Below are 265,000 nucleotides of genomic sequence, written 5' to 3'. Positions count from 1 at the left end.
CCTGCGACGTTAACCATTGGCCCACCACGAGATACTAACGGTAACACGTTTGAATTTATTTAATTACTTACATTTGGCAGGTGCACGTTTTAATGACTAAATGAGGTCAATTTACTGCGGAAACGCTTTTTTTATTTTTATTTTCCCAAGATGTTGGTGGGGAGGGGGGGTTACCAGCTTCCCTTGTCCAAATTGAATAGCAATTGTTTGATATAAGGAAAATATTTACACATTGATCAAATCTGATTGCTTTTGGACATTTTCGTCGATGACGACCGGAAAAATACCCCCAGAATTAGTGTCGCTTCTATTATAGGAAAAAGCCTAACTCACATGTGGCGAGCGACAAATATTGAATATTTATCTTCCCAAAGTCAAGCAAATTAAATAGACAGGCGAGTTCCGTTTTTAACTCAGAGATATTATGATTTATATGTGATATTAAAAGTTTTAAGAAATTGCGAGCCGACTGACCGCTTCTCTGGAAAAAAGCCTTTCTTGGACATACACAAAGAGCGAACATACATACACACATTTTCGCTTTTATATATATAGATGTAAAAATTTATATATATAGATGTAAAAAGTTTTAAGTTGTGAGCCGACTGACCGCTTCTTGGAAAAAAGCCTTTTACAGACATACACAAAAAGCGAACATATATACATACACACATTTTCGCTTTTATATTTATAGACTAGCGGGGGGGGGTACCCAGCGTTGCCCGGGTGTTTGAAGGTAAATCAAAACTCCAGGAGGAGGCGGGGTTAAAATTAAAAAAAAACGTCTTTGTAGGTGAGTATGAGGATCGAATCCGAACCGTTGAGGCAAAGTTGGAAATTAAAGTGTGAAAAAAAAAACGTGCAACGTTAACCACTGGATCACCGCAACATACAATAGAAACGCGTTTGAATTTATTTAAGTAGCTGCAGTGACAGTTAACTCTGCTGCTTCTATTTGACCTCATTAATCAGGTCAAATAGAAGTAGCGGACTTAACTTTTGTTGGGTTTGTTTACCCAACTTTGACTGGTTTTTTCCCCAACATGTTGGGGAGGGGGAAACCAGCTCCCCATTGTCCATATTGAATAGCAACTGCCTGATGTAAGGAGTTTGGCCTCAAATTGATCAAAGCTGATTGCTTCTGGACGTTTCCTGGCGCGATGCCAAGAACATGTCGTTTGAATTTAGTTTAATTTTATTTATACTAAAAAGCAGGACAAACAGGCGACAGAGCGAAATAGCATGAATCTCATAAAAGTCGACAAATACATCTAGAGGCGACCCGCATTCCCAAATCATAGATATTATTATCTAGGGCGTATATAAATAGTTCTAAGCGATCATACCCCCCCCCCCCCCAGGGAGCGTGTGCGAAAAAAGCCTTTGCAAGACATACACGAAATGATCGCACACATTTTGCCTTTTATATATATAGACTAGCGGGGGTACCCGGCGTTGCCCAGGTGTTTTGAGGTGTGTGTGCTTTTAAATAAAGAAAGAAACGGCGGGGGGGGGGGTAAAAGTTGCTAGGATCAAACCCGAAGCCCTGAGGTGAAGTTTGAAAATAAAGTGTGAAAAAAACATGAACTGTTCGGCCAGCTAGAATGAGTTACTGAAAGATGTTTGAATTTAAGTAAGAACTAAATTGACAGGTGCCCGCACGGAAGTCGTAGAGCGTTACAACGACAACGTAAGCAATAGCTATTCAGCAAATGAGGTCAATGACCAGGTTTGTTTGTTATAAGCGAAGTAAAAACAGAAAACATAAACACGGACGTTAAAACTTAAGCAGGAGAGGATAATCAAAACAAAAAAAAACAAAAAAAAATAACTTACGGCAAACGAACGATGTTAAATGTAAAAATCGAAAAAAGAAAACAGAAAAACGAATGTTAAAACCCCCAAAAAAATAAACGTGAAAAATGGCTTAAATAAGCCTGTTTCGATATTAAAATTTTAAAAATCGGTGGGTACCCGGGTGTTTTTGGTTGTGCGGTCGGGGGTGGATAAACGAAGTTAACAAAAAAAAACGAACATTACGTGAAAAATGGCTTTAATAACACTGGTTCGATATTTAAATTTAAAAAATCTGGAAAAAAAAGACATCTCACACCTCGATTCAAACCCAAAATGTTTAGATAACGAACCAACGCGTTAACCAACTGAGCTAACGTGATGTACATGAAATTTAGTCAGTTCTTCAAGTATTTAAAGTAAATCAGGTCATGACGTCATCTTACGTATGCGTAGAACCGGTCGTCGTCACGCGAGGACCGTTTTTTTTTTTATTTTTTTAAATTTTTTTTTTTTACCCTCCCCTGTCGAAAATTGTCGATTTCGGAGTGAAAAAATGAACGTTTTTGGCTAATTTTTCGATATTTTTTGTGCGAAGGATGGGGCTTCAATATGTTACCGAGTTTGAATTTTCGTTGTGTCTGTTGAAAGTTTTTAACGGACACACAAACACGCATATAAACATACATACATGCATACATACATTTTCGCTTTTATATATATAGATGACATAGTACAGCAATAACAAATGAAAACTGAATCGTCAGAAGTAAAGTTTATTTGTCAACTTAAATGCTATTTAGCTCTAACTATCAAAATCTGACAAGATAACTTTATTTAGATGTTAAGTATTTACTAGGAATTTTTATACAGGTCATAGTCAGTAATTATTCATTGATAATAACCAATGGTGTTCCCTAAAGTCTGAGTGACAAGACTCTCTAGATTTCCATTACTCTCCACCTCTTTTAATCACTGTTACTGCGTTTGTTTTGATTTTCCGAAAAACTTTTGTTGCAAAAGTTCTGTAAATTTTGTGATTGTCCTGAATTGAATTCTTCCAAAAAAAAAAAAAAAAAAAAAATGAAAACCAAGGAAAGCTAAATTACAGAACTGCCCAAAGGCTTTAAAAAGTTCGCTTGTTTCTTAAACTTGGTTAACCGAAAGTTAGTGTGTGTGTTTTGAACTTAATCCTCTGTGGCTGCTGCTGCTGTCTCTATCAGAGGAATGGTCTATAGTCAAGACCGTCTTAAAAGACAAGATGGCCGGTGGGCAAAAATAATTTAATCTGCTGACGTCATCACGGGTAGTCCATTAGTTGTTTCTTTACACCGGTAAACACCGGTAGTAACTCGTGGATATCTCCATTAAACAAAGTAAGTTTTAACGTGCTCCCCCCCCCCTGTATTTAACACGATGTAACTATAATTTAATTCAATATTATCATCCTAAGTTTTTTACCATTCAAAAGAAGCGTCAAATAAATTGCTAATATTAAAAAAAAAATTTTTACAGCATACAAAACTAATGAAAATGCGAGACAACATCGACTCTTTTGAAGAGACGATTTTTTTAAGCTGTTGACACGTTTTAAAAATTTAGCAAAAATTAATTTTCCTGAAATTTTCAATATTTAAAAATAAATTATGCCGGCTGATAACATTTTTAAACTTTTTTTTAAAGCTAGAAAGATAAAATTTAAAAATACTATATATATATATATATATATATATATATATATATATATATATGAAACTTAAAAGTAAAAAAAAAAAAAACGCGCGTTCATTTCGGGTTTGTATTACTGTACACAGATTCGAAAAAGTTGTCAAAAAACAAATATATGACAAATGTTATCAAAGGCAAGATAAGTTACTTTTCTACCAAACTAGATATATTTTTCGTGTTTTTATTCAATGTAACATGTTTATTCAGCTCCAAAAACAAGGTGTTATAAATAAAAAAAACTAGAAAAAATATATGTCAAGCTATGTCACGGTAACATATATTGAGCGAGTTTTTTTTACAGTATTTTAACCAGTTTTTTATTTATAACACCTTTTCCCAAACTTACAGTGTTAAAGAGGGAGTCAGACGCCATCTTGAAATTTCCGGGTTTGTATTACTGTACACATAGATTCGAAAAAGTCAAAAAATAAATGTCAAACAAATAAATGTTATCAAAGGCAAGATAAGTTACTTTTCTACCTAACTGGATATATTTTTTGTGTTTTTATTCAATGTAACATATTTATTCAGCTCGAAAAACATACAGTGTTTACCGATGTATTGGAAAATTTAAAATGGCGACCGACTCTCTCTTTAACACGGTAAGTTCGGAAAAAGGTGTAATAAATAATAAACTAGACAAAATACTCTTAGAAATTTGCTCAATATAAGTTACCGTGACATAACTTGATATATATTCGGTGGTTTTTTAATAGTATTTTTAAAAACAGTAATGAATTTTCCGAACTCAATATTTTTCAATTTTTAAACTTTAAAAATCTATCAAAATTTTTTTATTGATTCTATTTTTACGATATTTTCAGGGTCAATGTGAAATTTTATGTTCTTTCCAATAAACCGAATATAATATTTTAGACAAACGTTTTTTTTTTAAATTCACGCCCCCCCCCAAGTGTCACCCATTTTTAACTTTCTCTTAAAAAGTAAATAATTAATTTATGTCGGAGTTTTATATATCACAAATTGAAGAGAAAAGGTCAATAAATAGTATATTCAAATTTAAAACAAAAAAAAAAAATGCCTTTTTTAGAAATTTACCTGTAAAGTCCGAAGTTTAAAACCTTTTTTTAAAAAAAAAACACATTGTTTTTTTTTGTTTTTTTTAATAAAACCTTGGTCCTTGCTCCTTTAATTGAAAAAAAAAATTAGGGCTTGAATTACATTTTTCGAGGAGTTATAAGCTTGGAAAGATGGGGTGGAATTATTCACTATTTTCACGAAATTTCTGACACTGCTATCGGTAAACACTATGGTTTTCGAACTGAATAAACATGTTACAATGAATAAAAACACGAAAAATATGTCCAGTTTGGTAGAAAAGTAACTTATCTTGCCTTTGATAACATTTTCATTTAATTATATTAAATAAACTTCAAGTTTACTACAAATAAAATCGTGTTCCTTCACTTTTTAAAAATGTAATTTATAAGTAATTAAAGAACGCATTCTAATCTTTAAAATCTATAATACAACAAAATATTCAATTGCTTATAATTAGGCACCGCCAAAACTGGGGGGGCAGGTCAGTACTTTTTGACGGACCGTCTTTTTAAAAATCTACCAAAAATCAGATAATTATCCGATCAATACGAAATTTTCAGCGATTATTAGGAGAAGAATGAACTTTATAACAGTGTACTTCTTTTTCATAAACGATATTTATATATATATATATTTTTGCTTACAAAACCCCCCCTTGTTTTGAAGTGGGAACAAATATGCTTAAAATAATCATCTGAAACTGAACAAAACATATTGTGTTGTTGTAAGGGACAGAATTATAGATTAAAAAAAAAAAAAAAAAAAAAAAATTGTTTGCATACCTTATTTTGACGTCTGAATATCAGAACTTCGATTGTGTTTAATTATCCCGCTTTTGAGTTTTGAAGTGTGAAATTCGGTGAATATGTTAAATAAAATAATTAATTTAAGTTAAGCAAAACAAAAAAAAAAATTTTTTTTATATTTATACGAAAAAAGCTATTTCAAAATTTTTGATAAATAAATTAACAATTTTTTTTTAGCGAGCCGAATAATGCATGACCATTATTAAACAGAGCATGCTTTGAATAATCGATACAAAAAAAAAAAATTCGATAAATATTGTGCCCTTTGTGTTAAAAATAGCATCATTTTTTTCGATCTCGTTTGAAAACGTTTGCCGCCTTTCGACTACGGTGGACCAAACGCGCTGAAATAATTTTTTTTTATTCTGCTTTAAATTGCCCCCCTCCCCCCTTTTGGGGAGCCTGGCCCCCACACACATACACATTAAAAACCAAACTCATACAAATGGTCACCCATCTGGTACTGGCCAGCCTCAGCTTAATAATACATTGAAATTTTCGTCACTGAAAAATAAGTTTTTTTGGCCTGTTTAGTCTTCCATAGTTTTCGTCTCATCGAAAGAAAACGTAAACAGAGTCGATCTGAACTCTTCGGCGACGCGAAATATCTGGTTACATATATGAATAAGTGGAATTATTTGAAATTCAGGTACTTATATTATAATATTTTTGCATATTCTCTTAGAAAATCATCCTAAATCTTAGTTAGACAATAAATGAATAAATAAATTATTTCAAAAACCCCTTTTTTTAAATATTTAAGTACGTTTTTTGTGCAAGACAAAAAATAACAATTGTTAACTTTTTGGGAAAATTTAACATTTAAAATTGAATTAAAAATAGTAGAAAAGGTTTTACATTATTCTGTTTTCTATATGATAAAATTCAGGGTTTTATCTTTCTGGAAAAAAAAAAGTTACTCAGAAATAATGGATTTTAATAAATGTAATTTAGTTTTAAAAAACAACAACAACTTGATTTTGCGGCCATTTTTGGCGGTGCCTACTTATAATACTTAAACAAACAACTTGTGTTTTATTACTTTTTTATTATTAATATTAGATGAGTTTCAGTATAAATCATCGTGTTCTTTCTTTATTTCAATCCAATTTTGAAGTTTTGTAACGCTGTCTGTAAAAATTACTGTTCATTATTGACAGTCTAAGAGTTCCACATATCTTGCTTGTTGGGACCTCGGCGATGACGTCATTTTTTCAGCTGGCCGGCCATCTTTATAACGAAGGCCACGCTATAGTTCACGTAAATGGCCATTTTGTAATCCTATTTTCTTATCAACATTCCAAAACCTTTTCTAGATTTGACTCTCCCCAGAGTGCCTTCCTCCCTTCCCATCCATAACACATTAAGTTCATACTATTTGCAACCTCACTTGAAAGTGAAACCAAATGTTAAACCTTATCATTTGACATGAAAGTTTACCCGGCATTGCTCGGTAATGGATGAGAACTTCCCCTGTATTCTAGCCCCCAGCTCTGAATTTTATATTACTTTTTTTTTTTTTTTTTATTTAAAAAAATTTTTTTTTTTACAATGTTATGTAATTTTTATGCCATCCTCTTATTCCTTGGGTCTTGCATGACTTTTTCTGTTGCTGCTACTGTTGCCCTCCTCCCACAACTTATTTTATTCTTTCATCTGAAACATTCAGTGTGCAAACAACCACGATTATCAGTTTTTTTAGTAATAGGATAGATGAAAAAGAATATTCCTTTATTAATTATAGATTTTTAATCTCAGAACAGACGTGGCAAGCCTGTGTCTGCTCTATCATTTTTTTTATGGCAAGTGAGCTCGAATCTGATTCTCTCCCTTACTGAACTTTCACAAAAACGACTCTACTAGTTGCAATCACGATCAACAATTCCCCCCCACTCTGTGTGTAAATCTAAACGCAGATTCCATGAACAAAGCTTCTTTCCTAGAACTGCCCATCTGGGACACTGTTCTACTGGCATGCTTCCTGACCGATTACAATATGGTAGCTTTCCAGTCCAATGTAAACAAGTTCTTTTTGAGTCATCTCCGTAAATAATCCAAATTCTACCTAATCTACACCATTAACGATTACTATACTACCATCTTGCATGCATTAACCTTTGATCCTCGGGTCCTGGATATGACCTTAAACTATATCCGATGGTGAGGCCCAAGCTTGTGGGCTTCAGGGCGTGTGGAGCTACCCTTTAATTGCCATTGCTCCCAGGTCCACTTTGACCCGGAGTGGTAGTACCTGTTAGGGTCCCAACTATGGGTTGAATAGAAACCGACTTGTAAAAAAAAAACAAATATATTCTTTTAAAAAAAATTGTTCTTCAGAATCACTGGATTCGGCATTAAATAACCTGAAAAGGGTTGATATGCCGTAAAACAAAAATAACCAACCAACCAAACCTTTATCCTCAAGTGGCTTTTGAGCTTTGATAAGTGGTGATTCCCTTGTAAAATAAAAAAATAAAAAAAAAAAAACCCCAAACAACATAATTTGTTAATGGTATGTTTTTTACACACAAAACTATTATAGTGAGCCATTTAATATGACGTCTGCTTTACATGCTGTTATGCGTTGGATAGTGTTTAGAATTTTTACTTCCAAACTCCTCTATCTCTAACCAGGTCTTTATCCCTCTTTCTCTCAAATCCATCCTTTTCGCCCCCTTGCATGTTTTCTGTAGTCTTTCTATTATGTTTGACCTTCATCTTCGTCGCCAACTCTTGTGTTTGCAGGTTGAACCAAACAACGTATAAGGCAATACAAATGAAGACTCAACAAACAAAGGTAGATCAATAAGAAGTGTATTAGGAAGAGTATATTTACAGTATATTTACATAATGGTTGTCAGGTAAGAGTCTTGGCTGGAGAACATATCTGCTCTCGGCTCGGCCTTCGGTGGCTTCTGGTTAACACACCCTCAGACTAACCGAGTCTTGCTATTTATGTGTAATATTATCCACATATGTAAATGAGTGGGTGCCACAACACTTTCCCTCTAAACTGACATTGCTACCTTAATCTCTAATTATCTCTAATCCAAGCACTCTAATTCATTTTTTTTTTTTCCATTGCTACCAAATTATAAAAGTCTCCTGTTTTGCACACATCTCCCTATACTACTCGGAATTAACCTTCCTTTGAGGTCATTAGATTTAAAACTGTCTTTAAGACTTGTATTGCACATTTAAGAAAGTTATTTAAGAACTGTTTCGGTTAAGTCTATTGTAATGTGAAAATAATTAATGTCCAGTTAGATATAGATGTGAAAACATTTGGAAAATTTCAAATTTTTTAATGAATTGGGTGGTAATTGAGAGGGAGGGTTATCTCCCTTGATTACATACCATGGCTAAGTGGTTGACTGAAAACCTGGTTGTGCAAAGAGGATGTAATAAAAGAAAGAGTGAGAATATTTGTCCCAAGACAGATAAACTTTTTTCTTTTTTTTTAATTTTTTACAAGGGAGTCACCACTTATCCTCGAGCGGCCTATGGTCCTTCATAAGAGTTAATGAATGCAAGGTAATGGTATAATAAGTGTTAATATTGTAGCCAGCGTAGAATTTTGAGTATTTAAACAACTTGTCCACATTGGACTTAAAGGACACCATATTTTAGTCTGCTGGGAAGCAAACCAATAGAACAGTGTTCCACATGCGGGCTGGCCCTGTTGGTGGGGCATTAGAATACACCGACTGCCCCCCCCCCTGCAGAGGGTAAAAGTCCCTCAATGGGGGTCCTGGATATGACCTTAAACTATATCCAGTGTTGAGGCCCCAGCTTGCGGGCTTTGGGGAGTGTGGAGCCACCCTTTAATTACCATTGCTCCCAGGTCCACTCTGACCCGGAGTGGTAGTACCTGTTAGGGTTCCAACTATGGGTTAAATAGAAACCGACTTGAAAACAGCAAATATATTCTATTAAAAATTTTTTTCTTCAAAATCTTTGAATTCGGCATTAAATAACCTGAAAAGGGTTGATATGCCGTAAAACAAAAACAATCAACCAACCAACCAATCCACATGCGGGCAGTTCTGGGAAAGAAACTTTGTTCATGGAATTTGTGTTAAGAATTAGACACAGATAGTGAGAAAAATTGTTGATAGTGGATATAGCTAGTTGAGTGTTTTTTAGATTTTGCTGAATCTTACCCAAAAGCAAGATCACATGGATATACATATGGAAACGTAATATTTGACCCTGGGGAAATTCTAGAGTTTAAGCCCCAGGGTGTTTTTTAGGAGTGAAAAACACTTTTTGGGGTCTAATTTTTATTTTTGTCCTAAAATTGAAGACCTCAGTTGGCGGTGGTGGGGGGGGGGCATATAGTTTTTTGTTTGTTTTATTATTTATATCCCCCCCCCCCCGAGCAACATTTGGTAATCCTGCTAGACTATCATAAAATAAGAATGTGATGAAAAGGTTGAAAATATTTTAAATTGAGTATAAACATAAAATGATATAGCGGTTTGAACCCCTTCCTCACCGTCTGATTTAATATAAATTTAATGTGGATTTGATTTTTCAATGGTGACCAGTCATAAGAGAGACACCCACAACGGTGGTGGAGGGTGGGGGTTAAGTGGGTGTGATTGTTAATTGTTGTGCGTTTATGACCTGATTTCACATGTGCAGACTTTTTTTTTTTTTTTTTTTTTTTGAACCATTTTCTCTCAAATTTTAGCATAGACTTCTTTATTTATAGCCCCACAAGTGGGTCACAAATGTTCAGTTATTTGGTATTTACTCTGCTGGTTTTAATGAGAAGGCCGGGTGGGGGATGTATTGGTTAGAGTCATTTTGACAAATTCCTTGTCTATTCAGCAAATTTGGGTGTTCTAAATGGAACTGGGTCAAATAGGCATAGATATTACACTCTAAATTATCTATTTGCTAATAAAAAAAATATATATATATATTTATTGCAGACTATTATCCTCCTCTTTTTTTCTTAAGTTGTTTCGCGACGTTTCGCCCAACTATTCCTCTGCCCTTCATCAAGTGGTAACTCGCAACAGGATAGGAACTCTGAATCTCCTAACTGCATCCTCAGCAATTACTGCCTTTCATAATTGTTGTCATCTCACCACGTTTTGGCCAACTAAGCCTCTGGCCAGCTTTGGGTAGGATTGAAACCGCTATCTTCAGACAATGCTCACCTGGAATCGTAATAAATATATTAATAAATAATATTCATCTCAATAATAAATTCCAATTAAAAAATATACATGTAATTAATTCATTTACAAATTAGACACAAGATAACCACCTGTGCCTATCCATTATTTCTGTGTCTCCATCTGTGACGTTAGATGCAGTCACAAACTGGTGAAATCTAATATATAAAAAGCTATATGTCTGTCTGTTTACATCTTTTCAAACTCTATCTCTTCCGAAACTAAAAGTTGTAGAGTGGCGCTAGGGGCCTCAAATGATTGGATTTTTTATGGACTGTTCTTTTATGGATCTTTAACCGGTTAAGTTTTTAAGGGGTCAAAAATGGGTCAAAATTGAAAAAATCGTTAAACATTTTGTACATTCATCTTAGTTTATTTTAAATTTTTAATTGGTTTATATACGTGTCATGTTGGTGCAGTGGTAACGTCACCAGCTTTGAATGCTAGTTTTGCATTTGATTCTAGCTGATGGCACCTGAATACTTTTTTTTTTACTTTTGAAATCATCACTCTATAATAATATATACGAAATTTGGACAAATTAAAATATATTTAAGCATATTTCATGTCCAAGGCAAAACCCTTCCCAGCAAGTAATCCATATCCAGATAGTCTATGCAGACAGTTGCTGTGTGTGTGGGAAGGGGTGGGGAGTGAAAATTAAAATAATTTTGAATATTTATTTAATAAAATATCACTTTTTTTTTTTTTTTTTCCCCCGTATCAGTTTGTTCAAGCTGAGAATGGGGCATGCTGCCGGATGCCAAACATTCACCTGTTATTTTATATATTTCAACCGAGAGCTCTTTTAAGATGTTGACCGTCCCTTTTGCCAGGTAGTTTTTGAAATTCTTTTTCATGAATCCTGTTTCTCTTATGATTATTGGAATTATGGAGATCTTCCTAAAATTCCAATTTCTTTTCATGTCATACATAAGACCTTGGTATTTCGTTATCTTTTCCCTCTCAGCTCTGTTTAACCCAGCATAATTGGAGACACAAACTTCTAAGGTTGCTTCTTTCTCCTTCTTGCCCCATATCACTATGTCAGGTTTTATGGTTCCATTTTCTCGGTATGTAGCTGTAGGGGATTGCATAGTCATAGTGAATGGTGTATGACTTATTTCCAACTGTTCTTTCTGGTAAACATGTTTCCAAGATTTGCTGCTGTATTTGATATTTGTTGTATATGTATAATATAAAGCTGAATGTCTGTATGTGTGTCTGCTCACGAATAGGCTCCTATATGGTTGACTATTATAGAAAACTGATCACATATAATGATAGATGTATCGAGACACAGGAATGGGTATGTTTGATCTGGCATAATGATGATTCATTAAAATTGTGGGGTCTGCATACGCGGCTGGTCCACAAAGTATGGAAATAAAAAAAAAGTTTAAAAATTAAAAAAAAAAAACGTTCACAAGTGTTTTTGATATAGATGTATATAATAATACTTTGATAAGTATGTTTTAACTTAAATAGGGATGGTATAATAAAATTGTGGGGTTGCGTTCGCGCCTGGCCTCCATAGAATGGAAATAGGCACACTTTAATAAAGACTTTTCATATCTATCTGCGTAAGTATACTTTGATAATTATGTTTCAGTTTGAAGAAATATGGTATAATAAAATTATGGGGTGTTCGTTTGCACCTGACCTCCATAGAATGGAAAAATGTCACAAAGTTTAACAAGGTTTTTTAATATAGATCCACAGAATATTGTGATAAGTGTTTCAGTGTGAACAGGTATGGTATAATAAATTATTGGGTTTATCTATTTTATTTTTACTTTCATCATATTTTGCTTTGGTTTTAATACCCCCAAATTCGAAGCTATCTCTTTACAACTCTTCCTTTTCATAAACTATCATACTTTCATAAATCAGAGTCCATTTTCTGTAGGCTGTTTTTGAATCCAGTCAACGACGGGTACTTTTGCTATTATATATATATATATATATATATCTCAAACCAGAGGAAGGAGGATGGCATGTGAGCCTTATGATCACAGATAGTCTACTGGGCATTTACTGTGTGTATAGGGTCATTCCAAAAGTAATGTAATTTATTTCATTTTATTTTTTATTTTTTTTAACTAAAAATGTTGAAGAGCTATAAAAACGAGAGTGATATCATTAAAACAACAAAAAAAATAACTTGATCCAGAATTCTTTTTTAACAAGTGAGTCACCACTTATCAAGACCCAAGGGCCACTCACTCAAGAATAAGGGTTAATTAATGTACGGTGGAAATTGGGTATAATTTGATTATTTAAGGAGTCGGCTAAACAACAACAACTTGTTTACATTGGACTTAAAGATGATCATATTGTAGTCAGCCGAAAAGTGGGCCAGCAGTACAGAATTCCACAGGCAAGCAGTTCTAGGAAAGAAGCTTTGTTCATGGAACCTGTTTAGATTTAGGCACAGATGGTAGGGGAAATTGTTGACAATGGTTGTAGCTAGACGTGTGTTTTGTTTTTTATGAAAGTTTTACAATGGAGGCCCATAGATTGAAACAGATTAGCATCTGCCATGAAAACGCTGAAGCAGAGACAGGCTTGCTACATCTCTTCTGTGGGAAAGAGATTGCAAGGAAGAAAAAGATGCATTATCTACTAGGTTTTGAAACCTGTCACGACCATTCTCAGTGCACTTTGTCAAAAATTCAATAACGCATCTCTGCTTCTGACACACATCCATGATAGCGGTTGCAAATATATTTGTATTCCAACTGATTGCCGTGGAGTAATAAGCTCATGTGTGTGACTTCCTTAATAGCCTTGGGTCTGCCACACAGAGGAGCATCATGAATTGACTTGGCTTTTCAAGTGCCTCTCCATCGCCACTCTTTGTGGAAACACTAAGCCTGCAGTATATCTGGTGGAATTTCCTGATACTTGCATATTGGTTTTGAAAAAGGACATTTATTTGCTTCCCCATTACCTCCCTTGAATTTTCCTGTGCTTTTATTTGAGAAACAAAAATTTATTTAAAATATAAAAAAAAAAAAAAATAATAATTAAAAAAAACAAACCTTCTTTAGACATTCATTTTTCATAATAAAATCAAAGAAAAGTAAAGCTCAAAAATAAACTGGTGCTACCAGATCAGGCTGTCTGAAGATAGTGGCTTCCTGACCTAAAATTTACCAAACATTGATATTGATTTTTTTTTTTTTTCCCCCCCCCTTTGCAAAACTCAGTGATGGTCTACAAAGTCAAAAACAATAATTTTCCTCTACAAAACAACCAAACCAACCTTTATCTTTTCCTTTATTAAGCCATGGCCATAAAACCGTTAGCAATAGACAGAGGCTGCTAAGCTTATTAGAGAATGCATAAAACTTGTAAATATCACAATACAGAATTCCGAAACTATGACCATGATAAATGTTCATTCCTACAGTTCTGAGGCAGCACTTCAGGATTGCGGAACATAATGCGAAAGGAGATTGCTAGTACAAATACTACTGTGATTATGTAGAGGGTCTTGTATGAATGTCTATCATCGCAGGTTTGATCTGTTCAGCCACAGCACAGGGTGATATTTAAGCATTGCGGTGGAGCAAGAACCATAAAATGACTTTTTTTTTTTTTTTTTTTTACAAGGTGGTCACCACTTATCAAGGCCCGGAAGCCACTCAGGGATAAGGGTTATTGTAAGTACAGTATGTTAGTGTGGATATTTAAAGTGTCTACTTAAGGGGGCGGTTCATCAGGAATTTGTTTACGTTGGACTTGAAGACATCCAAGTTGTAGTCAGTAGGGAAGCAGGCAGACGGAACAGAGTTCAACAGGCGTACAGTTCTAAGAAAAGATCTGTATGTAGGCAACAGAAGCAACTGTCACATTCTGGCGAGTAGACAGAAGATCTAGTCCAAGCAGATCATATACTTGAGAGAGAACAGGATCGCGGCAGGGAATATGTAGTATGTATCTGATGGCATGACACTCTGACACTTAAGAGAATCAGAACACCCCGTCAACTCTGGCAAACACTAAAAAAAAAAATTAGAAAAAAATCGTCACTTCGTTGTTTCGTTTTAAAAAGCAAAATTTGCAACATCATAACATCTGTGTCGTTGTGGTCCCATCAATAACACATTCACTTACGAACATAAGTTATACGAGTTCACGCTCAACACATTTTTTAGAAAATCTTGCTTTTGGTTTAGCTTCTGGCTGATGCTACCAAAGTCTGCTTTTTTTTCTTTTTTTTTTTTTTTTTTTAACCGTATTTTTCGACCAAGTAACGTCGCCCCCCTCCTCCTCTGCTAGTCTAATATATAAAAGGCAAACGTTTGTGCGTCTGTTCAGTTAAAAGTAAAAAAATACTAACCAAAAGTCAGTAAAGTTTATATTTTCTAAACCCTCAATCTCTTAATAAAATAATATCTAAAATTTAGAAAAAATAGTTAATTCTTGCCACAGAATCTGCTATAATAAATAAGGATGGATGGCTTTACCGTGTGCGTATGCATAGATGTTTAAGCATTTCTCTGTTTAATTAGATTCATTTCCAACTCCTTGATATGACTTTTCCATTTAGGTCAGTGGATAGCATGCTAGACTAATGACCAAGATTTTTGGTTCAATCCCACCTGATGTTTTTATTTTTATCACTTTTAAGACTATAAAATATTTTGAAATATAACGTTTTGTTTTGTTTAAGAAACATTCCTGAAGTTTACGGAGCATGCTACTTTTTAGATATGATTTTCAAGTTGATTCCAATTTTTACCTCTCCGTCTTCATAATCTGATAGGGGGTCGAACTGATGCAGAATTTTCAAGTGTTCAATGTCCTAAGTATAGCAAGTGTATCCCAAGCACAATTTAATTTCTTCTATTTGATTTTTTTGTGGCACCGGGCAGCATTGGCTATCCCTGCTAATCTATATATATATATATATATATATATATATATATATATATATATAAAAGGCAAAATGTGTGTGACCATTTCGTGTATGTCTCGCAAAGGCTTTTCTCGCACACCGTCCCAAGGGGGTTACGATCGCTTACAAGTGTTTATATAGGCCCTAGATAATAATATCTAGGATTTGGGAAAGCGCGTAGCGTATAGATTTATTTACATCGACTTTTACAAAATTATTGCTATTTTGGCTTCTTGCGTGTTGATTGGGCCTTTTCGTATAAAAAGCGAAACTAATTCAAAGCTAAGGGAGCGTTCTTGGCATCGTGCCGGGAAACGTCCAGAAGCAATCAGCTTTGATCAATGTGGGGACACCTCTCATATCAGACAATTGCTAATCAATCTGGAAAATGGGGAGCTGCTTTCCCCCTCCCCAACATCTGTTGGGGGAAAAACTTGGGTAAACAAACCCAAGTTAACTGCGTGACTTCTATTTTTACCTCAATAATTAGGGTCAAATAGAAGCAGCAGAGTTAACTTTTATTGCTGCCACCTGTCAATAGTTAAATAAATTCATACTGTTTCCCTTGTATGTCTCAGTGGCCCAGTGGTTAACGTCGTACATCTTTTTTTCACACTTTAATTTCCAACTTTGCCTCAAGGGTTCGGGTTCGATCCTCATACTCACCTACCAAAACCTTTTTTTTTTATTATTTTACCCCCCGCCCCCTCCCCGGAGTTTTGATTTGCTCAAAACACCGGGGCATCACCGGGTACCCACTGCTAGTCTATATATATAAAAGCGAAAATGTGTGTTTGTATGTCTTGCAAAACCTTCTGACAGAGGCGACGGATTTTCATGAGATTGGTATCATTTTGAAGCCCGACATCTTCGACGACAAATATCGAAAAATTGGCCAAAGACATTAATTCCTTCACCCTAAACTGGACCCTTTTCTACAAGGAGGGGTGCCGAAAAAATCGTTCCTTCATTTTCTCTCCTCCTGCTACTACGACAATGACGTCATGTTTTACCTAGAAAACATTGACGTTAGTTTAAACCACCTGCAAATGTTTTTAAAGGTTTTAATTTTATCCGTTCTCAATTGTATGTCTCTTTGGCGCAGGGGTAAGGTGTCGGGCTTTTTTTTTCCGCCTTAGCCTCGATGCTTCAGGTTTGAGCCTATCTTCCTACCTAAACTTTTTTCCTCTTTTACACCTTTTTTTTTTCCACCTTTTTTTTTTCCACCTTTTTTACGTTTGTTCGCTGTTTTGGTTTTTCCAATTTTTTTTAACATTGTGTTTTTTTAATGATATTAAAACAGGGTCACCCTCTCCTACATACACACCTCCAAACACCCGGGCAACGCCGGGTACACCCTGCTAGTCTATAATATAAATCTCATTTGTCTGTTTAAATGTATGTATGTTTGTATGTCTGCCTAAAATTTTCCTCAGAGGCGATGGATTTTCACGAGATCCGTATCGTTTGGAAGCACGACCCTTTGGACGACAAATATCGAAAAATTGGTTAAAAACATTAATTACTTCGCCCTCACTTTTCTACAAGGAGAGGGTCGCTTTTTTTTTTTTTTTTTTTTTTTTTTTTACGATATTTTCGAAAGTGATCCCCCTTTTTTATTTTTATTTTTGATTGACTAGCCTTAATTTAAACATTCGTCACTTCCGGTTTGGTGATGGATGCAACAGCAAAAACGTCACTTTTTTTTTTTTTTCTTTTTTTTTTCATATTCTTTTCCTCTTTGGCGGTACTGGTTCAAGCCTGCCTGCTTGCCTACTACCACTTTTTTTTCTTAACACGCACCCAGGCTAGTCTATTATATAATGGGTAGTTGTCTGTGTGTTTCTATGTCTAGTTAAAACTTGAAAACTAATTAATAAACCTTTACAAAGATAGTATTATTTTTTTTTTGATCGGTATAACCTCAGAAAAATTTATTTCTTTATATATATATATATATATATATATATATATATAAAGGCGAAATGTAAGTCATCAGACTATTAACCTTAAGGCTTCAGGTTCGAGACTACCTCCCTCTCAAAACTTTTTTCGCTGTTTTTTTTTTTTTTTTTATAATATTTAAACAAGATTATTACTTCGCTTATTTAGTTTCCATTTTGTTTTTATCCTCCCCCCCCCAACACACACACACACACACGCACACACACACGTCCAAACACCCAGACAATGCCGGGCACCCCCACTAGTTATCATATTAAAGAAACTTTGTGAGTTTGTTCCATACGGACTCTAAAACGACTTGGCTGATTTTTATGAAATTTCACACAAAAATACTTGGTGCCTAGCAGTGTTCTTAGATAAGTTTTGCATCCGAATCTTTCATTAAAATAATTAAAAAAAGTTAACACCTTACACAGCCTAACATCACAAGTGCATTTGATACATTTTATTACCAAACTAGCAGAAAGGCCTGACATATAAAATCAACAGTAGGTTCTTTGATATGACAAGGGTGCGTTTGAAATGAATGTTTCTGTTTTAGAGCACAATTGAAGCATGATACTTGACTTTTGCATTTTAAACTTCAATTCAAGTTATTATATAATAAAAAATAATTTTATAAAATCAATATTAATATAGGCCTGGAAATGAGTCAGCATTTTTTTTTTTTTTCCAAATTGAAAGACGCTACAAAAAAAAGTAAGAAGAAACTTAGTTTTAGTAGGGCACTGGAGGCATTCTTAATTTCATTTGTCGTTATTTATTTTTTCAGTAGTGAGTGCGTTGAAGGCCGCCCAAGTTTTATTTATCACTATTCACATTAAAAAGGGTAGTTCTTTTTTAAGGGAGAGGGGATTAAAACTATTTAACATCTTCTATTTAGGTTTTTATGACTCTGACAACACTGGATAGCCTTGCTAGTAAAAATTAATATATATATATATATATATATATATATATATAATTTTATTTTTATTTTTATTTATTTATTTATTTTTTTTTTTGTAATAAAATCGAAGAAAAGCAAAGCTCAAAAGAGTGCACATTGGATAACGTCACATAAGGATAACAGCATCCTTTACAAGAGATATGGAAAAAAATTCTTTATGATGTCATGTCATAATTAAAGGATGATTGATAAGAGTAGTAGTGGGAGAATAAAAAAAAATGTTCTGTTTAGCACGAGTGGGGGAGGGAGGGAGTGACAACGTTCATTAAGTGCAAATACATTTCTTTGCTCAGCTGATCTACTTTAGACATGTGATAATGGTCTTTCAAAATTTGTCTAGATTAAAATCTAAAGCTATCTAATCCTGAACCACTATATTTGTTTTTCTTGCTTTAATAAAAACATTTTATTTGAATAGTCATGTTTAGATATCACTTTTTTTTTTTCAATTCTATCTTTTTTTTTTTAATATATATATATTTATAAAAAGTAAACAGAAACAAAAATTTTTTGCAATGACAGGAAAAAATTTGTAATTTCATTTATAAAACTCACTATGTCTGTCCGTTTCCATTTTTTTTTTTTTTTTTTTTCAAAATGTATCTCGGCTGAGATGAAACACAACTGTCAACAATTTCCTTTACTATCTATCTGTGCTTAAAAACTAAACGGAAATTCAATAAGCAAATTTTCTTTCAAAGATGAGCTTCCTCACTCGCCATTTATAAAAAATTTGCAGTAACGTGTAGTAGTGGATATGTTCAACAGTTTGCAGAGATTGTTACATCGGCTCCGACATCGAAATAATACAACCAAAATACCAAGGTACAATATGTACAAAGAATACATTTATTTAACAAACAAGATAAAACAATGGAAGAGTGTATTTTGTATACACGCGTGGGTACATGTGTGTGTGTGTGTGCGCGTGCGTACGTACATCCGTAAGAATACTTTTTAACTTGTAATGTTTGTTGTTCGTTCATTGTGTATGTATGTGTATAAAGTATTTATACAAGTTCGTACGTGTTGTCTTCGAAACTATGCCTGTCGAGGCGCACACAATGTACGTTTGTCTGCATTGACAATTCAGATGAAAAATGGACAGAGATAGGTGTACCTATTTACTATGCCTCCCCACGGGACAGAGTTAGACACCAGGGTCGTTTTTTTAACGTGGAGAAAAGGTACAAAAATAAAAATTGTCTCAGTCGTGAAGGATTTCTCCTCCACTGAAAGAGAACAAGAAAATGAAGTGCAGCATCTGAAGAACAGATACCACACTTTGATCTTGACCAAAAGGCCAAGAGGTGTAGAGAATGGAAGTGGATAGAGAATGCAAAACAGGAAGTAGACGCCACCTGTCGGATAGATCTAAAGCCGAGATAAGAGCAAATAACCGGTGCATATTGAGTAATGTCTGTGTGCGAGTCTGCGCGAGATACCTCTACGCATATCAGTCTGAGAAGCGTCTGTCTATAATACTCCCTGACAGGTAGCTGGAGGCTAAGGAGAAAAGAGGTTGCGTCAGGAAAGGATATCACAAAGAGAATTCGAAACCTGTGTAACTGTGTGGAAAGGTTACACGTTGTTACCGTTGTGAATTGTAAGTGTGGAAAGGTTACACGTTGTTACCGTTGCGAATTGTAAGTGTGGAAAGGTTACACGTTGTTACCGTTGCGAATTGTAAGTGTGGAAAGGTTACACGTTGTTACCGTTGCGAATTGTAAGTGTGGAAAGGTTACACGTTGTTACCGTTGCGAATTGTAAGTGTGGAAAGGTTACACGTTGTTACCGTTGCGAATTGTAAGTGTGGAAAGGTTACACGTTGTTACCGTTGCGAATTGTAAGTGTGGAAAGGTTACACGTTGTTACCGTTGCGAATTGTAAGTGTGGAAAGGTTACACGTTGTTACCGTTGGGAATTGTAAGTGTGGAAAGGTTACACGTTGTTACCGTTGGGAATTGTAAGTGTGGAAAGGTTACACGTTGTTACCGTTGGGAATTGTAAGTGTGGAAAGGTTACACGTTGTTACCGTTGCGAATTGTAAGTGTGGAAAGGTTACACGTTGTTACCGTTGCGAATTGTAAGTGTGGAAAGGTTACACGTTGTTACCGTTGCGAATTGTAAGTGCAAGAGATTTGCGGTTGTAGGCGGCATGGTTTTGCCGAGTCTAGGAAGCATGTGCAAGTGTCTGCATAGTTTGTCGAAGTTAGTCGTGCACGGTTGCAAGTGAATACGGGGGGGGGAATGAATCCGTTCCATGGAAAGCATTGAAGTTCAAATGATTGGTATAACCAGTGGGTCGGTTTGGATCAATGAACACCCAGGAATGAGTTTTGTAGTGTGCATTTTGCAGCTTAACTCATGTTGACTGGGAAAAACTTCTGTTGTTGAGGTCGTTGTGAATTCCAGTAGTTTAGTGTTTGGCAATTGTCCTTGTGAGTTTGCTTGTCGCGTTTATTGCTGGAAAGGGTTGATATGCCGTAAGATGTTGCTGAGCTTGACTTACTTTTCAACATCGATATGAAGTTAAAAACTCGGTGTTGTTGATGGCGTGTTGTACATGAGACAACACGAGTCGTGTATGCCTACACACATGGCAGTTTCTTTCTTTCTTTTTTAAGTATCCCTCCTGCGCAGAGAGCGAAGAAAAGATAAAATGTGCCATTTTACTGTGCGCATTTTAAATCGTGTGGGTGTCTTTACTAGTAGACGTTGGTTGGCTTGTCTTCTATATTGATGTTTAAAACTGGTAGTTAAAACAGCGTGAGAGTCGGTATTTGAAGTTTTCAGTGGGTTTGTTGTCGCTCGTTCTCCATGACGATATAGAAAGCTGGAATATTATTTTTTTTATTTATTTTTTTTACTAATGCGCACATGGCCAAAAAAAAGTATATAGACAGCAAAGAAAGGTTAAAATTTGTGACATGTAGCTAAAACGCATGTCATGGACTGTTTACACTTCATCATCACAATGAAATTATAAGTAAATTCTGGCATTTCAGACGTCATTTAATCTATGGGAGTAGTACTCTCTCATTCCATCAGCCATGAATGGGTAGAAGTTCAAAGTAAGTATCAATTGTATTTTTGGATTGCCTGTGCTTAGGATTGAACCTTCAACCTCCAGAAGAGTGTGATTTTTACAACTAAATTTTGCCAAGTACTCTATTGCCCTATGAGTCCTTGCAGATTCCTGAGCTTGACAAGATATACCTGAAAAGGTCGGAGGTTACATTGATCGAAACGTTGTGAAATTAACACTCAAGATGAGAACAACAGGGCGAAGAACCAAATAATACAAACAGCAACACACGTTTTTATATCTGCTTAAACTCTAGACCTTTTCTGCCTCTTGTTCAATGCGCTACCCCAGGACTACTGACTGCTGATTACAATTAAAAACGGATGCGGATTAAATGGTTTTATCCTGAAATCTGTTTTAGATAAAGGTTGCTTAACTTGTAAACAATATTATATTGATTCACTTTTCATAAAATTACTTTGCCAGGTGACAGCCAATTCATCTCTTGTTGTCGTGGCATCCGCGAGTGGTGGGTGTTGATAGGATGGTTAAAAAAACAATGGAGAAAAACAAAAAATGTATTGATTATATAATTCTGTCAAAATTTAAAGAAGTTTACAAAAATTATTTTCTTCCAAATTCCTACAAAGAAAGAATAATTAAAAAATTTTAAATTATTCTGTAAAACAAAAATATTTCTGCCTTGTAATCCATGTCTAAAAAAAAAAACTTGAAAAATTAAATAAAAAATTAAATTTTTCATAGTTTAATTAAAAAAATATTTTTTTCATAGTTTAATGTGATTAAAAAGTTTTATAGTCTAATTTGATAAAAAAAATGTATAGTCTAATTTGATAAAAAAAATGTATAGTCTAATTTGATAAAAAAAAATGTATAATCTAATTTGATAAAAAAAAATGTATAATCTAATTTGATAAAAAAAATGTATAATCTAATTTGATAAAAAAAAATGTATAGTCTAATTTGATAAAAAAAAATGTATAGTCTAATTTGATAAAAAAAATGTATAATCTAATTTGATAAAAAAAATGTATAATCTAATTTGATAAAAAAAATGTATAGTCTAATTTGATTAAAAAAAAATGTATAGTCTAATTTGATTAAAAAAAATGTATAGTCTAATTTGATAAAAAAAATGTATAGTCTAATTTGATAAAAAAAATGTATAGTCTAATTTGATAAAAAAAATGTATAATCTAATTTGATAAAAAAAAATGTATAATCTAATTTGATAAAAAAAAATGTATAGTCTAATTTGATTAAAAAAAAATGTATAGTCTAATTTGATCAATAAAAAATGTATAGTCTAATTTGATCAATAAAAAATGTATAGTCTAATTTGATCAATAAAAAATGTATAGTCTAATTTGATCAATAAAAAATGTATAGTCTAATTTGATCAATAAAAAATGTATAGTCTAATTTGATAAAAAAAATGTATAGTCTAATTTGATTAATAAAAAATTTGTTTCCAGAAAGAATAAAAACTTTGTTTTTTTTTTACTTTGTAATATTTATTCCTAAAAACAATTGAAAACTTGAAATTTAAGAAAATTTAACCAAATAACAAATCAGACAACCACCTGAAACTTACCAAATTCCTTGAAATGAATTCTGAAATAAATCCTCCATTACAACAAAATCAATAGTTTTAATATCTTTTTATTCTTTAGATTATTAGAAATTATAATTTATGTAATTAAAATTACTGATGTAATTCTAGTTTCATATGATTATTTAAAAACCATAAATAGTGAGTGCAAACATTGGTGAAACATTTTGTAAATTTTGATGTGAGATGAACAGTAGTTTAAAGTTAACAATGTTTAAGATCGTGTATTATGTAGATGTGGACACTATCAACCTTGGCTTCAAGTTTTTTGTGAGTGTCCAAGATTCAGAACCACAGCTGAGACTGTATTGAAAGAAGTCACGTTTGATAATATTAGATAAAGATTCCAAATAATTGTCTGCTTCAATTACTGATTAAATTATTTTATTTCATTTTTTAGTTAAAATTTTTATTTTATTTTTTATTTCATTTTTTTTAGTTAAAAATTTATTTTATTTTTTATTTTTATTTTAAGTTTTAGTAAAAAAAATGTTCAATTACTGGTTAAATTTTTTTTTCATTTTTTTTTTAATTAAAAATTTTTTTTTCAAATTTTAACTTAATTTTTAGCTATTTTTTTTTTAAATTTTAACTTAATTTTTAGCTATTTTTTTTTCAAATTTTAACTTAATTTTTAGCTATTTTTTTTTTTAAATTTGCTTTAATTCATTTTCTTTTTTTTTTTATCACTTGGAATTTAAAGAATTTAATTACAAGTCATAAAAATATTCTAGTGAAACATGTTGAAAATGCAGTTGTAGCCTTAAATCTGTAATGTATTTATATTTGTGTATTTTATGGACATTTGACACAAATGCAAACCCCACAACATAATTGTTCAAACTGAAACCTAATTATCGAAGTATTACGGTGAATGTATGAGAGACATTTCAAAAGTAATGCCTTCTATTTTTTTTTACTTTGTATGGTTACTGTTCATCAAGGCCTGGAGGCTACTCAAGGATAAGGATGAATGGGTACCATAATGAACATTTAATGAGTTATTTTAGAGGACAGCTCTTCAAGACTGTCCACGTTGGACTTGTAAGCAACTGTTATAGTCAGCTGGGAAGGAGCTCCATGGTATTGTGTTCCACAGACGAAAAAAAAAAAAAAAATCTGAAAGTTTCATCTCTGTTGCAGATATTGATGATCTAAGACTGTAAGAAAGCAACTGCCAGAAGCTAAGATTCGTCTTTGAATTGTTCCAGGCAGAAAAAAATTGAACTGATCAACATTCACCGGTGCCTGTTGAACACTGAAGATGATGCAGGTGATGTCAGTGTAGTTAGGAATGGTTTTGTTGATTTCAAAGTGGTGACAGAAATGTAAGTGATAAAGTGTACTCTGGACTTTTACCACCAAAGCATCAAAAGAAGGTCGTAAAAGTGCATTGAGAATGGTGGTGACTATGTAGAAAAATACATCCTGGAGCACAAAAAAATTGCTCATTTTTATGGTACTACTCTTGTCTTCATAGCTCTTTAACATATTCATTTTTGAGTTAAAAATAGGTCTTTTGGAATGACCCTCATAGTTTCAGAATATTGTTATAGGGAGAGAGTCTATCTCTAAAACTCTTGTTTGTAGGAGTTTGTAACTTATTTCAATTTTACAGATGTCCAGTGTGAAATCTTGCCCCCTGGATAATATCTTTGGACAGAAAAGGCCAAGAAAATATATTTTAGTTTAATATTTGGCACAACAGCAACATCAGATGAATTAAAGAAAACACTTTTTTGCATTGCATCTTCGGAAATCAGGTGATCCCATCTTTTCTCTTTATTTGTAAAAGGGAGGATGGTGATAACGTACGCACGAACATGAAATTGTCTTAGTGCATTATTATTACTAATGAGATGATTCTAATATTTTTCTCAATTCCAATACAATTACCAATTCCAATGCTTTTCAAATTTCTAAATATAGTTGTCATTTTTAATTTTCGGATCACGGACAGTTGCTCTAAGTAAACTTTCCATCTATGGAGCCAAATACTGCAAAACTGCTTTTCAGATGGCTACAGCATGTTCGTCTTCAAGTCTAATGTAAACAAATACTTGTTCAGTCATCCTCTTGGATAATCAAGTCTTCAGAAATCTTTTGACTATTCCATCTATGGTTTCGAATCCTTTCTTGATGGTGATTATTCTTCAACTGATAATCTCTTTAAATTATCCTCAAGTGGCCCTCAGGCCTGGATAAGCAGTTACCAATTGGTAAAACAAGTGGTTATGTAAGATTGTCATCTGTAGCTGGTTTCACACGCACAAGCATCACTCCGTAATTGTAATAGATGACTGAATTTTCTTGCTTGCCGTAGATTGTCTACGAAAGCATTAGAGAAGAAAAACCTAATCAAGTTGTTCTAGTGTTCTTTACAGAATTATTGCACAACCAATTGTTCTAGATCAGGGGTCGACAACCTCTGGCCTTAAAGTGAATTTTGTTTAGTTTACCACTTTACTCAGACGTGATATAAATATAAATTAAGCTAATCGGTGACAGTTGAAACTGAATATGTTGTGAACATTCAAATTCTTTGTTTTATTCTTGCAGTAAAATAAAGATGTATTTTTTTTTTTTTTTTTTTTTTTATTTTATAAAATACTAGCAGGACCTGTGGAAATTCCACAGTGCACTCTTTCGTATGCAATATATTGACGCTGACATTCTGTAGATGTTCAGTGTAAATGGAGATGCTCTGATATTATTGTAGCTCTTTTGTTAGAACTGCAGAATATTTATCTAAGCTAGCAGCGATGCCCGGTATAGCCTGGTCGTAAAATACACTTAAATATGATATTTTAATTTATGCAGATTTCGTATATATTATTATAGAGTCAATTTATTATAAAGTTGTGATTTCAGAAATAAAAAAAAAAATATATATATCCATACATCAGCATCGAAACTGAAACCTATGAAGAAATATATATATATACACACACACACATATTTTTCTAGTCATCGACATACAGTCCTGTTTCGTTGTATCAGAACTCCTCAGTACCGCTAGACTAGCACCTCTCTCAAGCTGAGGATTGAACCTAGAACCATAGAGTTGACAGCCAGCAGTTCTACTGATCTTCTTTTCTTTTTTCTTTTTTTTTTTTTTTTAATTATAATTTTACCAAGGATTCTTCATAAATTTTGGTTTAAATTATAGCTTCAGGAACTCAAGTTATATATATATATATATATATATATATATATATATATATATATATTGTTTTTAAATCCCTGAAACAGTGTTTCATGGTAAACAACTGATGATCCCTTGAAAAATAAAAAAAATTGGTATTATAGTAAATTCGAGAGAGTTGATGCAGTGATTGCAGGTGATTAAATGACTTACTGACTAGATGTTTTTTTAACGAATGATAAAAAGTAATTTTTTGTATAGTTTTAAAGGTTAAAAACTTATAACTTGAGTTCCTTCAGCTATAATTTAAACCAAAAGTTATGGAGAATTCTTAGTAAAATTATTTATATTAAAAAAAAAAAAATAGATGACCTGAGTGCCAAAGCTATAACCGAAACCAAAACTTGTGAAGAATTCTTGGTAAAGTTATTTATTACAAAAAATGGAAGGTCATAAGAATTGAAGAAAAAAGTGTGACACAAAATAACACGCTATCATATTGATATATAGATGTTTGTATATATATTTTTTTTAAATATTTATGCAGTAAAATAATTGCTATCGTTTCAATATAATCATATATTTAATACTTGTTCTCTTTAAATGCTCAGAAAATTTATTTACATGTTTAATAACATTGTTGTCCTCCATGACAATGTGGCTAAAGCCCTCATGCTACAAAACGTTGCCAACACCCTGTTCTAGATTATTGTATTACGTGAATAAAATGGAAGAAAACCTTTTAAAACCAAAAAAGATATTAATTGTACATGTTTTCTTTTTGTCTTATGTGAACGAATAACAAAACAGTGAATCAAAGAGCAAAGACAGTCTCCCTGATTTTGAAATTAGTACATAACAAATAAGGTTTCTATGTTGCATTCATGTTTTGAAGATTTTCTTGATCTCTTTTTTTTTTTTTTTTTTTTTTTAGAACTGTCCGGATATGGCTGAAGAGAGACACAGGACAATATTGGCCAAGTGTGTGTCATTCAATGCCATGTAAGTATTTATATTTTTACATTAAAAATTGAAAAAAAAAAAAAAAAAATTTTTTTTATTTCTTTTCTTTTTAAATCCATTATTTTTTTTTGTATAATCTTTTTGTTTAAACTTTTTCTACAGCCATTTTTAAATCCTTCTAAAATCATTCTGATGCCGTTTTCTAGGTCGGTTTTTGATGAGTTTTTGATATGAAAACCTTTTAAATAAATGTAAAGATGGTTCATGAAAAAATAAGTAAAAAAATAAATTAACAAAAAAAATGCAACAATTTTGGATTAATCAAAAACAAAAAATGGTTGTGAACACGAAAATATAGTAAACTCCTGAACAGGAACAACTAATGAACCAGTTTTTATCTACAGTATTCTAGACCAGGGTTGGAAAGAGATAGACCCGGATATAAGAGCCGTTCCCCGGGACCCACAGTTCTGTTTTTGTTATATTCGGGTCTCTTATATCAGGGTTGCACTATTAATTATTTAAACGCTTCATTTTTATTAAAAGTTAGCAATTTTTATGGACCTAAATTTATTTTGTTTAGATTTTTTTATTTATTTTTTTTTATTCAATTTTCACCCCAAACAAGGCACAGTGCCACTTTGAAGCAGGGGGCTACTATCAGGGACTTAATTAGCAGGGTCATTATGAAGGAAGATGAGTAGAAAGATGTTTGTTAACATTACACTTTAACTTTTGCATATCAGTGCAGTTGGGAAAGCAGAATCCCGGAAGAGAGTTCCAAAGACTCGCAGTTCTGGGGAAGAAACTATTGGAGTAAAAGGCTTTCTTGCACCTAGGGATCTCTACTGTAAAGGGATGAAACTTAGTAGCTTGTCGGGTTTGTCAGGGATAGTTACGTCGGGGAGGTACAAGTGTTTGCAGTTCGTCAGAGCATTCACCATTAAAGTATTTGTAGAACAGGCAGAGGGATGCAACATCTCGTCGATGGAACAGAGGCTGAAGCCTAGATGACAGTTCAGGACCTATCAGCTTGGCGACTCTCTTTTGAACCCTGTCTAGGAGCGAGAGACAAGCAGCAGATGCACCAGCCCAGATGTGACAACAGTACTCCATACATGGGCGAATGGTGGCCTTATAGAGGTATAGGATACTGTCAGGCGTAAGTAGTTTTCTAGCATTGTAAAGGGAGCCAACCTTCCTTGCAGCAGCCTTGGCAATTCTCTCAATGTATCTATTCCAGTTCATATTCCTTGTAAACGTTAGGCCGAGGAGTTTAAAAGAAGTACTTTCAGACAATGTGTTCTTGGCCATTGCTGTCGTAACATGAAATATGGGGTGGGGTGTAGAACACCTATAAAAAGATATTTAAATTCTCTTATTTTATACTTTTGCTTGTTTAAAGGTACTAAGCAAAACACTTGTATAAAAATCATTTTTTTTTTTTTTTACTAATATGAATTTCAAAAAGAAACAAACAGTGCCTTATTTATTTTCTTTCTTTTGAAAATTGAATTTGTTTTTTAAGCATCTTATTTTTTATTTCTTTTTGAACATTTTGTTGAGATAAGACAATCTAAAAAACATTTTGAAGAATTAAAAATTATTCAGTTATTTTTTTTTTTAGGGTGGGGGGAGGAGGTCCTAAAACCTAACTTAATATGATTAAAAGATTTTACACCATTAGCTTTGTTTTTTTTTTTTAATTTTATTTGTTTTATTATATATATATATATATATATATATATATATATATATATATAATGTGCTGTGTGTGTATCTGGTCACGAATAGGCTCCTATATGGTTGACTATTTTAAAAAACTAATCACATATAATGTTAGAACATGTATTGAGACACAGGAATGGGTATGTTTGATCTGGCAGAACGGTGGTTCATTAAAATTGTGGGGTCTGCGTTCGTGCCTGGTCCACAAAGTATGGAAATAAAAAATTAAATTAAAAAAAAAACGTTTACAAGTGTTTTTGATATAGATGTACATAATAATACTTTGATAAATATGTTTTAACTGAAATAGGGATGGTATAATAAAATTGTGGGGTCTGCGTTTGCGCCTGGCCTCCATAGAATGGAAATAGGCACACACTTTAATAAAGACTTTTCATATCTATCTGCGTAAGTATACTTTGATAATTATGTTTCAGTTTGAAGAAATATGGTATAATAAAATTATGGGGTGTTCGTTTGCACCTGACCTCCATAGATTGGAAATATGTCACAAAGTTTAACAAGGTTTTTTAATATAGATCCAAAGAATATTGTGATAAGTGTTTCAGTGTGAACAGGTATGGTATAATAAATTATGGGGTTTATCTATTTTATTTTTACTTTCATCATATTTTGCTTTGGTTTTGATACCCCCAAATTCAACCCAAACTTACAACCCTTCCTTTTCATAACCTATCATACTTTCATAAATCAGAATCCAATTTCTGTAGGCTGTTTTTGAACCCAGTCAACGAAGGGTACTTTTGCTAGTATGTTTATATATATATATATATATATATATATATATATATATACATGGATGTGTATGTGGCAATGGGATGCCTTTTTCACAGTATCTAAAACGAAATGTGTGAAAGGTCATTTCATTTTGTGATTTACATTGTGTGAGAATGAAAGAACAGAAAAACAAAAAATCCAAGTTGAAACTGAAATTCTATGACTGAAATGATGCCATTTTAAAAATGGACATATTTTTCTAAGAATGGTACTTGCTATTTAGAATCATGGGTTCGCCTAAATGCTAAGAAAGATTGATTTAAATAATTTTAAATGTTTTTGTTCCTTTTCTTTTTTCTTAATTTTTTTTTTTTTTTCCCCTGTGATGAGAAAAAATGATAACGATTATCTTTCCAGGGAGTCTATACTACAAGCCCACATTATACTCAAAATATTCAAACAGGAATTTACATTTCTTTATAGACCTGCCTCTGACAACCTTGGCCAAAGTGTATGCATGTACCTTAAAATTAAAATTTCAATTTCCTTTCTATCTTTTTATTACCTTATTAATTTATCCAGGAGAGGAAAAACAATGAACCCTGGGTTTACTTTTGGCAGCCTCATAACTCTTGCTTTCTTTATTTTGTCCTTTAGTCCTCACATTCCATGAGCGATGTTTCTGATAAAAAAGGAAGAATTACTGTTTTCTAGGTCATAATCTATTCCATCTAACACTTATCGTTGGCAAGTTTTTTTGTTTTTTTTTTACCTTAAAGTAGTATTTTATTTTCTTAGCTCTTTATATCAAATGGCTTCATGCCTTGTCTGGAGCGATTTCCATAAAAAAAAAATTGTCCTTTTTGGTCTCCTGACAAAGTAGGGATTGTACCTAGTAATTCACTCCCGGCTGCCTTTTTCTTAATGACTATTCAGTGAAAGTAAATTTTAGCCAGAACAAATTTTTCAGATTAACTCTGGTTGTTCCCCTAGGGGCCATTATATAGGGGTAAAATTGCCCCCAAATTGTTTGTCTATTTCTTTGTTCACAATTTTCTCAATAACCACGCTTTAGATTTAAAAAAATCTTTTTGCACAAACATTAGTCATGGTGAAAGTAAATGTTTTACTCATGTGAGGGGAACCCTGCATGCTCGACTTGTTGGTCCTCACACTCAATGAGTGATACTTCTAACAAAGGAGAAAGAATTGCTGTTTTCTGAGTATCTAGGTAGGAATCTATCCATCTCTCTTATTGACATTTTTTTTTATCTTGAAGTAGTATTTTTATTCATTTATTTTACTCCCCCCCCTTTTTTGCATCAAGTGGCTTCATGTCTTGTCTGGAGCGGTTTTTATTTAAAAACAAAAATCCTTTTCTCACTAGGAGCAGCAGCAGCAGCTCTGGGTATGATGCAGATTTAGGAATTTTTAGGAAGTGTTAAATGATCACAACTCCCAGGTCCATTCTAACCCAGAGTGGTGTTACTTGCTGATGTGTCATTTATGCGTTAAATAGAACTTGTCCTGAGCAGGGTGCTAAACTGCCTCAGACACCCTTGGGCAAACTATTCATCCCTACCTTGCTCTATCACGTCAAAATGAATTTAATTAAATCATTATAATAGTGGGACATGTGGAAATTGCAGTTGAATCTTTCATCTGTCGTATATTTATATTTGTTAGGCATTGTATGGTTGTCGGACACAAATACAGACGCCACGCAACATGATTGTACCATTTTCATTCAAACAGAAATGCACTTGTCTAATTACTTAAATCATTTGGAATATTATTTCCAAAACTCTTGTAAGACTTTGTGGCATATTTCCATTCTATGGAAGTTGGATGACTACTCTATTTACAAACCGTTTCAACTGTTTATTTTCACTCGATGCTTTTCTGTCCTGATTGACACGAAACTGTATCAGGTAGTGAAGTCCGAATTCAAAAATGTTGTATATATATATATATATATATATATATATAATTTCTAATGGCATGATGTAGATGCTAAGAGATCGGAACACCCTTTCAACTCTAGCAAACACAAGAAACTCGTATTCCAAGAGGGGAGTACTCATTGCTTTGTGAAGCCTAGTCAGCAAATGCAATTCATGAGAAATTTGGTAGCTGAGGGTACGTAAGATCTAAAGCTTATTAACCGTATTGGATACACGATACCGAGTGATCATCAAACCTGAGATGGCTAGATATTATCACTCTTAGTTATGGCATTTCAAGAATGGCACAAATGTGTCTTGAAACCAAATCATACTGATAGGGACAGAAGAAATTTGAAAATCTTGCAAGTGTGTAGAATGACTCCTCAATTGCTACTACTCGCAGCGTGGTGTAACTGATAAAGTACTATGTAGTTAAGCAACGATGAACTTGGCCAATACCAGATAGGTGACCATTTGAAACTTCCGGGTGCTGTATTTGCTCTCCGCTTATCTCAGCATAGTTTCCAGTCGTCCTGGACCTCTCCTTGCCACTGGACTCGAGCAGTGCCGATTCAGGAAAGGTGTGGTTGGAGATTGTGCAACCTTTGCTTCACACAATTACACGTGCAGCTGACCCTACAGGGGGGTGTCCTTTGTCTTTTGAGATTGTACAGAGGTATCGACTAAGTAGTGTTCAGTTCTAAGTAACAGTCTGTTGGAGGTTAAAGGCTCCATCCTCAGTATAGACGATACTAAGAATACATGTTTGCGAATTCTTTTATATATGATGATTGATGATTTGTATTTTTGACTACAAGTCTCCTCTTGAGTGTTATTTAAAAAAAAAAAAAATAACTTTTAAGTGAGAACGGTAGTTTGAATAGTTCAAACTAAGAATAAAATTGAAAATTACTTACTGACAGAACGAGACCATACTACTCCTTGTGGATTAAATAAAAGGTTCCATTTGAAATTCCATACCGATTCCAGAGTTTGACAAGATACACCCAAAAAAGATCGGAAGTTATACTTGCTGAAACGTGAGAATAACACTTGAGATAAGAACAGTAGTTTGAATAACGCAAATGATACAAATGATCAATACTTATCTCGAAAATCCAGAAACATAGAATCTATCAATTACAAGCTTTCTTTTCTTTTTTTATTTTTTTACAAGGAAATCAACACTTATAAAGGCCCGAAGGCTATTCGAGGAGAAGGGTTAGGGAATGTAAGGTCGTAATGTAGTAATTGTTAATGGTTGTTTACATTGGACTTGAAGGCTACAATATTGTAGTCGCCCAGGAAGCTTTATGGGCTGTTGGGAAACTGCTTCTGTGGTACCAGTATTCAAGAATTCTGGCAAAAGAACTGACCCATTAAATTATCGCCCCATTAACCTCCTCCCACATTTTGCCAAAATATTTGAGACCTTAATTAACCATGCTCTAATCCATCACCTTACAGATGCTAAACTTCTGACTGACCAACAATATGGATTTAGACAAGCCCGTTCCACAGCAGACATCCTAACTTTAATCTCTTAACGTATATACCATTCACTGGACAAAGCGGGGGAGGGCAGAGCAGTAGCTCTAGATATATCTAAGGCTTTTGACAGGGTATGGCATGAGGGTCTCCTCAGGAAGATTAGATCATACGGTATCACTGGTAGAATACTTAACATAATTAAATCCTTCTTAGATAAGAGAAAAATCCAGGTTGTCCTCGACGGTCGTACATCTAAACAATATGATATAAATGCGGGAGTGCCCCAGGGGTCTATCCTTGGACCTCTACTGTTCCTGATATTCATAAATGCTCTCCCCGACAAAATTACCTCTGAGATGGGTATATATGCTGATGACACCACACTCTATAACAGGTACGACAGGAAAACAAATGAACATATATCTAAAGAAATGGCAAAAACACTGGAGGATGACCTACAATCAGTAGTGGAATGGGGACAAAAATGGATGGTCACGTTCAATACCGCCAAGACTAAACTAGTTTCATTCAATAATTACAAGAAACCTTCTCTACCACCTATAGCAATGGCCAACGACTCTTTATCTGAGAGTACGTCTTTCAAGCTCCTTGGCCTAACGTTCACAGGAAACATGAGTTGGAACAATTACATCGAGGGTATTGCCAGGGTCGCTGCAAGGAAGGTGGGCTCTGTCTACTGTGCTAGTAAACTACTAACACCCGAAAGTATCTTGTACCTCTATAAGGCAACCATTCGCCCATGTATGGAGTATTGCTGTCATATTTGGGCTGGTGCATCAGCTATTAGTCTCTCGCTCCTTGACAAGGTTCAAAAGAGTCGCAAATCTGATAGGCCCTAAACTGGCATCTAAGCTTCAGCCTCTGTCCCATCGCCGAAACGTTGCATCCCTCTGCCTGTTCTACAAGTATTTTAATGGTGAATGCTCTGATGAACTGCAAGCACTTGTGTCCCCACGACGTGAACACCCTCAACAGACCCGACAGGCTGCAAAATCCCACCCCCACACTGTAGAGATCCCGAGATGTAAAAGATCTTTCTACTCCAGTAGTTTCTTCCCCAGAACCGCTAGACTTTGGAATTCCATTCCAGGTTCCTGCTTCCCTAACTGTACTGACATGCAGAAGTTCAAGTGCAATGTGAACCAACATCTTGCTGCCCAAAGTACCCCAGTAGTTGCTGCCCCTGATAGTAGCCCCCTACACCAAAGTGGCAATGTGCCTTGTTTGGAGTGAAAATGTAAAAAAAAAAAAAAGTGTTCGACAGACAGGCAGTTTAGGAAAGAAGCTTTGTCCATGGAAGCTGCGTTTAAACTTAAGCACAGATAGAGAGTGGGAGAAATCGTTGATAGTGGTTGTAGCTAGATAGTTTTTTTTTTTTTTTTTTTTTTTTTTTTTTTAATTTTGGCAAGGAGAGACCATAGATTGGAGTTTAGACGAGCACTTACCATAAGAACAATGATACAAATATACGGCTACAAAACAAATCTTTACCAAAGTAATCTAAATATTACTTTACTTGTCCATACGTCCAGCATTACAAAAGCAAACATTAATTAATCAGAAATGAATTATCTCCCTTTTATAGTCGCTTTTTATCAAGTAAAAATCATTAAAACCATTTCCTCTCCAAAATTTAAAAAAAACAAAAAAAACATGACTGTCTGTTTATGGTTTCAAATTGGCTATTTTATTTTATTTTATTTTATTTTATTTTATAAAAAGTCATGTTGAGAAGAGACTGTTTTTTTTTTTTTTGTTTTTTTTCTTGACTCCTTACGGTTTCTTTTTAAAATAAAAAATGTGCAAATGAATTGACATCTGTTCCTTTATAATTTTTAGAAAAAAATTATTCAGAACCCCCCCCCCCCCCAAAAAAAAAAAAAAAACACCAATGTGCTGTGTGTGGAATTTTCATTGAAAAAAAAAAAAATTTTCTAAATCAATTCTTTTTAGCTTTAAAAAGTTTCAAAAAATTTGCTAAAAAATTGTTTTAAATTCATCGTTATTTGTTTTATTTTATTTTTTATTCATTTTATTTTATTTTTTATTCATTTTATTTGTCTTTAAAAATTAACTAACATGGAATTTCCAGTTGAAATTAATATTATTAATTATCTAATACTAATTCACATAAAGTAAGAAATGCTATAAAACAGACCAACTTTATAAATCAATTATTATTGAATAAAGTGGAAATTCGCTGCTCGTGTCTTGCAAATCAACTTTACTCGCCTTCCAAATGTAATTGCATTGTCATAGCTTATGACTAATTGAAATTTGGACTGACAAATTTATTGCTAACGTGTCAAAACACTGGTTCAGTTCGACTTCTTAATCATGCCCTTCTCAGATTAGATGTTTTTATTTTGCAGGTCGCCATTTAAAATATAAAAAAAAAATATACAAAACAAACTTAAATCATCATGTTAATTTTGTAAATATGTACAAATATAGTTTCTTGTTGTGTTTATTATTTAAATGTATAAAAAAAAAATTTTAATCTTGAATTAACAGACCTGTGTACCAGCATTGCCTGAGAAAAGGGTCTTTTTCAGAATAGCTAACAAAACAAAAATGGTGTGAAAAAAGTGAATATACAAAAAAAAAAAAAAAAAAAATTAACCGTTACCAAAGTCAAATTGCTTTTCTAACTGCCTGGATAAGTTTGTGTTTTAACAACTTATTTTAAAGTGTATTTTTTTTTTTTTTTTTACTTACAAATAAAGGCAGTGTAAAGTATATAGACTTAGAACAAAATCATGGTCTCATTAGAGCCTTAGTTAAACCTCGAATCGGTCAAAAATGAAAGAAAATACTGGTAGAAAATTACACTTTTACATGGTTGGTGATATTTATTGGATGGGATTTTATCAGTATTTTTTATTTTTGAGTGATTATAGAGTTTTGAATATGGTTCTGAGGCCACCATTCTAACTCAAATCCATTGATCAGTAGTAATTGTCACTTCCCACACCGATGATGGCAAACAATGTATGAAACAGTGTTTACAGGTAAAAAATAATTTCAATTTATTTATAAAAATATTATTGTAAGCCTCCTTCAATTCGGATCGGCCCTCTATAAGAGAGCTATAAGCCGTCATTCTTGACATAAAGTAATATTTACTTTAAACACTATCTTACTAGCATTTTGTATTTGTCAACGCCAAGTAGCTCTAGTAGTGTACAATAAAGAAAAGCATCAAACTAATCTCTATTGCTAATTATATATAAAAGGTACTTTGTGTGTGTGTGTGTGTGTGTGTGTGTGTGTGTGTGTGTGTGTGTGTATATATGACTTCGTTCCCTATGGACTCTGAAACTATTGGCCTTTTTTTTTTCTTTTTTTGTAAATTTCACAAATATAATCTGTGCGTGGGAGTGTTCTTAGATAGCTTTTGTATTGGAATCCATCCAATAAGTAACAAAAATCGATAATAGAAAAAATCTGATTAAAGAAGGAACAGTCTGATTTTGGTAAAAGTTTACACCCTTATACAGCCTAACATCACAAGTGCATTTGAGAAGTTTTATCATCGAAGAAGCAAAAGGACCTGGCATTTTAAATTAACAGTAGGATTTTGATATGAAAAGGGCTCATTTGAAATAAATGTTTCTATTTAGAGCACGAGTTTAACTATGATACTTGACTTTTAATTCAAACCATTATATAAAAATAATTTTATAAAATCAACCATAGCTTCTCTACAGTGCAATATAGACTAAAATGTATTTTTGACTAGTCTCTGTAGAGAGGCATATAAAGCCTCCTCTGTGTACCACAGCGGGTTCCCAACTAGAGCAAGCAGTCAATCGATTTTATTGCAAAAATGGGGAATTTCACTCATTTCAATGACAAAAGTATTGGAAGTGTGGAACATTTGTTGATCCTCATTCAATCCCCGAGCAACGTTGGATCTGCTTGCTCGTATATATAGTTTTACCAGAATTAGCAATAGAGATTTTCTGGCCTCTGGAAACTATACGTACTTGTTGTAGTAACATAGTCGCTTTCTTTTTTTTGGTCTCAAAAGTTTGTCCCCCCCCCCCCTTAACATAGTCTGCTTATGATTATAATCGACTCTCAAAACTGGGGGAGCAAAAGGTGGGATGTTCACTCACAATGATCGTCAAATCTTCTCTAATGTTTTTTTTTCTCGACTAGAGACGTACATCTACGTGTTTTTTTTTTTTTTGTTTTTTTTTTTCCCACATTACTGAGTCAAAATACTTCCAAATGAAAACAAAACAAAAATGCTTACAATTTAAATCCAAGCCTCAACCTTTCCAATAATCAAAACGATCGCAGTTGCATTCCAAATGCAACATCTACCCACACCCCGACCTACAGCATGTTACCATTTATCATTTTTATTCACTACTAGCAGGCCACCCACCATTGCCTGGTCATAAGATAATAAGATAACGCTTAAATATGATATGTTAGTTCATGCAGATTACGTATTTATTTATTATAGAGACAATCCTCTATTGATCATTATATTGAATCTAATATTAAGCAGTGAGATAAAAACTAAAAAATTTATATATGACATGGGTGCCATCCTTTGAGCCATACCCCCCTCCCCACACGCACATAAATTCACCTGTCATTACTTTTTTCAAAAAATGGAAACGCCTGATTGTCAAAGAGAAAATGCAAGCAAGCAAAGACACCCAGACGGTCCAGAGAGTTTTATAATTAAGATTTTGCTTTTTCCTGTGGAGGAATCAGCTCAACCCATCCTGGGTGAATGCTGTAAAAAAAAAAAAAAATATAAAGTCTTAAATTTGAGACATTTTATAGAAGCATAATCATGTAATGACTTTTGATCAAAATTGGAATAAGAATTCTAGACATAAGGTTTAGGAGTATTATAGCTTTGTTTTAATCTTCATACATTTAAAAAAAGAAAAAAAGTGAAAGATTGAAACAAAAAAAATTAATTTTTCAGAGCCAAATCTTTGTTCATTTTTCTCCTTTTAACACTCTAGGTTGATGCTATTGTGATCTATTTGTGTAGATTTATAATCAAGAATCTAAAAATCTTGAATGTTCAGTACTTTTCAAGTGTTGATCGTTTCAAATTTGGAAAGAAATCTGTTCCTATTGCTCGACTTTTCACCTGTTTCAAGGTTTTCTGTTTTTAATCGTTTGAACAAAATTTTTTTTTTTTTAAATCTTTATTTTTTTTCATTCTCCAGCTGCTGCAACTGCGATGGATTACAATGGGGAGACAAGGCGTTTGTTTGTAGGTTTGGATAATGGCACAATATCGGTGAGTAGACAAAAAGCAAATATCTATATGTCTATCAGACATTTTATCTGGTGTTGTCTGTTTATTGATTAGAGCATTCCTGTAATGACCTGATCCCTACTGATTGCAGTATAATGCTGGTTCTGTGCAGTTCTGGGGGGTCCATCCTCCCAAGCTTTGCCTTCTCTCTTTGGGAAGGGGTTAGTTTATTGCTAATCACTTGAGGCACCCTTGCCGGGAAATGCCAACGGGGCTGCCCAAGCACTTTTTGCAGTTGAGAGTGTTTGGGGGCGTTGGCTTCTCAATCCCACTTCCGACCATGGTGTCATAATTCTTACAGTGGGAGAGAACTAAGTAAACCCCCCCCTCCTTTTTAGTCCTTCGACAAAAGGATTGGGCATAATCATTTATTCCCGTTTGTCTGTTCGCACTTTTCTCAATAAGCACACCTTTTGATTTAAAAATTTTTTTTCACAAACATTAGTCATGGTTACAGTAAATTTTTCACTCATGGAGGAGGACCCAGCACACTCGACTTGTTAAGCTGTCTTTTTACTATGAAGTCATATGACATATCACCATGTATATATATATATATATATATATATATATTGCACATATAATAATAATATAAACCATCTGCTATGATGTTATATATGACGTTTGTGAACAAAGAAATAGACAGACAGAAATACAGCTTCATTATAATCATTGTTAATTTTATAAAATGTTTAAATAATGTTTTTTTTATTTAACTATATATTAAGTATTTTTTTTTTTTGTGTGCTAAAGTTATCTATGTCCATATGCTTCTTGGTATCACCCATGGTCAGCATGGCTAAACTTTTAACAAGGATCGAACTCGTAACTGCCTAATCGGCAGTCTGATGTTTTTTCCACTGAGCTACGATATCTCGTCAAATTTTATGCATGACTTTATCACTCTTTAAATCTAAGATCTACTGGGTTTTATTTATTTTTTATTAGCGATTCTGCTGCATTTAATGTCAAAATAAATAAATAAAACTCAACACATCTTGCAATTTAAAAGCGATAATATTGTGCATAAAATTTGACAAAGAATCATAGCTTTGTGGAAAAACATCAGGCTGCCTATTTGTCAGTTATGAGTTCGATCCTCGTAAAAAATTTAGCCATGCTGACGATGAGTGATACCCAGGATCATAGTCATGAATAACTTTTGTGCATGTAAAAAAAAAAAAAAAAAAAAAAAAAAAAAAGAAAGAAAAAAAAAAGCTTAATAAAATTAATAACCCCCAAAAATACTTTCCCAAAAAAAAGGGGCAATGCAAATAAAGGGAACTCCCTCAATGCTTAGGTAAGTGTAACAATTAAATACAACAATTGCTATAAAAAATAAATAAAACCTAATAGATTTTACTAGCAAAACCTGTGGAAATTCCCTAATAGTTTCTACATCAATCTGTGTAATAATGTTTTTGAAATAAAATGCCATGGTCAGTATTATGAAGCAAAAAAATTCTTGTGTAAAAATAATTGTCATCAAAATGTTCTTTAGATAAAATTTTTTTTCTTTAAAATTGTATTTTAAAAAAAATTTTTTCTTGTTTTTTTTAAAAAACAAAATTCTGTTTTAACATAGAAATAGTTGTCAACTAAATATTTTTCCAAACAAATGTCACTTTTTTTAAATGTGTTTGTTTAAAAGGTTAATACTATGAATAAAAAGAAACTCCTCTGTAAAAATGATTGTCATTATTGGTGAAATATTTAAAAAATGTCTTTTCTATTTATTTAAAACAAGTGGGGTGGGAGGCTTTCCTGGTCATAAAATACGCTTAAATATATTTTAATTCTTGCAGATTTTGTATTTATTATTACAGAGCCACATTTCTATTGAATATCATATTGTACCTAATATAGTACGGAATCAAAACCAAAAACATTTAGCGCTCTAACCACATTCCCTACTATTTGAGCTATCAACAGATAGATAAGAAAATTTTTTAAATTAAACCACTTTAAGCTATGAATGAATTTGCGCATGCGCAAAAGTAACAGATATGTCAACAAGTTGAAATGAACATTTTGCATTTTAACTTGCTGATATATTTCTGTACATGTTATTCATCCAAACAAAGATTTTACTCGTTATAAACCATTCTTGGTGTAGGATTACTATTTCCTGTTAATTTTAGTGCTATGTGACCAGTAATTTAAGAGTTTATCAGTTAAATATTTTCACACACACACACACACACACATGCATACATCTACTTATTGAAAATATCAATGTTGGTAGATTTTTAAATACTGAAGAATTATGTGAGCTGCTTGGAGTTGCCTCCTTTTATCTGTTCACTGATGATGTGTATCTTAAATTGGGTAACTCTGAGTTGCCTCTCTTTTATTGACTGTGTGTATATATAAAAAGGCATATAATGCAACATATTTTTCTCTCTGTGTATAGATGTAAAAATAAACGGACGTTTCTTTGTACGTCTGCGTAGAAAATGTTAAGTGTTAATTGATTTGTTTCTTTGTCATCATCGATATACCTTCCATGATGAAGTTATTTAAAGAACAAAGGTACATTTTTTTTATTTATTTACTTTGTAAACACTACTGTTTTATTTATATAGATTATAGAGATTTTTTTAAATGATAAATATTGTCTTATTACTGTAAAAATTGCCAGGAATATAATATATAAAATAAACATATATTCATATAATAAATAATTTTATAAATAAAACTAACATCTAAAATATAAACTAAAACACAAAATAACATATCTGACTATACCTATGCTGAAAGTAGGTCATCTTCCTACACACAAAGGATATTTATCCATCCCATAAAAACACACAAAGGGAAAGGGTGAACCTGAGGTCAACTGTACTTTTGTCCTATAAGTCCCCGACCATTGGCCAATTAGGATGGGCGCAGTTACAGCTAAGAAGCTGCTTGGCTAACTAGGAACTTCAATACCATGCATTTATATAAAAATGCGCAATAACCTACATTTTTCGCATAAGCCTGACGAATTCTCACGAGGTTGAAACGTGGAATATTCTGTGTAGCTTAAATTGCCATATATATTTTCATAACTTATATATATATAAATTATTTTCACAGCCAGACAACGTTGCAGCTCACAAGAAACAGTGCTGCTCTTGTGAGCTGCGACGTTGTCTGGCTGTGGAAATAATTGTATATTTTCTCACATTCTGAAGGTTCTATTGCTGATTGTTTGCTAGGTAACCTTGCCGTGACGACATCCTTAGCAAGTATAAAATTCCTACTTGTGAGATATTGGCTTGAGTTATCGCTAGTCGTGATGACTACATCCCTTGTTTGAGACTAGGTTCATTCTCCTGTCAGATTTTCACTGCTGTTTACTGGATCTGTGTTTGTTAATAGACTTTCTTGTGTGTGTGGCGGTTTGCTCAGTTGTTAAAGTGCTCGCCTCGCATGCAAGAGGCTCAAGTTTCGAATCCTAAGTTCAGATGTCTCTAACTGATGAGCCCAAATGAGGGTGAAACTCGAACCTTGGGCTTCCTGTTGGCTACCATGGTTTTTGTGAGCTGTGACGTTGTCTGGCTGTGGAAATAATTGTATATCCTCTCACATTCTGAAGGTTATAGATATATATATATATACACACACACACACACATGGGATGACTTCTGTCGCCAGGTTCAAATTTATCAACTGGTGTTAATCGTGAGACCTTGCACTGATGATTCTCTAAAGGATGAAACACTAGTGTCTGTAGGTATCTAATAATTATCATAGTAAATAATTATATATTTTAAAAGTTTTAGAGAGGTTCTTTCACAATGAGTCACTTAGAGGTGTGAGCATGTAGATATTTGACACATAGAAGGTAACGTAAAGATTCGGAATCATTTACACCAGAAAATTTTATGCACGTGATCCTCATCATCTTTCGACTGCAGTCGAGATGGAGTTCTCACGCTTACACCAGATATCTCGGTCCCACATGACTGCTTTTAGGTCTTTCTTCTCAGCATTGGCATCCCCATTTGCCATAGCATCTGACTATTTGAGCATTCTACTTTTGAAGTGAATGGTAGGATTCCTCAGAAGTAAGAAAGGAATAACTATAATATATATCATAAATATTGCTCGAAAACAATGGCTTGCAAACTGAACACGTCTTTCTTTGACAATAGATGATGCTAATGGAAATTTGCCATAGACTTGTTGCTTTATTGAATGGGTCTTCCATAAGGGGTTTTGGGCTCTCATCCAGACCTATTTTCAACTTTTATTTTTTTTTTATGAGTCGCCACTTATCAAGGCCCAGAGATCACTCGAGGATAAGGATTAAAGAGTGTACAGTAGTCAATGGGACAATATCGTAGTAATCGTTAGTAGTGGAAATTTGGTAAATTGTATTGAGGTGACGGCTCATCAAGAACTTATTCACATTGGACTTGAAGACAATCATATTGTAGTCAGCTGGAAAGCAGGTATACAGAAGAGTTCCACAGGTGTGCAGTTCTAAGAAAGAAGCTTTGTTCATGAATCTATGTTTACGTTTAAACACAGATAAAGAGTGGGGGAAATTATTGATAGTGGTTTCAACTAGACGAGTGTTTTTCATGAAAGCTTGAAGGGGACTATAGATTTGAGTTCAGACGAGCACTTGACAGGCTTGCAACGTCTCTTCTGTGGGAAAGAAGTTGCAGGCAAAAGATGGCTCTTATACCGGTAGAGAACTGTATCAACAGTGAGATATCTACTGGAGCGGTAGAAGGATCCCACTATTTTTCCAGCGACCTTGGCAACAGATTTTATGTACGTGTTCCATTTCAGATCAGGAGTAAAGGTTAGACTCAGAAGCTTGTAAAAACATGGAGCCTCCCCAAGATGAGAGCCATTCATTTCAATTGATGCCAAACAGAGATCAGAGCGTTGATTATGTAAAGATAGAAGCTTCATTTTAGATGAATTAAAATTAACCAGCCACCTGTTTCCCCATTGCACTATGTGCTCAAGCTGAGCGGAGAGATAATCAGAGAGCAATGTTTCCGAACCATAGAGGAGGATGGACGGCATTATAGATTTAAAAATTTTCAGTTTGATGTTTTTGCTGAGATGTGATGTTCATATTTTGCTTGAATCATTACAAGAAGACTATGTAATACCCTTTCTGATGTTGAAATCTTTGAATAAGGTTGCGATGATGGATCTTAGATACTTATAATCAATGGCCCCATTTTAGTGTCGTTTCGTTCATTTTGATATTGTGATCAGAGTCTGAAGAGCATTTGCTCATTTTCATCTATGCTATTGCGTCGCAACACAGATTTTTCGCAACACTACAAATAAAGAGTTGCTTTGATCAATCCAGAAGCAACCTCGCCATAGCTTCAGTTGCTTCAACTCTGGACTACTAAATACCAGTTAACGATCTATTAACAATTAGTTTGGAAATTTAGCCATTTCGGTGGGCTTATATCTATCGGACTGAGGTATTGGTCCTGGGTAGTTCTAGGATGTCTATCCTTCCAGGTTTTACCTTCTTTTTTTGGGGAGGAATTTATTGTTAATTGTTGGAGGTGCCTTGATTGGCGAATGCTGGCGGGGCTGCATATGCAATTTTCAATATGCCACAGTGCTCTTCTTTTAGGGGTGCTGATTTTATTCTTATCTTCTGGCCTTATGTCACATCTTTCTGCAGTGATAAGGAAGTAAATACTAGCATTCTCTGGCTACCTATTACTTCTATATTTTCTGTAACTACATAGTCTTTTCAACTCTACCTCCATGTTGTCTTATTTCTTTTAAGCCACAACATGGAACATAAAAGCTTGTAAATATAGATGTTAGAAATAAATTTTTAAGTTTAGTATTTCTGATTGTTTTCTGTCCTTTTGTTAAGAATGTATTTAAAAAAAAAATTTTTTTTTTCTTTTTAATAAAATTTTTTTGAATATGGAACTTTCTGAAAAACTACATTTTTAATACCATTTTCAAACGCTCTTTGTAATGCTCCTGTACCTATATATGTCTTTTTTGCTAGTGTCTAATTTTGAAAGATGAGCGTCTTTCATGATATTACCATTAAGTAAAAGTACAGACACTGATCAGCTTGATGATATGACAGATCAAATAATGTATCGTCATGATGTAAATTCAGTTCTTCTTTATTTTCAGGAATACCTCGTTTCTGATGATTACAATAAAATAACACACGTAAGAGATTATTTAGGTGAGTATTGTTAAGGTGAGCTTGAAAAATCCCCCCCCCCCTCTTTTTTTTTTTTTTTTCCCAAACAAACTGTGACAATATGGGTATAAATTTTAAACAAACAAATAATAGTTAATTAATGAAAGCAATAAGAAGTTTCATCGAATGTCCTGCTGACTTGTCAGGCAAAGAGCAGACTCAAGGCGTATCCTTGAATAGTAGCGATGAAAAACACTTCACTTTGTTTGTTTCCATCTGATTGGTTGGAATATAGATCTGCCAATAAAAGCATATTTTATTATTCTCTGCTAATGCTGCTACATATACAGTATTAACGATTCCGTTACTGATGAGGATGCAAAAGTGTCAGCGCAAGTTGAATCCCATGTTAGTGATTTGTTTTTTGCAAAGCAATTAAGTCTAACCTATTATAGCATTTATTTAGTTAAAGTTATGTTTGAACAGCGCTTAATGATCTGTGCTTTGTCTTAATGAAAACTAGATATCTTGATATCCAATGATGATGCCAATCTATTAAATAGCTGATATGAAAGGTTCATTAACTGTAAACCTGCAAAAATTTAAGTGTAAGACATCTCGCTGCTCAACTTCCTACTTAGAGTGCCCCTGTAGGCATGGTCTGTTATTCACAGTAACCTCTTGGTGGCAAATTGTCTTATTTGGAATGAACATAAGTAAAAAAAAAAAAAAAACAAACAAATCCTCCATTTTCATCTGAGGATGTAATAAATCTAAAAAAAAAATGGATAAAAAAATTGCTTAAAATAAAAATTCACAACTGAGTTATTTCCCTTTTCTCATTAGCATCAAAACTAAATCAAATGGAAAGGTAAGTTTCTTTGCTAACTTCATCCAGCACGTCATTGCTTAGATGTATATATCAATGCAAAAAATTTGATTGTCACAAGTTTGGACCCCCCCCCCCCCCCATTTTTTTTTTTTTTTTTCCATGTGAAGCATTATTCTGATTTAATTAAACTTTTGTGTAGAGAAATTTGTAAACTTGTTTTTTACTCCATATGCCACCAATATTTATATATATTTCAACAAGATGGGCAGGCAGTCAGCCGGATATGTTGGTCTGAGAGACAGATGGATCTCTAGGCCCTAAGCTGATGGACTATTTGTGTTTGGTTGGAAGAGATATTTGTCTTGGGAGCAGGGGAGGAATCGGGCATCATTGTAACATCTCACAAAAAAAACAAAAAAACAAAAAAAACCCTGCTTTTTATCAAACTTGAGTTGTAATCTTGGAAGGAAAACTCCTTTCATTACAGCGATGACTGAGATCACATGGTTGACACTACGGCCTGTATTGAAATCCAGCACCGTATTTCAGTGAAGACAATGAGCAGACAATCCCTTCAAATGAAAATATACAACCGAGTTATTTCCCTTCATTTCTATTCCAAAAGTTTTGATTCTTCTCATTTTTCGACCATATTCCTATTTACATTAATAGTTGAAAATAACTACACGAAACGAATTACACAAAATTGTAGACAATGAATAAATATTTGAAAATATTAAGAACTTTATGCATACAATATTTTATCGAAATGATTTGATTCAGTAATAAATAACACAAAATGGTTTGATGTGGTGTAAAACAAAACAACAAAATCAAATACTTTTAATAAATATTTAAAAATATGGTGTACTTGAAGCATAACACTTTTACCAAAATATAAAGGATATTCCAAAAGTAATGCCTCCTATTTTTTTTTAATTTTGCCCGAATGGATCGGAGAGGATTGTAAATTGCTTTGTTATAATGACTGAACTTATTCATTCAAAACATCTTTGTTGTTCGTTTCATGTAATCAATGAGCAGATAATCACGGCCTGTGCACTGAGCGCATTCAATCTCAAGTTCACGTTTTCTTGGTTAATCTGTCTATTCTTCTAATTGTTCATCTGCAAACTTGCATAAAAAAAGCTTCAAATTGCAATCTTTTTCTTAAAAAAAAAAAAAAAAATGTACTTTGTTTTCTGATGTTATTTTGTCAAATCATAATTTCAAACAATTTCCTTTTTTTTTTAATTTTTTTTATACAGCCCATCTTGGAAGAGTGACTGCCATAATTTTCTCGTTGAGCTGTGAATGGGTTTTAAGCTGTGGACGTGATCGATATTTCCAGTGGCACTGCTCAGAGGCCGGTCGCCGGTTAGGGGGTTATCAGGCCACATCCTGGTGCCTCTGTCTACAGTATCCTTCAAATTTTTTAAATATTTTTTTTTATTCATTTTTATTCATAGAATACTAAAAAATACCTGTCCCCGGAAAAGTAAAATTCCAAGGTTGCTGACAAGAGTGAGAATGAGTCGAGTGCTTGAGGATGAATTTGATGATGTGCCAAGTCCGTTTTTCAAATTAGACTATTGTGATGACATTAAACAGTCATATATAAAATTCAGAGAGTGTATTACAGCTCAATTAGAACTATCGGGGGGGGGGGGCCTTGCATCAGAGTCTATCATCAATCATGAAAGAATCTAAGTCTTCCTGATATCTGGTCTCCATCTCTTTTCAGTCTTGATTAAATCTCTCTTTTTGCTCGTCAATCATGGATCCTTTTGGGAGTGTCTCTTTTGTTGAAGGTAGTTTTAAATCTTCCCTTCGGATTGTCTGATAGTTGTTTTCTTACAGTGTGCTTGGCAATGTTTTTTTTGTATATGTCAGTTGGAGTTTGTTGTTGAAAATGTTATTTTGCATGCTTTTATCTCTTATATACAATGTAAGCCAAAAGCAGGTGGACAATGTTTCTACCTGTGGAAATGGCACTCTTGTCATGATATAAAACCCATTGGATTTTCTTGCGGAGAAGACGTAATCATAAAAGATTGCGAAGATTCGGATACAAATTTTTATACTTTTAAAATAAAAAAAGATCAAGTTAAATTATATTTGTTTTAGTTGGTGAATGTCGTGGAGATAGGTAACCAGGACCATTTCTATTGAGACCGAATGGCTGACCTTAGTTGACCTCTATCATGACTAGTGCCACTTCCGCAGGTAGAAAGGTTTACAACATTGTCCACCTACTTTAGACTCACCCTGTATGTATATAGAAAGAAAGATAACTTTTTTCCACAAACAATTGTAAGAAAACTTTTTTATTAGTGTATATTTCTTTCTATACTTTCGGCATTCTTTCTTTACTCCATTGTCTGATTTCAGTGCTTTGTATGCTCTTAGAATTAAACTGTATCATATCCCAAGTCTCCCTCACTCTTGAGAATTGCTGTATAAGTTAAAGTGAACTCTAGTCTTGATGCTATGTCTTAACTTTGAAATTGGTGTCTATACCTTGTGCTGATATCAATAAAAATCCATATCATCTTGGAAACGATAGTACATGAAACTGTTATTTATATTGAATTCTTGTAACATAAATGAATGTCATAAACCTGTTTACCTCTGAGCTCTTTCATATATATGTATATATATATATATGTGTGTGTTCTTTGAATAGACCTGTAACATCAACCATTTGACAAAGGGACTTCCCCGAAATAAATATATATATATATATATGTTTAATGATTAAAGTTAAATTTTGTAGATTAAAATGTATACATTTCTATTTAAATTGAGAATTTATTGTTTGAAACTTAACTTAAATGTATTTGTATATATTTTAATCTACAGAATTTAACTTTAATCATTAAACTTATATATTGCTCTATTTTTATATATTGAGCTTTACCTTTTTGGCTACGATCATCCTGAAATTATTACCTTAATGTAATATCTGACAGGAAAATTCACTTGATTTCTAATCTGTGACTTATCTCATTTATACAATAATAATATAGGGAGAGAGATGGAAAGATAAATTTTTTTTTTTTTTTTTTTTTTTTTTTTTTAAACGGTTCCATATTTTACTAGGTCACAAGTGCATTAAAAAGCTGTTTAAAATTATTTCTTGCAAAAAGTTTTCTTTAACTGCGTTTCGATTCGATGAACAATCCAAATATGCCTTTGTCGGAGATTACTCGGGTCACATATCAGTGCTGAAAGTAAAACATAATTCGTTTGACCTGATTACAACTTTCAAAGGTCATTCAGGTAAGCATCAAATGTTTATAAAAATTTAAATTTCATCAGCAGGTGCAAATTTTTATGTTTTATTATTGTTTGTTTATCGGCAATTTATTTTTGTTTCACCTCGGTCCTGATAAGACTCTTCCTGAATCACGTTCTCACAAATAAGAACAATGTTCAAAATGTGGTGTCACTAAAAATAAACATTGTCTGGAATCAGCTGTAAATGACTTGGATACCATTGTATGTACACATTGTTTGGAATATGATTTAGATAAAACATATATATATATATATTAGTGTTGGGATAATTAATTGGAATCAGGAATCAGAAAAATTGGTGTGTCTTTTGATTGCCTTTATTTTGTTGAAAGCAAAATCTTCCATTGCTGGTAATAATGATAAAATAATAAAAATTTATTGATTTTTAAGCTACCACTAAAGCTAAAATCGATAGATCATCCTCCATAAGTGATTTCTTTATGTTTAGGAAAATAAATTTGATGCGTAGGCACCCCTTTGTGGGTATCCTTAGTCTGTCAAAGACTGGATGTGTGTGTGTGCGTATAAAATTTTGTTTTGCTATAATTTCCTGGATGTCAATCCAATGAAACACCAGTGTTTATCAAAAAGTGCTCAATAACGAGCCGACTGATATTTTAGTGTACATTTCTTTATTTATACACTATTTTCTGCATATGTGCATACATGTTTCAGTTCCAAATTTTTATTTTTTTTAAATGCAACATCATCAGACCAAATCTTCCAATAAACAAGATATTTAAATGGCAATTGCTTTAATGTAAATTTTTCTGTTTGAAGAGAAGTAGAAGACAAAATAAAGTGGGAGGGGAAAAGGGATTCATGACATCAGGTAAAATCTGGTCGCTGTCTTGTTTTGATTTTGCTTATTCAGCATAATGTCGGCACATTTCAGTCATAATTTTCTCAAGTTTGCATGCGTAATACTAAACAAGTGCAGAATTTTTATTTTTTTATTTTGAAAAATAAACATGTTTTTTTATTAAAATTAAATTCGATATTTCGATTCATAAGAGAATCTCCATTAGGAAAAGCAATTTTTTTTTTTTTTTTTTACGTATCATTATAGTGGTGCCGCCTAACACGTTATCCTTCTGATGTTGTTGAAGGGTAACATGTTGGGCAGTACTTGTGACAGCTCTTTTTTTTTATTTTTTTTTTTTATTTTAATCTTTTGCAGGTAGTGTGCGTAGCTTGAGTTGGGATCCAAGTCGAAGTTTGTTGTTCTCCGGAAGTTTTGACCAATCAATTATCGTGTGGGATATCGGTGGCAGAAGAGGAACGGCCTTTGAATTGCAAGGACACCAGTAAGACACACCCAACAACAAATTTATGTTTTACTTCCATCCCTCCCAATATTTGAAATTGACATAAGCAGGTTGTTGAAGATTGACATAAGCAGGTTGTTGAAGATTGACATAAGCAGGTTGTTGAAGATTGACATAAGCAGGTTGTTGAAGATTGAACAAAAGTGGGGTGAGGAGGGGGACGTCAAAGTTTAACAAATGTATATGAAGAAAGAGGTGTGAAAGAATTTGTGTTGTTAAAAGTTATGAACAACATCTTGTGCATTTGCTGTAATGGTTGTGATCGTCTCCCTTTTTGTTCCGGTTCAAAGTTGTTGTCCGATCTAGTTTGCTCTACAACAAAGTAATTCTTCCTACAAAACAAAAACCACAAGCTCAATTTATAAATAAACAAGCAAACCTGCTCCCCTGCCCAGTTGCGTGGACTGATTGTAAGATGTGCTTAAATATGATTTTAATTTATGAAGATTTTGTATTTATTATTATAGAGGCAATACTCTATTGATTATTATAGTATATGCAATATATAGTAGTGCTTTCAAAAGTAAAATAAATATGCTATCAGCTAATTTCAAAATCAAAACCTTTGTTACCCTCAAAGCTACGTTCGTATGCATATACGAGGAGCGTGCAATAAGTAATGCCGCTGACCCACTTCACATAGCAGTAGAGCAACGAAAGTTGGCACAGTTATTAGTCTTTCTCTACATAGGAACCACCCAAAGTTATGCATTTCTCCCATCGTTTGATGCAGCTCTGGAGACCGTTTTTGTAGAACACCTCAGGTTGGTCCTCCAACCACCATGTGACTTCAGAAATCAAGGCTGCATCATCTGGGAAACGCTTTCCTTTTAAAAACAACTTCATGGCTGGGAAGATGTGAAAGTCAGAGGGTGCAAGGTCAGGAAAGTAGGGAGAATGGGGAAGGATTTCATAACCACAAGCCCGTGCTTCTGACCTGGTGAGTTGTGGACCGGAGCATTGTCCTGCAGGAGGAGGGTAACTTTGCTGATCTTGCCTCGCCTCTTGATTTTGATAGCTTCCCTTAATTTCCTCAAAAGTGAAGCATAATAGGCTCCTGTAATTGTGGTACCCTTTGCCAGGAAATCTGTCATCACTACTCCGTCCTGGTCCCAGAAGACTGTGAGCATGACCTTGCCAGCGGAGGGCTGCACCCTTGCCTTCTTTGAAGGTGGTGAGTCCAAGTGCTTCCACTGCATTGACTGGGCTTTGGTTTCTGGATCATAGTGATGGACCCAGGTTTCATCCTGTGTAATCAGTCTTTTGAAAAACTTTGACTTGGCACATCTCCAAATTCATCCTCGCTTCTGGAATGGTGAGAGCAACCTGAGAATCCATCTGGCAGACACCTTATGCATATGCAAATGGTCATGAATGATAGTTTCCACAAACCCTGTACTAATCTTGACATCTTGGACTATTTGGCGAATAGTAATGCACCGATCTTCCAAAATGGTAGCCTGAACTTGACGGACAGATGCCTCATCAATGGCAGAAGGGGGCGACCAGGTCTGGGAGCTGTTTCCACATACTTCCGGCCATGTTTGAATTCACGATGCCAGCGTTTTACAAGGTCATATGATGGGGCATTATCACCATAAGTTTAATTTCATCAAAAGTCTCCTATGGTGTGCATCCTTTCAAATACAAAAACCGGATCACTGCTTGACATTCAACAGGCTACATTTCACACCTGACTCAGTTCAAACACCTGTAAAACAGAAACCACAATTAGTTCAGAGCTGTAATTTACTACATAACCCATAGAGGTATAAATCATTGCACATGCAAAATTTCAGCTAGATCAGACAACTGGAAGTGAGTCAGGGGCATTACTTATTGCACGCCCCTCATAAAAATAAAAAAACAAACAAAAAAAAACATTTAACCTGTAAATGTATATTTATGCAGGCATAGAAGTAAAACGCTTAGTTGACTTTTTTTTTTTTTTTTTTTTTTTTTTTTTACTGTTGACCTCTTAGCAACTAATTTTAACCAGCTAAATACCAAATCTAATTCATTCCACAGGTCTAAATTCTGTATATATATATATATATATATATCTCTCTCTCTCTCTCTCTATATATATATATATATATATATATATATATATATATATATCCCCTTCCTTTGTCCTTGTACATATTTATTTTATGGTAATTGTAAATATGTCCCTCTCATTTTCACCTTATTTTTAATTTCTTCCCCCTATTTTCTTTTTTAAAAAATCAAAATGCCATCGTTCGCCCCTGATGAGGATGGCGAAAGACGTTTTTGGTTTAAAAGAACTCTCTTCTCCATCATATCTAAATTTTGTATCCCAAATAAACTTTTCTAATATATATATATATATAATCGTTTCAAGTTTGTAAACTAAAAATTGACAGTAGTTTGTTCGAGACCATTCCTCAAACAGACAAGATTACTTATATATATGTGTGTGTGTGTATGTGTTTTATTTCTTGGAATATTGCAAGTGAAATTCGCTTTCCTAAAGTTGAATGGTAGAAATGAATCTTGCCTTACCAAACCGAAATGCACGAGTCCCATTGATACAGTCCTTTAGTTAAGAGCTTACAAGGGACCCAAACTGCTTGGAGAGACACTCTTACTCAATTGTCCAATAGTATTCAAAAAATAAACTGCACCACTCAAATGTTCAGGTCCAACTCTCACTCTTACCCCTTCTTTCTCTATCTTTGGCTGTCCAGAGATTGACCACTTTTGAGACACTCACCAGAGACAACTTCTAGACAATCTCCATTCATGCGAGTTTCATAAAGGCTGATCCCAGCATAATGTTCCCGTTCAATGAAGCACTTTTTTTTTTTTTTTTTTTTTTTTTTAAGAGAAAAATATCTCTTGGATGGTCAGATTCTGACCAGAAATATTCTTGGTTCTCAGTTCCCTCATCTCTTCTCTTGCCTAAGCATTTATCATTGCAACATCTTCCATTTTTATGCGCCAGCAAAACATGGTAAAACATGTTGCACAGCGCATGTTTACAAAGCGACCCAACTTCCACACGCACATACACACCTCATTTTAAAAGCGGTGTTTATGTACAGAGGTTACCATGCTTTCATCGACAATGGCCAGTAGAACCTATAAATTGCCGGAATGTGCCAAACGAAAACTTTGTGAAAACGCTGATGCATTTAAAATGCTGACACAAAAACGAAAAGGCAAACATGTTTTAATGGAGAAAAAGAAAATGCAATTTTAAGAAGAAAAAGGAATAAAAATCACTTAATGTATAATTTTCAAGAATGAATATTTTTTTAAAATTTTTTTTTAATTTTTTTTTTTTTTAAATGATATGAAAAAAAATTATAACAGCCAACATCAAAGACTTTTTCTTTTTTTTTTTTGTCTTAATTTTTTTTTCCAAATTTTAGTACAAAAATTAAAATTAGGGCAAAAACGATCAGAAATTATTTGGAAGATGAAAGTCTTTTTTTTTTTTTCTTTTTTTATATCTTCTTTTAACAATTATAACAGCCAATATCAAAAACTTTTTCTTTCTTTTTTATTAATTTTTTTCCAAATTTTTTTTTTTTTTTTTTTCCAAATTTTAGTGGGCCTGTCGGTGGGGCATTAGAATACACACCGACTGCTCCCCTGCAGAGGGTAAAAGTCCCTCAATGGGGGTCCTGGATATGACCTTAAACTATATCCAGTGGTGAGGCCCCAGATTGTGGGCTTTGGGGAGTGTGGAGCCACCCTTTAATTACCATTGCTCCCAGGTCCACTCTGACCCGGAGTGGTAGTACCTGTTAGGGTCCCAACTATGGGTTAAATAGAAACTGACTTGAAAACAACAAATATATTCTATTAAAAATTTTTTCTTCAAAATCTTTGAATTCGGCATTAAATAACCCGAAAAGTGTTGATATGCCGTAAAACAAAAACAACCAACCAACAAACCAACCAAATTTTAGTACAAAAATTAAAATTAAGGCAAAAACGATCAGAAATTATTTGGAAGATGAAAGTCTTTTTTTTTTCTTTATATCTTCTTTTAACATAAAAATTTTTTTTTTTTATTAATTTTAATTTTTTATTCGTTGAATGAAATTTTTTTGATACTTATGCAGAGAAGATACCATGCTGAATTAATATTATTTGGAAACCTATTCTTAACATGGGGAGGGGTGTTTTTTTTTTTTTTTTTTTTTTTTTTTTTTTTTTTTTTTTTTTTTTTTTAACTATTCTGTACTTTCATCTAATAAGTTACTTATGTAAAGAAGTACTATGCTTCTGTTAACAATGTCTACTGGTTTCACAAAGCTGTCAACAAATTGATTTTTTTTTTAGTCTGCTTGCGTGAATTTCATTGGTAAAGCATTTTGACATATCCTGGCCGGTTAAATTATCTGCCGGGAAATGCTGATGAAATTTTGGCTTCAGCATGTCAACTTCTCCTGCATAAGTTACCTTAACATCAGTTATTTGATGTTTGCCTTCTGTTTCTTCTCTTTCAGCGATAAAGTTCAGTGTCTGATCTACTGTCCAATTTCCAACCAGTGTTTATCGGGAGGCGACGACTGTATGGTTGCGTTTTGGAACATGGACGGAAAACGAGTTGAAGTGAGTTACAAAACAAGGCTGCGTGTCCATTCTTGCTGCATGTTAAGCGATCTGCCATGCTTAAGTTTGAAATCTCATTTTGATCGTAATACACACAGAATAGATGCGTCTGACTTTGAAGGCATCCATCGTTTGGTCTATCATGTTGTCACAGCATATTCTATTCATTGTTTTGACTCTTGAGCATATATCCGTTAATCTTATGTTTTTATGTAGATGGATGTGGTTCTCGGTTGATTGTGTCTGTGTCGGATATATACCTGAGAGTCAAAAGAATGAAAAGAATATTCTGTTGTCACAGCCATAATCATGATAAATGTTGTATAAACAAACTGACGTAAATGTTATTATAACCAACTTGTATTAAAATTGTCCACATGGACCTGTGACGCAATGGATAAAGTGCTAAGCGACAGTCTTCTGGAGGTTTGTGGTACAGGCGGTACTCAATGCCTCCGTTTAGTCTCGAAAGACAGAGGATACCCCCTGTAGGGGCAGTAGCGCGTGTAATTATGAGGCAAGGGTTGCGCAATCACCAACCACACCTCTCCTGAATCCGCACTGCTTGAGTCCAATGGGAAGGAGAAGTCCAGGACGACTGGAAACAATGCCGAGATAAGCGGAGAGCAGATACAGCACCTGGAAGTCCCAAATGGTCACCCATTTAGTACTGACCAGGTTCAACGTTGCTTAACTTCGGTGATCCTGCGGGAACCGGTGTGTCAACTTGATTATGCCATACAGGTGATACTAAGAATATGATAAAGAATTATTTTAGACTTGAAGGAATGGTTAAGTTGTACTGCGTCTGAGTTCATGGTTAACCGCTACGAAAGATTTCCTGTCTGTTGTATTTTAATCAGTTAGATATCTCTACTATTATATAAAAGGAACTTTTATATAATAGTATGTGTGAGTTTGTTCCATATGGACTCCTAAATGTCTGGGCCGATTTAAAAAAAAAAAAAAAAAAAAAAAAAAAATTTCACACAAATGTACTTTGTGTCTGGCAGTATTTGTAGATAGGTTTTGTATTGGAATGTCTTTGATAAGTATCGATAATCAAAAAAATTTGGATGAAAGAAGGAACAGATGATTTTGACAAGTTAAGACCTTACACAGCCCAACATTGCAAGTGCATTTAAGAAGTTTTATTACCGCACAAGCAGAAAGACCCAGCAACAGTAGGTTCTTTAATATTACAGGGATGCATTCAAAATGAATGTTTCTGTTTAGAGCACAATTGAAACATGATACTTGACGTTTGCATTTTAAACTTTAATTCAAGCCATTATATAAAAATAATTTTATAAAGTCAACAGTATGTTCTCTACAGTGCAATGTAAACTATAATGCATTGTGGACCAAATCACTTCGGGGAGGCATGTGAAGCTTCCTCTTGGTGGATCCTCAACTAGAGTAAGCAATTAATGAGTTTGATTGAAAAAATGGTTGATTTCACTGATTTCGATAACAATAAAATATGAGTATGAAACATTTGTTGATTATCATTCAATCCCGGGCAATATCAGGTCTCCCTGCAAGGGTATGTGTATGTATGTATGTATGTATGTATGTATGTATATATATATATATATATATATATATATATAAAACCAGCATGTCAACAATATAATTCCGGATTTTTCCTATCATCTTTCTGTATTGATAATATTGGATTTCTCCATATCTTTTCATCTGATTTTTTAATCTTTAACTTTTAATGTATCTACTGATTTCTTAAAAATTTTTTCATGATTTTATAATTTTATAAACCTTTACACAAAAGATTTTTTTTTTCTTTTTTCTCTCCTTTCTTCATATGATGCTGTTTCAGTTTGTCAGTATCAGCAAAATCATAGTATCGCTATAATATTCATTTGCTAATATCTTTCCTCTGAGAAGAATGCATTTCCTTGAAACTCTGTGGATTAAGGAAATTTCAATATACCTTTTTGGAGTATCCTGTCAAATAATAAATTAATGTAAAATATATTTTTACAATCTTTATATATTTGTATATTTTGGCAGCACGTCTGATTGAACATGACAAAGTTCTTCTTTTTTCTGATTTTTCTGGATATCTTTTCCTTAACCTACCAACAATAATACAATACACTTAAATTATCATAGGGAATGCCCAGAAAAATATAAAAATGCCCTTATAAAAAAATTTGATTCACCGCTCATACAATATAGCATCAACCCGACAAATATTTTACAAAGAACTAACAAACATAAAACAAACCCTGATCAACAATAACTTTCCCAATAAAATCGTTGATAAGCACATAAAACTCACTACACAATAAAAAACATAGACCCTAACATCAAAGTATACTATAAAAACCAACTACACACTAACTATAAGACAGACGGAAAAATAACAAACCTAATTAAAAGATACACCAGACCCACCGACCAGAGCAAAATGATCAAACTAATAATATATTATACTAAATTTAAAACCTCTGATTTAATAATTAAAAACAATAGCAATACTAACACCACACTAAACCAAACTAATGTAGTGTATGAATTTATTTGCCCCTGCAAAGAATGTCTCCGAACCCACTCTAAAAACTCATACAACACATATATAGGCAACACAACACTCTCCCGACGACTAACCTATCATTTAGCTGACAATAGTGCCATAAAACAACACCTAACATCCCATAATAAAAACCTACAGTCGTCCGACATTAGAAATATCTTAACTAACAATACTAAAATTCGATACTTTAATAATTTCACATAACAACTAAAATTACTAGGAGCTATACTTATCGAAAAACTACAGCCCCTTTTTAACCAGATATCATTTAACACCGGGACAAATATACTAACAGTATTTAATAACTAAAGAAAGAAACTATAAAATAAAAAAAAATCGAAATTAAAAATTAATCGTCCCTAACCCACCCGCACCCACCTTTTTATAACCAATTAAAAAAATTATCAATACACCAAGCCTCAAAGAAAACAATAACAACAACAATCGCTCCTGATGATAATCAGATGCACCAATCAACAGCGCTTAAGAATATGGCTGAACAATGTTTGGGTGCCATTCTATATGATAGGTCAGCTGAAATAAAAAAGACTGCTTGGCGAATAGAAAAGATATCCAGAAAAATCAGGGAAAAAGAATAACTCTGCCATGTTCAATCTGACGTGCTTGTGTTTGTTTGTGTGTGTGTGTGTGTGTGTTGAGTATCCTCTTTCCTCTCAATTTTTCTATTTCATGGAAAAGATCTTGAGTTCTTTTATATCAAACTTTCTGATTTGGAGATTAAAAACAAAAACTTATTTCGGTTCTTTGGACTACTATTCTCATCTTGAATATTATTATCGCAACAATTCAGTTGATGTAACCATCGACCTTCTTCAGGTGCATCTTGTTCAACTTGGCACTCTGAATGGAATTATGAACGAAGCCCTTTATTTAACCTGAAAAATGGCAGCTTTTTTTTTTTTACATACACATTTCTTGAAACTTTGTTAATTAAGGAAATATTTAATACAGCTTACTCTTATTCCACAAGTGGTACAATGGATATTTCTTTTCTTTTTTTTTTTTTATTCAATTTTCACCCCAAACAAGGCACGGTGCCACTTTGAAGTAGGGGGCTACTATCAGGGACTTAATTAGCGGGGTCATTATGAAGGGAGATGAGTAGAAAGATGTTTGTTAACATTACACTTGAACTTCTGCATATCAGTGCAGTTGGGAAAGCAGAATCCTGGAAGGGAGTTCCAAAGACCTGCAGTTCTGGGGAAGAAACTATTGGAGTAAAAGGCTTTCTTGCACCTAGGGATCTCTACTGTAAAGGGATGAGACTTAGTAGCTTGTCGGGTTTGTTGGGGGTAGTTACGTCGGGGAGGTACAAGTGTTTGCAGTTCGTCAGAGCATTCACCATTAAAGTATTTATAGAACAGGCAGAGGGATGCAACATCTCGTCGATGGGACAGAAGCTGAAGCCTAGATGACAATTCAGGACCTATCAGGACATAAGTGCTAAGTTATAATCAGTTCAAAGTTAACGTCTTCTGGATGTTGTAGGTTCAATCGTCAGTATGGGTGATACTAGTAATACAATTACAAATTACATTTTGGGCTGGTGTATCTGCAACTAGTCTCTCCTGCTTAGAAATGGTTCAAAAGAGAGCCGCCAACCTAATAGATCCCGAACTGTCAACTAGGCTTCAACTGCTGTCCCATTGACAAAATGTTGCATCCCTCTGCCTGTTTTAAAAGTAATTTAATGGTACGTGTTTCGACGAACTACCTGCTCTTGTATTCCCGTGACGTAAATAACCCCGACAATCAGCAAAATCCCACCCCTACACAGTAGAGATCCCTAGATGTAAGAAAGCCTCTCTAATAGTTTCTTCCCTAGGACTGCTAGACTTTGGAATTCCCTTCCGGGTTCCTATTTCCCTGACTGTACTGACATGCAGAAGTTCAAGTGTAATGTAAACAGACATCTTGCTGCTCAACTCCCTACATAGTACCTTTTCAAATTATGTCCCAGATAGTAGTTCCTTACATCAAAGTGGCACGGTACCTTGTTAGAGATAAAAATGCAATTAAAAAAGCTAAAAAAAAAAACTTCAAGCTTCTATCCGATCATGGCTGACAAAACGAGAGCATGCTACTCTCGTAGATTAAATAAAAGGTTTCACTGGAAAATCGCTTACAGATTTAAGAGTTCAATGAGACTTTTAAAATCTTACCAGATAACGTTATCCATATAATCAAGGAATCTTTTTTTTTTTTTTTTTTTTTTTTTTCGCCGTCTAGAGTTCCAAGAGGATAAAAACAAACACTTCCCAAACATCTTTCATACTCAGCATGCGAGACACGGTTTAAGAAATGCCGTATACAGCATTTCTTAAACCGTATCTCCAAAGCTACTAATACGAATTACTAAACAAATTTCTGTTCAAGCCTTTTCCAAGATATTTTCTAACGTTTATGGATATGAAATGTAAATTTCTAGTTGTGACAAAATGTTTAATGTGTTGCAGACTCCTGACTGGGCCGAAAGTGATATTTGCCAAAAATGTGATGCGCCGTTCTTCTGGAATGTCCAAAAAATGTGGGAGCAAAAAGTGATTGGCAACAGACAGGTGAGTAAGACGGACAAAGATGCATGCGCGTGCATATTTAAAACAAACGGAACCCTGCATTTGGAAGGCTGGAATTAAAATGGTTAATTTATTCATTCTTACAGCACTTTAAAGAGACTTGTAGCAGGCGAAGGATACCCACTTTTTGTTAAGTAGAGAATTGGAGAGATAATCGCATGGTCTCGGATTTTTATGTGTTTGTCAACTGTTTCATGAATGTGCATGCATGAATCGTTCACGTGACAGATTACTTATGTTAAGAATAAGTAGGTTTGAAAACACTTTATCATACTCGGACTCCGTCTTTAGGTTTTGGTTTCAATCTTAGTTCGAGTATTTTTTTTTTGTTTTTTTTTTACTCACAAGAAGTGAACTGTTAAAAAAAAAAAACAATCCTTGCATGCACACATCTCAGTTTGTTTCGTGTTTTTTTTTTTGTTTTTTTTTAAAAGAAGTTTAACGTCAGGTTTAATACCTACAATATTTCTGTTTATAATAAATAAGAATTTTCTGCGTTAATTAAAATATAATATTTTTGTGTATTTTACAACCGGGTAACATTAGACTGCTTGCTAGTTTAAAAAAAAAAAAAAAAAAGTGTGGGGGGGGGGTGTTTATAGATTTTTAAAGATTAAAATTTGTTCATTATTTTCTTGAAAAATTGCATCTTAAAAAAAGATAAAGGAACATGATTCGATTTATACTAAAATTGAACTTTATTCAATATTTAGCAGGGTACCCGGCATTGCCCAATCATAAAATATTAAATATGCTAGTGATTATTATATTGTACCCAATATATATAATAGTGATTTAAAAAAAAAAAAAAAAAAAAAAATGACTTGGGTGCCATCAGCTAGAATCGAAACCAAAACATTTAAAACTCTAGCCTTAGTCATTACTGTTTGAACTATCATCAGACGGATAAGAAATAAATTTGTGCATGTGCACAAGATAACTTTAAGTCGACATATGCCAAGTTTTAATATTTTTTCAATTTCATAAAGTTTCCAGCAATAAAGTGTTTTTCTTTTTTGCTTTTTTTTTTTATAATTCTTTCATTCAAAAGAAAGCCAGTGCCAAAGATGTGTCTTCACTGTTTATTCCTAAAATTCATTCTTTTTTAATTTGTTATTCAATAATTTTTTTTTGATTTGATCATTTTGCTTCTGTGCATACCTAACTAGCCTAGGAACCAGAAAAAAAAAATCAGGTTACATCAACCAAAACCTTGTGAAAATGACATTCAAGTGGTCAATACGAATAATCAATCTTCATTTAAAAAATTCAGAAATCAGTTTTATCGTATTTTGCTGAATTGTCGTTGATAAAATCGGAAATCTCAAAGCAGGGGGAGATAACTCATTCTGTCATTTAACCAAGTAATAATGAATGGTGGTTTAGTAAAATGTGAAAACTGATTTTGATTTTTAATTTAAATTCTGTTCAGTAATATTTCCTAATTTTTGGTGAGCTTGCTTATTTTTATACATCAATACTGTATGTATCTTTGAGCCCCAAAGTGTTAGTCTGGACGATTGCCAGATAACATTCCATTAGTTTTTCCTGAAATTTTGCCACAAATTTAATTTCATTAAATAAATGTGCACAGTAAAAAAAAACATTTTTTCTTGCAAAAATTCCCGTTAGGTACCCAGGGGCTCAAAAGAGGTAAAAAAAATGGCCCAAAATGACAGGTTTGGGCCCCATAACTTTTGATCCATTTATTAAATTTTTCTGAAACTTGTCCAAAATGTGGAACCCATTGTTCTTAATATAAACCCAGTATAGGGTGACCCTGGCAAAATTCTGGTTTGCATCCCTGGGGACTTTTAGTGCTAGAAATGCCCCTTTTTGTGGCTCTTTTTTCATATTTCTCAACAACTTGATATGTCTGACTATATAGTGATTTTTCATGGTGGTCAACTCAAATATACATGTGTTAAGGCCTGAAACTGCACTGTTATCCATTTACACTGGGATTTAGTGTCCTCAGGGGCTCAAAAGGTCAAAAATGCCCCCAAATGACTAAAGATTGCACTGTTTGCCCCATAGCGTTTGATCTATCCATTTAGATTTTCCTAAAACTTGGCCAAAATGTGGAGGCTATTGTTCTTAATATAAATTCAGTATGGGTGACCCTGGCAAAATTCTGGTTTTCATCCCTTTGGGACTTTTAGGGCTAAAAACATGCCTTTTTGGAGCTCTTTTTTCATATTACTCAAAAACTTGATATGTATGTCTATATAGTGGTTTTCAATGGTACTGAATTCAAATATTTGTCCATTTTCACTGGGATTCAGTATTCCCAGGAGCTCAAAAGGGGTCACAAATGTCCCCAAATTGCAAAAAATAACACTTTTTACCCCATAACTTTTGCCTCATCCATTAGATTTTCCTGAAACTTGGTGAAAATGTCTTCATCAATTCTTCACTATTTTTTGTGGTGTCATCTCACATGCAATACCAGAGGGGGACCACACACGTGCGGCTTGTTAATTATCAAGTTACATCGAATTATTTTGAAATTCACCAAAATAAATAAAAAAAATTAAAAATTAATAAAGACTTGGAATTTGCTCTGTTGTTAAATGCTGACATAAATCTAACTTTTTTATATATTTTTTACTTTTTTTATATATTTTTTACTTTTTTTATTTATTTTTTACTTTTTTATTTATTTTTTACTTTTTTATTTATTTTTTACTTTTTTATTTATTTTTTACTTTTTTATTTATTTTTTACTTTTTTATTTATTTTTTACTTTTTTTATATATTTTTTACTTTTTTTATATATTTTTTACTTTTTTTATTTATTTTTTACTTTTTTTATTTATTTTTTACTTTTTTATTTATTTTTTACTTTTTTATTTATTTTTTACTTTTTTATTTATTTTTTACTTTTTTATTTATTTTTTACTTTTTTATTTATTTTTTACTTTATTTATTTTTTACTTTATTTATTTTTTACTTTATTTATTTTTTACTTTATTTATTTTTTACTTTTTATTTATTTTTTACTTTTTATTTATTTTTTACTTTTTATTTATTTTTTACTTTATTTTTTACTTTATTTATTTTTTACTTTATTTATTTTTTACTTTTTTATTTTTTACTTTTTTATTTATTTTTTACTTTTTTATTTATTTTTTACTTTTTTATTTATTTTTTACTTTATTTATTTTTTACTTTTTTTATTTATTTTTTACTTTATTTTTTACTTTTTTTATTTATTTTTTACTTTATTTTTTACTTTTTTTATTTATTTTTTACTTTATTTATTTTTTACTTTTTTATTTATTTTTTACTTTATTTATTTTTTACTTTATTTTTTACTTTATTTTTTACTTTATTTATTTTTTACTTTATTTATTTTTTACTTTTTATTTATTTTTTACTTTTTATTTATTTTTTACTTTTTATTTATTTTTTACTTTATTTATTTTTTACTTTATTTATTTTTTACTTTATTTATTTTTTACTTTATTTATTTTTTACTTTATTTATTTTTTACTTTATTTTTTACTTTTTTTACTTTTTTATTTTTTACTTTTTTTACTTTATTTATTTTTTACTTTTTTTACTTTATTTATTTTTTACTTTTTTTACTTTATTTATTTTTTACTTTTTTTACTTTATTTATTTTTTACTTTTTTTACTTTATTTATTTTTTACTTTATTTATTTTTTACTTTTTTTACTTTATTTATTTTTTACTTTTTTTACTTTATTTATTTTTTACTTTTTTTACTTTATTTATTTTTTACTTTTTTTACTTTATTTATTTTTTACTTTTTTTACTTTATTTATTTTTTACTTTTTTTACTTTATTTATTTTTTACTTTTTTTACTTTATTTATTTTTTACTTTTTTTACTTTATTTATTTTTTACTTTTTTTACTTTATTTATTTTTTACTTTTTTTACTTTATTTATTTTTTACTTTTTTTACTTTATTTATTTTTTACTTTATTTATTTTTACTTTTTTATTTTTTTACTTTTTTTTTATTTATTTTTATTTTTTACTTTTTTATTTATTTTTTTAACTTTATTTATTTTTTTACTTTTTTATTTTATTATTTTATTTATTTATTATTTATCTATTTATTTTTTTTTATTTATTTTTATTTATTTATTTTTTTACTTTTGTTGTATAGTTTTAATTTACTTAAAATGTCTATGCAAAAATGTTTATTTCATACAAACCTTTATATAAAGGCCATTCCAAAAGTAAAGTCTCCTGTTTTTTTTTTTTATATTATCCAAAAAGTTGAAGAGCTATGAAGATGGGAGTGGTACCATTCAAACAAGCGACCTTTTGTATTCCAGAATTTATTTTTCTACATAGTAACCACAATTCTCAATTCACTTTTGCTAGGAATTGAATGAAACATTTCTAATGCATGTCAATGACAGAGGTTGTTTTCTTAGTCTAACACCGTCAGTATCAGCAACAAAGAGTAATGAAACTTTAAGGTCATGAATGCATAACTTCAGTCAATGCAATTTACAATCTCTTCAGATCCACTTGGGTAGGATTTTAAAAAATAGGAGGTCTTACTTTTGGAATGCGTCCTATGTGTGTGTGTGTGTGTGTGTGCGTATATATATATATATATATATATATATATATATATATATATATATACAGCCTTTGAGACTTTACACGACCAGTTGCCACAGTCGATTGAAAATTTCTTGGGGCGACTAAAAATCATAAATCACTTGTCCACCAGTCGATAAAATTTCTTTAAATAAAGAAACGGGAAAAACTCATTTATTTTACGACCCTCAAATATGTGGCGACTTAGAATGACCTATGTCTCATCATTTGTGAATTCTTTCATCTCCAGCTGTGAGACCGTTGGAATATCGTATTAAAAAGAGAGTGGTCACGCTAAAGGTCAACAAGAGGTCAAATTTACACATTCGGCGTGTAGTCAAAATGTTGCGTTCATTTAGCTCTGATTTTGAAATTCATTGTGAAAAAATATTCTTCAGCGCTACATCTACATACACTTCATGCTTACAAAAGTAAAGACGAACATTTGAAAGAGGAAAAAAACGCATCGTTCCGTCAAGCATCTGAAGAAATGATTCTTATTTCTATGAAACAATAATATGAATGATGCGATATAAAGAAACTGGTGTTGTATTTTAACGTTTTGTTGAATATTTACTGAAATGTTTGTGGTAATAAAATATTTGATTTACAAGAGTTAAACAAATATTTTCTTGTTAGATTATACACACGGTAATTTCTTGAATCGTTGTAAAATTATTTGCTATTATTGACTAAGACAAAGTCGGACGAGTAAAAATATTTGGGGGGGGGGCGAGTAAATTTCCCTTCACACTCAACCGGCGGTCGAGTGATTTTTTTTTCAAATCTCAAAAGCTGTGTGTGTATGTATGTATGTATGTATATATATATATATATATATATATATATATATATATGGGGAGAACCAAGGATTCTTTTAATAGAGACTTATCGAGATAATAAAAAGCTAGATATTTTGAAGCCTAATATTTCTTATCAGAAGAGGAGAGAGAATGCGAGACGACAGATAAGAAATGTGACATCTAGCGATAGGCTTCAAAATACCTAGATGTAAAGAGTATCTTTTATCTGTAATGATGTAATTTCCTTATTGAATGAATGATTAAATTTATATATTTAAGAAAAAAATTTTTAATTGCATTTTCATTCCAAACAAGGCATGGTGCCACTTTGATGTAGGGGGCTACTATCTGGGACATAAATTGCAGGGAAAATATGTAGGGAGTTGAGCAGCAAGATGTCTATTCAAATTACACTTGAACTTCTACATGTCGGTATAGTCGGGGACGCAGGAACCCAGAAGGGAATTCCAAAGTCTAGCAGTTCTGGGGAAGAAATTATTAGAGTAGACGGTTTTCTGGCATCTGGGGATCTTTACTGTGTTGGGGTGGGATTTTGCTGCTTGTTCGGTTTGTTGGGTGTATTTATGTTGAAAGGGTACAAGGGCTTGTAGTTCATTGTAGTATATATTATTAAAATACTTGTAAAACAGGCAGAGAAATGCAACATTTCGTTGCATTAGTATATATTCTTATATTGTTGATTCCCCCTTATATATCTTATCGGCAATCACTCGTGACGAGTATGATTATTCTCCCATTGGTGAGATTAGGTCTCGTCATTTGTGTGTCCTCAGATGGCTATGGAGGCCGATCCTTGACCCACAGACTTTATTGCAGTGAGGGCATGTGTGGGTGGTCGTCTGGGTAGTGGAAGAGGCGGAAGGAGCTGTGTTGGTAGTAGATCTCTCCTTTCTTCTGTTTTCTGCAACTCTATGGAGATCCTTTTGAGTGAGCCATGCCTTCATGGACCATCCTGCTCCACATTCCCCTCTGAAGAGCAGCATCCTCCCAGCTAATGAGACTGAAGTGAAACTGTCTCAGACGGGTCTTTATGTTGTCCTTATATCTCTTTTTCTGTCCTCCTTAGGACCGTTTTCCCCCTTTTAGCTGACCGTAGAGCATTATGAAGGCGGTTGTTAGGCATGCGCATAACATGGCCTGTCCATTGCAGCTGGTGTCAGATGATGGTTGTGGTGATGGTAGGTATGTTGGCCTCCTTCAGGACGCTTACGTTTGTTCGTCAATCCTCCCATCCAATCTGGAGGATCTTGCGGAGACAATGCTGGTCATACTGCTCCAGGGCCTTCAGATGTCTGCTGTAGGTGGTCCAGCTGTTGGCCCCATAGTGAAGAGTGGGCAGGACAATTGCTTTATAGACAAGCAGTTTGACCCGATTCTCAAATACCCGTTTCCGTAGGCTGCACTGGCGCATCTGATGCGGTGGTATATATATATATATATATATATATATATATGAGCAAATAGTGAAGAAAACCTGTTAAAAACATATTTAATCTGAAAAGGAAACACTTAATAAGTGGATAGTCCTTAATCCGCGGAGTTTTGAAGAAATACTTTCCTTCTCATCAGAGGGTAGGAATTAGCAAAATGTAGGATCGGATTTTGCATACAAAAGTATTTGATTGGATTTTAACATCATTGGATACCTTACCTTTCACCAGACTATCCATTCACATGAAATCACCTTTTTCTTGACCCTATTCCCTCTGCTTCACTTTTTGTTATCAAGTAAGATCTTTGACTTACTTGCAGTTTCATCAAATACTTTTGTATGCAAAATCCGATCCCACATTTTGCTAATTCCTACCCTCTGATGAGAAGGAAAGTATTTTTCCGAAACTCTGCGGATTAAGGACTGTCCACTTATTAAGTATTTCCTTTTCAGATTAAATATGTTTTTAACTCTTTTTCAAAGTGTTTTTGAACATGTTTTATTAATTATTTGCTCATATTATAAGCTCTATCTCCTATTTGGTTTTATCGAGCTTTTACATCTGGTTGAGATTATTTTATAAATATTAATTCTTTAATATTTATAATATATTTTAGTTTTACTATCTTGGATCATTTTGGTAAATTTAATTGTAATTTTTCTTATATATATATATATATATATACACACACACACACACACACTTTTCTGTTTTAATTAAAGACAAAATATTTAATTTCTAAGAGATTATGAATTTTATCTATTTTTCTCTCACAGCATCACTGTCGAAAGTGTGGCCGTGCTGTCTGTAGCAAATGCAGTGACAATCGCTCTACAATCCCACCACTCGGCTATGAATATGCAGTGCGAGTTTGTGACCAATGTTTCTCTGGAATAACGGAAGATGAGTAAGTAGCATTTTCTTTCTGTTTTGTTTTTTTGAATAATATTTTTTGAGTTCTTGGACCACAGAATTTGCTAGAAAAGTTTGACCCCTTTCTTTAAAATTTTTTTTAGGCAAGCGCCCCTTGCAACATTTCACGATGCCAAACACACCATTGTGCATATGCACCTGGATGCCACTCGTAAACGTCTCCTTACAGTCGGCAAAGACAGAGTCATCAAGGTAAACAAGGATATTTTTTACCAATTATTTGAGATGTGACGTAACCATGTGTCCCCCACCCGACAACTCATTGCTCTCAATGTTGTGTACCGTGAATTTCTCCTTTCATCTCGTGTTCCGGTTTAGTGTTCATTTCTTGCGCATTGGTGATTGCCAAGAGGATGCACGAGTTCACTAATACATATAAAAAATACAAAACGCGAACTATGATACTATGTATATATTAATTGAACTCTGCGTGGTGTGTGTGACACCATCGACCCTCTCAATGTTATGTACATTCAATTTGGCCAAGGTCTCAATTTGGTTCAAGCCATGATCGGCCTTGAACCGTATCAAAGTTGCAACTGTCCACTCAACTCTAGCTTCTTCAAACCATTCGGACTGTCGTTAACTCATAGCCGCTCTTCAAAGTGCCTGCAAACCAAATCTAAATCTATCTACATCCATTGTTTTGTCCTTTTGTTAACATCATTGCTACACCTTGACCAACAATCCCATATCACCATACTTTTGCCTACCCCAATGAACAACTTCCTATCGTCTTTTCACCAACCTTATTTCCTATTTCACTCGATATGTACCACCGCTCTGGATGGGTTCTGGTCATACTCACGGCAAGAAATTGTGTGCTAAACCTAAATCTCGGTGGTTACACTTTTAACTGTCTCATGGTTGACCCTTCAAGAGTGACCAAACCCTCATAGGTCACTGGAAAATACTGCTCAGATGCTTGGAACCCACAAAACATGCACAATAGTGTTGGGACGATTCCTAATTTTTATACGATTCCGATTCCAGGAAAATATTGATTAACGATTCCGATACCAAGTACGATTCCGATTCCTAGGGAATTATTGTTTTGAAATATACCAGGTAGTTTTATACTTATGGTCGGTAGTTCCCAAATATGTTCCCTAACTTTGGAAGAGATATTTTATGTCTACACCGTCGTGTTTTGGTTTAAATAAAATTATTATATAGTAAACTAAATGGAAAAATTAGCAAAATTTATTTTAGAGAAAATTTATTTTACTTAATTGGAATACAGAAAAAGAAAACTTAAAGAAAATAGAATTTATCCTTCAGAGCAAAAACAAATAAAATAGAATTCATATAACAGAACAAAAACAAGAAAATTAGAGAATAAATACACACGATTCATTATTTTGGTCCTCATAATTAACAGATTTAATGAATTAAATAAAAAAAATATAGCGGAAGAGAAAGAAAATATATACTAATTAAATATAAAAAAGATAAATATTTAATTTAATAATTTATAAATGAACGTGCAAATGAACAAAAAAAAACAATATACCACGTGACATGGCACCGTAGATACAAAATAACCTTTCCAAAGTTAACGACCATATATGAGAAATACCATTAATCGAAAGTTTTTGTGTTTTATACCAAAAGGTAGGTATAGCGAAAAGTTACAATTAAAGGAATTTCAAAAACGATTTTTTGTTTGGCTATTGATAGTTGTATTTGTGACGGCAGTTCTTCAGACCTCCATAATTCACAAGGAGTAGTTAACACCTATTATTTTTTCTTACTTTTTCAGTGCTTTTACACGTTGTTTCTAAAGTGAAGAATAAGTTTAGCCAAACTAATTTTGAAATAGGGTATATCAAAGGAACACATATAAAAATGATACCACTATAAAAAACAAATGAAATACTAGATAAAACCTTGAAAAATACATTTAAAACCCTGTTTTTTTTTTTTTTTAAATAAATTGAAAAATAAACGCAATTAAAAAAAAGTTTAATTGATAATTGAAACTTTAAAAACATATTAAACATTGAAAAATTACTTATCTCACAAATTAACGTCCAATAAAGTAGATCCAGTCTTCATACAGGAATTCGGTTATAATAAATATATCTTTCCCAAACTTAAAAATAAAACCTTTTTTTTTTTTTTCTTTGGAGAGAGAGAGAGAGAGAGAGTGCTTTAAAATCGCCGGGGAGTACCGCCTAAAATTTTAAAGAAGTAAATTTTAGGAGTTTAGTGCCTTTCAAAGACAGTTATCATAATTTATTATCATCATTTAATTTCCTTTTTTTCCTCCCCCCACACCTTTCCACGTGGTTCAGTAGTTAACCAGTGCTCCTGTTGCTGTCGGTCAGCTATTTTTACCTGAATTTTAATTTCTAGTTAAAAGAATTTTTCATGAATAGAATCAGTATTTTAAAAAATTATTTTTTTAGTTGTATATATTGTATTTACTCTTTGAAGTTAAGGAAGGTTAAAAAAAATTGGTGACACCTAGATGGTGACGTAGGCAAAAAAAAAAAAAAAGACACTGCGATTTCGACCCTCACTAATAAAACTGCTCTGAGTGACTAGTTGTTAATTTTTTGTTCCTTTTCTTTTTTATTTTGCTCCTCCAATTTATTTGGATGCTTCATAGTTAAATGTTTTAACATGTTGGTTGTGGTCATGTTAGATGGTTTTATTCCTCGCGATATTTTAATTTGACAGACTTTGCAAATGGCTTTCAACTCATCATCTTCATCAACTTCAAAAAGTTTCCATGCAAGACTTTTTTTGGACTTTGGGCCATATTAGAAAATTCAATTTATCTGTAAACAAATAATTTACTATTAAATTTTGTTTTAAAGCTAGTCACTTATTTGGATAATTAATTGAAAATAATCCGCTAAAAAAAACAAAAAGAAAAAAATATAAAGGGATGGGGCGGTAAATTGTACCAACCGGTAGTTAACAAAAAAAAACTTATAGAATTTAATTTTTGAAACCAATGTATAAAAGTTTACATAATGAAATGCAAATATGCATTTTCTTTTGAATTTTTTTTTTTGGTTGACTGTGTTCAATTCACACATGGTTGATGCGGTTCAATATTGCTAAACTATAAGTCTTAAGTAAAATTCTATTTATAAATACTTTTTAAAATGAAATTATTTAATTAATCGTAAATATTATTTAGACATAAAAATTAATTGATTACAAAACCTTTTAAAAATATATATATTAATTTCTTTTTCGTTCGGCAAAAAACTGCGCAAAACACTTTTAATTTTCAATTTAAAATTCTAGAAAAAAGATTATATTATTCTGCTTTTAATATAATCAAATTCAGGGTTTTATCTTTCTGGAGAAAAAAAAAATGGATTTTATTTCAATGAAATTAAAAAAAAAAAAAAAACTTGACTGAATTGAATTAATTACCCTTAAATTAACGAAGGGGTTATTTAATAACTTTAGGTTTGGAAGAGATAGGTATGGGGTCGATTTTTTTGAAACTTCAAAAGAAGCCGACTACTGTCAAAACTTTGCGAAATAATACGTGATCAATTTCATTTTAGAGATATTTCTTTCAAAAGCCTTCTTTTAAAAAAAGAAAAAAAAGTACATTGTTCTATTAAACCTTTTACTGTTTAAATAAGTTGACTTTGCTCGTTTTATTTTAAGAAAATATAAGTTGAAAAAGCATTTTCATTCAGTATTAGAAGATTTGTCAGTAAGAAAAAAACAATCGCCAAAATGATGAGCGTTTTTTTATTTTTACTCGCAATGTAGAGCCCTGCATACTTCTTTTCAAGTTAACTCTTGTAGTTTTGATTACAATAGATCTGAATGAATGAATCTTGTAAGGGAGGGGCACTAAGCATTGCCCTGTTAATAATGAATTTCTTTGGTTTCTTTTTATAACATGCTACATTTCTCTCTTGCGGTTAGAAATATCAGGAAATTTTTTTTTCTTTTTTTTCAACATCAGACTAAAAGAATCGTAATGAAGGAATCGGAAAATTAAGGTATTTTTTAACGATGCGATTCCGATACCTCCCAAAATACACGATTCTTACGATTAATGATTCCGATTAATCGTCCCACCACTAATGCACAACCTGAAATCTGTGACAACACTGTTCACTTTGGCTGGCTGTACGTCGCTTGGACGTTGGGCTGAGTTCTCTTCTCACAAATCACTGTCTGGGCATTTAATTAGACCTTAAATCAACTGCACCTTAAATTCGACAAGAAAGCAACAAATAAATAAAAAACCAGTGCTCATTTTTCTTATGAACAATCAGTTTTGTAACTTTCAGTGAATAATTAGTCATAACTTATAGACAAAAGAATAAGTACAAATTCTCTGGGACTGGCGGCTTCTATTAGTAAAGGTATCCTTGTTTCTTCAGTGTAGATTCAGGGGCTTAGAATAGAGTGAGATTTAAGTCGGGGTTTTTTCTTTAACTGGTGTGAAAAATCCCAGGCAGTTGGCAGTGTGTCCTTGAGGCTATTTTTGACTTTCATCATGTTGAAAATCAGGTGGGGGTTCAGTCCACCTCCAATTCCCAGAATTTCATTTCACAATTCTCAGAAAACCAATCTCAAGCAGTTTTGAAATTCTCAAGTTCTAAAAAAAAAAAAATTTTTCCTTTTCTTTTTCCTTAATCTGTATCTCTGACTGCCACTCCCAACAGGTAGGTCCATTGCCTTCATCCTCCATTGGGTCTCTACCTTTCACCATCCTCATCAAAAGAGACTCATCATATCTGGCCTTTATTTCGGGCGTCACAGAATTTGGTTAACTGCTTTTCTTAACAGGGGTAGTCTGTTCAGATAAATTTGTCAAATCGCCATTTCTGAAAAATTTTTTAAATATACCTTTATATTGGAATATCACGTTTTCAATTAGTTTTCGTTTTTAATAGCTGTTTATGTCAAGAAATTATCATGAAAGAAAATAGATTTCTTCTTTATCAATACCCATAAGTGTGTGCATGTATTAAATTGATTTCATAACAACCTTTCCTAACGATATTCTTTCTTTGCATCATTATTGTTATATCCAACGATACTGTCACTGATGAACCTACTTCCTTTTCCTTTCTCTCTTACTTTCTAACACGCACATCGATTGTATAACACTTCATGGATATCTCTTTTCACGTGAAATGAAATTAGTCTTTCATGAATTTTTTGAACCAGCATGCATGTCTTCCATTGTGACCTGGTGCTCTCCAGTTTGCCATTTTTCTTAAGATGGTTTTGAGGGTTTCTGTGCTTTATTTCATTCTCTTCTTTGATTTGTTGTAATTCTTTTTCCATGTCTTTCAGCCATTCAGCATTTCATTATCGATTTTGTCGCTTATAACTAGTAGTACACACTGTCCTGACTTTCATGAAAAACACTCGTCTAGCTGAAACCACTATCAATAATTTCCTCCACTCTTTATCTGTACCTAAACGTAGATTCCATGAACAAAGCTTTCTTAGAACTGCATGCCTATGGAACTCTCTTCCGTTTGCCTGCTTTCCAACTGACTACAATATAGTTGTCTTCAAGTCCAATGTGAACAAATTCTTGATGAGCCATCCCCTTAAGTAATCCAATTTACCAAATTTCCACTACTAAATATGACATGTTCCCCCTGACCACTACATTCATTAACCCTTATCCTCGAGTCGCCTCCAGGCCGTGATAAGTGATAACTTTATTTAAAAAAAAAAAAAAAAAAAAAAAAGTGGAAATCGATTAAACATTAATGAACCTATTGCGCGAGATGCTATTGTGGTAATAAAAACCTGTATTTTGATTTGAGAAAGCTTTTGACGTACAAAAATTTCTATTTTAAAGGAGATGCATGTCTTATCAAACAAATAAAAAAGAATTTCCAACTCTTTTTTTTTTTCTTCTGCAGATGTGGGATGTAAGCAGCGTCCTTCACTGAAGCACATGTCGACACTCGAGTCTCTCTTCTCTCCTGAAAGAAAATTGACAGCAAAATTCTTTGACCAACAAAGTCAAAGGCTACTCGCTTTCATGCAGAATTGGTAGCCACAGCTGCAAAAAAAAAAAAAAAAAAAAAAAAAAAAACAGCAAAAAGACGGTGATGACGCCCCAGCCGTGGCATGACTTCTTTCAACCATTTTCTCCCCTGCCCTGCATTCTTGGAGTTTACAGATAAAAAAAATGTCCATTACTCTTGCCCCTTTATATATATTTAAAAAAAAGGAAAAAAGTCTATTTTAGCAGCTGGTCAATTTTGGTGATGCCAAATGCTGTAATATAATTCGTCCCCCTTCCCCTTGTTATAAATTGTTGTTGTTACACTTTCCAGTTATTTCATTCAAATTATTTCCAATCCAGTTCTTCAGCAAGAAAAAAAACAAAAGAAAATACTTTTCTCCTAAAATATAACTTTGTTTTCCAATATGAAAATAAAATTATTTTTTGAAGTTTGAAACTGCAGCTTTAACAAAAACCAAATCATCCTTCCTCCTCTTTATGGGACATTAAAAGCAAGGTAATATCTATAACAGGTCTGCCAGACATGCAGTTCTAACCAATCGCGTTATGGACTGGAATACAAGCAACACCTACTGTTGTTTAAATGATATATATGTGTGTGTGTGTGTGTGTGTCAGAAAGGGATAAAAAAATAAATCTAAATGTAAAGGAGATGATTCATTTTCACTTTAGTTTAAAATAAAAAAAAATTCTGAGTTTAATCGTTTAAAATTGTCTCCAATGTATTAATCTTTTACTTGCTAGAATAAGTATTTTTTTTAAAGAAATTGAACAACAGAATTACTTTGTAGTGTGCATGCCAGAGCAAAACATGCTGCAAAGATAAAAATAAAAATTGTTAGTCAGAATCAAATGTAGATCCATTTCGCAAATGTATGTTATGTAGAAAGAAAAAAAAGAAACCTTTTTCTCTTTCTTATTGAATTTAATTGCAATGTTCAGAGGATATAGCAAAAAATGAGTCAATTTAATTTGGGTTGATATAGAATAAAAAGTAAAAAAGTACTAAGCATTAAAATTTAAAAATATTTTAACAAAAACAAATTTGATATTCTTTGAAAATTTTATTTCTTGGAGAAGGGGGGGGGCTTATTCCATTATGATAAAATAATTGAGACAGACCAACTCATTTCATCATTATGTAGTTTCCAGGCCTTTGTGGGTATCACCTTTAGTTAAAATAAAAATAAAAAAAGAACCTCATGTGGTTTTTGTTTAAGTTGTCCTCAAATAGTAACCCTGTTCCCTTGCCCATCTCCCCTCCGATGTGTGGAAGAGAATTTGCATGTGCCTTCTTTAGTGACTAAGGAATGTTTGGGGGCTGCTGCAGCATATTTCTAATTCTTTGTTTCTAACCCCCCACTCCCAGAAAATCTATTGCAATTTCTATTTATTATTAGTTTTTTTTTTTTTTGTAAATAAAAAAAAAAAACTGCAACGAAATGTGCACTATGCTGCTCGTTAGAAAGCCAAATCTACCCCTCCTATCCACCTAATGTTATTGCTGTAGTTTGAAGCAAATAATTCAAGTAAAGCACAAGGACATCACATTTTAAGTTCTAAGACATTCCCTGGAAATAAGAGAATTTGAGGCCCTGCTGTTTTAGACAATATTTTTTTTTTTTCAACTGGATAACCCACCCACCCCTTCCTTCTAAATAAGAAAAACTTGTCTTTCATGAAAATAAAAAAATTTAAGAAATTTTTGGAAGTTTATTTTTTTTTTTTTATGTTAAGTATTTATGAATAAATCCTGTTGAAGAGATGCAAAAAAAAAAAAAAAAAATGCATTTCCTTTTTATGTATGAATAAATTAAAAGAAAAATTTATAAAAAAATAAAATAAAACATGTTAATATACTATATATTTATTTATTTTTATATTATTCAAAAATGACTAATGACAAAATATATATATAGCTCCTTGGCCTTGTTTTTGGTTCTAAAGTCAGAAAAAATGTGCAGTCTATCACTTAAGGTGTTAGAAAGACTCTCTTAACCATTTCTTAATTTATTTTCCCCCATTCCATGATAAAATTAAATTATTTTTTAATAGAATACCACATTCATTTTAGCAGGAGTTCTAACTAGGAAAATGATGTACAAATATTAAGTACAGTGACAAAGATGACCATAGATCCCCTTCCCTACACTTTTAATAACTTTGTGCCTAATTTGTTTTGAGGATTTTACTTTTTTAAAAAATTAATAAAGTGTAGTATGTTCCACAATGTCAACACTAATTTCATGTTGGAAGTTGTCATGTAATTATCTCCCCTGAATATGAAAACGTGGTTCTACGTTAGTGTAACTATTTACAATGCCTCTCCACGGGACAGAGTTAGACACCAAGGTCGTTTTATTAACATGGACATAAAGGTACAAAAATTTTAAAAAATTGTCTTAGTCGTGAAGGACTGATCCTCCACCGAAAGAGAACAAGAAATGGAAGTGCAGCATCTGAAGAACAAATACTACACTTTGATCTGGTTCTTTGTGTAGCAAAATTCGAAAATTGAATTTAATGAACATATCCAAAAACTATGAAAAACAATAAGGTAAAAAAATTAATTATTAATGAAATTTTCTAAGACAATTTGTAAAAATTAACTCCTGCTAAATTGGCCAAAGACTTTCAGTTAGAAAACGATTACCATCCTTTTGTTAAATTTTATTTTATTTTGCAAAACTAAGTTTAAAATCAAATTTCTTTGTTAATAATTATAACAAAGTACTATAGATAAAATTGTATATCCAATAGTATTTATCAACAGCAATTTTACCTTAAAACCTAAACAAATACATGAAAATGAGCCATATATATGTCTGGTATATTTAAAAATATTTTATTAAACCTCAATTGTTCTGAATGTATAGAAACGTTCTCATTTATTCATTTAGATTAATTAATCATTAATTAATTAATGTAATATTTTCCAGTTTGTAAAAGTCCAGTTACTAAAAATGCAAATTACGGACAGACAGAGAAAATGTCACTTATATTGGAAGTGGATGCATTGTTTCAATTAAAAAAAATAAGTCTTGCATGTTTGTATAAGAAAAAATAAAAGTTGAATGGGGGGTAACAGTAAAAGAAATGCAGAGTCGAAATTTGTTTTTATTTCGTATCTGATTTATTTTTTTAAATTACAAACCAGTTCTTAGTTATAAAAAGACATGAAGTTGAATACAAAGAAAAAGAAAAAAAAAATAGATCAGCTTTGAGCAGGAAATACAAAGGCTACCTAATTTTTTTTTTTTTTTTTTTAGATTTCCTTGTTAAAGAATACAGATTCTGCTATAATCTTTACTTTGCTAGAAAAATAAAAATCCTAAGAATTCAATGCAACAGCAAATCAGATTTAAACTTCCCATTTTATAAGTTGATATCATTAATAGCAAATTCATTTTCTCTCCTAAAAGATTTCAAAAGAATAAAAACTGAACTTTTAAAATTCTAAACATTATTCTGAAGCAACATAAAGTGAGATGCACAAAACAAAATCTATAATTATGATTATAATAATGACAATAAAATAAAAAGACATCTATGATAATAATTAAAAAAATCTATAATAATTATTAAAAAAAAAACTACTACACAAAGGCAATTTCAGGTTTGTACATGTTATCACCTTTGATCCCTTTTTTTTTTAAAAAACAAAATGCAACGAAAAATTAATTTTTATAATTTCATCTGATGTCTCTGAATGTGATATCATGGGGTTTACATCTGCACCGGAAATCCATAGTGAGTGACCGTGATGATCAACCATGAAATCAATTCTTGTGTTTTAAATCCCGTTTAATGAAAGACTTAACGCATTAGTTTTTATTTTTATTTTTTTTTTTTTTAATTTATTATCAAAAATCTTGTGTAAATACAATCTTAGATTTAAGCAAAATTGTTTTCAAAGATTTACTGAACTTTATAGAATAGAACATATTCACTTATAAATATCGAGTTGGTTAGGTTTTGCTTGAATAATGGATGAAACTGATTGTATCCTTCTACAGTAGGAGATGGGAGATATTTCCAATGTTTGACTAGAAATTCACAAAAAATACAGATGTGGCTAAAATATGGTTATCTTTCTGGTCCTTAAAAAAATGGACGCTAATGCGATATTAGCACAAAAGGTTCATTGATCGGAACAAATCTTTCATTTCTTATGTTTAAAATCCTTCAAATTATACACAATCTTAAAAAAAGTGTAAAATAAATAAAATAAAAACCAAAAATCACATTTTTTTAAATCGTTATTAGACTCAATTAGTTTCCAAAATTGAGTTATTCTTGAACTTTAAGGCAGACTTTAATCATTTTGTGCTTGTTAAGATAGTTGACAGATTGATTTTTTTTTTTTTTTTTTTAAAACATTTGGTTTTTAGTAAAAAGAACAGTACTTACTTGTAATGTCAAATAGTAATATATCTAAAAATTATGAAAATTCATTGAGTAGAAAATTATTTGCAAGTCTTTTTTTTTTTTTTTTTTTTTTTTGTGTATGGTGGGGGGAGAACTGCGTTTTCCCTAGATGTGAACACCTTGAAGATTATAAATACAGGAGACATACTTATCTCTTTTCGCAGCTAATGGTTGATATTTTGTTATAGCCAATAGCAACAGACTATTATTTTTTACTAAAAACACAATGTTATTTTGTTCAATAAATTTTCATAATTTTTGGATATATTACTATTTTCGACATGACAAGTACTGTTGTTTTTGCTTAAAACTACATATTTTTTTAAAAATCTGTCGACTAACAAGCAGCAATCATTTAAAGCAGGGCAACACCTACAACAGGCCTGGCAGACATGCAACCCTAACCAATCATGTAAGAAACTTAAATAACTAAGAACACTTTAGTATCTATTATTAGCAGTATCTCCTCGGCGTAACTTGGGAATCAATAATGTCATGTCTGAGAGGGGTCAGAAACAAAAGAAAAAAAAATCCCGAAGACAATAAACTGTTTGAGCTTTTTAATGTCTCTTGAAAAAAAAGAACTACTCCATTATTGAGCTTTTTAAATTTAAAAATTTCTGGGTAATCGCTTGTTTTTTTTGTTTTTTTTTTCCCTCTGTTTTCTATGTTGGAGTGGGGTGGTCCTGTTTCTTTAACAGATGATTTTTTTTTTTTTTTTTTTTTTTTTCAGACTGTTTTAGTTGTTCTTATGAGACAACTTTTTAAGTTACCCAGCAAAATTTAAGAGAGGAGGGAGTGTAAGGGAGAAAATTCCCATCCCCTAAACAAACAAACGAACAAAAAAAAGTACAGTAAAATCACTACCATACGAACCTCCATTATTTTTTTTTTTATTATTTTATTTATTTTTTAAGGAGAGGACTGGTTGGGGGTTAAGGTTCTGGGCTTTTTCTTTTTTTTCTTTTAAAGAAGCTCCATTAAAGGTTAGGATAGGCCCTGAAAATCAGCATGCTGCCAGACTCTAATTTGAGAGTCACAGTTTCACTGGCAGAGATAAAAAACACGGATCCTGGATTGAGTTTGAGAGGATTTTGCAATGATTGAGTGGTTCCTTCACATTCACCGCTGATGACAATACAGATGCTGGCATTGCTTAGCGGCCTCAACTGATACTGGGCAACATCTTCCGGAATCTGAAGACAGAAAGAGTAAAGCTTAACCAGACAAAAAGTAGGGGGGGGGGCGGGTTTCTCCTGTAAATGCGAATGGTGATGGTGGGGAACTGAGACAAAAAAAGCTAGGTACTTTTACATGACTTTCTTTGGTACTTGTACAGTTTAACCGAGACATTAAAAAATAAAGATATAAAAAAAAAAAGGTTATATTGTACATATCCGTTTCGAACTGAAGATCTTAGAGAAAAAAAAAAAAAAAATCACTAAATTTTTTTTTTTTTTTTACAGCGGAAAAACACATTTTTATGATAGCACGTTGAAGGTAGACATCTTTGAATTTTAAAATTTGTTTGGAGTTTTAGAACACACCATGGGGAGATAACTCAATTTAAAGTGCTGACACTCCCTCCACATCTTTAATAGCTTTTCTTCCTAAAAATCGCACCTTTTGCTCGATATACTCACAAATTGCTTTTTCGCTGTAAAAAAACAAAAAAAAACTACTTGATCAAATTAAGTGAATTTTTTTTTCGGAGAACTTCATTCCATAATAGATACGTACAATATAAACTTTTTTTTTCAATATTTTCATTTTTTAATGTCTTGATTAAACTGTACAAGTACCCTTTCTTTTAAGTACTTCTTTGAGGCAAAGACAATTCAATAAGGCCTTAACTGAAAATTTCAAATTTTTATATAACTTTTAGTTAAAAACAAAACCAATACAACAACACAAAATGAAAACATTATCTGAATATTTGAATTAAAAGTTGTCATTACAGTAGAACCCCAGAATATGCCATTAATCTGTTCCAGGGTTAAATTTTATATAGTACATATTAAAAATTAGTAACAAAATGCAGTATATAATACACATGTATATTATAAATAACACTGTAAGGTGGGGCAAATACCGTAACCAGGTTCCGGAAAAATATTGTATTCCACATCGTAACCTGAAAAAACGTTTCCCTAGGGTATATAAAATTTTATAATTTAAAATTTAGTTTTACACAGTCATTATTGGAATATGTCTGATTTTGTTTTATATAAAAAAAAAAAAAACTTAATTTAATAAAATTTTCAGATAATGTTTGATTTTGTTTTTATATGACTTTAGTGTATTTGTTTTGTTTCTAACTAAAAGTTACATGAAACTTATAATTTTCTTGAATTGTCTCCCCCTGAAAGTTATCTAAAAAGGAAATTTATTTATTTTTTTTCCCCCCAAAATAGCAGTAATGCACAAATGGCAAAAACTAAAATGTAGATGTATTTTTCAACATTTAGCAAAAAAAAACAAAAAAAAAAAAAACACTTGGATGAATTGATGTTAAAGAATTTGGGAAAGCGACTAAACTGAAACTTTTTTTTTAAAAATATTCTGACGAACGTTAAAATTAACAAAGCCATGTACTTGCAATTAAGTGTCTCTCACTCTCTGCCCATCCTTTCGCCTTTCAGTCTAACACAACCAAATGAATTATATTACTTATATATTATTGTACATATCCGTTTTGAACTGAAGATCTCCGAAAAAAAAAAAATTCTCTAAATTTTTTTTTTTTTACAGCAGAAAAACATTTTTATGATAGCACGTTGAAGGTAGACATCTTTGAATTTTAAAATTTGTTTGGATTTTTAGAACACACCATGGGGAGATAACTCAATTTAAAGTGCTGACACTCCCTCCCCATCTTTAATACTAGCTTTTCTTCCTAAAAATCGAACCTTTTTCTCGATATACTCACAAATTGTTTTTTCGCTGTAAAAAAAACTACTTGATCAAATTAAGTGAAATTTTTTTCGGAGAACTTTATTCCATAATAGATACGTACAATATAAACTTTTTTTTTTTTTTTTTTCGATATTTTCATTTTTTAATGCCTTGATTAAACTGTACAAGTACCCTTTCTTTTAAGTACTTCTTTGAGGCAAAGACAATTCAATAAGGCCTTAAAAAATTTAGTTGGATTGATCGATATAACGAAAAACGAGCATTAGAAGAATGATTGTAATGAGTTGCCCTAAGTTTGAAAGGACATGGAATCAAAGCGTTGACACTGAAAAGTTAGTTGAAGGAGAACCAAGTAGCTTTTAAATTAAGTTTGCACTATTAATTCTTTAATAAGGGATGTGAATAGACAAAAAAAAACCCTGAAATTAAGAACCCCCCCCTCCATGTGTGCATGTGAAGAGGGCAGCAGAAAATCAAGTAAAAACAACTTGCATGAAATGAGCGTAAAAAGTAGTAAAAATATTTAAAATGATTATTAAATTTTTTTTTATTTAATGATGTATTAATCTTGGTTATAATAAAAAAAAAAATAAAAAAAAGTACACAATGTGGGAGGGGATTAATTTATATATGAAAACCCTAATTTTTTTCTATTTAAAAATTATTATAACAAACGTTTTAATATACTCAGTCATGGATATATGAGCAACTACATGAAGATTAACTAATTTGCATATTCCTTTGAAAAACCAGCGTTAATTAACTACTTATATTTTTATGGTTTCTTATAAGATGATTGGTTTAATTTCACTATTATGTTGAATTCTTTTTATGCATAGTTTCTACATTCCGCATAATTGCGTAGAATTTAAGATGAAAACTTTCCAGCACACAGAATAAAAATGTATATAAATAAGTATACAAAAATGACCTTGTGTGTGTGCGCGCGCGAAAAGTCTCTACCAAACTCCTTTCTGAATATTTGGTCTACAGAGTAGGAATTTGATATATAGGGTATTTGGAACTGTAACACACTTGATTTGTTTTTAGCTGGCAAAATTGCTGTTATAGGGCCAAAATTGAAAACAAAACAGCTGACTTTGGCAGGAGTAATTGATTAAACTTGTTTACATGCACAAACTAACATTCGTAGGTTAAACTTTATTTTATAATAATAATTTATCTGGGTATGGCTCAGAGGCTATGGAGAGTTGTAGGTTTCAGTTTTGATACTGGCTAATGGCACCCAAGTCATTTTTTTTATACTTTTGATCTCACTACTATATATTAGGTTCAATATAATAATTGATAGGGAATTTTCTCTATGAAAATGTAATCTGAATGAATTAAACTATCATATTTAAGCGTATTTTACGATTGAGCAATGCTGGGCGGCCTGCTAAAATCATCATGAATCATTTATAGTCTTATCCTTCACAGCAAAATAACCATTTTTCAGTTTTTAGAGAGAACTGTCATAAGAGGTGAAAAGGAAGACAATACAAGATGGAGGACGAGAAAAAAACAGGAAAAGAGAATGAAAGAAATAAAATCTGGCTAAATAGTGCCGAGAAAAAAAAAAAAAAAAAAAAAAGAAAAAAAAAAGGGAATAGCTTCCGACCAAAAAAACAGACAACACATATCCATGGGAGACTCTAGCGATTTAATTAGAAATCTTTTTCTGCATTAAAAAAAAAAAAAAAAAAAAAAAAAGGGGATCTACTAAGAAACTGTTACCGCGATCCAAAGCTAAAGGGGAAATAACTCTAATAAAGGAAGTAAGAGTTATTGCCCTTATATAGATGAAAAGAAAAAGACTAGAGAGTTCCAGGGAGAACAGACAAGACGGCGACTGCGCTAACACGCGCATATTGTGCTGTAAATATAATTCGTGTTTTGACTGGAAGAAATAGTATTTAACTAAAATGAGCTTGTTTACTTTTTATTCAAATATTCCTTGACTCAGACAACTCATTTCTCCAGACACAACATAGTACCCATTGCATTTATAAAAATTATACACACTTCAGAGAATTTGAATGACCCCCCCCCCCCCCATGTAAACCCAACAAGAAAATTTGACACAATAAAGAATGTTGTCTCTTACCTCAATACGGATGACAGCAAAATCCATAACGGGCGGTTTGAAGATAGTCGCATAAGGATCTTCCGTATCTTGAATGGGAGAGAAAATTGCCTTTTGCGCTGGTCGTCCAGTGTAGTCCAGCATCTTGCATAATGTATGCACATCCACATACTTGACCGTCAGACCAGCACGGACAACATTATCAGAACAGGCCATACACTCCATACAATCTTTAAAAAAAGACGAACAGTATATTAGAGTTGGAGGAGAAAACAAAACATCTCAGAGTAGAAGAAAGAGAATGCATATTTATATTATAGTTCTGTCTGTCCGTTTCACCTTTTCTCAGAAACTACTGGGCCGATTTCGCTGAAATTTTGTATATGCCTTTGTTATGATGATGTGTAGTGAACTAAGTATTATGGTATCTGTTTGATTTACAGTAAAGGATTAATAGGGATTTGTACTTAATGCAAAAATGAGCGCAAATTTAACCATATTCAACCGTCAATATGGCATAAAGCACTCTATGACTTTTGGCCATTTTTAGTAAAAGTCTATTCTATTTTTCTTAAAGTCCTTTTAAATTATCAATTCACAACTTATTTTCAATATAGTTTGGACTAGCAAGGTACCTGGCGTTGCTCGGATGTTTGGAGGTTTAAAAGAAAAAGAAAGTGTTAGTAGTTAGGCAGGCTTGAACCTGTGATGTGGTGACGGAAAAGAAAGTGTAAGAAAACGTGACATCTTACCGCTATGCTACGAGGCCATAGGAATTGAAAAGCGTTCAAATTTAGCGATGTCAATCGAAAACTTGACTTGCTAAGTTAATGAGTTCATGCAGGTGCAGAAATGAAGGTTGGCTGAAGGCCAGTTCAACTTTTCTGCAGTTTCATTTATTTGTTTCCCAACACTTGAACGCTTTTCAATTCCTATGGCCTCGTAGCATAGCGGTAAGATGTCACGTTTTCTTACACTTTCTTTTCCGTCACCACATCACAGGTTCAAGCCTGCCTAACTACTTCCTTCACCCTAAAATGACCAGTTTTGTACAGGGAAGGGGCAGCAAAAAATTGTTCCTTCATTTTCCCCTTTTCTACGACTACTGCGACGATGATGTCATGTTTGACCTAGAAAATGTTGATGTTAGTTCAACTTGCTGGTTTTTTAAACGTTTCATTTTGTCAGTTCTTAGTTGTTTGTCGCCGGTGTAACATGTCAGATTTTTTTTTTCTGCCTTAGCCTCGAGGCATTGGGTTCAAGACTACCTCCTAACCCAAACTTTTTTTTTTTTTTTTTTTTTTTTTTTTTTTTTTACACCTCTAAACACGCAACGTTTTTTTTTCTTTTAATTTAAACAGGGTTATTACTTCGCTTATTCTTTAGCCCCCCCCCCTACACACACAGCGTTATTATCTTAAGATTGCAGGTTCAATCTCCGACAGGGTTATTTATGCCATTTTTTTATGCTTTTCGCTGTTTTTTTTTTTTGTTTTGGTTTTTCCATTTTTTTTAACATCGTTTTCTTTGATAATATTTAAACAGGCTTATTACTTACACCCACCTACAAACACCCGGGCAATGCCGGGTACTCCTGCTAGTCTATATATATAAAAGCGAAAATGTGTGTATGTATGTTCGATTTTTGTGTATATCTGCAAAAGGCTTTTTTCGTCGGCCTTCTCGCTCGGCTCGCTTCTTCTTAAAACTTTTTATATCACGTCTAAATGATAATATCTACGACTTAAGAACAGGGGTCACGTGTGTATTTAATTTGCCCGACTTTCACGTGCTATTTTTTCTAGATATTTTGATTGCCGTATGTTTCTTTCGCTTTTCAGTATAAAACAAGCGAAAACTGGCTTGCAGCTGCGTCAGGTTTCAAGGTCAAACATCACACGACTTAAGTTTCTCGCACCTGTTAATTTAATTTTATAAACATTAGATTAAGATGCTTTCCATTCCTCTTCTCTCGTGGTCGAGATGGTTAGGTCCCAGGGTTATTTTCCATTTTGTTTCCACCTCCACGTCAAAGGTTCGGGGTTCAACCCTACTTTCCTACTAATACTTTTTTTTTTCTTTTACACCTCCAAACACTCGGCCAACGTTTTTTTTTAAAACAGGGTTGTTTTGATCACCCCCACCCCCAACACACACACCTACAAACACCCGAGCCATGCCGGGTACCTCCCACTAGTATATATATAAAAGCCAAAATGTGTGTTAATGTATGTGTGTATGTCTGCATTTTTTTCTGTATGTCGGGGGGGGGTTACTATGTCTTAGAATTTTTATATACTCCTTAGATTATAATATCTACGATTTATGAAACGACGTCGTAAATATCTTTTATTTCAGTGACTTTTATCTTATAAAATTCTGTGAATTTGTTTTCTCTATTACTACTACTACTACTACGGCGTGATGTTTGACCAAGAAAAACCTGCGTTTTTAAACATTTATTTTCGACTGTTCTCAAGCCCTTGCCTTCGTGGCGTCATGCTAAGGTCATCAGGCAATTTGGGTTTGAGCCTACCTCCCTCCCAAAACTTTTTTCACTGTTTTTTTTTTTTTTGTTTTTCTGATTATTTTTAACAAGTTTAACATCGTTTTTTTTTTAAACAGGATTATTATTATTACTTCACTTACTATTTAGTTTCCATTTTGTTTTGATCTACCCCCCCAATACACACACCTCCAAACACCCGTGCAACATTGAGCCCCCCCCCCCTCCGCTAGTCTATATATATATAAAAGCGAAAATGTATGCGTGTGTGTGTGTGTGTGTATGTATGTTCGCTTTTTGTGTATGTCTGCTTTTTGTGTATGTCCGCAAAAGGCTTTTTTCCAGGAGGTTCTCCGGGGGGCGGGGGGGTTGCTCATTCTTAAAACTTTTTATTATTTAATTAGCCCGACTTTGGAACATTAAATATTCCACATTTTTGGATCGCCGCATGTTGCTTTCGTTTTTTGGTATAGAAAAAGCGAAATCGGATTCGATTGGCCGGACAAATTCTAAAAAACTATCCCGCAGTAAAAGGATTTGACCTCATTAAAAACTGCGGAAAAGCGTGATGTTTGTCACTTTTTAATCGGTCTTACATTGCTACTATCGCCGTAGCACAGATGTTCAGGCTCAGCCTATTGGCCTCAAGGCTTCGGCTCGAGCTTACCTGCCACCTATCTCCCTCCCCATTTTTTTTTTTTCCATTTTTAATATTGCTGTTTTTTTGGTTATATTTTTTAACAAGTTTAACATTGTTTTTTTTTTTACATTTAAACAGGTTAAAGTTCCGTTTTTGTTCTGATTTACCCCCCCCCCAAAAAAAAACACACACACACCTACAAACACCCGGGCAACACCGGGTACCCCGCTAGTATTATATAAATCTCAGCTGTCTGTGTGTGTATTAATATGTTTGTATGCCTGCTAAAAACTTGTCATCCGCATCGAACAGGTACAAACCTGGTACCGTTAGAAAGAGTGATCTCTCGGAAACACAATATCGAAAAATGTCATTCATTATTTCATGTAGAAATATCGTTTTGTTTGAAGGTGGGCGGTAAAAACCTTGCTTTCGATGCTGTTTGTTAATTGTGCATGCGCGAATGATTGTTTCATTTTAAAAAGCTAAATTTGCAAAGTCATAACATCTGTGTTGTCGCGGTCCGGTTGGTAACATGTTTGCTTATGAACTTAACTTTTGTGAGTTCAACTTTATCCCTGTAATGCCCCCTATCCCGAAAAATCTGTTTTCACCATGACTAATGTTAGTGCAAAGTTAAAAAAAAAAAACAAAAAAAACAAAAAAACCAAAAAAACTTCAGAGTGGTTATTACGAAAAGTACAAACATACAAACAGAAAACAATAAAATTATCGCTTGATAAATTTTAATTTTTTCATATAATTATTTTTCTATTCGATCAGTTTTCGAAATTTTTGGTATTTTTACAAATTTTAAAATGACACTTAAGTACGTAATAGTGTTATGTAAAATGCATTTTTGGTTGTTATCATAATGCACGAGCACCTATATATATATTTCATGAAAACAATTGGTTTAAAAAATAAAATGGTTGAATAAAAAGATTAGGTGTCTCCTTCTTTACTTTTAAAATAAAAATAAATTTTCACATGTGAATTGAATTGTGAATTGCACATGTCTATTGAAGCAAGTCAGATGACACCCATACATTCACTTTTATTCTATAGATAATATTTTGTGTCAACTACAAACATCATTTAGTCCCGGGCAAAGCTGGGTCAGGTCAGCTAGTTAAACACTTTTTTTTCAATATTTTTGTCCACATTTTTTGGTGAAAGCAATTAGTTTATAAAACACAACGAGCGATAAAATGTGAAAACAGCTGCAAAATCGTTGATGAAAATGTTACCTCCAGATAAATAGGCATGTGGTAAGTTGGCGTCAAGGAACATGGCTTGACCTGGTTGGAGAGTAATATGATTCAGGAAATACACCGCGAAACATCCAACATCTCCTGGGAATTCTCGGTTGAGTTTTAACAGGACTTCACCATTATAAGGAGAAATGTCTTCACCTTGTTCCTCTGGAGAGAGAGAGAGAGAGGAAAAAAAAAAAGAAAAACAGAAAATAAATGTTGTGGCCCTAGAAAAGGGTTATTAAGGAAAATTGAACAACAAGAGTTAGGGTTAGGGTTAGAAAGAATGTACCGTACAAGAAAGTGAATACAAAGATTGTTGGTATTTCTGACTGTTGCTTAGTAGTTTCACATTGACTACTCAGGTGCTCGTCTGAGCTCCAATCTATGGTTCCCCCCTCGCCAAACTTTCGTCTAGCTGAAAATTTCCCCCACTCTTTATCTGTGCCTAAACCTAAATGTAAATTCCATAAACAAAGTTTTTTTTCTTAGAACTGCACACCTGTGGAACTGTCTTCTGTTTGCCTGCTTTCCAGCTGACTACAATATGGTTGTCTTCAAGTCCAAAGTAAACAAGTTCCTGATGAGCCGTTCCACTCAAGTTAACAAATTTACAAAATTTCCATTACTAATGATTACTATATTGTCCAATTGACTACTGTACTCTCTTTAATCATTATCCTTGAGTGGCCTCTGGGCCTTGATAAGTGGTGATGCCTATGTGAAAAAAAAAAAAAAAAGTACCTACTATGAAAATACCGATGAAGAAAGACAAGTGGAACCACATACAAATGACCTTCATTTATTTATAGATAACGGATCAAAACGTTTTTGATAAAAATAGAGGTAGAGTAGAACCCATAGCATAGCGGATAAAGTAGTTGGTAAAATTCAATTGTAAAGTTACATTCTTCTGTAGGTTGAAGGTTCAATCCTTGCTGCGGATGACATGCAAAATATAATTGCTTAGGACTTCTATTCAGTCATGGCTGACAGAACAAGAACATGCCCCCCCCCCATGAATTAAATAACGGGTTCTGTTCAAAATTCCGTGCAAATTTCAGAGTTCGACAAAAAACACACCTGAAGAAGGTCAGAGGTTACATCTACCGAAACGTTATGCGAATAGCACCCAAGATGAGAACAATAGTCCAAAGAATCCAAATAGTACGGATTATCAATCCTCATCTAAAAAATAATATGTATTGATCCATTTCACAGGTTGGGTCGCAATGACTTTCACACAAGAGAAAAAGTACTGACATTAAGGATGGAGAATTATTAAAACACATTTTTTTTTTTTTTTAAATAAAAAAAAAAAACAGGATGTAAGAGTGCCATCTTACCCATTTCCATAATTTTGGCAACCCATTTCCGAAGTTCGCTGTTCAGAATGGTCTTTTCACGCATCATCATGGATTCAAACGCATCTTTCATTGCAATTCTATGTAAGGGCATGTCAATGGATTTGCTGGCTGTGATCAGTTTAACAGCTTTTTCGTTACCAACGACATTGCGGAATTCAGGAATATCTGAAAATGATAAACAAAACAAGTCTTTTATTGACTGGAATCTTGAAGAATCGAAAAATTGGAGATGTTTCAGTAATGAAAACACCATAGCTTTTGTAAAGAAGGATTATTTGTAAAATTTATTATGCGTGATAGGTTAAACTAAAAAGAAAATGAATACAACACGACCCATCAGCATCATACATAAAGTTATTCTGTCGGATTTTTCAAATCAAACCTAAACAGCACTAAAGCTGATCAATTACACTTTGCTTTTTAATTTGTTATTAAATTAATATTTAAACAAAAAAAAAAAAAAAAAAAAAAAAAAAAAAATGGTTCTTGTCCAGAATTCACTGTACATCAAAAAGCAAAAATAAAGAAAAAGATGTATACTACGATGAAATGAAAATATCATACTCCAAAAATCATGTAAATTGATCCAGTAGTCTTATTGTTATAAAGAAAATCATTTTTTATGAGTAAATGAAGAGTGTCTGTCAAGTCTGCGATTTTTAAAAACAATCTAAAAAAAACAAAACAAACAAAAACAAAAAAAAACAAAACAAAGAAACAAGTGAAGCATGTATCGTCCCACATGACTGCACAGTGAACGAGGCATAAAAAAATGACTAAGTTCAGTATTTGCCCCTTCCCCCAGTTTAGACCCAAGTTCCCAGGGAATGTCAAATCCTGGTGAAAATGAACAAACAGTGCAGTTCTAGGCCTTAACATATTTAAATTTGAGTTCAGCAACATGCAAAACTGCTAAATGGACATACACAGAAAATTTTGGACAAATATGGTAAAATAGTCCCCAAAATGGAGTGTGTTTATTAACCCCAAAAGAGCCCCTGGGCACATCCAAGAGTTATCACGAAGTATAGACAAACAAAATTATATAGAAATCAGTTAATTACAACTTTTCAGAAAATTTTATAAAAATCCAAGGCATCAATTTTTTTTTAATAAGCACAAAAGTGTCAACTTTAGCCATTTTAACCCGAAAGGCACCCTTCAGTGGGGCAACCAGAGTTTTCCCAGAAAATCTATTCTGTTAATTTTTTACTCATATCATGTTTAATGTTTGTGCAAAATTTTTAAAAATTACAAGATGTAGTTATTGAGAAAAGTGCGGACAGACAAACGGACAAAGGTGAATTTGTCGGGGGATCAAAAAGATAACAATAATGCAAATTTGCAACATTTATATTGTTATGTTTACAAATTTCCATTAATCGTTTAAAAATGATTTTCTTTATAAAAATTAAAACTACCCGATCAATTTATGTGATTTTTGGAATCTAATATTTTTTGTTTCATCAGACAAACTTTTCTTTTTGTTTTTTTTTATTAATATAGAAGGAATTCTGGATAAGAACCTTCTTTTAAAAAGACAAAAACTAAATATTTTCATAAAAGAAATTGGTGTTCCATTTAGAGTAAGGCAAGAAAAAAAACAAAAAAAACAAACTTTTTGGCTGCCATTAAAAACAAAACAAAAAAGTCAATGGCATCTGAGCACACCCATTTCTCTAACAATCTACAAATCATAAACGTCAGAGCTAAAGTATGATAAAGTTCATGAAAAAAAAGTATGATAACTGACCAACTGAGTAGCAGAAACAATTTGGGAAGCAAATGAGTGATTAAATTAACCCCCCCCCCCTCCTTATAAAACTACTCCCCACCACCTTTACTCATGTGCGAACTGAAAACAGACTGGGCCAAACCTAAAATAGATGTTAGATGCATTTATTACAGCAAAAAGAAAAACAAAAAGCAAAGTCCAGTAGCGTTGTTGTTCAGATGGGAGAAAAAGCTAGAAAGAAAAAAGAAAAAGAACAAGAAAGAAAAAGAAAAAAGAACAAGAAAGAAAAAGAAAAAAGAACAAGAAAGAAAAAGAAAAAAGAAAGAAAGAAAAAGAAAAAGAAAGAAAGAAAAAGAAAAAAAGAAAAAGAAAGAAAGAAAAAGAAAGAAAGAAAAAGAAAGAAAGAAAAAGAAAGAAAGAAAAAGAAAAAAGAACAAGAAAGAAAGAAAAAGAAAAAAGAAGAAAGAAAGAAAAAGAAAGAAAGGAAAGAAAGAAAAAAGAAAAAGAAAAAGAAAAAAGAAAAAAAAGAAAGGAAAAAGAAAAAAGGAAAAAAAATGAAAAAAAAAGAAAAAAAAAGGAAAAGAAAAAAATTATTCGTAATTTAAAATGCCTTTTGATAATTGAACTTCAATTTTAATCCCCACCTCTTCCTTTGCAATTAAAACGGCACCTACTTGCAGTTGTTATTGCTGACCTATTATACAAAAGAAATTGTGCATGTGTGACAGACTAGAACTCAGAAACTGCACAAGATACACTTAGAACTTTACATAGTATTACATAGCATTCAGTATGATTCAGTCTGGATTATGGTAATATATAAATCCTGAGTTTATATTATATATATATTTATTTACAAAATTTATATTCCTTATAACATTGTCCAAATTGTTTCTCATAACAAGCTCAATGAAGTTATATTTCTGGCTTCAGAGCATACATACTGGTTAGCTGTATTCCAATGACCAAAGGAAAGAATTGATCAAAACTCATAATTTTTGTTTAGGTTTTTATTCTTATTTTAACAAATGCCTATATTTTCTTTTTTTACCATCTACAGCGTGTTTCACAGCCCATAATGAAACAAAACATTGTCTTTAGTCTATCTGGCTGCTCATCAGGGATGATCAAATATCATTTTTCACAAAAATTTGATAGTCTTTGATGAACAACCAGATGACTGCAGAAATGCGTGCAAGATTGTAAAAAATAAAACAGTTATTCATCGAAATAAAAAATAAAATAATGAAAGAAATAAAGTATTGGTATGTCAGACAGATTGATGTAAATATGTTAGATTTTTGCGTAGATTTGAAAATATAGCGTAGTGGATAGATGCGTTGAATCTCTATGGTTCCAGGTGAGCACCGTCTGAAGATAGCAGTTTCAATCCTACACAAACCAGGCCAGAGGCTTAGTTTGTCAAAACGTGATGAGACTACAACTATGGAAAGCAGTAATTGCTGGGGATATAGTTACAAGACACAACATTCCTATCCCTTCACGGTTAATCCCCTGAAGAAGGCCAAAGGATGAGGTGGCCAAACATGGTGAAACAACAAAAATCTATGAAGATGAGGATAACAGTCTGAAAAAAAAAAAAATAAATAAATACACAAAATTACTCATCCTAAAGGATTCCAATAAAAAATATATTAAAAATATATCCTCCCAGATTGTAGAAAAAAAAACCTTTTTCAATTTTGGCAAAGTGAGATAGATAGTTTTTTTGTTTTTTTTACAAGGGAGTCACCACTTCTCAAGACCCGAAGACCACTCGAGGATAAGGGTTAATGAATGTAAAGTGGTAGTGTAGTAATCATTAATGGTGTAGATTGGGTAGAATTTGGTTATTTAAAGGGACGGCTGAACAAGAACTTGTTTACATTGGACTTGAAGGCTACAATGTTGTAATCGACCGAGAAGCAAGCCAGTAGAACAGTGTTCCATAGGTGGGCAGTTTTAGGAAAGGAATTTTGTTCATGGAATCTACATTTAGATTGAGGCACAGATAGAGAGTGAGGAAAATTGTTGATAGTGGTTGTAGCTAGTTGAATCTTTTTGTGAAAGTTTGGCAAGAGAGGACCATAGATTAGAGCTCAGATGAGCATTTGCCATGAAAATAACGATAGAGCAGAGACAGGCTTGCAATGTCTCTTCTGTGTGAAAGAGATTGCATAGAAGAGAAAATGGCATCATCTACTAGGTTTCGGACCCGGTTTTCAACTATATTAAGGCAGAATAGAGCGTGCCAAGCAACTCCTGCCCAAGAGTACTCCATTTTAGGATGTACTTGGTTCTTATACAGATAGAGGATTGCACCGGCAGTGGGACACCTACTGGAGTGGTAGAATGATCCAACCATTTTCCCAGCAACCTTGGCAACAGATTTGATGCAGGCCTTCCATTTCAGATCAGGAGTGAAGGTCAGTCCCAGAGCTTGTCAAGACATGATGCTTCCCCAATGGAAGTCCTTTGTGAAAATTCAGAAAGCTCAAACTTTTGGAAAATTTTAACAAAAGGGGGTCAGACATCAGTTCATAAATATTCCAGGTTTTCAGTTTCTTTTGAGTATTTTAAAGTTTTAGAAGTCATAACATGTGCAGAACTTCCCATTTGTAAAATTCAAATATCTCAAATTTGCACTGAATTAGAATCCTAGTCATTAGACACCAATTAAGCAAGTATCAATATGTCAGATAGATTGCTGTTTGTGTCTGACTTTGAAAATGAGACATACGCAAGATTTTCATATAGATTTAAGTTCCTATGTTAGGATGAAAAGGTAACACAAAAAATATCTTCTCACATAGCGGGAAAAAATCTTTTCAATTTTGGCATGGGGAAATGGATAGTTTTAGGTAAAAAGTTTTTTTTTTTTCTTTTTCTCTCTTTCTCTCTCATATCGACAAATATCAACTTACCTTGTAAATACTTGGCAACTTCTTGAATGACACGGAATCCGCACAATCCTTGGAAAGGGGTGAGAGCAATGGCAAGCTCGGGTTTATGGTTAGCATCTTTATACAAGTTTGGATTTTCCTTGTTCAAAATCTCAGCATGGATCTAAAAAAAGGAGAAAACAGAAATTTAAAGAAACTGGAATCGGTCAAGTAAACATTTTGATTTAATTTTATCAAAGGCATTTGGGGGGGGGGGGCAAAAACCAAGAGATTATGTTTCTGAATTTTTGAGATAAGGATTTGATAATTCGTATCACTTGGATTATTTAGACTACTGTTCTCATCTTGAGTGTTATTTGCATAACGTTTCACAGTCAATGTAAACTTCAACCTTCTTCAGTTGTATCTTGTCAAACTCAGGAATCTTTCTGTTGAATTCTTGGAATCTGCTCGGAATTTCGAATGGAACACTTTATTTACTCCATGGGAGTAACATGATCTTATTCTGTCAGCCACGACTGAGTAGAAGTTCCAAGTGATTTGCAATTGTATTTGGAGTGTACCCTGCACTACAACTGAATTTTACCAAGTACTTTATCCACCTCATTATGGGTTTTTGTGGATTAAATAAAGCGTTCCATTCAAAATTTCATAGTTTGACAGAAAGATTCCCAGAGTTCAACAAGAGACACCTAAAGATCGGAGGTTACATTGACCGAAACGTTGTTTCAATAACAATCAAGAAGAGAATACAAGTCAGAATAATCCAAATGTTATGTTTAGAAAAAAATATTAGTTTGAAAAGGAGTGGTTCATATCGGTTCTTGAGAATCAGTTTGCTAATTACAAGGCTGCCAAAAAAAAAAAAAAAATAAATAAATAAAAATAGTGTGCACTTTCTACTCTCTAAACTTTAAAAAAATTGTTACATGACACATAACCATAAGAAACAACATCATGTTGAATCATGATTCATATTAGTCGAGGATATGTTCTCGACAATCAGTTTGGCAGTGGCCTTACTTTCTGTCGGGCTGAGACATAGTTCTGCGAGTCCACCATTCCAGGCTTTACCTTTTCGCATGAAACGCCCCTACCAAAAATGCCTATGGAGCGGCTCAGGCACTTTCTGTAAACCAGAGTATTTCTCCTTGTGCACTGGCTTTTCAAAACCTTGCCTAACATTGTATCTAACCTCCTAGAGAGAAGATAATTTGATTGCATACCCGCCGTCAAAAAAAGTTTTTCAAAAATATATATGCTTCGCCAATGATAAATGTATATACGTATATTAGCTATTAATTGTGCAACAGAGTGTGGTTAGCAGCTGTATGAAGTTACATAACGGCAAGGAAAAAGAAAACATAAAAATAATGTGCACAGACTGAGGATCACATTTGAGAGGATTACGATCATGTTAGGGATATGGATGACGTAACAGCCATAATGAGAAGTCACGCATGGCCAGAGAATAAGGAATAAAGATATTTTCTTAAAGCCTGAAGCAGCGAGTTGAATTTCTTTCCTATTCCTTGTTTTTATCTCCTTTGCGACGGAGTCCACAACGTGTTGGGTCCCTACATATTAATACATGTGTAAAGGTGTGTAACATTAAAACAGACTTTCAAGATTTAAATGCAATGGACTGAAGAGCATGTATAAATTATTGTTTAATATATTTTTGTTCTTGTTTTTTTTTTTTTAAGGGAAGTAGTGTTTGGTCAACACTGCTGGGAAGACACGATTTAATATACTGTTTTGATTTTAAATCCCAGAAACGGTATTTCATGGTAAACAACTGACGATCCCTGAAATAACACTAACAATATTGTGAATTCATGAAAGCATATCATTACAATGATTACAGGAAATTAATTGACTTACTGTTATCCCTTTTATGAACTGAACAAATTTTAGCTGCGATTTATATACAAATTATTTGAAAGTAATTTTGAAATCTTTAAACTAATTATTAGAAAGCAATTTCTGGCTTGAATTAAAGTTTAAAAGCAGAAGTAAAGGGGAATAACTTGTTTTTGCAGTTCTTGCAGAAACATCCCCCAACATAAAGTGCCTGGTATTCTCGAATGGTCACCCATTTTAGTACTGAACAGGCTCAATGTTGCTTAACTTCGGTGATCTAATGAGAGCTAGGGTGTAATAAGTGTGGTTATGCCAAATATAGTAAGACGGTATAAATAAAGGTACATTTTTGCTACTAAGAAAAAAAAAAAAAATATGTGTGACCTTTTCGTATCAGGGTATCATTTTATCAACTCTGCAGACTTAAGTTAAAAAAATAAAGTAGCATAAAAACTGTGGTAGCGACATTTTTGTTTAGGACAAATCAGACGTTTGATCAATAGAAAAAATGAAAATAACAAGCCACGCGTGCATGCCCCCCCCCCTGGTGCTGCATGTGAGATGACGCCACAAAAAATAATGAAGAAAAATGATGAATGTGAGAAGTGTGAAGGGTCAACGTTGCCTTCACATTTTTGCCAAGTTTCAGTAAAATCTAATGGATGGATCAAACACTATGGGGCAAAAAGTGTCATTTTTGGGTATTTTTGACCTCCTTTGAGCCCCTGAGGATGTCGAATCCCAGTGTAAATGGATAACGGTGCAGTTTCAGGCATTAGCACATGTATATTTGAGTTGACCACCGTGAAAAACCACTATATAGTCAAACAGATCAAGTTTTTGTTGAGAAATATGAAAAAAGAGCCACAAAAAGGGACTTTTTAGTACTGAAAGTCCTTGGGGTGCAAACCAGAATTTTGCCAGGGTTACCCATACTGGATTTATATTAAGACCAATGGGTTCCACGTTTAGGCCAAGTTTCAGAAAAATCTAATGGATGGATCAAAAGTAATGGGACAAAACGTGTTATTTTTTGGATATTTGAGGGCATTTTTGACCTCTTTTGAGCCCTTGATGACAACGGGAATTTTCACAAAATATTTTTTTTACTGTGCACATCTATTTAATGAAATACAATTTCTGACAAAATTTCAGGAAAAACTAATGGACTGGCAATCGTCTGGACAGACGGACGGACGTCACTGAAAACAGACTTCCTCTCCGATAAATCGGGGGACACAAAATCTTACAATAATCTCTAAGTTATTAGAAACAAGAAAACCATACAAAATCTTAGACGTTATGTGGTTGATCTCATGATAAACATGGGGTTGCTTTAGATGATATCAATTATCGAACACATTTGTTTGGTGTTCATATCAATTATCAAACACATTTGTTTGGTGTTCATATCAATTATCAAACACATTTGTTTGGTGTTCATATCAATTATCAAACACATTTGTTTGGTGTTCATATCAATTATCAAACACATTTGTTTGGTGTTCATATCAATTATCAAACACATTTGTTTGGTGTTCATATCAATTATCAAACACATTTGTTTGGTGTTCATATCAATTATCAAACACATTTGTTTGGTGTTCATATCAATTATCAAACACATTTGTTTGGTGTTCATATCAATTATCAAACACATTTGTTTGGTGTTCATATCAATTATCAAACACATTTGTTTGGTGTTCATATCAATTATCAAACACATTTGTTTGGTGTTCATATCAATTATCAAACACATTTGTTTGGTGTTCATATCAATTATCAAACACATTTGTTTGGTGTTCATATCAATTATCAAACACATTTGTTTGGTGTTCATATCAATTATCAAACACATTTGTTTGGTGTTCATATCAATTATCGAACACATTTGTTTGGTGTTCATATCAATTATCGAACACATTTGTTTGGTGTTCATATCAATTATCGAACACATTTGTTTGGTGTTCATATCAATTATCGAACACATTTGTTTGGTGTTCATATCAATTATCGAACACATTTGTTTGGTGTTCATATCAATTATCGAACACATTTGTTTGGTGTTCATATCAATTATCGAACACATTTGTTTGGTGTTCATATCAATTATCGAACACATTTGTTTGGTGTTCATATCAATTATCGAACACATTTGTTTGGTGTTCATATCAATTATCGAACACATTTGTTTGGTGTTCATATCAATTATCGAACACATTTGTTTGGTGTTCATATCAATTATCGAACACATTTGTTTGGTGTTCATATCAATTATCGAACACATTTGTTTGGTGTTCATATCAATTATCGAACACATTTGTTTGGTGTTCGTATCAATTATCGAACACATTTGTTTGGTGTTCATATCAATTATCGAACACTTTTGTTTGGTGTTCATATCAATTATCGAACACTTTTGTTTGGTGTTCATATCAATTATCGAACACATTTGTTTGGTGTTCATATCAATTATCGAACACATTTGTTTGGTGTTCATATCAATTATCGAACACATTTGTCTGGTGTTCATATCAATTATCGAACACATTTGTCTGGTGTTCATATCAATTATCAAACACATTTGTCTGGTGTTCATATCAATTATCAAACACATTTGTCTGGTGTTCATATCAATTATCAAACACATTTGTTTGGTGTTCATATCAATTATCGAACACATTTGTCTGGTGTTCATAACAATTATCGAACACATTTGTCTGGTGTTCATATCAATTATCGAACACATTTGTTTGGTGTTCATATCAATTATCGAACACATTTGTTTGGTGTTCATATCAATTATCGAACACATTTGTCTGGTGTTCATAACAATTATTGAACACATTTGTTGGGTGTTCATATCAATTATCGAACACATTTGTCTGTTGTTCATAACAATTATTGAACACATTTGTTGGGTGTTCATATCAATTATCGAACACATTTGTCTGTTGTTCATATCAATTATCGAACACATTTGTCTGTTGTTCATATCAATTATCGAACACATTTGTTTGGTGTTCATATCAATTATCGAACACATTTGTCTGGTGTTCATATCAATTATCGAACACATTTGTTTGGTGTTCATATCAATTATCGAACACATTTGTTTGGTGTTCATATCAATTATCGAACACATTTGTTTGGTGTTCATATCAATTATCGAACACATTTGTTTGGTGTTCATATCAATTATCGAACACATTTGTTTGGTGTTCATATCAATTATCGAACACATTTGTTTGGTGTTCATATCAATTATCAAACACATTTGTTTGGTGTTCATATCAATTATCGAACACATTTGTTTGGTGTTCATATCAATTATCGAACACATTTGTTTGGTGTTCATATCAATTATCGAACACATTTGTCTGGTGTTCATATCAATTATCGAACACATTTGTCTGGTGTTCATAACAATTATCGAACACATTTGTCTGTTGTTCATATCAATTATCGAACACATTTGTCTGTTGTTCATATCAATTATCGAACACATTTGTCTGGTGTTCATATCAATTATCAAACACATTTGTTTGGTGTTCATATCAATTATCGAACACATTTGTCTGGTGTTCATATCAATTATCAAACACATTTGTTTGGTGTTCATATCAATTATCGAACACATTTGTCTGGTGTTCATAACAATTATCGAACACATTTGTCTGGTGTTCATATCAATTATCGAACACATTTGTTTGGTGTTCATATCAATTATCGAACACATTTGTTTGGTGTTCATATCAATTATCGAACACATTTGTCTGGTGTTCATAACAATTATTGAACACATTTGTTGGGTGTTCATATCAATTATCGAACACATTTGTCTGTTGTTCATAACAATTATTGAACACATTTGTTGGGTGTTCATATCAATTATCGAACACATTTGTCTGTTGTTCATATCAATTATCGAACACATTTGTCTGTTGTTCATATCAATTATCGAACACATTTGTTTGGTGTTCATATCAATTATCGAACACATTTGTTTGGTGTTCATATCAATTATCGAACACATTTGTTTGGTGTTCATATCAATTATCGAACACATTTGTTTGGTGTTCATATCAATTATCGAACACATTTGTTTGGTGTTCATATCAATTATCGAACACATTTGTTTGGTGTTCATATCAATTATCGAACACATTTGTTTGGTGTTCATATCAATTATCAAACACATTTGTTTGGTGTTCATATCAATTATCGAACACATTTGTTTGGTGTTCATATCAATTATCGAACACATTTGTTTGGTGTTCATATCAATTATCGAACACATTTGTCTGGTGTTCATATCAATTATCGAACACATTTGTCTGGTGTTCATAACAATTATCGAACACATTTGTCTGTTGTTCATATCAATTATCGAACACATTTGTCTGTTGTTCATATCAATTATCGAACACATTTGTTTGGTGTTCATATCAATTATCGAACACATTTGTCTGGTGTTCATATCAATTATCGAACACATTTGTTTGGTGTTCATATCAATTATCGAACACATTTGTTTGGTGTTCATATCAATTATCGAACACATTTGTTTGGTGTTCATATCAATTATCGAACACATTTGTTTGGTGTTCATATCAATTATCGAACACATTTGTTTGGTGTTCATATCAATTATCGAACACATTTGTTTGGTGTTCATATCAATTATCGAACACATTTGTTTGGTGTTCATATCAATTATCGAACACATTTGTTTGGTGTTCATATCAATTATCGAACACATTTGTTTGGTGTTCATATCAATTATCGAACACATTTGTTTGGTGTTCATATCAATTATCGAACACATTTGTCTGGTGTTCATATCAATTATCGAACACATTTGTTTGGTGTTCATATAATACCATAAATTGGACAGAGGAGAAAAAAAAGTGCGGGGTGAATGTTTATTAAACGACAAAGAATTTGTGCGAGTTGCTTGCTAAAATTGTTTATGCGATTCAAAAGTCACAGCTATATCGCGTAACTGACACTTTGATACTTGACTCTAGAAAATTTTTATATAAACGCCACAGTGTTATTAATGAGGGTCAAAATGGGTCTAGTGTTGGATGCACGAGGTAGCAGATCATATGCTCCTGAGAGAGATTGAACCGACCAAAATGAATTGACAATGAAAAAGCTAGCCTCAACAGATAGAGTAGATTGTGTCACACACCTAATCCACCCAACTTTAATACGGGTTAAATGATAGAGTTGTATTATTTCTTCCTCTCATTTTGAGATATTTTGTTTTACACATACGTCTCCCCTAATACTCACCAATGTGAAAACCATGATAATCACGGCCAAGAGAACATAGAATCCACAGAACGCACTACAATGGGAGTTGCAATGTGTTGGCAACAGGAAGTGCGTGACTTTTGCATCACATTCATATCAATTATTGAACACAGCATTTTTTGTTGTTCAATTACTATAATTTTTTTTAAATCCTTGTTAATATTTTTCCACTAAAAATTGAAATAAAGTTCAAGATACCGAAAGAGGCATAAATAACTGCAAAAGCGGGTGGCAGTTTTTGGTCAGCCTCATACAGGGTGATCCCCCCCCCAAAAAAAACGGGCCCCAACTCTAATAAGGCCCCGTTTCTTAGTGTTTTGTCTGAATGAAATGAAACTTTGGTCATAACTAGTTTATTATATTCAAAACATCACATCAAAACACTAGGGTCTTTGGCCTTTTTTTCTCCATTGACTGTAAAATGCTCAGAAAAACAATTGAATGTCCTGTTTTTTTTGGGTTACCCTGTACAACAATTGTTGATCTTCATTTCATGAAGTGTGTTGTGATTTGCTTTTTTTGTGGGTCATAAGACCTGTTACATTTGAATGAACCCATGTAACCCAAGACGCACCACCATTTTCTGAAACTTCATGCTGGGACAAGGTGAATTAAAAAAGAAAAATAGCAGAAATAATGATAGAATTTTACACAAATTTCAAAGTGGGAAAAATTCCATCTTATCGGCACGTTTTAGGTGACTTTGAAAGCCGTGTTTTGGTTGTTTTTGTTTTACGGCATATCAACCCTTTTCAGGTTATTTAATGCTGAATCCAGTGATTTTGAAGAACAATTTTTTAATAAAGTATATTTGTTTTTTTTCAAGTCAGGGTCCCAACTATGGGTTGAATAGAAACTAACAGGTACTACCACTCCGGGTCAGAGTGGACCTGGGAGCAATGACAATTAAAGGGTACCTCTACACTCCCCAAAACCCGCAAGCTGGGGCCTCACCATCGGATATAGTTTAAGGTCTAATGATTACTATATTGTCCAATTTCTACTGTACACTCTTTAACCCTTATCCTTGAGTGGCCTCTTGGCCTTGACAATGTGGTGATGCCTATGTAAAAAAAAAAAAAAGGTCATATCCAGGATCAAAAGTCGTTGCAAATTTCAAAGTGGGAAATATTCCATCTTATCGACACGTTTTAGGTGACTTTGAACGTCGTTAGAGTTGAACATTTGCCGTCTTTTAAAAATAAACAAAGAAATGTTTTCTACAAAAGTTGTGACTTTGAAGGAGAAGATGACTTCATGAAAGCTTTTGGTACTTGTCCAAAATTCTTACATATACTAAGAAAAAAAAAAAGAAGAAAATCCAAGAAAAATCTGCATTATCCATGTACCGATAATGAAACGAAGATATATTCCAAAAATCACATAAATTGAGCAAGTAATTTTATTTTCACAAAGAAAATCACTTCTAAGCAATTAATGAGAATTTGTAGTCATTAAAACAAAAAAAATATTCTTGCAAGTTTGAATTGTTGATGAGTTATCTCCCTTTGTTTCTTAATATTTTTTTCAAAATGGCGGGTGAAACAGTCACTCCTTGGATACTCATAAAATTTGATTTTCTTTATAAAAATAATACTTGATCAATTCATGTGATTTTGGAAATATATTTTCATTTCGTCATGAGTACACACATCCTACAGATTTTTCATTATTTTTTTTTTTTTTTTTTTTTAAGATAGAGGGAATCTTGAACAATAACCGAGATTTTTTATAGAAGATGCTCAACTGAGTTCTAATCTCTGATTCCCCCTTATAAGACATGTACAGTAAGAACTTGCCTTAGTACTACAATTGCAAAGAACAGAGAAAAGAAAGTTACAGTTGAGCCCCCAGATCGAGAGAATGTTATTGAAAGGTTCTGCAGTAAATATGCACAATACTGCATATCCAGTAGGGATGCCAAAATGCATGCTAAAAATGACAAGTGGGAAAAATATCTGACTTGTGGTTAGACCAAGAAATCAGCTAACTTTTTGAAATAATGTCTTCTTGGATACAAGGATCCATGCTGTGATTTTGAGCCACTTGAGAATTTGCTAAAGTTATGTTCACACCAGATGCAAGGACGCAGGGTTAGTCAGGTTTTTTATACCCATAGACAGCCCAGCAAGACTACTTCAGCTTTATCAATTGTTGATCTAAGTGATATATGCATATTTCTCTTTATCTGTTTGTTCATTTGACTTTTTCTTGAAAATTATTAGGCTGATTTGGCTGAAATTTTTGTATGGACCTTTGGTATGATAAGGATTAGGGATTAATAAGAATTGGTATTTAATGCAAAAATTAACACAAATTAACCACATTCAACTATCAATTTAGCATAAAGCACTCGTTCCAAGTCAATTGGCTATAACTTTTGCCAGTTTTTAATGACAGAATGGGCAGAAGAGGTTTCTGTGATCTTTAGAAATAAATAGGCCTTAAACTGAGGCTTTTTTGTGTTCCGTTAAAAGGTATGTTTATCCATGTTTGCAAGTCTATTGTTGGTAGAAAAGTCGAACGTCATTGTAACTTTCAAATAAGACGCTGTTACTTGTTTTAAACTTAAAGTGTGATCTTGCTTGAAAGGGAGATCACTTTGTTACTGGAGTGATTGACACTAGAAGATCAAGCACTGAATTCGGACAAAGACAATGAACAGACAATCACGGCCTGTGCAGTGAACACACACACACAAACCCAAGTTCAGTATGATATTGAAAAACCAAAAACGAATGATGTAGTTAATAGAACACCAGGGACTCAAAGATTTATGTGTTCCGACTTTTTTTAGACGAAGATTGATTCTTTGGATTATGGTTTTCATCTTAAGTTTTGATCAATGTAACTTCCCACCTTCTTCAGGTGTATCTTGTAGTATATCCTGGGTAGACACGGTAATTGATATATATATATATATATATATATATATATATATATATAAAACGAAAATGTGTGTGTGTGTGCGCGCATGTGCATTTTTCTGTATGTGCGCCAAAGGCTTTTTTCACCGGGCTTCTCGGTCGGCTCACTCGTTCTTAAAACTTTTTATATGCTGTCTAGATAATAATATGTACGACTTAACAATGGGGCTCGCGTATGTATTTAATTTGCCCGCCTTTTAAAAGCTATTTTTTTCCATATTTTTAGATCGCCGCATGTTTCTTTTGCTATTCGGTATAAAAAAAGTGAAACTGGATTAGAATTGGCCGGTTGGTCTCCAGAAAGCGATGTAAACGTTTGGTCAATGTCGGCTTTTCACCGTCATATCAGACGATTGCTTTCATTTGGATAACACTCCTCTAATAAACGGGGGAGTTGCTTTTCATCTCATTTAAAAACTGTTCCACAGAAAATGTTAACTGCTGAATAGCCATTGCTTACGTTGTCGTTGTAAATCTTAACTTAAATCTTAACTCTGCAACTTCTATTTGACCTCATTAAGCGGGCACCTGTCAATTCTACTTAAATAAATTCAAACGTCTTTCACTTACTCTTTCTTGCTGGCGGAGCGGTTAACGTCTCACGTTTTTTTTTTCCAACTTTGCCTCAGGGCTTCGGGTTCAATCCTAACTACCTACCAAACTTTTTTTTTTTGATTTAAGAGCACACACACCTCCAAACACACGGGCAACACCGAGTAGCCCCGCCAGTCTTATATAAATAGAGATTTTGTAGGTTTATCGCAATTTTTTACCCCCCCCCCCCAAAAAAGACAAAGTTCAAATCAAAGCAATGAGTTTTTATTCACACCACCGCAACATCAGCTGCACAGAGCCTCGATATAACAATATGGACAACAGACTTTTTATTTAAAAATAAAAACAAGCAAAATAACTATAAAAAAAAAAAAAACGAAGCAAAACAACAAAACAAAACAAAAAAACAAAAACAAAAAACAAAACAAACAAACCAACAAACAAAACAAAACAAAAACACACACAAAAAAAAATTAACGATTTCCTTTTCTGATGATCGGTATTTGATGATCTGAGATTAATAAGTAAAAAAAAAAAAAAAAAAAAAAAAAAAAAAAATTTTTTTTTTTACTAAAACAGTTATCTCTTAACAGGGTTTAAAAGACAATTTTTTTGTTGTTTATTAATAATTTTAAGTTCATTTATACTTATTATTTCATTTTTAAATCCAAGTTTGATGAAAGCAACAATCTCTTTCGAAAATCTAAAATTAAATCTAGCTTTCCTAAATTTCATTGAACGCATTCAAAAACAAGCAGCAGCAGCAGCAGCAGCAAATGTACCAATTAAGGATAAGGCATGGCCAACTATGATAATATATACATGTATGTAATATGTATAGTAGGCCATGGATAAGGTTAGACAAGGTTAAGTAAAACATAACCAGTTATAGAGTTTCAATGTTCACCTCTAATATTTAGACGCCACATCAAAAGCGCCAAAAGAATGAGAACGGTGTACATTACACTGGAAAATGCTGTTAATGGATTGGATTCCGGACAGTATTTCTTGAAAAGATGAAAGTCTGTATAGGTGATTTTTTGGTTTCGTCTTACATTATAGCTATTTCAGGAATTCCCTTCATTTGCATCAGTTTATGGTAAAGAAAATGGATATACAACCACTATTGCATAACTCTTTCTTCAGTTGAGTTTGTTTTTGTCTGAATTTCAATCTTGTTTTTGTTGTCATTTTCTTGAAAAGTTTCTTTTCAAAAGTAAAACGAAAAGTTTTTATTTCAAGTCAAGAAGCCAGTATCTTCAGACGGGGAAATAGGTGAGGAGAAAAAGGGAAGGGGCTCGATTTTACTTTTTTATTTTGGGCTTCGCAGAACATGATTAAGTTTTGGAAAGAGAAAAAATAAAAACCAAAAAACTTTAATGCACAGTGCATTTTAGGTCAGGTAGCCAATATCTTCAGATAGCCTAATCTGGTCGCACATCTTTTTTCATTTGAAGATTCATATGAATTATGGTTGAGCAAACTGACAAATCCATAGCAGGTGAACTTATGCATACGATGTACAATTTATTTAAGTAAAAGGAAACTGTTTATATTATTTGGATTCATCAGACTACTGTTCTCATCTTGAGTGTCATTTTCATAGCATTTCAGTTGATATAGCCTTCAACCTTCTTCTCAGATGTATTTTGTCGAACTTGGGAATTTGGACGGAATTTCAAACAGAACCTTTTATTTACTTCATGAGCATGCTCTTGTTCTGCAAGCCATGACTGGATAGAGGTCCTAAGTAATTTGCAATTGTATTTTTCGGTTGTCCACACTGAGAGTTGAACCTTCAGAAGAATATAACTTTTACAAAAAAACATTGTAAAAAAAAAAAACCCCAAAAAACACTCAAGATGAGAACAGTAGTCAATGAATCCAAATAACCAATCTTCATCTCAAAAATTCAGAAACATAAAAATAAACTGGTTTTCGACCATGGTTGAAGGTGATCCAAAGACTCCCTTTCATTAGCTATAACTGCAAAATGTAGAGGAGGGCACCACTCCTTTCCAGGATTACTCCACTTACCCTTGATCCTCACTGTAGGATCCTTAGAGTTTAGCTTTATCCTGTGTCAGTTTTTTTTTTCTAAAAATAATCATTCTGGATTCCAAATGGAACCCTCTATTTAATCCACGAAACAAACACTCGACGCAGAATGACAATTCTCTGCCATAAGACCTGCACCATATCGGTCCGACAAACACGTCAATGCCGAACTTGCTCCCAGATAACATTTCTGATGCAGCGGATATACCAATTGTCAGGCTCAATGCGAATGTTCAACGAATGCCACGGACATTGAAAATCTACAGCCATTTAACAAACCTGGCTTGAAGGAACTTTAGCACCAGGGGGAGATGTAGGAATATATCATCTCCATATATTAATGACATCCTTTTTATTACAGATTGACTGATTGGCCTTGCACCATCCACTGATCCTACAAGATGGAAAGCTCAAAAGTAATCTGGAGACTAGAAAGTGGACCTTGGGTTTACTTTCAGTAGCCTCATAACAATTGCTCTGCTTATATTGTTTAATCTCCTTACTCTCTATATTAATAAAATAGTAATGCCTTTCCCCAACCACTTTCGGCATTATAGAATAAGTAAACACTTCCTATGCACAACTTTTACATTCATTACTTACAGTTACTACTAAAGCATTTTCCCAGCACACAATATAAAAAATTTTATCTCTATTTAATAATTCTTATTTTTTCATATTGGACGTACTCTCTCAGAGACGTAATCCCACTGAGAGAGTAGCAAAAGCTTTCACTTTAATGCAATTCACCCCTCTTCCCTAACCTTAAGTCACTGCTTCCTTTTATCAATAGGTTAAATTTTTCCAAATGTAGTCGGTTTATTATTTGACTTTGTATATATTAATATTTACTATATAATACATCAACTGGCCAATCCCCTTATTCTTACTGGTTTAATGGAATGACAGTTTAAACTGAACCTTGCAGTTCACAATACATATTAAGACTGCATACACTTACTTTTAAGAATAGCAGATCATAAAAAAACACCAGCATGACTTTGCATACAAATAGCATGAAATAAACTGTTTTTATATACATATCGTCTTATTAAATTGGCCTTCTTTACTTCAATTTGGAAATACAATTGGATAGACTTAGAAATCACCCTTGCCAACACACATAAACTAGACCTAATACAAGCTCTAACATTTACATATTTCATTCGTACCATTCTAAACAAACCCCAACTATCAAAAAGTGGCAGTAGCCTAAATGAATCAAAATAATATCAACTGGATTTCTTTGCTTCCTTAAGAACATATGATTTTAAGCGACTACAGACAACCTTACAAATTCACCATTTAGTTTTCAATCATGTTTGATGGAGGGCATCTATAATAACACCAAACAATTAAAAAAAAAAAACAAAAAAAAAAAAAAACAAAAAAAAAAAAAAACAAAAAAAAAAAAACGAAATCATGTTGCAAGACTAAAATAGGAAATCTGGAACGTACAGAATCTAGAACATGCAACTTTTTTAGGGATAAGATTTTCAAATTAATTTTTAATGGTATTTCTTTTTATTACATTATTAGATGGAATACAAAAAATAGAATGTGTTACTTTTTCTTCCTTAAAAAGATTTTAAAGCTTAATTAATTTTTTTACATTATCTGAGTTTATTACTTTGTTAGAAACAAAAACACACTAGTAATAATTCTTATATAATCTGAGTTTTTTACTTTGTTAGAAACAAAAACACACTAGTAATAACTCTTATATAATCTGAGTTTATTACTTTGTTAGAAACAAACACACTCTAGTAATAACTCTTATATAATCTGAGTTTTTTACTTTGTTAGAAACAAAAACATGGATTTAAATGTTTCTATTTACTTGCCTCACCACAAGAACAAATTGTGACACAAGATTGGTTCTTAACGTGAGAAACATTCATCTTCCCCAACAAACTTGTAATAACTCATATATAATTTGAGTTGATTACTTTGTTAGAAACAAAAACACGCTAGTAATAATTCTTATATTTTACATGAGGGTCACCACTTATCAAGGCCCGAAGGCCACTCAGGGATAACAGTTATTTTGTGTACAGTAATCAATGAGATAGTATTGTAGTAATCATTAGTATTGGGGGTTTTGATAGAGTGTCTTAGAAACAAAAACACTCTAGTAATAACTCTTATATAATTTGAGTTTATTACTTTGTTAGAAGCAAAAACACGCTAGTAATAATTCTTATATAATTTGAGTTTATTACTTTGTTAGAAACAAAAACACTCTAGTAATAATTCTTATATAATTTGAGTTTATTATTTTGTTAGAAACAAAAACACGCTAGTAATATCTCTTATATAATTTGAATTTATTACTTTGTTAGAAATAAAAACACGCTTGTAATACCTCTTATATAATTTGAGTTTATTACTTTGTTAGAAACAAAAACACGCTAGTAATAATTCTTATATAATTTGAGTTTATTATTTTGTTAGAAACAAAAACACGCTAGTAATAACTCTTATATAATTTGAATGTATTACTTTGTTAGAAATAAAAACACGCTAGTAATACCTCTTATATAATTTGAGTTTATTACTTTGTTAGAAACAAAAACACGCTAGTAATAATTCTTATATAATTTGAGTTTATTACTTTGTTAGAAGCAAAAACACGCTAGTAATATCTCTTATATAATTTGAGTTTATTACTTTGTTAGAAACAAAAACACGTTAGTAATAATTCTTATATAATTTGAGTTTATTACTTTGTTAGAAACAAAAACACGCTAGTAATAATTCTTATATAATTTGAGTTTATTACTTTGTTAGAAACAAAAACACTCTAGTCATACTTCTTATATAATTTGAGTTTATTACTTTGTTAGAAACAAAAACACTCTAGTAATAACTCTTATATAATTTGAGTTTATTATTTTGTTAGAAACAAAAACACTCTAGTAATAACTCTTATATAATTTGAGTTGTTAGAAACAAAAACACGCTAGTAATAATTCTTATATAATTTGAGTTTATTACTTTGTTAGAAACAAAAACACGCTAGTAATAATTCTTATATAATTTGAGTTTATTACTTTGTTAGAAACAAAAACACGCTAGTAATAATTCTTATATAATTTGAGTTTATTACTTTGTTAGAAACAAAAACACGCTAGTAATAATTCTTATATAATTTGAGTTTATTATTTTGTTAGAAACAAAAACACGCTAGTAATAATTCTTATATAATTTGAGTTTATTATTTTGTTAGAAACAAAAACACGCCAGTAATAACTCTCATGTAATTTGAGTTTATTACTTTGTTAGAAACAAAAACACGCTAGTAATAATTCTTATATAATTTGAGTTTATTACTTTGTTAGAAACAAAAACACGCTAGTAATAATTCTTATATAATTTGAGTTTATTATTTTGTTAGAAACAAAAACACGCTAGTAATAATTCTTATATAATTTGAGTTTATTATTTTGTTAGAAACAAAAACACGCTAGTAATAACTCTTATATAATTTGAGTTTATTACTTTGTTAGAAACAAAAACCTGCTAGTAATAATTCTTATATAATTTGAGTTTATTACTTTGTTAGAAACAAAAACACGTTAGTAATAATTCTTATATAATTTGAGTTTATTACTTTGTTAGAAACAAAAACACGTTAGTAATAATTCTTATGAAATTTGAGTTTATTACTTTGTTAGAAACAAAAACACGCTAGTAATAATTCTTATATAATTTGAGTTTATTACTTTGTTAGAAACAAAAACACGCTAGTAATAATTCTTATATAATTTGAGTTTATTACTTTGTTAGAAACAAAAACACGCTAGTAATAATTCTTATATAATTTGAGTTTATTACTTTGTTAGAAACAAAAACACGCTAGTAATAATTCTTATATAATTTGAGTTTATTACTTTGTTAGAAACAAAAACCTGCTTGTAATAATTCTTATATAATTTGAGTTTATTATTTGTTAGAAACAAAAACACGCTAGTAATAATTCTTATATAATTTGAGTTTATTACTTTGTTAGAAACAAAAACACTCTAGTAATAACTCTTATATAATTTGTGTTTATTACTTTGTTAGAAGCAAAAACACGCTAGTAATAATTCTTATATAATTTGAGTTTATTACTTTGTTAGAAACAAAAACACGCTAGTAATAATTCTTATATAATTTGAGTTTATTATTTTGTTAGAAACAAAAACACGTTAGTAATAACTCTCATGTAATTTGAGTTTATTACTTTGTTAGAAACAAAAACACGCTAGTAATAATTCTTATATAATTTGAGTTTATTACTTTGTTAGAAACAAAAACACGCTAGTAATAATTCTTATATAATTTGAGTTTATTATTTTGTTAGAAACAAAAACACGCTAGTAATAATTCTTATATAATTTGAGTTTATTATTTTGTTAGAAACAAAAACACGCTAGTAATAACTCTCATGTAATTTGAGTTTATTACTTTGTTAGAAACAAAAACACGCTAGTAATAATTCTTATATAATTTGAGTTTATTACTTTGTTAGAAACAAAAACACGCTAGTAATAATTCTTATATAATTTGAGTTTATTATTTTGTTAGAAACAAAAACCTGCTAGTAATAATTCTTATATAATTTGAGTTTATTACTTTGTTAGAAACAAACACACTCTAGTAATAACTCTTATATAATCTGAGTTTTTTACTTTGTTAGAAACAAAAACATGGATTTAAATGTTTCTATTTACTTGCCTCACCACAAGAACAAATTGTGACACAAGATTGGTTCTTAACGTGAGAAACATTCATCTTCCCCAACAAACTTGTAATAACTCATATATAATTTGAGTTTATTACTTTGTTAGAAACAAAAACACTCTAGTAATAACTCTTATATAATTTGAGTTTATTACTTTGTTAGAAACAAAAACACTCTAGTAATAACTCTTATATAATTTGAGTTTATTACTTTGTTAGAAACAAAAACACGCTAGTAATAACTCTTATATGATTTGAGTTTATTACTTTGTTAGAAACAAAAACATGCTAGTAATAACTCTTATATAATTTGAGTTTATTACTTTGTTAGAAACAAATACACTCTAGTAATAACTCTTATATAAGAAATGTGGTTACACCCTTTGTAACTGATTTATAAACTTATAGCCCAAACGTTAAATTCCTGTCCGCCGATTCGAAAAATTCTCCCTTATAACATTCCTGCTATTCTGATTGGCTTAGATCAGACCAATCCCTTATTCCAGATTACAATTTTGTAAACTAAAATGAACATAGAAGCCATTATCCAACATGGCGGCTACCAATGCAGGAGGTCGATGTTTTACATTAAATAAAGCGATTACTGAACAGCATGGAGGTATTTGCTTCTCACTTACTCTATCCCACTCTCCTCTCCCTCTATAAATGTGTTTAGAGGGAGAGAGAGAGAGATAGATAGACGGAGTCAGAGAGAGAGAGTTATATCTATTTTGTTTACATTTACACACTGTAACTTATCTTGCCTTTGGTAATATTTGTCATATGTTGGTTTTGTTTTGTTAATTTTTTTTTACCACTTTCTCGTTTTCCCCCTTTTGTTTCATAAATTGTTAGGTGAAAGATAACAAATTATTTGGCGAAGACCCCATTACCATTTTAAGAATGACTTTCTAAATCACAACGTTATTATTTCAGCACAGTATCTAATGAGTAAGGGAAGGCTTTTTTTTTTTTTTTTAATTTAAACAGAAAATAAATTCTTTTGACTGCTAATTGGCCATAAAGTGGGTGCTCCTTTTATGTTAAATTTTTATAGGAAAATAATGTTACCCCAACTGTAAAATCTTAAATATTTATTTATATTTTTAAAATTACTTTGTCCATATTTTTAAGGCTGTTGAAATGTAAAAGCCAAAAAAAAAAGTAGATTTTGACTTTTTTTTGGGGGGGGGGGTACGCTAGTCAAAATTAATTTTTTTTTTTTTGGTCAAAATTTTCTAATTAAATAGAATTTTTAACAGTTATGTTCATTAAATTGTTAGTTGAAAGTACAGAACAGGTAATTATGACCCGGCCCTACTCTCTTCATGTTTAGAATGGGTAAAATGTGTTTTCCATTTTTTGGGACATGTTAATTTTTAATGGTATTTTGTGCTTAGTAAATTGTTAGGTGGCCCAACCTTCCCCATCTTAAGAATGTTTTTAAATAATAACGTTATTATATTAACATGGCCAATATTCTTTATAAGTACCTTTTGTTTATTAAACATAATTTGGATTTAAATGTTTCTATTTACTTGTCTCACCACAAGAACAAATTGTGACACAAGATTGGTTCTTAATGTATTTATTTGCTTCCCCACCAAAGCAAATTAGGCACAGGGCCGTTTTTAATGTGGGGTAAAAACCAGCTCCCCTAAAAGTAGGCAAAAAGGAGGCACTCTGGTTACCAAAAATAATAATTGTCCCAGTATAGAGGGTTCCTCCTCTATTGACTGGTACAAATTATCTTAAGTGCAGCATCTGCAGAAAAGATACTACACTTTGATCCTGGCCCGAAGGCAAAAAAAAAAAAAAAAAAAAATGTTTTGTTCTCATCATCTAATCAGCCATTCTATTCAATTTCAGCATAGGAGTAGAAGTTACAAAACCCAAGAGATTTTTAAAAATATTTTTTCGTAAACATTTCTAGTTGCCTATTAACATTAATACTGTTGGGCTATGTGTTCCTCATGGATAATTCTAAGAAATATTTCAATAGTTTATGGTTTATACCATGAGTTTCTTGTGTTACTCAACTTTCGAACAATGTTGGAACATAGGTATACTCGTGCAAAATAAATATCAAAAAAAAAATAAAAATAAATGAAAAAAAAAAAGAAAAAGGAAACTAAAAAAAGGAAATCAAAGAAAAAAAAAGGAAATCAAAGAAAAAAAAAAGGAAATCAAAGAAAAAAAAAAGGAAATCAAAGAAAAAAAAAAGGAAATCAAAGAAAACAAAGGAAATCAAAGAAAACAAAGGAAATCAAAGAAAACAAAGGAAATCAAAGAAAACAAAGGAAATCAAAGAAAACAAAGGAAATCAAAGAAAAAAAAGGAAAGCAAAGAAAAAAAGGAAAGCAAAGAAAAAAAAAACAAGGAAATCAAAGAAAAAAAAGGAAAGCAAAGAAAAAAAAAGGAAATCAAAGAAAAAAAAAGGAAATCAAAGAAAAAAAAAGGAAATCAAAGAAAAAAAAAGGAAATCAAAGAAAAAAAAAGGAAATCAAAGAAAAAAAAAGGAAATCAAAAAAACAAGGAAATCAAAGAAAAAAAAAAGGAAATCAAAAAAAAAAAAAAAAGGAAATCCAAGAAAAAAACAAGGAAATCAAAGAAAAAAACAAGGAAATCAAAGAAAAATCAAGGAAATCAAAGAAAAAAACAAGGAAATCCAAGAAAAAAAACAAGGAAATCCAAGAAAAAAAAAAAGAAACCAAAGAAAAAAAAAGAAACCAAAGAAAAAAAAAGAAACCAAAGAAAAAAAAAGAAACCAAAGAAAAAAAGGGGAAAAATAAAAAAAAAGAGGAAAGATAGCAAAAGAAAAAGGAAAAAGTTAAAATTACTTTGAAGATTAGATTTGTTTATTAAATTCTAAAGAAAAGAAAAATTAAGAAAAATACAAAATAAAAAAGGAAAAATGAAAAAAAAAAAAAATAAAAAAAATAAAATTATTCTGAAGAGCAGATTTGTTCATCAAATTCTAAAAAAACAAATAAAATTTACAAGTTTCTAAAAATTTTGTTTCTGATTTTTTTTTTAAGGTGAAAATCTAATTCTATAAAAAAATTCTAAAACACAATATGTAGAATATTTAATCTTTTATTAAATCAGAAAAATTTTGCATCAAAAGATTTTGCAAACTCTTTGAACCGAAAATTCCTTACCTTATTTGGATGTGCTTGGACTGAAAGAGATGTTCTTACTGAAAGCACCTTAAACAAAAATGGTAATTCTCCTTTGAAATATTCGTTAACTTCCTTTCCTAATTGTTCAGGATGTTCACTGATCCATTCTCCAAGATCTTTTTCTGTTCCATCAATATGGATTTTTGAGGGACCATTCGGATGTGTGCCCATCCAAAGCTAGGACGAAGAAAGAAAGAAAAAAAAAAGGAACATTATATATGAGAAACTTTAAAACATGAAATAAAATTCCAGACAAAACAGAAAAATTAATATATGGGATTAGCAGATAAGAATGTGAACAAACTACTTAAAATAATGGCACAGACATTTCTAAATGAAACCAATATTTTGGTTGCAACTCCCACTTTAATCTATGGAAGAAATGGTTTTATTGAAACTGGATGCATTTTTATGCCAAACAATGTTGAAGTTCTGGAGAGTGAAGTTCAGAAAAATGAAGAAAGGGAGCGAGTAAACATGAAAGGATGAGGAATAGGAGAGAGGAATATTAACCATTCCACGAGAATGGAATCGGCTGGCCTTGTGCGAGACCGCAATTTCCTGTCACTCGATCAGTTTAGATCGCCTTGGTAACATAAGGACTGTATTTGGCTTTAGGAATGTTAAATTTCACTTAATTCTTGTGATGGTTAACGGTGGCCCAGGGATAATATTCCTTACTAATAGAGTGAAAGGTGGTTTTATGGAAGGGTTTGAATCTTTCAATCAGCGGCAATCGTCACTTCGTATACCGATAATTGTGAAAATATGAAACACTAGTGTCTGTAAATATAAAAATAATTATTTACAATTATATATATATATATATATATATATATATATATATATATATATATATATATTTTGTATTTAGGCAACATGTTTTCATTCAGATAAGTATTAAATAGCACAAAGTGTTTTTGCTTAATAAGCTTTGTTTTTTTTGTAATTTTTCAATATTTTGAATTATCGTTCTTATTTCTCAGTCGAATCTGTGCAAGAAAGTTCCATAATTGTCTTCGTCCATCTCTTTTTTTCTTTTGGTTGTTTTTTGTAAGTACTTTAAACTGAGTTTCATCAGTCGTCTTCAAGCAGTTTTTGATTACTTTTTCGTTTTAAAATCTGGATGCTTTTATATTCTTTGGTTAAAATTACATTTAAATTTCTTGACCTAGTGAAGCGTCTTGTGTGTAAAAGTTAAATGTAATTTAATGTAATATTGAGGAGCATGATGAAGCCGTAGATGGATGAGATTGCTGCCAGATGCCTCTACGTTTTCAGTAAGACACCATTCCTGCACACAAGGCCAAGACAACCAAGGCGTGGCTACTCAGCTATGTTGCTCACAACTACTTTCTGGAGTCTAGGCTGTCTTCCTCACTTGACTACAACCCCCTTGACTATTTCTTATAGGGTGTAATAGAGGCCAAGACCAATAAGCATGTTAAACACACTGTCAGTTATCTGAAGGTTGCCACCGTGGAGGTGTTACATTCGACAATTCCTATTTATTTACTTTTGTTTTATATTAAATCATACACACATACATCAATCGCCATACATACACACATACATCAATCGCCATACATACACACATACATCAATCGCCATACCTAAAACAGATCTTATTCTCACTGGATATCTGCAATTTGCTGAGTATTCTTTTTCATTTTTCTATAAACTTTTATTTTCTTTTAAAAACTCTTTTCTCTATCATTATTAAAAATTGCGCTAACCAGCAAAAATAGATTTTTTTATCTATATATTCCATTTGCTAACATTTTTTTTAAATTTGAGGAGAAGAGCCTATCTTTGAAACTCCATGGAATAAGGAATTTTTTTTCACATTTATCTCGTATTCCTTGTTTTGGATAACATATTGTAAATTTAATTCTACAATATCTTACTTATATATATATATACACTAGCATTTCAGCCAGGCGTTGCCCGGGTGTTTGGAGGTGTATGTTGAGCAAAAAAAGGTGGTAGTAAGAAGGCAGGCGTACTGTGAAGGAGGAAAAGAACGGGAAAAAAATGTGACGTCTTTGCTGTTACGACCGTCAAACTGGGAGTGATGTAGGTTTTAATTAAGGCTAGACAACCGAAAAGAGGGGATGACTTTCAAAAATATCAGTGAAAAAAAGCGATCCCTCCTTGTAGAAAAGTGCCCAGTTGAGGGCGAAGAAATTAATGTTTTTAGCCAATTTTTCAGTATTTTTCGTCTGAAGGGTCGAACTTCAAATGATACTGATCTTGTGAAAATGTCGCTTCTGTCGAAAGTTTTAGGCAGACATGCAAACATACATACATACATACATTTATATATTGATAGCTCAAATTTTCAACTCAAACCGATTAAAAACTTGCCCTATCTCTGAATACCCTTTATATAAAATTTCAAATGTTTAGACCAGAAATTGTCTGAGTAAATTTGGTAGAGACCGTAGAGGTCAATTTTTTTTTTTTTTTAACTTTGAACCCTATTATGACCCCTTAACATTGTTTTGGGCTCAAATCAAGTTATTAAGTTAGATCCATGTCTAAGGAACCTATATCTAAAATTTCAATTGTTTATACCCAAAATTGGCGGAGGAGTTTGGTAGAGTTCTCAAAGGTCAAATTGTTGTACTTTGACCCCTTAACAGCCAAATTTCTGGCCAAAAACGGATTACAAAGATTTTCCCAAATCTCAGTACCCTGTATATCAAATTTCGAATCTGTAGACTTAAAATTGACAGAGTTATTGCATAGGGAAATGTACACAGGCACACAGACAGACAGACACATGGCAAAACAATCAGAAATCCAAATGATAAAAAAAAAAGAAAAAAAAAACTTGTCAAATCACATGTAATCTCCATAAAAATGGAGATCATTTTACGTTAAATTCATGTGAATCTGATCCCCCAGTCTAAATTCCAAAAATAAATATTTCTTTTTGTCTTTTTCCCCCACCAAGTTTTTCAGAATAGTCATTCATAATTGCTTAGGAGGTGACAGTTAGATCAGTGGTTAACGACACTAGCTGACAAACTGGGTGTGCCAAGTTCAAATTCAGTTTGCTTCATAGAAATGCATCGACTTAGGATGATGGCAAACTTCATGTGGTCCCCACCTTTAAATACATGATATCTAACGAAAGATATTGAAGAAACCAATGGCAACAATAGAATCACCTAACTCAAACGAAATAGATGAATCCTCTCGTATTCAATTCAATACATTTGATCTAAAATAAAACAAGCATTATCAAAAAAGGAAGGAAGTGTGGAAATTTACACAGAAGAGGATACAGTGGCCCAGCACCTGCCTGAATTCACCATGAATTGCTACGGTTGGTACATTTCTTACACTTCAGGAAACATTAAATATCTTTCTAGAAAGAATTCTAACTAATAACAGCTTCATATGAGCAAAAATATTTGCAAATATAAAAAATATACAGTTACAAAATCATATGAGGACAGCATTTTAAAAGATGTGTAAAAAAAAAAAAAAAAAAAAAAAAAAAAAAAAAAAAAAAAAAAAAAAAAAACAATTATGGGAATCGCCCCAGACAAAGATTGAAGTCACTTGATGTAAGCGGTTTAAACAAAACACTTCAAGATTAAAATCTAGCCAACGATAAGTGTTAGATGGCTATATTTTGACCCAGAAAAAGAAATTATTTCCCTTTTGTTAGAAACATCGCTCATGGAATGTGAGGACTAAAGAACAAAATAAAATTTTTAGATTTTAATTGCGAATGTTTATATTGCCTTTTGCTATCTTTTTATCACAGAAGAGACGTTGCTAGTTTTTCTCTGTTCAATCATAATTTTAATGGCAGGTGCTTAATTTAGTTTTAATCCATCGTCCCCTTTTCCTCCCTGTAAACATTCACACAAAAAACTTATCTAGCTGCAACCACTGTAAATAATTTCCATTCGCCCTTTCTGAATGAAAGTTAATGAAAACTAAATGAAACTTCCATGTGCAACCTGTCTGGTGAACACAATATTGTGGGACTGCTTCCCAGCTGACTACAACAGTCGTTTTCATGTTCAACGTAAACTTTTTTTGAGACGTTTCCTTAAATTAAATTCTATCCAATTTCAATTATCGTTATCAATTATCATGGTATCGTCTCACTACTCATCTGAAAAGCTCATCAACTCTTATCCTCGAGTGGCTTTTGGATCTTGCTAAGTGGTGACTCTTTGTTAAAAAAAAATTTTAATATCGTCCATGTGAAATAGATGAAGAAATCACCATAAATTACTGGAGAGATATGAATTGTTTAAATTTTATTTAGCTACTATATTTTTTAGCCTGCTAAAAATGAGAAAAAAGTTATAGCCCGTTTACTTAGAATAAATGCTTTATGTCAAATTGATTGTTGAATATGGTTAAATTTGTTTTCATTTTTTCATTAATATTAATCTTTATTAATCCCTAACTGTGCACTGAATGGATACCATAATACTTAGTTTGCTGCACCTTATCATAGCAAAGGTCTATACAGAATTTCATCCAGATCAGAAAAAATGCAATAGACAGATAGACTAAGAGAAATAGTATCTATATATTAATACAATAGCGTGTGTGTTAGTTTGTGTGTCACGCTTACACTCGGGTCGTTTAATTGTTATGTTCTTTTATTTCTTGTCATAAATAATTTAACCAAGATTTCTTCATGAGTTTGGGTTTCGGTTAAAGCTGATGGCACTTAAATTATCTATTTTTTTTATAAATAATCTATCAAGAATTCTTCATAAGTTTTGGTTTCGATTATGGCTGAAGGAACTATATAATACTAGCGAGGAGTACTCGGCGTTGCCCGGGTGTTTTTCGGGGTATGTGAAAAAACCCCGAAAATGTGAAAAAAAAAAACCAACAAAAAACGAAGCCTTCACGATGCGCAGTTGGAAAATAGTAAAGTGTTTAAAAAAAAAACAGGTGCGCGTTTTTGATTGACGTGACGGCGATAGGTACTCAGCAGTTACGATTTTGTGCGGGACAGTTTTGAATGAGGTTAATAAATCGGTCTGTTTGTTTTTAAAAACCCGCTCCCTGTTTATTAGGAGGAGCGAAATGAAAGCTACAGTCTGATATGACGAAGTCGACATTGAACATTCGGCCTGTGATTAGAGTCGAGTTTCGATTTTTTTTATACCGAAAACCGAATGTAACGCGTGCCGATGCGGGAAATGTCGAATAATTAACATTTGAAAGTCGATAAAATTAAATAGACAGGCGAGCTCCGTGGATAACTCTGAGATATTACAATTTATAAATGATATAAAAAGTTTTAAGAAGTTGTGAAGCGAGCAAGCGCTTCTTTGAAGGAAGCCTTTTGTGGACATTGAGGAAAAGCGTACATACATACACACATACATTTTCGCTTTTATACATATAGATTACACACACACATTTTTTCATAAGTTTTTATTTCGGTTTCGATTCAAGCTAATGCACCCAAGCCATATGGATATATTTTATTTTTGAAATCACAACTTTATAACATATAAAAATCGATAGACCATTAACTCTATAATAATATATACAAAATTTGCAAGAATTAAAATATCATATTTAAACATACTTTACGACCGGGCTTTACCGGCAGTTCGTGTTAGCTTAGCTAAATACTTTTGCAGTTTTAACAAAAAAGCTACAATTATATCAGAGCGTCTCCATTTATGCTGAACATCTACAGAATGCCAACATCAATATATTACATATGAAGGAGTCCTCTGTGGAATTTCCACAGGTCCCGCTATTATAAATTAATAGTGAAAAAATTAAGAGAGAAAAAAAAAAACGGAGTCTGTTTTTATTTTTTCCTATGTTTTTATCCATTTTCCTGCGGAGACCTTTTATATAATCAACATTTAATCCAACCAAATCTGTCCCAAACTCCACAGCAACTTTATTCTAAAAGCAACACAAACAGAAATATTAACATTTCAATCAGCAGCAGCTGCAGCTTTTCTCCTTAGACTTGCATTCGATGCAGCTTTTTTATTAAGGTGGAACAAAGAAAGAAATCGTTTTGAATGCAAACAAAACAGCTGGATTTCACAACAAAGTTGAAGAATTACTTTAAATTGATTAAAAACTCACAGCTTTTAAGTACAAAAAAATTGATTTTTTTATTTTCTTAAACAACTTTTAGACATTGAGTTTAATTCATTTTTCTCTTCCAAACCGGGAAGGAGGGGGAGTAGGGAAATTTGTTTATCCAACTAGTAACACAAAGGACACAATATGAAATCTGCCTGATGCAGCATTCACCCTGAGCATGTGGAACAAACTTTCACCAGAGGAAGAAGTTTCTAGGAAACATCAAATTCACCAGTGGCCTTTAGTCAGTTGTATATCAAAGTCAGCAGAGATCGCGATATTAATTTCTATAATTAATTTGCAAGAATGTATCACTGTCCTCTGATATACAACAGCTGGTATTCTACAATAGACACCATCTTATATTGACATTGTTTAACTTTGTTGATTTAATGAAAACCTGTGTGTTACCATAATTATGATGTGTGTGTGTGTGTGTGTATATAATTATTTCCACAGCCAAACCATGTCGCAGCTTACAAGAGCCATGACAGTTAACACACCGGAAATCCAACGTTATTTCGCTGTGGAAATAATTGTATAATCTCTCACATTTTAAAAATATATTGTGGCAATATATTGTAGAAATCGACCCTACAACTAAAAGATGATGCAAGGAAGAAAAAGACGAATGACAATGGCAAAGAAGAGATGACGAACGCAGTTGATACAGTCATGAACGAACACAAATTCGTCCAAGTTTATTTTCTGAAAAACAAACGGAGGAAGTCAAAGGTCTTGGGTTGAGAGTTGGAGTATTGCTTGTGTTCGAACTGAAGCGGTTTCCTAGTCGTTGCTGGAAACTGCAGGAATGTGCGTTCTTGCTATGGAAACTGCAGAAAGGTGCCATACAACTTGCGGGAAGGTGTCTGGCAAGTTGCAGAAAATAGCTGGGAATGGCAGGAGGAGGAGGGGGAGTCGATTTCTCAAAGATAGATAATGGCTTTCCTATGGAGAAAGGTAGGTGTGTGTGTTGTCTGGTGTGAGCCAGCGATGGGTAACTAGCGGATGCTGCGACGTTGAGCTGCTGGTATTTAGTGAGTCTGCGGTAGATGGCTGCTGCTACTGGGTTAGGCTGCTATTGGGGGGGGGAGTCTAACCCATTCTGTGGTGGCATAGCTGCTGCGTTGGGTTCAGTTGCTGACAGGACGAACCTCACTACTCGGCAATATCGCTGCTTTCTTTCTACTTGTCGAAAAGCCTGCTCATCCGGTGGACGTAGTTGTAGACAAGTGACTCCGGGCGTTAATCGTCATTTTCGTTTTTGATTTGTGTTTGTTTTAATGTAGGGAGCCATCTATATATATGAAACATACATAGCATCCTATCCAAATAAGTATTGTGGAACACAGTATCAGTATTCGGATAGAAAGGCATATTAGTTTACGTTTACATTGCCAATTTGAATGACTGACACTAATTCTAGCCATTAGGTCAGACAAACTGATCTCACATTTCTCAAACAGGATCTTCTGATCATATCTATCTTTGGATTAGGGATGGCATTCCAATCCACCATAAAAACTACATGCTTCAACATCTCCAACCACACAAAAAAAAAAGAAAAAGGAGCCCTCTCTTCTACTCTATGTTGAATGCATAAATTGCGATGACCCCAAAATCTTCAAATCTTCCACATCTTTATGGAAAACAGATACTACACTCTGAAATATTTATTTGCACAAAACATAAAATAATTACAAATTGAACAAATTAGACAAGGCCAATCGAAAGTGTGAGGATAATGGGCGTTGTGGTCATCTGTGGTCACAAAGACTTAAAATTGTCTATCCCACTCTTAACTAGAAATGTCTCAGTCACCAAAATACCACATATACTCCAGGGGTTGTCCTACTTAAGTTAAATCCAAATTGGAAAAAAATTTATTGAATCATAAATAACTTTGCAGATTTCATTTCATTGGCAGGGGAGTAGAGAATGAACACAAGGATAAGCATGAGATGAAGAGATTCCAATCCGGAAACAGCAATTTTTCCCCTTTTGTCAGAAACATAGCTCATGGAATGCGAGAAATAATAAACAAAATAAAGGAATAGATATAAGACTGACGAAAGTTCCGTCTGCCTGCTTCCCACCTGACTACAACTTGGATGTGTTCAAGTCCAACGTTAACAAATTCCTAATGAACCGCCCCCTTAAGTAAACACTTCATCAAATCTCCACACTAACATACTGTACTTGCAATAACCCTTATCCCTGAGTGGCTTCCGGGCCTTGATAAGTGGTGACCTCCGTGTATAAAAAAAAAGAAAAAAAGTAAGCCCAAAGTCCCCCTTTTATGCTCCGCTTATTTATTTTTGTTATGCAAAGGCAGTTGATATTCGTACATTATTATTGCCTTTCACACATATTAAAAAAATGACATTGTCCGATCAGCAAATATGATTAATCTGATGTCACTAAGGCAAAGAATTTCCACTTCATTCATTTTAAAAATGAATTGTTTCAAAATAAAGTTATTTTGTTTCCTCAACTAAAACAGTGCAATTGTAAATAAATACATTAAAAAAAAAAAAATGAAATTCAGATTATTGATTTGAAGACCACTTAGCTGACATATTTATCAGTTGAAAAAAAAACAAAAAAAAAACAGAAACATAATACACTGCTACAAGTTAAAAGACATATTTGCTTATTTCTTTAAAAAGCATTTCGACAACAACTAGCCTGGGTACCCGGCGTTGCCCGAGTGTTTGGAGGTGTGTGTTGAGGGAAAAAAAAAAGTGGTAGTAGGCAGGCAGGCTCGAACCCATACCGCAAAGGAGGAAAAAAAATGCGGAAAAAAAAAAAAAAAGTGAACTCTTTGCTGTTGCGCCCATCGTCAAGCCGGAAGTGACATAGATTTAAATTAAGGCTAGTCAATCGAAAAGAGGGACTGAATTTCAAAAATATTTGCTGAAAAAGCGACCCCTCCCTGTAGAAAAGTGCCCAATTGAGGGTGAAGGAATTAATGTTTTTAGCCAATTTGTCGATATTTTTCATCTGAAGGGTTGAGCATCAAAACGATACTGATCTCATGAAAATCTGTTGCCTCTGTTGAAAGTTTTAGGCAGACATACAAACACACACACATACATATGAGATTTATATTATAGACTAGCTCTACCTACGTATTGAGCACTTTTGAAGTAAATACTTAAAGTTTACGCATAAATCTATACTTTAGTATATTAATTGTATGTGAGTAAATTAAGTAGTTATATATATATATATACAGATGTATATATATATATATATATATATATATATATATATAATAAGTTATGAAAATATATATAGCTATTAAGCTACACAGAACATTTTGCGTTTCATTCTCGTTCGTTTCATTCTCGTTCATTTCGTTCTTCAGGCTTATGCATAAGCCTGACGAATTATCACGAGAATGAAATGCGGAATATACTACGTAGCTTAATTGCCATATATATTTCACTAGCAGGGCTACCCGGCGTTGCTCGGGACCGTATAAACAATGAAAAAACAAAAGCAGATATTGAACATATGTTTTATTCTTAGGGGAGAGGAATCTTTCATCTCAAGTTTTAGCGTTACAAACAAACATTTGTCTTTTATATATATAGATAATGACAGGTTTTTTGGGGGTCCCCCTCGAAGATAACTGATCAGTTGACCAACTTCTAGTGATCCGTTTGACGTGAAATTTCGATATTTGTCATCCGGGTGATGGGGCTTCGATATGATACCAAATTTGTCAAGTTTGGTTCCGTCTTTCAAAAGTTTTAGCGTTACAAACAAACATACATACATACACACAGACGTTTGGCTTTTATATATATAGATGATCTGAGAAGATTAATTCTGAACAGTATAGGCAGATATGTGCAGAAGAAGACATTTGGATGACCATGTTTTTTTTTTGTTTTTTTTTACAAAAGAATCACCACATATCAAGGCACAGAGGCCACTCGAGGACAAGGGTTAAAGTGTGTATAGTAGTCAAAGCTACAATTTTATAGTAATTGTTAGAAGTGTAAATTTGGTAAATTGGATTACTTAAGGGGAATGGCTCATCAAGAACTTGTTTACACTGGACTTGAAGACAACCATATTGTAGTCAGCTGGAAAGCAGGCAAACATAAGAGAGTTCCACAGGTGTACAGTTCTAAGAAAGAAGCTTTGTACATGGAATCTTCATCTAAGTTTAGATAAAGAGTAGGGAAAATTATTGATAGTATTTTCAGCTAAACAAGTGTTTCTCGTGAATGTTTGGCAAGGGGGCCCCATAGATTTGAGCTCAGACGAGCACTTGCCATGAAAATAACGATAAAACAGAGACAAGCTCGCAACGTCTCTTCTGTGAGAAAGAGGTTGCAGTGAAGGAGAAAAGGGCATCCCCCACTAAGTTACAAAGTCTATTTTGAACTTTGTCAAGGCAGGAGAAGGTCTTTCTAGCAACTCCTGCCCAGATGTGGCAACAATACACATCCTTGGACGTATCTGGCTCTTATATAGGTAGAGAATTGCATTAGCAGTGAGATATCTACTGAATCGATAAAATGATCCCACCATTTTTCCAGCGACTTCGACAACGGATTTGATGTATGTGTTCAATTTTAGATCAGGAGTAAAGGTCAAGCCCAGAAGCTTGTCAAAACATGGGGCCTCCATAAGATGAGAGCCATTCATTTCAATGGGGATCAGATGTGAAAAAAGAAGCTTGGTTTTAGATGCATAAAAAGTAACCAGTCACTTTTTTTCCCACTGTACCAAATGCTCAAGATCAGAGTGAGAATCAGAGAGAACTTGGTCGTTTACAACCTTTGATGTACTGCCATAAAAGGTAGTGTTGTAACCATAAATGTCTATGAATGATCTAAATATGTGATTTGGAAGATCATTGATGTAGCTCAGGAAGAGAGTTGGACCGAGAATGCACCTCTGAGGGACACAAGCATTAATACTATGAGCGTCTGATTTCTGTCCATGAACTACTTTTATGAACCTATCAGAAAGAAATGATTTAATAATTGAGAAGACATTTCCAGCTATACCATAGCTGGAGATCTCGTGAAGTAGACCTTTATATGTCATACTCTATCCAAGCCCTTTATTATGTCAAGAGCAATTGCCCTAGAAAGAAAGCCTCCTTTGAGACATTTACTGATCCTATGAGATATAACCATTAGCACATTTGCTGTAGATCTAGCTGAACAGAAACCATGTTGCATGTAACTAAGTAGGTTATGTTTGTTGAAAAAACAACAAAACAAAACAAAAACAAGAAATCAATCAATGAGACTGCTTGGTTTACTAGTTGTATGAGAGTTAAGACTCAATAATTATAAAAAAGCAAAGCAAAAAAAAAAAATGTGAATGGGATGATCTGAGATTATGAAGTAATTAAACCTGGTCAGAGAGAACGGTCAAAAGCATGGCAGGTTGAAATATGACAGTTAAAGTATAAACGATGATGTAGCGATGATTATCGATCACATGTTCTACAATAAAGTTTAAGGAAACTTAAATGAAAGAATTTTCATTTGCTAAAATGTAAAAGAAACAATTTGAAACACTTTCTATATAAAAAAACAACTGAAGACAAAACGAGTAATTAAGTGAAATTATTTAAAAAAAGAAAACAAAAAAGTAAAAATTTTGTAAATTAAATAATACAATCACCACCATCTAAAAAAATCAGCTGTTTATTGTCAGATTTAATAAAATTTGAAGAAAGCCAGAAAATAATGTAAGTAAGATTCAATATTCAGTTAAATTAATAGTACATTCTTCCTCAAGCGGGAATCAGCTGTCTATTGTAAGATTTAATGAAATGTCAAGAAAAATAGAAAATAACGAAAGATGTACGATTTAGTTAAATGAATAGAAGATTCTTCCACAAGGGAAAATCAGCTGTTTATTGTCAGATTTAATGAAATGTCAAGAAAAACAGAATGTAATGAAAGTAAGATGCAAGATTTATTTAAATGAATAGAACATTCTTCCACAAGTGAAAATCAGCTGTTTATTGTCAGATTTAATGAAATGTCAAGAAAAACAGAATGTAATGAAAGTAAGATGCAAGATTTATTTAAATGAATAGAACATTCTTTCACAGGTGAAAATCAGCTGTTTATTGTAAGATTTAATTAAATGTCAAGAAAAAACAGAATGTAATGAAAGTAAGATGCAAGATTTAGTTAAATGAATAGAACATTCTTCCACAAGTGAAAATCAGCTGTTTATTGTAAGATTTAATTAAATGTCAAGAAAAAACAGAATGTAATGAAAGTAAGATGCAAGATTTAGTTAAATGAATAGAACATTCTTCCACAAGTGAAAATCAGCTGTTTATTGTCAGATTTAATGAAATGTCAAGAAAAACAGAATGTAATGAAAGTAAGATGCAAGATTTATTTAAATGAATAGAACATTCTTTCACAGGTGAAAATCAGCTGTTTATTGTCAGATTTAATGAAATGTCAAGAAAAACAGAATGTAATGAAAGTAAGATGCAAGATTTAGTTAAACGAATAGAACATTCTTTCACAAGTGAAAATCAGCTGTTTATTGTCAGATTTAATTAAATGTCAAGAAAAACAGAATGTAATGAAAGTAAGATGCAAGATTTATTTAAATGAATAGAACATTCTTTCACAGGTGAAAATCAGCTGTTTATTGTAAGATTTAATTAAATGTCAAGAAAAAACAGAATGTAATGAAAGTAAGATGCAAGATTTAGTTAAATGAATAGAACATTCTTCCACAAGTGAAAATCAGCTGTTTATTGTAAGATTTAATTAAATGTCAAGAAAAACAGAATGTTATGAAAGTAAGATGAAAGATTTATTTAAATGAATAGAACATTCTTCCACAAGTGAAAATCAGCTGTTTATTGTAAGATTTAATTAAATGTCAAGAAAAAACAGAATGTAATGAAAGTAAGATGCAAGATTTAGTTAAATGAATAGAACATTCTTCCACAAGTGAAAATCAGCTGTTTATTGTCAGATTTAATGAAATGTCAAGAAAAACAGAATGTAATGAAAGTAAGATGCAAGATTTATTTAAATGAATAGAACATTCTTTCACAGGTGAAAATCAGCTGTTTATTGTCAGATTTAATGAAATGTCAAGAAAAACAGAATGTAATGAAAGTAAGATGCAAGATTTAGTTAAATGAATAGAACATTCTTTCACAAGTGAAAATCAGCTGTTTATTGTAAGATTTAATTAAATGTCAAGAAAAACAGAATGTTATGAAAGTAAGATGCAAGATTTATTTAAATGAATAGAACATTCTTCCACAAGTGAAAATCAGCTGTTTATTGTAAGATTTAATTAAATGTCAAGAAAAAACAGAATGTAATGAAAGTAAGATGCAAGATTTAGTTAAATGAATAGAACATTCTTCCACAAGTGAAAATCAGCTGTTTATTGTCAGATTTAATGAAATGTCAAGAAAAACAGAATGTAATGAAAGTAAGATGCAAGATTTATTTAAATGAATAGAACATTCTTTCACAGGTGAAAATCAGCTGTTTATTGTCAGATTTAATGAAATGTCAAGAAAAACAGAATGTAATGAAAGTAAGATGCAAGATTTAGTTAAACGAATAGAACATTCTTTCACAAGTGAAAATCAGCTGTTTATTGTCAGATTTAATGAAATGTCAAGAAAAACAGAATGTAATGAAAGTAAGATGCAAGATTTATTTAAATGAATAGAACATTCTTTCACAGGTGAAAATCAGCTGTTTATTGTAAGATTTAATTAAATGTCAAGAAAAAACAGAATGTAATGAAAGTAAGATGCAAGATTTAGTTAAATGAATAGAACATTCTTCCACAAGTGAAAATCAGCTGTTTATTGTAAGATTTAATTAAATGTCAAGAAAAACAGAATGTTATGAAAGTAAGATGAAAGATTTATTTAAATGAATAGAACATTCTTCCACGAGTAAAAATCAGCTGTTTATTGTAAGATTTAATTAAATGTCAAGAAAAAACAGAATGTAATGAAAGTAAGATGCAAGATTTATTTAAATGAATAGAACATTCTTTCACAGGTGAAAATCAGCTGTTTATTGTAAGATTTAATTAAATGTCAAGAAAAAACAGAATGTAATGAAAGTAAGATGAAAGATTTATTTAAATGAATAGAACATTCTTTCACAGGTGAAAATCAGCTGTTTATTGTAAGATTTAATTAAATGTCAAGAAAAACAGAATGTAATGAAAGTAAGATGCAAGATTTATTTAAATGAATAGAACATTCTTTCACAGGTGAAAATCAGCTGTTTATTGTAAGATTTAATTAAATGTCAAGAAAAAACAGAATGTAATGAAAGTAAGATGCAAGATTTAGTTAAATGAATAGAACATTCTTCCACAAGTGAAAATCAGCTGTTTATTGTAAGATTTAATTAAATGTCAAGAAAAAACAGAATGTAATGAAAGTAAGATGCAAGATTTAGTTAAATGAATAGAACATTCTTCCACAAGTGAAAATCAGCTGTTTATTGTCAGATTTAATGAAATGTCAAGAAAAACAGAATGTAATGAAAGTAAGATGCAAGATTTATTTAAATGAATAGAACATTCTTTCACAGGTGAAAATCAGCTGTTTATTGTCAGATTTAATGAAATGTCAAGAAAAACAGAATGTAATGAAAGTAAGATGCAAGATTTAGTTAAACGAATAGAACATTCTTTCACAAGTGAAAATCAGCTGTTTATTGTCAGATTTAATGAAATGTCAAGAAAAACAGAATGTAATGAAAGTAAGATGCAAGATTTATTTAAATGAATAAAACATTCTTTCACAAGTAAAAATCAGCTGTTTGTCAGATTTAATTAAATGTCAAGAAAAACAGAATGTAATGAAAGTAAGATGAAAGATTTAGTTAAATTAATAGAACATTCTTCCACAAGTAAAAATCAGCTGTTTATTGTCAGATTTAATTAAATGTCAAGAAAAACAGAATGTAATGAAAGTAAGATGCAAGATTTAGTTAAACGAATAGAACATTCTTTCACAAGTGAAAATCAGCTGTTTATTGTAAGATTTAATTAAATGTCAAGAAAAACAGAATGTTATGAAAGTAAGATGAAAGATTTATTTAAATGAATAGAACATTCTTCCACAAGTAAAAATCAGCTGTTTATTGTCAGATTTAATTAAATGTCAAGAAAAACAGAATGTAATGAAAGTAAGATGCAAGATTTAGTTAAACGAATAGAACATTCTTTCACAAGTGAAAATCAGCTGTTTATTGTCAGATTTAATGAAATGTCAAGAAAAACAGAATGTAATGAAAGTAAGATGCAAGATTTAGTTAAACGAATAGAACATTCTTCCACAAGTGAAAATCAGCTGTTTATTGTCAGATTTAATGAAATGTCAGGAAAAACAGAATGTAATGAAAGTAAGATGAAAGATTTAGTTAAATTAATAGAACATTCTTCCACAAGTGGAAATCAGCTGTTTATTGTCAGATTTAATTAAATGTCAAGAAAAACAGAATGTAATGAAAGTAAGATGAAAGATTTAGTTAAATTAATAGAACATTCTTCCACGAGTAAAAATAAGCTGTTTATTGTCAGATTTAATTAAATGTCAAGAAAAACAGAATGTAATGAAAGTAAGATGAAAGATTTATTTAAATGAATAGAACATTCTTCCACGAGTAAAAATCAGCTGTTTATTGTAAGATTTAATTAAATGTCAAGAAAAACAGAATGTAATGAAAGTAAGATGCAAGATTTATTTAAATGAATAGAACATTCTTCCACGAGTAAAAATAAGCTGTTTATTGTCAGATTTAATTAAATGTCAAGAAAAACAGAATGTAATGAAAGTAAGATGAAAGATTTAGTTAAATTAATAGAACATTCTTCCACAAGTGAAAATCAGCTATTTATTGTAAGATTTAATTAAATGTCAAGAAAAACAGAATGTAATGAAAGTAAGATGAAAGATTTATTTAAATGAATAGAACATTCTTCCACGAGTAAAAATCAGCTGTTTATTGTAAGATTTAATTAAATGTCAAGAAAAACAGAATGTAATGAAAGTAAGATGCAAGATTTATTTAAATGAATAGAACATTCTTCCACAAGTGAAAATAAGCTGTTTATTGTCAGATTTAATTAAATGTCAAGAAAAACAGAATGTAATGAAAGTAAGATGAAAGATTTAGTTAAATTAATAGAACATTCTTCCATAAGTAAAAATCAGCTGTTTATTGTCAGATTTAATGAAATGTCAAGAAAAACAGAATGTAATGAAAGTAAGATGCAAGATTTAGTTAAACGAATAGAACATTCTTCCACAAGTGAACATCAGCTGTTTATTGTCAGATTTAATGAAATGTCAGGAAAAACAGAATGTAATGAAAGTAAGATGAAAGATTTAGTTAAATTAATAGAACATTCTTCCACAAGTGGAAATCAGCTGTTTATTGTCAGATTTAATTAAATGTCAAGAAAAACAGAATGTAATGAAAGTAAGATGAAAGATTTAGTTAAATTAATAGAACATTCTTCCACAAGTAAAAATCAGCTGTTTATTGTCAGATTTAATTAAATGTCAAGAAAAACAGAATGTAATGAAAGTAAGATGCAAGATTTAGTTAAACGAATAGAACATTCTTTCACAAGTGAAAATCAGCTGTTTATTGTAAGATTTAATTAAATGTCAAGAAAAACAGAATGTTATGAAAGTAAGATGAAAGATTTATTAAAATGAATAGAACATTCTTCCACAAGTAAAAATCAGCTGTTTATTGTCAGATTTAATTAAATGTCAAGAAAAACAGAATGTAATGAAAGTAAGATGCAAGATTTAGTTAAACGAATAGAACATTCTTTCACAAGTGAAAATCAGCTGTTTATTGTCAGATTTAATGAAATGTCAAGAAAAACAGAATGTAATGAAAGTAAGATGCAAGATTTAGTTAAACGAATAGAACATTCTTCCACAAGTGAAAATCAGCTGTTTATTGTCAGATTTAATGAAATGTCAGGAAAAACAGAATGTAATGAAAGTAAGATGAAAGATTTAGTTAAATTAATAGAACATTCTTCCACAAGTGGAAATCAGCTGTTTATTGTCAGATTTAATTAAATGTCAAGAAAAACAGAATGTAATGAAAGTAAGATGAAAGATTTAGTTAAATTAATAGAACATTCTTCCACGAGTAAAAATAAGCTGTTTATTGTCAGATTTAATTAAATGTCAAGAAAAACAGAATGTAATGAAAGTAAGATGAAAGATTTATTTAAATGAATAGAACATTCTTCCACGAGTAAAAATCAGCTGTTTATTGTAAGATTTAATTAAATGTCAAGAAAAACAGAATGTAATGAAAGTAAGATGCAAGATTTATTTAAATGAATAGAACATTCTTCCACGAGTAAAAATAAGCTGTTTATTGTCAGATTTAATTAAATGTCAAGAAAAACAGAATGTAATGAAAGTAAGATGAAAGATTTAGTTAAATTAATAGAACATTCTTCCACAAGTGAAAATCAGCTATTTATTGTAAGATTTAATTAAATGTCAAGAAAAACAGAATGTAATGAAAGTAAGATGAAAGATTTATTTAAATGAATAGAACATTCTTCCACGAGTAAAAATCAGCTGTTTATTGTAAGATTTAATTAAATGTCAAGAAAAACAGAATGTAATGAAAGTAAGATGCAAGATTTATTTAAATGAATAGAACATTCTTCCACAAGTGAAAATAAGCTGTTTATTGTCAGATTTAATTAAATGTCAAGAAAAACAGAATGTAATGAAAGTAAGATGAAAGATTTAGTTAAATTAATAGAACATTCTTCCATAAGTAAAAATCAGCTGTTTATTGTCAGATTTAATGAAATGTCAAGAAAAACAGAATGTAATGAAAGTAAGATGCAAGATTTAGTTAAACGAATAGAACATTCTTCCACAAGTGAAAATCAGCTGTTTATTGTCAGATTTAATGAAATGTCAGGAAAAACAGAATGTAATGAAAGTAAGATGAAAGATTTAGTTAAATTAATAGAACATTCTTCCACAAGTGGAAATCAGCTGTTTATTGTCAGATTTAATTAAATGTCAAGAAAAACAGAATGTAATGAAAGTAAGATGAAAGATTTAGTTAAATTAATAGAACATTCTTCCACAAGTAAAAATCAGCTGTTTATTGTCAGATTTAATGAAATGTCAAGAAAAACAGAATGTAATGAAAGTAAGATGAAAGATTTAGTTAAATTAATAGAACATTCTTCCACAAGTAAAAATCAGCTGTTTATTGTCAGATTTAATTAAATGTCAAGAAAAACAGAATGTAATGAAAGTAAGATGAAAGATTTAGTTAATAGAACATTCTTCCACAAGTAAAAATCAGCTGTTTATTGTCAGATTTAATGAAATGTCAAGAAAAACAGAATGTAATGAAAGTAAGATGCAAGATTTAGTTAAACGAATAGAACATTCTTCCACAAGTGAAAATCAGCTGTTTATTGTCAGATTTAATGAAATGTCAGGAAAAACAGAATGTAATGAAAGTAAGATGAAAGATTTAGTTAAACGAATAGAACATTCTTTCACAAGTGAAAATCAGCTGTTTATTGTCAGATTTAATGAAATGTCAAGAAAAACAGAATGTAATGAAAGTAAGATGCAAGATTTAGTTAAACGAATAGAACATTCTTCCACAAGTGAAAATCAGCTGTTTATTGTCAGATTTAATGAAATGTCAGGAAAAACAGAATGTAATGAAAGTAAGATGAAAGATTTAGTTAAATTAATAGAACATTCTTCCACAAGTGGAAATCAGCTGTTTATTGTCAGATTTAATTAAATGTCAAGAAAAACAGAATGTAATGAAAGTAAGATGAAAGATTTAGTTAAATTAATAGAACATTCTTCCACGAGTAAAAATAAGCTGTTTATTGTCAGATTTAATTAAATGTCAAGAAAAACAGAATGTAATGAAAGTAAGATGAAAGATTTATTTAAATGAATAGAACATTCTTCCACGAGTAAAAATCAGCTGTTTATTGTCAGATTTAATTAAATGTCAAGAAAAACAGAATGTAATGAAAGTAAGATGAAAGATTTAGTTAAATAAATAGAACATTCTTCCACGAGTAAAAATAAGCTGTTTATTGTCAGATTTAATTAAATGTCAAGAAAAACAGAATGTAATGAAAGTAAGATGAAAGATTTAGTTAAATTAATAGAACATTCTTCCACAAGTGGAAATCAGCTGTTTATTGTAAGATTTAATTAAATGTCAAGAAAAACAGAATGTAATGAAAGTAAGATGAAAGATTTAGTTAAATTAATAGAACATTCTTCCACGAGTAAAAATAAGCTGTATATTGTCAGATTTAATTAAATGTCAAGAAAAACAGAATGTAATGAAAGTAAGATGAAAGATTTATTTAAATGAATAGAACATTCTTCCACGAGTAAAAATCAGCTGTTTATTGTCAGATTTAATTAAATGTCAAGAAAAACAGAATGTAATGAAAGTAAGATGAAAGATTTAGTTAAATTAATAGAACATTCTTCCACGAGTAAAAATCAGCTGTTTATTGTCAGATTTAATTAAATGTCAAGAAAAACAGAATGTAATGAAAGTAAGATGAAAGATTTAGTTAAATTAATAGAACATTCTTCCACGAGTAAAAATAAGCTGTTTATTGTCAGATTTAATTAAATGTCAAGAAAAACAGAATGTAATGAAAGTAAGATGAAAGATTTAGTTAAATTAATAGAACATTCTTCCACGAGTAAAAATAAGCTGTTTATTGTAAGATTTAATTAAATGTCAAGAAAAACAGAATGTAATGAAAGTAAGATGCAAGATTTATTTAAATGAATAGAACATTCTTCCACGAGTAAAAATAAGCTGTTTATTGTCAGATTTAATTAAATGTCAAGAAAAACAGAATGTAATGAAAGTAAGATGAAAGATTTAGTTAAATTAATAGAACATTCTTCCACAAGTGAAAATCAGCTGTTTATTGTAAGATTTAATTAAATGTCAAGAAAAACAGAATGTAATGAAAGTAAGATGAAAGATTTATTTAAATGAATAGAACATTCTTCCACAAGTAAAAATCAGCTGTTTATTGTCAGATTTAATGAAATGTCAAGAAAAACAGAATGTAATGAAAGTAAGATGAAAGATTTAGTTAAATTAATAGAACATTCTTCCACAAGTAAAAATCAGCTGTTTATTGTCAGATTTAATTAAATGTCAAGAAAAACAGAATGTAATGAAAGTAAGATGAAAGATTTAGTTAATAGAACATTCTTCCACAAGTAAAAATCAGCTGTTTATTGTCAGATTTAATGAAATGTCAAGAAAAACAGAATGTAATGAAAGTAAGATGCAAGATTTAGTTAAACGAATAGAACATTCTTCCACAAGTGAAAATCAGCTGTTTATTGTCAGATTTAATGAAATGTCAGGAAAAACAGAATGTAATGAAAGTAAGATGAAAGATTTAGTTAAATTAATAGAACATTCTTCCACAAGTGAAAATAAGCTGTTTATTGTCAGATTTAATTAAATGTCAAGAAAAACAGAATGTAATGAAAGTAAGATGAAAGATTTAGTTAAATTAATAGAACATTCTTCCACAAGTAAAAATCAGCTGTTTATTGTCAGATTTAATAAAATGTCAAGAAAAACAGAATGTAATGAAAGTAAGATGAAAGATTTAGTTAAATTAATAGAACATTCTTCCACAAGTAAAAATCAGCTGTTTATTGTCAGATTTAATCAAATGTCAAGAAAAACAGAATGTAATGAAAGTAAGATGCAAGATTTAGTTAAATTAATAGAACATTCTTCCACAAGTGAAAATCAGCTGTTTATTGTCAGATTTAATGAAATGTCAGGAAAAACAGAATGTAATGAAAGTAAGATGACAGATTTAGTTAAATTAATAGAACATTCTTCCATAAGTGAAAATCAGCTGTTTATTGTCAGATTTAATCAAATGTCAAGAAAAACAGAATGTAATGAAAGTAAGATGCAAGATTTAGTTAAATTAATAGAACATTCTTCCACAAGTGAAAATCAGCTGTTTATTGTAAGATTTAATTAAATGTCAAGAAAAAACAGAATGTAATGAAAGTAAGATGCAAGATTTAGTTAAATGAATAGAACATTCTTCCACAAGTGAAAATCAGCTGTTTATTGTCAGATTTAATGAAATGTCAAGAAAAACAGAATGTAATGAAAGTAAGATGCAAGATTTATTTAAATGAATAGAACATTCTTTCACAGGTGAAAATCAGCTGTTTATTGTCAGATTTAATGAAATGTCAAGAAAAACAGAATGTAATGAAAGTAAGATGCAAGATTTAGTTAAACGAATAGAACATTCTTTCACAAGTGAAAATCAGCTGTTTATTGTCAGATTTAATGAAATGTCAAGAAAAACAGAATGTAAAGAAAGTAAGATGCAAGATTTATTTAAATGAATAGAACATTCTTTCACAAGTAAAAATCAGCTGTTTGTCAGATTTAATTAAATGTCAAGAAAAACAGAATGTAATGAAAGTAAGATGAAAGATTTAGTTAAATTAATAGAACATTCTTCCACAAGTAAAAATCAGCTGTTTATTGTCAGATTTAATGAAATGTCAAGAAAAACAGAATGTAATGAAAGTAAGATGCAAGATTTATTTAAATGAATAGAACATTCTTCCACAAGTAAAAATCAGCTGTTTATTGTCAGATTTAATTAAATGTCAAGAAAAACAGAATGTAATGAAAGTAAGATGCAAGATTTATTTAAACGAATAGAACATTCTTTCACAAGTAAAAATCAGCTGTTTATTGTCAGATTTAATTAAATGTCAAGAAAAACAGAATGTAATGAAAGTAAGATGCAAGATTTATTTAAATGAATAGAACATTCTTTCACAAGTAAAAATCAGCTGTTTGTCAGATTTAATTAAATGTCAAGAAAAACAGAATGTAATGAAAGTAAGATGAAAGATTTAGTTAAATTAATAGAACATTCTTCCACAAGTAAAAATCAGCTGTTTATTGTCAGATTTAATGAAATGTCAAGAAAAACAGAATGTAATGAAAGTAAGATGCAAGATTTATTTAAATGAATAGAACATTCTTCCACAAGTAAAAATCAGCTGTTTATTGTCAGATTTAATTAAATGTCAAGAAAAACAGAATGTAATGAAAGTAAGATGCAAGATTTAGTTAAACGAATAGAACATTCTTTCAAAAGTGAAAATCAGCTGTTTATTGTAAGATTTAATTAAATGTCAAGAAAAACAGAATGTTATGAAAGTAAGATGAAAGATTTATTTAAATGAATAGAACATTCTTCCACAAGTAAAAATCAGCTGTTTATTGTCAGATTTAATTAAATGTCAAGAAAAACAGAATGTAATGAAAGTAAGATGCAAGATTTAGTTAAACGAATAGAACATTCTTTCACAAGTGAAAATCAGCTGTTTATTGTCAGATTTAATGAAATGTCAAGAAAAACAGAATGTAATGAAAGTAAGATGCAAGATTTAGTTAAACGAATAGAACATTCTTCCACAAGTGAAAATCAGCTGTTTATTGTCAGATTTAATGAAATGTCAGGAAAAACAGAATGTAATGAAAGTAAGATGAAAGATTTAGTTAAATTAATAGAACATTCTTCCACAAGTGGAAATCAGCTGTTTATTGTCAGATTTAATTAAATGTCAAGAAAAACAGAATGTAATGAAAGTAAGATGAAAGATTTAGTTAAATTAATAGAACATTCTTCCACGAGTAAAAATAAGCTGTTTATTGTCAGATTTAATTAAATGTCAAGAAAAACAGAATGTAATGAAAGTAAGATGCAAGATTTATTTAAACGAATAGAACATTCTTTCACAAGTAAAAATCAGCTGTTTATTGTCAGATTTAATTAAATGTCAAGAAAAACAGAATGTAATGAAAGTAAGATGCAAGATTTATTTAAATGAATAGAACATTCTTTCACAAGTAAAAATCAGCTGTTTGTCAGATTTAATTAAATGTCAAGAAAAACAGAATGTAATGAAAGTAAGATGAAAGATTTAGTTAAATTAATAGAACATTCTTCCACAAGTAAAAATCAGCTGTTTATTGTCAGATTTAATGAAATGTCAAGAAAAACAGAATGTAATGAAAGTAAGATGCAAGATTTATTTAAATGAATAGAACATTCTTCCACAAGTAAAAATCAGCTGTTTATTGTCAGATTTAATTAAATGTCAAGAAAAACAGAATGTAATGAAAGTAAGATGCAAGATTTAGTTAAACGAATAGAACATTCTTTCAAAAGTGAAAATCAGCTGTTTATTGTAAGATTTAATTAAATGTCAAGAAAAACAGAATGTTATGAAAGTAAGATGAAAGATTTATTTAAATGAATAGAACATTCTTCCACAAGTAAAAATCAGCTGTTTATTGTCAGATTTAATTAAATGTCAAGAAAAACAGAATGTAATGAAAGTAAGATGCAAGATTTAGTTAAACGAATAGAACATTCTTTCACAAGTGAAAATCAGCTGTTTATTGTCAGATTTAATGAAATGTCAAGAAAAACAGAATGTAATGAAAGTAAGATGCAAGATTTAGTTAAACGAATAGAACATTCTTCCACAAGTGAAAATCAGCTGTTTATTGTCAGATTTAATGAAATGTCAGGAAAAACAGAATGTAATGAAAGTAAGATGAAAGATTTAGTTAAATGAATAGAACATTCTTCCACAAGTGGAAATCAGCTGTTTATTGTCAGATTTAATTAAATGTCAAGAAAAACAGAATGTAATGAAAGTAAGATGAAAGATTTAGTTAAATTAATAGAACATTCTTCCACGAGTAAAAATAAGCTGTTTATTGTCAGATTTAATTAAATGTCAAGAAAAACAGAATGTAATGAAAGTAAGATGAAAGATTTATTTAAATGAATAGAACATTCTTCCACGAGTAAAAATCAGCTGTTTATTGTAAGATTTAATTAAATGTCAAGAAAAACAGAATGTAATGAAAGTAAGATGCAAGATTTATTTAAATGAATAGAACATTCTTCCACGAGTAAAAATCAGCTGTTTATTGTAAGATTTAATTAAATGTCAAGAAAAACAGAATGTAATGAAAGTAAGATGCAAGATTTATTTAAATGAATAGAACATTCTTCCACGAGTAAAAATCAGCTGTTTATTGTAAGATTTAATTAAATGTCAAGAAAAACAGAATGTAATGAAAGTAAGATGCAAGATTTATTTAAATGAATAGAACATTCTTCCACGAGTAAAAATAAGCTGTTTATTGTCAGATTTAATTAAATGTCAAGAAAAACAGAATGTAATGAAAGTAAGATGAAAGATTTAGTTAAATTAATAGAACATTCTTCCATAAGTGAAAATCAGCTGTTTATTGTAAGATTTAATTAAATGTCAAGAAAAACAGAATGTAATGAAAGTAAGATGCAAGATTTATTTAAATGAATAGAACATTCTTTCACAAGTAAAAATCAGCTGTTTGTCAGATTTAATTAAATGTCAAGAAAAACAGAATGTAATGAAAGTAAGATGAAAGATTTAGTTAAATTAATAGAACATTCTTCCACAAGTAAAAATCAGCTGTTTATTGTCAGATTTAATGAAATGTCAAGAAAAACAGAATGTAATGAAAGTAAGATGCAAGATTTATTTAAATGAATAGAACATTCTTTCACAAGTGAAAATCAGCTGTTTATTGTAAGATTTAATGAAATGTCAAGAAAAACAGAATGTAATGAAAGTAAGATGCAAGATTTATTTAAATGAATAGAACATTCTTTCACAAGTGAAAATCAGCTGTTTATTGTAAGATTTAATGAAATGTCAAGAAAAACAGAATGTAATAAAAGTAAGATGCAAGATTTAGTTAAACGAATAGAACATTCTTTCACAAGTGAAAATCAGCTGTTTATTGTAAGATTTAATTAAATGTCAAGAAAAACAATGTTATGAAAGTAAGATGAAAGATTTATTTAAATGAATAGAACATTCTTCCACAAGTAAAAATCAGCTGTTTATTGTCAGATTTAATTAAATGTCAAGAAAAACAGAATGTAATGAAAGTAAGATGCAAGATTTAGTTAAACGAATAGAACATTCTTTCACAAGTGAAAATCAGCTGTTTATTGTCAGATTTAATGAAATGTCAAGAAAAACAGAATGTAATGAAAGTAAGATGCAAGATTTAGTTAAACGAATAGAACATTCTTCCACAAGTGAAAATCAGCTGTTTATTGTCAGATTTAATGAAATGTCAGGAAAAACAGAATGTAATGAAAGTAAGATGAAAGATTTAGTTAAATTAATAGAACATTCTTCCACAAGTGGAAATCAGCTGTTTATTGTCAGATTTAATTAAATGTCAAGAAAAACAGAATGTAATGAAAGTAAGATGAAAGATTTAGTTAAATTAATAGAACATTCTTCCACGAGTAAAAATAAGCTGTTTATTGTCAGATTTAATTAAATGTCAAGAAAAACAGAATGTAATGAAAGTAAGATGAAAGATTTATTTAAATGAATAGAACATTCTTCCACGAGTAAAAATCAGCTGTTTATTGTAAGATTTAATTAAATGTCAAGAAAAACAGAATGTAATGAAAGTAAGATGAAAGATTTAGTTAAATTAATAGAACATTCTTCCATAAGTGAAAATCAGCTGTTTATTGTAAGATTTAATTAAATGTCAAGAAAAACAGAATGTAATGAAAGTAAGATGCAAGATTTATTTAAATGAATAGAACATTCTTTCACAGGTGAAAATCAGCTGTTTATTGTCAGATTTAATGAAATGTCAAGAAAAACAGAATGTAATGAAAGTAAGATGCAAGATTTAGTTAAACGAATAGAACATTCTTTCACAAGTGAAAATCAGCTGTTTATTGTCAGATTTAATGAAATGTCAAGAAAAACAGAATGTAAAGAAAGTAAGATGCAAGATTTATTTAAATGAATAGAACATTCTTTCACAAGTAAAAATCAGCTGTTTGTCAGATTTAATTAAATGTCAAGAAAAACAGAATGTAATGAAAGTAAGATGAAAGATTTAGTTAAATTAATAGAACATTCTTCCACAAGTAAAAATCAGCTGTTTATTGTCAGATTTAATGAAATGTCAAGAAAAACAGAATGTAATGAAAGTAAGATGCAAGATTTATTTAAATGAATAGAACATTCTTCCACAAGTAAAAATCAGCTGTTTATTGTCAGATTTAATTAAATGTCAAGAAAAACAGAATGTAATGAAAGTAAGATGCAAGATTTATTTAAACGAATAGAACATTCTTTCACAAGTAAAAATCAGCTGTTTATTGTCAGATTTAATGAAATGTCAAGAAAAACAGAATGTAATGAAAGTAAGATGCAAGATTTATTTAAATGAATAGAACATTCTTTCACAAGTAAAAATCAGCTGTTTGTCAGATTTAATTAAATGTCAAGAAAAACAGAATGTAATGAAAGTAAGATGAAAGATTTAGTTAAATTAATAGAACATTCTTCCACAAGTAAAAATCAGCTGTTTATTGTCAGATTTAATGAAATGTCAAGAAAAACAGAATGTAATGAAAGTAAGATGCAAGATTTATTTAAATGAATAGAACATTCTTCCACAAGTAAAAATCAGCTGTTTATTGTCAGATTTAATTAAATGTCAAGAAAAACAGAATGTAATGAAAGTAAGATGAAAGATTTAGTTAAATTAATAGAACATTCTTCCACGAGTAAAAATAAGCTGTTTATTGTCAGATTTAATTAAATGTCAAGAAAAACAGAATGTAATGAAAGTAAGATGAAAGATTTATTTAAATGAATAGAACATTCTTCCACGAGTAAAAATCAGCTGTTTATTGTAAGATTTAATTAAATGTCAAGAAAAACAGAATGTAATGAAAGTAAGATGCAAGATTTATTTAAATGAATAGAACATTCTTCCACGAGTAAAAATCAGCTGTTTATTGTAAGATTTAATTAAATGTCAAGAAAAACAGAATGTAATGAAAGTAAGATGCAAGATTTATTTAAATGAATAGAACATTCTTCCACGAGTAAAAATAAGCTGTTTATTGTCAGATTTAATTAAATGTCAAGAAAAACAGAATGTAATGAAAGTAAGATGAAAGATTTAGTTAAATTAATAGAACATTCTTCCATAAGTGAAAATCAGCTGTTTATTGTAAGATTTAATTAAATGTCAAGAAAAACAGAATGTAATGAAAGTAAGATGCAAGATTTATTTAAATGAATAGAACATTCTTTCACAGGTGAAAATCAGCTGTTTATTGTCAGATTTAATGAAATGTCAAGAAAAACAGAATGTAATGAAAGTAAGATGCAAGATTTAGTTAAACGAATAGAACATTCTTTCACAAGTGAAAATCAGCTGTTTATTGTCAGATTTAATGAAATGTCAAGAAAAACAGAATGTAAAGAAAGTAAGATGCAAGATTTATTTAAATGAATAGAACATTCTTTCACAAGTAAAAATCAGCTGTTTGTCAGATTTAATTAAATGTCAAGAAAAACAGAATGTAATGAAAGTAAGATGAAAGATTTAGTTAAATTAATAGAACATTCTTCCACAAGTAAAAATCAGCTGTTTATTGTCAGATTTAATGAAATGTCAAGAAAAACAGAATGTAATGAAAGTAAGATGCAAGATTTATTTAAATGAATAGAACATTCTTCCACAAGTAAAAATCAGCTGTTTATTGTCAGATTTAATTAAATGTCAAGAAAAACAGAATGTAATGAAAGTAAGATGCAAGATTTATTTAAACGAATAGAACATTCTTTCACAAGTAAAAATCAGCTGTTTATTGTCAGATTTAATTAAATGTCAAGAAAAACAGAATGTAATGAAAGTAAGATGCAAGATTTATTTAAATGAATAGAACATTCTTTCACAAGTAAAAATCAGCTGTTTGTCAGATTTAATTAAATGTCAAGAAAAACAGAATGTAATGAAAGTAAGATGAAAGATTTAGTTAAATTAATAGAACATTCTTCCACAAGTAAAAATCAGCTGTTTATTGTCAGATTTAATGAAATGTCAAGAAAAACAGAATGTAATGAAAGTAAGATGCAAGATTTATTTAAATGAATAGAACATTCTTCCACAAGTAAAAATCAGCTGTTTATTGTCAGATTTAATTAAATGTCAAGAAAAACAGAATGTAATGAAAGTAAGATGCAAGATTTAGTTAAACGAATAGAACATTCTTTCACAAGTGAAAATCAGCTGTTTATTGTAAGATTTAATTAAATGTCAAGAAAAACAGAATGTTATGAAAGTAAGATGAAAGATTTATTTAAATGAATAGAACATTCTTCCACAAGTAAAAATCAGCTGTTTATTGTCAGATTTAATTAAATGTCAAGAAAAACAGAATGTAATGAAAGTAAGATGCAAGATTTAGTTAAACGAATAGAACATTCTTTCACAAGTGAAAATCAGCTGTTTATTGTCAGATTTAATGAAATGTCAAGAAAAACAGAATGTAATGAAAGTAAGATGCAAGATTTAGTTAAACGAATAGAACATTCTTCCACAAGTGAAAATCAGCTGTTTATTGTCAGATTTAATGAAATGTCAGGAAAAACAGAATGTAATGAAAGTAAGATGAAAGATTTAGTTAAATTAATAGAACATTCTTCCACAAGTGGAAATCAGCTGTTTATTGTCAGATTTAATTAAATGTCAAGAAAAAGAGAATGTAATGAAAGTAAGATGAAAGATTTAGTTAAATTAATAGAACATTCTTCCACGAGTAAAAATAAGCTGTTTATTGTCAGATTTAATTAAATGTCAAGAAAAACAGAATGTAATGAAAGTAAGATGAAAGATTTATTTAAATGAATAGAACATTCTTCCACGAGTAAAAATCAGCTGTTTATTGTAAGATTTAATTAAATGTCAAGAAAAACAGAATGTAATGAAAGTAAGATGCAAGATTTATTTAAATGAATAGAACATTCTTCCACGAGTAAAAATCAGCTGTTTATTGTAAGATTTAATTAAATGTCAAGAAAAACAGAATGTAATGAAAGTAAGATGCAAGATTTATTTAAATGAATAGAACATTCTTCCACGAGTAAAAATAAGCTGTTTATTGTCAGATTTAATTAAATGTCAAGAAAAACAGAATGTAATGAAAGTAAGATGAAAGATTTAGTTAAATTAATAGAACATTCTTCCATAAGTGAAAATCAGCTGTTTATTGTAAGATTTAATTAAATATCAAGAAAAACAGAATGTAATGAAAGTAAGATGCAAGATTTATTTAAATGAATAGAACATTCTTTCACAAGTAAAAATCAGCTGTTTGTCAGATTTAATTAAATGTCAAGAAAAACAGAATGTAATGAAAGTAAGATGAAAGATTTAGTTAAATTAATAGAACATTCTTCCACAAGTAAAAATCAGCTGTTTATTGTCAGATTTAATGAAATGTCAAGAAAAACAGAATGTAATGAAAGTAAGATGCAAGATTTATTTAAATGAATAGAACATTCTTTCACAAGTGAAAATCAGCTGTTTATTGTAAGATTTAATGAAATGTCAAGAAAAACAGAATGTAATGAAAGTAAGATGCAAGATTTATTTAAATGAATAGAACATTCTTTCACAAGTGAAAATCAGCTGTTTATTGTAAGATTTAATGAAATGTCAAGAAAAACAGAATGTAATAAAAGTAAGATGCAAGATTTAGTTAAACGAATAGAACATTCTTTCACAAGTGAAAATCAGCTGTTTATTGTAAGATTTAATTAAATGTCAAGAAAAACAATGTTATGAAAGTAAGATGAAAGATTTATTTAAATGAATAGAACATTCTTCCACAAGTAAAAATCAGCTGTTTATTGTCAGATTTAATTAAATGTCAAGAAAAACAGAATGTAATGAAAGTAAGATGCAAGATTTAGTTAAACGAATAGAACATTCTTTCACAAGTGAAAATCAGCTGTTTATTGTCAGATTTAATGAAATGTCAAGAAAAACAGAATGTAATGAAAGTAAGATGCAAGATTTAGTTAAACGAATAGAATATTCTTCCACAAGTGAAAATCAGCTGTTTATTGTCAGATTTAATGAAATGTCAGGAAAAACAGAATGTAATGAAAGTAAGATGAAAGATTTAGTTAAATTAATAGAACATTCTTCCACAAGTGGAAATCAGCTGTTTATTGTCAGATTTAATTAAATGTCAAGAAAAACAGAATGTAATGAAAGTAAGATGAAAGATTTAGTTAAATTAATAGAACATTCTTCCACGAGTAAAAATAAGCTGTTTATTGTCAGATTTAATTAAATGTCAAGAAAAACAGAATGTAATGAAAGTAAGATGAAAGATTTATTTAAATGAATAGAACATTCTTCCACGAGTAAAAATCAGCTGTTTATTGTAAGATTTAATTAAATGTCAAGAAAAACAGAATGTAATGAAAGTAAGATGCAAGATTTAGTTAAATTAATAGAACATTCTTCCACAAGTAAAAATAAGCTGTTTATTGTCAGATTTAATTAAATGTCAAGAAAAACAGAATGTAATGAAAGTAAGATGAAAGATTTAGTTAAATTAATAGAACATTCTTCCATAAGTGAAAATCAGCTGTTTATTGTAAGATTTAATTAAATGTCAAGAAAAACAGAATGTAATGAAAGTAAGATGAAAGATTTATTTAAATGAATAGAACATTCTTCCACGAGTAAAAATCAGCTGTTTATTGTAAGATTTAATGAAATGTCAAGAAAAACAGAATGTAATGAAAGTAAGATGCAAGATTTATTTAAATGAATAGAACATTCTTCCACAAGTGAAAATAAGCTGTTTATTGTCAGATTTAATTAAATGTCAAGAAAAACAGAATGTAATGAAAGTAAGATGCAAGATTTAGTTAAATTAATAGAACATTCTTCCATAAGTGAAAATCAGCTGTTTATTGTAAGATTTAATTAAATGTCAAGAAAAACAGAATGTTATGAAAGTAAGATGAAAGATTTATTTAAATGAATAGAACATTTTTCCACAAGTAAAAATCAGCTGTTTATTGTCAGATTTAATGAAATGTCAAGAAAAACAGAATGTAATGAAAGTAAGATGCAAGATTTAGTTAAACGAATAGAACATTCTTCCACAAGTGAAAATCAGCTGTTTATTGTCAGATTTAATGAAATGTCAGGAAAAACAGAATGTAATGAAAGTAAGATGAAAGATTTAGTTAATAGAACATTCTTCCACACGTAAAAATCAGCTGTTTATTGTCAGATTTAATGAAATGTCAAGAAAAACAGAATGTAATGAAAGTAAGATGCAAGATTTAGTTAAACGAATAGAACATTCTTCCACAAGTGAAAATCAGCTGTTTATTGTCAGATTTAATGAAATGTCAGGAAAAACAGAATGTAATGAAAGTAAGATGAAAGATTTAGTTAAATTAATAGAACATTCTTCCACAAGTGGAAATCAGCTGTTTATTGTCAGATTTAATTAAATGTCAAGAAAAACAGAATGTAATGAAAGTAAGATGAAAGATTTAGTTAAATTAATAGAACATTCTTCCACAAGTAAAAATCAGCTGTTTATTGTCAGATTTAATGAAATGTCAAGAAAAGCAGAATGTAATGAAAGTAAGATGAAAGATTTAGTTAAATTAATAGAACATTCTTCCACAAGTAAAAATCAGCTGTTTATTGTCAGATTTAATCAAATGTCAAGAAAAACAGAATGTAATGAAAGTAAGATGCAAGATTTAGTTAAATTAATAGAACATTCTTCCACAAGTGAAAATCAGCTGTTTATTGTCAGATTTAATGAAATGTCAGGAAAAACAGAATGTAATGAAAGTAAGATGACAGATTTAGTTAAATTAATAGAACATTCTTCCATAAGTGAAAATCAGCTGTTTATTGTCAGATTTAATCAAATGTCAAGAAAAACAGAATGTAATGAAAGTAAGATGCAAGATTTAGTTAAATTAATAGAACATTCTTCCACAAGTGAAAATCAGCTGTTTATTGTAAGATTTAATGAAATGTCAGGAAAAACAGAATGTAATGAAAGTAAGATGAAAGATTAAGTTAAATTAATAGAACATTCTTTCACAAGTGGAAATCAGCTGTTTATTGTCAGATTTAATTAAATGTCAAGAAAAACAGAATGTAATGAAAGTAAGATGAAAGATTTAGTTAAATTAATAGAACATTCTTCCACAAGTGGAAATCAGCTGTTTATTGTCAGATTTAATTAAATGTCAAGAAAAACAGAATGTAATGAAAGTAAGATGAAAGATTTAGTTAAATTAATAGAACAGTCTTCCACAAGTGGAAATCAGCTGTTTATTGTAAGATTTAATGAAATGTCAAGAAAAACAGAATGTAATGAAAGTAAGATGAAAGATTAAGTTAAATTAATAGAACATTCTTTCACAAGTGAAAATCAGCTGTTTATTGTAAGATTTAATTAAATGTCAAGAAAAACAGAATGTAATGAAAGTAAGATGAAAGATTTAGTTAAATTAATAGAACATTCTTCCACAAGTGGAAATCAGCTGTTTATTGTCAGATTTAATGAAATGTCAGGAAAACAGAATGTAATGAAAGTAAGATGAAAGATTTAGTTAAATTAATAGAACATTCTTCCACAAGTGGAAATCAGCTGTTTATTGTCAGATTTAATTAAATGTCAAGAAAAACAGAATGTAATGAAAGTAAGATGAAAGATTTAGTTAAATTAATAGAACATTCATCCACAACTAAAAATCAGCTGTTTATTCTCAGATTTAATGAAATGTCAAGAAAAACAGAATGTAATGAAAGTAAGATGAAAGATTTATTTAAATTAATAGAACATTCTTCCACAAGTGGAAATCAGCTGTTTATTGTAAGATTTAAGGAAATGTCAAGAAAAACAGAATGTAATGAAAGTAAGATGCAAGATTTAGTTAAACGAATAGAACATTCTTCCACGAGTAAAAATCAGCTGTTTATTGTAAGATTTAATTAAATGTCAAGAAAAACAGAATGTAATGAAAGTAAGATGCAAGATTTAGTTAAATTAATAGAACATTCTTCCACGAGTAAAAATCAGCTGTTTATTGTAAGATTTAATTAAATGTCAAGAAAAACAGAATGTAATGAAAGTAAGATGCAAGATTTATTTAAATGAATAGAACATTCTTCCACGAGTAAAAATAAGCTGTTTATTGTCAGATTTAATTAAATGTCAAGAAAAACAGAATGTAATGAAAGTAAGATGAAAGATTTAGTTAAATTAATAGAACATTCTTCCATCAGTGAAAATCAGCTGTTTATTGTAAGATTTAATTAAATGTCAAGAAAAACAGAATGTTATGAAAGTAAGATGAAAGATTTATTTAAATGAATAGAACATTCTTCCACAAGTAAAAATCAGCTGTTTATTGTCAGATTTAATGAAATGTCAAGAAAAACAGAATGTAATGAAAGTAAGATGCAAGATTTAGTTAAACGAATAGAACATTCTTCCACAAGTGAAAATCAGCTGTTTATTGTCAGATTTAATTAAATGTCAAGAAAAACAGAATGTAATGAAAGTAAGATGAAAGATTTAGTTAAACGAATAGAACATTCTTTCACAAGTGGAAATCAGCTGTTTATTGTCAGATTTAATTAAATGTCAAGAAAAACAGAATGTAATGAAAGTAAGATGAAAGATTTAGTTAAATTAATAGAACATTCTTCCACAAGTAAAAATCAGCTGTTTATTGTCAGATTTAATTAAATGTCAAGAAAAACAGAATGTAATGAAAGTAAGATGAAAGATTTAGTTAAATGAATAGAACATTCTTCCACAAGTGGAAATCAGCTGTTTATTGTAAGATTTAATGAAATGTCAAGAAAAACAGAATGTAATGAAAGTAAGATGCAAGATTTAGTTAAACGAATAGAACATTCTTCCACAAGTGAAAATCAGCTGTTTATTGTCAGATTTAATGAAATGTCAGGAAAAACAGAATGTAATGAAAGTAAGATGAAAGATTTAGTTAAATGAATAGAACATTCTTCCACAAGTGAAAATCAGCTGTTTATTGTAAGATTTAATTAAATGTCAGGAAAAACAGAATGTAATGAAAGTAAGATGCAAGATTTAGTTAAATGAATAGAACATTCTTCCACAAGTGAAAATCAGCTGTTTATTGTCAGATTTAATGAAATGTCAGGAAAAACAGAATGTAATGAAAGTAAGATGAAAGATTTAGTTAAATGAATAGAACATTCTTCCACAAGTGAAAATCAGCTGTTTATTGTCAGATTTAATTAAATGTCAAGAAAAACAGAATGTAATGAAAGTAAGATGAAAGATTTAGTTAAATTAATAGAACATTCTTCCACAAGTAAAAATCAGCTGTTTATTGTCAGATTTAATTAAATGTCAAGAAAAACAGAATGTAATGAAAGTAAGATGAAAGATTTAGTTAAATTAATAGAACATTCTTCCACAAGTGAAAATCAGCTGTTTATTGTCAGATTTAATTAAATGTCAAGAAAAACAGAATGTAATGAAAGTAAGATGCAAGATTTAGTTAACCGAATAGAACATTCTTCCACAAGTGAAAATCAGCTGTTTATTGGCAGATTTAATGAAATGTCAGGAAAAACAGAATGTAATGAAAGTAAGATGAAAGATTTAGTTAAATGAATAGAACATTCTTCCACAAGTGAAAATCAGCTGTTTATTGTCAGATTTAATGAAATGTCAAGAAAAACAGAATGTAATGAAAGTAAGATGAAAGATTTAGTTAAACGAATAGAACATTCTTCCACAAGTGAAAATCAGCTGTTTATTGTCAGATTTAATGAAATGTCAAGAAAAACAGAATGTAATGAAAGTAAGATGCAAGATTTAGTTAAACGAATAGAACATTCTTCCACAAGTGAAAATCAGCTGTTTATTGTCAGATTTAATGAAATGTCAAGAAAAACAGAATGTAATGAAAGTAAGATGAAAGATTTAGTTAAATTAATAGAACATTCTTCCACAAGTGAAAATCAGCTGTTTATTGTCAGATTTATTGAAATGTCAAGAAAAACAGAATGTAATGAAAGTAAGATGCAAGATTTAGTTAAACGAATAGAACATTCTTCCACAAGTGAAAATCAGCTGTTTATTGTCAGATTTAATGAAATGTCAAGAAAAACAGAATGTAATGAAAGTAAGATGCAAGATTTAGTTAAACGAATAGAACATTCTTCCACAAGTGAAAATCAGCTGTTTATTGTCAGATTTAATGAAATGTCAGGAAAAATAGAATGTAATGAAAGTAAGATGAAAGATTTAGTTAAATTAATAGAACATTCTTCCACAAGTGGAAATCAGCTGTTTATTGTAAGATTTAATGAAATGTCAGGAAAAACAGAATGTAATGAAAGTAAGATGAAAGATTTAGTTAAATTAATAGAACATTCTTCCACAAGTGGAAATCAGCTGTTTATTGTAAGATTTAATGAAATGTCAGGAAAAACAGAATGTAATGAAAGTAAGATGAAAGATTTAGTTAAATTAATAGAACATTCTTCCACAAGTGGAAATCAGCTGTTTATTGTAAGATTTAATGAAATGTCAGGAAAAATAGAATGTAATGAAAGTAAGATGAAAGATTTAGTTAAATTAATAGAACTTTTTTCCACAAGTGAAAATCAGCTGTTTATTGTAAGATTTAATGAAATGTCAGGAAAAACAGAATGTAATGAAAGTAAGATGAAAGATTTAGTTAAATTAATAGAACATTCTTCCACAAGTGGAAATCAGCTGTTTATTGTAAGATTTAATGAAATGTCAGGAAAAATAGAATGTAATGAAAGTAAGATGAAAGATTTAGTTAAATTAATAGAACATTCTTTCACAAGTGGAAATCAGCTGTTTATTGTCAGATTTAATTAAATGTCAAGAAAAACAGAATGTAATGAAAGTAAGATGAAAGATTTAGTTAAATTAATAGAACATTCTTTCACAAGTGAAAATCAGCTGTTTATTGTCAGATTTAATTAAATGTCAAGAAAAACAGAATGTAATGAAAGTAAGATGAAAGATTTAGTTAAATTAATAGAATATTCTTTCACAAGTGAAAATCAGCTGTTTATTGTCAGATTTAATTAAATATCAAGAAAAACAGAATGTAATGAAAGTAAGATGAAAGATTTAGTTAAATTAATAGAACATTCTTTCACAAGTGAAAATCAGCTGTTTATTGTCAGATTTAATGAAGTGTTAGGAAAAACAGAATGTAATGAAAGTAAGATGAAAGATTTAGTTAAATTAATAGAACATTCTTCCACAAGTGAAAATCAGCTGTTTATTGTCAGATTTAATTAAATGTCAAGAAAAACAGAATGTAATGAAAGTAAGATGAAAGATTTAGTTAAATTAATAGAACATTCTTCCACAAGTGAAAATCAGCTGTTTATTGTCAGATTTAATTAAATGTCAAGAAAAACAGAATGTAATGAAAGTAAGATGAAAGATTTAGTTAAATTAATAGAACATTCTTCCACAAGTGGAAATCAGCTGTTTATTGTCAGATTTAATGAAATGTCAAGAAAAACAGAATGTAATGAAAGTAAGATGCAAGATTTAGTTAAACGAATAGAACATTCTTCCACAAGTGAAAATCAGCTGTTTATTGTCAGATTTAATGAAATGTCAGGAAAAACAGAATGTAATGAAAGTAAGATGAAAGATTTAGTTAAATTAATAGAACATTCTTCCACAAGTGGAAATCAGCTGTTTATTGTCAGATTTAATGAAATGTCAAGAAAAACAGAATGTAATGAAAGTAAGATGCAAGATTTAGTTAAACGAATAGAACATTCTTCCACAAGTGGAAATCAGCTGTTTATTGTAAGATTTAATGAAATGTCAGGAAAAATAGAATGTAATGAAAGTAAGATGAAAGATTTAGTTAAATTAATAGAACATTCTTTCACAAGTGGAAATCAGCTGTTTATTGTCAGATTTAATTAAATGTCAAGAAAAACAGAATGTAATGAAAGTAAGATGAAAGATTTAGTTAAATTAATAGAACATTCTTTCACAAGTGAAAATCAGCTGTTTATTGTCAGATTTAATTAAATGTCAAGAAAAACAGAATGTAATGAAAGTAAGATGAAAGATTTAGTTAAATTAATAGAACATTCTTTCACAAGTGAAAATCAGCTGTTTATTGTCAGATTTAATTAAATGTCAAGAAAAACAGAATGTAATGAAAGTAAGATGAAAGATTTAGTTAAATTAATAGAACATTCTTCCACAAGTGGAAATCAGCTGTTTATTGTCAGATTTAATGAAATGTATAGAAAAACAGAATGTAATGAAAGTAAGATGCAAGATTTAGTTAAACGAATAGAACATTCTTCCACAAGTGAAAATCAGCTGTTTATTGTCAGATTTAATGAAATGTCAGGAAAAACAGAATGTAATGAAAGTAAGATGAAAGATTTAGTTAAATTAATAGAACATTCTTCCACAAGTGGAAATCAGCTGTTTATTGTCAGATTTAATGAAATGTCAAGAAAAACAGAATGTAATGAAAGTAAGATGCAAGATTTAGTTAAACGAATAGAACATTCTTTCACAAGTGGAAATCAGCTGTTTATTGTAAGATTTAATGAAATGTCAGGAAAAATAGAATGTAATGAAAGTAAGATGAAAGATTTAGTTAAATTAATAGAACATTCTTTCACAAGTGGAAATCAGCTGTTTATTGTCAGATTTAATTAAATGTCAAGAAAAACAGAATGTAATGAAAGTAAGATGAAAGATTTAGTTAAATTAATAGAACATTCTTTCACAAGTGAAAATCAGCTGTTTATTGTCAGATTTAATTAAATGTCAAGAAAAACAGAATGTAATGAAAGTAAGATGAAAGATTTAGTTAAATTAATAGAACATTCTTCCACAAGTGAAAATCAGCTGTTTATTGTCAGATTTAATTAAATGTCAAGAAAAACAGAATGTAATGAAAGTAAGATGAAAGATTTAGTTAAATTAATAGAACATTCTTCCACAAGTGGAAATCAGCTGTTTATTGTCAGATTTAATGAAATGTCAAGAAAAACAGAATGTAATGAAAGTAAGATGCAAGATTTAGTTAAACGAATAGAACATTCTTCCACAAGTGAAAATCAGCTGTTTATTGTCAGATTTAATGAAATGTCAGGAAAAACAGAATGTAATGAAAGTAAGATGAAAGATTTAGTTAAATTAATAGAACATTCTTCCACAAGTGGAAATCAGCTGTTTATTGTCAGATTTAATGAAATGTCAAGAAAAACAGAATGTAATGAAAGTAAGATGCAAGATTTAGTTAAACGAATAGAACATTCTTCCACAAGTGAAAATCAGCTGTTTATTGTCAGATTTAATGAAATGTCAGGAAAAACAGAATGTAATGAAAGTAAGATGAAAGATTTAGTTAAATTAATAGAACATTCTTCCACAAGTGGAAATCAGCTGTTTATTGTAAGATTTAATGAAATGTCAGGAAAAATAGAATGTAATGAAAGTAAGATGAAAGATTTAGTTAAATTAATAGAACATTCTTCCACAAGTGAAAATCAGCTGTTTATTGTAAGATTTAATGAAATGTCAGGAAAAACAGAATGTAATGAAAGTAAGATGAAAGATTTAGTTAAATTAATAGAACATTCTTCCACAAGTGGAAATCAGCTGTTTATTGTAAGATTTAATTAAATGTCAGGAAAAATAGAATGTAATGAAAGTAAGATGAAAGATTTAGTTAAATTAATAGAACATTCTTCCACAAGTGAAAATCAGCTGTTTATTGTAAGATTTAATGAAATGTCAGGAAAAACAGAATGTAATGAAAGTAAGATGAAAGATTTAGTTAAATTAATAGAACATTCTTCCACAAGTGGAAATCAGCTGTTTATTGTAAGATTTAATGAAATGTCAGGAAAAATAGAATGTAATGAAAGTAAGATGAAAGATTTAGTTAAATTAATAGAACATTCTTTCACAAGTGGAAATCAGCTGTTTATTGTCAGATTTAATTAAATGTCAAGAAAAACAGAATGTAATGAAAGTAAGATGAAAGATTTAGTTAAATTAATAGAACATTCTTCCACAAGTGGAAATCAGCTGTTTATTGTCAGATTTAATTAAATGTCAAGAAAAACAGAATGTAATGAAAGTAAGATGAAAGATTTAGTTAAATTAATAGAACATTCTTTCACAAGTGGAAATCAGCTGTTTATTGTCAGATTTAATGAAATGTCAAGAAAAACAGAATGTAATGAAAGTAAGATGAAAGATTTAGTTAAATTAATAGAACATTCTTTCACAAGTGGAAATCAGCTGTTTATTGTCAGATTTAATTAAATGTCAAGAAAAACAGAATGTAATGAAAGTAAGATGAAAGATTTAGTTAAATTAATAGAACATTCTTCCACAAGTGGAAATCAGCTGTTTATTGTCAGATTTAATTAAATGTCAAGAAAAACAGAATGTAATGAAAGTAAGATGAAAGATTTAGTTAAATTAATAGAACATTCTTTCACAAGTGGAAATCAGCTGTTTATTGTCAGATTTAATGAAATGTCAAGAAAAACAGAATGTAATGAAAGTAAGATGAAAGATTTAGTTAAATTAATAGAACATTCTTTCACAAGTGGAAATCAGCTGTTTATTGTCAGATTTAATTAAATGTCAAGAAAAACAGAATGTAATGAAAGTAAGATGAAAGATTTAGTTAAATTAATAGAACATTCTTCCACAAGTGAAAATCAGCTGTTTATTGTCAGATTTAATTAAATGTCAAGAAAAACAGAATGTAATGAAAGTAAGATGAAAGATTTAGTTAAATTAATAGAACATTCTTCCACAAGTGGAAATCAGCTGTTTATTGTCAGATTTAATGAAATGTATAGAAAAACAGAATGTAATGAAAGTAAGATGCAAGATTTAGTTAAACGAATAGAACATTCTTCCACAAGTGAAAATCAGCTGTTTATTGTCAGATTTAATGAAATGTCAGGAAAAACAGAATGTAATGAAAGTAAGATGAAAGATTTAGTTAAATTAATAGAACATTCTTCCACAAGTGGAAATCAGCTGTTTATTGTCAGATTTAATTAAATGTCAAGAAAAACAGAATGTAATGAAAGTAAGATGAAAGATTTAGTTAAATTAATAGAACATTCTTCCACAAGTGGAAATCAGCTGTTTATTGTCAGATTTAATGAAATGTCAAGAAAAACAGAATGTAATGAAAGTAAGATGCCAGATTTAGTTAAATGAATAGAACATTCTTCCACAAGTAAAAATCAGCTGTTTATTGTCAGATTTAATTAAATGTCAAGAAAAACAGAATGTAATGAAAGTAAGATGCAAGATTTAGTTAAATGAATAGAACATTCTTCCACAAGTAAAAATCAGCTGTTTATTGTCAGATTTAATTAAATGTCAAGAAAAACAGAATGTAATGAAAGTAAGATGCAAGATTTAGTTAAATGAATAGAACATTCTTCCACAAGTAAAAATCAGCTGTTTATTGTCAGATTTAATTAAATGTCAAGAAAAAACAGAATGTAATGAAAGTAAGATGCAAGATTTAGTTAAATGAATAGAACATTCTTCTATAAGTAAAATCAGCTGTTTATTGTCAGATTTAATTAAATGTCAAGAAAAACAGAATGTAATGAAAGTAAGATGCAAGATTTAGTTAAATGAATAGAACATTCTTCCACAAGTAAAAATCAGCTGTTTATTGTAAGATTTAATTAAATGTCAGGAAAAAGAAGTGAAGTAGGATGTAATATTTAGATTTGTTAATAGTGCATGAATAAAGGTCAAAACGAGGCTTCTGTCATCTAAGTGTGGCCTGATCTGGGCAAAGAGTTTACCATAGAAATCAATATATTTAGATTTATTCAACCGACAGTCTTGCGTTGCTTATAGTGAATGACAGTTTAGAGACATCTGAAAGAAAGCCAGGCACGAGTAAATTTGGTCAAGAAGAAAATCGCTTTCCAGTAGTGACGAGATAGCTACTGCAGGACAATGTTTGAAGTTATTTTTTTCTATATTCCATAATGTTTTCTCCAATCAGAGGTTGACTTTTTACATCGCATACTGAATTTGTGTTATTTTTAACACAGTGCAACCCCTAAGGTGATTATCAGGATAGTGAAATATTAAACCGAATACGATACTGATAGCGCTTTAAATTGCAAATGAAACAGTTACAATCGTGAATTATTTTCCAGTTGGCGACTCGAAATAAACCACTCATCTTTTCGCGATTGTGTTTCTTTCAGAGATCATTATTGAGTGAAAAAGACGTTTTCACTTTTTTTTTGTTTTGTTTTTTAGAATAAAACAAGCCAAATTATTTAAACAATAAAAAGTTTAATAGGACAATATACTCTTTTTTTAGTGAAGGCTTTTTAAAAAGCACCTGAAGAAATTCAAATATGTACATGTCAACCTCTCAACCTGAAATTTGGTGCATATTTAGAATTCCACTTTGAAAAAAACAAAAAAAAAACAAAGATCTTTTTGATGTCTGCACTCGTCATAGAACAAAGATGTCATATTCTAAAAATCATGTGGGTTTGGCTCGTAACTTTTCTACTTGGCTAGTAAGCGAAAATATTTAGTTGTCAAAGGTCAACTAAAGATATATTTGTCCGTAGAGGTCTGCTGCTGCTGATAATGTCCATGACATTCTACGATACGAATCTGTTAACGTGTTAAAATAGAGTTTATCAGAAGGGATTAGAGGAATTTAAAAAAATAGATAAAACATGCAGAAATTTTATGTAAGTAATTTTGTATGAAGGATAAATAAAAATAATTTCAAGTTCAACATCTTGAGTAAGAAAAGCAAAGCCAATTTGTTTGTCTTTGCCAAAACATTGACGATTTAAAACACTGTTCCAATCTATTAACTGGTTTGATAGGATTAATTTCACAATAAAACAACTTTACAACGTCAATTCTCTTCGGTCATTTTATGTTATGTTGTCTTAAAATTAATGTCATTAGCTCAGTCAGAATTTCATCGGTCTCGCAGAAAAAAAACTGCATGGAAAACCTTTCTTTTTTATAATGAGTACATCTTGAAACATTTGTAAACTTTTACGGCTTTTGAAACAAGATAAACAAATATAAGTATGGCCGATGAAAATACTATCATTTCAAACTTAAGCATGACAAACCAACGAAAATGCCATTTTTACAATTTAAATATGACAGATCAAAGAAAATGTTATTACTAACCGAATCCACACAGACCAATAAAGGGTAAGGCCTTCTATTATATATTCTTCTTTAAAATAAGATACATCTACTTGTCTGTATTTGGAAGTCTCCTCTACTGAGTATTGAACCTTACAAATGAATTTTACCAAGTGCATTATCCACTATGCCACGGATCCTTGTGGAAATAGTGGTTAAAGTACTTGGTAAAATTCAGTAAATTAAGTTACAGTCTGTTGAAGTTTGAAGGTTCAATCCTTAGTGCAGGCAACACTCAAAATACAATTGTGAATTACTAAGGATTTGTATCCAGCCATGGCTGACAGAACAAGTGTGCTACTCCCGTGGATAAAACAAAGGATTCCATTCAAAATTCTGTGTAGATTCCAGAGTTCGACAATACACCTGAAGATTGGAGGTTACATAGACTGAAATGTTGTGAAAATAACACAAAATGAGAACAATAATCCAAATAATTCAAGTAATACAAACTAGCGGGACCTGTGGAAATTCCACAGAGGACTCATTCATATGTAATATATTGATGTTGGCATTCGGTAGATGTTCAGTGTAAATGGAGACGCTAGTAGCTTTTTTGTTAAAACTGCAAAAGTATTTATCCAAGCTAGCAGAGACGCCTGGCATAAAATATGCTTAAATATGATATTTTAATTCTTGCAGATTTCATATATATTATTATAAAGTCGATGTTCTATTGATTTTTATATATTACTAGCGAGAGGTACCCGGCGTTGCCCGGGTGTTTTTCGGTGTGTGTGAAAAAACCCCGAAAATGTGAAAACAAAAAACAAAAAAACGAAGCCTTCACGACGTGCAGTTCGAAAATAGTAAAGTGTTAAAAAAAACAAAAAAACAGGTGCGCGTTTTTGATTGACGTGACAGCGATAGGTATTCAGCAGTAAGCATTTTGTGCAGGATAGTTTTGAATGAGGTGAATAAATCGGTTTGTTTGTTTTTAAAACTCACTCCCTGTTTATTAGGAGGAGCGAAATGAAAGCTACAGTCTGATATGACGAAGTCGACATTGAACAAACGTTACTTAGCTCTCTTGAGATAACTGGCTTTCGGCCTGTGATTAGAGTCGAGTTTCGCTTTTTTTTATACCGAAAACCGAATGTAATGCGTGCTGATGCGGGAAATGTTGAATAATTAACGTTTGAAAGTCGATAAAATTAAATAGACAGGCGAGCTCCGTGGGTAACTCTGAGATATTACAATTTATAGATGATATAAAGAGTTTTAAGAAGTTGTGAACCGAGCAAGCGCTTCTCTGAAAGCCTTTTGCGGACATCGAGGAAAAGCGTACATACATACAAACATACATTTTCACTTATATATATAGATAAAGTTGCGATTTCAAAAATAAAAATATCTATGTTACTTGGCTTCATCAGTTTGAATCAAAACCGAATCCCAAACTTATGTATGTATAAATTTAGTTCCTTCAGATATAATCGAAACCAAAACCAAAACTTATGAAGAATTCTTGATAAAATTATTTATAGAAAAAAATAGATTACTAAAGGTGCCATCAGCTATAATCAAACCCGAAACAAGACTTATGAAGAATTCTTGATGAAATTATTTTTAAAAAATAGATTATTAGAGTGCCATTAGCTATAATGGAAACCGACCGAAACCAAAAGTAATGAACAATTCTTCGTAAAATTATTTATTACAAGAAATGGAAGTACATAACAATTAACTAACCCAGATGTAAGCGTAACACAGAAAATAACGCACACGCTATTGTATTAATATATAGATTATCAATCCTCATCTCAAAAATTCAGAAACGCGTCCATTAGCGTTCATGAAGTTTTGCGATAAGGACGGACAGAAAAATAGAAGCTAATCTTGAGGAATTTGTGTTTGGATTCTGTGAGCATAACATGCGACAATAAAATACTTGCTGACTAAGGTTATAAAAATAAAAAGGTTCAACATTCGAATGGTTTTTAATTTAAAAGACGCAGAAAAGGAAATGCATCATTATCAATTATTACGAGACTAAAAATAGAAATGGAAGATGGGCGGCCATATGCACATTCCAAACGTTTTTGCTGAAATGGCACAGTGCAAAATTAAATGGCAAACATTTCACTAAAATAACAGGTTTTTTGTTGAAATGACAAAGAAAAACAAAATAAGTGAGAAAGCTGCTTAGAATAAAGTGTGAATTCCATATAGAAATGTTGATTTAATTTGAATAAAATAAAATATGCATCAAGTGCGCTTGAAAGCCAAATCACAATGTAATATTAGGAAAATAAACAAATATTTTACTTGTTTGAAATTTATAACATAAATATATTTCGGAGCTAAACTCCATCCTCAGTATGTTGTTTTCTTTTTTTTTTCTTTTCTTCTTTCTCTCCATCTTGTAAAGAAATATCTGTTTGTAAAGAGCCGTGCGTTGTATCTCAGCAAATATATTTTGAAGAGCTACTGGTTTTAAGGCGCCCATTATTCATCTGACGCACCCCTTCCTGTCTGTAACACAGGTTCACAGGACTTAGTGACAAAGCCACATGAGAAAGCCAGGAGTAGGACTAGATTGTTAGAGTATACCTTAGGAGTACTTTATAGGACAGTGAAAGTTTCTCCCCACTTCCACTCCCCTGACAATATGGCAACCATTAAACCCATAATTTATTATTATTATTATTAATAAAATCAAATATGCATCAAGTGCGCTTGAAAGCCAAATCACAATGTAATATTAGGAAAATAAACAAATATTTTACTTGTTTGAAATTTATAACATATATATTTCAGAGCTATACTCCATTCTCAGTATGTTGTTTTCTTTTTTTCTTCCTTGTAATGTTGTAAAGTTAGAGAAAGAAAAGTCTGTTTGTAAAGAGTCGTGCGTTGTATCTCAGCAAATATATTTTGAAATGCTGGAACAGTACGTAGGCAACGCAAGAATAACATCAAGGGTGGGAATTCATATAAAAACGTTGTTTTAATCAGAATAAAATAAAATATGCGTCAAGTGCGCTTGAAAACCAAATCACAACGTAATATTAGGAAAATAAATATTTTACTTGTTTGAAATTTATAACATATTTCAGAACTATACAAGTAAAATATTTGTTTATTTTCCTAATATTACGTTGTGATTTGGCTTTCAAGCGCACTAGATGCATATTTTATTTTATTCTGATTAATAGCTTTTTTCTTATAAAATGATTATGTCAGTTTCTTTTGGGTAATACTGCAGGACAGCACTACTGTCAAAGGAAAAAAAGTAAAGCACCTCCTTCCCTCCGCTAGTTTGTGGAAGACCCTTACGCAAGATCAAGAACCCACTTCCATCCCCCGATCAGGTTAATGTGAGATCATAGAGAGCAGGTGACTGACGCAATATGGAAGCAGTCAGGAATAATTCTGTTCATGGTTTTATATCTCATACTGAGCAGAAGATTTCTTTGCGTACAATGGTCAAGACAATTGCCCACTATGAGCACTGCTCGGACAGAAAGAAACTGCAACCTTCTGTCTGTACAACGGCAAAGAAAGCTATGGTAATACATCAAAACCCTTTTGAGAAGCAGTTTGAATGAGGTTCTGAATGATGAGCAACAATGAATTCATGGATGCCTTGAGGGAGAGAGATAGATGGAGAGTCATAGCTGTCAATGACTGAAGCAGACAGAACGAATGAATGCTGGTGCATGTTATAAACAAGAAAAAAAATGTATTTCGATTCAGTTTTGTTTATTTTTTCAAAATATAATTTATCTACATTGGAAGATGTTTAGAAATGGATGCATAGAAAAAGCATGTAAATAGAATTTGATGACGATGAAGGAACAAGAAATTCATATGGAATAAAGAGAGTTTGTTTCTTGAATCGTTGATTGTTTCTCCCGACAGAATCAATACTTGATTTTGGTGAGTCAGTGTTTGTGTAACAAATGTTCTTAAAAAAAAAAAAAAAGGCACTTCTGCATATCAGTGACATGAGACGAATGTGTGTAATTTACTTTTAAGAACCACTAACAGATGTCTCTTGTCAGCCAAAGAACAGAGGTCAACAACTCTTCCTTTTCTAAAAGTGTGTGCAAACTAAAATTATATTTTGCTACATTTTTATACAATCTTTCTGTACAAAAAAAAAAAACAAACAAACAAACAAATTAGTCTTTTCTTTTTTTTCGCATAGGCCTCACCATTTAAGGCCAACGGACCACTCGAGAATTAGGGTTAAAGAGTGTACAATAGTCAATTGGACAATATAGTAATTGTCAGTAATGGAAATTGAACGGCTTATCAAGAACTTGTTTACATTGGACTTGAAGATAACCATATTGTAGTCAGCTGGAAAGCAGGAAAACAGAAGACAGTTCCACAGGCAGGTAGTTCTAAGAAAGAAACTTTGTTCATGGAATCTATGCTTAGGTTTAGACAGATAAAGAGTGGGGGGAATTATAGATAGTATTTTCAGCTAGACGAGTGTCTCTTGTGAAAATTTAGCAAGGGGGACCATAGATTGAAGCTTAGTCGAGCACTTTCCATGAAAATAACGATAAAGCAAAGACAAACTTGCTGCATCTCTTCTGTGAGATAGAGGTTGCAGGAAAGAAAAAAAAAAAGGGACATCTATGAGGCTACAAAGTCTATTTTGAATTCTATCAAGGCAGGATAAGCCCTTTCTGGCAGCTCCTGGCCAGATGTGGCAACAGTACTCCATCTTTGGATGAACTTGGTTCTTATATAGATAGAGAACTGCATCAGCAGTGAGATATCTCCTGGATCGATAGAAGGATCCCACCATTTTTCCACCGGCTTTAGCAATAGATTTGATGTATGTGTTCCATTTCAGATCAGGAGTAAAGGTCAAGCCCAGAAGCTTGTCAAAGCATAAGGCCTCCCCAAGACGAGAGCCATTCATTTCAATTGATGCCAGATTGGGATCAGAGCGTTGATGATGTAAAGATAGAAACTTCGTTTTAGATGCATTAAAAATAACCAGCCACTCCTTTCCCCATTGTATCACGTGCTGAAGATCAGGGGAGAGAGAATCAGAGAGAACTTGGTCGTTTACAGTCTTACATGTGCTACCATAGATGGTAGTGTCATCAGCATAAATGTCTATGAATGATGTAAGGATGTGGTTTGGAAGATCATTAATGTAAATCAGGAAGAGAGTTGGGCCCAAGATGGAACCCTGAGGGACTCCAGCATTAATACTGTGAGCTTCCGATTTCTGCCCATCAACTGCTGTTGCAATATTTTGGTTTAATGGGGTATGATCCCACACAGTTGGACGATTCTATTTATAAACGATGCTGCTAAGAACTGACGAATCAAATTAAATCACGTTCTGCTACCAACCAATCAGAAACCAGAATTGCTTCATAAATATTAAACCTTTTCTGGGGCAATTTCACATGTTTCGACACGGTAAGAATATTTTGTTCTGTGGAACTGTCTACTACAAACAAGTCACCTACCTCCCAGGACTTGTGTGTAACAGCGAACCATCTGAAACTGTTCTGAAACTCAAAATGGCTTGCATTTCTAGAGGTTATGCACCCAGCGTGCGTCTTTATTTCGATGGATCCGAATCAAAATTCGAATTTTGGCAAGTTAAATTTCTGGGATATCTACGAATCCAAAAGCTACACAAAATACTACAAACACAACCTGAAAACAGAAACGACCCCGACTTCATTGAAAAGAACGCAACTGTCTTTGCGAAATTAATACAGTGTTTAGATGACCGAAGTCTATCACTGGTAATGAGAGAAGCCCTGGACGACGGCTGCAAAGCATTAAACATATTGAGAGAGCATTATTTATCGAAAGGAAAACCCAAAATTATTTCTTTGTACACTAAACTGACCTCTCTAAAACGAATGGAAGCCGAAACTATTACTGATTATATTATAAGAGCCGAGACAACTGCAAATTCTTTAAAAATGTCTGGTGAAGTTATAAGTGACAGTCTGTTAATTTCCATGGTCCTTAAGGGATTACCGAGTGATTTCAAGCCATTTACCACCGTGATAACCCAGAAAGAAAAACCCATGACTTTTAGCCAATTCAAGGTAGCACTCAGAAGTTACGAAGAAACTGAAAAAATGATCACAGAAAAAAAACGAATCCACAAATATCATGAAATTTAAAGATACACACATAAAAACACCAAAATCGAATTATACCCATGCCAGGAATAAAAAACGCAACTTTGCCAAAAGCAGGTTTTTTCCTAAGAAAAGTACAAAAATTATTTGTTATAATTGTGGACGACCTAATCACAAGAGTTTCCAATGTAGATACAGGACTCAAAATGGCGACTACATTAAAAATGTAGAGAGCTCTGTTAGCGAACATACATTTTTATTTTCGTGTACATTTGATGCTTCAACAAACAATAATTTTCTTGTCGATTGTGGGGCCACGGCACATGTGATTACAAAGGAATCTGATTTTATCAATTTTGATCCCAACTTTAAGCCACAAAATCATTTTGTAGAACTAGCTGACAGGAGTCGAGTCAATGATATCGTTTTGAAAAGAGGCAATGCGAAAATCTCGCTAAAGAACAATAAAGTAAAAAATGCTCTTCTAATCCCAAAATTTAAACAAAATATATTTTCTGTACAAGCTGCCACAAAACAAGGTGCAAATATAAACTTTAGCCCCAATAAATCAAAACTGGTATACCCGAATGGAACTGTATTCGACATTAAAGACAATGGAAGACTATATTATTTAAATAGCGTAGTCCCATCAAATACCGCCTGCCATGATCTACAGACATGGCATAAAATTCTTGGATACTGCAATATTCCTGATATCAAAAAGTTGCCGACAGTAGTTGATGGAATGCAAATACAAACATCAAAAACCTTCAACTGCGACGTCTGTACGCAAGGGAAAATGACAAACTATCAAAGCAAGATACCAGACAAAAAAAAAAAAAAAAAAATTCTATCAATGGTGCATTGTGACTTAAACGGTCTCGTAGAACCGATGGCCAGAGAACATTATAGATATGTGTTGAATTTCGTAGATGACCATTCAGGTTTAATAATGGTTTACTTTTTAAACAACAAATCTGATACCCTGCTAGCAATTTAGAAATATCTAGCCGACATGGCCCCCTACGGTGAAATCACGTTTATTCACTGACAACGGTACGGAATTTACTAATAAAGATTTTGAACTTTTACTAATTAACCATCATATCAGGCATGAAACATCAGCTCCTAGATCGCCACACCAAAACGGGACTGCTGAACGTGCGTGGCGGACACTTTTTGAAATGGCAAGATGCCTACTCATTGAATCAAAACTCCCTAAAAACCTCTGGACGTATGCACTTATGGCGGCAGCCTATATACGCAACAGGTGCTTTAACAAAACAATATCTAAAACTCCATATGAATCTTTCTGCGGTAAAAAAAACAAATTTAAGCAGAATGCATATATTTGGTTCAACTTGCTTCGCATATATGGAGAAAAAGAGTAAATTGAATATTAAAGCTGACAGAGGTATATTTCTTGGATACGATAAAAACAGTCAAGCCAATTTAATATTTTTTCCCGAAAAAAATAAAATAAAAAGAATCCGGTGTGTAAAATTCACAGATACGTTTAATTTTACAGACGAAAACCCGTCATATGAAGAGGATGAAATTATATTACCTCAAATAATGACAACAAACGAAAACAATAAAAATGACGGAGACGAGAGTGGCCATGATGATGATGATGATCATGATAAAGTCGAAAGATATCCCAAAAGAAATAGAAGACGACCCGATTTTTTTGTGGTCGACAATATATAGGATTATCAAATCGACTATTGCTATTCAATGGAAAACGCGCAAAAAAAAAAAAAAAAAAAAAAAAAGCTTCAACGAAGCAATGAATTCAGAACATTGTGATGAATAGAGAATTGCCATGAAAAAGGAAATAGATGCCTTAACCGAAAATGATACCTATACGGTAGTGCCTCTCCCAAGAGATAAACATGTTATTTCTACCAGATGGGTCTTTACAAAAAAGAGTGCAGCATCGGGCGTGGAGCAGTACAGAGCGAGATTTGTTGCTAAGGGGTGCTCTCAGATTTACAGTAAAGAATACTTTTCTACGTTTTCACCGACCACAGGCCTAGCGACAATCGGAATTTTACTGCAAGTCGCATCACAATGTGACCTGGACATCCATCAAATGGACGTAGGGAATGCTTATTTGAATGCCCCAATAGACTGTGAAATTTATATTACCCCTCCAGAGGGATTTATAATGAAAAATAAAAATAGCGTGTGGCGACTTAACAAGTCATTATATGGTCTAAAGCAGAGTGCTCAGTGTTGGAACACAGTATTCCATGATTATATTATTAAACAACAATTTAGACAATGCGCTGTAGACCTCCTGTTTATATACCCAACACAAAGACGATAAACTACTGATTTTGGTTTTGTGGGTCGAGGATATTTTAATCGCATCAAATTGTGACATAATGTTAACTGATGTTAAGAACAAATTAAGTAAAAGATTCAAAATGACCGATCTTGGCAAAATATCCTGGTTTCTGGGGATAGAATTTACTCAAAGCAAAGGACTTGTTACGATGACTCAATCGAGGTACATTGACAAAATACTATTAAAATTTGGAATGGGAGAGTGCAAGGAACGCTCTACACCGGTCGAAAATGATATTAATAAAAATATACACACAGAATCTGAAATAATAAATGACACACAATATCGCGAAATTATAGGTAGTCTTATATATTTAATGACTGCAACCAGGCCCGACATATGCTATACAGTAACAAAACTGTCACAAAAATTATCAAGACCGACAATGAAGGATTTAAACAGAGCTAAACAAGTCCTACGTTATTTAAAAGGAACCAAAGAACAGAAGTTAGTATTTAGAAAATCAAGAAATCCCCTAAAATTAGAAGGTTTTTCGGATTCAGACTGGGCAAATGACGAGGATCGCAAGAGTGTATCTGGATATTGTTTCAGACTCTCAGAAAATGGGCCTATTATTTCATGAAAATCTAAAAAGCAACAGATTGTATCTCTCTCTACGTGTGAAGCAGAATTTATCGCGCTCACACACACGACCCAGGAAGCACTCTACCTTAAAAATATCCTGAAGACTATTTTAGAGCCAGAATTGATTACAAGCCCCGTAGTAATTAATTGTGATAATCAAGCCAGTATAGTCTTAGCACAGAACACGATAATCAACCAAAGATCTAAGCATATAGATATAAAATACCATTTCATAAAAAAACGTGATAAAAAAGGAATCCATTATTTTGAATTACATATCATCAGAACAAAATATCGCTGATGGATTTACGAAACCGGCGACACGGATAAAGCTACAACGTTTTTTCTCAAAACTTGTTGGTGAATTCGACTAAATAATTTTTTTTTTCTTTCACTGCCCTGTATGTATATAGATTTCTATATATTAAAAATACAGACCAGCGAAGTTCCACTTATGAGAAGGCTCTTACTTTTTTGCATGAATATCAGCCGAAAACCCTAGGAGTAATGCTCAGAGTATATAGATTTCTATATATCAAAAAAAAAAAAAAAAAAAAAAAATTAGTCCTGGACAAGACGTTAAACTGTATCCATTTTATTTGTGTTAAAACTTTAACCTACTAATACTTTTGCTTAGAAAAAAAAAAAAAAAAAATCTTTGTAATTTTCCTTTTTGACACTTGAACACAATTAAAAATGGCGTCTTTTTAAATGCTAAAATTCTAAGATACAAATGATTTCTAATTTTTGTTATGTCTAAGTAAATATAAAAATATATATTTATTTTTGAGCAGAACAAACACAAGGGACTTCCCCATTATAAAAAAATAGGGAGGATGTTGCAATATTTTGGGTTAATGGGGTATGATCCCACACAGTCGGACGATTCTATTTATAAACGATGCTGCTAAGAACTGACGAATCAAATTAATTCACGTTCTGCTACCAACCAATCAGAAACCAGAATTGCTTCATAAATATTAAACCTTTTCTGGGGCAATTTCACATGTTCTTTTCCCGGGTTTTGACACGGTAAGAATATTTTGTTCTGTGGAACTGTCTACTACAAACAAGTCACCTACCTCCCAGGACTTGTGTGTAACAGCGAACCATCTGAAACTGTTCTGAAACTCAAAATGGCTTACACTTCTAGAACTACTACTCTTATGAACCTATCAAAGAGAAATGATTTGATAATTGAGAAAACATTTCCAGCTATACCATAACTGGAGATCTTGTGAAGTAAACCTTTGTGCTATACCCTATCAAAGGCTTTTGATATGTCAAGAGCAATTGCCCTAGAAAAGTTGCCTCCGTCAAGAGATTCGCTAATCCTATGAGATATAACTGTAAGCACACAGAACAGAAACCATATTGTGTGTCACTAAGAAGGTTATTTTTGCTGAGATGGTTGATTACTTCTCTATTTAACACAGTCTTAAACCTCTAGAAATGTTTCCTGTTTGTAAAATTATATTTTGCTACAATGACAAAAAATTATATTTTGATATATGTTTATACAATCTTACTGCGAAAAAAAAAAAAAAAATTATTCTTATACCTCTATGTTTGGGTTTGTATTACTGTACACAGATTCGAAAAAGTTGTCAAAAAACAAATATATAACAAATAAATGTTATCAAAGGCAAGATAAGTTACTTTTCTACCTAACTGGATATATTTTTTGTGTTTTTATTCAATGTAACATGTTTATTCAGCTCGAAAAACATACAGTGTTTACCGATGTATTCGAAAATTCAAGATGGCGTCTCACACCCTCTTTAACACCGTAAGTATGGAAAAAGGTGTTATAAATAAAAAACTATACAAAATACTATTAAAAACCTGCCGAATATATGTCAACCTACGTCACGGTAACATATATTGAGCGAGTTTTTAACAGTATTTTATCCGGTTTTTTATTTATAACATCTTTTCCCACACTTACCGTGTTAAAGAGAGAATAAGACGCCATCTTGAATTTTCGAATACATCGGTAAACACTATGCTTTTCGAGCTGAATAAACATGTTACGTTGAATAAAAACACAAAAAAATATATCCAGTTAGGTAGAAAAGTAACTTATCTTGCCTTTGATAACATTTATTTGTTATATATTTGTTTTTTGACAACTTTTTCGAATCTATGTGTACAGTAATACAAACCCAAATGTTTCATGTTTTTAAAATTCTATTTTGCTACATTGACAAATTAAATTATATTTTGATACATTAAATCACTCAGAAAATAAATTATATTAATACATTAATATTATATTTTGATACATTTTTTTTTATTCAATAAATGTTTCGATTTTCATATTTTTGTGTTATTTATTTGTTATATATTTTTGCGTTATCGTAAACATGTGTTTATATTTGAGGTTCACATAATGGGTGCTAGATGTCATTTCTCTTTTGAAGAACGGAGGTCGATAACTCTTCTCTGTTGCTAATATGTCACTGTCATGCAGAAGTGCCAAAAAAAAAAATCTATGCTTACTCTCTAAACTGTCAAAAACTCCAATTCGTCCTTCTTATAGCCACTATTCCCCTCATACGCAAATTAATACCACCACATGTATATAAAGAACCCATCTACAAACTTAAGTATTTCTTTTCTTCTTTTTTCCTTACCCCGATCCCGTAACCAGACAGGCTAAACAGAGGCGCTTACCACTTATGAGAGAATATTTTCTCTTACAGCATGTCGCTATGTGAATTCTTTTTGCAACTGGGAAGTAAGTACCTTTGCCACAGAAATAAATGTATTTAGATTCATGTTTTTTTTTTTTGGGGGGGGGGATAATTATTCATCGGTTTTAGAAGATTTTTCTAATATAGATGCATTGTTGATAATAATCTAAATAGAAATACCATGTATGTAAAAATACCGGGTGAATCATGGGAGACATATTTTTTAAGGAAAACAAAACTCTGCGAACATGTCAACAATATTATTTTCAAGGAGAGCAAAAAGCATTCTAAAAACATCTGCTTTCCGTGACTCACCCTGTATAACTACTAAAAATTGTGAATTTCATATGCCCAAGAAACTTCCTTTGTTTTCTTTTATTTCCTCCTTGAATGTTATATATTTCTTCGTTTGTAATTTTCATGGTGATTACTAAATAAAATAAATAACTTTAAAATATAAGTGTATTTAATAACATTAGTATGAAACGTCAAACCTATTTTCTGGCAGGGATGACTTTAGGCGGCCGAAACCAGTCATAAGGGCATTTCGTATTATCAACAAGTGAAGCATGCATGGTGTCCCGGGAGTGCACAGTGAACGAGGCATAAAAAAATGACTAAGTTCAGCATTTGCCCCCACCTCATTTAACCCCCCCCCCCAATCCCCAGTGGGCATCAAATCCTGATGAAAATGAACAAACGGTGCAGTTGTAGGCTTTAATATATGTAAATTTGAGTTTTGCATCATGCAAAAATAGAAATGACTAAATCCATTATTTGTCCCCCCCCCCCATTTCACCCCAAAAGTCCCCAATACCTTAACATATTAAATTTGAGTTCAGCACCATGCAAAGCTGCCAAATAGATATGCACAGAAAATTTTGGACAAACATGGTAAAATAGTCCCAAAAATGGAGTGTTTTTATTAGCCCTAAAAGAGCCCCCGGAGGTACACCCAAGAGTTATCGCAAAGTATAGACAAACAAAATTATATAGAAATCAATTATTTACAACTTTTCAGAAAATTTTATAAAAATCTAAGGCATCAATTTTTTTTTTTTTAATAAGCACAAAAGTGTCAATTTTAGCCATTTTAACTGGAAAAGCAACCTTGTAAAGACATCTGCAGTTAGTTTCAGTTAGGAAGGTCAAACGTAAGAGAAGAAATAAAAAAAGTAGTATGCATTTGGGAAGGAAGGAGACAGGAAGTCATTCTTTGATGAAACAAAAGTCACCTAACCCCTCTATTCACTTCATGAATCATTTGAAATCTTAACCTTCATAGAATTTATATCTTCAGTTTTGAGGGAGAACTGTGAAAAAGGGGGAAAAAACGGAAACAAGACTGGATGGAGAAAAAAGGGGAAGCGAGAAAAACAGGAAAAAAGAGAAAGATAAAATGTGAGTGAAGATGAAATAGAAATAAAATCCAGTCAAATAGCAAAAAAATAAAAAATAAGAAGGTAAGACCCTAGCGCTTTGGCAGAAATCAGTTTTTTCTCATAAAAAAAAACAAAAAAACAAACTGTGCGTCTGTGGTCCCCCTCTGGTGCTGCTTGTGAGATGACGCAACAAAAAAAGTGAAAAAATGATGAATGTGAGAAGTGTGAAGGGCCAACGTTGCCTTTACATTTTCGCCAAGTTTCAGAAAAATCTAATGGATGGGGCAAAAGTTATGGGGTCAAAAGTGTCATTTTTTGCAATTTTGGGGCATTTGTGACTCCTTTTGAGCTCCTGGGAATGCTGAATCCCAGTGAAAAATGGACAAACGGTGCAATTTCAGGCCATAACATGTGTATTTGAATTGACCACCGTGAAAAACCACTATATAGTCAGACATATCAAGTTTTTGTTGAGAAATATGAAAAAAGAGCCACAAAGAAAGGGGTGTTTTTTAGCACTAAAAGTTCCCAGGGACGCGAACCAGAATTTTGCCAGGGTCACATGTACTGGATTTTTGTATTAAGAACAATGGGCTCCACATTTTGGCCAAGTTTCAGAAAAATCTAATGGATGGATAAAAAGTTATGGGGGCAAAATGTGTAATTTTTTAGCTCTTTTGAGCCCCTGGGAACACAATGGGAATTTTCGCAAAAAAAATTTTTTTTAATGTGCACATCTATTTAATGAAATACAATTCGTGGTAAAATTTCAGGAAAAACTAATGGATGGTTATCTGGCAATCGTCCGGAATAATGGACGGACTGAAAACATAGGTCCCTCTCCGATAAATTGGGGGACCAAAACAATGAATTTCAACAACAACCAAAAAAAAAAAAAAAAAAATTTAGAACATACATGGGAGGCTTTAGTGATTCAAGCAGAAAACCCTGTTGAAGGCACAGGATTTTCTTTTTTATAACAACAAAGTTAAGGAATTAAAAGGTCAAAACAAGTAAAAAGTATAAATTTCTTTTGAATCAATCTGAAGGTGAAGTTTTCAAAGTGCAGAAAAGAACTTTCCATCACTTACCTCAGCATATGGTACATCCTGGTGTAGCTTGAAATCGGGATTTCCGGATTTGGAAAGTCGAGCAACTTCACTGTGATTACCCACTTTGCCCCACACGTAATTCTGAACCGCACACTTAAGGGGGAAAACTGAAAATTAAAATGGAAATTACAAATGGTCAAAGGAACAAAAATGATTTGATTGTTTGCAAACAGAAATCTAATGAGATTTTCAACTGAAGAATTCAAGGATTATTTTGAGAGAACAGTGGTTATATATAATTTAAGGTTTCCTGAGATGAATTACGATTTAAGAAATTGTATTCATTTATTTTTGCCTTGAAGCACTAGCTTACATCTATGAGGGTTATAGTTGACTAACGTACATGGAAGCTTTCTGTAGGGCTTGGTCGGAAAGGCGAGATCACTCAGAATAGCTCCTTCTGATTTTTTAAAATTATGTTCACAACAAAAAAAATGTAAACACTATATTGTGAAGCAATTTATTGAAATAAAAAAAAGCAAGCAAATTATAAAAATCACTTTAATCAATTATAATCCACATTATATATTTACTAGCATGGATAATTGGAGGGCAGGCTCGAACCCGTACCACAAAGGAGGAAAAGAACGGGGAAAAAAAAAAAAATCTGACGTCTTTGCTGTTACGACTACCACCAAACCGGAAGTGACGTAGGTTTTAATTAAGGCTAGACAATCGAAAGAGGAGGATGACTTTCGAAAATAATGGCGAAAACAGTGATCCCCCTGTAGAAAAGTGCCCAGTTAAAGGTGAAGATATTAATGTTTTTAGCCAATTTTTCGATATTTGTCGTCTGAAAGGTTTAACTTCAAAATGATACTGATCTTGTAAAAATCCGTCGCCTCTGTCAAAAGTTTTAGGCAGACATGCAAACATACATACATTTATATATTGGTAACTCAAATTTTCGACCCAAACCGATTAAAAAGCTTGCCCTATCTCTGAATACCCTTTATGTAAAATTTCAAATGTTTAGACCAGAAATTGTCTGAGTAAATTTGGTAGAGACTGAAGCAGTAAAATTTTTTTTTTAACTTTGATTCCTATTATGACCCCTTAACATTTATTGTTTTGGGCTCAAATCAAGTTGTTAAGTTAGATCCATGTCCAAAGAACCTACATCTAAAATCTCAAGTGTTTAGACCCAAAATTGTCGGAGGAGTTTGGTAGAGTTCTCAAAGGACAAATCGTTGAACTTTGACCCCTTAACAGCTAAATTTCTGGCCGAAAATGGATTACAAAGATTTTCCCAAATCTCAATACCCTGTATATCAAATTTTGAGTTTGTAGACTGAAAATTGACAAAGTTATTGTGTAGGAAAATGTACACAGACAGACAGATTCACTTTTATAGATATATAGATATATACACTTCTATATAAAAAACTTTGTATGTGCCCGATTTAACATGCATTTTTATATTCCATAATATATTTCAGGGTAATACCTCTTTATCAAAGAGTCATGATTACACCTGTTAGATTACTGTGTAAATGTGATTGAATCAAGTAAAATTTACTTTAAAAAAAAAAAAAGTCATTGCCTTTTTTTTTTTTTCCTCAACACCGGCATATTTCCATTTCTTGCCTAGTGATAAGAACTCAGTATAATTGCAATGATGATTTCCCTTTTATCTGTTTTTATAAGTGAAGGAAAATGTCTCCATTCTAACAACTTTCTAAATCAAAAGAAGTATTTTTAGAGAAAAAAAAAATGAATGAAGTGAAAATATATTTGCACCATTAACCTAATGGAAAGAATAAAAAATTAGGTTTGCTCAAACTAAATATCGATATGTTAAATGGACTGCTATTTGGGTCTGACTTGAAAATCTGACAAGATAAATCTATATTATAAAATTATTAATAGTGAAAAGAAAAAAAAGAAAAGAGAAAAGAGTTCTTCAGCTGGAATTCGACCTTTTACAATGCTGAACCTTTAGGCTACCGAAACCAGTCATGCCATTTACCATTAGAAGAATTGTCACCAATTTAAAGATGAGAATTTATTGTAGACATTTGAAAAGGTTACACATTTTATACGATTCATTTCGTCTTGCAATAGACACTATTTGCATAATTGTCTGCAAGGTATATATTTTATTGCTTTTTTACAATGTTAGTTGACTGCTTGAAAAGATTAAGAAAGCAAGTTCTCAGATTCTGTATCCTTCATTGGTGTAGGGGGAAGGATAAAATATTCTACCTGCACCATGAATCGTTTAAAGTATGACAGGAGGCAAAACACAACAAGGAAAGGAAGCTAGAAAAAAAGAAGGGGGGGGGACTCTGAAGCCTTCTATGCCTCCTCCTTCCATATTAAGAACTCTATATAATTGCACATGATGACTACCCTTTAATCTTTTTTTGGTGAACAAAGGAAAATGTCTCCATTCTAACAATTTTCTAAGCCAGAATAAGTATTTTTAGAAAAAAAAACAAACATTAAAATAAAATATATTAGCCCACATCAACTACAGATCTAATAGATGAACTGCTATTTAGGTCTGACTTTAAAAATCTGACAATATAAACTTATGTTAGGCCAATTATTTAAAAGTGAAAGAATTCTTCAGTCAGAATTTGACATTTTACTCTGTCAGATCTTTGATTACCCAAAAGATTTTTAGATTTCATATTCTTTACTGAAACAGATGAAGAACCGAAATCAAATCAAAACGAAACAGATAATTCATAAAGGTTTTATAATTCTTCAGATGAGAAAAATCAGGAAATTTGCTTTTTTATTTTTATTTTACAAAGGGTCACTATTTGGAATTTGAACCTGCAGAACAAATTTTATTTAGTTTTTAGCTGGAAAAAATAGCTGCTAATGGATAAAAAAAGAAAAAAAAAAAGAAAAGGAATTTCGCAGGCAAAAGTTGATTAATTCTACACATGTGCAAATATATATTTATACATTCAATTAAGTTCATTTTTAAAATCTTGATATGTATTAGGTTGAGAAGAAAGTTCTTGTGGAATTTTTAATTTTGATTTCAAATGATGTATTTTCAAATAAGTTTTCGTTGTAATACCTTTACTTTATATATTGTTTTAAAGAGTGTTTTTCGCTCTATCTAATCGTTTAAATTACAATCGTTTTAAAACAATTACGTTTTCTTTTCAGAACATTGAATACAAGATGGAAAAAAAGCAAATTCGCACAATTTTCTTATTCCAATTCAAGCAAGGCCAAAATGCTGCTGAAACAGCTCGCGATATCAACAAAGTATTTGGTCCAGGAACCACTACTGAATGCACAGCAGAGTAGTGGTTTAAGAAATTTTGTAGCGGCAACAAGTCTTGAAGATGATGAGCATAATGGTCAGCTATTGGATGTTGACAATTAATTAAGAGCCTTAGTCAAAGCCAATTCACACACAACTACTCGAGAACTTGCTTAGATGTAATACAGGGTGACCCCCCCCCAAAAAAAAAAGCTAACTGGAAGTCATCTAGAACATATGCTGTAGAATGGAGAAAAAAGGGCAAAGACCCTAGTGTTTTGATGTCATGTTTTGAATATGATAAACTAGTTAAGACCAAAGTTTCATTTCATTCGGACAAAACACTAAGAAATGGGGCCTAATTAGAGTTGGGGCCAGAACAGAAATTTGTAGGTTGGTAACTTGGGGCGCATTTAACTCACAGAGGGAGATGCAACCCTAAATCAAAACGGAAAGCAACAGGAAACTACCGTCTTTACCTGCCTTCCGAAGATGACCATGGCTCTACAATTTGGAGAGCCGTGGTCACCGACACCGTTAAAACAGCAAGGCCACTGCATGCAATGCTGAATCCAGTTACTTTGGTAAAATTTGTTATGCTCCAAATTCTTTATATCTTCAAATATTAATTCATGATGTTTTGTTTGGTTGTTTTGTAGAGAAAAATTGTTTTTGAAGAACATGATTGAGTTTTGCAAAGGGGAAAAAAATAAAACAAACAATAACATCAATGGTTGGTGCATTTTAGGTCAGGAAGCTGGTATCTTCAGACAACCTGAACAGCAGAAGATTAGCTCGTCAGGCATTATCACAGAAGTGGAAATAAATACAAAACAGGTGAGAAGTTAAAAAGAATGGTCAAAAAGGAAGTGAAAATAACTTGGTCATTGTGTCCTTTTTGTTATAACCCCAGGTGTTGACAAACGCACACAATCAATTCTCAAAAATCAAAATCTAGTGGTCAAGGACTTCCTTTTCTTGACAGAAGAGACAGTGTTAGTATCGTCACTTTTATGATACGTGGTCGACTGAGCTTCAATCTATGCTCCTCTCCCTCTTTAAAAATTTTGCAACAAATACTCGTCTAGTTATAACTGTTAACAATTTGTTCCACTACCTGTGCTTACAACGGAATGAAAATTACATGAACAAAGTTTGTTTATTAGAACTGCCCATCCGTGGAACAATACTGTAGGGCTGCTTGCCAGCTGACTATAACATGGTCACTTTCAAGTCTTATGGAAATAAGTTTGTTTTTTTTTAACTATGCTTTCATATAATTAAACTCTACCCAGTTTCCACCATAACTGATCATCATGGTGTTGTCTCACCGTCTACCTGTCACCCATTAACCCTTATCCTAAAGTGGTCTCCAGGCCTTGATAAGCAGTGACCCCAAGTAAAAAAAAAAAAAAAAAAAAAAAAATCTATACACCAGTATCACTTGCCGCACTGTCATCATCTCCTCCATCAGATTTATTTGCTGAAAAGGGTGACTCAAGAAAGAGGACACAACCCACCCAATACGATAACTGTTACAAGCAGATCAAGTTCTTTATCTGCTAACATAATGTTCGTTGGTAATAGGTATGCATAATTTGATTCCCCCCCCAACCTCCACCCTTTCTTCTCTGCAACTTCCCTCTCACAGACATGAAGCACTTTTGCTACTTTGCTAATGTTTTTTCAAAAACAAATTAAAAACAACCGAATCTTCATGTGTAATTATTTTATTCATTAGATTAATGTATAAACATTTTTGTAAAAATAATTTTTATTCACTTTTATTCTTCAGAAAAAATATTTTTCCGGTACGCCACACACAGATTTATTTAACAAAGTTAGTTTCGTTTTATAATTAAAAATCAAATTTCTCTTTCATTGCAGGAATTGTTAAAAAAAAAAAAAAAAAGCATTGTTCTTTATATGTAAGTATGTTTTTTATTCGCTAGATAAAAATGTAAAAATAAACTTTTTTCTGTAGTTTTTTATTTTTATTTTGGTACATCACTTGATACATAATAACTTTTGGTGTATCAAAATGGCGGACTGAAATTTGTACTTGTGTACCAAAAAAAGAATTACAAGGAGAATAGCAAATACTAACTAAATGCATCAATAGTATTTTGTAAATATCAAAGAAAACATGATTAATGAGAAAACATTTATAAAACTATAATTTTACAAGAATATAAAAGTAATTTTCACTCAAGAAGTTTTCATTTCGAAAAGTTTATGGAACCTGTGTTTTGGTAGAGAATGTTCATAAATACTATTTTGGATGAAATTGTTTTATTCCCTGCTTCCTTTGTTCCAGCTCATTTGACTCATTTCTCTAGTGGTCTTTATCAATTCACTGTTTTTATACCTCATTCTAATGTAGCGTGTTCGTTACAGATCAAACCTCTCTCGGCGCACATGTTGCCTGCTACCGTCAAAAAGGCACAAACAAACAAAAATAAATAAATCTGACTCAGATCCCCCCCCCCCGGTTTATCAAAAGGTATTTATTACCATTATTTTCCAAGCAATCGTTGCTTCTTATTCTTTTCTTTTTTTGTTTTTACTGTTCATTTCGTCTGCCATGAGATTAGCAAAACCCTGCCGTCTTGACACTAGTTTAATAGACTCAACGCCACCACAGGGTCACACGTCCATCTCACCTAGCGCTCATTTTTCCTTTTGCTCCTCACCACGTGGTGCATTTTTCTCCTTTTTTTTTTTTCTTCTGACAAGTCTGCACACACATGCCAATTTGCATACATGCTCAAATGATTGCTGCTGCTGCTAATACCATCGCTAGCTATCCATCCTGCGGCTGCTTCTATCTTTACACACGCTTATACACACCCTGTTACACTAATACAGCTTCCTATTCTTTACAAGAACTGCAGGATTGTGAAACTCTTTCTACTGACTGTTTTCCTCCTACCTATAAGTCAAGAGACATTGCTTGTATTTGTGATAATCATCTTTCGTTCTTGTTAGCTTCTTACATAAAGTGGCATCACATCTTGTCTGGAGTGACTTTTTTAGGCAAGGATTTATCCTGAACACCCAGTCCGATGGTGACTTTGTTGCTTTTGACCTGAGATGGTAAGGTCCACCCTTCCATACTTTACCATTTTTTTTTTTACAAGTGTTATATTATCACTAATTATCTGAGCTACCTTACCAGGGAATGCTAACAGGTCTGCTCAGACATTTTTGTAAGCAAGAATGCATTGATTCTAGTGCGTCTAACCTAAATGAGAGGTAAAAAAAATAATTGTTTATAACTATTTAAATTTGCACAAAATAAAATTATGTTCAACCATTGATGCAAATAATAATTGCAGTCAAACTTTTTTTTTTAGAAATGAACTCTCGATTGTTTTTTCAACCGACTGTCAACCTTCAAGGTGAGGTTGGTGGTTTTGTTTATGAAAGGCCAACCCTTTGTTTTGTCATTTTATGCCAAAACTAGATGCATGTTTTCCATAAAAACGGTCAACAGACGTAAATAATGTATAAACGGTAGATGTTGCTTAACCAATACATGAAATGGACTATCATTCAGAGTCAGAGTAGCTCTGGGAGGAGCGGTAATTAAGGAGTTATTCCACACTCCCCAAAACACCCAAAGTGGAGTCCTACTCCTAGATGTAACTTAAGGCACTAATCAGAACCCTAAGGTGGGGAGTCAGAATTAGCGGTCAAAAATTTTATAAGAATTGGAAATCTGATTTTTTTTTTCTTTTTTTAACAGAGCTTTGAAAAAAATTGAAATGCATGGACAATTATTGCAACTAAAACAAATACAGAGATAACGTTTACAGTTTGCACATAATAAAATTATGTGTGACTTTTGTTTTATGGCATAGCAACACTTTTTGGGCTATTATCAGTAAGTTTAGCAATGGTTAGAGCATTCAGAGACTAAGTTTCAATTGTCTGTGGTGCCATACAAAAGACTAAAAAAAAGATGCTTGATGACTCTTTGCTAAACACTCAGCATTAAAAGGTAAGGATCAAGAGTAAGTGGAGCAATACAGGGAAAAAAGCACCTTGGTGTTATAGCCAATGATATTTTAATTTTTGCAGATTTTGTATATATTATTATAGAATTAATGGTCTATCGATTTTTATATATTATAAAGTTGCGATTTCAAAAATAAAATATATCCATATAACTTGGGTGCATTAGCTTGAATCGAAACCGAAATAAAAACTTATGAAAAAAAAAATATTTATATATAACTTGTGTTTCTTTAGTCGAAACCGAAACTTATGAATTCTTGATAAAATTATAAAAAAACAGATGACTTAAGTGCCATCAGCTATAATCGAAACTAAAACATGAAGAATTCTTGGTAAAATTATTTATGACAAGAAATGTAAGTACATAACATTTAAATAACCTAACCTAGATATAAGCGTGACACAGAAAATAACACACATGCTATTATATATATATATATATATATATATATATATATATATATATATATATATATATATAGGAGCAAACAGTTAAGAAAACATGTTAAAAAACACTTTGAAAAAGAGTTAAAAACATATTTAATCTGAAAAGGAAACACTTGATAAGTGGATAGTCCTTAATCCGCGGGGTTTCAAAGAAATACTTTCCTTCTCATCAGAGGGTAGGAATTAGCAAAAACGGGATCGGATTTTGCATACAAAAGTATTTGATGAAACAACAAGTAAGTCAAAGATCTTACTTGATAACAAAAAGTGGAGCAGAGGGAATATGGTGAAGAACAAGGTGATTACACGTGAATGGATAGTCTGGTATAATCCAAAAATATAACTCCAAGAAAGTTAATTGAGTTTCCATTTGCACAAGTAAAATCCAAGGAAATCACGTAATTGGAAGATAGTCCTAAATAATCCAAAAGGCCGAAATCCATGGAATAATTCACAAATATGTACAAAGAAAAGAAAAGGGGAAAATTCCAATAATATTAATAAAAGAAAAATAAGATATGCTTTTCACACGACTGCCGAGACATAAGAAAGATCAGGGAAGAAGAGAAAAAAAAATTAAATGGTGATGGAATTAAATATAAGATAGAAAAACAAATGTCAAAATGACCCAGACAAAAAGAATGTTAAAAGGCGCAAAAAAATATAGGGCAAAAAAAAATATAGGTCAACTGAAATGTACAGGATATCACTTAAGAAAATATCAGCAAGAGTTGTTAAAAGACACTAAATGGAAAAAATAAAATAAATTAATAAATAAATAAAAAATATAAAATAGATAAGTAAATAAATAATAAAATATTAAAAAAAAACACAAATTTTTTAAGGGGAGAGGATGGCCGGTATCCGCAAATTCAGGATAAAGCAAGTAAGTAAATGCATATAGTAAAATATAAGTAAATATACATGCAGGATATAGATGTGTGGGTAGATAGGAATATTAAGACTAAGATGGAATTTGCAGATAGAAAACCGGCCAAACAAAGAAGAAATAAAGAAGTAAAATAAAGGATTATTAAGTTATAAAGTATTAAGAAAGTATGTAGAAAAAAACGATAATGTTAAAGAAGAATTGTATATCTCTCTGAAAGGTTAAAGTAATAACTATGTAATTTCAAAATTACCATAATTAAATTTGGAATTATGTTTACAGAAAGAGATCAGTTCGTTTTTAGAATTTATTATATTGTTACTTTGAGGGGAAGTAATTATAGTTATAGCTTCGGTTGTGCAGAGGCGACATGACTTAGAGCTTGGAGTATAAGACTTAACTTCTTTTATGATAGTCCATTTGATTGGGAAGGGGGTATTGTTAGAGTTAAGTTTTTTAATTAAAATGGTTAGAGATGTTCCTTGGTTATTATTCGAATTATGGTTGTTAAAAGAAGAAATGTGGTTTGATATTCTTTTCTTAATTAATGTTGAAGTAGCGCCGATATATGTATGTACTTTATTAAAAGCTCGAGGTCTGATATTAATATTAATTTGCTGATTTGTAGGAGTTAAATAGACGAAATATTAGTGTCTGTTACGGGAGGATTAGGTGGGAGCTCAGTATTTGTGCATGAATATATAACATCTTTATGGATGCAATCATTATTGAGTGGGCAAAGATGTTTGTTATTACAATTATAGTTAGTTTTGGGTTTAATTGGGAAAGGGATTTTTTGGGCAGATTTAATTTTTTTGTTATTAGATGTTAAGATTTTTTGTGCTAAATTAGGCATTGTTGAATAAGAAATCCTGATTGAGTTTTTATTGAAAATAGAACTATATCTGTGTGGGTATTTGAAAGAGTTTTGTACAATGTTGAAGAATTCCTTAGGTATATTAGTTTTGACATTTACGCTAAATGGAGGATTAAACCAAATATTTTTCTTTCTCCTGATGCGACTGGGTGGGTTAGATGTATTGTGATTAGTATTTTGGTTTGGATTATATATGTAGACTGGTTCATTGTTATTGATAGCAGCAGATCTTGTTATTTGAACTAGTTTCTTACAAGTCATATTCTGTGTGATTACAGATTTAAGGCGGCCTGCAGGAGGAGCATAATGGTTGTATTTAATCTTTTCTATGCCCTGAGTTCCTTAAGGCATTATTGAAGAAAGTAGCATTTTGATTAAAAGTTTTTTTATCAGCAGAAAGAGCAGAAATTCTTCTAGAGACTGATCGTACTATAGATTTTATAATTGAGTTTGGGTGGTTAGAAGATTTTTGGACGTATAAAAGCATAATGTTAGGTTTATGATAGGGGCTATGAGTTTTTATTTTATATATATACTAGCGAGGGGTACCCGGCGTTGCCCGAGTGTTTTTCGGGGTATGTGAAAAAACCCCGAAAATGTGAAAAAAAAAAAAAAAGCCTTCACGACGCACAGTTGGAAAATAGTAAAGTGTTAAAAAAAAAAAACAGGTGCGCGTTTTTGATTGACGTGACGGTGATAGGTATTCAGCAGTAAGCATTTTGTGTGGGACAGTTTTGAATGAGGTGAATAAATCGGTTTGTTTGTTTTTAAAAACCCGCTCCCTGTTTATTAGGAGGAGCGAAATGAAAACTACAGTCTGATGTGACGAAGTCGACATTGAACAAACGTTACTTAGCTCTCTTGAGACAACTGGCTTTCAGCCTGTGATTAGAGTCGAGTTTCGCTTTTTTTTATACCGAAAACCGAATGTAACGCGTGCCGATGCGGGAAATGTCGAATAATTAACGTTTGAAAGTCAATAAAATTAAATAGACAGGCGAGCTCCGTGGATAACTCTGAGATATTACAATTTATAGATGATATAAAGAGTTTTAAGAAGTTGTGAACCGAGCAAGCGCTTCTCTGAAATAAGCCTTTTGTAGACATCGAGGAAAACCGTACATACATACATACATTTTCGCTTTTATATATATAGATAATAATGAACTAATATTCCTGTTTGTTCACAATTTGATTAATATATAAACAAAAGGTACAATTTCAGAAATAAATTTTGATACTGAAAATGAACTCTTACAAACTTTTATTCCTGCATGATTTCTATATGTATATACTATTTATTCAGAAGAATTCAACATTCCAGAGGTTATCCCATTTGCATATTGCATTAAAGTAAATCTGTTTTAATTAGCTCTTAATTTTTAACAGAAATTAGTAATAGAATTGTATTCTGTTGAGAAATACATAAAGTCGATTTATTTAATTTATTTTTAATTTAATTTATTCTTAGTATAATCAACATCCGCTGCATTTTAAAACGGAAGTTAATTTCATTTATTATTATTTCTTATTGAGTTATTTCCCTTCAAGTTAAAAGATTTCATTTCCCTGTTTGAATTTCATAGATGAAGATGACTGTTTTATGCTTCCAAAAATTCACAGTATGGTCAACTTTCAGGAAAATCATAACTTAGGGTATTTGATTCATCTTAAATAGTATGTGACTAAACCCTTCGCTCGACAATGCTTTTTTGCCTGGCAATGCCAGGTATGTACAGTCAATGACTATATATTTATTTTTACATAGGAGTCACCACTTATCAAGATCCAAAGGCCACTTGAGGATAAGGGTTAAAGAGTGTACAGTAGTCAATGGGACAATATTGTAGTAACTGTTAGTAGTGGAAATTTGGTAAATTGAATTACTTAAGGGGAACGGTTCATCAAGAACTTGTTTATGTTAGACTTGAAGACAACCATGTTGTAGTCAGCTGGAAAGCAGGAAGAGAGTTCCACAGGTCTGCATTTCTAAGAAAGAAACTTTGTTCATGGAATCTATGTTTAGGTTTAGGCACAGTGGGGGAAATTAATAATAGTGTTTTCAGCTAGATGAGTGTTTTTCGTGAAAGTTTGGCAAGGAGGGACCATAGATTTGAGCTCAGACAAGCACTTGCCATAAAAATAACGATAAAGCAGAGACAAGCTCACAACGTCTCTTGTGAGAAAGAGGTTGCAGAGAAGAGAAAAGAGCATCCCCAACTAGCCTAAAGTCTGAACTCTGTCAAGGCAGGATAGAGTCTTTCTAGCAGCTCCTGCTAAGATGTGGCAACAGTACTCCCTACTTGGATGTACCTGGCTCTTATACAGATAGAGAATTGCATCAGCAGTGAGATATCTATTGGATCAATAGAAGGATCTCACCATTTTTCCAGCGGCCTTGGCAACGGATTTGATGTATGTGTTCCATTTGAGATCAGGAGTAAAGGTAAAACCCAGAAGCTTGTCAAAACATGGAGCCTCCCTAAGATGAGAGCCATTCATTTCAATTGATGGCAGATGAGGATCAGGACGTTGATGATGTAGAGATAGAAGCTTGGTTTTAGATGCATTAAAAGTAACCAACCACTTCTTTCTCCATTCTACCATGTGCTCAAGATCAGAGGAGAGAGAATCAGAGAGAACTTGGTCATTTACGGCCTTTGATGTGTTGCCATAGATGGTCATCAGCATAAATGCCTACGAATGATCTAAGGATGTGATTTTGGAAGATCATTGATGTAGATCAGGAAGAGATGAGGAAGAGGACCCAGGATGCATATAGAATATGTAGGTTACCAATATTGAAAAATTTTGTGAAAGTCCATAACTCCCTGTGCCTTCACGAAAAAACAAAAATACCCAAATTAAATGTACGTATCCGTATTGAAAGAAAATACTGTAACGAAAAGGTCATGTAAAGTAATCAAGCAGTTTTATTTTAAAATGAGAAAATCAAATTTTATGGCTGATCGACAATCTCTCCAAACCATTTTTGCAAGACAAGGAAAATAATTCCAAATAATTCACATTGTTATGAGATTTTAGAAAGCCTTTCTTAACATGGGGAGGTGAGGGGCATAAAGTCCCTTTTGTTTATAAAAATAAATTTGATCAATGTACATGATTTTTCGTGCAGGATATTTTCTTTCTGTCTCGGGTACATCCATTAAAGATTTTTCTCTCTTTTTTATTGCCGGGGGTGGGGTGGTGGTGGTGGTATATACTCACCTCAAGAGTTTTAAATATTGGATATTTTAAAATAAAAATCTTAAATTTATTAGAAATGATAAGACGGAAATCAAAAGTAAAAATAAATAAAAAATCACTGTTAAGACAAAATGTGTCCTTTTAGTTGTTGTGCATTCTGAGCTCAAATCCATTTGATTCGAAAAGTTGTTATTTTATTCACAATTGTAGGGAAATGGCAGTTTCATGCCTTTCTCAAGTGTTAATACGCACCAATAACTGCAATGAATTTGACAGGATTTGAACTCGCCATAACAGACTTCATAGGCTATGATGATATGTATAAGAACTACAGAGCAGTATGAGGGGACGTTCAATTCGTAATGCCCCCCCCCTTTTCATAGCAGTAGAGCAACAAAAGCTATTAGTCTTTTTCTACATAGGAACCAGCCAGTATTCATGCAGTTCTGGAGACCGTTTTTGTAGAAAACTCTAGATTGATCCTTCAACCATGACGTGACTTCGGAAATCAAGGCTGTATCATTTGGGAAACACTTTCCTTTAAAAAAAAAAAAACTGCATTGTTGCAAAAAGGTGAAAGTCAGAGGATGCAAGGTTAGGAGAGTAGGAGGGATGAGGACTGATTTCACAATCACACACCCATACTTTTGATCTGGTCACATGCACATTGTAGACCAAAGTGTTGTCTTGTGGGAGGAGGATACTTTGCTGATCCTGTCCCACACCTTGATTTTGACAGTGTCCCTTAATTTCCTTAAAAATGAAACATAATAGGCTCAGGAAACCAGTCATCACTATTCTGTCCTGGGCCCAGAAGACTGAACACCTAACCAGCAGAGGGCTGCACCCTTGCCTTGTTTGGAGGTGGTGAGTCCAAGCGTTTTCACTGTATTGACTGGAATTTAGTCTCTAGATCATGTTGATAGACCCAGGTTTCATCCTGCGTTAAAAACTCATCTTCTTGGCACATCTCTGCATTCATCCTCGAGCACTTTACACATCCTCACTTCTTGAAACCTGGGAATCCATTTAGCAAACATCTTATGTGTATGCAAATGGTCAGGAGTTTCCACAGACCCTATACTAATTTTGACCTTTTGACTATTTGGCAAATAGTCACACATCAATCTTCCAAAATCGCAGCCTCAACTGATGGATGCCTCATCAATTGCAGAAGGTAGGGACCCAGGTCAGAAAGCTGTTTCCACAGATTTATGATTATGTTTGAAATCACGATGCAAACGTTTTTTAAGGACAAATGATGTGGCATCATTACCATATGTTTCTTTCATTTCATCAAAAGCCTCATACTGCATGTATCCTTTCAAATACAAAAACCTGGATCACTGCATGACACTCAACAGGTTTCATTTCACATCCGAATTAGTTTAAACGCATGCAAAATCAGAAACCACAATTAGTTCAAACGCATGCAAAATCAGAAACCACAATTAGTTCAGAGCTGTAATTTGCCATATAACCCATAGAGATATAAATCATTACACATGCAAAATTTCAGCTAGACTGGACAACTGGAAGTGGGTCAGCAGCATTACTTATTGGACTGCCCCCTCGTAACATCTGTGCTGAAAAATACCTACCATGTTCTTAAAATATCAACAAAAAAAAATTGGTTTTAAACATAATGGGAAAGAAGCTAAACAAATGAATGGATTTAGAAGAAGGGTGAGCGAGGGGGAGGAGTAAGAGACTTAGCTCAATCAAAATACATGGGACAATGACAACAAAAGCCAGAAACATAACTAAGCATTAGCTATTTATTGTTCTTAGTAAACAATGGAGTTAATCCAGAATGGCTTCAAAACCTTATTTCATGACAACACCTATGCATAAATAGGTTTTATTGTAGTGATTAATCACGTTTTTTTTCTATCAAAATTGCTCCAGACACCGCATGAAGCCATTTAATGTAAGGAACTAACAAGAACGAAAGATAATTATCGCAAAGACAGGAGATGCCTGTTGGCCTAAGTCTTGAAGAAAACCATGGTCATTGGTAGGAGGAAAACAGTCAGCAGGAAGAGAGTTCCACAAGCCTGCAATCAGCATGAAACATGCTCCACAAGTTTGCAGTTTTTGAAAAGAACCTACTGGAATAGGAAGCGGTATTATAACAAGGTATCAAAACAAATTAATGGAGACCACTAGACCAACAAGTCAAACAAGCTGGAACAAAAGAAGCAGGGAACAGAGTAGACAATTCTGAAGACTGAGACTAACAACATCATGTCTATGAGAGAAGTTGCAGAGAAGAAAGGATGGGAGAAAATCAAGCTATAGAACCTTCAAATGGGACAGCGATTCATTAGCCAAAATATGACAACATATGGTCTGGTAATAGATTTGTGGAGATAGAAAATTACCTCACGTGTAAGAAAGTATTTAACGATAGAGTGAACATACAATTACGAAAAGCAAAAAGAGTAACGGATCTAATATATGAGGATTGGTTATTTGTATTATTATTCATCGGACTATTGTCCTCATCTTGAATGTGATTTTCACAACGTTTCGGTCAATTGTAGCCTCCGACTTTCTTCAGGTGTATCTTGTCAAACTCTGGAATGTTTCTGTCGAACTCGGGAATTTGGACAGAATTTTGAGTGGAACCCTTTATTTACTTCATGGGGTAGCATTTACTTCATGGGGGATAGAGTTCCGAGATATGAGTTCAACGTTTCGCCTTTATTTTGAAACTTCCTCTGGATGAAGAGTACAGCCATGAAGATCCAGAGGAAGTCTTGAAATAAAGGTGAAACATTGATGAACTCGGACCTCTATCCAATCATAGTTGACGGAACAAGAACACCCCTGTGAAGTAAATAAAGAGTTTCGCTTGAAATTCCGTCCATATTCCAGAGTTTGACAGAAACATTCCCGAGTTCGACAAGATACACCTGAAGAATGTCAGAGGTTATATCGATCAAAAGGTTGTGAAAATCACACTCAAGATGAGAACAGTAGTCCGATGAATAATAATACAAATAATATATGAGGGTTGTTCCAAAAGTATGGCCTCCTATTTAAAAAAAAAAGATGAAGAGCTATGAAGATGGGAATAGTGCCATTAAAACGAGGGACCTTTTATGCTCCATAATTTATTTTTCTATATAGTAACCATCATTTTCAATGCATTTTTAGCAACAATGAAGTGGTGGCTGTGCATAGGCATCCGGAGTACTCACATTTCTGTCACTATTATGAAATCGACAAACCCATCTCCCAACTGTGCTGACATCAACTGTATCAGCGTTGTAAACATTCAACAGGTGCCAATTAATGTTGATCTGTTCAATTTTTTTCTGTATGGAGGAATTCAATGATGCATCTCTGCTTCGGACACATGTCCATGACAGAAGTTGTTTTCTAAGAGTCTCACACTGTCAATATCTGCAACAGAGAAATGAAACGCTCAGGTAATGAATGCATAAGTTCAGTCATCATAACAATGTAATTTGCAATTCCCTCTGATCTATTCAGGTGGAATAAAAATAGGAGGCATTACCTTTGGAATGGTCCTCGTATGAAGTTCAAGAAAGATGTGAAAAGAAAGACCAAGAATATGTTAAAATGCATTAAAATATCCATCTCAGAACACAGGGTTTACACAAATTTTCAATATCCATTTTCAAGGATTTTTCAAAGCCTTCTCTTGACAAAATTTAAGCTTTGAAAACAACATTTGATATATAAAGAATGATACAATAAACCAAAAAGCTTCGTAATCGACAAGAAAAATCACTTTTATTTATCTCTTTATTTTATGAAATAATTTTAAAAAGGAACTTCTCTACAATAACGCACAACCAAACTCGTCAGCTATTTACAACTTAAGCCCACCACTACTGTCTACTGTCAGTGATTTCGTATCATTTTTTTTGGTTTGAAGCTTTTTTTGAGCTTAGCCTGTTCAGTATTTTTCACAGGTTCACTTTTTGAAAGCATTTGACTTTGTCAACAAAGTTAAGTTACCAGAATCCTCTGCTTTCAAAGCCAGATCATTTGCTGATGACATCAATGATATATCATTTACCAGTCTCATTTTCTTCTTATTCAATTCTACCTGGTCAAGGTCCGTCTTTGAGTTTTCGTCTTTGTTCTCTTTGCTTTTCAAGATACATTTCCTACCTGTCTGTATAAATGTACCTATGTATGTATATATATGTCGGTTGGACTGTGTTTACATTTGACTCGTCATCGATTTTATTTGTGAAATAATGTGTGAATTTGTCCACATCATCATTTACTACACCAAAAGTGTTAGTCTCAACCAAACTTTTTATTTGGAAAAAAAAAAAAAAAAAAAAAAGAAAAAAAAAGAGTCTTTAATATATGTCGGTTGGACTGTGTTTATATTTGACTCGTTGTCGATTTTATTTGTGAAATAATGTGTGAAATTGTCCACATCATCATTTTCTACTTCAAAAGTGATAGTCTTATAGCGAAACTTTTTTGTAAAAATAAGAATAAGATGTAAATCAGTGCCATCTTTTTTTTTTTTATAATCGTGCCCATCACCATCATCGTCGTCCTGATCATTGAGTATTTAAGACTTTTGGAATGTTCCTTCATGTGTATTATGTGTACGTATGTATGTGCATGTGCGTATTTGTGTGCTACTATGTGTGTATGTTTGCATGTGTGTGCACATGCATATGTATGTTGGCATACATATGTATGTATGCATGTGTTCATTTCCATGTGTGTGTGGGATGGAGAGGGCTCCCGTGGGGTGTGGTGAGGGCAGCCCCTCTGGGAGAAGTGGATCTCTGATTTAAAGAAAAAAAAAACAACAAAGCGGGAGACCAGTACCCGCATTAAGCTGGTCTGCAGTTTGACTTGTTGCTAGCTATCTTGCTCTTGCTTGTTGCTGGATGTCAACATTTTGAACCGAGAGAGAGAGAGATTTAGCTGTCGTACAAAGCTAAAACTCTGTAACATCATCTTTGTATAGATACTCCCTCAGGCATTTGTCTATTAAAAAAAAAAGAAGTCCTGTGGCGATAAAAAAGCTGTGACGTGTGTACGCCTGAAATGCTGGATGCATGTAACAATTAATCTGCCATCATTATATGTATCTATGTATGTATATTTATATATGTATGTGTGTGTATATTTATATATGTACATGTGTTTATATCTATGTGTATATGTATGTATATATGTGTGTGTATGTATATACATTTATATATGTTTGTATGCATGTGTGTGTGTGTGTGTGTGTATGTGTATGAATGCATATATATATGTGTATGTATATGTAGGTAAGTGTATGTATATATATGTGCATATGTGTAAGTATATGTATGTATGTGTATATGTATGTATATATGTATGTATATGTGTATGCATGCATGTGGGTATGTATATGTATGTTTGTGTATTATGCATTGTGTATGTACATGGGTATATATGAGCGTATGCTTATAGACATGTATGCATGTATATATTTATATGTATGTATACCAATGACCGTCTTGTGTGGGTTTGCATGTGTGTATGTATATGTATGTGTGCATAATGTGTATTGTGTATGTATGCATGTGTGATATGTGTATATATATATGTATGTGTGTGTGTGTGTGTGTGTGTGCGTGTATATATATGTATGTATACCAATGACCGTCTTTAGTGTCATGTCTGCTTGAGCATGTGAATTCGCCGGCAGGACTATATGTCATTTTCGGGCTCATGAACTTTCAGTGTCTGAGGGAGTGGCACTCGTCTGACAAGACGTTGCAATCATCATATTTGTATGTGTTGCCTGAAACTTTCGACAGAGGTGAAGGATTTTCATGAGATCATTATCGTTTTTAAAGCTCGACCCTTCGGATGACAAATATTGAAAAATTGGTCAAAAACATTAATTCCTTCATCCTCAACTGAGCACTTTTCTACAAGGAGGGGTCGTTTTTTTCGCCGATATTTTCGAAAGTCATCCCCTCTTTTCGATTAACTAGCCTTAATTTAAACCTTCAGCACTCCTGGTTTGGTGATGGACGCAACAGCAAAGATGTCACTTTTTTTTTTTCATGTTCTTTACCTCCTTTGCGGTACGGGTTTGAGCCTACCTGCCTACTACCACTTTTTTTTTTTTTTTATCAATACACACCTTCAAGGCTAGTAGAGTATAAAACAATGAGGGTATTGGTTATTGACACTTGATACACCCATCCTGCTGCCATGACCTGGTTACAGATGATCCCCTGTGCCACTAAAGTAATTTTTCATTAATTGTGAGCAACGGGGTAGCCATAGATTGAAGTTCAGTTGAGCTTAAAGCATTGCATCTATAATATGTAGAAGGTCCATAGATTATCACAATGCATAATGTTCCAAGCAAAAGGGATGCTGTGCAGAGATGTTTTACAAAAATATTTTTGGAAATATTAGACTGGATTCAAAAGTTTTGTGAAAGTCTATAACTCTCCATGCCCCCACGAAAAAACTAAATTTTTATGATGCACATATCCATATTGAAAAGAAAATACTGTAACGAAAAGGTCATGTAAATTAATCAAGCAGTTTTATTTTAAAATGAGAAAATCAAATTTTATGGCTGATCGACAATCTCTCCAAACCATTTTTGCAGGACAATGAAAATAATTCCAAATAATTTACATTTTTATGAGATTTTAGAAAGCCATTCTTAACATGGAGAGGTGAGGAGTAATTCTTCATGTTCTCCACCTCTATTTCCTTGTTTATTGAGGATCCTCTCTCAATACTGGTCTAGCCATGAGAGAGTACCAGAACAATCCTCACAACTTGGTGCAGCTTACTTTAACAGAGATCAACCATGTACATGTGAACAGTTGGTTAAGCCTATCATCTTCACTAATAACGTCGAAATTTCTATATTATATATATATATATATATATATATATATATATTCAAGCAAATATTATTAAATGCAACGGAGACACTTTGTTTTATGTTTTATTATTCATTTTTTAATTTTTAGATTTTCCGTATAATCTTTTTTATATCAAAATGAAAAAATATTAATAAAAGTTCCATAGTTGTTGCTGTCACAAGCTCTTTCGATTCGTCCACGAATCATCTTCAGGTGTTGAAGTAAAAGTGCGAAGGAGTGAAAATTAGAATTAAAAGTGAAAAACTAAAAATATACAGTAAACGATAAGTTAAAATATATCATTTTCGCTCCTTCGGAAAATCGAAAAAAAAAGAAAAAAAAAAGAATCATAAAGCAAATGTCCCCGTTGCATTTAATATTTGCTTGAATGAAAAAAAAAATGCTGTCTAAATATACCAATACACACACACACACACACACAATTAACATTGTCCAAAAGATACACATGAAAATTGTTGGGGACCAATAATGAGATGCTCCAACTTCATCTCATGGAATTTATTTGGTGGAAAAAAAAGAATATTCCATCCCATAATTATTGCATCAATCAGGGATCAATGTGCAACATGATTTTTTTTTCATCATTAATTAACAAGTTCATTTAATTTTTGTATTTTTAAAATTATCTCATTGTTACAGTTTATTTACCTTTGGTTTTATGTAAGTTAATTAATAAGTTTAATTATTTTTATAACTTAACATCGTTTCATTTTCACTTCGTTAACTTGTTCCTTTTTTTCGATTAAGAAACTGATTATAATTTTCAGTATTGTATAATGTATAATATTTGTGTATTAGTTTACATTTTCAGTCCGTTAGTTGATGTGTTTCTTTTTTACAAACTGCTTAGGCAATTTCTGGGACTAACGGCTATTGTGGAGATCAGCATTCAGGTATAGTATTTGTGTAATCAATTTTGTTATTTTTATTTAAATTATTATTTTTCATTTTTAGTTTGTTAATTAATTTGTTTCTTTTTTATAAACTGCCTTGGCAATTTGCGGAACTATGCCTTTGTGTAGAGGTCTTTTTCTTTTTACTTGAAATTGTTTTGTTCATTGGATTATTTTAGCACCCCGAATTATCTCTTGCTAAAATGTTTACTTTTGCTCAGTCGATGTTAGTTATCTCCCTTGCATAATCGTTTCGAACTACATATTTTAATAGTATTTATTTCGATTTTGAATTTCATTTCAGCTACATCCGTAAAGCATATGGATAACATTGGATAGTTTTGTGATAAAGGGGAGTAACTCTTGTATTAACAATACCGGAAATAATACAACGCAATTTCAGAACAATGTATTTATATTTCGATTTTATTTTTAAACATTTTAATAGTACTTTAATATTTAAAAAATATCTGAAGAGTACTTCGATTTTATTTTTAATATTCCGATAAATTTTTACTGGATAATAAAGAATATGATTTTCAAGGCCTTTTTAAGACATTTTCCATATTTTCAAGGCCTTTTCAGAACATTTTCCATATTTTCAAGGCCTTTTCAGGACATTTTCCATATTTTCAAGGCCTTTTCAGGACATTTTCCATATTTTCAAGGCCTTTTCAGGACATTTTTCATATTTACAAGGCCTTTTCAGGACATTTTTCATATTTACAAGGCCTTTTCAGGACATTTTTCATATTTACAAGGCCTTTTCAGGACATTTTTCATATTTACAAGGCCTTTTCAGGACATTTTTCATATTTACAAGGCCTTTTCAGGACATTTTTCATATTTACAAGGCCTTTTCAGGACATTTTTCATATTTTCAAGGCTTTTTCAAGACATTTTTCATATTTACAAGGCCTTTTCAGGACATTTTTCATATTTTCAAGGCCTTTTCAGGACATTTTCCATATTTTCAAGACCTTTTTTAGATAATAATAGAAATGAAGACTTTTCAAGAACAAGCTCAAAATGCAAGGCCTTTCCAAGCTGGTATGAACTGTGGAATATGTCAAATTAATTCCACCGAAAAGTATTTTGTACCATTTTTTATGTTGCCTTACAAAGATTAAAATCAAGGTTACTACTAAACCTTATGTCTAGAATACTTATTCTAATTCTGATCAAAAATAGATTACATGAAAATGTTAATTTTTATTGCTTATCGTTCTCATCTTGTTATTTTTGCAACGTTTCAGCCAATGCAACCTCCGACCTTCAGGTGTATCTTGTTGAACTCTGGAATATTTCTGTCAACCTCTGGAATCTGCACGAAACCCTTTATTTAATTCACGGGGATAGCATGCTCTCTTTCTGTCCACCATGGCCAGGCAGAAGTCCTAAGTAATGGGGGTGACACTCAAAGTACAATTGCAAATTTCTTAGGACTTCTATGTGGATTAAATAAAGGATTCCATTCGAAATTCCGTGCCGATTTTAAAGTTCGACAAAAAGATTCCTGAATTCAACAGGAAAGGTCAGGGTTTACATTGTCCGAAACGTTGGGTGAATAACACTGAAGATGAGAACAGTAGTCTGAATAATCCAAATTATTAATCTTCTATCTAAAAAATTTAGAAATATATTTAATTGGTGTCTAACAGCTATAGAGCAAATTTAATGCTGTTATATTAGAATTCTAAAATGAGAGGCTGTGCTCATATTATGCCTTTTAAAAAACATTTAAAATATACCAAAGAAACTGATATTTGAAAATATTTATTAATCATTTTTAAAACCTATTGGTAAAATTTCACAGAAATTGGAGATATCTGAATTTTTATGAAGAGTTTTACATCAATTTTTTTGCCCCCTTTTGTATATATATATCAGGTTGTTGTATAAGTTCCCGCCATTTCATAAAAAAATTTGTTCTAAAACAAGTTTTGATATTCAGCAAATATCATTAAAAAGCACATATTCTGTTCTACAAAAGAATGGTCATCGTTTTTGCTCATAATTTTTTTCTTGTTTTTCAGAACTGTCAAACGGAGTGTCAAGTAGACAAATTAAAAAAAAAAAAAAATAAAAAATCACATTTTTAACACCTTTTTGCTTTTAATCGAGGTCTAAAAGCAAGTGAAGTGACCAAGGATATCCGTGTCTATATGGAGAAAATGCTGTAGCTGAGAGAACTGTTCGAGATAAGTTTACCAGATTCAAACACGGTAATTTTGATCCCAATGACGCTCATCATTCCGGAAAACCAATCAAAATAGACAAAGACCAACTCAGGGTTCTTTTTAAGGAAGATGGCCATCAGACATGTGGAGAATTGGGTGAAAAGATGAAGATGTGATTTTGCAACAATTTCATGCCACATTCAGTCGATGGGATTCACACAAAAACTTGCAAATTTTTTAGGACTTCTACTTCCCACACAAACTTATATTTGCTGTTAAAATTCTTGTATTTTCTTAGAAAAACAAAAACAAAAAAATGCGGGAACTTATACAACACCCTACTATAACTCACATCTGAAGCCCTTACACCTAGCAGCATATCCCAAAATTCATAATGATTGGTTAATTATTCATGAAAGGAATCCTGTATATACAAAAATAAACATACCTAACTTGATAAAGATTTTATATATATATATATATATATATATATATATATATATATATATATTCTAAAGAAGCTTTGAATAAAAAAATGTAAACATAAAAATAAAGAAGGCAGTTTAAATTCCCGGATGGAAAAAAATATATTAACTTTAACCTACCGCAGACTCAGCACCTACATAATCAGACTTTTAAAATGTTTATAATGACCAAAGAGAATTCATTTATATAAGGATGAAGAAAAAAAAGCCTTTACTAAAACTGTTAAATAGAAATATATATATATATATATATATATATATATATATATATATATATATATAAATTTTATTAAACATTCCAAATCGTGGAAGTATTAATTTACATTGTTTTATTGCTGCATCTTACACGTGTTTCTTTTAATGGCATGAGTATACGAAACAAATCATCAGAGACTTACACAAGTTCTTCAGAAAAAAATAGTTTTTTTTCTTCTTAAATTGAAAAGGATAAGTAATGATAAAACGAATTGAAACTTTAGTAATCATAAGAGAAAACACAAAAAACTATATTCTGGGAAACATGGGTACATTACTTCTTTTATAAATTTTAACATTTACGGGATGCATATACACTCATGAGCAAAAAATATATATATATATATATATATATATATATATATATATAATATGCATATACACTCATGAGCAAAAAAATATATATATATAATATGCATATACACTCATGAGCAAAAAAAAAAATATATATATATATATATAATATGCAAAAAAATATATATATCTATAATATACATAAATATACATATACACTCATGAGCAAAAAAATATATATCTATAATATACATAAATATGCATATACACTCATGAGCAAAAAAATATATACATATCTATAATATACATAAATATTCATATACACTCATGAGCAAAAAAATATATACATATCTATAATATACATAAATATACATATACACTCATGAGCAAAATATATATATATATATATATATATATATATATCTATAATATACATATGCACTCATGAGCAAAAAAAATATATATATCTATAATATACATATACACTCATGAGCAAAAAAAATATATATATCTATAATATACGTAAATATGCATATACACTCATGAGCAAAAAAATATATATATCTATAATATACATATACACTCATGAGCAAAAAAATATATACATATCTATAATATACATAAATATTCATATACACTCATGAGCAAAAAAAATATATACATATCTATAATATACATAAATATACACTCATGAGCAAAAAATATATATATATCTATAATATACATATACACTCATGAGCAAAAAATATATATATATCTATAATATACATATACACTCATGAGCAAAAAATATATATATATCTATAATATACATATACACTCATGAGCAAAAAATATATATATATCTATAATATACATATACACTCATGAGCAAAAAAAATATATATATCTATAATATACATATACACTCATGAGCAAAAAAAAAAAAAAATGGGCCAAGAGTGAAAGAAGGAAGAAATCGATTTTTCAGTATTTTTCCATGAATTTTTACTTTTAACTGAAAATTTCTATTTTGCAGATCATTATTATTATAGCATATAATAATAAATGAAAAATGAATCCTAAAAATGGTAAGACCGATTCTTGGCGAGGATATAAAAAACTAAATTGCAGGATTAAGGCAGTCCAAAATGACTTACAAGCAGATTTTTGATATTTTAAGAAAAGAAAATGTGAAAACATCTCTATCTGTAGTGAAGCGAATTGGTCAAAGGTTCGAAGTCGAACGCTTAGTAAAAGGAAAATTTGGATCTGGTCGCCCTAGAGCATCCACTTTGAAGGACGACCACAGTCTTAAATTAATTGTTTTGAAGGATCGAAAGAAAACTTATGTTAACCATAGCAAAGAATTCAAAACAGGGGCTGGAAATTCTCTTTCTTGATATACAATATCTAGATGAATGAAAGAAATAGGATTTTTCTCTAAAAGACGTGCAAAGAAGCCATTTTTATCTAAGAATAACATCAATGATAAAGAGATTTTTCTCGTGTTATGGCAAGAAAGATACAGACTGGTTTAGGAATGTTTTCCGGTTAGATAGAATCAAGATTTTGTCTTGTTAGTGATGCTTCCGATGCTCCTGAACAGTGCAATCGAAGAACTGGAGCAAGATTTTCACCAAGTTGCATAAAAATGATATTTAAACACGGGAATGGAGGGAATAATGGTATGAGGAACTTTTACTGCAGCAAAAGTTTGGGAACTTATTAGACGTGAGAAGTCAATCAATGCAAAGGACTATATTTGAATATTAGAAACAGGCCTGTTACCAAGTATCCAGAAGCTGGGAATATCCCAGAACATTATTTTTAAACATGATAATGCCCTTGCACACACTGCTAAAGTGACAAAAAAAAAATGTTTTTCTGATAATTCAATTGCTGTGATATTTTGGTCAAGTCAAAACCCCGATTTAAATCCAATCGATAATATTTGGTCCATAATATCTCGTGTATTGGCCGGAAGAACTTTTGAGAACAATGACAAACTGTAGGAAGCTGTACAAAGCGAATGGAATAGCATCTCCTCTTCACAGTGTTCCATTTTGGTTGAGAGCATGTCTAAAAGGAGGTACGTCCAAGGATGGAATACTGTTGCCACATCTGGGCAGGAGCTGCTAGAAAGGACTTGTCCTGCCTTGCTAGAGTTCAAAATAGACTTCGTAGCCTCGTAGGAGATGTCCTTTTCTCCTCCTTGCAACCTCTATCTCACAGAAGAGATGTTGCGAGTTTGTCTCTGATGTATCGTTATTTTCATGGAAAGTGTTCAACTGAGCTTCAATCTATGGTCCCCCCTCGCCAAACTTTCACAAGAAACACTCGTCTAGCTGTAAACACTATCAATAATTTCCCCCACTCTTTATCTGTGCCTAAACCTAAACGTAGATTCCATGAACAAAGCTTCTTTCTTAGAACTGCACGCCTGTGGAATTGTCTTCCGTTTTCCTGCTTTCCGGCTGACTACAATATGGTTGTGTTCAAGTCTAACGTAAATAAGTTCTTGATGAGCCGTTCTATATAAGTTATCAAATTTAACAAATTTTCATTACTAATGATTACTATATTGTCCAATGTCTACTGTACACTCTTTAACCCTTATCCTTGAGTGGCCTCTGGGTCTTGATAATGTGGTGATGCCTTTGTAAAAAAAAAAAAAAAAAAAAAAAAAAAAAATATTTATTAAAGTAAATGTCTTGTTCTGTGTTACTAGTCTCATTTAAGTTTCCTTGTTCAATATAGCTTTTAGTGCAATGAAATGTATAAACTTTGTTTGGCCCATTTTTTTTGCTCACTAGTTAGTGTGTGTATATATATATATATATATATATATATATATATATATATGTACACACACAAACACGTGTGTGTATGTGTGTGTGTGTATATATATATAGAGAGAGAGAATTGGGTAATATATTTCATTGTATAGGATAAACTTCTAAACTAATGAAGATATTGTTATAAATTTCAAATTATAGATTTTCGGCAACACTAAGTAAGAAGGGCACATTATTTTTTTGTAAACCTCATCATTTAGTCAAGGGGAAGGGAGACCAAACTGTACAATACCCACCCCCTCCAAAAAGAAAACACATTAAAATTAAATACTTATATTCATCCTCGTATGGGTATTATACTAGTGTGTGTGTGCATATGTTTATTAATACAGTAGGACCCCGGGATACAGCATTAAAAATCAGTAACAATAGTATATAATACATAGTTATACAGCCTAACATTACAAGTGCAATATAGACTACAATGCATTGTGGACTATGTGGGAAGGCTTACTCCAAATGCACCATGGTGGGTCCTCGACTAGAACAGGCAATCAATTGATTTGATTAAAAAATAGGCAATTTCACCCATAAAAATATTGGAAATGTGAACATTATTTGATCCTCATTCAATCCCGGGTAACGTCAGGTCTCCCTGTTAGCATTTATATATAAGAACAGTTAAATCATGACTGTTACAAACGTTACTAGAATTTATTAAATTTTTATTGGTTTATGACTATTTTCATTTTATATATAATTTTTTTTTTTTTTTTTTTACTTTGGAAATCATTACTATATATTGGGTATTTGCGCAAAGTTTATCATAAGGGTGTTCAGAGAAGATCAGAAAGACATTGTCATGACCAAGATGGGCATCAAGGCAGTAACCAGGGGACAGAAAACATTGTATTCCACACACACACACACATTTCAGTATTATAGGTGGTGTAGGAAACATAAAAACAATTGTTTTTTTTAATTTGTTACATTTTAATATATTTTCCTCTGCTCTTTATCAAAAAAAAAAAAAAAAATAAATAAATAAAAAAATAAATAAAAATAACGAAATAAATCAAAATTAAAAAACGCTGGTATTATTGTAGCTTTCTTGTTAGAACTGCAAAAATCAATTTCTAAAAGTCATCAAACACATGTCAGCATGTAAAATAGACAATAACCAAATATGATGATGACAATTCGTAGTAGTGTCTAAACCATTCTTGAAATGACCTGCAGTATGTTGCCGGTCCTGTGCAGTTCTAGGAGGTTCATCCTCCCAGGCTTTGCCATCTCTTTTTGAGAAGGGACGAGCTTATTGCTAACCACCCGAAGTGCCACTGCTGAAGAATACAACAGGGCTGCTCAGGCATATTTTGTACATTAGAGTGCTCTTCCTCTGAGGCACTGGCTCTTTAATCCTATTTTTTTACCCTAGTGTGACATCTTTTTGCCCTGGGAGAGAGATAAATACTCAGTCAGCAAAATAAGTTGACCTTACGATGTAAACGTAAGCGTTATATCAGAAAAATGTTCGTTTCTATCGTTTGAATTTAAAAAAAGCATTTTATTGGCACTGTTGGTGAGCCAAATCTCGTGACTATATAAACATACAAGCAAAAAAAAAAGAAAACTCAATGACAATTAATTCTTAATGATATAATTATGCTAGGTGGGTGGGTGGATGGTGGGGGGAAGAAAAGAGCCACAAAAATGTTGCTGCAAACCACAGAAATAAAACTTGGCAAAATATTTTCTCATAAAATATAGTCATTATGATTCCACGGTTGGTAACAAATGTGTTTAACGTTTTTTTGTTTTGTTTTTTTTTCTAATTTTTAAAAAATTTTTTCAAAAATATTTTGGCAGTTGTATGAATCATTCTCTCACCTTTCTTTCTCCTTTTGGAGACAATTAAGCACAAAATTTTCAAATTAGCAGAACCGTAGAAATTTCACAAAACGTGGAATATATTAAATCAACAAATGTTTTGATAAAGTTGATATTTTTCTGGGTAGCTCAAAAAATTAGTTTTTTTATTTATTTATTTATTTTTTTTACATAAATAGAAAGATATTCGTTTTCGAATATCATATACAGTAGAACCCCGGGATACAACATTAATCCGTTCCGGGGTTGATGAAATCGCTGTATGGTGGGGCCTAAGTAAAATTTTATACAGTACAGTATATAATACACATGTATATAATCAAATAACATAAATAACCCCATAAGGTTGGGCAAATACTGTAACCAAGGGCCAGAAAAACATTGTATTCCACATCATTACCCGAAAAAAAGTATCCCAGGGCCACCATATCCCGGGGTTCTACTGTATTATGATATTCGAAAACGAGGCTACATCAAAGGGAGGTGACTCTCATTCTTGTCCATGGTTGCCAGATTGGCCTTTTTAAAGCCAAATTTCACAAATTTGATAGTTTTTTTAAAAGCAGGTTGGCCTTCAAAAGCTGTATTTAACCTTTTTCAAAGCATAATGTATGAACTAAGAAAATAACAAACAAAATATTATATAGATAACACTCAAGATGAGAACAGTAGTCTGAAGTATCCAAATTGTATCTCAAAAATTCAAAAACATGAACAAAATAATTCCTTTTAGAAAAAGATCAACACAAATTTTGACTGATACTTGGATTTTCTTGATCCTCAAAACACCTTAAAATACAGAAATGGTTAAAACAATTAGTCATTTTGCAAGAAGGCGTTTTATAAAGTCCAGAAATTTCACAGAAATGTTGGGAAATAGATTTATGTAACTAGTATCAAGAAATCCATTTCTTTCAATAGACAGACAGACAGAGCCTCTTAAAAAGATAACTTGTCCAATTTCCAGTCAATGGAGGAAGGGTTGGGGTGGTTCTAACCAGGAATGATTTTCAATTTATCAATTTGAAGGTTTCAAAACACTTTCTAATCTAAAGTGCTGCAATGTAAACATAGTTTATTAAATGATGTGCCCAACGTTGCTCAGGTGTTTGAAGATGTGTGTTGAGCAAAAAAAAAAAAAAAAAAAAAAAGTAGTAGTAGGTAGGCAGGCTTGAACTCGGACTGCGAATGAGGAAAAAAAAAAAAAAAAAAAAAAAAAAAGTAACGTCTTTGCCGTTGTGTCCATCGCCAAACTGGAAGTGACGAAAATTTAAATTAAGGCTAGTCAATCGAAAAGAGGGAATGACTTTCCAAAATATCGGCAAAAAAAGTGATCCCTCCTTGTAGAAAAGTTCCCAGTTGAGGGTGAAGGAATTAATGTTTTGGGCCAATTTTTTTCAAGATTTGTAGTACGAAGGGTCGAACTTCAAAACGATACAAATCTCGTGAAAATCTGTTTCCTCTGTCAAAAGTTTTAGACATACATACATACATACATTTAAACAGATAGGCGAGATTTATATATATATATATATATATATATATATATATATATATATAGATTGTCATAATTCAAAATTCAAAAGTGATTCGTTTGGTTGTTTTACAGCATATCAATTCTTTTCGGGTTATTTAATGCCGAATCTAGTTATTTTGAAAAAAGTATTCATGTTTCATTCAGTTATTTTGTAGAAGATTTTTATTCTTCAAGCTCTTTGCATCTTCAATTGCTAGTTTGTAGTGTTGTGTTTGGTTGTTTTATAGTGAATTTTATCGTTTTTGTTCCCTGCCCTGCAAAACATGAATGAGTTTTGCAATGGGAGAGGGAAAAGGGTTACAGTATGAATGTTTGGTACATTGTAAGTTAGAAAATCCATCAGGAGGTGGGGGGAGATAGAAAGAGAAAGGGGAATGGGAAGAAGGAAAAGGGTGGGGTGTTGTTTTTGTACAACAAAATTAAGTTTTGCAAAAGGAAGTAGAAAAACAAAAAGTGCATTTCGCCTCAGGAAGCTAATATCTTCAAACAGCCTGATCTGGTAGCACCAGAAATCATTCTGAAACTTCTCATGGCTCTATGGACAAATTTATATTTAGTTAGTCTTTGACAACTAAATATTTTCGTTTACTGACCGAATAGAAAAGTTCCTAGTTAAACCTTGTGATTTTTGAAGTATGACATCTTCATTCCATAAGTATGTACGTCAAAGATTTTTCTGTACTTTTTTAACATGAGTCTAATTCTAAATATGCACCGAACTTTATATTGAGACTTGAACATTCAAATTTCTTCAGATGTTTTTTTAAACAACCTTCGTTAAAAAAACAAAAACAAAAAAACAGTTGCTAAAAGAGAAGCGTTTTATTATTTCTAATCACAACTTAGAAAAATCACTCGCAAATGCAATGTAAAGACCTATCTTTAAACTGAACCCGTCTTTGTATTTGCTACACAGGCTGTGATAGTTTGTTCATTGCCTTTTTCTCAATTTGGTGCATGACAGCGTCAGTCACATGGTCTGCCATACTGACATAGTGATATGGAATAAGAAGGAAAAAGTGGCAACCCTAGTTAAAGTCAGCATCCCTAATGATGTTGGTCTAAACAGAGCTGAGAGGCAGAAAATAACAAAATACCAAGGTCTTATATACGACATGAAAAGAAACTGAAATCTTAAGAAGGTATCAATCATACCAGTCATTATAGGAGCAACTGGGCTAATGAAAAACAATTTCAAAAACTATCTGGCGAATATACCCAGTGAACCAAGTGCAAAAGAAATACAAATAATTGCACTTAAAGGGATGGTTAGAATCTTAAAAAGATCTCTTGGTTGGAGTAACTAAAATAATGGGAGAATGTTTGGCATCCGGTAGAATGCCCCATCCCCAGGAAAAACAAAGTGATAAGAAAATTATAACAAAAGAAATTTCTGCTATAAACAAAACCACAACTCCAGCTTCAAACAAGTAACAAGGTTTTATTCTGAGAAGTTTCCATCAAACGACAGACTTGCAATCAGGACAGAGTCCGACCAAATCAAAACAAGTCCAACTGAACACAAACAGCCCTCCTAACAGGTATTGCACAGAAGTTTAGAATAAAGAAATCCCTGTCTTCTTTGCCAGTCTTGCTGGAATATACATAGAAATGTTGAGGTTATTTTAGTGTAGACCACAGAGTTGACTTACAGTAGAACCCTGGGATACAGCATTAATCAGTTCCAAGGTTGGGATCGTAAGGTGAAATCGCCGTATGGCCTAAACAAAAATTTATGCAGTACATATTAAAAATTAATAACAAAATACACTACAGTATATAATAGACATGTATAGGTCCTAGGTATGATGTAAAACTACATGCGACAACGAGGCCCTGGTGCGGAAGCTCCAGGGTTTGGGGGAGAATGTCACTACCTCTTAGTCGTTGCAGTGCTGGGTCACCCTTGGGCAAGGTGTAGTACCCACTAGCCCCCCCCCCTATTTAGGGTCACAAAAATCCAAGCCTGATCAACGATGCTCTTGGCGGATGAGGAAGGAATCCCAATGGATTGCACAGCAGATGAACCAGCACCGCAGTGCTGACGCGGTTAACAATGATGATGTACAACTCGACTTTGCCTCAGCCATCGGATGCGGCTGATTGCATGTGTGCACACTGTCCTGACCCGTCCTTGCCTCTGCCCTTTTGCTTTCAACAGAGAGGGTGCTAGCAGTACTGGGCAAGCTGCTTATTCCTACTTTACCTAGGCTGGGAGATGAGGTGAAAGTCCTATGGGGATGGAGTGAGGGCGTACAGGCAGGTTTGATAGACTGGAAGCCGCGGAGTGATCTCTGGACTCAGGCGACTGGCGTATGATGGTCGTGCTCTTACTGAAGAGCTCCCATCGGACTCACATGGCACCTTTGACACGGACACTAACTGACCTCTGCGTCATCGTCGAAATCGACGGACTGCCCGAGAGAGAGAAACACATGTATATAATGAAATATTGTTGTTGGCATCATTCCGGCTAGATAAACGATAGAGAATCGCGCCTGAAGGTTGTCATGAGTGGTGGCAACTATGCAGGAGCGGCAGATTCTGTTGCACTTCCCGCAGGGATACTCTCTGTCATACTCTGCCGATGCTGTCCTTTTGCGCCTGCCTCTCTTCTCCTCCCACTGTTCATCTCTTCTCTCCTCGCTCAGGAAGATACATTTCTGGATTTTAACCCACCAGGAGTCACGGTCTGCAGCATAGGATTCAAAGTCAACAGGGTTGATGTTGCCAGATTTTAAGTCCCTTTTGCACACATCTTTAAATCTGAGAAGTGGTCTACCGGTTGGTCTACTGCCAGCTAAGAGCTCGCCATACAGGATATCTTCGGGGATTCGGCCATCCTGCATGCAAACAACGTGCCCCAGCTAGCGCAGACATCTCTGGGAGAGGAGAGAAAACATGCTTGGAAGATTTGCTTTGGCAAGAATGTCTTTGTTTGGAACGCGGTCCTTCCATGTAATGCCTAAGATCTTTCTTAGATTGTGCAGATGGAAAGCATTTAGTCTGCGCTCTTGATGCTTGTAGAGGGTCCATGTCTCACTGCAGTAGAGTAAGATGCTGAGGACACAGGCTTGATATATCCTCATCTTTGTGTTTATGGTCAGCATGTTGTTACTCCACGCTCCCTTTGCCAGGAAGGCCATAGCTGTTGCTGCTTTCTCAATGCGGGTGTTTAGCTCAGTGTCCAGTGAGAGGTTGCTGGAAATAATGGAGCCTAGATAGTGTGTGATCGCCAATGGATATGTAGGGGACGTTGCGACATCTTGAGCCAAGACATTTGTTTTTCTTGAGGCTTATTGTCAGACCAAACTCATTGCAAGCATGGGCGAAGTGCTCAATGAGTTGTTGAAGGGCTTCCTCAGAATTGGCCGCTAATGCTGCATCATCTGCAAACAGCACTTCCCTGATGAGAGCCATGCGGACTTTAGTTTTGGCATGTAGACGGGCCAGGTTGAAAAGGCTTTCATCTCGTCTTGTGTGAATATAGATGCCAACTTCAGTTTCATGAAAAGCGTATAGTAGCAGAAGTGAGAAAAATATGCCAAAACATGTATATAATCAAATAACATTATGAATAACACCGTATCAGGGTCTGGAAAAACATTGTATTCTCCATTGTAACCTGAAAAAAAAAAAAAAAAAAAAAAAAAAAAAAAAAAACGTATCCTAGGGCCACCATACTTGAAAATAATTGATTGTTTTATCACTGAGTATAAAAACTTATCAGGTGTCATCTTATTTGATGTGAATATTAATTTTATAAGGATTTCAAGAGGTATAATCTCCCAGCATATGACCTCTTCCTCATTTTAAAAAGGTAATCACTTTTCATAAAAGGTCTAGTCGATTTATTGAGTAGTTTGGCAGTATAAACCAGACAAGAATTACCACTGTCAACCAAAGGAAGAGGCACGTGTATATAGTGTGATTATGTATGGAAGTGAGGGTTGAGGACATGTGTTGCATGACAATGATACTATGAATGTCTAATGTGACTCAAAGAAAGGCTTAGGTCTGATAACCTCAAAGGAAGATTGAATCTGGACAGTATAGGGAGTGTGCAGAATAGGAGACTTTGATGGTATCGCCACAATTAAAAAGATTCTTGGGTTAATAGATGTAGAACAATCAAGGTCACAGGTTCAGTCCATAAGGAAAGGCCAACATAAGAGGAAGCGATAAGGATGGATTTGAGAGATGGAGGAATAACTAAAGACCTGGCCAGAGATAGGTTAATTTAGAAGTCAATTTCTAAAAACTCCCCAGCATTTAAAATGGATGTTTAAAAACAGATGATGATATTATAACCCTGTTGGCAAGGGCCGTAAAACATACCAACAGCTCTTCGGAACGATCATGTGTGGTGATTCATACTGTCTGAGGATGGGATCCTTGTGGTTAAGCAGTCAGTGTCCTGGTTGCTTAAAGTGGGTCATATGTTTTCTAACACTCCATTTCGGCCCTTACTTGAGGTCCAATCCAACCAAACGAGAGATTGAAGACGCTTGATCTGACCAAGCAGCTGGCCGCGACAGCCCCTAACAGAAAAGTTAACTATAATTATACAATGATCTTTCTTCAATCAAACATCTATTCCCTCTGTAAGAGCAATGAACGAGGTTCAATTATGTCGAGTAAACGAAAGGCCAGACCTATGACTTCATGTTAATAGATATTAGTTCTTGCGTACAAACCCCAAAATTAGCAGTATCTCAAAAGTATACTCCATGTGAGTATACTGGTCCTGTATTCTGTTTCAAGTTAGGCGATTGGAATTCTTCTACTGAGTATATTTCCAACAGAAGTTCTACTACAGCGATTGATACACAGAACCAACAAATAATTCTATTTTTTCATGGAAAAGCAAAAGACAACATGAAGCACTCTCCAATCTTAAATTAGTCGAGAGAAGGTTTTTCAAAAATACTGATCTGCATCACCTGATTGGGTTGACGTCAGGAAAGACATTCGGACAAAGATTTTGCCTCACTTAATGAAATCTATTTATCTATCTGTCTATATATTTATAATTAAATAATAATTATCCTTTTATACCAACAGACATTAGTGTTTCATGCTTATGCAATCACCAGTGTAGGATGACAATTCCTGCTGACTGGGAGATTTGAACCCACATTTGACTCCATTTGCTAAGCCACTACTGGGCTACCAAACAATTCCCACGAGAATGAAGGAAATTAAGAACTAATAAATGCTCAATTCGGGCACAGACATTAGACAATTCGTGGAGCAGATTTCTGAAACAATCTTTCACTTGATGCTTGTATCACTAAGTGAAAGTTTCTTATGGAATATTGAGATAACCTGCATCACTAAATCAGAATGTTTGAATGACGGAAGTTGTGAACATTGCTGCCGCTTAGTTTATACTTCCCAGACAGTGCCCATCCTTAAAAATATATATATATATATATATATATATATATATAGATGAGTCGTGGCGGATGTCCATTTAATTAGACATTCCAACGAGTTATTTGCGGGCGCCCCTTCTGTGGTCGAATGGGAGAACTGCCGACTGTCAACACGACGGTTCTAGGTTCAATCCTTGGCTTGGGAGAGATGCTAGTCTAGCGGCACTGATGAGTTGTGATACAACGAAACAGGACTATGTCAATGACTACAAATCTATATATATATATATATATATATATATATATTATTTTATGGCATAAAAGTATACCTATGGACACGCGTGTTTCTGGCTTTTAGCCGTCGTCAGCACAGGTTAGGATCGAGCTCATGACATCAGTATCCGCATTCTCATGTTACCAATGAACCACGGTCAATCGCCACTTTAATGCACAGTTTTTTATCGCTTATAAAGTTGTGTGTGTGTGTGTGTGTGTGTGTGTGTGCAAGATTGTCTCTTCCCAGTCGCTTGATCACTGTAGATAGTCTTTATAACGTTGTTTTTAGAAATGTCACTTTATTCTCGTAGCAATTGACAGTGGCTCAGGGGTTATTGGAGTCAAAAATGACTTCCTGGCTGGGTTCGAATGCCTTGATCAGTGGCAATCGTGACTTCCTACACCAATGTTTCCAAAAGGATGAAACAGTAGTGTCTATAAGTATAAAAAATAATTATATAAGTGACCTTGTCCGTCTGTGATTGTCAGTTTTTGGTTTACAAACTTGATATATAGGGACCTGTGGAAAAAAGTTCAATTTGATTTTTAGCCATTAAATAGCTGCTAAGAAGTCAAAATTGAAAATAATTAGAACTTAGCAGGCATAAGTTGACTTGAAGTGCTCTTGTAAGCATGTGCAAATATACATTTATACATAGATGTTGGTTGATTTTTAGAATTTTGATATTCATCTGTTGTTAGTTGATATGGTAATGAATAATACTAGAGCAGTATGTAGCAGACATAATATTAACTTTATAATAATAAATATGAAATCTACATAAATTAAAATATCATATTTAAGTGCATTTTATGATCGGGCAATCTGCAAGTATCTTCCAATTGTGCAACTAGTTAAAAAGAAAGAAAATAACACCAGTCTTTCTCTGCTCATCTGTTGAATTGTCCTCAGCTTCTCCAAAGCCAGTTTCAGAGGAGTGATAGATATGACACAATTTCTGCTTCAATCTACCGGGGAAGAAGGGATCCAGTGTCACTTGAGACTGTAAGGGAGCCTCCTATCTATGTTCACTAGGGACCTCCCAAGGAAACCATAGACTTGCACCATGTCATCAGTCTATGGATACTTTAAAAAAAAAACTGCGCATATGCGATTTTAAATTTATCCAAAACATTCATAGAAAGTTGTTTTAAAATTAAATAGCTAATTCAATGGTTAAATTATTGAACTGGGGAAATATCTATGTGTATCTTGAGAAATAAGTAAATAAAACCGTTTTTTTTTCAGCAAAACGTCTGTTTATAAACCATATATTTTACGTAAACTGCATTAAGTCCTGCACTATCAACCAAGCTCTAACCCCTGTCCCATCATCGCAATGTTGCATCCCTGTGTCTGTTTTACAAGTACTTTACTGGAATGTGCTCCGATAAACTCATAGCACCTGTGCCCCCCTCGACAAGCAGCAACATCCTACCCCTTCACTTTTGAGGTTCCTAGATGTCGGAAAGCATTCTATCCTGATAGTTTCTTCCCTCCGACTGTGAGACTTTGAATTTTCCTGTCTGTTTCTAGCCCTCCTGACTGTACAAACATGCAGAAGTTTAAATGTAATGTGAACAGACATCTCGCTGCTCAACTCCCCACTATCGCATGTTAGATATGATCCTAAATAATAGCCTATTATGCTCAAATAACAATACGCCTTGTTTTTTTTGGGGGGGGGGTACTCGAAGTAGTGGTCCATTGAGTGAACACACTAACCATTATGCAACACTTATCCTCGACTAGTCTTTGAGCCTTGATAAGTGGTGGTTCTTTGGTTAAAAAAAGAGGTGCGCAAGGAATAGAGCGAAGCTAAAAAAAAACAAAAACAAAACAAAAAAACGAGAATGTTCCTAAACAAACCAAAACACGCAATAATTCAATTCCGTTATTTTGCGCTAGTAGTAGTAGTAGTAGTAGTAGCAGCAGCGGCAGCAAATGAAGAAATAAAAAAGTTAGTACGTTGTTTATAACACAGACACACGTATTTTTCGGATCCATTTCTATTTCTGCGTGTTTTGTCAGACACCGCCTGAGCGTTATGCGCGCGTGGCTATTGACGCGGTGTCGGAAAGAACTTTTGTTGTTCAAGAATGTGTGTGTATATATATATATATATATATATATATATATATATATAACTTGTGATGATGCACTATGCAGTCAAGGTTAAAACGGACAGCGTGTCAATTTTTAACAACGGAGACGGGATTTGTGGATGGAGGTGAAGGGATATGGAACGAAGACGAGGAAAGTCTGGCAGGAGGGGGGGGAAGAAGAAGAAGAAGAAGAAGAAGAAAACTACCACCACTATTCTAGATAAATAAAACAGTATATAAATGTATGCGAGTCTGTGAAAATATTTAACTGATAAACTCTTTAACAACTGGTCACATAATGAAATTAACAGGAAATACCAATCATAAACAAAGGACGGTTTATAACAAGTAAAATCTTTGTTTGGATGGATGAATAACGCGTACAGATATCAGTAAATTGAAATGCAAAATGTTCATGTCAACTTGCTGACATATTTCTATTACTTTTACGCATGCGCAAATTTAAAGGTTGCTTGAAATGGTTTAAATTTTTTTCTTATCTATTTGTCGATAGCTCAAACAATAGAGGACGCGGCTTCGGCTAGTGTGCTAAAATGCTTTGCTTTCGATTCTAGCTGATGGCACCCAAGTCATTTTTAAAATCTTTTGAAATCGGTACAATGTGTTCCTCGATAATCATCCTAAAATCGAACATTAAACAAAAATACAGCTGATACAAATCGGTTGGAACTTGAGTTTTTTTTTGTGTGTTTAGTTTTCGATTTTTGAGTTGTCGACACTTAAGCTTCATAAAACGGGTTTGTAAAGCATAAAAGTAATTTTATTTATGACATGTATTAATGTATAAGAAGACATTAATACATGTAAATAAAATATACATACATTTTATATTTTCAACAGAAAAAAAAGCGTTACCCTCCATCACGCACATAAAATTGATCTAAAAAATAAATAAATAAATAAATAAAAAACACAAAAATAAATAAATAGGCATTTTACGCTTCGGAGCATAAAGATCACTTTATTATATTTTTTTAATCTTTTAAAATTATTGAAAATATTTTTTATAAGTTGAAATAAGTTATCTCCCTTAATATGACAATTTGCCACCCTAAAGTAAAAGATTATTTTTATTTGACCGTTATTCATATTGCAACTTTTTGTGGGGATTTACGAACTGATCTTTGTTTTTTTTAGATAGTAATTTTAAGTTAGATGCAAATTATATGACACGTTTTGTTTATTAAATTGTCAGCTGAAAGTGCAAAAAAAAAAAAAAAGAAAAAAAGAAAAGAAAAAAAAAGAAAAAAAGAAAAGAAAAAAAAAGAAAAAAAGAAAAAAAAAGAAAGAAAAAAAAGAAAAAAAAAAAAAAAGAAAAGAAAAAAAAGAAAAGAAAAAAAGAAAAAAAAAGAAAGAAAAAAAAACGTTTCCCCTCCCCATGTTAAAAAGGGGTTTCTAAATAACGTTATTATTTGAGTACGGTCTATCTACATAAGTACATTTTTTTTTTCTATCATTTTTCGTCTTTTGGGAAAAACGCCAAACGGTAACTTATTTCCTTCAATAAGAGTCATTATTATTATTATTATTATTATTATTATTATTATTATTTATTAATCCCATTTTATGTTGGAAAGTCTTGATAATCGATTTTTTTTTTACATTAAATTATTTTATACATCGATAAAAAAAAACACATTATCTCAACAATTATTTTATAAACAATTTGGTCCAAATTTAATGCCAAACTATTATAGTTTTTATTTCAATAAATATTCTATTTCGTAAATAATAATAATAAAAAATGTATAATGTTCAAGTTCCAAACAGATACTACACTTTACTCCTAAATAGTAATTCGAATAATACAAAACAAGGCACGTATTACATTTAGCGGACCTGAACGAGAATCACCTCCACCCCTAGAATTTTAACCGGTATTCTGAAGTTGGCATTTTTGTTGTTTCTTTTTACGACTTAATCCAGCGTAGAATAAAACATTCAACCTCCATATTAAGAACGACTTTCGGAATAAACACCCCCACCAGCGAAGGGTGGGGTGGAGGGGGGGGGTGATTCTCGTTCAAGTCCGCCCTACTTTAATAATACTACTGCTGCCGGTAAAGTGAAATCGACCCGTAAAAAATGTTGGCGATTTTTCATGTCGACGAGACCATCTACTACTACTTCGTAATGCTGTAGTAATGACCATTATGGTGTTCTCTAATAGAATCTCTCCCATAGGAGATACGAACAGGTTTATTTTGATAGCAGAACAACGAAATCTTAAAATACTTTGAAAGCAACAAAAGGTGAAGGTCGAATACGCGTTTACTCATCAGTTTTTTTTTTTTTTTTCTTTTAAACATAAGAAGAAAAAAAAAAAAAGAAAACACGAAAAATTACAGGTGATTTATTTCGGGTTATTTTAGGATGGGAAAAGAACAAGAAATACACAATTCGAGAATTGTTATCAATATTGGGATGGCAATCCAAAACAATTCTATTAATATTATCATTTGTAGTAGTAATGGTATTACGAGACTCTAGTCCATTAAAAACGGACGAAAGTTATAGGCCGTTGAGTCAGAATTAGTGCTTTGATAAAATTGAGGGTTGAATATATGATTAAATTTGTGCTTACTTTTTATATTAAATAGTAATCCATATTAATCCCTAAGTGTGTATCGAACGGATACCATAATATTTGGTTCGTTGGACGTTGCACCTTATATGGTCCATACAAAATTTTAGCTACATCGGTCTAGTAGTTTCCGAGAAAAAGTGGAACGGACAAACATACAGACTAAACGAAATACAACAACTACTACTACTACTACTACTACTACTACTCAGGAGTTCTCACACAGCAATTACACACGACAACAACTGATGGTGGCCGTGGAGTCTGAGTGACAAGTTTCTCCAGATTTTCAGTACTTGCTTTCAATAATCTTTACAGATAACTAAGCGTTATCCCAACATCCGTTTGCCATTGATTTCTCGCTGGCAACGACCATTGGTCTTCATTTGGGATTTGGATGACAATAAGCCTCCCCACAGTCGCAGTACTCTTCGCCCTTTATCCAGTGCTGACAGTGCTTTTTCTTCTGGCTTTCTATCCTCCTTGATCCTTAATGACTATTTTGTTTGGAATCAGCAGAGGCTGGTGCCCTTTTTGGGGGTAGGTGCACAGTTTTTTAGAATAATTATTTTAATAACAAATTACAATTCTTCAGAATGGCATTAAATTACAATTCTAATTGGTTTGACTTTTTCAAACTGCTCACATGTAATACCTGAAAGGAAAAATCTTTTTTTTTTTCGGGGGGGGGGGTGCTGGGGGTAAATATGGTGGTGGGCAACATAGGGGGTGCAGGACTGCAGGACTACAGAACTGCAGGACTCCAGAATAACAATTTTTACTCCTTTTGGTGTTAAATGTATCCAATACTAGAAACCGGCCACGCGATAAAAACATTGGAAAATATGGTCAGAATTTTTCTTTTCTTTTATCATAAATTGTTTAATGTAATGTATATATTAAAAAAAAATTTTTTTCCAAATAATTCACATCTTTCTAGATCTGAAATACTTGAAAAATAAAATTATGCATAAAATGACATTTAAATTTTTTTTTTTTTTTTTTTTTTGCAATGCAAAGGAACACCCCTAATACATTCCTCTTGCGTGGTTGGTGGATACTAATTGAAATTACAACGATAAAAACAAGTTATTTTGACTGGATGGACAAAAAAAAAAAAAAAAAAAAAAAAAAAAAATGGCTTCCAAACTAATTTTGGTACTAGTGCAGTGAGTGCACTTATTGATCTGTGCTGAAATAATAACGTTATTATTTAGAAAGCCATTTTTAACATGCGGAGGGGAGAGGGTCTGTACCTATTTTGTACTTTAACCTTACAATTTTAATAAAAACAAAACTTTTATTAAACTTAAAAATACTATTTAAAAAAATATTTTTTTTTTGTACTTTTGCTGTTAACGGTCTATGCTTTAGACGGGATTTTCGAGTTAAATTCAATTTTGTTTATGAAATTGTTAAGCGAAAGTACAGCATAGTAAAAAAAACAAAAAAAATCCATTTCCTCATATTAATAGGTTTCTAATAACGTTATTATTTCAGCATGTCCGTAAACTGCAGAAGTACTCTTTTTCTCCAACTATTAATCAATAGAGTAAAATGGCTGACTTAATGTTTACGCACAAACAGAAACTCATTCTGGTGGATTTAATTTTGTAATTATTTTATTTCATTTTTATTTTAATGCTATAGGGAAACGGGAAGCTGCATGTGGTCTCAGTAAATATACGATTCACATTTTTATTTCAATAAATTGTCTATCGAAAATAAATGTGAAGGTTGCTTAGAGGCGATAAAACGCCTGAAATTATTGTAACTAAAAAGAGCACTTGTGTGTAGGTGTAAGAGGTGTGGTGATCAAATATTCAGAATAAGGGGGATCCGGGTACTCCTTGTTATTATTGCCTAGGTAAAATCATGTAATGGTTTGAACCGCAGTCAACGACTGAAAACCCAGTTAATGAAAAAAAAAAAAAAAAAAAAACCGGCGGCCCGGACCTGTACAAGAGTGTCCACCCCCCTAAAAAAAAAAAATGCACGTTTTAAATCCCCGCTTTTTTTTTTTTTTTTTTTTTTTTTTTTTTTTTTTTTTAATTTTTTCCGACGAGAAAATAAACCCCCTTAAAAGTGTTTTTTTTTTTTTCACATTTTTTTTTCTGCAATCTATGATAATTGTCGGGAAAAAACTTAAAAGAAGAAGAAGAAGAAAAAAAACTTACATCGCTCGCTCCCTCCCCCCAACTTGTTGCTTTCTAGTTAAAAGCTTTTTTCTTATTTAGAATTCGATTTAAACAAAAAAATACAGACAAATCACGTACCCGTGACAGAACGAAGATGTCTTATTCCAAAAATCATATAAATTGATCAAGTAATTTTTTTATATGTTAGAAAAATTATACTGCAACTCCACGTTCATCCTTAAATTGACGAGTTTTATAGGTTTCGGGTATGCTGAAAACGAATATCACTTAAATTTGGGTCAAACAAGTTGCTTTCTGGATATCAAGACCTTTATTATCGAAGGTAATCTCTTATGAGGCCATATTTTTCCCCAACTGAACATGTACTAATGCACATGCGTGTTACAACCCTCTTCCCATGTTAAGAATGGCGACGGCCACTGAAATTTATTAATACAGTGGAAAAAATGTTTTAGCACCCAAAAAAACTACACGTCTTCCGTGTGATATTCGTTCTCATCATACCAGAAGCCGAGTGTTGCTGTTGCAGTTAGAGTAAAACTAACCAAGAAAATCGGAGGCGGTGGTGCGTGCGTGCGCCACTGGTGCGTTGGTGCGGTGCTGTTGCGGCCGGCCGCAACACCGCCCCCCTCCTCCCCGCCAATGTAAACACAGAATTTTTGTGAAATTTTAATCATTACTCTGCTCGATAAATTTCGGCACGTTACTTACGGAAAAACGGTTATGTTTTTGTAAACTGCTCATGAAAACTGAATTTTTTTTTAGATCGATTACAAAGCATTAAAAACTACGTAACAAAAATGAACCACATTTGTTTTGAAAATGCGCGCTAAAAATTCCTCCGCACTGTTACAAGTCATTTTACGCTCGTGCGCACATGGACGCAAGAACCGAATTACTTGAACAAATACAACGATGCGTTGAGATATTTATTTTTTTTACTTACGGAAACTAATAAAATGCTGATTTTTTAAAAAAAATAAATGTGATTTCTCTTCGGTCTGTGCGCATGCGTAATCAGCCGACTTACGCCATTATAGCTGATTTTATAAAGAAAATAATCCATTGGAAAAATATTAATATCTTCGAAACTATTAATTTGCAACGGATACGGTTTTCAGATTCTTTTTTAGCACACCGAAATCTACAAAAATAATATCTTTTTATCTACTAGTTCGAGTTCACGCTTTTTCTAAAATACCGAAAATCAAATTGAGGAAGAGAGGCGGAAGCCTGGAGCCGCTACGTTGTTTTATGTGTTAAAATTCAAGGGCGTCAACTCACTTCGACTACCGAGATTTTGTTATTCAAAACAATGAAAAATTTTCAATCGCTAAAAATCGTAAATTTCTTTGTTTAAAAAAAAAAAAAAAAAAACTACTTGATCAATTTACGTGATTTTTGGAATATGAAATATTCGTTCATTGACAAGTACACATTTTTTTTTGTTTTTTTTTATGAAGTCAAATTCTAAATTCGAACAAACTTTCCTATGGTTGTTTTTTTTATTTTTGTTTTTAGAAATGTTAAATTCTTCTATTTTTAAAAAAATATATATATATCATTAAAAGAACTGGTAAAACTATACAAACACCGTGACAGCGAATTAACCCTAACCCTAACACTAACCCTAAACCCTAACCCTAATCCTGACCCTAACCCTAACGCTGTCACGGTGTTTGTATAATAATACCAAAGAACTAACTAAATACAGATTTAATTAATCTGTCAATATTTTTTTTCCATTTCGAGAACCTGTTTAATTTTGTGTGGTTTATTTTAATTCGTTACCTGATTTTGGTACTTACGCAAAATACAGATCGTGCCGAAATAACCTTGTGAGAGTTTTTTTTATTTTTTTATTTTTATTTTTAAAAACTATTCTGTATTTTTACCTAATGTTTTAATAAACGAAATATGCTGTAAGAATTGAATTTAACTTAAAAATCCTATAAAAAAAATAATAATAAATAATAATAATAATAATGGTGCTAGTGGCAGTGCAGAGTGCACTTACGCGCTATTTCTTAATCGTATTTCCAAGTTTAATTAAAGTTTTGTTTTTTTATTCAATTGTAAGGTTAAAGTATAGAATAGGTACAAAATACCCTCCCATATTAAGAATGGCTTTTTAAATAATAACGTTATTATTTCAGCACAGATCAATACGTGCACTAGTACCAAAATAATAAAATTAAATAAATAATAGCTAATATTCTGCATAAGTACCCCTGCTTTTACTAGGCAAATACTGTCCGCCATCGGGGTTGATCTATACAAGCACAAATTTTAATTATACGACAACTTTCTTTTAGATATAACGAAAGAAGAACTGAAATATATTTTTCTCCAATAATAATAATAATGAATGAAAATGAATGGTAGAAACAACGGATAGATATGAGGATTGACGGGGTTATTTGTTGTTTTTATGAAATAAACCCTTTGGATGGTTTATGGAGATTAAATAATGAAATGATTGTTTAAAAAGTCAAAACTTGAGAAAATAAAAAAAATAAAAATAAAAAAGACCCTAATAACTTCTTATCGATAAAACAGTTAAAGAAAAATGAGTCAGAAAAAGAAGCCAATTTTTTTTTAGCGATGTTACGTCCGACATACCGGCTCGATTTTCAAGCAATTTAACAATTTTAAAACGAAACAAATTTGCTTTCAGCCGACATAGATAAACAACGAACAGTTCTTGTGCGGAAACCACGACCGAATTTGATCGATAATTTTATAATTCAACAAAACAAGAAAATCTTACTAACCACAAGGATCGTCTGCCATACTTGACGATGTCAGTTTTTTTCAGAAACAAGATTACATTAAAGCGATTTAGTTTCGTACTTCTTGCGAACAAACGTAGCAGTTATAGTTTCGTACGATTAGAAAGGGTTAACAATTTAATCCCTAAATTAAATACTGTTTAAGGCTAATTTAAATTATTTTAACAGTAAATGACACGGAATTAATATAGGTTTTATTTGTATACATACGCGGTTTTGTGTTTGTTATAAATTATATATTTATAATAAATTGTATGTATTCGTAGATCGTAGGAGGACCAAGAGACAATAAAATAAAAACACGATTATCTCCCTTTTTTCTAATTTCATTTTCCCCATATTCTGATTTCTGAAATAAATCGGAGATATATTAAAGAACTTAATTTCTTTTGTCTATGTATTTTCTCTTTATACAAATAAATGTGTTGATATCCTGACAAATTTATTATAATTTATATTTATAAAAAAACAATAACTGTTTTTTGCTCATTGTAAGTAAGTTTTTTTGTTTTTTTAAATCTTTTGTTTGTTTTTTTCTTTAAAAAAAAAGTTCAATATTTATTTATTTGCGGTGGCTATTTTTATTTTATCAGAAACGTTGAAAAATAATATTAAAGATAAGTTATTTCACTATTTATCTACAATGATGTGACTAGTGATTATATATAATGAGAAAAAAAGAAAAAAAAAATCGGAACATTTCTTATTTTAAAAGTTTTCTTTTCTACGCAAGATTTCTGGGATATTCCTGGTTACGAATAAACAAAAAAAGTTGATGACAAAAATTGTTTGTCGAACTTGTAAAAATAAATAAATAATTAAATAATAAAAAAAATAGTATTTTTAAAATTAGAAAACATTTTTTTTTTATTTTATAAGACATATTTCTTATCTTTATTTTTAATTAAAAATTTAATTTTTTTCTCGATTGCAAAATGCTTTAAAATAACTTTTTTTTAAATTATTTATATCTTAAAATTTAAAACCTAAAATAGAAAAAAAAAGCAAAACAAAAACATTAAAATTGAAAAAAAAAAAAAAAAAAAAGCACACGTTTTTAACACAAGTTCATGAATGAATTATCTTCGTGCGCACTATTATACCAAAAGTAAATACCTCCCCAGAACAATGAAAGGATTATTATTGTATAAAAATACTTTGAAGCCTATCTTTTCGCGCTTGGTTTAATTTATTCATAACTTTCAAATTAGGTCATGACCTCAAAACTGTTCATGACCCAAATAAATGTCGTGTCCTTGAACTCTAAAAGGTTACGGGTAACACTCTCCCAGCAGTCACGTATTCGCTTCCTTCATTGATGCATATTTTTTTCATTTTTTTAGGGGTGGGGGTTGTACTTACCATTTTTTAAAAATTATTTTTTTAATATTTCTTTTTAGTTTAAACGTGAAATAGTGTCTTCTCATATCAAAGGAACGCCAGTTTTTACCTACCTGAACTTGAACATTAATAACATTGGCCACTAATATAGAACTCCAGTAGAGTTTACATCAAATGGAACCTGTAATCGTTATAATTGCTAATTGTTAAGATAGAGTCGCCTAATCAATTTTTTTAATGTGTTGTTTTAAGCAAAAAACAATATAACAGTACTTAACTTGTCATGTCGAAAATAATAATATATCCAAAAATTACGAAATTCGGGTAGAACAACTTCTAAAAAGTTTATCGCTATAGACGATTAATGTCGGAAACCATTACGGTGTAATTTAAATTTTGCGTTCCGAGTTATGTCCCCTGTGTGTGAAGTTTTCATCGGCTACTTTATAAATTCTGAGAAAAATGCAATTATACCCAAATTGGGTATAATTGCGACGCCGCAATGTTGCACTCCTGTCCTTGTTTTACAAGTATTTTAATGCAATGTGTTCTGATGAACTCATTGCTCTTGTGGCCCCTCAAGATACATATCCCCAACAAACCTGCTTAGCAACAAAATCACACCCCTTCACTGTTGAGGTCCTTAAATGTTTTCTACTCAAATAGCTACTTCTCTAGAACAGCTAAACTTTGGAATTCTCTTCCTGCTACCTACTTCCCAAACTGTACTGATATGCAGAAGTTCAAATGCAACGTAAACCGACATCTTAATGTTTCTTAGGCATTGCCCCAATTAGTCCAAGTGGCAATATGCCTTGTTTGGGTTGAAGGTGAGTAAAAGAAATCTCTGTAAAATTTATATATATATATATATATATATATATATATATATATATATATATATATATATATATATATATATATTGTTCGTTCTTTTGGTCAAGATCAAAGTGTAGTATCTGTTCTTCAGATGCTGCACTTCATTTTCTTGTTCTCTTTCGGTGGAGGAGAAATCCTTCACGACTGAGACAATTTTTATTTTTGTACCTTTTCTCCACGTTAAAAAACGATCCTGGTGTCTAACTCTGTCCCGTGGGGAGGCATTGTAAATAGGTACATATTTACTCACTTCATTCAGATTTTCATCTAAATTTTTACATGTGCCATTCTTTTCCTGTATATTCATGTTTACAATAAGTGCATAGTGTGATGTCAGTGTGGGAACTGTACACACAATTGCTTGCGAGGAACTGAAGATTCAGAAGATTTGCATGATGTTTTTTTTTCCCAAGGGTGTCGTCCACAACTCCATCCTTGTCACAGACTTATTGACCAAGATGGGCGGCAAAACGTTTCTTCACTTTCCTGATAGTCCAGACCTTGCTCCCTGCGACTTTTGGTTATTCTCTAAGCTCAAGGAAAATCATAGCGGCTGTTGTTATGAGTCATTAGTTCCGTACCATTTTTACCTAACTGTGAATAATTTGAAAAGTCTCTTTTTTTTTATCTAAAATTATTGAATATCACTAAATTAAAAAGATTTCCAAAATTCTCAAGCTGCAGTACCAAAGGAGTCTAGAATGTCTGCTCAACACGGAGGAGGTAAAATGATTTCAATGACTCACGTACAAGCCTTATTCAAGTCTTCATCTCTTGCGCACACATTCCTACACACTAGCAAGTGTCATGCGAACAGAAACAAACTGCTACTCACAACAGGTTAGGGTTAGGGTTAGTTGCTACTCACAACTATACGTGCATTAACAAGAACAAAGTAAACTTACACACATACATACAACAAAATTTTTAATGCAACTTTCTGGCGCTTTTGTCTACCTTTTATTAAAGGACTTTAAAACGTCTGAAAAAAAAAAGCTTTCTTTCAACTTATATTTTACATCTTTGTAAAATTGTTGATATAAATATATTTTGTTGGTTGATTACATATTTTCTCGCTTTCATTTCATAATTCTTCCCGTTAAGTTAGCGCTTGCCAACTGGTGACCCAGTCAAAACATTCATGTTTTTATCCATCTTTTCCAGTTATCAATATAACTACATATTTATTGATTGCTAGCGCTGTTCTTGTTACTTTTCAAGGGTGTTACTATGTAAATTAATGATCAATGCAAACACACATACACTCACATACACACACTTTATTATTTACCTATATATATATATATATATATATATATATATATATATATATATATATATATATATATTATTCACACTATGAACATAATTTACATACGCATCTCTAAACCTTGTGACAACTTTACTTTATTTACCAACTAGGCCGGGTGCCCGGCCTTGCCCGAGTATTTGTAGGTGTGTTTTGAGCAAAAAAGAAAAAGTTGTAGTAGGCAGGCAGGCTTGAACCGTGACGAAAAGGTGGAAAAGAAAGTGGGGGTGTGTGTAAGGGTGTTGGTTGAGCCATAAAAAAAAAGAAGGAAAATTGCGAGTGCAAAAAAAAAAAAAGTGGTAGTATGCAGGCAGGCTCAGATCCGTAATCAAAAAGAGGCGATAACTTTCAAAAATATCAGTGAAAAAAGCGACCCCTCCCTGTAGAAAAGTGCCCAGTTGAGAGTGAAGGAATTAATGTTTTTGGCCAATTTTTCGCTATTTGTCGTCCGAAAGGTCGAGCTTCAAAATGATACTGATCTCCTGAAAATCCGTCACCTCTATCGAAAGTTTTAGTTTAGGCAGACATGATGATGATGATGATGATGATTGCAACGTCTTGTCAGACGAGTGCCACTCCCTCAGACACTTAAAGTCCATGAGCCCAAAAATGACTTCCATCGCCACAGGACTATTTTTATAGACAAATGCCTGAGGGAGTATCTATACACAGATGATATTACAGAGTCTTAGCTTTGTACGACAGCTAAGTCTCTCTCTCGGTTCAAAATGTTGAGATCCAGCAACAAGCAAGAGCAAGATAGCTAGCAACAAGTTAAACTGCAAACCAGCTTAATGCGGGTACTGGTCTCCTGCTTTATGGTTTTTTAAATCAGAGATTGGCTTCTCCTAGAAAGGTTGCCTTCACCACGGCTTACAGGAGCCCTCTACACCCCAGCACACACATACATACACACAAACACACACGGTGCTAGTTGGCTGTTGACCCCGAAAAAAAGGGTTATTCACCCTTTGAAAGGTCTTGTTTTTAATGCTTCAGGGAGACTAGCCGCCCTCCTCACCAAACAAGTCTGGTGGGGAAACTAGTTTAGACGCCGGTGACCCGACCATGAGGCAGGTAGTACATATATTAGGCAGACATACATACATACGTACATACATTTAAACAGACAGGTGAGATTTATATTATAGAAGACAAGTTTACCATAGAAAGATCACAGAGCAATGGGAGGTGGGTCAAATGATCTAATTTTTTGTCGACCGTTCTTTGATGAGTTTTTAGTTTGTAAAAAATAGCTGTTAAGGTGTTTAAATTTTAAAAAATTGGAACTTGGCAGGCGTAAGTCAACTAAAAGTATTCTTGTACAAATAAATATACATTTATACATTTATAAAAATTGTTTCTGTTTTTTTCAACTATTTCTTATCCATCTGATGGAAGCTCAAATGGTAATAGTTAAGGCTGGAGTGTTAAATGCTTTGGTTTTGGTGGCCTTCCCAAGTCATTTAAAAAAAGTTTTTTAATTTTTGAAACGATTTATTGAGTACAATATAATAAACAATACAGAATTCACTCTACAAAAAAAAAAAAATCTGCATAAAATATATTTAAGCATATTTTATGACCTGCTAGTTTAGATACAAAGATATTTTTTTTGTAAAAAATTGCGTTTTTCTCAATTTTTTATTTACAAAACTCTTTATGTTTTAGTTAACACTTACTAACTGGTGAACTTTCTATTCTCTCAAAGTTTTATTTATTTCCCTTTTCATTATATTTACATATATATATATAGAGAGAGAGAGAGAGAGAGAGAAAGAGAGAGAGAGAGAAAGAGAGAGAGAGAGAGAGAGAGAGAGAAAATAAAAAGGAACAAACCGTATTATGTGTTCATCAACGTTTCATCTTTATTTCGAGACTTCCTCTGGATGAATAAAGACGAAACGTTGATGAACACATAATACGGTTTGTTCCTTTTTATTTTCTCTATTTTGTCGGAATACTATTTCCATTATTTTCATCATATATATATATGTATATATATATATATATATATATATATATATATATATATATATATATATATATCCTTCATCTTCTTTTGTTAAAATATAACTTTTATACCCAATTTATATCAGATGTCAGCCTGGTTTTTGGCGATATCCAAAGTCTCTATTGTCACCACCACCACCACCACCACCACCACAACAACAAGAACAACAACAAAGTTTTATTTATTTCCATTTTCATTATATATATATATATATACTAGCTGTACCCGGCCACGCGTTGCTGTAGCTCAGTTTGTTAAAATGGAACACGTGAAAGTAGAGAAAAGTTTGATTCTTTTTTCAAGAGAATGTACAAATTATTTATTTTTTTTTAACAGATGTTAAGAAAATAAACAGAAAAATACTTCCATCATTAATTATGCAAAAAAATAGATAAAATGTTGATTTAGTGTTTCAATATGCTTATAAATTACGATAAAACTTGCTGAGTATGCACTGTTTTACGGTTGTTGTAAAAATGGAACGGAAACCAAAATTTTGCTTCGTTTTAATCTTTCTTTTCTTAATTTTTTAATTGTGCCCCCCCCCTCAAACGAATATAATCAAAACAGTAACATTCAACAATTGTACTTTATGTATATAAAACACAAAATATTTATTAAAAAAAAATAAAAAAATAAAAAAGTTAATAACGAAAGGGAAATAATTCCATTTTTAAACGAAAAAGTCAGTTTGGTATATCTTTTTGTTATTTTTTACATAAGTCCAGCTTACCATTCACATTGGAAATGTCGCCATTTATAGGTTGTCGGGTACATTTACAATGAATAAACACTCCAATCTAGTAGATGCATCAGAATTTTTGTAGGAATTTTTTACACGCCTATCACGAAACTGCGAATAAAATATAAAAAACTCGTAATTTCTCTTTTAAAAGTGGGTTATTTATTTTCTTTATGGATTATACTTCCAAAATAAACTATTAAAGTTGTTTTAAAAGTAATAGAAATATTTTTTTTTATTTTTTAAAAACCAGTAATGACTTTTATGAACTCAATATTTTTCAATTTTTAAACTTTAAAAATCTATCAAAATGTTTCTATTGATTCTATTTTTACGATATTTTCAGGGTCAATGTGAAATTTTATGCTCTTTCCAATAAACCGAATATAATATTTTAGACAAACGTTTTTTTTTTAATTCACGCCCCCCCCTTTTCAAGTGTCTATTAAAAAGTAAATAATTAATTTGCACACCAAAGTTTTATATATCAGAAATTGAAGAGAAAAGTAATATATTCAAATTTAAAACAAAAAAAGTAGTGTTTTTTAGAAATTTACTTGTAAAGTTCGAAGTTTAAAACCTTTTTTTTTTAAACCACGTTGTTTGTTTTTTTTTTTGTTTTTTTTTATGAAACCTTGGTCCTTGCTCCTTTAATTGAAAAAAAAAATTAGGGCTTGAATTACATTTTTCGAGTAGTTATAAGCTTGGAAAGACAGGGGATAGAATAATTCACGCCTCCCATTTTGAAATGTCTATTAAAAAGTAAATAATTTATTCACCAAAGTGTTATATATCACAAATTGAAGAGAAAAGGTCAATAAATAATATATTCAAATTTAAAACAAAAAAAGTAGTGTTTTTTAGAAATTTACCTGTAAAGTTCGAAGTTAAAACCTTTTTTTTTTAAAAAAAGCATGTTTTGTTTTTTAATGAAACCTTGGTCCTTGCTCCTTTAATTGGAAAAAAAAATTAGGGCTTGAGTTACATTTTTCGAGGAGTTGTAAGCTTGGAAAGACGGGGTGGAATTATTCACTATTTTTCACGAAATTTCTTACACACCTACCAATCTACCCATGTTAAGAACGGCTTTCGGAATAGACACCCCTAACCTTGCCAGAATACCCGAAAAGCTATAAAGTTGACGTGTCAAATGTGAACGATGAGTTGGACGTAATGTAAAAATGTACCGAATTTAAAAGGGAACGAAATTCAAATTTCCGTTCCATTTGTACAACCATAAAGCAGAGCATTCTATGCAATTTTTACCTAACTTACTGTATTAATGCTATTTTTTTTAAGCAAGAAAAAAAAAGGTAAATATCCAGATACGCTACTACAGAACACCGACCACTCTAATTTGTTTTTTTATAGGCAATTGATGTCGCTGACAACGAATCTGATAGTCAAACTTGGGGCAAATTTACCGTTTGCATGGTATTTACCCCTGAACCCATGAACTTGTTTCCACCATTTTGCAGCTTCTGTTTATGCTACGCGCATGCACGCTGTAGCATAAATGGCGGCTTCACCAAGCAAACTACGTTGGGGGGAGGGGATTTTTTTTTTCCAGGACATAGAATTTTCTAATTTTCAAAAATACATTATCGCGCTTTTTGGGTGGAAAATTTAAAATTAGCTGAAAAAGAAATAAAATAAGAAAAGGAAAGCACACCAAGTTGGAGTAGGGTGGGGGGGAGTAATTTATCTGTTTTTTTTTTTTTTACCTGGAACATAGAATTTTCAAATTTTCCGTAAGTAACGCACCGACATTTACCAATTAGAACACCATTTAACATTTTCCGAAGATTTTTCTTTGTACATTGAGGGCGCAAGCGGGGGGGGGGGTGGATGTAATGTTGGGGCATTAGAGTGGTCGGTGTTCTGTAGTAGCGTATCTGGATATTTACCAAAAAAAATATTTAGGTTTGGCTATACATTCCTAAACTCATTTCACCCTAAATAATTTAGGTGACTGAAATAGGAATCTAATTGAATCTTTAATTTCCTGAATAGTATGCGAGAATTCATTTTTCTTTGAGTTATATTGAATTCATTAATACGGACTTTTTCGTAATGTTACTGTAAAAATTATTTTTTATTGTTACAAATTACGATGCTTTAAAAAAAGCAAAAATAAATTCTTGCGTTTTTTATTTACTACTGAAAACCATAACTTTAGTAAAGGTATTTTTTGTTTAAACAAAATAAAACATTTTCACTAAGAGTTAAGTAAAAATAATTAGTTCATTATATTCTGCGATCATTATTTGAAAAATACTGCAATTTTCATTAAAATTCGTTAATTTCCTGATTTTTGATGAATTTTTAAGTAAAGGGAGGAGTCAAAATGTGTATACACTTTGAGCGTTGGCATTCATTTTGTGTGCCACGTGTGGTTAATTTAAATTAAATTTCAATCACATGGTTACATTATCAATAATCATGTAATTGAAAATTACCCATTGAAAATTTACCGATATTGTAAACATAAATTCTGTTTACATTAAGCCTGTACTGTTTTTTTAGTGATGCAATGTTGTCAACTGAGATTTTAAAAAACCCGCAAGATAAGGAGAATCCTACAATAAAAAAATTATAAATATAGTATATTCAATATATAAAATGTTCCGTGTTTTCTCACTATATGTTTCTGGAATTATATTGAAGCGGTTAGTTCCCGTATTTTATCAGCTAGTTTTACCTGTTTTTTCAGAGAGGGTATTTTTTTTTTTTGCAGGAAACAAATCATAAACTCAAACTTTTTATAATAAAAGTTAAATTGAAATATACTGCAAATTAAGCATCACAATAATGGTGCAACATATTTTGAAATTAGAAAAATAAAAAAACAAAAAAACTTTGTTTTAGCATGTTAAAAGTATTTAGGTTGGTAGATAATTAAATTCTACTGTATTGGTATAAGTTTTTTCTTTTTGCTGTTGTTTCTTGCTTTTTACAATTTTCAACTAAATACTTCTAAATTTCGTATTTTAAAGTAAACTTCGAAGGTTGGAATGCCCCCCCCCACCTAATATGTACTTGGAAAAATCGATTTTATAGCGAGATTTAAGAATTGTTAGCCGAAAAAAAGGTGAAAAACAAAACAAATAATCAATAAATAATTGTTACCAAAGGCAATAAATGCTACGTTTTTTTTTTACTTACATGAATGAATTTATTTTATGTTTTAAAGTATTTTCAAGCGCTTGCGGGTGTGTGGGTGCGAAATACCTCCAGATTTTCTAGAATTTCCTGCTAGATTGTAAACGAAATCTCCAGATCTAGCAGGAAAACTGCTAAATTAGAAACACTGGTCACGTGACAGTAAGCGGTAATAAATAATTGTCCCTAAATAAAAAAAATCACCTATCGGTACCAAGAAATCCACCTATTTATCATAGAAAAATTAAGTATAATGTTATAATTAAAAAGGAATATATAAAAACACACATGGATATAGTAAACATATTATACCAAAACGTGGAAGCCATCCGTCCAGTGGTTTTTTAGACAATTAATTCCGAAATATATATATATATATATATATATATATATATATATATATATATATATATATATATATATATATATATCCTTCATCTTCTTTTGTTAAAATATAACTTTTATACCCAATTTATATTAGATGTCAGCCTGGTTCTTGGCGATATCCAAAGACTCTATTGTCACCACCACCACCACAACAACAACAACAACAACAGCAACATCTCGATCCCATACTAGTGGGTAATTGTTACGGCTTTACCTTATGTGCTACAAAAAAAAAATCCTGCCTTTTTCTCACTTACTTTCCCTCTCTGTCCTGCTCTAACCAAGTCTGTCGACCTGCTCCACAAATCCCAAAACCTCAACATGAAATATCTCGAGAAAAAAAAAAACACGAATAAACCTAGAACCCCATCCTCCAACGCAGACCCCTACTACCATGTCTCCTTCTCCAACATCAGAGGTCTACATTCCAACCTTCCAGAGGTTGAAACCCAATTAGGGGAGACGAAACCGGACATATTCTTCCTAAGCGAAACTGGCAAAGGGCCGACCACTTCCCTAGATGAGTTCATAATTAAAGGATACTCTAACTTAACATCTGAATCTGACCCCAAGATCGCCATGGGCATGGAATATGTGCCTACATTAAAGATGGCTTTCCGTGTGGTAGGGATATCTCCAGAGAAGATATGTGCTTCCGGCTTACACTACCGCATTTATATTTACTCTCTATCGCCCCCCCCCCCAACAGCGGAGTTACTATCTTTAACAGCATATCTGAGAAAATTGACCACATCCTGTCTGCTCATCCTTCAGCTAACATTCATATTTGTGGTGACTTCAATGTCCACAATGTGGAATGGCTGACCCACTCGAGCAAGACAGATGATGAGGAGAGGTTCTGTCATGATTTCTCCATTGCCTATGACCTCACCCAGATTGTTCACGAACCCACCCATGTGCCCGATACTACTGGTCAGTATGCAAGCCTTCTAGACCTTTTTCTCACAATTTCCCCTGAGCTATGTTCATGTTCCGTTCTATCTCCTTTGGGATCTTCTGACCACTCGGTTGTATCAGTTAGGATAAAAATGAAATGTAATAAGTTTTCAGATGTACCTCTTCACCGTACTGTATATCAATACTCTATGGCTGACTGGGATAGCTTCCGTACACTTATATCTGATCTACCTCTGCATTCCATGTTTAAAAAGATGTGTCCTCTATAGTATCAGACCTGACCAAATGGTTAATTGTAGGCATAGATCGATTCATACCATACAAAAAATTCCAACAAAAACCTAACAACCAGCTATGGTTCTTCCCAGAATATACTGCTGACATCGCGCACAGAAATGACTTTTTCCATAGCTCCCAGCGTAATAGATCTACTGAGACTAAAGCTGCTTTCAGGACTGCCAGCAACCGCTGTAAAAGAGTAATAAAAAATGCAAGAGAGCTATATGCTCAGTCTGTTAAATCCAAAGTAGCTGAGCAGCAGCTTGGTTCCCACCAGTTTTGGCAAATAGCAAACAGGATCCTAAACAGAAGCATGCGCTCTATCCCAACCATTATCAATGGACCTGAGGTCATCTCGTCAGCATCAGACAAGGCCAAACTATTTGCCAAGAACTTTGCAGCTAATTCTACCCTATGTGACGAAGGCCAGCAACTCCCCATATTTCCTCCTGTAACAGACAACATACTATGCAACATACAAATATCTGTGTGTGAGGTCGCCAAGCTAATCAAGAACCTTGATTCCAGTAAAGCAACTGGCCCTGACGGCATTCCGATTAAAGTGTTGAAAAAGCTTCAACCAGAACTTGCCCCCATACTTACAAAACTGTTTAAGCGTTGCCTTAAGGGGAAATGCTTCCCAACACCCTGGAAAACCTCATCAGTATGCCCTGTATTTAAGAATTCAGGTGATAAATCATCTCCCTCTCAGTACAGACAAATAAGTCTCCTGTGTGTCATGAGTAAGTTGCTGGAATCCATATTAAATAGAGAAGTAGTCAACCACCTCAGCAGAAATAACCTTCTTAGTGACACGCAATATGGTTTCCATTCTGCCAGATCTACAGCAGATGTGCTAACGGTTATATCTCATAGGATTAGTGAATCTCTCGACAAAGACTTTCTTTCTAGGGCAAATGATTTTGACATATCAAAGGCCTTTGATAAAGTATGATATAAAGGCCTACTTCACAAGATTTCCAGCTACGGTATAACTGGAAATGTTTTCTCAATTATTAAATCATTTCTCTCTGATAGGCTCATAAGAGTAGTGGTTGATCGGCAGAAATCAGAGGCCCACAGTATTAATGCTGGAGTCCCTCAGGAGTCCATCCTGGGCCGAACTTTCTTCCTGATCTACATCAATGATCTCCCAAATCACATACTTAAATCATTCGTTGACATCTATGCTGATGACACGACCATCTATGGCAACACATCAAAGGCCGTTATTGACAAAGTTCTCTCTGATTCTCTCTCCTCTGATCTTGAGCGTGTGGTACAGTGGGGGAAGAGGTAGCTGGTTACTTTTAATGCATCTAAAACCAAGCTCCTATCTTTACATCATCAACGGTCTGATCCCCATCTGGCATCAATTGAAATGGATGGTTCTCGTCTAGGGGAGGCTCCATGTTTGGATAAGCTTTTGGGATTGACCTTTACTCCTGACCTCAAATGGAACACGTACATAAAGTCTCTTGCGAAAGTCACTGGAAAAATGGTAGGATCCTTCTACCACTCCAGAAGATATCCCACTGCTGATGAAATTCTCTATCTATATAAAAGCCAAGTACGTCCAAGGATGGAGTACTGCTGCCACATCTGAGCAGAAGCTGCTAAAAACAGCCTATCCTGCCTTGACAGAGTACAAAATAGACTTCGTGGCTTAGTGGGGGATGCCCTTTTCTCTTCTCTGCAACCTCTTTCTCACAAAAGAGACGTTGCGAGCCTGTCTTTGTTTTATCGTTATTTCCATGGCAAGTGCTCATCTGAGCTCCAATCTGTGGTCCCCTCCCTCACCAATCTTTCACGAAAAACACATATCTAGCTGAAACCACTGTCAATAATTTTCCCCATCCTTTATCTGTATCTAAATCAAAATGTAGATTCCATGAACAAAGCTTCTTTCTTAGAAGTGCACGACTGTGGAACTCTCTTCCGTTTGCCTGTTTCCCACCTGACTACAACTTGGATCTCTTAAAGTCCAACATAAACAAATTCCTGATAAACCGCCCCCCCCCTTAAGTAAGACACTTTATCAGATCTTCATTACTAACGATTACTACAATATTGTCCCATTGATTACTTTACACGCAATAACCCTTATCCCCGAGTGGCTTCTGGGCCTTGATAAGTGGTGACTTCCATGTAAAAAAAATAAGATAAGACAACAACAACATAAAACAAAATAAAACAACAATAACAAAATGAAATAACATAAAACAAAATAAACCAAAATAAAACAACATAAATCACAACAACATAAAACAACAACAACATTAAACAAAATAAAACATAAAACAACAACAACAACATAAAACAACAACAACAACATAAAACAGCAACAACATAAAACAAAATAAAACAACAACATAAAACAACAACATAAAACAACGACAACATAAAACAAAATAAAACAACATAAAACAACAACATAAAACAACAACATAAAACAACAACATAAAACAACATAAAACAACAACATAAAACAAAATAAAAGAACAACATAAAACAACAACATAAAACAACAACAACATTAAACAAAATAAAACATAAAACAACAACAACATAAAACAACAACAACATAAAACAACATAAAACAAAATAAAACAACATAAAACAACAACATAAAACAACAACATAAAACAACAACAACATAAATGAAAACAACATAAAACAACAACAACATAAAACAAAATAAACAACATAAAACAAAATAAAACAACATAAAACAAAATAAAACAACATAAAACAACAACATAAAACAAAATAAAATAAACATAAAAAAACAATTAATTTAGAACTTTGCCAAAATATTTAATCAAGCTCTAGTCCATCACCTTACAGTTGCTAAACTTCTGACCGATGAACAATATGGATTTAGGCAAGCCCATTCTACAGCAGATATCTAACTGTAATCTCTGAACATCTATGCCGTACACTGGACAAAGCAGGGGAGGGTAGGGCAGTAGCCGTACATATATCTCAGGCTTTTGACAGGGTATGGCACGATGGTCTTCTCAGGAAAATCAGATCATGCAGTATCACTGAACGAATACTTAACATAATTAAATCCTTCTTAAATAAAAGAATCCAGGCTGGTCTCGATGGTCATACATCTAAACAATATGATATAAATGCGGGTGTGCCTCAGGGGTCGATCCTTGGACCTTTATTGTTTGTAATATTCATAAATGACCTCCCTGATAAAATTGTGTCTTAGATGGGTATATTTGCTGATGACACCACGCTATACATACACTAGGGGAGAATGAATAAACACATATCTAAGTCAATGGCAGAAACACTAGAGGAAGATCTCCGATCTGTAGTAGAATGGGGACAACAACGGATGGTCACATTCAATATTGCTTGTTTCCTTCAATAATTACAAAAAACCTTCTCAACCACCTATGGCTATTAGTTATGGCTAAAGATACATTACCTAAAAGCACTTCCTTCAAACCCTCCAGCTTAACATTCACAGGGAACATGAGTTGGAACAAATACATTGAGAACATTGCTAAGGCTGCTGCAAAGAAGATGGGCTCTCTCTACCGTACTAGAAAGTTACTTATGCTTGAAAATATCCTGTACCTTTATGAGGCCACTATTCGCCTATGTATGGAATATTGTTGTCACATTTGGACTGGTGCATCTGTCATTGGTCTTTCACTCCAGGACAGAGTTCAAAAGAGAGCCACCAACCTAATAGGTCCTAAACTGCCATCTAAGCTTCAATCTCTGTCCCACTGACAAAATGTTGCATCCCTCTGCCTGTTTTACAAGTATTTTAATGGTGGATGCTCCGACAAACTACAAGCCCTTGCTACAAGCAGTATAAATATCCACATCAAACTCGACAAGCAACAAAATCCCACCCCTACACAGTAGAGCTCCCTAGATGTAAGAAAGCCTTCTACTCTAATAGTTTCTTCCCCAGAACTGTTTGACTCTGGAATTCTCTTCTGGCTTCCTGCTTTCCCAACTGTACTGACATACAGAAGTTCAAGTGTAGTGTGAACAGATATCTTGCTGCTCAACTCGATATTGAAGGATATTGAAGCTTAGATGGCAGTTTAGGACCTATTAGGTTGGTGGCTCTCTTTTGAACTCTGTCCTGGAGTGAAAGACCAATGACAGATGCACCAGTCCAAATGTGACAACAATATTCCATACATAGTATCCCTGTAACTTATGTCCCTGATAGTAGCTCCTTACATCAAGGAGATAGGTCCTGAACTGTCATCTAGGCTTCAACGTCTGTCCCACCGCCAAAATGTATAACGATAAACATGTTTACCTTCGTCTACCTTGGCTAGGTAATATCAGTGACCGATTTACTAAGCAAATTTCTTTGTCTGTGCAACGGTGTTATTTTGCATCAAATTCACGCGTTGTTTTTTCAACCAGACCTCTGTTGTCGTCCATTTGCAAAGATGTTCTCCCCTCTAAGCATAATAATTCCATTATTTATTTATTCAAATGTAGTTGCCGGGCACACTACATTGGGCGAACATTGCAAAGATTGGATTTTCGTTTGAAACAAAACGTACCATCAAAAATTTGGTATGCAAATTTTTCACCTTCGGATGTTCTGAGTAATACGTATGGTTCTTCGATAAATAACCATGCGTATTCCACGAATTTCAGTGCTGACATGTTTGTGATCTTGAGTAAGTCGCACTCACCTTTTCATCTAAAAGTTTTAAAAACTATTTTTATGAAGTCATTGAGACCTTCTCTTTGCAAGCAGAAAGAAAATCTTTTAGGACTTAATTTAGTTTCTATGTAATTTTTTCCCACACTTATTTTTAGTTTTTTTTTTCCCGCCTGCAATACTCATGACAATTTTTTTTAATCATGTTTTCTTCGATTTAGCTCTGTTGAGGTTAGCTAACCTTTCTTTTCATTTTTTATTTTTTTTAATCATCATGTTGATTGGTCTGTATTTAGCCATATATATATATATATATATATATATATATATATATATATATATATATATATATATATATATATTAGTGATGGGACGATTCCTATATTTTTCCCAATTCCAATACAATGACCGATTCTGTGCTAAATTCTCGATTCCGATACAATTACCGATTCCGATTCTTTATAAATCTCTAATTATTTAACTATAAGATTGTTATTTTCCCCGATTTTCATATAAACACATGTTAAATATGCAGATATTTTCCTAAACATCAAAATACACTCGGGGATGATGATCTATTGAGTTTAGCTTTACTGGTAATTTAAAATAAATAAATATTTATTATTTATGATTATAACCAGCAATGGAAGATTTTGGTTTAAACAAAATCAAATTAAAAAAGATAATTTAAGGAATTGTTTTGGCATCGGAAAATAGCCATCAATTTTTCCAAACTTTTACTCCCAAATCTTCCGATTCCCAATTCCAATTCCGATTAATCGTCCCAATACTAATATATATATATATATATATATATATATATATATATATATATATATATAGAGAGAGAGAGAGAGAGAGAGAGAGAGAGTAAGAAGATTGATAATTTATAATTAAAATTAAAAATCAGTTTCACAAGGAAAAATAAACAAAATTAATAAATTGTACGATCGTTTCGGAAACGATGTTTTTATCGAGACGGATAATAAATCTTGGACAATAATTTCATTTGATTTTATAAAACAAAGTCTCCTCATCAGCAAAAATAGTGAGATTTTTAATTTTAATTATAAATTATCAATCATCACACTCAATATCAAAATAGCTCTAGGATATCGAGCTTATTATATATCTACATTACAACGAACACTGTTTTCTTTTACTTGTAATAATGAATTTACTAATATATTAAAATAAACTCTGCTCTTTAGACTGTTGTTCTAATCCCCTTAATATATATATATATATATATATATATATATATATGTATGTATGTATGTATGTATGTATGTATGTATATATATGTATATTAGAGATGGGACGATTCCAATTTTTTTTCTGATTTTGATACAATTACCAGTTTCGTACGAAATACCCGATTCCAATACAATTATTGATTCTGATTCTGATTCTTTATAAATCTCTAAATATTGAACTATAAAAGTTGTTATTTTGTGCCGATTACTGTAAAAACACATCTTAAATGTGCATGTGTTTTCTCATGAAAAAACACACTTGTGAGAGGGTGATCTAGAGATTTTATTCTTACTGGAAGTTTAAATCAATAAATATTTATTATTTTATTATTACTACAAGTAGTGGAAAATGTTTCTTAAACCAAAATCAAATAAAATTTAATTCACGGAGTCAGTTTTGGCATCAGAAAATAGGCTCAATATTTTCCAATTCGTATTCTGATTAATTGCCCCAACACTAATATATATATATATATATATATATATATATATATATATATATATATATATATATATATATATATAATAAAAATTACAGTTAAATTTACCAAAATGATCCAAGATGGTAAAATTAAAGTATATTATAAATATTAAAGAATTAATATTTATAAAGTTATCTCAGCCAGATGTAAAAGCTCGATAAAACCAAATAGGAGATAGAGCTTATAATATGAGCAAACAGTTAATAAAACATGTTAAAAAACACTTTGAAATGAGTTAAAAACATATTTAATCTGAAAAGGAAACACTAGATAAGTGGATAGTCCTTAATCCATGGAGTTTCGAAGAAATACTTTCCTTCTCATCAGAGGGTAGGAATTAGGAAAATGCGGGATCGGATTTTGCATGCAAAAGTATTTGATGAAACAACAAGTAAGTCAAAGATCTTACTTGATAACAGAAAAGTGAAGCAGAGGGAATATGGTGAAGAAAAAGGTGATTACACGTGAATGGATAGTCTGGTGGAAGATAAAAAATCCAGTGACGGTAAAATCCAAATATAAAACTTCAAGAAAGTTAATTGAATTTCCATTTGCACAAGTAAAATCCAAGGAAATCCTATAAATGGAAGATGGTCCAAAATAATCCAAAGGCAGAAATCCATGGAATAATTCACAAAAATGTGTACAAGGGAAAAAAGGAAACAATTCCAATAATATTAATAAAAGAAAAATAATATATACTTTTCACTCTACTGCCGAGACATAAATATAAATAAGAAAGATCAGGAAAGAAAAAGAGGAGGAAAAAAAATTAAATGGTGATAGAATTAAATATAAATTAGAGAAACAAATGTCAAAATGATCCATACAGGAAATGTTAAAGGCGCGAAAAAAACATTTAGGGAAAAATAATATAGGTCAACTGAAATGTACAGGTCATCACTTAAAAAAATGTCAGCAAGAGTTGTTAGAAGACACTAAATGGAAAATAAATAAATAAATAAATAGAAAATGAATAATAAATAAACAATAAATAAATAAAAAATAAAATATAAAATATAAAAATAAAAATTATTTATGGGAGAGGATGGCCGGTATCTGCAAATTCAGGAAAAAGCAAGAAATAAAAGTAGGTAAATGCATATAGTAAAATATAAGTAACTATACATACAAGATATGAAAGTGTAAATATATTGATATATTAAATAGATAGGAAAGTTTAAAGAATAGAGCAGAAAATGCAGATAAAAAACCGGCCATGCAAAGAAGAAATAATAAATAAATAAAAGATTATTAAATTATAAAGTATTAAAAAGTGTGTAGAAAAAACGATAAAGTTAAAAAAAAAATTATATATGTATATAAAAGGTAAAAGTAATGACTATGTAATTTCAAAATTGCCATAATTAAATTTGGACTTATGTTTACAGAAAGAGATCAGTTCATTTTTAGAATTTATTATATTGTTACTTTGAGGGGAAGTAATTATAGTTATAGCTTCGGTTGTGCAGAGGCGACATGACTTAGAGCCTGGAGTATAAAACTTAAGTATAAGATTAAAGTTTTTCAACTAAGAAGTTCCTCAGTTATTATATATATATATATATATATATATATATATATATATATATATATATATATATATATATATATATATATACATATACATATATATACATATATATATACATATACATATATATACATATATATATACATATACATATATATACATATATATATATATACATATACATATATATACATATATATATACATATACATATATATATATATATATGCATATGTATATCTCTATATATATGTATATGTATATATATATACATATACATATATATATATATATATATATATATATATATATATATATATATATATATATATATATATATTGCGGCAATATTGAAATATGTCAATATCGTATTAACATGAATAAATAAATTTAATGATTAAAATTCCGAGACGCGAAGGAATCAAAACAACCAAGCGAACCAATCCATTGCGATGGCAACAGTGAAAAAACAAAAGAAAAAAAAAACGCTGATATATTTAAAATTCAGAAAAATGTAATCAGCGTTTCTTTCGAAGAAGATTAGCCGTTAATAATTTGAAACAGAAACAATTCAGAAACAATGCAGAAAAGATTCTCAGAAGGATAGACGTTGATGCAATTCCACTGATAAAAAAGACAACACCACGAGAAATATGAAATAAAAAAAAATATATATTTGTTGTCAACAACCAGTGTAAACTAAAGGTCGGTCTATCTTTTATTCTTCTCATTTGTCAGTCATAAAGATATATATATATTGAACCAATGTGAGGGAACTATTAAATGTCGAAAACTCAGAAATCTCACTAGAGTTTCATAAAAAAAAATATCGCCCAAAAGAAAAAAGAAAAATAAGAAAAGGGAAAAAGGAGAAATATAGAAAAAGAAATAAAACAAAAGATAATAATTGATGCAAGGGGCGCAACCCTGTAAACCATTTCTGTTATAAATTTGTCTTCCCAGTGACATAAAGGGGAGCAACTCTGTCTGTTATGAATTCGTCCTGTTCTTTTTGTTATTGGGAGCTCAAAAAAAAAAAAAAAAAAGAGAAAGGAAAAAGGAAAAAAAGAAGAAAGACTTATGAACTTATATATATATTATCATCTTTTGAAATTTGTATACATTACCTATTCGTTCTTTGATTATGCTCATTAAAAATAAAAAGGAATATATATTTATATATATATATATATATATACACATACATGTTGAATTGATTATCTTTTCATGTTAAAAATATATGCTGAAACTTCTCTCCTTCCATTTCTTACAGCGACAGAACAGCAGTTTGCTGAATAAATCTATCTATTTATCTGATATCTATTTTATATAACACACGAGCCTATCGTTCGTGTTTAAGTCGAGAAGAGCAGTTAATTGTTACCCCTATTTAAAATGCTGGTTTTTGATAGAGGAAGTCAATTAAATATGAACTGGCACGTAGCTCCTCGCGTCCTTCCACGCAACCTGAGGAAATTATTATTTTTTTAAAAATTAATTTATCACGATCGGATAATAAAGCTAACCTCAGAAGGAGCACATCCCAATATATAGATATAAAATTGTTGATTTATTTATTTTTTTATAAGCTATTCTTTGGTGTGTTTTTTTTTTTTTTTCACTCGCTGGATGCTTGAAAGGGAGAGGTTATCTGCCCTTTTTTTTATTCTAGTTGCCCCACATTTTTAGGACGTATTATTTATAATTAATTTATTATTTAGATATTTATTTAAATATTTTCTATGTGCATAAAATTAAGTTATCTATAGACATGACATGTTTTGAAGTTTCACTTCTCATCAGTATAGCTAAACTTATTGAGACTCAAACTCACCACCGATCGATATGTAGCCTGATATTTTACCACCAGACCATGGGATCTCAACAATTCTATGCATTGTTTTTATCACATGTAAATGATAAATTATATATATATATATATATATATATTCATCCACATACAGTACTGTTTTGCTGTATCACAGTTCATCAGTGTGTCTAGAAAAGCAACTAGCCCAAGCCAGGAATGAAACTCGACTGCCCAAATGACAGTTAGTGCTTCTAACCGTTATGCTATTTGACTGCTACTATGACAAGCAGTGAGTTAACAATGTTTTGACATCATCCAAACGCCTAAGCTCCATTTGTTTACACAAAGAGTGTCACTTAATACGCTAATGGCAGTTTGTATATCACTTCCCAATATACTCAACCCAAAATTGGGAGCATTATAATCATCCACATACAGTACTGTTTCTCTCTACCACAGCTCATCAGTGTGGCTAGACAAGATTGTGATGCATTTCTAGAAATAATTCGGACTAGAAAAATATCAGGGAAGCTAATGCCAATAATAAAATCTTTGGATTCATATAATATGCAGCAATTCCAATATATTCCCCACTTCCGATACAATTACCGATTTCATTCCAAATTCCCAATTCTGATGCAGTTACTGAATCTGATTCCTTTAAAATCTCTAAGTAATTAGCTATGGTGTTGTTGTTGTAGTGTTTTAATCATTTATTCATTTTATTTTTCAGAGAGCCTTAAACACTCATGTAATATGCACATATATTTTAACAAATATAAAAATGTATTGGGTTGGGTTGATCTATAGATTTTAGTTTGACTGGTAGTTTAACATCAATAAATATTTATCATTTTAGCATAAGTACCATCAATGAAAATTTTGTTTTAGATAAAAACAAAAACAAAAAATGGAAAGAAGGATTATAGCACTTTTGATGCGTATGCGACATGGTAAAAAGAATTCAGTTTTGAGGAGGATGCGGTTTGTAAAGTAAAAATTCATTGTTGTTTTGGCCTCTGAACATGTTCTTGTATAAATAATAGCATCCATTATTATTTTTTGTTATTTTTCAAGTGCATACCATTTATCAATCTCATAAGTGCTGGCATAAAGTTGTAGTTGTTTATAAAGTCCAAATTTTGGCTGAAATTGTTTCAACTCCTGCTTCCATGGTGGTTGCCTAATCGGTTTCGAGTACCCACCATGCAGCGATTTTTCAGGCTTTGTGCTCTCGTGTATTTAGGACAAAATACACAGGCAAAAAAAAAAAAAAATGGAAACTCTGAAAGGTACCTGTGCATGACTTCCTTTACAGTTGAATTGAGCTTGTACAACATACAATCCACTTTTTTTATTGAGGTACAGAGGGTCGAATGACACATTTAATGAGATGATTGGTGCCGATCAGACTCTCGGGGGAACCACTCTCTTCTCTTGCTTTCTTCTCTCTGTCTCTCTTTCCTCTTTCAATGTCTCTCTCTCCTAGTCTCTTAATTATTTCCATCATTTAATCCATTCCTTAAAAGTGCATTAATTAACTTCTAAACATTTTTATACATTTGAATACAATTATGAGTCTACTAGCGGGGGGTACCCAGCCTTGCCTGATTGTAAAATACTCTTAAATATAATTTAATATATGCATATTTCGTATTTATTATTACAGAGCCAATTCTCTATTGAATATTATATTGTACCTAATATATAGTCCCGATTTCAATAGATTAAAAAGAGAATGACCTGGGTGCCATCTGCTAGAATTGAAACTAAAACATTAAGTGCTCCAGCCATGTTCCCTACCAATTGAACTATCGACAGATAAATAAGAAAAATTTTAAATTAAATCACTTCAAGTCATGAATGAATTTGCACATGTGCAAAGTAATAGAAATATGTCGGCCAGTCGAAACAAAAAGTTTGCATTTGAACTTGCTGATCTATTTCTGTATTCATCCATCCAAACTAAGATTTTACTTGTTATAAACCATCTTTGATGCATGATTAATTTCCGTGTTATGTGACCAGTAGTTTAAAAGTTTATTGGTTTAAATATTTACACACAGATACACACATATATAGTGCCACCAAAAAGAAATTCCGCACTTGTAATTTTTTCTAAAACCGCAAATTTAAGCTAAATTGAACGTAACTGTTTAAACAACATATACCTCATTTGATTCGCCTTTTTATTCCTTTATAATTTTACTTGTTCATATTTGACTTTTAATTGAAGTATCCTAGTGTTCTCGTCAATTTAAAAAATTAGCTTTGAGAAGGCAAAAAGAAACTCTGCAGCAACAACAAATGAATTGAAAACCAGCTTAAAATATCCACCTTTTAGCATCTCTAATCGTAATTGCTGTTGTTCCTAGGTTATACAGGCTGTCCCAAAAGAAGCTGACGGATTTAAAATTTGATTAACGTCCTCAATATTTAAGTTATGCTTACCAATTTTCATATGTAGGTAGATGAGCCTCCGTGATTTTTTTTAAATATCGTAACATATCATAGTTTACTTATTCTGATTTTATTTACACAACTTAATCTAGGGTATGTTTTTCACAAGGTCTAATTTTAGTTATGAAAAATGATGTTACTCAAATGTCCACCATTTATATTTTCACACTCTTGTGCTCTCTGCAGGGCATTGTCCAGCACATCACTTAATGTTTCAGGGCTTATGGCCCTAATTTCCTCCTCTATATTGTTTTTAAGGGCATTTATTGTAGCTGCTTTTATTGCATTGGGAGTAGGGGAATTTCTTGTGTTGAAGTTTCGTCAAAATTCTTTTTGAGTTTCTGATATTGACTCCTTCAACTGAAAATACGACTCTACGATAAGTATTCGCTTCTCGGTAGAGTAACGACTCATGGTGACCTTGGAAGGGTTACTCTACATGATCTGAAAAAAATAAAAGAAAAATATAAAAAATTAAGAAAGTTATGAACTTTTTAACCATCAGCTTCTTTTGGAACACCCTGTACAACATACTATTTGGTCCATATACCTCGAGTCTCTTTTAGTGATCATCAGGAGCTCATTAATCTCCACCTTTCTGGTTAATCCAATCGAGAAGTTGGCCGCAAATCAAAATGTGATGAGAGAACGGTATGAATGACTGGCAGTGTTCGTGATGCCTCTAAATCTGGTTGTCCTAGAGTTACTTCCGCATCCTCAGAAACAGATTTGAAATGGCTCCCAAAATCCAAAACAGTGTAATCTTGTTAAAAAGTGATCTCTTTCTACAGTTGAGAACAGATTAAAGGAATTTAATTTGCAAGGCTGTGTCCCAAGATGCAAGCCAATGATTTCTGTAAAGATGAGAAAGCGCTGTCTGGACTTTGTCAGATGCAATGAAGATCATGACTCTTCATATTGGTTGAAAGTGATTTTTAGCAATGAAAGCATGTTCAATAGACTAGGCAGTGATGGTAGGCAGTAAATCCGTCGAAGGAAGGATGAAGAATTTAATCCTAGGTGCACATTTTCAACGCTGCAAAATGGTGGAGGTTCAGTTTTGGTGTGGGGTGTTATTAGTACCAATAATCCAGAGCTTATAGGTCACTCACAAGGTCGAATTAATTCGACCAAGTACATTGACTGAGCATTTTCTACCCTACTTTGACCGGAATTTGGATGATAATCCCATTTTCATGCAGGATAATGCTTCTATTCACACAGGTTCCTTGTAGAGCATGATATTCCATGTGTGGATTGGTCAATAAGTGAGAGAGAGAGAGAGAGAGAGAGAGAGAGAGAGAGAGAGAGAGAGAGAAAGACGCACATGCCGAGATAACCTGAATAATGGTTGTGAAAAGGGAAACCAAAGAGGGATTGAGAGAAATATACCGATCCTTAGAGAAATAGAAACCGGCGGTATCGATGCCGTTCTGATTTTGTAATGAATAGAAGCTCTTATAAGAATAAATTAAAGATGAAGTAATGATTTGCCTGAGATTAGTGGTGAGACATTTAGACTGTCAAATAAAGGGACGTTTGGTTGGAGAATTTTATTAAAATTAAAGGAAAAAAAACTGAGATTGGGGAAGCAAGGTTCCTGTCAGCCTAAGAGCAATGAACCAGGTAGACCAGAAGTAGTTAACCGAGTAGCAATCTGATAATGGACTGGGTTGCAACTGTTGGTGCTGTCATGTGCATGTCGGGCCCTTGTGCGCATGTGGTGTTGACAGCCTGTGCCACGGAACACTCTCTCAGATGTGCTAGGAAATAGAAACCAATGGGAATAGACAGGAGAGAAACTAAAGCATGTGTATCATGGAATTTGAACCTTAAATCTTGAAGGATATAACAAATGAAAATTGATAAAACCATGATTTGATAGGAGAAAAAAAATAAATAAAGGGAACTGTTTCATTATTTTAATAATTGTATTGAAATGTACTAATTTTTTTTGAAACAAAAATAAATAAAAATTTTTTTTTTTAGATGAGGACTGATAATGTGTGTAATTGTTGTGTAGCATTCTCACCTGTGTTGAATAAAAAATCATTTAATGTGAAAACTTTCATGAAATGTGAATAGTAGATTGTTGGAAGTGATGTTAAGGCATTTACACTGTTGAATAGAAAATCAGTTGACCTGAGAGTTTTCATGAAATGTGAATAATATATCGTTGGAAGTGATGTTAAGGCATTTAAACTGTTGAATAGAAAATCAGTTGGCCTGAGAGTTTTCATGAAATGTGAATAATATATTGTTGGAAGTGATGTTAAGGCATTTAAACTGTTGAACAGAAAATCAGTTGACCTGAGAGTTTTCATGAAATGTGAATAGTAGATTGTTGGAAGTGATGTTAAGGCATTTAAACTGTTGAATAGAAAATCAGTTGGCCTGAGAGTTTTCATGAAATGTGAATAATATATTGTTGGAAGTGATGTTAAGGCATTTAAGCTGTTGAATAGAAAATCAGTTGGCCTGAGAGTTTTCATGAAATGTGAATAAAATATTGTTGAAAGTGATGTTAAGGCATTTAAACTGTTGAACAGAAAATCAGTTGGCCTGAGAGTTTTCATGAAATGTGAATAAAATATTGTTGGAAGTGATGTTAAGGCATTTAAACTGTTGAATAGAAAATCAGTTGACCTGAGAGTTTTCATGAAATGTGAATAAAATATCGTTGAAAGTGATGTTAAGGCATTTAAACTGTTGAATAGAAAATTAGTTGGCCTGAGAGTTTTCATGAAATGTGAATAAAATATTGTTGGAAGTGATGTTAAGGCATTTAAACTGTTGAACAGAAAATCAGTTGACCTGAGAGTTTTCATGAAATGTGAATAATATATCGTTGGAAGTGATGTTAAGGCATTTAAACTGTTGAATAGAAAATCAGTTGGCCTGAGAGTTTTCATGAAATGTGAATAAAATATTGTTGAAAGTGATGTTAAGGCATTTAAACTGTTGAATAGAAAATTAGTTGGCCTGAGAGTTTTCATGAAATGTGAATAGTAGATTGTTGGAAGTGATGTTAAGGCATTTAAACTGTTGAATAGAAAATCAGTTGGCCTGAGAGTTTTCATGAAATGTGAATAATATATTGTTGGAAGTGATGTTAAGGCATTTAAACTGTTGAATAGAAAATTAGTTGGCCTGAGAGTTTTCATGAAATGTGAATAAAATATTGTTGGAAGTGATGTTAAGGCATTTAAACTGTTGAATAGAAAATCAGTTGGCCTGAGAGTTTTCATGAAATGTGAATAAAATATTGTTGAAAGTGATGTTAAGGCATTTAAACTGTTGAAAAGAAAATTATTTAGTCAGAGTTTTCACAGGGTGTGAGGTGGTAAATTGGTTGGAAGTGGCATTAAAACATTAAGGCTGTCAAAGAAAAAATCATTTAGTCTGGGAATTTACATTAAAAAAAAAATGAAATCAATCGCATGGTGAATAGTTTTTAAGCATTTAAACTGTCAAGTAGAATGTCTTAAAGAAACTAACGGTGCTGATAGTATTATGTTTTGAAAAAGTTAAATATGCAGTCGTTGAGAATGCTTTGAAATTGTGAAAGTATGAAATATCATTGGGAAATTTTCCCTGATGCCAAGAGGTGTGCATGAGCTGAGGACGTCAGTTCTTTCCCTTTGTGTAAAGGATTGAGAGAGATGCGTGTGAAGAAAAGAAAAAAAACTTCGAGGTTTATGACGTTATGTGTAAAGATATTGCATTCTTGGTTTTTAAATATTTTTGTGATCGAGCACTCTACTGGAGTAGAACTAATAATTTTTATGTGCCCAACATGTCGCTCAGATTTAAAACCGACAGTATTGATGGTAAATTTGAATTTTTGTATAGCTGAAGAATGGATTGCTATTGAGCAAGTAGAGATAAATAAATAGAGGCGTAAATGTGACTTGACTGTGCCACGTTTGGTTAGAGTTATTTCAGTCACCAGAATACCACATTTACCTCGTTTTCATTTTGTTGGCTTCAGATAATCATGTGAGAATTAAGTGAGATTTTTTTGAAGATAGTGATTTGCAGGGGAGCAATTAGACCCACGGATGAACAATAAATTAGTCATGCGGAGATACAGTGTTTGAAAGAAGACACCAGAAATGAATAGAGATCTCTGTTTGAGTCCGTGTGAATTATGAGATGAAAGATCTTATTACAATCACTGGCTCAATGCACTGGAAAATGTGCATGTGGGTAGTGTACCTGGAAACTTCTCTTGATCTTGTAGGATAGAGAATTAATTGTACTGGGAATTCTGTATTGTATTTGGGAATTCTGATTGAAAGGAAATAGTTTAGTTGCGGACTAACTAAATTTGGAAAAGAAGAGAAATATCAGAAAATGGATGTGGAAAGGATCTGACCTTTCTTTTACTCAATGAAGTGTGATAGAAATCTGGAGATTGTTTTTTAATTAGCAGATAGCTGGATAAAAATGTGGGAGTCAATACTGAAGGAATTCCCCAGTTTTAAATGTAGGAAGAAATCAGGTAACCACAAACCACTGACAGCTGACAACAGCACACCTGAGCGGAGCAGGGATACCAATGACTGCCCTCTACCAAAACCTGGATAGCTGCAACCATCGACAAAACCCAAGGTTACAAGCAGGGATTCCAAAGTCAGTCCCTAAGCCATTATTAAAAAAGAAAAAGAATGAAAAAAAAAAAAAACAAATATCAAAAGCGCAAATATTTTTCTGATTGTTTATGATTTGTGAGAAAGAGAAAATGAGCAAGTAGTTTAAAGGGTGTATGAGCCCTCCTTTGATAGTGAACTGAACATGGTTATCTTTTCATGGTTGAGTCATAGAAAGGACCGAAAATGAAAAAAATGAAAAAAGAAAAAAATGTTTTGCATTCACATAGATTAAGTCGTGAAGATAGACTGAAAGTAAATAAGAAAAAAAAAAAAAAAAAAAAGTGAAAGAAACTCCATGTTTGCATGTACATGGTTTGATGAGTTACAGTTATACAGAAGGACTGAAAATAAAGAAGAGAAACTGTTTTGCATTTACGTAGTTGCAGTCACCTTAAAATGACTAGTAAAGTGAAAAAAAGGGAGTTTATCAATCGAAAAATGCATGTGTAGGCGAATATAAAAATCCATGACTCATGAGCTGTGGAAGCTTATAATTGCATGGGTGCATGTTTAGTTATTGAATGAGTGCCATTTTCTCTGATGATAAGAACTATGAACTACGTACAAGTATTTATGCACACCTACATACTACATTATAATATATACAGCAGTACAACCAAAACCATTGGACCAGAACATCTTTGCATGCTGAATGGACAATTTTTGTCAGTTGCTTTTTATTGACTGATCGTAGAATTACTAGTTTCGGGTCAGGCTTCTGGTGCAGGTCGCATATATGCCAATTATGACTAATTGACAAGTGAAAGGAAGGGGCGGATATGACGAGATCCCTGGCGACACCAGATGATCTTGCTTTTCAAATAGAGGAAGAGAAGATGGGAGAGGATGAGGTATGGTTAGGGGGGGGGCATGCTGACACTTGGTCAAGGGAAAACAGATGTTTATGAGATTTCTGTCCAGAGAAGAAATGTTATCTTTTTCAATGAAAAGAAAATATAAAATCTAATAATAGGATTCGTGGAACAAGAGATTGTTTTTCTAGTTGAATTGGTAAAAAAATGAATTTTAACTACTAATTGAGTGGGACAGGTACAATAACTTGGGTTCAAAAGGTCTGCTTTGGTGTCTGGGAGATGTTTTCATTTGGGTCCACCTGTTGTATTTAACTACCAGACCACCAAGCCAAGTGATAAGTTAGTTGGACACATAAATAAATAAATTGAACCTAGGGAGAGATACAGTCATTAAAGAGGAAGAAGGTTTGGGACAAAAGAAAGAGAGAAGGGAAGTAAATTAATAGGGAATGAAGAGAAAGAGAGAAAGGGAAGAGAAAAGAAAGAATAACTCCAGAAAGGTGGAAGGGGAATTTCTGATTTGATAAAAACTATTGTTTTTTTAGAGTTAGAGTCCTTTTTGCTGGCTGGCATTCGAGGCGTCCACATCGCTCTCACCCCGCCGCCGGGGGGGGGGGGGGCGAAACCCTCATAGGAGCTAAGTTGAAAGGCTCTTGTTCTTAGCTGGGAAATTAATTAGAGGAACTTAAAAGTTATACAACCTGCATCATGAAGCTCGGATTAAAGAAATCGACTTTAAACAAGTGTAGAACGATTTATGAATAATTATTTTGTTGTTTTTTACGAAAATGAACCAGAGTTTTTCTTTCTTTCTCGATTGCCGGCCTGAATGAAGATGCAGTTTATTTCAGGTATGCCCTGACGCCAGATGATGAAGGAGACAGACTGGATCCAGCACGAATCCAGAGTGACGGCCGAAATCGACAATGTTGCCACACGGACTTAGGATCATGCACATTTCGCGTGCCCTGAGCAGCAGAAGGATATTTTCCAGTGACCAGTGAGAGTCTGGTCACCCTCGAGGGGTCCACCACTAGGCAAGTAAGAATGTAGCCCTGCTGGGTTGTATCCATGATCCTGTGAACTGGGGGCGACGAACACAGCTAGAGAGTACATCACAAGTATGCTTCCGTGAACCAGGATAGCGACGGATGCGGCCTGGCCCTCGGACGGAGAGGGTGTTAGGGTTATAATATCACTTGGGTGCATCAGCTTTAATTGAAAGTGAAAGAAAAACCTATGAGAATATATATATATATATATATATATATATATATATATATATATATATATATATAACACAAGTGCCATCAACTATAATCGAAACCGAAACCAAAACTTATAAAGAATTCTTGATAAAATTATTTTGACAGAGTATAGATTACTAGAGTGCCATCAGTTATAATCGAAACTGAAACCAAAACTTATGAAAAATTCTTAATAAAATTATTTATTACAAGAGATGGAAGTCCATAACAATTAAACAACTCGCATTTAAGCGTGACACAGAAAATAGCACACACGCTATCGTATTACTATATAGATAACAACGTCAACAAAAAGAACACGTTTTACTACCTACACAGTTTTTCTTTTCTCGCAATCAACTCAGTACTAGACTTAGTGGTAATATGGGCTTTCATAAGTTGAACAGCCAAGATGGCCAACCAATACTGACGTCACGTGGAAACTTAAAATTGTAAAATTTGAATATAGGAACAAAATGCTTTTTAATATTTTTTAGATGCAAAAACTAAAAATAAGAAAAATTGGCGCTTCTACAGAATTGGGATTTTCAGAAATCGTAAGAGTGAATTTCACAAGAAAACAATGGTATCTATTTGCTCCTCGTATTTTTAAGATGATTATATCTAAAAATTACGAAAATTTATAAGGTAGAAAAAATTTTTATTAAAGAAAATAAAAAATAGAATTTGATGAAAACGATCTTAAAACACAGGAGAGTTCAACAGGGAGGTAATTTTAAACAAAGAATTAAACAAAGATGGCGGCAATTTTTTACCTGCTAACATGATTAAAGTTTTTTTTTTTTTAATAATTCAGTAATTATTCAGGTAATTTCGACGGCATAATTTGGAAGCTACCATTGCAACTTATTAGAATTGACAAAAAAAAGAAGAAATCAGTTGAAACTATTGTTTTTATCTGAAAACTCCATTTATCGACTACAAAATCTCGTCCCAATAATGTAGAAGTTCCGAAAATTATTTTTGCGTTTTCTCTTTTTCAGACATATTTTAAATTTGAATTTTTAAATAAAATAGCTATTTTGAAATAATTGCATTACACTTTCGTTTGCCATTTCATTCTTTGCATTTTACTGTGTCTTATTTCTGAAGTTAAAGAAAAGGAAGTTGCGACTACTTTTTTAAATAAATGTTTTTTTTTTTGTACTTTTACAGTTTAATCAAGACATTAAAAAAAAGGAAAATATCGAAAAAGTTATATTGTACGTAATCTTTATCGAATAAAGTTCTCCGAAAAAAAAAAAAAATGCACTTAATTTCATCAAGCAGTTTTTTTTTTTTTTTTTTTTTTTTTACAGTGAAAAAAAAAACAGTTTGTTATGATACCGAGCAAAAGGTTCGATTTTTAGGAAGAAAAGCTAGTATTAAAGATGGGGGGGAGAGTGTCGGCGCTTTAAACTGAGTTATCTCCCCGTGGCATGTTCAAAAAATTAAAAGATGGCTACCTTCAATGCGCTGTCATAAAAATGTGTTTTTTTCCGCTGTAAAAAAAAACAACAAAAAAAAAACTACTCGATCAAATTAAGTGAAATTTTTTTCAGAGATCTTCAGTCCCAAACGGATACATACAATATAACCTTTTTTTTCGATATTTTCATCTTTGAATAACTTGATTAAACTCTACAAGTACCGTTTATTTTTAAACAAATGTTTTCTTTGAAAAATTAAAAATAAATAATATTTCTCAAAAAAATTATTTTAAATTACACAAAAGAACTAGTCACATGATGAACCCATTTAATAAAAAACATGTAGTTATAACTTCCTTTTTATTTTTCTGTTTTCTTCGTTTTATTCAAATTTTCGTTAAACGCAAAAGATTGCGGTAAAGAATTTTCTGAAAAAGAGAAAACGCAAAAAAGTCGGTTTTCTGTACTTTATTTCTTTCTTTCTTTTTTTTTTTTTTTTACATAAAAAACGATTAAAATGCATTTCGTTACTATATTCGCATTTCGCAATTTTAAGTTTCCACATGACGTAAAACTTGGTCGGCCATCTTGGTTATTCAACTTAAGAAAGGCCACACTGTCGATTTAGTGACATTATCAACCCTTTATTTCTTAGGACTTTCAAAACCGGAATTTATGTGGATCGGTCGATATGCAAAATAACCTGGATTTTATTAACAGTTCAGTGGATGGGTGCCATTTAATTTGGATCACACTGTAGGTAAGACATTGAAAAGGCAATGGGTAGGAGATGGGTGATTTCTTTTATTGGATTTGTCGCCCTTAGAATCCCATTATCACCATGAACGCTTCATCTGCCATAATTACAAATAAGCAATCTAAAGTTACGTCCCTTGAATATGATGTTTAAAATTATTTCCCTTTAACAAGCCAGATTCACTTACTTTTTTTTTCTTTTTTTTGCATTTTCACTCCAAACAAGGCACAGTACCACCTTGATGTATGGGGCTACTATCTGGGATATAATTTGCAGAGATACTGTACGTAGGGAGTTGAACAGCAAGATGCGTATTTACATTACACTTAAACTTCTGCATGTGAGTATAGTCAGGGAAGCAGGGACCCGGAAGGGAATTTTAAAATCTATCAGTCCGAGGGAAAAAAACTATGAGAATAGAAGGCTTTCTGGCAACTGGGGATCTGTACTATGTAGAGGTGGGATTTTATTGCTTGTCAGGTTTGTCGAAGCATCCACCATTAAAATACTTGTATTACAAGCAGAGGGATGCAACATTTCGTTGATGGAAGAGAGGTTGAAGCCTAGCTGACAGTGTCAGACCTATTAGATTGGCGACTCTCTTTTGAACCCTGTTTAGGAGCGAGAGACTAGTATCACATGCACCGGCATAAATGTGGCGACAATACTCCATACATGGCCGAATGGTGGCTGTTGCCATTTTTTTGACTCATAATGGGGTAATTGGGAGATTCTATTTATAAACGCTGCTGCTAGGAACTGACGAATCAGATTAATTCACGTTCTGCTATGAACCAATCAGAAACCAGAATTGCACCATAAAAATTAAACCTATTCAGCAACCTTGCATATGCTTTTTTCGTGTCAACACGAGAAGGATCTTTTGCTTTTTGGCTGCAAAATTATAAAGTCCGGAACGTGTACAGAACAACTGTCTACTGAGAGCTTGTATAGAACAACTAACCATCGGAAACTCTTCTGAAACTAAACATGGCTTCCAACTCAAGAGTGGCTTTGTAGAGGTACAGAATACTCTCAGGCGTAAGTAACTTTCTAGCACTAACTTTCATAGCGAATTAATTGCTCCTTTCAGTTTATTCGAATTTTGCAATTTTTTTGAATAAAAATAACTGAAATTTTTTATATCTAGAAGAGCAAAAAGTGGGCCTTAAGTTTATGTTTGACAGCTTTGTAACTTTTGCGTTCCTTATTTTGTGTGTATGTGTGAGGGGGGGGGAGCTTGAGAAATTCATTTCGATTTTTTTTTTTTTTTTCATTGGACGTTGATATCCCTGAGTCATGGTGTAAAATGTATGTGTGTATCTGTGGATGTTGTAGGCCGCAGGGAAGCAGTCCTTTAGTAATGTGTTGCAGTAAACAGTTATATATCATCGAGTGCAATTGTATGTCATATAATTAGAAATGATTCAATGTAAACACTTCCAACCAACCCGACAATCATCAAAATCCCACCCGCAGATGTTGGAACGTTTTCAACTTTGATAGCTTCTTTCCTTGAACTGCTTGCCTTTAAAATTCCCCATCCCCGCTTTCTGCCTTCTGTTTCACCGACTGTACCAACATGTAGAAATTTAAATGTAATGTGAACAAACATCTTGTCATCAATAATTTCCCACACTCTTTATATGTGCCTAAACTCAAACATAGATTCCATGAACAAAGCTTCTTTCTTAGAACTGCACACCTGTGGAACTCCCTTCCGTTTTCCTGCTTTCCAACTGACTACAACATGGTCGTATTCAAGTCCAACGTGAACAAGTTCTTGATGGGCTGTTCCCCTTAAGTAATCCAATTTACCGAATTTCCACAATTAACGATTACTATATTGTCCCATTGACTACTGTATACTCTTAAACCCTTATCCTCGAGTGGCCTCTGGGCCTTGATACATGGTGACTTCTTTGTAACAAAAAACAAAAAAAAAGGTAGTAGTAGTAGTAGTAGAAAGAAGAGAAGCAAACTGACAGATAATAACACTCCGTACATGAGAGTTAATGACATGGGAGTGACTCCATATTTGTCAAAAGCTCCCAAATTGGAGCCTCAATATTGCATGGAGTTTGGTGTTCTACCAAGGCCACCAAGAGGAAGCACTTTGGGGCCTTTTGGATAATTTCCCCATCAATTTGGAACAACACAAGAATAAACCATGTTGGACAGCAAACTGAAAACTCTGTAGACGAAACTGCTACTGATAGGGACACTTTACCTAGATCTCGCTCTGGTAATGACGTCACGCTCTTAGATTCACTTGCCTCCTTCTTTCTCGGTAGCCATGGTCAAAATACCCAGGATAAAAATAAAGTACAGTGGAACCTTTAGATATGAAAAACTGTGCTTACGAAATTGTCAGCTTAGGAAACACGATGTGAACATTTTTTTGTACCTAGCATACAAAAATAATTTCAGGATATGAAAGATACGAGTGACAGAGAGACTATTTTTAACCATCTAATTATTCGAAAATCTTTTTTAAAATCCAGGGTTTTATTTAATTAGAAATTTTTTTCTTAGTGATTTTCTGAAAATATTTCTGCAGATTTTCATATGGAAAACATTTCTTCTTGGACTTGAATTTATCTTTTCTACTTATTCTCCCTTCTCCCATTTTTTAAGGGTTTAGACCCAAAATTGTCGGAGGAGTTTGGTAGAGTTCTCAGAGATCAAATCGTTGACTCCTTAACAGCCAAATTTTTGGCCGAAAACGGACCACAAAGATTTTCCCAAATCTCAGTACCCCGTATATCAAATTTCGAGTCTGTAGACTGAAAATTGACAGTTATTGCTTAGGGAAATGTACACACACACACACACACACACACACACACACACACATAGACACGTTCACTTTTATAGATATACTAGCATTTCAGCCCGTTTTTATTGTTTTGGGCTCAAATCAAGTTATTAAGTTAGATCCATGTCCAAGAAACCTATATCTAAAATTTCAAGTGTTTAGACCCCAAATTGTCGGAAGAGTTTGGTAGAGTTCCCAAAGGGCAAATCGTTGAACTTTGACCCCTTAACAGCCAAATTTCTGGCCGAAAACCGATCACATAGATTTCCCCAAATCTCAGTACCCTGTATATCAAATTTCGAGCCTTTAGACTGAAAATTAACAGAGTTATTGCGAAGGAAAATGTACACAGACAGACACACAGACACGTTCACTTTTATAGATATATAGATAGATTGAAAAATGAATGTACGCATTACAATTTTTAACACATTTAAAGAATATAAATTAAAGAATAATTTTCTGTTTTAATTTTTATTGTACATTCTCTGAAATTCTTGTAAGTGGCAATAGACCTGTATGAAAGTTCTCACCCCCCTAAAAATGTGTGTTTTTCACCTTTTTTTTTAAAAGTTTTTTTCCGACGATTATCATAGATTACAGACTCAAGTATCATATTAGCAGAAAAAAATTTGAAAAAAAAAAAAATTAATGACTTTTAAGAAGGGAGTTCACTTTTTCGTTATATAAAGTTCTAATCACGTGACACGTCGGTAAAGAAATGGGCAGTAAGCAATGAAGTAGAACACTATAATGAGACAGTGAACCCCCTTCCTAAAAGTCATTACATTTTTGTTTTTTCAAAATTTTTTCTGATAATATTATACTTAAGGCTGTAATCTATGATAATCGCCAGGGGGGGAAAAAAAACTTAAAAAAAGGTGTAAAACACGTATTTTTAGGAGGTAAGCACTCTCACACAGGTCTACCGAGTTTGTTAATATTTTTCTTAGAAATTACAAAGAAAGTAAATAATTCATTTACCTTTGAATCCTTTTTTATTTTCTACACGCCTACGTGCTCATATATTTCATTGAGGTTGTGACCGTAATGATTAAAAAATGATGTCATATCCCTCAGTCATTTTTTTGATTAAATAGAATTTTAGGGTTTGTATTACTATACACATAGAATCGAAAAAAGTTGTCACAAAACAAATATATAACAAATAAATCTTATCAAAGGCAATATAAGTTACTTTTCTACCTAACTGGATATGTTTTTAGTGTTTTCATTTAATGTAACATGTTTATTCAACTCGAAAAACATAAAGTGTTTACCAATGTATTGGAAAACTTAAAATGGCGCTGGACTCTGCTGAACACGGTAAGTTTGGGGAAATTAGTTAAAAATAGAAAAACTACACAAAATACTGTTAGAAACTCGCTCAATATATGTTACCATGACATGGGCTGACATATATTCGGCGGGTTTCTAACTGATTTCTATATAATTTTGTTTGCCTATAGTTCGCGATAACTCTTAGGTGTGGCCCAGGAGCTGTTTTAGGGCTAATAAAAACACTACATTTTTGGGACTATTTTGCCATATTTGTCTAAAATTTTCTGTGTATGTCTATTTAGCACTTTTGCATGGTGCTGAACTCAAATTTAAATATGTAAAGGCCTTGGGGACCTTTGATGCTAAATGGAGGGGGGGGGGGCAAATGATGAATTTTCTTTTTTTGCATGGTGCAGAACTCAAACTTACATATGTTAAGGCCTAAAACTGCACTGTTTATCCATTATCACCAGGATTTGGCATCCCCTAGGGACTTTTGGGGCTAAATGGGGAGGGGGAATGCTGAAGTTAGTCATTTTTTTTTTTTTATGTCTCGTTCACTGCGCATTCACGGGGGACCATGCATGCTTCACTTGTTCATTATTGCTTCCAATGGCTTATGATCGGTCAGCACTGTAAGCTGATGACCAAACGTATATTGGTGAAACCGTTCACATATGCGTGTTCTATTGCTAACAGTTCTTTTTCAATCTGTACAAATCTGGTCTCTGTCTGTAAGCGGTCAGCTGATATAGGCTAAAGGTTGACCTTCTTGTAGCAATGCAACTTCCATGCCTTTTTCACTTCCGTGACACTGAATGCCAACGATTTTTCTTTTTTGGTGATCATAGTATTTCAAAACTGGTGCTTCTCACCAGGTTTTTGATTTTCTCAAAAGCCCCTTAATGGATTTGCTACTATGTCCATGGCATATCTTTTGTTAATTAGAGATGTGAGATAGAGACTTTGCCAGATAATTCACCAATTCTCCCAATTGTTGCACTCCCTTTATGTCTTTTGGGCAGGGCATATCCCTTATGGTTTATACTTTCTTAGGGTCATGGCGTAACTCTTCTCTGGTTGTCATGTGACCCAGGAATGATGTAGATGTTTGTTGCTGATTCATTTTTTTCCACGTTCAATCGTATCCCACATTTATTAAATTTTTGCAACAGCTTCTGAAGCTTTATGTCATGGTCCACCAGTGCTTCCTACATTGTTTTCTCTTTTTACCATTCCAAGAAGATCATCTGCTTTATTGACAGCACCTTCCAAATCAGCCAAATTGTTATATAGCGCCCTCTGAAATATCTCCGGAACTGGAGCAAAACCCAATGGTAATATCTTCCAACGAAACCGACCATATGGGGTAGCAAATGTTGTCAAGCTACTACTGGCTTCATCTAATTTTATATGCCAAAATTAATGTCGCAGAACCAGGGTCAAAAAGACTTTACTGTCAGAAAGTTCTGGGAGTAAATCATTCAGTACAGGTAACTGGAAGTGTTTCCCGTTTAAGAGCCTTATTTAGTGGTGTTGGGTCTATATATATAGATATATACATCCATTTTTTTTTTTACTTTTAGCACTAACGCCCTTGCCTATAATGTTGGCTAATTTACAGGTTCAATCACCTTCTTTTTTACGAGTTTTTCCAATTCAGTTTTCCCTTTGTCCTAAAGTGCTATTGGTATTTTCCGCGTTGCTGCAACAGGTGGTTTACAATACGAAAATTTCAAGATCCGAAGACAAGCCGGAACCAATTAATTTCGTAACTAGAAGTCTCACTATAATAATAATAATAAAAAAAGTTAGTCAAATATTTTATGTCAGACGTAATAATGCTAATCAAGGGAGGTAATTCCTGCTCGCGAATTGTGGAATTATCAGCTCCTGCTGAGAGAGGGCCTATTTTGCAAAAGGCAGAATAAAAAGATATTTATTCTATCCTTAGTATGCAGTAAAATTAACAGCAGAGGCATCATATATTATTCAGCATTGAATGACCACACACACACACACACACACACACACAAACACACACACACACACACACACACACACACACACACAACACACACACACACACACACACACACACACACACACACACACACACACACACACACAGATAAAAAATTCGAATTTCTTTGTAATCGTCTCAAATTTTAACGTCATGACGTCATGCTAGCACATTTTTCAAACTTGATAACTAGAACACTATATGTTTTGGTTCCAATTCTAGAAGATGACTCCCAAGGCATATATATTTTTTAAAAGCCTTTGAAATCACTACTATATACTGGGTACACTATAATATTGGCTTTATAAAAATTAATACGAAATCTGCATGAATTAAAATATATTTAAGTGTATTTATCGATCATTTTACACCGAGGGGTGGGAGTACAACAATAATTGGGTCCAATGTAAATAATAGGGAATTGGCTCTATAAGTCTGTGAACATTAAAATGTTATATTCAAGTGTATCTTACAACTAGGCAATGCCGGGCGATCTTCTAGTACAATATATATATATATATATATATATATATATATATATATATATATATATATATATATATATATGAGCAAACAGTTAATAAAATATGTTAAAAAAACACTTTGAAATGAGTTAAAAACATATTTAATCTGAAAAGGAAACACTAGATAAATGGATAGTCCTTAATCCGCGGAGTTTCAAAGAAATACTCTCCTCCTCATCAGAGGGTAAGAATTAGCAAAATGCGGAATCGGATTTTGCATGCAGAAGTATTTGATGAAACAACAAGTAAGTCAAAGATCTTACTTGAAAATAAGCAGAGGGAATATGGTAAGGAAAAAGGTGATTACACATGAATGGATAGTCTGGTGGAAGATAAAAAATCTAGTGACGGTAAAATCCAAATGTATTATATATATATATATATATATATATATATATATATATATATATATATATAAAATGAATATAGCGATTAAGCGACACTGAATATTCCGCATTTCATCCACTCTAGGATTCTTAAGGCTTATGCGTCTAAGCCTGCAGAATTCTAGAGTGGATGAAACACTGGATATTAAGTGTAGGTTAATCGCCATATATATTTAAGAACTTACTAACTAGCTCTACCTACGTATTGAGCAATTTTGAAGTAAATACTTAAAGTTAACGCTATAAATCTATACTTTCGTATATTAATTTTATGTGAATAAATTAAGTAGTTATATATATATATATATATATATATATATATACATGTATATATACACGCATATATATATACACATATATATACACACATATGATGATTGCAACGTCTTGTCAGACGAGTGCCACTCCCTCAGACATTTAAAATCCATGAGCTCAAATGCCTGAGGGAGTATCTATACAAAGATGATGTTACAGAGTCTTAGCTTTGTACGACAGCGAAGTCTCTCTCTCGGGTCAAAATGTTGAGATCCAGCAACAAGCAAGAGCAAGATAGCAAGCAACAAATTAAACTGCAGACCAGCTTAATGCGGGTACTGGTCTCCCGCTTATTTTTTTAATCAGAGATTTGCTTCTCCTAAAAAGGTTGCCTTCACCACGGCTTACGGGAGCCCTCTCCACCCCAATACACACACACACACACACACACACACACACACACACACACACACACACACACACACACACACACACGCACACACACACACACACACATACACACACACACACACACACACACAAATATACACTGTGCTAGTTGGCCGTTGACCCAGAAAAAGAGTTCATTCGCCCTTTGGAAGGTCTTGTTTTTAATCCTTCAGGGAGACTAGCCACCCTCCTCACCAAACAAGTCTGGTGGGGGAACCAGTTTAGTCGCCGGTGACCCGACGATGAGGCAGGTAGTACTGGGTTACATGGTACCAGTAGCATATGACATGACCTGACAAAAACATATATATATATACATATATATATATACACACATATATATATAAACAGATATATATATACATATATATATATATATACATATATATATATATATACATATATATATATATATATATATATATATATATATACAAATATATATATATATATAGATATATACAGATATATATATATATATATATATACAGATATATATATATATAGATATATACATATATATATATATATATATTGATATATATATATATATACAGATATATATATAGATATATATATATGCAGATATATATATACATATATATATATAGATATATATACAGATATATATATATATATACAGATATATATATATATACATATATATATACAGATATATATATATATACAGATATATATATATATATACAGATATATATATATATATATATATATATATATATATATATATATATATATATATATATACAGATATATATACATACGGATATATATTTATACAGATATATATATATATATATATACAGATATATATATATATATATATACAGATATAATATATATATATATATATATATATATATATATATATATACAGATATATATATATATATACAGACATACAAACTCCGCAGCTTAAGGACTATCAACTTATCTTGTGCTTCCTTTTTTAAAATTAAATATGTTTTTACCTCTTTTTCAAGATGTCTTTTAACATATTTTATTAATCATTTGTTCATATATACAGACATATATATATATACAGATATATATATATATATATATATATATATATATATATTACAGATATATATATATATACAGATATAAATATATATACAGATATATATATATATATATATATATATATATATATATATACAGATATATATATTTGAAGTTTTTAACCTTTAAAACTATACAAAAAAATATTTTTTATCATTCGTCAGAAAACCATCTAGTCAGTAAGTCATTTAATCACCTGCAATCACTGCATCAACTCGATCTCGAATTTACTATAATACCAATAATTTATTTTTCAAGGGATCATCAGATGTTTACCATGAAACACCGTTTCGGGTATTTAAAAAAAAACAGTATATTGCATCATGGCTCTCAAGCAGTGTTGATCAAACACCACCACCCTTAATCTAAGGAAGAAGACATGTTACAAACATTTGATCCAATTTCGTATTCTTAATTGCAATTACTAACCTTTTCATACTATGAAAATGAATTTCTTACCTGTGCGATTCATCAATTTCCACATTTAAAATGGATACATTTTTTAATTTTTTAACTTATCAGTCTTGTATTTATAAAATTAGGATTAATCCATTTAACTACTTATCACCCCCACTATATATATATATATATATATATATATATATATATATATATATATATATATAAATATATATATATATATAAATATATATATATATATATATACAGATATATATATATATATATATATATATACATATACAGATATATATATATATATATATATATATATATACATATATATACATATATATATATATATACATATACAGATATATATATATATATATATATATATACAGATATATATATATATATATACAGATATATATATATATATATACAGATATATATATATGCAGATATATATATATATATATACAGATATATATATATATATATATACAGATATATATATATATATATATATACAGATATATATATATATATACACAGATATATATATATATATATACAGATATATATATATATATATACAGATACATATATACAGATATATATATATATATATACACAGATATATATATATATATACAGATATATATATACAGATATATATATATATATATATACAGATATATATATACAGATATATATATATATATATATACAGATATATATATATACAGATATATATATATATATATATACAGATATATATATATATATATATATATACAGATATATATATATATATATATATATATATATATATATATATATATATATATATATATATATATATATATATATATACAGATATGTATACAGTGATGATCATATTTATTGGCACGGTAAAATAAAAGTTAAATTTTGTCTAATAAATTCTAAAAAAGGGATTAAATTAAAGAAAATAACAAAGTATATTATGTATTTTTAACTGGCCTTTCCGATGCAGCAATCGGATTTTAGAAAAAATAAATAACAAAGGAACAACAAACAATTGCAAAAAACCCTTGTTCAAAATTATTGGCACGGCTTTGTTTTTCTTTTAGTATCAGTATAATATCAATCAATTTCCGGTTTACGTGCTTTCTGAACTTTTTTATAGCCATATTATGCTTGTTTAAGGCTAATTCAGTGATTAATATTTTTCAGATAATTTTTAGATAGCGATTTATTTAAACTATTATAAGTGACTAAATTATAATTTTCAATCGCCATGGTTAAAACTAAGGAACACAGCGAAGACGTCAGGAAGCTTGTTGTAGCATGCCATATCAATGGGGAGGGCTATGATAAGATTTCAAAGAAGCTAAACCTTCCCAAATCCACTGTTAGAGCCATAATAAACAAGTTCAAATCGCAAGGCCACGTTATGAGTTTAGAGGGTAGAGGGAGAAAAAGGATTCTTTCCCCAAGAGATGAACGGAAAATTGTTCGACAAGTAAAACAAAACCCAAGGATCTCTGTTGGGGAGATTGTTGTTGAACAGAGCACCTCTGGAGTGAATGTATCTCGACATACAGTTGGTAGAGTTTTGAAGAGAGCTGGTTTAAAAGCATGTCGTCCGAGAAAGACTCCCTTATTGAAGCCTATGCACCTGAAAGCAAGGCTAGCCTTTGCAAAACGTCATATTGATAAAGATGTTGCATTCTGGAAACGTGTTCTATGGACTGACGAAACGAAAATAGAGTTATTTGGCCAAAATAAAGTGTCTTATATTTACAGAAAATCTGGCGAAGCTTTCCTGCCTAAGAACACCATACCCACAGTGAAGCACGGTGGAGGCAGTTTGATGTTTTGGGGATCCTTTGCTGCCTCTGGACCAGGGCGACTTGTTAAGGTCACAGGTAGCATAAAAAAGGAAGATTATGTTAAAATATTGGATGAAAACCTGAAAGACTCTGCTAAAGAGCTCTCACTTGGTCGTCGTTGGTGGTTCATGCAAGATAATGACCCAAAGCATTCGGCTAAACTGACTAAGAAATGGCTTGAGGACAATCATATTAATATTTTGGAGTGGCCATCACAAAGCCCAGACCTTAATCCAATTGAAAATTTATGGAGAACATTAAAATTGAGGGTAATGCAAAGGAAGCCTAAGAATCTTATTCAATTGAAGGATTATTGTCAGAAAGAGTGGGCTAAAATTACTACTGAAGAGTGCAACAACTTGGTTGTAAACTATGAAAAGCGACTGAGGAAGGTAATCAAGGCCAAAGGCTATACAATTGATTATTAAATAAATCGTGCCAATAATTTTGAACAAGGGTTTTTTGCAATTATGTTTGTTGTTCCTTTGTTATTTATTTTTTCTAAAATCCGATTGCTGCATCGGAAAGGCCAGTTAAAAATACATAATATACTTTGTTATTTTCTTTAATTTAATCCCTTTTTTAGAATTTATTAGACAAAATTTAACTTTTATTTTACCGTGCCAATAAATATGATCATCACTGTATATATACAGATATATATATATATATACAGATATATATATATACAGATATATATATACAGATATATATATATATATATATATATATATATATATATATATATATATACAGATATATATATATATATATACAGATATATATATATATATATATATATACAGATATATATATATATATATATATATATATATACAGATATATATATATATACAGACATATATACATATATATATATATATATATATACAGATATATATATATATATATATAGATATATATATATACAGATATATATACATACAGATATATATATATATATATATATATATATATATACATATACAGATATATATACATACAGATATATATATATATATATATATATATATATATATATATATATATATACATATACAGATATATATATATTATATGGAAAAATGCGCGCATGAAAAGTAATATTCTTAAGATTTTATTAAACCTGGAAAAGTAAAGGACAAGAAATTCAACCTGGAAAAGTAAAGAACAAGATATTCTAGTAAAGTAAAAAATAAGAATTTTTTAGCTTTAAAATATTGCAGCTAAAAATAAAATTTGAATATTGATAAATATTTTATTTATTATTTTCATATGTTGTTGTTTATTGTTGAGTTAGAAAGGGTGTCAGTCGCTGGATTGAACTTATTTCCCCCCTATTATTTGCATATATTTATGTAGTGAAAATTGTTTGAATAAAATTAATTCATTAGTTAGTTAGTTAGTAGATGGAATTAATAATTTTAAAATTTACATAAAAATTAATAATTTTATTATATCATAATTAGGATCATTTAATTCTTTCTAAGTCAACAATAAACAACAACATATGCAAATAATAAATAAAATATTTATCAATATTCAAATTTTATTTTTAGCTGCAATATTTTAAGTCTAAAAAATTCTTATTTTTTACTTTACTAGAATATCTTGTTCTTTACTTTTCCAGGTTGAATTTCTTGTCCTTTACTTTTCCAGGTTTAATAAAATCTTAAGAATATTACTTTTCATGCGCGCATTTTTCCATATAATTCATGATTTTTCCAGGCATTGCTATTGTATTAATATATAAATTTATAATATTTATTAATGATTGTTAAAAAAAATTAGCTCTCAAACACACATTTATGCAATATTTATCATTCAATCACAGTAGTTCCGAGCCAGGGTCTCTACCGAGACTGCGGTTCATGAATTCGTGATCTGTATAGAGCGTAAGCTAACAAAAAAGAAGATGGCACTTGGTGTCTTTTTAGATATCGTTGGAGCTTTTGATAACATACCCTTCAGTAGTATGTTCAAGTCGCTACGAGAACTCAATGTGCCACCAGTACTCATCCGATGGATTGAGTATATGGAGAGGCACAGAACAGTTCAAGTAGAACTACTGAGGGCAACTGTTAAAAGGGAAGTAGTTAAATGAAACCCCCAAAGTGGGATTTTATCACCTTTACTATGGAACTGTATGCTGAATCCTCTTTTAAAAGAGTTTAACAATAGGAATATTTATGCCCAGGCTGATGCTGATGACATCGCAGTGCTGGTCGCGGGTCCAAAAGCATCATTGGTCAGACGCATTGCCAAAATGGGACTACATTTTTCATCAAATGTGATAACGAAAAATTTGAGCTCATTCAAAGAATATGTATATCATAGAATTCACTAATATTTTTAATCGATAGACCATTTTTTGCTATGAAATCATAAGGAGAGTTAAAAAAAATTAGTTATTAAAAAAAAGTTCGGTTTTTTAATTATAAAAAAAACGATACACGGGATTGAACCTAAAATCTTTCCACCAACCCCCGGTACTCTAATAGTTACGCTAACATGTCATATTGGCAAAATCGCAGTAAAAAATATTTATATACAAAAAAAGTTATGCAAAATAATAAAAAAAAAGCGTTAGTCACTTATGTACTTACTCTCCTGTTTGTGAACCCACATATTTTGTTGTAACTTTTTTTCTACTGAACCAATTTTCGAAAATTTTTTTTCAAAATGTAGCTAATGAGGTGTTCTATCCAACTATATAACCTATTTGAAATTTGGTTGCGAACGGAATTAGTGGTGGGGGTTTGAATGTGTCTCGATTCATTCAATTTCGGACTTAAGCATATATTCAACCACTACCGTGGTTGAATGATATACAGATATATATATATATATATATATGTATATATATATATATATATATATATATATATATATATATATATATATATATATATATATATATATATATATATATATATATATATATATATATATATATACACACATATATATATATACAGATATATATATATATATATATACAGATATATATATATATATACAGATATATATATATATATACAGATATATATATACACACAGATATATATATATATTTATATAATACTAAAAGTCTATGGATCTTGTATGTTTGCAATCAGATTTCCGGTTTTCAACATCCGGTTGCGCATGCGTAAATAGCAACGTCTTCAATCCGTTATTCCAATTCCGGAATTTTTATATCGCTTTTAATACAAACAATTTCATTTAATTTGATCAAATAGTTTTTTGTTTTTTTTAATGGCTAAAAACATTCAACTTCGTAAAGTCTGTCGCAGTTTCAAAAAAACTTCTCCCTTTTAAAAAAACAAAAGTAAACAAACAAGAAAAACAACACTCATTATTAATAGAAACAGCGGCGGTGAAAGAAAACACCTCTCACTTTCCCTCTAATAGATTTCAACACTCCTACTCCCTCTGTTTTCGTTACGTACGCGAGAAATCTTTAATTCATGTCATTATAAATAAATAATTTTATAAAATCAACCGTAGTTTTTTTTTTTTTTTTTTAACGGCTAAAAACATTCAACTTCGTAAAGTCTGTCGCAGTTTCAAAAAAACTTCTCCCTTTTAAAAAACAACACTCATTATTAATAGAAACAGCGGCGGTGAAAGAAAACACCTCTCACTTTCACTCTCATAGATTTCAACACTCCTACTCCCTCTGTTTTCGTTACGTACGCGAGAAATAGTTACGTGTATGTGTGAGAGAGAGAAAAAGGGAGCGATGTAAAACTGGATAGTTAAGCGAAAGGAAAACATAAAAGTTTTTTTAAAACACTCAAATTGTACAAAAAATATTGTAAATAGAAAAGTATTGTCTTAGTTTTAGTGACCTTATTATTAGCATATGAATACAATATTTATTTTCTGTACAATAAGTGCTTAAGCACCCGTGCTTTTCAGCGATACATATTCAATAAAATAAATTGATTAATATAATTAATCTGGATATAAGAGAGTTAGAACCTGATAAGAAGTCTCAATTAAGCAAAAGGATAACAAAAGTTTTCTTTAAAAAAAATTAATTGTACAAAAAATGTAAATAGAAAAGAATTGTCTTAATTTTATTGACCTTATTATTAACATACAAATTAAATATTTTACACAATGGGTACTGAATGTTTGCTTAAATTAAATGAAAAAAGTTACATTTTATTTTCATTTTCTATTTAAAAAGCCATTATTAACATGTGGAGAGTGTTTTTTTTATTATTCTGTACTTTCAACTAACAATTTCATTTAAAAGATGATATATCAAAATTTGAATTTAACTATAATAAGGATTATGATACCTGTTCAGTGCATATTTACCTATAAGTATGACCAACCACTTATAATTCAGTAACTGTAATTTAAAAAAAAATAACAATTATAATAAACAGAACGACTCATAGAAATCTATCTATATTCTTTTTTCATTTTAATATACTTTCATAGAAATGCTTCTGTTATGTCACAAAAAAACTATTTTCTTTACATCACAAGTGTCATGCTCATACATGAATTCCATAGCTAATATAACGTACTGACCCAACGGGTCACGGGTGGTCTAGTATATATATACACAGATATATAAATATATATATATATATATATATATATATATATATATATACAGATATATATACAGATATATATATACATATATATATATATACATATATATATATACAGATATATATATATACAGATATATATATATATACAGATATATATATATATCTGTATATATATATCTGTATATATATATCTGTATATATATATATATATATCTGTATATATATATCTGTATATATATATCCGTTTATATATATATATATCTGTATATATATATATATATATATATCTATATATATCTGTATATATATATATATATCTATAAATATATATCTGTATATATATATCTGTACATATATATATCTGTATATATATACATATGTATATATGCATATATATATATATATATATACAGATATATATATATATGATGATGATGATGATTGCAACGTCTTATCAGACGAGTGCCACTCCCTCAGACATTTAAAATCCATGAGCCCAATTGTCTGAGGGAGTATCTATACAAATATGATGTTAAAGAGTCTTAGCTTTGTACGACAGCTAAGTCTCTCTCTCGGTTCAAATGTTGAGATCCAGCCACAAGCAAGAGCAAGATAGCCAGCAACAAATTAAACTGCAGACCAGCTTAATGCGGGTACTGGTCTTCCGCTTTATGGTTTTTTAAATCAGAGATTTGCTTCTCCTAGAAAGGTTGCCTTCACCACGGCTTACGGAAGCCCTCTCTACCCCAATACACATATACACACACACAAATATACACGGTGCTAGTTGGCCGTTGACCCAGAAAAAGAGTTCATTCGCCCTTTGGAAGGTCTTGTTTTTAATCCTTCAGGGAGACTAGCCGCCCTCCTCACCAAACAAGTCTGGTGGGGGAACCAGTTTAGTCGCCGGTGATCCGACCATGAGGCAGGTAGTACTGGGTTACATGGTACCAGTAGCATATGACATGACCTGACATATATCATACATACGGATATATATATAGACATACAGATATATATATATATGCAATTATATACAGATGGTATTTATTTGCTCCCCCACCGAGCAAATTAGGCACAAGGCCGATTTTTAATGTGAGGAGTGAAGGGGAAATGGGGACCAACTCCCCGGGGAGTAGGGGAGCTGGATAGTGACAATTGGTATATGCAATTATATACAGATATATACATATATATATGCATATATAGAGAGATATATACATATATACATAAATATCTATGCATATATATACATATGTACATATATATTAGCATATATATATACATATATACATACATATCTATGCATATATATACATATGTACATATATATTAGCATATATATACACTTACATATATATACATATATATACG

General features: G+C 32.0%; 2 protein-coding genes across 4 annotated transcripts in view; one reads left to right on the top strand and one right to left on the bottom strand.

Moving 5' to 3' along the window:
- LOC145297743 (WD repeat and FYVE domain-containing protein 2-like) overlaps positions 1-74,255 on the top strand; it is a 133,872-nt gene extending 59,617 nt beyond the window's left edge. Inside the window, exons 2-12 of the mRNA XM_080143967.1 lie at positions 27,140-27,207; positions 38,297-38,370; positions 44,521-44,575; positions 46,634-46,784; positions 48,535-48,647; positions 49,846-49,972; positions 54,478-54,583; positions 59,618-59,719; positions 67,355-67,485; positions 67,595-67,703; positions 73,388-74,255. Of these exons, the coding sequence (XP_080000093.1) occupies positions 27,140-27,207; positions 38,297-38,370; positions 44,521-44,575; positions 46,634-46,784; positions 48,535-48,647; positions 49,846-49,972; positions 54,478-54,583; positions 59,618-59,719; positions 67,355-67,485; positions 67,595-67,703; positions 73,388-73,417 (1,066 nt within the window). The 3' untranslated portion in view covers positions 73,418-74,255. The remainder of the gene's footprint in view (positions 1-27,139; positions 27,208-38,296; positions 38,371-44,520; positions 44,576-46,633; positions 46,785-48,534; positions 48,648-49,845; positions 49,973-54,477; positions 54,584-59,617; positions 59,720-67,354; positions 67,486-67,594; positions 67,704-73,387) is intronic.
- Positions 74,256-78,470: 4,215 nt separating this feature from the next.
- LOC145297741 (mannose-6-phosphate isomerase-like) lies at positions 78,471-216,031 on the bottom strand. Of its 3 annotated transcripts, none has more exons than XM_080143965.1 (8): positions 215,790-216,031; positions 170,592-170,719; positions 113,949-114,146; positions 93,356-93,497; positions 88,676-88,861; positions 87,324-87,497; positions 82,949-83,157; positions 78,471-79,121 (listed from the first exon to the last, which is right to left on the bottom strand). In XM_080143965.1, the coding sequence occupies exons 1-8, from the start codon at positions 215,806-215,808 to the stop codon at positions 78,906-78,908; spliced, it is 1,272 nt and encodes a 423-aa protein (XP_080000091.1). In that variant the 5' UTR covers positions 215,809-216,031; the 3' UTR covers positions 78,471-78,905. The 3 variants fall into 3 exon arrangements, with proteins under 3 accessions (XP_080000091.1, XP_080000090.1, XP_080000092.1); XM_080143964.1 differs by lacking the exon at positions 215,790-216,031 and adding an exon at positions 213,133-213,561; XM_080143966.1 differs by lacking the exon at positions 215,790-216,031 and adding an exon at positions 210,857-211,056.
- Positions 216,032-265,000: the final 48,969 nt, after the last annotated feature.

The sequence above is a fragment of the Euprymna scolopes genome, chromosome 18 (assembly GCF_053919585.1).
Source record: "Euprymna scolopes isolate OS-2025 chromosome 18, ASM5391958v1, whole genome shotgun sequence".
In the NCBI taxonomy this organism is placed as follows: Eukaryota; Metazoa; Mollusca; class Cephalopoda; order Sepiida; family Sepiolidae; genus Euprymna; species Euprymna scolopes.
Note: the sequence above shows the minus strand (reverse complement) of the source record. Positions and strands in the feature narration are given on the sequence as shown.

Excerpts from the sequence above, each read along its gene's own strand:
- LOC145297741 (XM_080143964.1), bottom strand. The coding sequence starts at position 213,169 with ATGATTTTTGGAATAAGACATCTTCGTTCTGTCACGG. Across the intron at positions 88,862-93,355 it reads AGTTGCCAAGTATTTACAAG|ATATTCCTGAATTCCGCAAT; the intron begins GTAAGTTGATAT and ends TATCATTTTCAG. Across the intron at positions 83,158-87,323 it reads ACATGCCTATTTATCTGGAG|ATTGTATGGAGTGTATGGCC; the intron begins GTAACATTTTCA and ends CTTTTTTTAAAG.